General features: G+C 39.8%; 20 protein-coding genes and 6 pseudogenes across 32 annotated transcripts; 5 read left to right on the top strand and 21 right to left on the bottom strand.

Annotated features, from left to right (window-relative positions):
• Positions 1–5,856: 5,856 nt before the first annotated feature.
• LOC143848863 (transport protein particle 20 kDa subunit-like) lies at positions 5,857–13,640 on the top strand. 5 transcript variants are annotated; one of them, XM_077357923.1, is made up of 8 exons: positions 5,857–5,995; positions 6,444–6,559; positions 9,733–9,818; positions 10,815–10,893; positions 11,250–11,426; positions 12,538–12,574; positions 12,700–12,753; positions 13,489–13,640. In XM_077357923.1, exons 2-5 carry the CDS (start codon positions 6,479–6,481, stop codon positions 11,340–11,342), a joined length of 339 nt encoding a protein of 112 aa, XP_077214038.1. In that variant the 5' UTR covers positions 5,857–5,995; positions 6,444–6,478; the 3' UTR covers positions 11,343–11,426; positions 12,538–12,574; positions 12,700–12,753; positions 13,489–13,640. The 5 variants fall into 5 exon arrangements, with proteins under 5 accessions (XP_077214038.1, XP_077214036.1, XP_077214037.1 ...); XM_077357921.1 differs by lacking the exon at positions 13,489–13,640 and having other exon boundaries at positions 11,250–11,396; positions 12,700–13,480; XM_077357922.1 differs by lacking the exon at positions 13,489–13,640 and having other exon boundaries at positions 11,250–11,412; positions 12,539–12,574; positions 12,700–13,480.
• Positions 13,641–22,488: 8,848 nt separating this feature from the next.
• On the top strand, positions 22,489–24,699 carry LOC143848479 (cytochrome P450 monooxygenase 76AD131-like). Its single transcript, XM_077357434.1, has 2 exons — positions 22,489–23,499; positions 23,871–24,699. The coding sequence occupies exons 1-2, from the start codon at positions 22,573–22,575 to the stop codon at positions 24,525–24,527; spliced, it is 1,584 nt and encodes a 527-aa protein (XP_077213549.1). The 5' UTR covers positions 22,489–22,572; the 3' UTR covers positions 24,528–24,699.
• A 5,269-nt stretch (positions 24,700–29,968) lies between these two features.
• On the top strand, positions 29,969–49,933 carry LOC143848240 (E3 ubiquitin ligase PQT3-like). Of its 8 annotated transcripts, none has more exons than XM_077357127.1 (11): positions 29,970–30,719; positions 30,889–31,002; positions 32,550–32,649; positions 32,867–32,983; positions 33,364–33,475; positions 33,593–33,672; positions 34,826–34,987; positions 35,081–35,227; positions 35,384–35,446; positions 35,692–35,760; positions 48,881–49,933. In XM_077357127.1, the coding sequence occupies exons 7-11, from the start codon at positions 34,889–34,891 to the stop codon at positions 49,544–49,546; spliced, it is 1,044 nt and encodes a 347-aa protein (XP_077213242.1). In that variant the 5' UTR covers positions 29,970–30,719; positions 30,889–31,002; positions 32,550–32,649; positions 32,867–32,983; positions 33,364–33,475; positions 33,593–33,672; positions 34,826–34,888; the 3' UTR covers positions 49,547–49,933. The 8 variants fall into 8 exon arrangements, with proteins under 8 accessions (XP_077213246.1, XP_077213242.1, XP_077213244.1 ...); XM_077357134.1 differs by lacking the exon at positions 48,881–49,933 and adding an exon at positions 36,766–37,331 and having other exon boundaries at positions 29,981–30,719; XM_077357131.1 differs by lacking the exon at positions 35,384–35,446 and having other exon boundaries at positions 29,969–30,719.
• Positions 49,934–52,470: 2,537 nt separating this feature from the next.
• LOC143849204 (5S ribosomal RNA) lies at positions 52,471–52,588 on the top strand (annotated as a pseudogene).
• Positions 52,589–53,018: 430 nt separating this feature from the next.
• On the bottom strand, positions 53,019–54,960 carry LOC143848905 (cytochrome P450 monooxygenase 76AD131 pseudogene; annotated as a pseudogene).
• A 6,684-nt stretch (positions 54,961–61,644) lies between these two features.
• Positions 61,645–63,699, bottom strand: LOC143849089 (cytochrome P450 monooxygenase 76AD131-like). Its single transcript, XM_077358143.1, has 2 exons — positions 62,842–63,699; positions 61,645–62,462 (listed from the first exon to the last, which is right to left on the bottom strand). Exons 1-2 carry the CDS (start codon positions 63,697–63,699, stop codon positions 61,806–61,808), a joined length of 1,515 nt encoding a protein of 504 aa, XP_077214258.1. The 3' UTR covers positions 61,645–61,805.
• A 5,023-nt stretch (positions 63,700–68,722) lies between these two features.
• LOC143848904 (flavonoid 3',5'-hydroxylase-like) lies at positions 68,723–69,328 on the bottom strand. The gene has a single exon (XM_077357955.1). The coding sequence runs from the start codon at positions 69,326–69,328 to the stop codon at positions 68,723–68,725; it is 606 nt and encodes a 201-aa protein (XP_077214070.1).
• Positions 69,329–69,706: 378 nt separating this feature from the next.
• Positions 69,707–70,624, bottom strand: LOC143848903 (cytochrome P450 93A3-like). Its single transcript, XM_077357954.1, has one exon. The coding sequence runs from the start codon at positions 70,622–70,624 to the stop codon at positions 69,707–69,709; it is 918 nt and encodes a 305-aa protein (XP_077214069.1).
• Positions 70,625–75,261: 4,637 nt separating this feature from the next.
• LOC143848581 (cytochrome P450 monooxygenase 76AD131-like) lies at positions 75,262–77,536 on the bottom strand. The gene is made up of 2 exons (XM_077357545.1): positions 76,438–77,536; positions 75,262–76,061 (listed from the first exon to the last, which is right to left on the bottom strand). Exons 1-2 carry the CDS (start codon positions 77,362–77,364, stop codon positions 75,405–75,407), a joined length of 1,584 nt encoding a protein of 527 aa, XP_077213660.1. The 5' UTR covers positions 77,365–77,536; the 3' UTR covers positions 75,262–75,404.
• Positions 77,537–81,018: 3,482 nt separating this feature from the next.
• Positions 81,019–83,150, bottom strand: LOC143848701 (cytochrome P450 monooxygenase 76AD131-like; annotated as a pseudogene). Its single transcript, XR_013235449.1, has 2 exons — positions 82,166–83,150; positions 81,019–81,803 (listed from the first exon to the last, which is right to left on the bottom strand). The product of XR_013235449.1 is annotated as a cytochrome P450 monooxygenase 76AD131-like (transcript).
• A 5,061-nt stretch (positions 83,151–88,211) lies between these two features.
• On the bottom strand, positions 88,212–90,351 carry LOC143848682 (cytochrome P450 monooxygenase 76AD131-like). The gene is made up of 2 exons (XM_077357675.1): positions 89,367–90,351; positions 88,212–89,004 (listed from the first exon to the last, which is right to left on the bottom strand). The coding sequence occupies exons 1-2, from the start codon at positions 90,345–90,347 to the stop codon at positions 88,348–88,350; spliced, it is 1,638 nt and encodes a 545-aa protein (XP_077213790.1). The 5' UTR covers positions 90,348–90,351; the 3' UTR covers positions 88,212–88,347.
• A 5,051-nt stretch (positions 90,352–95,402) lies between these two features.
• LOC143848683 (cytochrome P450 monooxygenase 76AD131-like) lies at positions 95,403–97,542 on the bottom strand. Its single transcript, XM_077357676.1, has 2 exons — positions 96,558–97,542; positions 95,403–96,195 (listed from the first exon to the last, which is right to left on the bottom strand). Exons 1-2 carry the CDS (start codon positions 97,536–97,538, stop codon positions 95,539–95,541), a joined length of 1,638 nt encoding a protein of 545 aa, XP_077213791.1. The 5' UTR covers positions 97,539–97,542; the 3' UTR covers positions 95,403–95,538.
• Positions 97,543–102,758: 5,216 nt separating this feature from the next.
• Positions 102,759–104,762, bottom strand: LOC143848901 (cytochrome P450 monooxygenase 76AD131 pseudogene; annotated as a pseudogene).
• Positions 104,763–109,949: 5,187 nt separating this feature from the next.
• LOC143848900 (cytochrome P450 monooxygenase 76AD131 pseudogene) lies at positions 109,950–111,953 on the bottom strand (annotated as a pseudogene).
• Positions 111,954–117,037: 5,084 nt separating this feature from the next.
• LOC143849020 (cytochrome P450 monooxygenase 76AD131-like) lies at positions 117,038–119,169 on the bottom strand. Its single transcript, XM_077358072.1, has 2 exons — positions 118,193–119,169; positions 117,038–117,830 (listed from the first exon to the last, which is right to left on the bottom strand). The coding sequence occupies exons 1-2, from the start codon at positions 119,117–119,119 to the stop codon at positions 117,174–117,176; spliced, it is 1,584 nt and encodes a 527-aa protein (XP_077214187.1). The 5' UTR covers positions 119,120–119,169; the 3' UTR covers positions 117,038–117,173.
• A 5,059-nt stretch (positions 119,170–124,228) lies between these two features.
• On the bottom strand, positions 124,229–126,368 carry LOC143848995 (cytochrome P450 monooxygenase 76AD131-like). Its single transcript, XM_077358039.1, has 2 exons — positions 125,384–126,368; positions 124,229–125,021 (listed from the first exon to the last, which is right to left on the bottom strand). Exons 1-2 carry the CDS (start codon positions 126,362–126,364, stop codon positions 124,365–124,367), a joined length of 1,638 nt encoding a protein of 545 aa, XP_077214154.1. The 5' UTR covers positions 126,365–126,368; the 3' UTR covers positions 124,229–124,364.
• Positions 126,369–131,512: 5,144 nt separating this feature from the next.
• Positions 131,513–133,652, bottom strand: LOC143848670 (cytochrome P450 monooxygenase 76AD131-like). Its single transcript, XM_077357661.1, has 2 exons — positions 132,668–133,652; positions 131,513–132,305 (listed from the first exon to the last, which is right to left on the bottom strand). Exons 1-2 carry the CDS (start codon positions 133,646–133,648, stop codon positions 131,649–131,651), a joined length of 1,638 nt encoding a protein of 545 aa, XP_077213776.1. The 5' UTR covers positions 133,649–133,652; the 3' UTR covers positions 131,513–131,648.
• A 5,080-nt stretch (positions 133,653–138,732) lies between these two features.
• On the bottom strand, positions 138,733–140,864 carry LOC143849007 (cytochrome P450 monooxygenase 76AD131-like). The gene is made up of 2 exons (XM_077358056.1): positions 139,888–140,864; positions 138,733–139,525 (listed from the first exon to the last, which is right to left on the bottom strand). The coding sequence occupies exons 1-2, from the start codon at positions 140,812–140,814 to the stop codon at positions 138,869–138,871; spliced, it is 1,584 nt and encodes a 527-aa protein (XP_077214171.1). The 5' UTR covers positions 140,815–140,864; the 3' UTR covers positions 138,733–138,868.
• A 5,195-nt stretch (positions 140,865–146,059) lies between these two features.
• On the bottom strand, positions 146,060–148,063 carry LOC143848898 (cytochrome P450 monooxygenase 76AD131 pseudogene; annotated as a pseudogene).
• Positions 148,064–153,116: 5,053 nt separating this feature from the next.
• On the bottom strand, positions 153,117–155,220 carry LOC143848736 (cytochrome P450 monooxygenase 76AD131-like). The gene is made up of 2 exons (XM_077357752.1): positions 154,272–155,220; positions 153,117–153,909 (listed from the first exon to the last, which is right to left on the bottom strand). Exons 1-2 carry the CDS (start codon positions 155,196–155,198, stop codon positions 153,253–153,255), a joined length of 1,584 nt encoding a protein of 527 aa, XP_077213867.1. The 5' UTR covers positions 155,199–155,220; the 3' UTR covers positions 153,117–153,252.
• Positions 155,221–160,370: 5,150 nt separating this feature from the next.
• Positions 160,371–162,498, bottom strand: LOC143849013 (cytochrome P450 monooxygenase 76AD131-like). The gene is made up of 2 exons (XM_077358063.1): positions 161,526–162,498; positions 160,371–161,163 (listed from the first exon to the last, which is right to left on the bottom strand). Exons 1-2 carry the CDS (start codon positions 162,450–162,452, stop codon positions 160,507–160,509), a joined length of 1,584 nt encoding a protein of 527 aa, XP_077214178.1. The 5' UTR covers positions 162,453–162,498; the 3' UTR covers positions 160,371–160,506.
• Positions 162,499–167,619: 5,121 nt separating this feature from the next.
• On the bottom strand, positions 167,620–169,694 carry LOC143848742 (cytochrome P450 monooxygenase 76AD131-like). The gene is made up of 2 exons (XM_077357767.1): positions 168,746–169,694; positions 167,620–168,383 (listed from the first exon to the last, which is right to left on the bottom strand). The coding sequence occupies exons 1-2, from the start codon at positions 169,670–169,672 to the stop codon at positions 167,727–167,729; spliced, it is 1,584 nt and encodes a 527-aa protein (XP_077213882.1). The 5' UTR covers positions 169,673–169,694; the 3' UTR covers positions 167,620–167,726.
• Positions 169,695–180,140: 10,446 nt separating this feature from the next.
• Positions 180,141–182,251, bottom strand: LOC143848694 (cytochrome P450 monooxygenase 76AD131-like). The gene is made up of 2 exons (XM_077357689.1): positions 181,267–182,251; positions 180,141–180,904 (listed from the first exon to the last, which is right to left on the bottom strand). Exons 1-2 carry the CDS (start codon positions 182,245–182,247, stop codon positions 180,248–180,250), a joined length of 1,638 nt encoding a protein of 545 aa, XP_077213804.1. The 5' UTR covers positions 182,248–182,251; the 3' UTR covers positions 180,141–180,247.
• A 19,100-nt stretch (positions 182,252–201,351) lies between these two features.
• LOC143848896 (uncharacterized) lies at positions 201,352–252,102 on the top strand. The gene is made up of 3 exons (XM_077357951.1): positions 201,352–201,983; positions 206,285–207,473; positions 251,926–252,102. The coding sequence occupies exons 2-3, from the start codon at positions 206,418–206,420 to the stop codon at positions 252,100–252,102; spliced, it is 1,233 nt and encodes a 410-aa protein (XP_077214066.1). The 5' UTR covers positions 201,352–201,983; positions 206,285–206,417.
• A 4,169-nt stretch (positions 252,103–256,271) lies between these two features.
• Positions 256,272–264,257, bottom strand: LOC143849006 (uncharacterized). The gene is made up of 3 exons (XM_077358055.1): positions 263,908–264,257; positions 256,525–259,772; positions 256,272–256,412 (listed from the first exon to the last, which is right to left on the bottom strand). Exons 2-3 carry the CDS (start codon positions 259,600–259,602, stop codon positions 256,404–256,406), a joined length of 3,087 nt encoding a protein of 1,028 aa, XP_077214170.1. The 5' UTR covers positions 259,603–259,772; positions 263,908–264,257; the 3' UTR covers positions 256,272–256,403.
• Positions 264,258–271,664: 7,407 nt separating this feature from the next.
• On the bottom strand, positions 271,665–279,445 carry LOC143849029 (uncharacterized). The gene is made up of 3 exons (XM_077358082.1): positions 279,301–279,445; positions 271,918–275,165; positions 271,665–271,805 (listed from the first exon to the last, which is right to left on the bottom strand). The coding sequence occupies exons 2-3, from the start codon at positions 274,993–274,995 to the stop codon at positions 271,797–271,799; spliced, it is 3,087 nt and encodes a 1,028-aa protein (XP_077214197.1). The 5' UTR covers positions 274,996–275,165; positions 279,301–279,445; the 3' UTR covers positions 271,665–271,796.
• Between the last annotated feature and the right edge of the window lie 8,913 nt (positions 279,446–288,358).

The following is a 288,358-nucleotide window of genomic DNA, read 5'->3' as shown; positions in this document are numbered from 1 at the left end:
AGTGTAGCAGATTTCTAAATGAGCTGGGTCCGAGATTGCTTTCGGCGTATCAACCTATGTGTTTTTCATAAGCAAAATGATATCTCCATCCCTTTCTTTTAATAATGGCCCTCCCCTTACATTTCACTCCTTTGTTTGGATGCAGGGAAACTATATCTTGGGAACTTTTTTTTTCTCTATGGAAACGAGTTTTTGTTGCAGCCCGGATCATAGAGCACAAATTCGAGAAGAGGTGAACTCATCTCAAAGTCATCGGATGGTTTGAGAGGCTCAAGGCTGAGGGCGTCCGAGTGGGTCCACATGCTCAGGAGTCATTTTCACCGACATAGCCGTAGATTGCATGTCCATTGTCAATACATCCTAGGTTTTCGTTTTATCCTCCAATTTGCGCTCGTAGGTGTGATTGTTCACGCGTGGATGTCATTCCCTTTTTTTAACCCTAATTTCGTTTCTATTGGCATAAAGTTAATCATATAGAATATCTTAATCCTACTACAAATTACTCTTCCCGCAACAGCTTCATCACTCTGTTACGATCTTTCAAATTGATTCCAATGATGGAGATTCATCGAAGCATGACCTAATCATGATGTAAGGTTACAATTAATAAAATGTCATCGATGCATGGAAAAAAGCAAAGCATGGTTAGAGGAATAAAATGGTTTGCATAGGGTAGAGACCTTCCTAAATGTCTATAATCTATTTTATGTACTTGTGGATTAAGGAATGGAACTTAGTTTAATGACAAAGTAAAGATACACCACCCATGTCCATGTGCTTCTCCAATACAAAAAAATGGTTAAGAAATGAGGGTTCTTTCCTTCTCGTAGGGTTGTTAGATCTTAGATTTTATACCGTAGGGAATAATGGGTCGTTAAAAGCCATTAAAAGTGTTTTGGTGGGTCTCTTACTTCATTACAGATAAATGTGTATTTAAAAAGGAAAGGGATGGAAGGTGATAGATGAAAGAAGATGTTCGAAGAATTGCGCAATCATGCAATCCCCCTTTTATCCTCTTGTTAGATAGCGATGCTGTGCTAGACCTGATTAAATTAAGTTTGTTCTGCTCGTGTGGGGTGCTTAAAGGTAGATTTTCCCCTCCCTCTCTCTCTCTCTCTCTCTCTCTCTCTCTCTCTCTCTCTCTCTCTCTCTCTCTCTCTCTCTCTCTCTCTCTCTCTCTCTCTCTCTCTCTGGGTGTCAACTGTCAATGGGCATGACTATTGTGAAAGAATGAAGTAAGAAATGATATGGAAACCCACTTAAATTGGATAGTTCAAACTAGTTGATTCAAGAGTTGCTAGAGTCGACTCAACCTTGCCATTAACCAGGCTCGAGTTGACTCAACCTGGTCATTCACTGGTTGATGAGTTCCCGAAACCAGGCTAGATTTCACCTTTTTTTTTTTTTTTTTTGAAATGGCAAATAATATTGAATAAAAAGAGAGAGGGGGGGGGGGGGGGGGGGGGGGGGGGGGGGGGCGAAGGGAAAACCCAAGAATACTTAAAGAAAAAAAATCAGAAGAAAGAGCACAACGCAGAGGACACCTCAATGAGGAAGATGATCAAACCATCTCAAAAAATCGCTCCCCACCTCTCTCCTAACCAACTCAAAAAAGGCTAGATTTCACCAGTGGGTTTGTAGTTTTCATTAAGCCAATTTTGAGGAAAGCCATTTACATAAAGAAAAAAAATCAGAAGAAAGAGCACAACGCAGAGGACACCTCAAGGAGGAAGATGATCAAACCATTTCAAAAAATCGCTCCCCACCCCTCTCCTAACCAACTCAAAAAAGGCTAGATTTCACCTGGTGGGTTTGCAGTTTTCATTAAGCCAATTTTGAGGAAAGCCATTTACATAAAGAAAAAAATCAGAAGAAATAGCACAACGCAGAGGACACCTCAAGGAGGAAGATGATCAAACCATCTCAAAAAATCGCTCCCCACCCCTCTCCTAACCAACTCAAAAAAGGCTAGATTTCACCCAGTGGGTTTGCAGTTTTCATTAAGCCAATTTTGCGGAAAGCCATTTCACGGATGGCTTTTGCATGTGAGAACAGGCACGTCAAGTGAATTAAATGAATAAGACAAAATGTGCCAGAAAGTCAGATTCTTCATCCCTTGCTATGTTGTAACCTTAGTTTCGTGACGTTTTATTAGATAAAATCTAGCTTTTAGGGAATTGCACTTTTATCAAGTTTGTTTGTAGGCATTTGTACACCTATTTGCTTTCTGGGTAGTCTGTGTCTCTGATCAATCTGGGTTTTACTACATCCGGTACCTTAGGCAGTAATTGCACTTTTATGAAGTAGGAAATGTTAGTGATTTTGCATTTTCAAAATATTGTATATTACATGTTTTAGTGTTTTGGAAAATGTTTTATCAAAAGCGTTTGGGAAAAAGAAAATGTTTTCTTGGAAATATTTGCTTTTACAAAAGGATGTACAAGTGTAGTTGAAAAGATAGTCCCATATCGGATGAGAGAAAAGAAAGAGAAGGGCTTATAAAGCACTACCTTTTCTAACTCTTGTTGATTGCACATTGGGTTGAACCCATGGTTGGACCCGCGGGACGGTGCAACGCACCGTTTGCACACGCGCGCGCGTGGCGTGGGCAATGGGCTATAGGGCGCATAGTGGTGCTTTATTGGCGCTTTTTTAGGCGCACTTTGCACTTCGCACGTACGCGAGGAGCGATTGGAGCCTTTAATTTTTCCAGATTTGATCTGCACCGTTAGATCAAGATGAAGGTGGACCGGTCGGATGGGTGGGTCAAATGGTTCGCAGGCCCATCAAGCCGAATGGTTCAGTTGGGTTGGGCTTCGGTTCGGGCCTAACGGTCGGCCCAACGGGCCCATGACTCCAACGGTCAAAGGGTGTGATCAAATGGGTTGTGTCCCTTTCCCCAACGGTCATGTGCCAAGGGGGTGCGATCCACACCATAGATGGTTGATCTAACGATGACTGGGTTGGAGAGAGGTTTTACTCAAACAAACAGTCACATCTAGGATCGATCAGGACCGTTCAATATCAATGGGTGCGATCTAACGGTCAGATTTCAAACATTCTGGAAAGGTGCCCTGTAGAGGTGTTTTTCACACTGAAAAGACACCAGATGGTCTATAAAAATGTGCAAACTTCAGTCATTTCAGATAGAAATCGAATTGGCAATTCTGACTGACTTTACACTCTCTTCTACACTCCTACAAAAATCCCCAAGTATTTCTACATACTGTTTTTCTTTTGTTTACTGTTCTAGATACTGTTTTTCTCCAGAAACAGAATCTAGAGATTTCTCTAAGCCTTGAAATTTCGGAAGGGCATTTCGGGTTTGATTCCGCTAGTGCTACGCGTCATCAAACATTAGTAGGGCTTCCCTACTAGGCTTCATTGTATCTTGGAGGCAATTCGCGGATCCCCTTTGCACACTACTAGTGGGGGCGAATCTTGTCTTAAGGAAAGTGATATCACGCCTTGAAGCAACAAGTTTCTGTTTTCTATCATCAACAGTACCCTCAACAAATTTTCCAACAGGAAAAAGATGGTGTATTGAGTTCTTTGCAAGTATGTGTTTGAACTAAGATGCTAGTCAAAATCATTAGTTCATAGATGACGATCTGGGTAGGTCTGGATAGGAAAAGAATAACTAGGAGTTCAACATTTTGATGGAGCAATTCATGATGGGATAGAAAAGATCCTTTCCTTGGACAACTTCAATTGGTTTTTTTTTTTTTCAATTGAGTTGCTGCTATTCAATTTCTAAGTCTCTTTACTGTATGATTGAGTTTCTCAAGTGCTTGTTTAAGTTTCACATAACATCTATGATTTCAGCTCTCTCTCACTCTCCTTGTATGTTAAAGCTTTCCTTATTTTCTGCAGGGTTTGTACATCTATGACTTTTTGTTCCTCGCATATTTATTTAGTACTGAAGTACCATATTTGATGTTTTGGATTCGAGAAAGCTATTTTTGTTGTTTCGCATTCTTGTCCTGTTGTTGTTTTGGATTCGGAAAAACTAATTTTTGTTGCTTATATATGACTCCTTGATTCTCCTCTTTAGAGTTTTGGGCTTCAATTTCAGTTTGGGTTCGATTTTACTAGCATTTTTGTTCTGGATTCAAGAAGGAAGTCTCTCATCTTTATGGATCCATTGGTCTGGTATGAAACTTCGTTGTAGAGAACTTTTACCATTTACCAAAGGAGCAATCTTACTCTTGCTTTTGAACCTCCTGTTAACCATTTTCACTTCTTGGATTTGAAATTTTTTATTTTTGGGTTTTATTTTTACCCATATTTTTTTCTTACTCGAATTTCATATGCTTAATGAAAGCAAGATGTGGATCTATACTTCAAATGGTGGAGCACTTGGGAAATTTGGTATGACTGGATGTTTCCACCAAGATCCTTTACAATGTGTATTATTGACAAAGGCAAAAATATCAAATCCATACAACAATTTTGCGGCACTAGTGAGTGCCCACAATGCACACTAGTGTTCTGATATATTAGGGGGGAGGCCAGAAATGAACACTAGCTATTAGCATTTTGATCTATTAGTGGGACCTACAAACCCGTGAGCTAATAGTAAAAAAAGAATATTAAATCTCTAAGACTTCATTGTCATGTAGTTTTTTTTTTTTTTTTTGATAAGTAATTAAGCTGGGGTTACGCAGGACCCCACCACACCAGAATTTATTAAATAAGATGGAAACTTACAGGACTAAGGGGGCTCGAAGGCCAACAAACAGGGAACAAGCTCTCAGCAAAACAAAAGCCTAGCCAGCGGCCATAGAAACATAAAAATAAGACTAGGGATAGGGAACAGACTGTTTTTATGACTGTCAATATAACCTGTGAAAGAGAGCATCAACTGAGGGAGAGGGCCAACACTCGGTGGAGTTCCAGCTCATCACAATCACCAGAAGAGATGATAAGTTCAAACCGCCCAGAAATGTATTGCAACTATGATGGACTAAGACGTCTGTGGTCTCAAACTTCAAGTCAAAGAGATTTTCGCCATCACAGCACTAGCTCAAGGTGGATCCTCATTTCACAGATTTACTTCCTAGCATATGATATCCATCCCTATCTTCGTTAATGGTCTTCAACAGATTCTATGAGATGATCAGAGTAGAAATACTGCGATCTTTGTACGGAAAATCATGTTTGGAGAGTATGCCCGCCACTGCATTACGTTCCCTCAGAATATGAGAAATTCTCCTAGAGTCGAGTTTATCCAACTTCAACTTCATTTTCTTAAGGAGGCTCACTTGACGCCAGGGAGGTTTGCTTTTTTCAATGTCACGTAGTTTTTTTTTTTTTTTTGATGGGTCAATGTCGTGTAGTTGTTGATGACTAATGTGCAATTTCATTATCCATGTGACTATTAAAAGTCCCCTGAAGTCCTTTGACAGTTCACACATTCAAAGTTCCCCATGAGGGGTGCAACTAGGGTCGGGTTGGGTCGGTTCGAGGCCGACCCTAACCCAACCCGAGATGGCATTTCCTCAACTCTAACCCGACCCAGCTCGAGCCTCGGGTTGAAGATGGTCAACCCTAACCCATCCAGCCTCCAACTCAGGTCGGGATGGGTTCAGATTGGGTTCCGGATCATCTGGGGCCAAACAAATTAATACATGAAAAAACACATAATCCTAAGAAAATCTTGTTAAAACTAGAAGATGAAGGTCGGGTTTAGGGTCGGGTCGGTCGGGTTGCCAAAGCCTCAACCCTAACCCAGCCCGAAATTAAATCAGGTTGGCTTTTCCCAGCCCAACCCAACTTGAGAAAATGCCAACGCAACCCGAGCCGGGTTGAACCCGTCTGTTCGGGTTGAGCCTACCCAAGTTGCACCCCTTGGCACGACATTCAAAATCCCTTACGACCAAACCCCCTACATAAGTCTCCCCAAAATCGTTATTTCTTCTTGAAAATCATTTGATATTCGGCATATCCATTTGACCCATTGTCTGAAAAATCTGCTTCGAATCTCGTTGATAAGGTATGGATTCTACTGCAAAGGCTTATAATCTTTCCCTAATTTCATCATCTTTGCAAGCTACTTTGGCCTCTTTCTGTTTTTCTTGTTTCTTTTCTGTTTTAAATTTTATTGTGTTTTATAAATAGAGCATTTTGACAAGAAGAAATCATTACTTGGGTTCTTACTGTTCATTAAATGTTTGTTATCTACAATGCTTTTTTTTTGTTCTGGGCTTTATAATTCATAACTTTGCCGAATGCAATAGTTCTCTTAGGCTTAATATTTAATCCACAATTTTTTGATGGTGCTTACCCATTTCTTTTTCAAGGGTTTTCTTCAAACCATGCTTACTAATCATGAGATCTATGTACTTTTCCCAATCCTCTTTTGTTTTGTAAGAAATTTTATTAATATTTGAGAGAGCTAATCTGGTAAATGTTTCCCATTTCTGCTTTCTCTGTGTCTCCAGATAGTGTTGCAGATAACTTGGTTTAGAGGATTAGTATGGCAAGTACTGCATGTTTTATTATTGTCAGTAGGAATGACATTCCTGTATATGAAGCTGAAGTGAGCTCTACACTTAAGGTATATTTTCTTCTTCTTGGATTGTACTCCTTTGCATGTATGTCTGTTAGAACTTTCTTTGATGTCAAATTATCGTTGGAAACTTTGTATTCATTATGAAGTACATAGGTGTATTTATGTCTCTGTGGTTCAGATTGAGATATTATTACCTGTCAAAAAACCAATTACTCCAAAAGCTTAAGCTGTTGGAGAAGGCATTATTTAATCTTTAATACTTTAGCACTCCCCCTCACGTGTGGCCCCCCTTTTTATGGTTTTCCGACACGTGGCACATGTGGCCCCATTTTTTGGGTTGGCCATTAGATGTGGATTTTTAATATCAAGGAGTTTTGAACCGAGGACCTCTGCTCTGATACCATGTCAAACAACCAATTACTCCAAAAGCTTAAGCTGTTGGAGAAGGCATTATTTAATCTTTGATACTTTAGCATTACCCAACTGTCTTAGGTCCTACATCTATTGACTTATTTGATTTTTTATATAAATATTTTGTTTTATTCTTTTTTGTTTCATGGGTAATTCCTACTTACAATATACACAAAGAAGCTAAGAACCAGGTTCAACTAACAATCCTGAGCTATTCTGTCATAAACACATGGTTGTCATTTTAGTTGATCCATCCGTACCGTATGGTCACAGCTTAATCTAACCTTGAAGATTAGGCAGATGCTATGATCAATGTCATCTCTTTGACGGTTATGTAATTATGATTGACAACATCAAGTCAGTTATTTAGAGGGAATTTAGAATGACGGATTTTATGTGCTCTAGAGTTTCCTTATTTTCCTGATTGATTTGGGTTGGAACTTTAGAAAGGGGATTAGAAGGTTGGGATGCACACGACTAGGATAGTTTTAGGCATTTCTTTGTTGTGACTTAATCTCGTTGGAAACTGAATCAACTATTGGATGCGTTCTTGCATCTATCAACACCCTACAAGAGGGCTTAGGTAATTTGAAGGTAGATTTTTAATGTTAAAAAAAATCAAATCTCTCTGCTAGATTTCAAACATTCAATTGTCAAAGCTGAAAAAGAGTATGTTCCAATTATATGAGTAATTATGGCATCATTGGCTCATAAGATGCCCCAAAACAGAATGGAGTAACCAATGATGGGTAAAGTCTTTATGGAGGCCTCCTCTTTACTCATCTATGACTTGCCAATATAGATTAGATAGGGTTTGAGACAGGGTTTGGGTAATGAAGAGGTGTAAAAGATCTATGTAATTATCAATATTTTTGCCCCCGGCCATGAATTAATGTATGAATGTCTGCTTAGGAATTTTAGTAGGATGGAGTCGAAATCAAAGTGTTCTAACAGTAAGTGATTTGAAGATACATAGTGTGACTCCAATATTGATAAGTTGTTTCCATTTTTGATGCATTCTCCATAGATTAGACTAACTTCAATAGACCAACCATCTTCACCCATCAACATTCCTTGATATGTGTTTGAGCATTAAGGTTGAGAGTTTCTGGATAATTATAGATGGACAGGTTTAACGATATGGAGAGATAGTTATAAAATTTCTCCCCAGTTCCAAAGAGGCTTTCGTTTCATACTTGGTTGTGGGATGAGAATAAGATTTTAGATGGATCATTGATGTGGATCTGAGTTCTCGTTTTGCTGACTTCCCTGACCTGGCTAGAGTGACTACTAATCGGAATGTTTTTGTGAACGTGTTGCAATAGGTATAACGGGAAGGTTGACTGGAAAATCCAATTTCATAGGGACTTCTTTTACAGAGAGATTGGTAGTGTGGATGCGATTTTGAGTAGGGTTCACTCGATCTACATTCGCAATTGCGGCATGGATAGGAAAATATGAATATGGGAGTCAGATGATAAGTTCTCAATTTGATCCTTATACCGACACCTCATTCCTTCTCATTCCTTCTGCTCTTTCTTCCCATGCTAGGAATGCTTGGAAGATTCATGCTCCTCATAGGGTTTGTGAATTTTTCCAGTCAATTGTTAATTGATTGCGTCTTATTTATTCGCTACCTTGTCCCTAGAGAAGTTTGGTCCTTTATTTTGAACATGTTTGGCATCGATTGGACCTTTCCTTTGCATATTGCAGATTTGTTTAACAATGGTTCCTTGCTCGTAGGCCAATCGGTGGGGTCTCACTTGTTGTAGCTATATGGAATCTTTCAAAAGAAAGAAACCATAGAATCTTTTAAAGCATTTCGAAAAAGGTCTGTTCGATTCAACAACAGACTTTACACACTATTGTCCATTGGGCAACAGTCCTTCCAGGGATTTGAGGTTATTCTGAAGGAAGATGATATTTTCACTGTAGTGCGCATTCGCCCCCCTTATAACGTGAACAGGGGGCAACTTTAATGCTTTTTGACGTCAAATCACGTTAGAAGGGGGGCAAATGCGTACTGCGTGGTGGTGTGGGGGGGTGGGGGGGGGGGGGGTGGGGGAGAGAGAGAGAGAATATCATCGCCCTATTCTGAATCTTCTTTTCGAGATTCTAGAATGAGATTCAGGTCAGCTGCATTACTAAGGATAAATCTGCCACTAAGTGGGTTTCCCCTCCTCGTGGTTGATTTAAGTTGAATTTTGGTGGCTCTCCATCTTAGGCGACCCGGATGTGGCTGGTGTTGGGGGCCTTTTGTATGATGCTCAGAGTGAGGTAAGCATGTCTTTCTCCGGCCCATAGGGTTCAAGATTGTAACATGGTGGAAGTTCAAGCTCTCCTAATGGGTATTCATTTTATCAATCATGATTTTCTTGATACCCTTATCAATGAAGTAGGTGATTCGCTTTACATGGGTGAAGGAAGAGTGTTATCCATGACGTTTTGCTAGTGTGATTGAGCAAGTGAAAGACAAAGTGGAGGGCAATGTAATGGTTTTTCTGGATACACGTCAATCGGCTAATTCTGAGGCCGACCTTCTTGCCCGCTCAAGAGCTTCCAGGTTGGGGCTTGAGATTTTTTATTTTCTTCCCCTTTGATGGCAGGGAGGAGTGGCTTCTTTATTTATGTTGGTTATTCTTTCTTTGTTTTGCTTGTATGGACCAACTCAGTCGCCTTGTCACATCATTTAGTTACTGCAATTTTCCATTGAAAAAAATCTGATTTGTTTGCTATATAAGATTTTTATCCGTGTTCTAAAACCTGGTTATTTTTGGCCTATTACATCCGTGGGGTGCATCTGACAGAAAGAAGAAGCTGCTCATCAGCACCAGTTCATATTGCATGCAGCCTTGGATATTGTTCAAGACCTTGCATGGACTACAAGTGCTTTGTGAGGTTTTATTACCATTTATACTTCCACTAATTACTTCTTATGATCAAGAGCCTGTGTTGTGATGTACTGCTTGTACTTATCTTATTTTCCTTTCAACTTACCACTTGTTTTTTTTTTTTCCCAAAATGGTCGCCAATTTAATTGAACAAGAAGAGGACCGAGATGGTCCTCTTATACAACTTACCAATTGTTATGTTCTCAAAAAAGGTTCTTGAAGGCAATGGACAGGTTCAATGATTTGACGGTGTCTGTTTATGTAACTGCAGGTCATATCCTACCTATGCATGCATTGTGCATTTAATTCTGAAGATGAACCTATTCTCTTGTTATCTTTACCAAAAGAAGCATATGGTACTCCAACCATTCACATTAATGCAAAAAATCTAAGTATTTTTGACAGAGAAATGGAACATAAGTGTACATCGTGTTAGTAGAATGATAAATTAGAAGCATTTGTTGAATCTGTGGAGATCTTTTTGGTTTTTTTTTATCTCTATTACGGGAATTATATTGAACTTGTTAAAATCAATAGCTACCTTTAAAGTGAAAATAATCCTTTTCTGTTTCCAGATAATATTTTTCATATCAATGTTATAGTAAATTTTTAAATAATGAGACTTCTTTTAGGAAATCCATACCCTACAGATGCAAGGGCCCTCTTTATGCAAGGGCTAAAGAAGGGCCCTTGAATAGATCCACGCCATTTTTAAAGTCGGTTGAGAAACTGAATTCGGTTGCACTTAATGACATGGACCTATTCAAGGGCCCTTCTTTAGCCCTTGCATAAAGAGGGCCCTTGCATCTATCATTCCTCCTGTATGAATTATAGTTCTGGAATTCAATAATTCTTTTTTTCTTGACCACGTGTTTATTCTCAAAATATCTATATGATATCAACTGTCACAATTTTGTTAACAAGTTTTTATTGTAGTATGTACTTTTATTGTTTGCGCACGATTTTATTTCCCTCGACCTCCATATCATACACACTAGATTGATGCTACTTCACGACTCACGTAACGAGGATGGGATAAAAAGCTTTTTCCAAGAGGTCCATGAGCTATATATAAAGGTAATGTTGCTTCTGCCCTGTTGCACCTCTTTTGATCTTTTCTTTAATTTATGTGGTGTGGAGAGTGGTCCTTTCTTCAATTCATTCCACTTTTTAGTAATTTCTTCAATATATGTTCATTCTGAATTTCTTGAACTTATTCATGGAGTTGTGGGAGTTGTTATCTGATGACATTCTACTTCAAGTTGATGGGACCAATGCCGAGGTACCATTTATGTTGTGGGTATTGAGTTGCTTGGGTAATATGACCTGTAATGAATTTCAGTTCCACCTGCATTTCACTCGAGTTTGAGCGGTATATTTGTTGAGCTTCCTGGCTGATTGATTATATCATTTGATTGTGTCTGAATTGGCAGATTCTTTTAAATCCTGTATACGTACCAGGGTCTCGCATTACATCATCATATTTTGACACGAAAGTCCGAGGCCTTGCAAGAAAATATCTGTAGCCATCTCAATCTTGGGGAGACAGAAGCTTGTGATAGTTGGGCAAAAGGGCAGATGCAAGTTTCTTTCCAGATAATAAACTCAACGTCCTCTTCTTTTCCACTCACTAGTCCCAAAACTATGCTCATTTTCAATACAGTAGAACTTCTATAAATTAATCTTACATAAGCTAACAACTTAATTAGAGTAATAAAATCATTTTGTTTGTGACTTTGGGCCTTAATGATAAATTGATGGCATAGATATCTTATTAGAAATGTCCTTTTAACTTCCATAAGATTAAATATTCTTTGAGTTATAATGTTATTACAAGCTAATGGGTTTCTTATTTAAAATTATTATTTAACTTCCAAAATATGAAAATACTCTCCGAGTTCTTATGTTTTAGAAGAATCTTCAATTGCTAACACATTGATATTTAAAAAAACATATTTATTATTTTGAGTAAGAAGTTAAGTCTCATTAATTTAGTATACTATGTGAGGTGGTGTTGCTACCTTAAGGGCATGTTTGGCAACCTTGAAGAAAACCATGGAATTTTATGTTTAATTGGTGTGAGAGGGGTAGGGAGAGAGAGACTTGAGAAGGGAGAGTGAGAAGGGGCTGATTTTCAAGGAAAAAAAATACTATCAAGGCTGATTTTCAGGGAATAAAAAATCCTACCTTGAAATTGTTTTTTTTCCTGGAAATGAGTCCCCTATCACTCACCCTCAAAAAATCTGTCCCTCTCTTCAGTCCTCTTTGGCCCTTTGTAAACATGCCAGACATGACCTAAAATTAGGCATTTTCACCCATTTTAGTTTGTCCTTCATAGTACAGTTGGGACTGATAATTAATTTTCTTTGGACCGTATGTTCCTCAACGTTTATCAGAGTATTGTACGTAAGGTATTAGGGACTATTAATTATTAGATAAGTGTTGTCCATTAAGTATTTCTTTGGACCGTATGTTCCCCAACTGTGTTTACCACTTTACCTACCACTTTGTTGATATCAAATAGGACAGGCTAGCACGGGTGCAAGTGTCTAAATTTATGGGTTGCAACATCAGCTCTCACTGGCATTTCCAACTTGATATCCGTATGATTAGATAAGTTTTTTTTTTTTTTTTTTTTTGTTTTTTTGTTTTTTTGTGTACTCTCTTTGGACTCTCAAATCTTTTTTTTTTTGAACGATGCTTTCCAATGTTCTCTATCAGGTTGCTGTTTTCAGGGGCGCAACAAACTCGGTAGCAGGTATAGACATCCAGTAGTTGATAGCTTGAAGGAATTTTAGTTTTAGCAATTCTCAGAATGTTTTATCATGTTTCTAGAGCTCCAAACAATCAATTGTCTAATGCATCAAATCTTCAAATTGTAAGGAACTACTGTCAGCGGGGGAGGAGCCAGGAATTTGCTTGAGGGGCACAACATGGGTGAGGCCCATTACTCTTTTACACTAGAGGGTTTCTCCTAAGTAAAAAAGGGGGTTAGTATAACTTTTCCCTTACATTTCATGTAGTGGGGCCAAATTATATTACACATGTTTTGATGGGTTGGGCCCACTATTTAACACTCCTAGCATGGCATGGGTAATTTGTTTTGGGATGGTGAAAGTTCGTGTAGTCTGATATCATTCAAAAAGTATTGTACAACTTACCATATGATGATCCAAACTGCTCATTTGATAGGCCACAATATAAGGCTATGCCAGAAAACTCATTTCAATAGAATGATCCTAGCTCTATGAAAGGTCTCCATAATATGCAATTCCAATACAGATCATAGAGCTAGGATCATCCTATTGAAATGTGTTTTTGGGCTATGACCCTAACATCGAAAATACATTGCACCCCAAAAACCATTTTCATTGGGGTGCAATGTATTTACGATGTGGCCTAGGATCATCCTAGCGAAATGAGTTTTTGGGCTATGACTCTAACACCGTAAATACATTGCACCCCAAAAACCATTTTCATTGGGGTGCAATGTATTTACGATGTGGCCCATCAATTGGACAGCTTGGATCATCCTATGGTAAGTTATACAATACTTTTTAAAAAATAATTTGAACTATACGAGCTTACACCATATTATAACTGATATATTTTGAGCGTATCAGTAGAGATTTTATATTATGTGTGTATGCGTGAATTCCAGTTTTCTTCTAGGTTCCAGTTCAGAGGATGATCGAACCGTTCATTTGTGGGCCACAAATCCACAATGTCATAGGAGATTTTTAGTTCGCTGGAGAGAGAGAGAGAGAGAGAGAGAGAGAGAGAGAGAGAGAGAGAGAGAGAGAGAGAGAGAGAGAGAGAGAGAGAGAGATTATTCGAAGTTGAAAAAAAAAACGCTATGTTCTCATCCCAGAGAGAGGTATTAATTGCAAGAGTCAATTTCTGACAATTACAATTGTGGACAATTTTGTACACAGATTATTCGCAGTTGAAAAAAACGGTATGTTCTCATCCCAGAGAGAGAGAGAGAGAGAGAGAGAGAGAGAGAGAGAGAGAGAGAGAGAGAGAGAGATGTATTCATTGCAAGCGTTAATTTTAGACAATTACAATTTTGGACAATTTTGTACACAGATTATTCGAAGTTGAAAAAAATGCTATGTTCTCATCCCAGAGAGAGAGAGAGAGAGAGAGAGGTATTAATTGCAAAGTCAATTTCTGAGACAATTTTGGACACAGACTATTCGATGTTGAAAAAACGCTATGTTTTCATTCCCTCACTTTGTCCATGCTTATATAGATCCTGTGAAATTGAGAATTTTTCAATTTTGAGGGGCGGCAAGTGCCACCCTCCCTGGCTCCGTCCCTGACTGTCAGCTTTACGGCACGAAGTTGATGGGTCTGTCTCAACCACATGCAGTGATACATATATTTTTGTGGTTAGACAATCCACACTGAGCTTATTTAGAGAGAAAATCCCCAAAAATTAATAGGACTAACATCTCCCTGCTCGTTGAATTTAAAACATCGCAAACATTTTTCAAAATCTTTTTCTTACTGAGCCTTTATCTTACCGATGGGATGTCTTGGGCCATCACTAGTGGGACCCAAAAAATGATAGTATTGATCCGGCTTGACTATCTCACACTTTCATTTGGGTACATTAGACCAACAAAATATGGGAACCATACGCATCAATCGACAAAGATGGTTTTGAAAATTTTCTAGATGTCCATCACCTTACCCCTAACCTCTAATAGTAGGGAACCTTAGGAAAAGTGTAAATCATTGCATGTAGTTTTCCTGTTTTTTGAAAGTGTTAATGTAAATCTGAAATCCACATTGTAATCTTTTGAAAGATCAATGAAGGAAGACCCATATTGTGTGTTAATTTCTGCTTTTTAATTGAGCCTCGGTAGATTTTCCTAAGCATGGGGTGGGCCCACCATTTTAGACTTTCAACGATATGTTTTGATAAGGTGGGTCCCACCAACACAACTCAAACCATGCATATGGTGGGGTCCACCTTTTTACACCTCATGTTTTGATGGGGTGGTCGCACTCTTTTACATTTCATGTTTTTGATGAGGTGGGTCCCAACAACTCAAGTCAGATACCTACATTTGAGTGGGGCCCACCATTTTACTTCAAGTTTTGATGGGTAGGTCCCACGGTATCCACAGCCTATGATGCATAGGGTGGGGCCACTAGTTTACACCTCATGCTTTGTAGGAGCATCACAAGTATTTTGATCCTTTTAGAAGGTGATTTTCATATTTTCACATTTATATGGACATTTTGGTCTTTTTACGATAAAAAATTCTACCATTGGTATATTGGTCACAAATTTATGCCAGGACCTATTTGTGAATTTTCAAACTAGACGACTTTTTTTGCAAATAAAGCAAAGTAGAAGACTTTTTTTGCAAAAACCCTTTTTTCTCGAATATTGACCACCTAAGAATAAAAAGAAGAGAAATCCTATGGTGCCCTACCGTCAAGTCCCTGTAGGTGGTATGATGGAAGTATCATCCTTGATATTTGATCCAACAGCAGCCTCGATCAAAGGCGATACCACTCGCACGGTACTTGACAGTCGGGCACCATATAAACACTCCAAAAGGAAAATGAAAATAAAATAAAATCATATTTACTATGTAATTTCATAACTTACCTTTGATTCCTACTTGTGTCAACTATCCTAAGCCCATTATGTGACGCAGGGAGCGTGAAGCAGTAACACCGAGATTGAGATCAACACAAGCAGCAGCTAAGATAATCTCATGGGGTATGAAAACCCATGCCACGGTCTGGAGGAAAACTCCAATATCACGTAAAAGGAGCGAAGCTCCTTCACCCACTTGAAAGAGCCAATGCTCTCTTGACAAGTGATATCCCAAAAATAAACTTTATTCAAATCTATCTTTCTTTCCTCATGCCATTACATAATATAGAGAGTTAAAATCTATGAATAGCAACCCTAAATACTTGCCTACCAATTATTCGCATTCTTCTATCATAAGCAACAAAAGTAAAAGCAAGAAATATCTCTAAGATAATCCTAAAATAGTAATCCTATATTAGACACTTACCATATCCTAAAACTGCTTATAACTTAGCCAAATCAAGTCCAAATCGCGTAATCTTGGGCTATTTAGATAGGCAATCGAAAAACTTTTTTAAAAATACCAAAACCATGCTAAAAGAACAAGATTTGATGCCTTAAAAAAATACTAAAAATAAAATTACAAAAATAGAAAATAAAAAAATAAAAGATTTGATCCACCCGCACATTTTGCATCACTATGGCTAGCAAGGAAAGTTGGAAAAGGAAAAGCTTTGTGACACTTACCAATTACTCCAAAAGCTTAAGCTGTTGGAGCAAGGCGTTATTTATTCTTGTATACTTTAATACTCCCCCTCACATGTGGCCCCCCTCTTTTTAGGGTTGGCCTACACGTGACACATGCAGCCCCTCTTTTGGGTTTGGCCAGTGTATGTGGACTTTGCTACCAAGGAGGTTTGAACCCAGAACATGGCTTTGATACCATGTAAAACTTACCAATTACTCCAAAAGCTTACGTTGTTGGAGCAAGGCATTATTTATTTTTTTATACTTTAATAACTTTTCAAACTTTTGGCCATTTCCCCAGCTTAATTTAAATCTGCTAAATTTCCCATTAACTTGGATGAACAAAAATATAAACACAATAATTGAGTAAAGTAGACCCAAACGTGTTGTTTCAGACTTTCAATTATATATATGGTAGCCATATATATATATACACACACACACTAGTAAAAAACCCCGTGCGATGCACGGGCCGACAAAGAACTGTACGGACCACATCATAGGTTGATCCAAACCGTCCATGTGATGGAACACAACATCAATAGGTTGTGCCCGTAAAATCATTTCCATAGGCTGATCCTAGCCCTCCAATCTATAGAGGTTTCCATAATTAAAAAAACATAAAGAAATGAGGTAGGATTGAAATTATGTGGCTTTAATGGGTGCGTTTGTTAAAAAGCATAAAGAGGGGGTAGGATTGAAAATATGTGGGTTGAATGGGTGCCTTTGTTAAAAAAAGTCAAAAAAGTGATGTGTAATTCTCATAGAATTTTGGGAGAAATTCAAATAATTTTCTCATTTTATCTTATGCTATATAGTATACTAGCAAAAAACCCCGTGCGATGCACCGGCCGACAAAGAATTGTACAGACCACATCATAGGTTAATCTAAACTTCCATAGCCCGTAAAATAATTTCCATAGGCTGATCCTAGCCCTCCAATCTATCGAGGTTTCGATAATTGTTGTTCCTCTTAAGGTACCAAGAATTCGTTAATATTTTTACAGGTGTCTTGCATTCGTAATATCAAACTTTTCGTAATTTGACCCGCACATAGTGAATAAGGAAAAATAGTTCCCGATTTCCAACGCGACTGGGTTCAACCCGACCCAACCCGATTTGCAATTTCCTCAACCCGACCCAACCTGATTTCCAATTCGGGTTGGGTTGGGTCGCGTTGACCCGATTTGATATGGTACCAAATATTGACCACCTCAACTCAAGCCGGGTTGTTTTGGTTTTGAGAACCAATAAGGAGTCACCAATAATCAGTTTTTAACTCACAGTCGGTTCTCAAAATCCAAACCAAACAGGGACTAACAATTAACAAAGGGAAATGTTATCCGCACTACTATATTTTGATTATCACACTCCTCACTTTATTAAAGTATGTTATGGCCCGCACCATAGGATTATCCAAACAGTCCAATGTGGACTGTGGAGACTATTTCAATGTTGAAAAAGAAAAATACATATACAAAACTTCTTCAGATGGAACCCAAATTCGGGTTTCGGGTCGGGTCGGGTTGATCGACAGCCCAACCCGATTTCCAATTCAGGTTGATTTTTCCCAACCCAACCCAACCTGATTTGCGAAAAAGCTTAACCCGACCCAACCCAAATTCGGGTTGAACCCGACTCGCGTGGGAACATCCAAGTAACAACGATAGTTTCAAATTATATATAGTGCTAATGTCCTCACTACCATATTTTATAATGGCACTACTCACCGTATTTTGATGATTGCACTCCTCACTTTATTAAAATGTAAGGTCTGGTCCGTACCATAGGATGATCCAAACCATCCATTAGATGGGCCACTGCCTACATAGGTTGTGCCCTAAAAATAATTTTCATAGGTTGATCCGAACCCTCTGATCTATAGCGGGTTATAGGTTGATCCAAACTGTCCATGTGATGGAACACAACATCAATCGGTTGTGCCCGTAAAATCATTTCCATAGGTTGATCCTAGCCCTCCAATCGATATAGGCTGATCCTAGCCCTCTAATCGATAGAGGTTTTCATAATTGTTGTTCCTATTCAGGTGTCCTGAATCCGTCAATATTTTGCAAGTGTCCTGCATGAGTAATATAAAGTAGTTCTTTTGTCATTGTCATATGTTTGTACATCTTCTTGGTAGTTTTTTTCCGTAATTGTCATAGACAGGTACCCCGTGTCAGTACTTTTCGTATGTAGATTACGATTTTACCCTCAAATAATTTCTCATAGAGATAGATGTTAGATATCAGCAAATGGGTTAATGGTAAAATAGTAATGTTGACGTGTAAATCCCAAATCCCAGATAAAAAGAAAAGAAATTTCTTTTTCCTCCCTTATATTGTAGTAGATAGATATTCGTCCATTTTCTTTACACTGTTTTTCGTTCCCTTGACTAGGCTGCAACTAGTTAAATGAAATAAAATAGAAAAAGGCCAACCCTTTAAGTTTTCTTCATTCCACTCTATTTGGTATTCGTAAGTCTACTATTTCCGTTCTTGCAATCAACTTGGCTTCAGATCCGTTTGGAGGAAGTTTCCCCAGACCGTTGCTAATAGTGTAATAGCGAGGGGTGTGGAAATATCAAATCCTTTTTAAAAATAAAAAGTAGCCACGGATTTGATATTTCCACACTCCCTCTATTAGAGGGTACTGGCGGAACTTCCTCGATCCAAACTGTTCTGAAGCCAAATTTTGCTCTTCAATGAGTGAGGAGATGAGTAACTAACTCAAGATGAGTTGGTTCAACCTATGCCAAGTCCGTTTGGAAGGATCCAAAACAATCAGAGAAGTCTGGCATATGACGTATCTGGAAAGAAATTCGGTATCGCCGCCCCTATTACCAATCAATACAAGTCATATGCATTTAATTGGAATAAACTATGAATGCCATCACAAATCCTCCGCTGAAAAATGAAGACCAAGTCTGGAGCTCCGTGAAAAAAGCCTTTATCTGATGTGAACTGATGATGCCTTACCTGATGACTTATGCATTATCATAGCATTAGTCTTCCATTAACTTAAATGGGATGACGTATGCCTTATCATAGCATTAGTCTACCATTAACTTAAATGGGTTCTTGAATTTATTGCATTTGAGAGAGAGAGAGAGAGAGAGAGACGAAGATTACCGAAGGCAGGAAGCTTTGCCCATACATGGTTGAATAACAAAAGAGAGAGATTCACATTTTCTCTTCCAAGAATGGAATTGGTATTAGCATTCACATTTCATCTCTCTAGAAGACAATTGATATTCCAACGTTTGATTTAAGAGGCACACCCTTCCCTCAAGTATATGAGTTTCCTATGGTGGGACGTCATGTTAACATGCATGACTTGGTTGCACATATTTTATAATGGCACTTCTCTTAGTCTCATACAAGAGAAGAAGGCGCCACCATCATCACATACAAAAAGACAAAAAACATGTGATTTTCAAATAAATTATTAAATCACCAAGCTATAGGCTTCGACTTTCAGCTTTCTTATCTCATTCTATATGTGCTCGGACACATATAAATTGTTGCTTCTCAGCAAAGAGAGAAAATATTGGTTGACCCAAATAGTTGAATAAAAAAAATACATCTCAAGGGGGAAAAAGTGTTAAAATAGATAGTTTTTTTTAAAAAAAGGGTGATTCAGAGCCCTGTGATCATTTTTTTAATGGGTGGAAGAAATTCCCCCTCTTGCTTCCGACGATAGTTTCAGTAGGTAGAGATTACGACCATCTAAACGAACGGTAACATAATGACCTTACAAGTTAATGGGTTCAAACCTTGCCAAGTCTCTAAATAATTCAACATTCAAAAACATTTTTGTATTCAAATAAGACTATGCGTATATAAGATTATATGTAAATAATATTGAGGGCCTTATTGGGATAACTTTAAAAACTAGTTTAAGAAATGATATAGGAATGGTTTCCAAAGAGACTTAATGTCCCATTTGCAATAAAGATTAAACTAAAATAATCTTATTTGCAAATATGGACCAACGCTGGTGGCCACAAATTGGTTTCTTACATAATGGCTCAAATATGTTTATTTGCTCCTCATCTCCCTCTTCGTGCATGAAGTCTATTATTTAATACATTGAAGAAGTTTTGTTTTTCCACGTACAAATTCAAAGCTTTGAAAACACAAAAGGTTGCTTTGGAATAACATGGAAGACCTTTAAGGCACACCACAATTGACACTTTCTTTTAATTTTTCTATCTTTTCCTCTGTTAGAGTTCACAATGTAAATTGGGGCTGAGCTCTGTTATACAACCTATCTGGTGCCCTTCGCTATTTGACCAATTTCCTTGTTTTCCATTTTACACCAAAAAAAAATATGACTGATCCTTTCCAAAACCCTACCCTACCCTACCCGAGAATTAGTCCAACTCCTAACAAATTGTTTTAGTAAACCAAGAAAATAAGAACTGTAATAATAGAGTCGTGGTGATTCGTTCACAGTGTCAGTCAAGGTGATACCATGGATGAAAGAAAGGGAAAATCAAATTCGTCAAAAAGACAACATGCCTAACAAATACAGATGAAATATTAAATATAGGGGTGCAGCTCGGGTTGGGTGCGAGGGTCGGGTTTTCCAAAACCCTACGCTACCCTACCCGAGAATTATCTCGGGTCGGGTTGGGTCTAATTTTTTACAGGGAAACCCAAGATTCGTAAACCCGACCCTACCCAATATAGTTTCTTGGGTTCGTCCCGGTCGGGTTTTCATTTTTTTTAGTGTAGGATAGTGACTAATTTTAAAGATTGTAGAAAAAAAAAATCTTCACCCCAAAAGTCTCTAAATTTATGTCATCAGGTGTATAAATGTATAAATTTAAGGACACTATATTTCCACATAACACACATGATCACCTCAATGAAGACAATTGTATCAATATATTGGAAAATAAGGTACACAACTGTCTCAAAGGAATCAACCCAGTAGGAGAGTGGACAAAATCATGTCAAGTATGATCCGTCTCAATAACCTCGGTGTTTACTCTCGGACGAACTATTGCGTTCATGATTGTCCTGTTGTTATTCTGATAGCAGAGAAATTATACGATGAAAGGGAATACAAACATGTGAAGGTGGAACAATGTAAGTACCGCACTTAATATTTGATCACTGTTAGATCAAATATGAAGGATGGGATGATGAGTGCATGTGTGTACGCCTGTTCATATAATTACTCCTGATAACATGTGTTAAACTTGAGTGACCTTAGTATCAATACTCTTGAGGTATTGACACCGTCCACATGAGCAAGAAGGCCTTTTGTGGGCTAGAATATATATGAGCCAATTCGAGAAGAATTGAGTGATCCTAACAGTTGGATGGAGAGGTTGCAAATGGAGGGTCAAGAACTATAATTTATAGAAGAAAAAATCCATCATATTTTCAAAAAAACCATATAGAAACAGCATTCCATCATGCTCAAAGCGTTAAAAAGACATTTAGTCCAATAGTTATTAGTGCTTGCTCAATAGTGATTTTTAGGCTAATTTAGAATCTAGTTAGGTAGTACCCACAAATTGGACAACACTATTTCATTAGGGGGAGAGACAGAGGGAAGGAAGCATTCGCATTTTCACTTCCCCTAGACGGATTATTATCATTCGTATTTTTCTTTCTAGAAGGCAATTGATAATCCCATGTTTGATTTTGGCACGCACAGTCCTCTTTAGTTTAAAGACTTTCCAAAGCTGTGAACCCCAAGTTAACGCGTTCCCGTTATTGTATTGGTTGCCCATATTACCATATATTAAATTTTAAATAGAGGGTTCTTAGAAGGGAAGTTATATTTGCACTTCCTTGTTTTGATAACGGCACTCTTCTCTATATATTATACTAGAAATAGTAAAAAATGGTTATTATAGATTATAGTGTATTTCGAAAGAGGGCCAATTTTCACGTACACATGAGAACTCAAATGTGCTTTTTTACCCCGAAGTGATCCAAAGTGCACCTTAGTCTTGAAACTTAGTGTTAGGTCTAAAATTGGTAACAGGTTATGGTAGGGCCGGAAAGGCTGATCTGGACCTGAAGGACTGATCTGGACCTGAAGGGCTGATCTGGGCCTGAAGGACCACGTGTGAGGGCCACGTGTCAACAGCCGATTGGTTGCATATTTTGGACCCCATCACTTAGTTAATTTTCACGACATTACAAAGATTGAAGGAAGGAGTCTTCCAATTAGTGCGTGAAAAGTTCATTTTATGTGGGAAAAGAAGTTTTGTTTTTCAAAGACATGAAACACAAATGTTTCCTTGTAATAACATGGAGGACCTTGACTCGCACACCTCTATTGACATGTCATAATGTTTCCACTTCTACCTTCCCTCTAGATATCAATATAAATAGGGGCTAAGCTCTTTTGTACAATCACCTTCAATTTGATGCCCTTTGCTCTTTAAACAATTTCCTCGTTTTACCCTTTATAGGAAAAAAAATATGACTTCAGATCCTTCACAAGCCCTCATATTCTCCATTGCAATTGTTGCGATATCTTGGATCGCATGGATGATCAAGAAATCCAGAAAGGGGAACACATCGCCTTTGCCTCCTGGTCCACGTGGGTTACCATTGATCGGTAACCTTCCGTTTCTGGAACCCGAGCTCCATCGATATTATGCCAAATTATCTGCCATCTATGGCCCCATCTTCAAGCTCCGACTCGGCAATAAGCTGTGTGTTGTATTAAGCTCCCCATCCATGGCAAAGGAGGTCCTCAAAGACCATGACACCACCTTCGCTAACCATGACATGCAAGCTGCGGCACTTCTTACTGCCACTTATGGTGGGTCCGACATTGTGTTGAGTCCCTATGGTCCAGAATGGCGCATGCTCCGCAGGGTTTGCATCCAAGAGCTTCTCAATACTGCTAGCCTAGACGCTGGTCGAGTCCATAGACGACTACGGGTTCATCAGACCTTGAGCGAAGTGTATGCCAAAATTGAAACCCCGGTTAATGTTGGTGAGAAGATAACTCAAACAATCTTCAACACCATGACGAGCACACTATGGGGTGGCACACTCAAGGGGAATGAAGGGACTAGTGTGGCGTCGGAGTTTCGGCATGTCATGTTGGAAATCGGGGAGCTCATTACACAACCCAACATTTCTGATCTATTTCCTCTTCTAGCCAGATTTGATATACAGGGCGTCCAACGTAAAGCAAAAAACCTCATGTCTTGGTTCGATAGGATATTCGAATCTATCCTAGATCAACGGATGAAAATGAATGCAGAGGTAGGAGAGGCGAATCACGACAGTAGCATGAAGCAAAACAAGGATTTCCTCGATATCCTTTTGAACATCAAGAATAAAGAGGACCCCAAAACACCATTGACAATGACACACATCAAGGCCTTGTTGCTGGTAATTTTCTATATTGAATCTATGAATATTTAAGGCTTGTTTGTTTCGGATTTTAGAATCAGTGTTGAGTCCAAAACCGATTCAAGGCAAAATTGTGCATTTAATTTGATAGTTTTAGAACCGATTTTGGACTCAAATAGATTCTACAGCCCAAGCAAATAACACACTGTTGTGATGTAGAATTTATCAGAGTACAAAATGATTTTACACCTCATAACAAACATCCAAAATTTCTAGAATCAGTTTTAGACAAAAAATCGATTCTTAAAATCCAAAATAATAGTGGTGTTGTTGATTATATGCAGTCTTAGGCATTCATATAATTTATGACCATACATTAAGACTCATGTTTGTTTGATTTGTGGGTGCAGGACATGGTAGCTGGCGGGGTCGACACAACCTCAACCACATTAGAGTGGGCCATGGCTGAGATGATGCACAAGCCGGAGATAATGAAGAAAGCTCAAGAAGAATTAGAATCAGTAGTGGGGAAGGATAAAATTCTTGAAGATTACCATTGTGCTGAATTGCATTATTTAGAAGCAGTGGTGAAAGAAGCACTACGTTTGCACCCACCCAATGTTTTCTTGATCCCTCACAGTGCAATTGAATCATGCGTGGTGGGTGGATACACCATCCCAAAGAACACTGCCATCTTTGTGAACTTATGGGAGATACAGAGAGACCCTTCTCTTTGGGACAATCCCACAGAGTTCCTTCCTGAGAGGTTCTTGAGTAGTGCCACTGCAGGTAATAAATGGGATTATAGAGGCAACGATTTTCGTTATTTTCCATTTGGGTCAGGGAGGAGGATATGTCCAGGTATCTCTTTGGCTGAGAGATCTCTGAAATATGTATTAGGTTCTCTCTTGCATTCATTCGACTGGAAATTACCGATGGGAACCAAGATCGATCTTTCGGACAAGTTTGGCCAGGTGATAAAGATAGCGAACCCAGTCGTTGCTATACCCACGCCACGATTATCGAACCCACAACTCTACGATCTACTCTTAAAAGAAGAAGCATGATTATATTAATCTAGTAACCATGGATAGTTTTATTGTCTGTTTTAAGTCATATGGCTTTAGGTTTCGCTATATTCTATAGTGAACAATTAATGTTCTATTGGGGGTATGCCTCTAGTACTCTTCTATTGTTTCAGTTTATTTCAATAAATGAATTAAGGGATGATTACATTTACACCCCCTCTAGTTTCTGACACATCCACTTCCACCCCTATAGTTTAAAAAGTGACAAATACACCCCTGTAGTTTCAATTTGTTTAAGGTTTGCCCCCCAGCTGAAAGTTCGTCCATAGATTGAAGGGTTAGGATGATCCGATGGAGCTGATTTTTTGGGCACACCCTATCTATGTTAGGACCCATCAAATGAACACTTTGGATCATCCAAATAATGTGGGCCCATACCCGAATCCAAACACTACCAAACGCTTTAGTTATCCATAAAAATCAAACAATCAATTGCGTTCTTCATTTAAATAATTTTTTCTGCGCCCTTATACTCGTATATGCTTAATTTTTTAGTTAATAAAGTTATTTATTTGTTTAATTAGAGGCACCTGTAGAAAATTTATACATTCACCCAATCCTTCTATTGTATGTATGGAAGAGAGAGAACCAATTGCCAAATTCTTATTTTCAAATATCTTCCAGATACTAAACAAGGATTTTATCATATCATTTGAAATAGATTTCTTTTAGGCTCTGTTCACTTGTTTTCCCAGGAAAGGAAAAGAAAAGGTTTCCCGGGAATCTGACGTGGCATTAGGAAAAGAAATCCAGCGAAACTGTGTAGGAAAAAGTTTCTCGTGCCTGTTCACGTGCGCAGGAACTGTGCAGGAAAAGGTTTCCCGAGAAACTGCTTGCCCACCTTTTTCACTAGTTTTCCCGGGAAAGCAAATCCAACCAAAATAGTGGGATTTGGTTTCCCACACTTGTGAGAAAAGAGACATTTCCACATCATTTTTGCCAATTTCCATGTCATTATTAGACATTTTCCACCTAGGCTTGTTACTTTCTCAGGAAAGCAAGAGAACACCAGAATTCAGTCTTGTCAAAGAAAAAAGAGGCTGTTTTCCAGGGATTTGCTTTCCCGGGAACGCAAGTGAACAGAGCCTTAAGGAAAACTTCGACAAATATTATGATGAGCCTTCTTACTTTTCCCTTTATGTCCCTGACTAAATTGAGTAGTCAGGCACTTACAACTCAAAAATGGTAGTGACACCCATATATATGTTTAGACACTTGTCACACTTCCAGTTAATTCCATGGAACATTATTTTCTCACATTTATTTTACCAGATAAGACAAACATACATGGGTGAAATCATAATTTAGGAGTGGCAATATCAGCCCTTTTATTGAGAGGAGGAATGCTTTTATTTCACTTTGTTGGGAAAAAGTTGGAAAGATTCTGACTTCATATTTGATAGAGTATCACTAGAAGCAACTTCATCTTTGTCTTTTAGTATTTAAAGGGCTTGTAAAAGAACTTTTTGGGAACTGTAGTAACCCTTTGACGGCCCTTTAAATTTTAACACGTAAGAAGCTTCCGTGGGAATATCAAAACATTGCAGTGTGGATATCATTTCCCTTTTAACAGTGTGAATGTTAATTAGTTTTCTTTTTAAATTTCACCATATTTCTTCTTTTTCTTTCTTGGGCCATCCCCTAATAGTGGAAGAGTAGCCATAAACAAGGTTTTAAATTTCAGCTGGAAATGGGTGTAATTGGAATAGGATGCCGATTCTAGTGTCTGATTCCAGCAATCCAATAATATGTTAGCTTTCAATTGGGGGTCGAATTTTACCCCCAACATCGCCTACTACGAATCAATTCAAGTCGTGTGCACTTAATAAATGCCACCACAAATTCTGTGCTGAAAAATGAAGACCAAGTATGGAGCTCCATCAAAAAACCGTTTATCAGATTTTAACTGCTGGCTTATTCCTTATCTTGGCATTACTCTACTATTGAGTTTAAAGGGTTGAGTTAAAAGGGTGGGTCCGTTTTCTTCAATTCATGAATTAATCACTAGCCACTATGAGTTTAATGGATTTGTTTGGTCAAACCATAAGAGAGAGCATGATGAAGATACCGAAGGCAGGAAGTAGTGATTGAATAAACCATGAGAGAGATTAACATTTTTTTCTCCTTAGAAGCATTTTGATATTGGCATTCACATTTCCTTTTTCTTAATTACTATTCCAATGTTTGATTTTACAGGCACACCCTTTGATGACTTATTCCTTATCATGCACACACTTTCATCATGAGCTATTCCTTATCATGGCGTTACTCTAGCTACCATTGATTTAAAAGGGTCCATTTTCTTCAATTCATGAATTAGTCACTAGCCACTATGAGTTTAGTGGATTTGTGTGTGTGTGTGTGTGAGAGAGAGAGAGAGAGAGAGAGAGAGAGAGAGAGAGAGAGAGAGAGAGAGAGAGAGAGAGAGAGAGAGAGATTACCGAAGGCAGGCCACTATGAGGTTAGTGGATTTGTTTAGTCAAAGCATAAGAGATATCACGATGAACATTACTGATGGGGACTGAATAATCCATGAGAGAGATTCACATTTTTTTCTTCCTAGAAATTGATATTAGCATTCACTTTTCCTCTTTCTAAAAGGTAACTAATATTCCAATTGATTCTCCCTAGATTAATTGTGGGGCGTCAAGGTAATGCGTCCCCATGCTTGTCCGGGTTACATTTATTTAATATTTTCAAATGAAGGAAGCCGAGATAAAGAGACAAGTCCAGCTTCCGTTCCCTAGTAGATAAAAAACTCTATCTCCCGGGGCAGGCTTATAGAAAACTTCTTTTCCGGTAGCAGTTGCTGTCTCGGCTTTCTCCAGCTTGCGCAGCTTACGCACGCTCAGGCGACAGGGCTCTATCGTGAAAGTAAGTAAGCTAGTCATACGAGACTTATTCCTTATCATGCACACACTTTCATCATGAGTTATTCCTTATCATGGCGTTACTCTAGCTACCATTGATTTAAAAGGGTCCATTTTCTTCAATTCGCGAATTAGTCACTAGCCACTATGAGTTTAGTGGATTTGTGTGTGAGAGAGAGAGAGAGAGAGAGAGAGAGAGAGAGAGAGAGAGATTACCGAAGGCAGGCCACTATGAGTTTAGTGGATTTGTTTAGTCAAAGCATAAGAGATATCACGATGAACATTACTGATGGGGACTGAATAATCCATGAGAGAGATTCACATTTTTTTCTTCCTAGAAATTGATATTAGCATTCACTTTTCCTCTTTCTAAAAGGTAACTAATATTCCAATTGATTCTCCCTAGATTAATTGTGGGGCGTCAAGGTAATGCGTCCCCATGCTTGTCTGGGTTACATTTATTTAATATTTTAAATGGAACATTATTAACAGGGAAATTGCATAAAAACCTTAAAAGTTTCTCAAAATCATTTTTATATTCAAATAAGACAAATTGCATGTAAGATTATATGTAAATAATATTGAGGGGTATCCAAAAAGGCCTTAATAATTATTTGGATAACTTAAGGGCAATGACAAATTCACACCCCCTCTAGGATAATTCGCACCCCTTTAACTTGATTTGATTAAAAAGCGTTAAAGTCTGCCACATCCCCTCCTTTAAAGGGGTGCGAATTATCCTACAGAGGGTGTGAATTTATCATCGCCCTAACTAAATATTATTTTAATAAAATCTTATATGCAAAAAGCTTTGGAATTTATCATCACCCCACTTACAATTTGCGGACGACACCCTTTTATTTTGTGAACCTCATAAGGATCAATTGCTCAATTTGAAAGCTACTTTAAGATGTTACGAACTTATCTATGGTCAAAGATCAAATTTTCACAAGTCTAAAATGTATGCCCTAAATATTCCCCCGGCTGAGGCTTTAGAGATGGCCGGAATTTTAGGGTGTGATCTTGATTACCTTCCCGCTTCTTATCTTGGTTTACCTTTACACTACAAGAAAAAGGACATTCACCGACGTCCACTTACTGGCGTTTTATATAAACGTCCCTAATGGTGTATATGCACCGACATTCATAAATTAAACGACAGTGAATGGTTACTCCTGCGCCACCGCCCAAAAAAATAAGTTGTACATATTTACCAACGTTTGGTGAACGTCACTAAAGTGATTCTTTACCGACCTTCTACAATTAAAACGTCGCTAAATAAATGGATACTTATGTTAGGCCTTTCTGACGTTTTAGAAACGTCTCTGCTTATGAGATCCACCAACGTTTTTTCATGAATGTCGCATGTCGGTAAATATACACGAAAAAAAGGCGCGCGAGACTTAGGTTTCCTCACCCTCGAGCTTTCTAAAAAAATTTCCCCTATAGAATAGAATTGAAACCCTCACATTCAAAAAACCCATAGCTAGCATATTCGCCGTTCCTAAACGAAATCATCGAGAAGGAACCCTAATTTCATTTGAGGAAAACCCAACAAGGTAACCTACTTCATCTCTCCATTTGATTTCCCCATCCAATCGAACAAAACCCCATTTAGTCGTTAGGGTTTTCTTTTTTCCTCTCTGAAACCTTCTTCTTTTCTCCATTCAGTTCCCCATCTTGTCACTAACAAAAATCCCATTTTGTTGTTAGGGTTTTATTTTTTCCTCTCTAATATTTGTTGCAATTTTTCTATTTGATTCAGCAATTTTGCTCTGTAGGATCGAGGCCTCATCGTTAGAGTTTCTGAGAAAGATTTCTTTATTTTGAAGGTAAGCTCTCATATCAATCTCGATTTAGTTTTTTAATCCGAGTCAGATATCTTCTCAATTGTGCTTTCATTTATGTTCTTAATTTTACGATTTTTTTTCTTATAAATTACATTGTTTTGCACAGATTGAAATATGAGTACTCCTGTGTAGATTTCTGGCTCTGTAATGTATTTAGGGTTATTGTTTTCTCTACGAATCTTTTTTTAGGATTTTTTTCCTTATTCTTGTTCTGTAAAGATTGCTAATTATTTCTTTGCATCATCTTCAATGCATGCAAAAGTTGTTGGAATAAGAGAGATTTTCTGGAGTTGTGCTGCAATTTTGTGGTTTTTCTACCTATGCAATTACTTATTTCAAGAGATCAGCAATGTTCTCATGAAATCTCATCTCTAAATTGGGACATCTGTTAGAATAAGATTCAGATGGTATTTTCAACAAGAATCTGTTAGTAATTGCAGAGGCTCATTTCAGCAACGATCTGTAATTGCAGAGTCTCAGTCTCAGAATTCTGGTTTCATTTCAGCTAGGATCTGTAAGTGCATGACTGCCACTTGGAAGTAAATTGTGATCCTACAGCTGAGTTTCATTTCAATTAACAAGTAGTTGAGTTCTCTCTGTCAACTATTGAACTTGTGTTTGAACTAGTCTATTGGTCCATGATCGAACAACTGTTTGGACATTTGATGGCCACTATGTGTTTGATTGAATGCCTGTCTGAGAATATGTTGGGCCACTCCTATAGAAGAATTCTGAGATGCTAGAATAAACACATCTCTACACATTCTATAAAGTAGAGAGCGGCTGAACCATTTTCTATAGAATGAAGGGCTCCAAAGAAAGGTTGAAACGGGATTGAATAATGGGCACTACAAGAAAAAGGGCATTCACCAACGTTCGTCATGTGTAACGTCCCTAATAATAGTACATGCACCGACGTTCACTGAAGGAATGACGGTGAAGGGTGACTAACCACTCCCGCCCAAAAAAATACGCCTTAATAATTTACCGACGTTCCTGTAACGTCACTGAAAGTGATTATTTACCGACGTTTTACGATTAAAACGTCGTTAGATGTCTGTTTAAATAGAAGAGGAATTACCGACTTTCTCAAGCGTCGCTGGTTTGGTAAAACACCGGCGTGATTCTTTGAACGTCGATGAGGGCAGAGATAAAATATTCAGGAGACGAAAAAACGAAGCCGATCGCGCGGGGAAGAAAAACCTAAGCGTTTATCGATTCTTTCGTGCCCTAAAAAAGTGAAGAGCCCTAAAATCTCCATTTTCTTCCCTAAAATTTTCGATTTTGGTTGGTTTCTTCCCAAAAACTTTTGGGATTTGCTTCCCTAGACCAGAAACTTTGGTTCTTTCTTTCCCTAAACCAGAAACTTTGTGGATTTCGACTTCAAGCTCAGCTCCTTGCCCTCAATCTCCACGGAAATCAAAGACAAGCTAGGGTTTCTGCATGTTGAGGTAAGCTGTGTGATTATGGTTGGTTCTAACACAATTTTCACTTTGAATATCTTTGTTTCTGTCTTTCTCTTTGTATGTGAGACAATCAAAAGTCAATCTCGTTAAGATCAGTATAATTTTTAGTTTTTTTCGTAACTTGATTTTTCCTCTGTTTGTTTGAGACTATCAGTCTGCGTGTGGAGGTTTTTAGCATGAAAATCAATCCATCCTCAAGCTTGTCTCTTGTTCGCCTCGAGGAGATTTCGAGCACGAAAATCTGAGAAAACCCTAGGTGTGTTTGGAGGTAAGATATGGGTTTTTCCCTTATTTTCTATTTCATAATTTTAGCACTGCTTTCTAGGGTTTTTATGTTTCTCTTCCCTTTTAGTTTCATGTTTTACTGAATAATATGTGTTCTGAAAAGGCTCTGCTACGAAGTTCCTTCAGATCTTGAAGATTTTTTTCATCTAGAAGCGTCGTTGTTATAGAATCTCTGATAAATTTGGTGTATTTGGATTCATACATTGGTTATTGAAGAGATCGTCTAGGGTTCCTTGTTGAAGAAAGGAAAGACACAGATAAAAAGCAGATAATTACCTTTACTCTTCTATTTTTAAGTGGGGCGTAATATCAAGCCTTGTTTATTTTTTCTTCTTTGATTTTTTCTGCTCAGTTTAGGGTAATTTGAAAAAAAAGGAATATGGATGTGTATTATAAGTTTAAAAGTGCAAAAGATTACGACTCTGTATCTATCGATGGTCATTTCATATCAGTTGCAAATTTGAAAGAAAAAATATTCGAGTCGAAGCATTTGGGCAGGGGCACTGATTTTGACCTTATGGTCTCCAATGCCCAGACTAATGAAGGTTGGTTGTTATTTTTTTTTTCAAGACTAGATTTTGTTTATTCACATTATTCGTTCTGGTTAAATGGTTAAATTGATCAGTATTCAGCTCAATAATAAATCCTAATCTAATAGATTGCAGTTTACACTCGAGTTTCACACCCAAACTGATCATTTGTCAGAGAATTATGTTTCCTTTTTAAGGTGGATTTGTAGGTCCAACTAGTTTTACCTTATCTGGTTAGGATAGGACCTGGCGTTGGTCTTTTTCTGGTGATTGCCACTGTGTTTTTTTTTTTTTTTTTTTTGGGGTATATGAGGCCTAGAGTTCTTTTGAAGCAATTGCCCTGGTGGAGGAAAAGTTGGGTTGTTCAATCCCCTTGATCTGGGTCAGAATTTTAGGGTTGAATCACTGCCTTGGTTAGGGTTACTGGGTTTTGAGATTATTATATTTAAAATTTATTATTGAGGAATACTATCTGCCCCTTGATCTGGATCATAATTTTAAGGTTGAATCACTGGCGTTGGTCTTTTTCTGGTGATTGCCACTGTGTTTTTTTTTTTTTTTGGGGTATATGAGGCCTAGGGTTCTTTTGAAGCAATTGCCCTGGTGGAGGAAAAGTTGGGTTGTTCAATCCCCTTGATCTGGGTCAGAATTTTAGGGTTGAATCACTGCCTTGATTAGGGTGACTGGGTTTTAAGATTATTATGTTTAGGATTTATTATTGAGGAATACTATCTGCAGTTGCCAAAGCACCCTGTGAATTGGGGCATTCATAGAGCAGAAATAGGCTGCCTGTGTTTTTTTAGTGCGTGTGTCCGTTTCGAACACCGATGCCCTAGTGACTGGGCTCTTTGGCTGCTGCAAACAACACAACTCCATGATTTCCCTAGGTTTATTAATTGGATGATTCAAATCGCGTTTCAGACATTCTTTATTTGGGTATATGGGTTGGACTAATCCCTCTGCATTATTTATACACTTTCTATGCCATGTTGAATTTCAGAGTATGCTGATGAAGCAACGTTGATACCAAAAAATACATCTGTATTAGTTCGTCGAGTTCCCGGACTGGCTCGCATGCCCATTGTTACCAAACCAGACGAGTACTAACTTACACTTCACATCTTTATCATTTGTAATCGTTTTCTTTTGCTTTATGTTTCAAGTACTTGATGAAGATGAATGTTGTTTCTGCTCTTCTTGTTTAGCGTGACTTGTATTCTTGGAGTTTTTGTGGCATATGGATCTTTGGTTCTATTGTAAATTTTTTTCTAGTACCATTACAATTGAATGTGACTACTTAAAAATATTGTAACCAAGGATCTTGAGGATGGGGGTCTGTGCTATGTTTGCAGGCCAACAGTTGTAGAGAATAATGTAGAAGTTCTTCAGCCAAAGAGCAGCTTCTCTGCTGCTGATTCATCTGCTATGAGATTTGTAAGCTCAAGCCCCTTCAAATTGCTTTGTTGAAAATAATTATCTCAGATGTTTAGGCCCTATTTTTTTAAGATCATTACAACCGATTATGAGGGACAAACTGATTATTGGACTCAAATATAAATGTAATTTTGAGCCCAATAATTGGTTTGGTGTTGACAATCAGCTGTCATAATCTTAAACGAACAGGGCTTTATTCTTTCCATCATGAGCTGGTCTTATTCAGTGCTTGCACGGAATTTGGAATGATATCCAGGTGCTGTGATTGTGAGTAAATTGCTAGCAATGGCAAGATGAAATAATGATTGGTTTTTACTTGAATTTGCAGCCTGAAGAGTTAGAGTGGGATGAATTTGGAAATGACTTATATGCTATTCCAGAAATGCTGCCAGTTCAGCCAGTCAATCCAATACAAGTTGCTCCTCCTGATAGGGCTGATGAGGACAACAAGCTTAAGGCACTAATCAATACTTCTGCTCTGGACTGGCAAGGGTGAGATGTTTTCCACATTATCCCGTCTAATATGATAATGGGTTTTCTGTTTTCCAATATGGAATTTTTTGTTTGCCTTGCCTGTCATGTTCTCATCAGTTTAATTTGGTATTGCAGGCAAACATCAGAAGCTTTTGGCTCTGGAAGAGGCTTTGGGAGGAGTATGGGTGGTAGAATGATGGCTGGCCGTGGTTTTGGTAATTCTTCCTTTCTACTTTTTAGTTTTAAAACATTGGGTTGTGATATAATATTTTCCTGGTATCTTCTTCATGCCACTCGCATGGTATTTTTCCTCTAGCTACTTTTGTGGGTGGTTTTTATACATGTCGGGTCCTCTTTATGTTGTATAAGTTTGTTCTTTCCTTCTCTAAACTATCAAATGCTTTATCTTTCGGGGATTTCCATATGCTTTATGTGTTGTGTCCACTTTATGTTGTATAATTTTTGCATTTCTTTGGCTAAAGTCTAAACTAGCAAACATTTTATCTTTCTTGGATTTCCATATGCTCTCAATGTTTTTCAATGTGAATCAATTGTTTTTGCCTCTTTGGGATTGTGATATGTACAATTTTTAATTGCAGCCTGGGGTGGTGGCTGGGAACGAAAAACACCTCCACAAGGCTACATCTGTTATAGATGCAAAGTGCCTAGTACGATGATATTCCTGCCCACCCACGAGTCTTTCTGTGAATTAATACTGTGCTCATGATTTAAACATTTACTCTGCAGGGCATTTTATACAGCATGGAATATTTTATCTCCTTTATCTCTCAATGTAGAATCTCCCGTTATCAATCAAAACAGGAGAAATTGCTTATCTCTGACCTTGGCCTCTGATGCCTGTATTTTTGGATTTAAATTGTATTTTGTGACTTTCGTCTGCACTGCATACATTATTTTCTCCCTGTGTGAGGGAAATGCAGTCATTTGTTTGAGCTAAGATTTCAGAAACCGTGACAGGTAGAGACTACATAATGCAAAAGAAAAGCTGTTTTTTTTGTCACGTTCTGTCATAATTGAAGGATGTTGATTTTGTTAGTTTTGATCAAATTACTCCATTATATTTTTACTTGCAGTGTTTGGGTTTTAAATAATAGTATGATGAATAAATTATGGGCCTATTTTGTATTTGGTCTGTGGATCTGTTTGCAATTATTTGAATTAGTTTTTTGAATGGTTGGAAATTGCAATTATTTGAATAATATTTGGCTTCATTTTTTGTTTGTCCATTTAAATCTCTGGGCCCTTATGCCTTTTGGAGATTCGATGTCTACAAATTCTCGGTGTTTTTTTTTTTTTTTTTTTGAATATTGTCTACAATTTCTCAGTAATTTTTGCAATTTCAATCAGGTATCAGGGATCACATAATCTCAAAATCATCTTGTGTATGTGGGGCCACAAATATACTTGCAGATGACCTGGTATCAGGGAAACAATAGGACTAGGTCTGTCCTGGTCGGTCTTCGAGGTGTTGTGGAAAAGGCAGTGGGACTTGGCAGTTGGCACTGGCTGGTAGAGTCCCTGTTTTTGTGATGCATGATCTCTTCGTGATTTTGGGGAATTCTTTTGGTTCTGAATGTGTGTCTTTCTGTAATGAATTTTTAGGTGCTAACAAATGGCGATGAGGTGAAACTTCAGAGAAATGCACTTAGTGTCATTGAAGTGCCAAGAGAGGAAGAAATTTATGACTGTGGGGATGTCTCATTCAGTGGCTCAGATTTAGGGTCAAGGAACACTCCTAGAAGGGCACTGGTATATCGTCTTTATTTATTTCAGATAGTTCATTTGTTCATGGCTGTTTCCTTTTTTGCCTGTTACTGTTTTATATCTTTCGTTTATTTTGTATTTAAAAATAAATTTCCATGGATTGTGCTTAAATGGTTGCAACTAAATGGAAATGCATTTCAGACGGTGGATTTAAGGAAATTGGAGACTGCGGCTTTGTGGCGATACTGGAGGCATTTTAAACTTGTGAGTCAATGTTCTTTCTTCTTCTTCTTATTCTTCTTCTTTTTTTAGTTTTTTATTTAATTTTCACAATTGAAGTGGGCTAAATGAACTATCCTCGCAACAGTGATCTGAGCAATTTAGTTAAGAAAAAAAGAATAACTTTTATATACTCTTATATCAGACGGATGTTGTGTTATATTTAACTGATTCCTTGTGAAATTGTAATAAGGTTCTATTTAACTGATTCCTTGTGAATTTGTAATAAGGATGACATGAGCTTCCATCCTTCAAAGGAGCAGCTGGTGGAAGCTGTTGAAAGGCATTTTCTATCTCAGGTATCTATTAACCGCTTTAATGCTTATCTTCCACATTACATGTTGAATTGGGAATGCTTAAAACTGAAGTTTGTATTGGTGCTTTTTACCATGGATTGCTCCTTTACCAGTCATTTTGTATTTTCAATTTCTTATTTGGAATCCCAAGCCTTTCTCCTCAGTTCGTCTTTGTCCAATTTTATGCATTATTTGATACCTACTTCCCACCATTCACATTTCATGTTGTTCTCTGCAACGAAGCTTCCTTCATCCTTATTGGATTCCAATAAGTTTCTCCATTTATCTTTTATCCTACTTCTATCCCTTTCCAAACATTTGAAACACTTCCAATGCCCTTATGCAAACTACGTAGAAAGCAATAAAACCTTCCCAATACATTCCCAATGCAGAGGTAATTATTAGATAAAGTCGTGTTCTTAGGATCAAGCTTTCTGTGTAGCATTCAAATATCCAGTACTGGACTGTGCTTACCCAACCTCACATCTTCCTTCTTTTTCATCCCTTTCCGTTTCTAGAGTTGGTTTCTTGAATATATTGTCCCAAGCTCGTTATAGTTTCGTTGTGGATTTTACATTGCCAAACTATTCATAGAATTCTAAGTTTCATAGATAGTTAGAAGAGTACAACTGCAGCTCGTTACCACCTAGAGCTGCAACTTGGGTGGGGTCGGGTTGAGCTTTTTGCTAAAAAATGATTTGGAATAATCTGAATTCCCAAAAATTGACCCGGGTTGCACCCCTGTTACCACCCACTGGATTTTATCTTTGTGTAGAAAGCAGAATGGCGGTCAATTTTTCTTTTTAATATTTTATGGATCCATCTCAATGGACCATTATCTTTGTTACTTCCCAATGCATCTATTATATAAATGTTTTCACAAATTTCTAGTATCATCGATCGTGATGAAAAATGACTTTCCAACAAATCATGAATTACGAACTTAGAAGCTTGAGAAAGCATGCACTAACCACCAAAACCTCTGGTGTAAATTCATTACCCTTCCAGGTAGAAGCACAAACTATCACTCAATTGCCGGTTTTAATTATAGAGGGTTCTGGTTCTGGTTCTTTATGTCTTTGTATTCTCGTATCCTTAATTATAGAGGGTTCTGTGATATTCATCCGATTGACAAATGTATGTGAGGAGTTTTTATCATCACGTCTACTCTCTCGGTTTATCTACTTGTATCCTGTATGTCAAGATATGCGAATATATGCAAGAAGTTTTTGTGTAGCAAATCATAAGAGGGGAACATATATCCAAGGCTTTTTTGAAGTGATTGGATTACATTTTTGACTTGGCTATAGTTTTTGTTATTGTTTTGTGAATGTGATGTGCGTATACAAGTTTTATGTATATTGTAAGGAAGTTTATAAACATGTTCTACTAAAAGTACCAGCAGCGGTTTTGGTGACTTTTAGCAGCGGTTATGACCGCTGCCAAAGACCCTTTTTGTTGTAGTGATGGAAATGGTTTGTTTGACGACTTTGGATGCCTTTTATTATGTTGTTTGGATGCCAATATATATGTACATGTTACTTTATAATGGGTAAATGTTTTGGTTAATTTTACATGGAAATTAATGATTTGTTTGATGACTTTGGATGCCTTATTTTTCTCTTGTTTAGATGCCAACAGATTCATGTTATTTTCTAATGGGTACAGGATTTATACAGGTTCTAAGTCCCCCAATTTGCTGCTCTGTTTACAACAATTAAAAAAAAAAAAAAAAAATTCACCGGCGGTCCTAAAACCGTCGGTAAATCGAAACACTATACGCCTTTATACCTTTTGCCGACGGTTACAACCGCTAGTGTATATCATAAATACCGACAGTACAAATGCGCGTCGTATATAGAAACGGAAAAGTGCATCGAAGTGTCATTAACCGGCATTTACCGACGCTCATGACCGCCGGTGTAAAATAATTCACCGACGGTTACGTCAACCGTCGGCGAATGTATCTTTCCAAGCCAATTTTTCTGTAACTTTACCGACGTTTTAAAGCGACGGTATAAATACATACACCGACGGTTACCTTCAACCGTCGGTGAATGTATCTTTCCAATGCAATTTTTTCTGTAACTTTACCGACGTTTTAAAGCGTCGGTATAAATACAAACACCGACGGTTATTAGAAAACGTCGGTAAAAGGGTTTAGTCACGATGGAATTACCGACGCTACGCCAAACTGTTGGTGTTACGTAAAGCGACGTTTTTACGGGATTTTACCGACGGTCGTGAACGTCGCTGAATCTCCTTTTTCTTGTAGTGTTAGGAGTTAGTAAACCTGATAAAACTGTTTGGGAACCGATAATTGAGAAGATTGGGAGAAGGTTGGATACTTGGAAGAGAAATATTGTGTCTAGGGGAGGTAGGTTGGTATTGATTAAGGCTCTATTGGCCAATTTGCCTATATATTTTATGTCTCTTTTTATGTACCCGGTTAGTGTTGCCTTGCGTATTGAAAAGATCCAGCGTAGATTTTTGTGGGGTGGAAATGAGGAGAAGAAAGGCATCTTGTAGACACCCCATTTTGACCGTGCCCTGCACCTCTATGTTTTGTGCTTAACCTCATCAAATCAGTGAGTTGGGATCATAAATTAAACCCTGAGACAGCTTAAGGTCCCACCGAGGTCCCCGTAAAGTTTCGGCAAAATCTGCCGAGAAATAGCAGATAGGACGAGCCGGGAAAGAGGTGTGGTTTGAATGTATAAGGGGGTGAGTTATCTGCAGAGGGGGCTGTCCATGAAATAGTGGGGGTGAGAATTTATCATTTTCCCTTTAAATACCAAACAAACTAGGGTTTGAAGGGGAAGGGATTTCTACAGCCGCAAGAGAGTGGAGAAAGGAGATTTGCAGCCGCCGACCATCATCCCCATCTCCAGCCATCATCTCCGGTCAGCCATCTCCTTCTTCTCCTTCTTCTTCGTTTCATCTGCACCACCACCACCACCATCACCGGAATCCAATCCACCTCCATCTCCGGCAAACTCCACCAAAATCCCTCTCTATTTGTAACCCTAGCCGTTCATTTTCTTCTCCACCCTCCCATTTGCCTATCCCTTCATGGCTCAAACCCATCTCACCTTTCTTCATAGAAACCCACCTCTGCAATTTTCTTCTCCGGCAACTCTGCCGGAATCCGGCTGGCCATCTCCCTCCACCACTACCTCGGCTATCATCTCCACCAATAAAACCCATTCATCTCAAATCCTCCTCCATTTGGGTAACCCTAGATCTGCCACTACCAAAACCCCCTCTAGATCTTGCCACCACCAAAACCCATTAGAGCCACCACCTCTAAAAACCCAAAACCCATTCTCGTAAGGGGAGGAAGAAATCACAGAGGACCCATTTTCTAAAAAAAAACGGAGAGAGAGAGAGAGAGAGAGAGAGAGAGAGAGAGAGAGAGAGAGAGAGAGAGAGAGATTGCAGAGAGAGGGAGAGTGCTTCTCCTCCGGCAACGGTGCCGGAGCTCCGATCGCACCACACACCATCATCTTCTTCCTCTGCCTCCATTTCCCTACCCCAATCTCCATTGATTCCAGCAAATCCGCCAGAGATCCGATCCTATCCCCACCACCCGATCCTATCTCCACCACCACTAGCTACCCCCTTTTCCACCTCTCCCACCATCGTCTCCGTCATTTTCTCAGACCCTATCTAATCCGACCCAAACCCTTCTTTTCCCCTATCTCTTCTTCTCCGACCACACCCCGTCGGAATCCGGCGAAGCCACCGTCTCCGGTCAAGCCACCTCCACCCACCGACCAACTCCAACCTCCTTCTCTACCCATTAAAACCCCATCTCCTCTTCTAACCAAATCAGCACCACCCTAACCTCTATAAACCCACTTTCCTAATCTTATACCCTGTTCCAAACCCACCTCAATCGTACCTCATCTTTTTTTTTGTCTTTACCCCATTCGGTCATACAACTGGGTCCGATCACCATTTTGCTGGAATCCGACCGCATTTCCACCAGGCAGATTCATCCGCCCAAAATTTTTTTTCATCCCACCGAATCTGTAATTTGTTAAAATTTCTTAAGAAATCCAAGCGGCGGCAAGCGGGAGAACTAGAATAGGGGATCGAATTTTATCTGACCTTATTTGAGGAGCAAAAAGGTAATCCAAGAGTCAGGCCATTGATTTGGTGACCCCTGCAATTCGCGATCAATTCTACTCTCTGGCAGCCTCACCCAATTCAGGTAATCCTATACCATCTAGTTTTGCTATGATTTAACATCAATTCCATACATTTTTTATAATAGCATCGTATATATATTTGTATGGTTTTTGTGAAGATGTCAGTATAATTTGTTTTCGATGAATGGTAACAAATCTGTTGGTGATCATTTGTATGGATAATTACACTACCCAAATTCAATGAAGGCATTGAATCTGCTAGTTATATTCAGTTTTGATATCGGCACCACTCAGTTATGATGATGGTACTACATCTGCTCGTTTAATTGTGTTTTGGTAGTGGTCTACTCACCTTCTGTCACTTGTACAATTTTAGCTTGATTTTCCTTGTCTGGATGGTGGTGGTTCTTACTCTTCATTCGAATGTGTATCTTTGAGATCCAATTCACACACACACACACACACACATATATATATATATATATATATATATATATATATATATATATATATATATATATATATATATATATATATATATTTGCACAGTTGAGATCTCCTTTTCATGGCATGTATGAGCTTGAGTCATTTGGATTGTCTGTGAAGCCATATCTCTGAGGTATTAGGATGTGTAGCTTAAAATTTTCTTCTTCATAGCGTATAAAATTGAATTATTTGGGGTGTTTCCCAAAGATAACTGAGGCCTTTTCAGTCCTTCTATTAGAGATTTGGAGATCATTTTCTAGCTTTGTCCTTTAGTTTGGGCGTTGGTCTTGTATGAATGGTGAGAGCATTTCGACCATAGCCTTCTCTTTGTCTTCAAATAAGATATTCATTTGTAGGGAATGAATCAATTGTGCTTGGTCTATGCAACTTTATGATTAGTTTCCAAACATTTTAGCCCTCAGGGTTTTGAGCTTTGATATGTTATCTTGATGTAGTCGTTGAGTGTCTTAACGTTCTCAGAGTCTGGTACATGTATGTTTGAAGATATGTTCATTCAAAGTTTTAAGATCATCTTCTCCGTTCGCGTTCTGTTCCTTTTATCGGGATCACCCCTGTCATCCATGATTTACTTCCTTTCTTCGGGACTACTCTTTGCACGTTCCTCGGGATTCTCTTTGTATTTCAAGATCCCATCGATTTTGGGAACACATATTGTCGGGTTTGGCAACGATGAAACGTTTCTTGAGCCAGCCTCTTCCCTTCCTGCCTTAGAGTTTTCGCAGGTTAAGGGATTCTCTCATCTTAGAGTGTTTAGCCAGTTAGGACCCTTCCTAGGTGACTGCTCGTTTAGTAGATCTGCTTGTAGAGTTTTCATCTGTCCCCTTTTGTTTAGAAGTTTACCTTTTGGGTTAGAGATTTTTTCATCTCTCATTTATTTAGGATTTTCCCTCGCAGGTTAGAAACTCGTCTCTTTTGGATACTGGCAAGCCTCATCAGCTTCTGGTTATCTCTTTGATATTATTTTTTCTCGTATCGAAATTTTAGTTCCCTCGTTTGTCTTCTGCCCCCAAGGCTTTAGGGATCCCGTTTTCCTCTTTAATACCCTACCGTGATATGGGGGGTATAGAGGCTCTTCTATCGGATCTCCTTTAGCCGAAAGGGTGTTAACACGCTTTTAATCACCAAAAATATAAAAACACATCAAAAACATTTGAAAATCATCAAAAACCTTCAAAAAAAAATCTAAAGTGTTAGTTTTATAGCGTATTAGGAGAGTTCGTTTCGAACTACGTTGGCTTGATCCTCTTCCACGAGGTACGTAGTGCAGCTTGGGATCTTCATCCCAAGTCAAGCCAAACCTTTGTAAATAAATCATTTAACCCTTTTAAAAATACCAAAAATCTTCCAAAACATTGTTTTTTTCGAAAAAAATTCTTCCTCTAGAGTTAGGACTTTGTCTTAGATAGAGAGTGTTAGAGTTTTGGTCTTGTCTTTGATTTGTTGTCTGTTTGTTGTGTGCTTGTTTTAGAGTTAGGGGTTTGTCCTAGAGTTATAGGAGCGCCTCCGTCCGGTCAGTTGGCGATTCACATCGCCGACTGATGACTAGGTCTAGAATGCGCTAGTGATCCCATTGTTTTCCTTATAAAATACAGCCTAGTTACACATAGGTTGTAGGAACCACCTGCATTAGCTTAGGGCTAACCTGCATTTAGTTAGGGCATATAGGGTGTCCTAAAATCTACAATTCACTGGAATTTAAATAATCGTTCAAGAAGCTTTAATAACTAGTCCGGTCTTTTAGATCAAGTCTAAGATAGAGGTCTAGGTGTCTTAGGCATCATAGCTTAGAATAGACGCGAAGAACTACGTTGCCTTGATTCTCGTGGAGGCGGGGATACGTAGGCTTCTTTGGATGAACATCAGACCATCCGAGGACTCGGGTTAAATCGTTTAGAGTCTTTATGATTCGTTGTGTTGTTATGTTGTATATTTTGTTGTATTTTCTTACTTTCTTGTGCAGACCTTATACCTGTAGTTATAGCATGCATGTGTTCGTCCACCAGAACTTAGACACCTGTTAGGCATGTCACTCATAACCTAGTTGTCGTTAGGTGACATTTATTTCGGTTCTTTTGTGTGCTAATTTTTATCTCCGAGACATGCATGATCAGATAGACGTTTTCTCGAAGATGCGTGTTCCCATTTCACATGATTTTCGCCTAAAACTCTTCGAAGTTAATAAATAAATGGCATAAGAGACCAAGTGTTCGCATTCGGGTGAATCGGGGGTGCTCTTCGGACCTTCTCCATTCGTCATCAGGCACGGACCTTTTGTATCTCTGGTTATCCATTGCAAACAGAGCATTTGTTTTGGTTCCATGGCGCATCCATGGATGGCGACTTTGAGTTATTTTTAGGTACATCTCGGTTTCGAGCCCTGGCTCCTGATCAGGATGTATCTCTTTCTTTTTTATATCGCTACTCATGCTATGCTGTGAGAGTGGCAACGGTTTCGAGAGTTCCTTGGCAGAGCTCTCTATTCACGTGGATGATCCAGAGGGTGTAGAGTTTGGTGAGATTCTTTGGGCTTTTTCTGGTCCTATTGGTGTGTGTGATTCTTCTGAGGCGGAAGTTAAAGCTGCCTATTTTGGGATCAATAAGTTGAGTAGAGAAGTATTAGACCATATCATTGTTGAAGGGGATTCATTGAATGTCATTCGGTGGTTGAAGGGTGGTGTAGCTCATCCTTGGAGATTTTTGGCGTTATTTGATGAAATTGAGGATTTTGTTGCAGGTTCGGGTATTGTCTTTAATCACGTTTGGAGGTCGGCAAACGAAAAGGCGGATGGGTTAGCCAAGCAAGGAGTTGGGAGGGAGAGTATTCTCTAGTTCAATCATCTTCTCCTGTAATATAATCTTGTTATTTTTATTGTATCTTTTCTTCTTCTTCTCTGTTTCTTCTTTCTTGTTTTTGTTCTCTGGGTTGCCCCTTCTCGGCTGCTCCCTTGTCACTTTTTCTTATTAATGCAAATCGCTATTTCAAAAAAAAAAAAATCTTTGGAAGTTCAATGCGATTATTTGCAGAAAGAAGTTTAATTATAATAATTTTAGAAATGACAGAGCAATGGCTAATGGAGTTCTAGATTAAACGAAGAAGAAAATGTTGAAGAGAGGGGTGCTTATCTTATCCAATAAGCTGATCTATACCGCACTTATCTTATCAGATAAGACAGGTGCCACAGCTTACTCCCAATCAATGGATTCCAAAGAGAATTAATGTCCCATTTGCAATAAAGATTAAACTAAAGTAATCTTATTTGCAAATAAGGACCAACTTTAGTGGCCACTAATTGGATGCCTTACATAATAGATCAAATATGTTTCTTTGCACCTTACCTTCGAAACTGTGTCTCCCACTTTGTGCATGAGTAGTATTTTACGTGGGAGAACTTTAGTTTTTCAACTTACAAATTCAAAGAAATGAAAAACAAACGGTTCCTTGTAATAACATGGAGGACCTTGACTCGCACACCACCATTGAATTGTTTTTTTTTTTTCTCCCTTAAGAGTTATGAATATAAATAGGGGCTAAGCTCTTTTGTACAAGCACATCCAATCTGGTGCCATTTGCTCTTTGAACAATTTCCTTAATTTGTTTCCATTTTTCACCAAATAAATATGACTGATCATTCGCAAGCCCTCATCTTCTCCATAGCAATAGTTGCGATCTCTTGGATCGCATGGGTGATCAAGAAATCTAGAAAGGGGAACACATTGCCTTTGCCTCCGGGTCCACGTGGGTTACCATTGATCGGTAACCTTCCGTTTCTCCAACCTGATCTCCATCGATAGTATGCCAAATTTTCTGCCATCTATGGCTCCATTTTCAAGATCCAACTCGGAAATAAGCTGTGTGTTGTATTAAGCTCTCCATCCATGGCGAAGGAGGTCCTCAAAGACAATGACACCACCTTCGCCAACCATGACATGCAAGCTGCGGCACTTGTTATTACTACCTATGGTGGATCCGACATTGTATTGAGTCCCTATGGTCCAGAATGGCGCATGCTCCGCAGGGTTTGCATCCAAGAGCTTCTCAATAGTGCTAGCCTTGACGCCGGTCGAGCCCTCCGACGACAAAGGGTTCATCAGACCTTGAGCGAAGTGTATGCCAAAATCGAAACCCCAGTTGATGTTGGTGAGAAGATAACTCAAACAATCTTCAACACCATGACGAGCACCCTATGGGGTGGCACACTCAAGGGGAATGAAGAGACTAGTGTTGCATCGGAGTTTCGGCGTGTCATGGGGGAAATTGGGGAGCTGTTGGCACAACCCAACATTTCTGATCTTTTTCCTCTTCTCGCCCGGTTTGATATACAAGGTGTCCAACATAAAGCAAAGAGCCTCATGTCCTGGTTCGATACAATATTTGAATCCATCATAGATCAACGGATGGAAGTGAATGCAGAGGTAGGAGAGGCGAACCACAATAACAAGAAACAAAACAAGATTTTCTCGATATCCTTTTGAACCTTTTTTTTTTTAAAAGGGCAACAGAATATATATATATATATATATATATATATATATATATATATGTAAAAACAGAACCGAGGTGGTCCTGAAGGAACAAAGATAATACAAAGATAGCAGTACAATAATTCAAGGAGGTAGATAGTCAAAGCACTCAAACGCGGCCCGAAAGACTCCTTTCTTAGCAAGGGTGTCTGCTTCCGCATTGGCTGATCTCCTGACATGGCGAAAAACTATTGAGGAGCCCTTAGCTCTGTCCTCTATTTCCTCTAAGAGAGGCAAAAATCGCCAAGGGGGAGAAGCGTTACCCGAAAACCAGCGAATAACATTTAAGGAATCCCCTTCGACGATAATTTTGTCGCACTCTAGACGAGGCATCGAGAGAAGCCCGCTATGAACTGCTCGGACCTCTGCCTCGTTTGAGTCTGCCACTCCGATAGGCCCCGAGTAGGCCCAGAGGACTTCCCCTTTGTGGTTTCTACATAACCCCCCTACTCCTGCCATTCCTGGATTGCCGATAGACGATCCGTCAAAGTTAAGTTTCAGGGACCCCGGAGGAGGAGGAATCCAGGAGGGGAGGATTTTCACTTTGGTAGCCGATTCCAAGCATATGATTGACCATCCTTCCCAGAGGTCGAAAGCTGAAACAAAACGAAACAGAGGAAGGCTTCGAGCCCAGGATATGACCGCAGCTATCAACTGAATATAAATCCAATAGGGAGATCTAGCCTTCCCTTCAAAGATACGAGCATTCCTCTCTTTCCACAAGAACCACCATGAGGCCAGGAGACACATCTTCCACAGCGTTCTGCCTTTCCTTTTCCAAGGAGTCCAGGCCCAACTCTGAATGAATTCAGCCATAGAGTTGGAGGGGACCCAACTGATTCCAAAACGAGAAAAAATAAGACCCCAAATATGGCGAGCAACCTTACAGTGTATGAAAAGGTGATCAATGGATTCCCCATCGGATAAACATAGAGGACAGTGATCTACCAACCACATTCCTCGTTTCCTCAAAAAATCCATAGTTTGAATGTGGCCCCAGCTAACCGACCACCCAAAGAAAGCAACTCTCGGAGGGCAAGATTGTCTCCAAACCGAGGAGGACACATGCTCCACTAAAGAAGGGATCAGATGGTTATAAAAAGATTTGACTGAAAATATCCCCGAAGGATTCTAAATCCAAATCCGACGATCTACGCCCGAAGACTTGATGAAGCAAGAATCCAATAAGGAGAGGAGGGCGCTGTAAGAGTTTAACTCCCTAACAAAGAAGTCTCTGCGAAACTTAGGAGACCAAGCCACCTTCCCATGTTCCCTTGCAAAACATTTCGATACCCAGGCCTCTTTCTGAGATGAAACGATGAATAAGTGAGGAAACATCACTTGAAGAGGATCGTCCGAACACCAAGGATCCTGCCAGAACCGAATCCGATCCCCCCTATATACTCTGAATCGGACGCCAGGAGCAAATAACGACTTCAACTTGAAGATGTCCCTCCAAACCGTGAGACCTTTGAGTTTAAAATTATCAACAGAGTCCCAATGCCCATGATCTGAACCATACTTACTTCCAATGACCCGGACCCACAAAGAGGATTGTTCTTCGCCAAATCTCCACAGCCACTTGCCCATAAGGGCCTGGTTAAAACTCTGAACCCTCCTGATACCCAAACCTCCATTTTTAGTAGGCAAGCAGACCATACTCCATTTAATCAGGGAGACCCCCTTGGAAGACCCTGATCCGCCCCACAGGAAGCGTCTCTGAATTTGTTCGATGCGTTTAGCAACCGAGGCGGGACATTGAAAAAGAGATAGAAAATATATCGGCATATTGGATAGAACGGCCTTTATAAGCACTAATCTACCTCCTTTGGAAACCAACCGGCGCTTCCAGGTGGCCAAACGTCGCTCAATCCTTTGAATAATAGGAGCCCATAGGTTGTGTTTCGGTCGACCCACACCAAGAGGAAGACCCAGATAGGTTGCTGGAAAGACATCTAAACCACACCCCATAATTCCGGCGAAAAAGGATGCATCGCTCTCAGAAACGTTGATCGCGAACAACCGAGATTTTGCGAAATTAGATCTTTGACCCGAAACCATCTCATAACAACAAAGCATAGCTTTAAGGTTAAGAATCTGGGATATGACCGGAGAACAGAACAGAAGAGTGTCATCTGCAAACTGAAGAAGCGATACTTCCACCTTACTCTTGCCAATAAGGAACCCTTGATATAGCCCCAACTCACTTCCTTTTTTCAGCAGTCTGCACAGTGATTCGGCCACAATCAGGAAAAGAAAAGGAGAGAGAGGATCGCCCTGCCGCAATCCTCTAGAAGATTTGAAGAATCCTTTTGCTGATCCGTTGATGAGGACAGAAAACCAGGCGGACGATAAGCAGTTCCGGATCCACCCTCTCCACCGACCCCCAAAGCCCATACGACCCATGAGAAAATCTAATGCTGCCCAATCCACTCGGTCATATGCCTTCTCCATGTCCAGCTTGCATAGAATGCCACCTTCCCCCTTCCTCCGATAATAGTCAATAGCTTCATTGGCTGTTAAAGAACAATCAAGAATTTGCCGGTTGCTTATAAAGGCACTTTGACAGACCGATATAATTGAAGGAAGAACCACTTTGATACGATCCGCCAGAACCTTTGCGAGGACTTTGTAAAGGCTGCTCACCAAGCTAATCGGGCGAAAATCCGAGCATTTTGTTGGTCCTTCAATTTTTGGAATGAGGACGAGAAAAGTTGCACCTGTCCCTTTGTCAAGGATGGCTCCCTCAAAAAATTCTATGAAGAATCGAAGAATGTCCGATTTTACTGTTTCCCAGCAAGTTTGAAAGAAAGCCAAACAAAAACCATCGGGTCCAGGGGCTTTATCTTTTGCCAGAGAAAATAGTGCTGATCGGATTTCCACCTCAGAGAAAGGGATTTCCAATCCGGCTAAGGCTTCCAGGCTTAAGCTAGCAAAACAAATGTCTTGAGGAATTGGGCGTAACATCCCATCAGCTGAGTATAAAGATCTGTAGAATTCAATAATTTCTTCAATAATTCGCTCCTTGTCAGATACAATCTCCCCCTCCACTTCTAAGGATTCAATTATGTTCCTTCTTCTGCGAGCACTAGCCATGGCATGGAAGAAAGCTGTGTTTTTATCTCCCTCCAACAACCACTTGACTCGAGATCTTTGGCGCCAAGAGATTTCTTTAAGCATCAACAACTCTTTATGCTCTTGAATTAATCTTCCTTGTTGCTCATAATCCTCCGCCGAGGCCAAACCACTCTCTGCCAATGTATTTATCTCCATCAATCTGTCCTCAAGAATCCTCTTCCTGCCTTGGTCCACTTCTTTTTGCTCCTTATCCCACTCTTTTAATTTTCCCTTAATGAAGCGTAATTTTTTGCCTATAACTACGTCCCCTGGACCTTCAAAGACGCTTTCAGACCACCATCGGACTAAGAGAGCCTCCATTTGGGGATTTTCCAGCCAAGCTAATTCAAATCTGAAGGGGGGCTGGCCCCAGAACTCCATTTTAGGAGATAAAAGGAGAGGGCAATGGTCGGAAACTGAATGGGTAGTTGACCATGACACACGTGAAGGCCTTATTGTTGGTAATTTTCTTAACTTAATCTATGATTCTTAGGCCTTTTCTGTTTTAGATTTTAAAATTAATATTGAGTCACAAACCACTCATGGCAAAATTGTGCATTTAATTTGTAGTTGTAGAATCAATTTTAGACTCATAGATTCTACATCCCAAGAAAAACACACATTGATGAGATGTAGAATTGATTTGAGCACAAAACAATTCTACACCTCAGAATAAACATTCAATTTTTCTAAGAACCAGTTCGAGACTCAAAATTGATTCTCAAAATCCAAAATAATAGTGGTGTTATTGATTATAGTCTTAGCCATTCATTTAATTTATGACCATACTTTAAGACTCATGTTTATTTGATTTGTGGATGCAGGACATGGTAGCTGGCGGGGTCGACACAACCTCAACCACATTAGAGTGGGCCATGGCTGAGATGATGCACAAGCCCGAGATAATGAAGAAAGCTCAAGAGGAATTAGACGCAGTGGTGGGAAAGGATAACATTCTTGAAGATTACCATTGTGTTGAATTGCATTATTTAGAAGCAGTGGTGAAAAAAGCACTACGTTTGCACCCGCCCAATGTTTTCTTGATCCCTCACAGTGCAATTGAATCATGCGTGGTGGGTGGATACACCATCCCAAAGAACACTGCCATCTTTGTGAACTTATGGGAGATACAGAGAGACCCTTCTCTTTGGAACAATCCCTCAGAGTTCAATCCAGAGAGGTTCTTGAGTAGTGCCACTGCAGGTGATAAATGGGATTACAGGGGCAACGATTTTCGTTATTTTCCATTTGGCTCAGGGAGGAGGATATGTCCAGGGATCTCTTTGGCTGAGTGGTCTCTAAAATATGTATTGGGTACTCTCTTGCATTCATTCAACTGGAAATTACCAGTGGGGGCCAAGATTGATCTTTCAGACAAGTTCGGTCAGGTGTTAAAGATAGCAAACCCTGTTGTTGCCATCCCCACACCACGATTATCGAACCCCCATCTCTATTCCCTCCTCTTAAAAGAAGAATCTGGAAATCAGTAACAGCGAATAGCTATGGACCTGTTTGTTTAGGGCCTGTTTATTTAAGATTTTGACAACCGAATTGGACTCAAATAGTCCAATAATCGGTTGGGGACTCCACAATCGGTTGTCATAATCTAAAACAAACAGGGCCTTAATATTAGGCCAACCGATTGTAAGTTCCAAACCAATTATTATTGGATTCAAAATTGAGTCCAACAATTGGTTTGCCACTCACAACTCACAATTGATTGTAATAATCTTAAACGAACAGGGCCTATCTTGCTTGGTTCAAGTCATATGTCTTGTAGCTCTAGCTCTATTATGTAGTCAACAACTATTGTTGTCTTGGGGGTATGCCTCCTGTACTCTTGTTTCAGTTTATTTTAATAAATGAATTTATTTATTTCGTGACCCATAAAAATCATGCAATAATTTGGCTTCTCCCTTCAAATAATATTTATGTGCCTTATATTGCCTTCCAAAGCCTCCTTACTATGCTACAAATGCATAAACAAATTAAACTTTCTTGAAACGGAAAAGAAATTACATGCGTCATTAACTAAAACAATTTAAGCTAATTGAAACAAAATTTGAATGCCAGTTAAAGAAATTCAGAGCTGAAATGGATCTAATTGGGTGCATACTTACAAGGAATAATTTAGTTCAAGAACATAAGAATGATTTCTTTGTTAATATATTGACTTATGAGTATAAACCCAAGAATTCATGATAGCCCTACGGTGATTCCCGTATCGTAGTTTCCATTCCTCATTGTTGGAAAGTTGCCTTATTTCCCACCGTGTATTGTAAGAAGGCAAAATGGAAACTGCTTTTTGGGGTTTTTTTGTGTGGAAAACCTAAGACATAAAAGGAACTCTTCAACGAGAAAGAGTGGGGGATGCAAAAAGAGAGTTGCGGCAAAGGCTTGGGGTGTGTCGGCTGCCTCAAGGGATATAGAGAGGGAGAAGAAAGAGAAAGACACAAAGAGAGGGTTTCTTCCTGTGGGTTTCTTCTCGGGTTTTCTTCTTGAGGTGCTTCTCTTGGGTTTTCTTTCAGGGTTTTCTCAGGTTACTCTCTTTTATGATCTTGGTGTGAGAGAAGCAAGGAATGGGTTGCGGGTTGTGGGTTTTAGTTTAAATCCATTGTAATGCTCGTATATTGTTTTTCTCATAGTGGAAGATCGTGTTTCTCGCCCGTGGAGTAGGCTTTGCCGAACCACTTAAAATCTTGATGTACATCTTGTGGCTTGATTTATTACTTTTACTTTTCCGTTAAATTTGTGCACGATCGGATTGCTTTGCCCTGCAGATTTTCTCAACACTCATGATCATTATGTGCATCCCTTGAGTGTAGAGAGTGTTTAAATTATATTTCTCAGTAATATGCATGGTGGTATATGCGCACTTGTGTTTCCCTTAAAATATAAACACACCCCAAGATGGCAAAGAACAGAAAAAGCCATGGATACGTATAATCTAGTGGTGATTTGGCTCAATACTCCTCCGGGTTTATGTTGTTCAAGAGCTGGTGTTAACAAAGTAACTACCTTGAGTAGGTTGGTCTATTACAAGGGTGTAAGATCCCACATTGGAAAGGGAGAGAGTTTCTGGGCTATATAAGTGAACTCTCTTTCTTGTTGTGTAGATGCATTTTTAGCATCTCCATGGGGTGGCCCCGTTGAGTTTTTGTAATTATTTAAAACTGGGTGCACCATGGCATGCAATGAGGAGTCAGAAAAATAAATTAGTTAATTGATTTCTGTCAGGATCTAATATGGGTTCTTTGGCATTTTCATAATTAGTTTTTATAAACTTTTGATAACCTTGAAAAAGGTGTGGCATTTTGGTGGTTTCACGTCAAACGAGAGTAACCTTACTGCTGTCTTTGCTATGTTTCTTTTTTTCTTATTTTCGTAACTTTTTAATTCCGACCACCGAATCCCATCATTTTCTACTTGCAAAAATCTGATACATCGAACTACGTGATGCTAATTAAAGCTGCAGTGACGACATTTCTTCTTCTTCTTCTCCTCTCTTTCCTTAAGCTTTTTTCTTTCATATTCCCCTCTCTAGTGTATTCCAAACTTCAATGCCTTTACTCTCTTTTACTAATAACCCTGTTCTTCTTTTGGCTTGGCTCTGTTCACGCAGATTCGCGTAGATTCATGTCTATTCATGCAGATTCAAGCCAAGATTTGCATTCACCGATATTGAGTCATCTCCAATCATATTGATTACTTCCAATCAAGTTGATTTCTTTATATTGTTGTTATCTTTCTATTTTTTATCTTTTCTTTATCTCCTAATTTCTAGTATAAATAAGATGATGAGGATTGTAATTGGGAATCTTATTTACTTTTCTAATTTAATCAAGAATGAATGATCAATGCTTGCCCTTCGTCCTTTTTTCTTCTTTAATTATTTGCACTAGTAACTCTGTAATCCTTTTTTTTTCTGGCATTTCTTATTTCCATGCTTCGAAGACTCCGTCAACTTCTGATGGGTAATATTATTCATGGACTCTATTATCGACGTTGAAGTGGGTTCATGTCATACATTGTCATTTTCCTTAATGAATAGTCTTAGAAAATATTTCTTAAAATAGAACAAGGATTTTATTGCAACATTAAAGAAAGCAAAAATCAGTCACCTGAAGACATCCTAAAGGATTTCTCTACTGCCATGATTGATCAAAGGTCTTGAATTATCCTATGGGAGTGTGGACAAGGGAAATTGCCGGATTTGTGACGGCCAAAATTATTCATGGACTCAAATCACCATACACATGGTAATGGTCCATGTCATATGTGATCATTTTTTTGTAACTAAAACAGTGCTTGTATTAAAAGATATCTCTATCAAATAATATGACAATAAAATTCTTGTTTGGTATGTAAATAAACAAGATTAATTGTGTCTCCAGCTCAGTGGTGAAGGCTTTGTTCTTCAGGTCATACCAGCACAAATGCACTGGATCCCATCATAGCTTCGAACATAAGCGTGCTTGGGCGAGAGTAGTACTAGGATGGGTGACCTCCTGGGAAGTTCTCGTGTTGCACCCCTCTAATTTTTTACCAATCAAAAAAAAAAAAAAGGTTCAATCCCAACTCACCTAACAAAAAAGAGAAATGAAAATAATAACTTGGCAGCTAATCTTCTTCTTCTTCTTCTTCTCTCTCTCTCTCTCTCTCTCTCTCTCTCCAATGATTGTGCAACAGAGGATTGAGTGGAGACATAAATTTTATATAGATAATTACTAATTAACATGTGTCAAGTAAAATAATTAAATGATAATAAAAGTACAAGGGGCACAAAAATTCTTTGAATGGAAAAGCTAAATGATTCTATATTTCTATGACTTTTATTGATAATTAAAGAAATAAATTTATTAATTGAAATAAACTGAAACAATACAAGAGTACAACAGGAATTACCCCAAGACAACAATCATAGTTCAATACATAATAGAGCCCATTTCTGGATTAATATAATCATGGTTCTTCTTTCAAGAGTAGGTCATAGAGTTTTGGGTTCGATAATCGTGGCGTGGGTATAGCAACAACGGGGTTTGCTATCTTTATCACCTGGCCAAACTTATCCGAAAGATCGATCTTGGTTCCCACTGGTAATTTCCAGTCGAATGAATGCAAAAGAGAACCCAATACATATTTCAGAGACCTCTCAGCCAAAGAGATCCCTGGACATATCCTTCTCCCTGACCCAAATGGAAAATAACGAAAATCGTTGCCCCTATAATCCCATTTATTACCTGCAGTGGCACTACTCAAGAACCTCTCAGGAATGAACTCTGAGGGATTGTTCCAAAGAGAAGGGTCTCTCTGTATCTCCCATAAGTTCACAAAGATGGCAGTGTTTTTTGGGATGGTGTATCCACCCACCACGCATGATTCAATTGCACTGTGAGGGATCAAGAAAACATTGGGCGGGTGCAAACGTAGTGCTTCTTTCACCACTGCTTCTAAATAATGCAACTCAGCACAATGGTAATCTTCTAGAATTTTATCCTTCCCCACTACTGATTCTAATTCTGCTTGAGCTTTCTTCATTATCTCGGGTTTGTGCATCATCTCAGCCATGGCCCACTCTAATGTGGTTGATGTTGTGTCGACCCCCCCAGCTACCATGTCCTGCACCCACAAATCAAACAAACATTAGTCTTAATGTATGGCCAGAAATTGTATGAATGCCTAAGACGCAAAAACACTATTATTTTGGATTTTGAGAATCGATTTTTAGTCTAAAACCGATTCTTACAAAAATTGAATGTTTGTTCCGAGGTGTAGAAACATTTTGTACTCACATCAATTCTACATCACAACAGCGTGTTCTTCGCTTGGGATGTACTATGTATTGAGTCTAAAATCGATTCTAAAACTAACAAATTAAATGCACAATTTTGCCTTGAATCCGTTGGGACTCAACACTGATTCTAAAATCCGAAACAAACAAGACTTAAATAATCATAGAATAAGTATAGAAAATTACCAGCAACAAGGCCTTGATGTGTATCATTGTCAATGGTGTTTTGGGGTCCTCTTTATTCTTAAGGTTCAAAAGGATATCGAGGAAATCCTTGTTTTGCTTCAGGCTACTGTCGTGATTTGCCTCTCCTACCTCTGCGTTCATTTTCATCCGTTGATTTAGGATAGATTCGAATATCCTATCGAACCATGACATGAGGTTCTTTGCTTTACGTTGGACGCCTTGTATATCAAACCGCGCTAGAAGAGGAAATAGATCAGAAATATTGGGTTGTGAAATCAGCTCCCCGATTTCCAACATGACATGCCGAAACTCCGACGCGACACTAGTCTCTTCATTCCCCTTGAGTGTGCCACCCCATAGGGTACTCGTCATGGTGTTGAAGATTGTTTGAGTTATCTTCTCACCAACATCAACCGGGGTTTCAATTTTGGCATACACTTCGCTCAAGGTCTGATGAACCCGTAGTCGTCTATGGACTCGACCGGCGTCAAGGCTAGCAGTATTGAGAAGCTCTTGGATGCAAACCCTGCGGAGCATGCGCCATTCTGGACCATAGGGACTCAACACAATGTCGGACCCACCGTAAGTCGCGGTAAGAAGTGCCGCAGCTTGCATGTCATGGTTGGCGAAAGTGGTGTCATGGTCTTTGAGGACCTCCTTCGCCATGGATGGGGAGCTTAATACAACACAGAGCTTATTGCCGAGTCGGAGCTTGAAGATGGGGCCATAGATGGCAGATAATTTGGCATAATATCGATGGAGCTCGGGTTCGAGAAACGGAAGGTTACCGATCAATGGTAACCCACGTGGACCCGGAGGCAAAGGTGATGTGTTCCCCTTTCTCGATTTCTTGATCATCCATGCGATCCAAGATAACGCAACAATCGCAATGGAGAAGATTAGGGCTTGTGAAGGATCTGAAGTCATTTTTTTTGTAAAGGGTAAAACGAGGAAATTGTTCAAAGAGCAAAAGGCAGCAAATTGAAGTTGATTGTACAAAAGAGCTTAGCCCCTATTTATATTGATAACTCTAGGGGAGGAAGAAATGGGAAAATTAAATAATAAAAAAAAAATCAATGGTGGTGTGCGAGTCAAGGTCGTCCATGTTATTCCAAGGCAACATTTGTTTATCATTTCTTTGAATAATTTGTACGTGTAAAAACAAAATTTCTGCTTTCACTACGTAAATAAGACTTTTCGTGCACAAAGAAGGAGACCGTTCCTCAAGTTTTTGAAGCTGAGGGAAACTCAGTTTTAACGACTAAGGTGCACTTATGATGAGGCAAACAAATACATTCATGTTGGCAGAGCGTGTGTTGTTATCTTGTATGAGAGAAGAGTGTCATCATCAAAACAAGGTGGTGCAAATTCAATTTCCCTTCTAAGAACGTTCTATTTTAAATTTAATATAGGGGCAACCAATCACCGATACCCCTTATTTTGCGCGCTGACAGCCTAAAGATGGGAATATAAATTACCTTCTAGAAATAGAAAATGTGAATGAGAATATCAACTTCCTTCGGGACCATCTCGGTTCTGTTTATACATATCTATATATACATATTCTATTCTGTTGCCTCTTCAAAAAAAAAAAATATCAACTTCCTTCTAGGAAGAGAGAATTTGAATGCTTCTCTCTCTCTCTCTCTCTCTCATGACATAGTGTTCTTCATTTTCGGTTATCTAAACCCTCTATTTTTTATGTCCTACCTAGATTTTAAAATAGCCTAAAAACTCGATCAAGCAAGCATTAGTAAGTACTAATTATTCGACTAATTGTGTTTTTGACGTTTGAATGTGATGGAACGTTGCGCGCTTCTGTATCCGTTTTTAAGAATATGATGAAATGTTTCATGAACACCCGCCCAAACCCCCCCCCCCCCCCCCCCCCCCCCCCCCCCCTAAACGGATAAAATCCTTCCCTTCTACGGTTTCTGTGCTAAGGGTTCACTGCTTGAGGATAAATTCACTCCCTTTAACGTTTTTTTTTTCTCTGCCTTTAAACCTTAACGAATAACGTTAAAGGGGGGATTTTATCCGTCAGAGGGGGGACATCATTTCCCTTCTTTTATATAGTTTTGGACCATCCATTTTCAAGCACTTGCTCAAAAAAAAGGAAAAAAACTTTGGCTCCAGAACAGTTTGGAGGAATTGATATTTCCACACCCTTGCTATTAGAGGGGTTGGAGGAAGTTCCTCCAAACCCATCTGGAGCCAAGTTTTTTTTATATTTCCACACCCCTTGCTATTAGAGGGGTTGGAGGAAGTTCCTCCAAACTGTTGTGGAGCCAAGTTTTGTTCCTCCAAAAGTAGATCACTCGATGAATATGATTTGTTTGCCTCATAAGGATAATCATACAAGCTCTTTTTCTTTTTTTTTGACATCCTTGATTGTGTTGGGCTTTTTTCTGCTTTAATATTTTGCAACCAAAGAAAACAAGGATCGAGAAAGAAGTTGAAGAAATACATTCTCTTTTCAATATGAAAGCAATACACATTGGAATAAGTTAAAAATACGATTTTAAGAGCGTTTTTCATTTATGGAGGCATGAAAACAATATTTGCTTAACATATTTTCACCTCACATCCTCCCTTAAATATATGTGATTAAAATAAATAAAGATATAAAAATAGCAATTGGTAATCCAAATTCGTTTGGATTATTTTCAACACTCACCCTTAATCCAAACAAACTTCAACACCGAGTAAGCCACATAGCTTGCAGAACTCCTTTAGAAGTGCTTTTGTAAACTTTTCTGCGATTTGATCTTCCGTATTGCAATGCTCTAGCATGATTTCTCCTTCCGTCACGAGTACTCTTGAATTTGGATTTGTAACTCCATTTTAGTCCAATGGCATTTTTATTTGGCGGCAAGTCTGCTAATCTTCAACTTTTGTTTATTTCAATTGATTCAATATCTTCCTTAATCGCATCTGTTCATTCTTTTATCTAAGATACATCTTCAAAACACGTAGGTTTCAAGGCAAAATATGCAAAATCACATGATTAATAAAGATCATAAAGGTTTCTCATTTTTCTTGGAGGGGAATTTGGACTTGATAATGATTCAAACAATTACTAGCAACGAAGATCTTTTCGCTTCACTCTCCCAATTTCAAGTATCATTCTAATTAAAAAAAAAGAAAAAAAAAGAAAAAAGAAAAATGCATTTCATATTCTTTTCATCTCGTTTTCACTGTTTTTTAGAAGGAACATGGACATAAGCTATGGAACCAAATACCTTTAAATGACTTACATTTGGCTTCTCCCTGTTGAGAAAATCCGCTTAGCAAATCAATCTGATCTCGTACAAATCAAACAAAAAAATAAAATAAACAAACAAGCCACAAGATGAACACCAAGATTTTATGTGGTTCGGCCAAGCCTACTCCACGGGCGAGAAACACGATCTTCCACAATGAGAAAAGCAATATACAAGGATTACAATGGATTAATCACAAACCCACAAACCCACAACCCTTTCCTTGCTTCACTCAACCCAAGACCATACACAAGAGATAACCCGAGAAAAAACCAAAGAGAAAACCCAAGAAGATACCCCGAGAGGAACCCGAGAAGAAACCACAAATAGAAACCCTCCCTCCCTCTCTCTCTCTCTCTCTCTCTCTCTCCTCTTCCCTTTCTCTCTCTTTTTTTCTCTCTCACCTCACAGGCAAGGCTCTTGCCGACTCACTGTTCACGTAAGAGTCTTTGGACTTTTATACTCTAGGTTTCTAAAACCAAAAGAAGAAATATCGTTCTTGTTTCAGCCTTCCCACCCAAACCGACACTCCTAATCAAATTATTAAAGTGTCTTGTAACAAGGAAACTTCCTAACAATCTCCACCTTGGCTTGTTTTCCAGCCACCTGAAGATTTATCGTTGATATCGCCACCGATCCGCTATTGCCGCAAACCACCATTGGTCTTTCAAAGTACCAACTACACGCCCTCGAATCACCTTGGTTCTGACTCCTCCCGATTCGATCAACACGGCCAATGCACATGTATAGCTGCCAACCCGTTGACTCACCCAGTCAACCTTGGAGAGGGATCTCGATCCATCCTCCTCAATGCAGGTATTATCATCCTCTCACCATCGTCTGCAACCTGGAAACTAGTCTCTGCCCCAACTGCGAAAGAGACCCTACGCGTGCACGCGCTACCACTATGTTTCCAACTTACCATCGAGATCTTAGGAACACTAATCACCGTGTCCCCAGCTAGATGATATAATCCACCACACTTCTCACCTTTCATCATCCCTGCCTCACACTTTTCTCTTTTGTGCAACCGCACCTCACAAGAGAAAATAACAAGTCTATTATAATTTGGTATACACAAAACCTAGTTTTCATTTTGTACCAAGCTTCGTACTGAGTTTTTTCCTTGACAACATTTGTAGGAAATTTGTTAAGTAGATAGATGACAGTAAGGTTGCTCCTTTGTGACTTGGTAGTCACGGGTTCGAGTCACAGAAACGGCCTCTCTACAAAGCAGGATTAAGGCTACTCACATCTAGCCCTCCCCAGACCCCAGAATAGCGGGAGCCTCGTGCATTGGGCCGCCCCCTTATAGGTGGCAGTAAGCACCGCTTTAGCACCAAATAAAATGCTTGTTTGATATGTCTTTAACTCTTTCATATATATAGTTGTAATAGTGGGACTAACCATGCGATGCATGGGCGGCAAAGAAAAGGAAAATGATATAAACAAATAGCATATAAATTACAAAATTCTGTGTGCAAAGAAGCGCAAGTTTAATGATATTAAATTAAACAATCCTAGAAAAAATCAAATAAAAAAATCCTAGAAAAAATCCAAAGAAAAGAGAAGAGAAGAACAACTTGAACATCAAATAAAAAAAATCCTAGAAACCTGCTTTGAAAAATAGGAAATTTTGTAAAGAATCGTAATCATTGAAGGGAAAAATGTAAGCGAAAGGAAAACCTATTGAATAAATTAGTAAAATTTTAAACGAAAACTATTAACTTACCAATTTCTCCAACAGCTTAAAGCTTAAGCTGTTGGAGAAAGGCACAATTTATCTTTTATACTCCCCAGCACGTGTGGCCCACTTGGCAAACATGTGGCACATTTGGTCCCATTTTGGGATGACCATCGCATGTGGATTTTTGCTATCCCAGAGGTTTGCACTCGAGGCCTTTGGCTCTGATACCATGTGAAAACTACCAGCTTATTTCATAAGCTCAAGCTTTTGGAGTAACTGGCTGGTTCACATGGTATCAGAGCAAATGCCTGGTTTCAAACCTCCTTGATAGCAAAATCCACATGCAATGGCCAAAACCAAAAAGAGGGGCTACACGTGAGGTTTGAAAAGGCTGTTGGAGAAAGGTGTTATTTATCTTTCATACTTTAACAAAAACAAAAGAAAGTCCTGATTCTTACGGAAAAGAGGAAGAAAAACTCTAGAAATTCGGAGGAAAATGACAAACTTTACCAAAGTACATGAAGATCTAAAAAAGGAAAAGTAAGCGTCATATCCTCAAGAAAGAGCTATCTTTAGTTGGCAAGATAATATCAAGTAAACTTTGTAGCCTGTATATATATCTTCTGGACACCCTGCATTGCATTGGGCTATTGTTTGATATTTAGGTAGATGCTCTATATGCTCTATATCCTCAAGAAAACTCTAGATGATGACACATCCTTCTAAGAAACATTTATTGGCTCAATACATCTTCATTTAATTAGCCCTATAATGGGAAATGGCTCAACCGGAGAAATCTCACTTCCTCCGTGCTTGAATTATCGTATCGAAGGCATGCTCGAAGGCATGTAATTCGGATGAACAAGAGAAAAATAAGCACCAGTAAATTTATTCACATAATGAGCCAAAGGGTAGCATCGGTTACGTCTAACTATTTTGGATCCATATTGAAGTTTGGGGTCTAATTTAGAAAGAAAAATGTAAATGACCATGACCTGCACTTTTAGAAGCAAAAAATACAGTGGCAAGTTATCAATATTATCTTGCCATTCGTAACCCACTCTACTCGCCCACGATGGTAGAATGCAAACAGGTAGCCAACAAAATTATCTCACCATTCTTGCTAGGGCTCTCAAGTAATTGAAATAAGGGCATTGTTTGGAATACGAAACGGATTCGTTTTCTTTTGATGTATAGAAAGGAAATAATTTTGTATTTAATGCGCTGAGACGTTGAGAGAGAGAGAGAGAAGCGTTTTATGTTTTCAAGGATTTAATGGGCCCAGAGTTGGAATGTGAATTTTACGGTTTGCTTTTAGAAACGAATGCATTTATATCATTCAATATCCGTTAATAAGTTTAAAAGAAATTCGTTTAATTTTTTTTTTGAAATGGTAAGTAGATATTATAAAAGAGAAAGAAAGGGAGCCCGAGATGGACCACCCCAAGAATACAAGAAGTGGAAAAATAAAAGAAAAAGAAAGAAAAAATACAAAACACAACTCAAGCCGGAAGAACTCAAACCATTCCATCACCCTGCCACTCACACCCCGCTTAGCCAACAAATCTGCCTCCCCATTTGCCGATCTCCTTACATACTCAATCACAATAGACGAACCCGAAATTAGCTCATCAATTTCATCAAACATAGCTAAAAATCTCCATGGAGGAGGCACCCCACCCTTTAGCCAATGAATCACATTTACAGAATCACCCTCCACAATTGTATGTTCCAAAATCTCTCTACTTAATCTCTTAATACAAAAAACAACAGCCTTAACTTCTGCCTCCGAGGATTCACAAACCCCAATGGACCCGGAGAACGCCCACTGAACTTCGCCACTCTCATTACGACATAAGCCGCCCACCCCGGCCGGGCCTGGGTTGCCAAACCATGCACCATCAAAGTTCATTTTTACCATCAAATTCGTTTAATTTTTATAAGATACACAGAGTAAATTAATCGTCACAAGGAAACGGAATTGGGCTTAGTTGGCTGCCACATCAGATTGGGGAGGAAGAAGAGGCTGTCCACCTCAGCATTGGACGGTCGTCTCTATATTATAAGATATTAAGATGGGAAAAGTGAGTATGAGCGGCCCCTCATATAAGCTTATATGAGATGACGGCTAGAAACACGGTGGGTCCATATTTTTGGGGTGATCCAAACCATTCGTTTGATAGGCCCTGACATAGATAGGGTGTGCCCATAAAAACAGCTCCATAGGATCATCCCAACCCTTTGAACTGTGGAAGTGAAAATGGGCAAATTTTCACCTCCACAATTTGAAGGGATGGGATGATCCTATGGAGCTGATTTTTTGGGCACACACTATCTATGTCAGGGCCTATCAAACTAATGGTTTGGATCATGCCAAAAATATGGGCCCACCGTGTTTCTAGCCATCACCTCATATAAGCTTATATGAGGGGCCACTCAGACTCACTTTTCCCTATTAAGATTTATCTAGTAAATAAGAGAGAAACGAAAGTAATAATTCGGCAACTGATTCTTCTCATTCTCTCTCTTCAATGATTGTACAACAGAGGATTGAGTGGAGGCATAAATTTTATATAGATAATTACTAAGTAAACATTTAAATGCATGTGTCAAGTAAATGATAACACGATACACGGTGCATAGAATTTATTTGAAGGGAGAAGCAAAATGTTGTATGACTTTTATTGATAATTAAAGAAATAAATTTATTTATTGAAATAAATTGAAAAATACAAGAGTACAAGAGGCATACCCCCAAGACAACAATCATAGTTCAATACATAATAGAGCTGAAGCTAGAACCCATTACGCGATTAATATAATCATGGTTCTTCTTTTAAGAGTAGATCGTAGAGTTGGCGGTTCGATAATCGTGGCGTGGGGATGGCAACAACGGGGTTTGCTATCTTTATCACTTGGCCAAACTTGTCCGAAAGATCGATCTTGGTTCCCGTCGGTAATTTCCAATCGAATGAATGCAAGAGAGAACCCAATACATATTTTAGAGACCTCTCAGCCAAAGAGATCCCTGGACATATCCTCCTCCCTGACCCAAATGGAAAATAACGAAAATCGTTGCCCCTATAATCCCATTTATTACCTGCAGTGACACTACTCAAGAACCTCTCAGGAATGAACTCTGAGGGATTGTCCCAAAGGGAAGGGTCTCTCTGTATCTCCCATAAGTTCACAAAGATGGCAGTGTTTTTTGGGATGGTGTATCCACCCACCACGCATGATTCAATTGCACTGTGAGGGATCAAGAAAACATTGGGCGGGTGCAAACGTAGTGCTTCTTTCACCACTGCTTCTAAATAATGCAATTCAGCACAATGGTAATCTTCAAGAATTTTATCCTTCCCCACTACTGATTCTAATTCCTCTTGAGCTTTCTTCATTATCTCGGGCTTGTGCATCATCTCAGCCATGGCCCACTCTAATGTGGTTGATGTTGTGTCGACCCCGCCAGCTACCATGTCCTGCACCCACAAATCAAACAAACATTAGTCTTAATGTATGGCCATAAATTGTATGAATGCCTAAGACTGCATATAATCAACAACACCACTATTATTTTGGATTTTAAGAATCGATTTTTAGTCTAAATTAAACCGATTCTTAAAAAAATTGGACGTTTGTTCCGACGTGTAGAATCATTTTGTACTCAAATAAATTCTACATCACAAGAGTGTGTTCTTCGCTTGGGATGTAGAATGTATTTGAGTCTAAAATGCATGGATTCTAAAACTATCAAATTAAATGCACAATTTTGCCTTCAATCAGTTTTGTACTCGACACTGATTCTAAAATCCAAAATAAACAAGACTTAAATAATCATAGATTAAATATAGAAATTACCAGTAACAAGGCCTTGATGTGTGTCATTGTCAATGGTGTTTTGGGGTCCTCTTTATTCTTAAGGTTCAAAAGGATATCGAGGAAGTCCTTGTTTTGCTTCTTGCTATTGTCGTGATTCGCCTCTCCTACCTCTGCGTTCATTTTCATCCTTTGATCTAGGATAGATTCGAATATCCTATCGAACCATGACATGAGGTTCTTTGCTTTACGTTGGACGCCTTGTATATCGAATCTTGCTAGAAGAGGAAATAGATCGGAAATGTTTGGTTGTGAAATCAGCTCCCCGATTTCCAACATGACATGCCGAAACTCCGACGCAACACTAGTCTCTTCATTCCCCTTGAGTGTGCCACCCCATAGGGTGCTCGTCATAGTGTTGAAGATTGTTTGAGTTATCTTCTCACCAACATCAACCGGGGTTTCGATTTTGGCATAGACTTCGCTCAAGGTCTGATGAACCCGTAGTCGTCTATGGACTCTACCGGCGTCAAGGCTAGCGGTATTGAGAAGCTCTTGGATGCAAACCCTGCGGAGCATGCGCCATTCTGGACCATAGGGACTCAACACAATGTCGGACCCACCGTAAGTCGCAGTAAGAAGTGCCGCGGCTTGCATGTCATGGTTGGCAAAGGTGGTGTCATGGTCTTTGAGGACCTCCTTCGCCATGGATGGGGAGCTTAATACAACACAGAGCTTATTGCCAAGTCGGAGCTTGAAGATGGGGCCATAGATGGCTGATAATTTGGCATAATATCGATGGAGCTCGGGTTCTAGAAATGGAAGGTTACCGATCAATGGTAACCCACGTGGACCCGGAGGCAAAGGCGATGTGTTCCCCTTTCTCGATTTCTTGATCATCCATGCGATCCAAGATAACGCAACGATCACAATGGAGAAGATGAGGGCTTGTGAAGGATCTGAAGCCATTTTTTTTTGCAAAGGGTAAAACGAGGAAATTGTTCAAGGAGCAAAGGGTAGCAAATTGAAGGTGATTGTACAAAAGAGCTTAGCCCCTATTTATATTGACAACTCTAGGGGAGGAAGAAATGGGAAAATAAAAAAATAAAAAAAAATCAATAAAAAATCAATGGTGGCGTGCGAGTCAAGGTCCTCCATGTTATTCCAAGGCAACATTTGTTTATCATTTCTTTGAATAATTAATTTGTAGGTTGAAAAACAAAATTTCTGCTTTCACTAAGTAAATAAGACTTTTCATGCACAATGACGAAGAACGTTCCTCAAGTTTTTGAAGCTGAGGGAAACTCGGTTTTAAAGACTAAGGTGCATTTATGTGAGGCAAACAAAATAAGGTGGTACAGATTCAATTTCCTTTCTAAGAACGATCCATTTTAAATTTAATATATGGGCAACTAACAACCGAGACGTATTACCTTGACGCTCACACCCTACAGAGAAGACTGACTTCCAAAATCAAAGATGGGGATATCAATTACCTTCTAGAAAGAGAAAATGTGAATGATAATATCAACTTCCTTCTAGGAAAAGAGAATGTTAATGCTTCTCCATGTCTCCCATGACGTAGTGTTCTTCATTATCGTTGATCTAGTCCTTCTATTTTGTAGGTCCTACCTAGATTCTAAAATAGCCTAAAAATTCGATTGAGCAAGCAGTAGTTGTGTTTTTCACCTTTGAATGCGATGGAACGTTGCTTGTATAGAGATTTTAAGAATATGATGAAATGTTGCTTTTATATAGTTTTTGACCATCCATTTCCAAGCTCTCGATCAAAAAGTAGATCACTCAATGAAAATGATTTGTTTGTTTCGCAAGGATAATCATACAAGCTCTTTTTCCTTCTTTTTTTTCACTCAATGAAAATGATTTGAAATGGCAATCAATAATATTAATGAAACAATAAAAAGAAAGAGGGGTGGACCGAGATGGACCACACCCAATAGTACAGGACGCAAACAAAAAGAAGATAAAAACAGAATACAATTTATGGCGGAAAATAGTCAAACCACTCGAAGACCAATCTCCTCACCCCTCCCCTAGCCAATGAATCTGCCTACCTGTTATCCGATCTCCGAACATGATTTATGTCAATAGACGAAACAACGATTAGATCATCGATTTCGTAAAACATGGCATCAAACCTCCAAGGTGGTGGCACCCCACCTTTAAGCCAACGGATCACATTCAATGAGTCACCCTCCACTATAGCTTTTCCAGACTCTCTCTATTGAAACCTTTAATGCCATAATAAACCGCTTTAACTCCAGCCTCCGTAGCATTACCGATCCCAATAGGACCCGAATAAGCCGACTCAACAACTCCACAATCATTCCGACATAGTCCACCAACCCCCGCCGGTCCCGGATTACCAAAACTAGCCCCATCAAAGTTTAGTTTAACCTTCCCGGGAGGAGGAGACTCCCACCTTTGAGAGATTTGAGGCCTCCCTTCCCCACTAAAGGGTAGTTTCACATTTTGATGGAGACAAAGTGATCAAGGAATCACTTGAAGCGATGGTTGATGTGCTCTGTGAAAACATGAATGAAGAACAAAAACAATTTGGATCTAGCAGCTTATTTGAAAAACCAATAGAGATTTAAAAGATGGGCACCTGGAAAAACATTATATCAATTTCTTCATAAATTTATATTCATCTATTTATATCAGATTCTATATTGAAGCATACAATGAATATTCATCAATTAAAGTTCGTTGAAGATCAACACATATTACATTTTCCTCTTGGAAATTCTGTAGGTGGGTTTGAGCCTCATGAGTTTTAGTTGAAGATCGTTCGTCAATACTTCATAACCCGAGGACAATTTTCTGAAGCAATGAAGAAGATCAAAGCGAAAACCAATAAGAACATGAGCTCTTTGGAAGATTCCAATTCGATGACAGATTTTCGCCACCCCGAGGAGTGTAATGCAACCTAGGATGTAGAGCATCAGTTCAAGAAGAGGCAGACCATTTAGGAGGTTAGACCATTTCGAAGGAATTCACATAGGTTGCCATAGATTCACTGAGATTTACTTAGATTCACGTCTATTCACACAGATTCAAGCTAAGATTCACATTGACACATATTGAGTCACGCCCAATCATATTGATTACTCCCAGTCATGCATGTTGGTTTGTTTCTATTGATGTTATCTTTCTATTTTTATCTTTTTCTTAGGGAAATGATTTCTCCGCTCTAATGTTTTGATAACATGTGCTCCACATGTTTGTCGTGTAGTATTTAAAGGGCTTTAAGAGCTTTTTGAGAACCGTAATATTCCTCTGACGGCCCTGTAAATACTACACGAGAAAAATTGGAGCGCGTGTTTATCAAAACACTGGAGCGCAGAAATCATTTCCCTTTATTTATCTCCTAGTTTTTAGTACAAATAGGAGAATGATGATTGTAATTGGGACTCTTATTTACAGTTCTAATTTAATCAAGAAAGAATGGAATGCTTGCTCGGGGCTTCTTCTTTCTTTTTCTTCTCTATTTGCACTATCCATCGTTGTTGTTGTTTTTTTTTTTTTGTGATTTCTTATTTCCACGCTCCGAGGACTGCATCAACTTGTGATGGGTATTATTATTCATGAACTCGATTGTCATCCACGTTGGAGTGGGTTCAGGTCGTCCTTTTCCTTAACAACTCGTCTTAGAAGATTTTTTTTTTAATAGAACAAGGATTTTATTGCAAGATTAAGGAATGCAAAAACCAACCGCTTAAAGACATCTTAGGATTTCTCTTTTGCCATGATAGATCAGAGGTCCTGAATCTTCCGTTGGGAGTGAGGACAAGGGAAATAGGATAGATTTGTGATGTACAACAATATTCACGGACTCAATCATCGTAGACATGGCGATGGCACCATGCCATACGTGATTTTTTTTTTAACTAAAACAGTGCTTGCCTTAAAAGACATATCTATCAAACGATGTGACAAAATAAAATTGTTGTTTGATATGTCTGTAACTCTTTCACATATAGGTTAAGAGAAATTATATGGTCCCCGAGCATCGAGTCCTTTGTGGGTGATATGACAAAGTACCACCCTTGATGTTTGATCCAACAGCTGCCTGTTAAAAAGTGACCTGCTTTTGGATCAAATATCAAGGCCGGTGCCGCCCACACGAGACTCGACGCTTGGGCACCAAGTAAAAAGTCGTTCTGGTTATTAAGATTTATCAATTAAATGAAAGAGAAACTAAAATAATAATTTGGAACCTTATTTTCTCTCTCTCTCTCTCTCTCTCTCTCTCTCTCTCATGATTGTACAACAGGGGTTTGAGTGGAGATATATATATATATATATATATATATATATATAATTACTAATAAAACAATTAAATGCATGTGTCCAGTAAAATCATTAAGGGCCCGTTTGGATACCTCACATTTTGAATTTGGATTTGGAATTGAGTTTTGAATACAAAATGAATAGATCCGGCAGCTCATGTTGAGGAAGACAGAGAGGGAAAGGGGTACTTCCTACTGCAGGGGAGAGGTTGAGGAGCCAAGATGGTGAAGGAAACTGCCAGATCTGTAGATTTCCAATTACTTATTTCCACAGCTTATTTGGAAATTTGATTTTCTTCACTGTCGGTCGCTAATTTGGAAATTCAAGGATTTGATCCGATCCAAATCAGAACACAAAAAGGGCTGCAAATGTGAGAAATCCAAATCAAATTCTTCTCCGCATCCAAACAGGCCCTAAGGATAGCCCTTGGATTTGGATTTGGAGGTGAATTTGGATTTTTAAATCCAAATTCGGCGTTTGGCAAGCCATTATGACATCTGGATTTGGATTTGAGTGAAATCCTCACGATCTACAAATTCCTCATGTTAGTGTAATTTTTTGGATTTATAAATCCTTTCTGTGAGAGGTTATTTATAAATCGAAATCTGACCCGTAAGGGGTTAAAATAACCAAAATATACCAAAAAAGTGTTAAATGACTTAAGTACCCACATGACATTAAAAACTGATCAAATTACATCGTATTAGGTAAAATGACTAGAAAATCCCGAGTTAGGCAAAATGACCGAAATACCCCTATACTAGGTAAAAATGACAAAATATCCCCTAGTCGTGCAAAATGACTAAAATACCCTTATGACATAAAAATGATCAAAACAACCTCATACAAGGTAAAATGACTAGAATACCCCAATATCATGGAAAATTACTAAAATACCCCTAGATCAAGTAAAAATGACCCATGGCTCATGAAAAATGACTAAAACAACTAAAAATACCCTCATGAGATAAAAATGATAAAAATACACCATATTAGATAAAATGACTAGAATACCCCTGGGTCATGCAAAATGACCGAAATACACCTATACCGGGTGAAAATGACCAAATACCCAGAGTCATGGAAAATGACTAAAACACCCTTATGACATAAAAAATGATCAAAATACCCCCATATAGGGTAAAATGACTAGAATACCCCTGGATCATGAAAAATGGTTGAAATGCCCCTATATCAAGTATTTTAGGGATTTTTGGTTTTGGTAGATTTCAAATTCAAATCCAAAGAGCATCCAAACAAAATTAATTTAGATTTGAAATCCAAATCTATGCGTGGTCATCCAAACGGCATTATTTATAAATTTGTGAATTTTAAAATTCTTTATTTCACATCCATGGATTTTGGAAACCCAAATCCAAGGGGTATCCAACCGAGCCCTAAATGATAACACGATAAGAAGGTGCATAAAATTTATTTGAAGGAAGAAGCTAAATGATTGTATGACTTTTATTGAAAATTAAAGAAATAAATTTATTTATTCAAATAAACTGAAACAATACAAGAGTACAACAGGCATAACCCCAAGATAACAATCATAGTTCACTACATAATAGAGCTGAAGCTAGAACCCATTACTGGATTAATATACTCATTGTTCTTCTTTTAAGAGTAGATCATAGAGTTGCGGATTTGATAATCGTGGCGTGGGGATGGCAACGACGGGGTTTGCTATCTTTATCACCTGGCCAAACTTGTCCGAAAGATCGATCTTTGTTCCCATCGGTAATTTCCAATCGAATGAATGCAAGAGAGAACCCAATACATATTTCAGAGACCTCTCAGCCAAAGAGATCCCTGGACAGATCCTCCTCCCTGACCCAAATGGAAAATAACGAAAATCGTTGCCCCTATAATCCCATTTATTACCTGCACTGGCACTACTCAAGAACCTCTCAGGAATGAACTCTGAGGGATTGTCCCAAAGGAAAGGGTCTCTCTGTATCTCCCATAAGTTCACAAAGATGGCAGTGTTTTTTGGGATGTTGTATCCACCCACCACGCATGATTCAATTGCACTGTGAGGGATCAAGAAAACATTGGGCGGGTGCAAACGTAGTGCTTCTTTCACCACTGCTTCTAAATAATGCAAGTCAGCACAATGGAAATCTTCTAGAATTTTATCCTTCCCCACTACTGATTCTAATTCCTCTTGAGCTTTCTTCATTATCTCGGGTTTGTGCATCATCTCAGCCATGGCCCACTCTAATGTGGTTGATGTTGTGTCGACCCCCCCCAGCTACCATGTCCTACACCCACAAATCAAATAAACACATGAGCCTTAATGTATGGTCATAAATTATATGAATGCCTAAGACGCAAAACCACTATTATTTTGGATTTTGAGAATCGATTTTTAGTCTAAAACCGATTCTTAGAAAAATTGGATGTTTGTTCCGAGGCGTAGAATCATTTTGTACTCACATCAATCTACATCGCAACAGTGTGTTCTTTGCTTGGGATGTACAATGTATTGAGTCTAAAATCGATTCAAAAACTAACAAATTAAATGCACAATTTTGGCTTGAATCGGTTGGGACTCAACACTGATTCTAAAATCCGAAACAAACAAGACTTAAATAATCATAGAATGAGTATAGAAAATTACCAGCAACAAGGCCTTGATGTGTATCATTGTCAATGGTGTTTTGGGGTCCTCTTTATTCTTAAGGTTCAAAAGGATATCGAGGAAATCCTTGTTTTGCTTCAGGCTACTGTCGTGATTCGCCCTTCCTACCTCTGCGTTCATTTTCATCCGTTGATCTAGGATAGATTCGAATATCCTTTGATCTAGGATAGATTCGAATATCCTATCGAACCATGACATGAGGTTCTTTGCTTTACGTTGGACGCCTTGTATATCAAACCGCGCTAGAAGAGGAAATAGATCAGAAATATTGGGTTGTGAAATCAGCTCCCCGATTTCCAACATGACATGCCGAAACTCCGACGCGACACTAGTCTCTTCATTCCCCTTGAGTGTGCCACCCCATAGGGTGCTCGTCATGGTGTTGAAGATTGTTTGAGTTATCCTCTCACCAACATCGACCGGGGTTTCAATTTTGGCATACACTTCGCTCAAGGTCTGATGAACCCGTAGTCGTCTATGGACTCGACCGGCGTCAAGGCTAGCAGTATTGAGAAGCTCTTGGATGCATACCCTGCGGAGCATGCGCCATTCTGGACCATAGGGACTCAACACAATGTCGGACCCACCATAAGTGGCAGTAAGAAGTGCCGCAGCTTGCATGTCATGGTTGGCGAAAGTGGTGTCATGGTCTTTGAGGACCTCCTTCGCCATGGATGGGGAGCTTAATACAACACAAAGCTTATTGCCGAGTCGGAGCTTGAAGATGGGCCCATAGATGGCTGATAATTTGGCATAATATCGGTGGAGTTCGGGTTCGAGAAACGGAAGGTTACCGATCAATGGTAACCCACGTGGACCCGGAGGCAAAGGCGATGTGTTCCCCTTTCTCGATTTCTTGATCATCCATGCGATCCAAGAAAACGCAATGATCGCAATGGAGAAGATGAGGGCTTGTGAAGCATCTGAATTCATATTTTTTTCCTATAAAGGGTAAAACGAAGAAATTGTTTAAAGAGCAAAGGGCATCAAATTGAAGGTGATTGTACAAAAGAGCTTAGCCCTATTTATCTATATTGATAACTCTAGGGGAGGAAGAAATAGGACAATAAAAGAAAGGGATAAATACATTTACCTCCCCTCTAGTTTCTGACACATCCACTTCTACCCCTATGGTTTAAAAATTGACAAAGACATCCCCTCTAGTTTCGTTGGGTTTTTTTCACTGGACGGTGCAAACAACGCACGTGAAATGACCCATTTGCCCTCTGTTTTAAGTTGACTGGAAATGAAGAAAACAACAGTTGGGTTTTTTATCTTTGGGTTTTTATCGACGGAACTGGATTTGGTGCGGGTGGTGGAGTCGGTGGTGGTGCTAGCGGTGGTTTGGGAGGTGGTGGTCGTGGTGGAGTTGGTGGTGGGTCAGGACACGGTGGTGGATTCGGTGCAGGTGGTGGTGTAGGAGGTGGCGCCGGGGGTGGTGTGGGTGGTGGTGGAGGATTTGGAGGGGGTGGAGGAGGTGGTGTTGGTGGTGGATCCGGGCAGGGTGGAGGATTTGGTGCGGGTGGTGGTGTAGGAGGTGGTGCAGGAGGAGGCATTGGGGGTGGCGGTGGAGGGGCAGTGGTGGAGTTGGTGGTGGGTCCGGACAGGGTGGCGGATTCGGCGCGGGTGGTGGTGTAGGAGGTGGTGTTGGTGGTGGTGGAGGATTTGGAGGGGGTGGTGTTTCAGAGAACACAGATACAGGGGTATTTTGGTCCATACAATATTAACCATGGTTACTTTCTACGGTTCCGTCGGGTTAACGTAACGGCCAGTTGACGGAAGGGAGATACTTATAACAAAACGAAACTAGAGGGGATGTCTTTGTCAATTTTTAAACCATAGGGGTAGAAGTGGATGTGTCAGAAACTAGAGGGGAGGTAAATGTATTTATCCCTAAAAGAAAATCAATGGTGGTGAGCGAGTCAAGGTCCTCCATGTTATTACGAGGAAACATCTTCATTTCTTTGAAAAACAAAACTTCTTTTCCCACGTAAAAAAGAACTTTTCACGCACAAGGAGGGAGACTCCTTCCTCCAGTCTTTGTAATGTCGTGAAACTCAGTTTCAAGACTAAGGTGAGGAAGAAATAGGACAATAAAATGAAATCAATGGTGGTATGTGAGTCATGGTCCTCCATGTTATTACCAGGAAACGTTTGTGTTTCATTTCTTTGAAAACAAAACTTCTTTTCCCACGTAAAAAAGAACTTTTCACGCACAAAGAGGGTGACTCCTTCCTCCAGTCTTTGTAATGTCGTGAAACTCAATTTCAAGACTATGTTGCACTTTGGATCACCACGGGGCAAAAAAGCACTTTTGAGGTCTTGTGTACGTGAAAATTGACCCTCTTTAGAAATACACTTTCTAATAACCATTTTTTTAACAATTTCGAGTATCTATCTATTATAATATAGCTGGATGGGGTTTCACTGTTCATGCTGACGTAGACAGCTCCCCCACCGATGTTTTATCTATGTGGCACCCATAAATTAAAAACGAATTGCCTTCTCTAATCGCCGAACGTCCGACTTAATAGGCAAAAAAATCAGCTGAAAGAAAACCATGTTAGTTCCCTATTCCAAATTAAAAAACCTTTCCATAATAAAATTACAATAGGAAACTCTTTTCATTGCGTTTGGAATCTATCCATTCTTAAACGGGGAAGGGAGAAGAATCAGTAGTATTTCAAAGATCGCGCATATGTGTTGAGCCTTGGTTCTCCCCCTCACGCATGTTCCAAGTTAGGTATGGTTTTTTGCTTTTATTGTATCATCTTTCTCTTTATCTAATAAATCAGTAGGTGTCGCCGTTATACCCCACCTTACCCATCAGGAAAAAAAAAAAACTTCCCAATCCATATTGTTTTTGTCAGCCTGGCATTTTTTTAATGATGCCATACGGTTTCTTCATCACGGTTGAATAATCCTTATCCTGACTTATCGGCCGGTGTTTGAGTGATAAAACCTTACTTTTAATTTTTCGGTTTACGTTTTCTAATATATGAACTTTTTTTCATATCAAGCTAGGGGGAATTGGGATATATGTCCATGCACGCGCCGATGCTGGCATGTGCTCTCTTCATCGCCCAAATGTTGTTAAATTTTATGATCATTCCCCTTTTCCGTACTTATTTTTTTCTATAATTAATTTTACAGCAAACCCCCTCACTTTATCATTTTTTCGATGGAGAAAAATTGTTATAGGGTGAGGTTTTTCCATTTAATGGGCAACCCAACCAAGTCAATGTTTTTAGCCTTGGACAGAAACATAGAAGCCCTAAATCTATAGTATTTTTTTCTATCAGCCGACCATTTTTTGATGAATTCACATGCTTTCTTCATCTTGACTCTTGAAATTAGTCATCCGATGTTTGATTAAATTTGCGTGTTTGATTTTACCGTGTTGCCCGTGCTACCCACCGGGTTTGAGATTGATTTTCGCTGTACACGTTGTCATGGGGCTAATTTTTCACTTTTTCAAACGCCCAGTGATGGGCAAGGGTGCAAGGTGTCACCACAAGCCAATGCCTTAGCCAACGATTAAAGGGGCTGACAAACATCCCCTTCTCTTCCACCCCTAACCCTCTTCCTGTTCCCTCTCCCGTGCCTTCTCTCATTGGCTGGCCCCCTACCTCTCGCGACTCTCATTCTGTATCCCTATCTCTCTAAGAACCCCTCTCTTGAAGGACAGCACGCCTGGGACTATGAGCTTCTGGGATTTTGCCATCTATATGACCAGGCTTGGGTCCAAGTCCAATGCCAAAACGAGAGTTCATCATCAAGATTGATACATGTAAAATCAACAGCTTAAAAGCATTATAAAGCACATCATTTTCATCATGCCTAATCAAAGTTTTAGAACCATTGGATGACGATGGGACAAAGGGCAATAGGCCCGACTTATGAAGCCAACAATATTCATGAACCCGATCACTCTACAAGGGCATGTTTGGCAACCATGAAAAAATATTCCTTGGAATATTAGTGGAGCCAGCTACACTGTGGGAAGAGAGGGGGTGACCTAGAGGGCGTGGGAGTGAGGTGACCTTGAGAGCGTGGGAGTGAGGCAGCATGAAAGGGCCTTGAAAAAACAAGAAAGAAATACTCAATAAGATATTTTCTTACTGTTTTTTAGTCAGGTATTTCTCATGCTCTGTGCACTCATGCCCTGTCAAGTCTCTTCTCTTCCTTATTCAGCTCCTATTCATAGTTGTGCCCTGGAGTATTCCATGAAATAATTTTTCTTTGTTACCAAACATGACCATGAGCATTCGGATTCCAATGGCCAGACAAATACTGTACAAATGGATAAAACATAATCTAATCAGAGAGATCTGTTTCCTAATATTGTCAATGGATCCCCTTCAGATCGGATCTCCCAATGCCTTGGTCACGGTCCCTTGAGATCTCTGATGGGACCGATTTTTTGTAGTCTTTTTCACAATCCCTACCCAAGGGTAAAACTCCTACCATTGCTCCACTCATTTGTTTTGTCCTTTAATCAAAGTTCAATTTCTTTTCAATTTTAATAACTTCCAAATCCAAACCCTGTCCTTGGGCCTCAAAGCCAAAAAAAAAAAAAAAAAAAACAGCCTTAACTTCTGCCTCGAGGCATCACAAACCCCAATGGACCCGAAGAACGCCCACTGAACTTCGCCACTCTCATTACGACATAAGCCGCCCAACCCGGCCGGGCCCGGGTTGCCAAAGCATGCACCATCAAAGTTCACTTTTACCATCAAATTCGTTTAATTTTATAAGATACCAAGAGTAAATTAATTGTCAGAAGGAAACGGAATTGGGCTGAGTCGGCTGCCACATCAGATTTGGGACGAAGACGAGGTTGTCCACCTCAGCATTGGACGATAGTCTCTATATTATAAGATATTAAGACGGGAAAAGTGAGTATGAGCGGCCCCTCATATAAGCTTATATGTGGTGACGGCAAGAAACACGGTGGGTCCATATTTTTTGCGTGATCCAAACCATTCGTTTGATAGGCCCTGACATAGATAGGATGTGCCCAAAAAATAGCTCCATAGGATCATCCCAACCCTTCGAACTGTCGACGTGAAAATGGGCAAATTTTTCACCTCGACAATTTGAAGGGATGGGATGATCTATGGAGCTGATTTTTTGGGCACACCCTATCTAAGTCAGGGCCTATCAAACTAATGGTTTGGATCACGCCAAAAATATGGGCCCACGGTTTTTCTTGCCATCACCTCATGTAAGCTTATATGATGGGCCACTCATACTCACTTTTCCCTATTAAGATTTACCTATTAAATAAGAGAGAAACTAAAGTAATAATTCGGCAACTGATTCCTCTCATTCTCTCTCTTCAATGATTGTACAACAGAGGATTGAGTGGAGGCATAAATTTTATATAGATAATTACTAAGTAAACATTTAAATGCATGTGTCAAGTAAAATAAGTAAATGATAACACGATACACGGTGCATAGAATTTATTTGAAGGGAGAAGCAAAATGTTGTATGACTTTTATTGATAATTAAAGAAATAAATTTCTTTATTGAAATAAATTGAAAAATACAAGAGTACAAGAGGCACACCCCCAAGACAACAATCATGGTTCAATACATAATAGAGCTGAAGCTAGAACCCATTACCGGATTGATATAATCATGCTTCTTCTTTTAAGAGTAGATCGTAGAGTTGTGGGTTCGATAATCGTGGCGTGGGTATAGCAACGACTGGGTTCGCTATCTTTATCACCTGGCCAAACTTGTCCGAAAGATCGATCTTGGTTCCCATCGGTAATTTCCAGTCGAATGAATGCAAGAGAGAACCTAATACATATTTCAGAGACCTCTCAGCCAAAGAGATCCCTGGACATATCCTCCTCCCTGACCCAAATGGAAAATAACGAAAATCGTTGCCCCTATAATCCCATTTATTACCTGCACTGGCACTACTCAAGAACCTCTCAGGAATGAACTCTGAGGGATTGTCCCAAAGCGAAGGGTCTCTCTGTATCTCCCATAAGTTCACAAAGATGGCAGTGTTTTTTGGGATGGTGTATCCACCCACCACACATGATTCAATTGCACTGTGAGGGATCAAGAAAACATTGGGTGGGTGCAAACGTAGTGCTTCTTTCACCACTGCTTCTAAATAATGCAATTCAGCACAATGGTAATCTTCAAGAATTTTATCTTTCCCCACTACTGATTCTAATTCCTCTTGAACTTTCTTCATTATCTCTGGCTTGTGCATCATCTCAGCCATGGCCCACTCTAATGTGGTTGATGTTGTGTCGACCCCGCCAGCTACCATGTCCTGCACCCACAAATCAAACAAACATGAGTCTTAATGTATGGCCATAAATTGTATGAACGCCTAAGACTGCATATAATCAACAACACCACTACTATTTCGAATATTAAGAATCGATTTTAAGTCTAAAACCGATTCTTTAAAAAATTGGATGTTTGTTCCGTGGTGTAGAATCATTTTGTACTCAAATCAATTCTACATCACAAGAGTGTGTTCTTTGCTTGGGATGTAGAACGTATTTGAGTCTAAAACGCATGGATTCTAAAACTATCAAATTAAATGCACAATTTTGCCTTGAATCGGTTTTGGACTCAACACTGATTCTAAAATCCGAAACAAACAAGCCTTAAATATTCATAGATTAAGAATAGAAAATTACCAGCAACAAGGCCTTGATGTGTGTCATTGTCAATGGTGTTTTGGGGTCCTCTTTATTCTTGATGTTCAAAAGGATATCGAGGAAATCCTTGTTTTGCTTCATGCTAGTGTCGTGATTCGCCTCTCCTACCTCTGCATTCATTTTCATCCGTTGATCTAGGATAGATTCGAATATCCTATCGAACCATGACATGAGGTTCTTTGCTTTACGTTGGACGCCCTGTATATCAAATCTGGCTAGAAGAGGAAATAGATCAGAAATGTTGGGTTGTGTAATGAGCTCCCCGATTTCCAACATGACATGCCGAAACTCCGACGCCACACTAGTCCCTTCATTCCCCTTGAGTGTGCCACCCCATAGGGTGCTCGTCATGGTGTTGAAGATTGTTTGAGTTATCTTCTCACCAACATTAACCGGGGTTTCAATTTTGGCATACACTTCGCTCAAGGTCTGATGAACCCGTAGTCGTCTATGGACTCGACCGGCGTCAAGGCTAGCAGTATTGAGAAGCTCTTGGATGCAAACCCTGCGGAGCATGCGCCATTCTGGACCATAGGGACTCAACACAATGTCGGACCCACCATAAGTGGCAGTAAGAAGTGCCGCAGCTTGCATGTCATGGTTAGCGAAGGTGGTGTCATGGTCTTTGAGGACCTCCTTTGCCATGGATGGGGAGCTTAATACAACACACAGCTTATTGCCGAGTCGGAGCTTGAAGATGGGGCCATAGATGGCAGATAATTTGGCATAATATCGATGGAGCTCGGGTTCGAGAAACGGAAGGTTACCAATCAATGGTAACCCACGTGGACCCGGAGGCAAAGGCGATGTGTTCCCCTTTCTGGATTTCTTGATCATCCATGCGATCCAAGATATCGCAACAATTGCAATGGAGAATATGAGGGCTTGTGAAGGATCTGAAGTCATATTTTTTTTCCTGTAAAGGGTAAAACGAGGAAATTGTTTAAAGAGCAAAGGGCATCAAATTGAAGGTGATTGTACAAAAGAGCTTAGCCCCTATTTATTTTGATCTCTAGGGGGAAGGTAAAAGTGGAAACATTATGACATGTCAATAGAGGTGTGCGAGTCAAGGTCCTCCATGTTATTACACGGAAACGTTTGTGTCTCATGTCTTTGAAAAACAAAACTTCTTTTCCCACGTAAAAAGAACTCTTCACGCAAAAATTTGAAGGCTCCTACCTCCAGTCTTTGTAATGTCGTGAAAATTAACTAAGTTTCAAGACTAAGGTGCACTTTGGATCACCTCGGGGCAAAAAAGCACATTTGAGTTCTCATGTGTACGTGAAAATTGGCCCTCTTTCGAAATACACTATAATCTATAATAACCATTTTTAACTATTTCTATTATAATATAAAGAGAAGAGTGCCGTTATCAAAACAAGAAAGTGCAAATATAACTTCCCTTCTAAGAACCCTCTATTTAAAATTTAATATATGGGCAACCAATAGAAGAACTGGAACGCGTTACCATGGCGTTCACGGCGTTGGAAAGTCTTTAAACTAAGAGGAAGAAAAATACGAATGATAATAATCCGTCTAGGGGACATTAATTCTCTTTGGAATCTTATATACGCGTAGTCTTATTTGAATACAAAAATGTTTTTGAATGTTGAATTATTTAGAGAGTTGGCAAGGTTTGAACCCATTAACTTGTAAGGTCATTATGTTACCGTTTGTTTAGATGGTCGTAATCTCTACCTACTGAAACTATCGTCGGAAGCAAGAGGGGGGAATTTCTTCCACCCATTAAAAAATGATCACAGGGCTCTGAATCACCCTTTTTTAAAAAAAAAACTATCTATTTTAGCATTTTTTCCCCCTTGAGATGTATTTTTTTATTCAACTATTTGGGTCAACCAATATTTTCTCTCTTTGCTGAGAAGCAACAATTTATATGTGTACGAGCAAACTATCAAAACAATGAAATATGTGCAACCAAGTCATGCAAGGTGACATGTTAACATGACGTCCCACCATAGGAAAGTCATATACTCGAGGGAAGGGTGTGCCTCTAAAATCAAACGTTGGAATATCAATTGTCTTCTAGAGAGATGAAATGTGAATGCTAATACCAATTCCATTCTTGGAAGGGAAAATGTGAATCTCTCTCTTTTGTTATTCAACCATATATGGGCAAAGCTTCCTGCCTTCGGTAATCTCTCTCTCTCTCTCTCTCTCTCTCTCAAATGCAATAAATTCAAGACCCATTTAAGTTAATGGTAGACTAATGCTATGATAACGCATAAGTCATCCCATTTAAGTTAATGGTAGACTAATGCTATGATAAGGCATAAGTCATCAGGTATGTCATCATCAGTTCACATCCGATAAAGGCTTTTTTCACGGAGCTCCAGACTTGGTCTTCATTTTTCAGCGGAGGATTTGTGATGGCATTCATAGTTTATTCCAATTAAATGCATATGACTTGTATTGATTGGTAATAGGGGCGGCGATACCGAATTTCTTTCCAGATACGTCATATGCCAGACTTCTCTGATTGTTTTGGATCCTTCCAAACGGACTTGGCATTGGTTGAACCAACTCATCTTGAGTTAATTACTCATCTCCTCACTCATAGAAGAACAAAACTTGGCTTCACAACAGTTTGGATCGAGGAAGTTCCTCCAGCACCCTCTAATAGAGGGAGTATGGAAATATCAAGTCCACGGCTACTTTTTATTTTCAAAAAGGATTTGATATTTCCACACCCCTTGCTATTACACTATTAGCAAGGGACCGGAGGAACTTCCTCCGAACGGATCCGAAGCCAAGTTTTAGAAGGTGATGCAATTCGGTACCGACGAAATTAAGCGTGAAAATTGATTGCAAGAACGGAAATAGAGTGGAATGAAGAAAACTTAAAGGGTTGGCCCTTTTCTATTTTATTTCATTTACAAGTTGCAGCCTACGCAAGGGAATGAAAAACAGTGTAAAGAAAATGGACGAAAGTCTGAAACAACACGTTTGGGTCTACTTTACTCAATTATTGTTTTTATATTTTTGTTCATCCAAGTTAATGGGAAATTAAGCAGATTTAAATTAAGCAGGGGAAATGGCCAAAAGTTTGAAAAGCTATTAAAGTACAAAAGAATAAATAACGCCTTGCTCTAACAGCTTAAACTTTTGGAGTAATTGGGGTCAGTTTCACATGGTATCAAAGCCATAGCCATGCATGTTATGGGTTCAAACCTCTTTGGTAGCAAAGTCCACATGCAATGGCCAAACCCAAAGAGGGGTCGCATGTGTCACTTGTAGGCCAACCCTAAAAAGAGGGGGGCACATGTGAGGGGGAGTATTAAAGTATACAAGAATAAATAATGCCTTGCTCCAACAGCTTAAGCTTTTGGGCAACCAAAAGTGCCGTTATGAAAACAAAAGAAGAGTGCCGTTATGAAAACAAGGAAGTGCAAATACAATTCCCCTTAAGAACCCTCTATTTAAAATTTAATATATGGGCAACCAATATGAGAACGGGGACGCGTTACCTTGGCGCTCACAGCATTGGAGAGTCTTAAACTAAAGAGGACTGTGCGTGCCAAAATCAAACATGGGAATATCAATTACTTTCTAGAAAGAAAAATATGAATGATAATAACCCTTCTAGGAAGAGAAAATGCGAATGCTTCCCTCCCTCTGTCTCTCCCTCTAATGAAATAGTGTTGTCCAATTTGTGGGTCCTACCTAGATTCAAAATTGGCCTAAAACTCATGATTGAGCAAGCACTAGTAACTATTGGACTAAATGTATTTTTTGAGGCTTTGAGTATGATGGAATGCTGTTTCTATATAGTTTTTGGGAGCATGACATTATTTTTCTTCTATAAATTATAGTTTTTGACCATCCATTTGCAAGCTCTCCATCCAACGGTTAGGATCACTCCATTTCAGACTATCTTCAACATGCCAAAGATGATCGGTGATATCAATTGGTCATATCGGCGCGAGTTAAGATCCGATAGATTCGTATCGGCGAGAGAAATCCATTAAATCCGATTTCATGCTCCGAATTCCATATGTATAATTTAAGAAAGAAATCACTAAAAATTCTACGTCGAATCTCCAAAGTTCTAGTTTCTGAATTCATATTCATATATATTGATTTTGAGTTCTTTGGAATCGTAAATCAACATCGGATCCAAGAAAACTCAAGATCAACCCAAAGATTCTTATTTCTAATTCATATTAATCAAAGATCTTATTTCTTTTCTCTTTTCAAACCCATGTTTTAGGATTTCTAACTATCCAAATCTTTCATAGATCATAGATTTTACCTGGGCTCGCGGGTTCTACTCCAAAATCGCGATCTCCTCGGTCTTCTCCTTCTCTTTCTCTGATTTCTATCTCTTGGGCTTAACAAAACGGTTATGGTTTGTTTAGCCACAAAACAGATATTCCTCTCTCTCTCTCTCTCTCTCTCTCTCATGATTGTACAACAGATGATTGAGTGGAGACATAAATTTGTTATAGATAATTACTAGTTAAACGATTAAATGCATGTGTCAAGTAAAATAATTAAATGATAACACGATTAGAAGGTGCATAAAATTTATTTGAAGGGAGAAGCTAAATGATTGTAGGACTTTTATTGATAATTAAAGAAATAAATTTATTTATTCAAATATACTACAATACAAGAGTACAAAAGGCATATCCCCAAGACAACAATCACCCATTACTGGATTAATATCATCATGGTTCTTCTTTTAAGAGCAGATCGTAGAGTTTCGGGTTCGATAATCGTGGCGTGGGTATAGCAACGACGGGGTTTGCTATCTTTATCACCTGGCCAAACTTGTCCGCAAGATCGATCTTGGTTCCGGTCGGTAATTTCCAGTCGAACGAATGCAAGAGAGAACCCAATACATATTTTAGAGACCTCTCAGCCAAAGAGATCCCTGGACAGATCCTCCTCCCTGACCCAAATGGAAAATAACGAAAATCATTGCCCCTATAATCCCATTTATTACCTGCAGTGGCACTACTCAAGAACCTCTCAGGAATGAACTCTGAGGGATTGTCCCACAGGGAAGGGTCTCTCTGTATCTCCCATAAGTTCACAAAGATGGCAGTGTTTTTTGGGATGGTGTATCCACCCACCACGCATGATTCAATTGCACTGTGAGGGATCAAGAAAACATTGGGAGGGTGCAAACGTAGTGCTTCTTTCACCACTGCTTCTAAATAATGCAATTCAGCACAATGGGAATCTTCAAGAATTTTATCCTTCCCCACTACTGATTCTAATTCCTCTTGAGCTTTCTTCATTATCTCGGGTTTGTGCATCATTTCAGCCATGGCCCACTCTAATGTGGTTGATGTTGTGTCGACCCCCCCAGCTACCATGTCCTGCACCCACAAATCAAATAAACACATGAGCCTTAATGTACGGTCATAAATTATATGAATGCCTAAGACGCAAAACCACTATTATTTTGCGTTTTGAGAATCGAATTTTAGTATAAAACCGATTCTTAGAAAAATCGGATGTTTGTTCCGAGGTGTAGAATCATTTTGTACTCTGATAAATTCTACATCACAACAGTCAGTTATTTGCTTGGGATGTAGAATCTATTTGAGTCCAAAATCGGTTCTAAAACTATCAAATTAAATGCACGATTTTGCCTTGAATCGGTTTTGGACTCAACACTGATTCTAAAATCCGAAACAAACGAGCCCTAAATATTCATAGATTAAGTATAGAAAATTACCAGCAACAAGGCCTTGATGTGTGTCATTGTCAATGGTGTTTTGGGGTCCTCTTTATTCTTGAGGTTCAAAAGGATATCGAGGAAATCCTTGTTTTGCTTCATGCTAATGTCGTGATTCGCCTCTCCTACCTCTGCATTCATTTTCATCCGTTGATCTAGGATAGATTCGAATATCCTATCGAACCATGACATGAGGTTCTTTGCTTTACGTTGGACGCCCTGTATATCAAATCTGGCTAGAAGAGGAAATAGATCAGAAATGTTGGGTTGTGTAATGAGCTCCCCGATTTCCAACATGATATGCCGAAACTCCGACGCCACACTAGTCTCTTCATTCCCCTTGAGTGTGCCACCCCATAGGGTGCTCGTCATGGTGTTGAAGATTGTTTGAGTTATCTTCTCACCAACATCAACCGGGGTTTCAATTTTGGCATACACTTCGCTCAAGGTCTGATGAACCCGTAGTCGTCTGTGGACTCGACCGGACTCGACCGGCGTCAAGGCTAGCAGTATTGAGAAGCTCTTGGATGCAAACCCTGCGGAGCATGCGCCATTCTGGACCATAGGGACTCAACACAATGTCGGACCCACCATAAGTGGCAGTAAGAAGTGCCGCAGCTTGCATGTCATGGTTGGCGAAGGTGGTGTCATGGTCTTTGAGGACCTCCTTCGCCATGGACGGGGAGCTTAATACAACACACAGCTTATTGCCGAGTCGGAGCTTGAAGATGGGGCCATAGATGGCAGATAATTTGGCATAATATCGATGGAGCTCGGGTTCGAGAAACGGAAGGTTACCGATCAATGGTAACCCACGTGGACCCGGAGGCAAAGGCGATGTGTTCCCCTTTATGGATTTCTTGATCATCCATGCGATCCAAGATATCGCAACGATCGCGATGGAGAAGATGAGGGCTTGTGAAGGGTCTGAAGTCATATTTTTTTCCTGTAAAGGGTAAAACGAGGAAATTGTTTGAAGAGCAAAGGGCATCCAATTGAAGGTGATTGTACAAAAGAGCTTAGCCCCTATTTATATTGATCTCTATGGGGAGGTAAAAATGGAAAAATTATGACATGTGAATAGAGGTGTGCGAGTCGAGGTCCTCCATGTTATTACAAGGAAACATTTGTGTTTCATGTCTTTGAAAAATAAAACTTCTTTTCCCACGTACAAAGAACTTTTCACGCACAAATTGGAAGACTCCTTCCTCCAGTCTTTGTAATGTCGTGAAAATTAACTCAGTTTCAAGACTAAGGTGCACTTTGGATCACCTCGGGGGCAAAAAAGCACATTTGAGGCTTTGAGTATGATGGAATGCTGTTTCTAGAACATGACGTTATTTTTCTTCTATAAATTATAGTTTTTGACCATCCATTTGCAAGCTCTCCATCCAACGGTTAGGATCAGTCCATTTCAGACTATCTTCAACATGCCAAAGATGAACGGTGATATCAATTGGTCATCCTACCCTCGATTCTGGTGGTGTGCGAGTCAAGGTCCTCCATGTTATTCCAAGGCAACATTTGTTTATCATTTCTTTGAATAATTAATTTGTACGTTGAACAACAAAATTTCTGCTTTCACTAAGTAAATAAGACTTTTCATGGACAATGACTTTTTGAAGCTGAGGTAAACTCGGTTTTAAAGACTAAGGTGCACTTATGATGAGGCAAACAAAATAACAAATACATTTGAGCTCTTGGCAGAGCGTGTGTTATCTTGTATAAGAGAAGAGCGTCGTTATCAATACAAGGTGGTGCAGATTCAATTTCCCTTCTAACTTCTAAGAACGTTCTATTTAATTTAAATTTAATATATGGACAGCTAATAATGGAGAGTCGAAGCTGCCTTGCCTTGACGCTCACAGCCTAGGAAACTCTTAAACTATAGAGAAGTCTAACTGCCAAAATCAAAGATGGGTACCTTCTAGAAAGAGAAAATGTATCAATTTCCATCTAGGAGAAGAAAATGTGAATGCCTCTCTCTCTCTCTCTCTAATGACTTAGGGGCCGTTTGGATATGCGGATTTTAGAATCTAGGTTTTTAGTTTGAAAACAGTGTAAGAGAGGGTAAATGATCAAGCTGATGTATGCTGTCCACTCCTGACAGCGTTTCTTGAATTTTAAGTGAGAAATTCAGGTTTTAAAAAACCCGATTACGCAAGCATTATTAAGTAGTAACTATTCCACTAATTGTGTTTTTTACCCTTTGAATGTGATGGAATAATGCTTCTATAGAGTTTTGACCATCCTTTTGCAAGCTCTCGATCCAAAAGTAGAGCACTCAATGAATATGCATGATTTGTTTGTTATATAATGATAATCATGTAAGATATTTTTTCCTTTTTTTGATATCCTTGATTGTGTTGGGCTTTTTTCCTGCTTTAATATTTAGCAATTTAAGAAAACAGGGAGAAAGAAGATGAAGTAAATACTTTCTCTTCAAATACCTGTGAACGTCATCTTCAAACGTCATCACCACCTACACTCTCTAGAGTCTTTCTAATTTAGGAAGTCTTTTAGTTTTTGTAGTTTGACTAAATCGATTGGAAAGAGATTTATTGAAATGGGTAGTTTAGCTAGAGGTTGTATCTATCTATCATACAAAGTAGTAGATATCTTATGAGTCTTTCTTTATTCAAAGTACTTACGTATTTAAACATTTACACGTGAATGGAAAAAAAAGAAAAATGGAGAACTTCCACTTTTCCCAAATTGTATTCATGTTATTTTTTATCAAAGAGTGCATATTCATGTTCTTGAAAGAGAGCTTTCAAGTTTTGCAATTTCTTTGGTGTGCCTATGGTTTTGTGCCTTCACAAGTATGCACGCACTACGTTTTACACACTTCTTCTTCTCTCTTGTTAAGTTTTACACACGCACTAAGCTCAGCTTGTTGGGGAACTGTCACGCCCCAAACCCCACCCTGGGCGTAGGACATGACAGCGCCATACACCTGCAAGACGAATCTCACAAATGTACAAGGCTACAAAGCAATAACAGAAAATAACCTGGCATTTCATAACTAAAATATCAAAGTAATGATTAATGCGGACCCATCAGAGTCAAATCAAATCTCATCTCTTCTCCAAAGAGTCAAACAAATAAATAATAATGTCTTTACATTTTATTCACGTACTCACTTTCTAATAAACTGAAATAACTAAACTAAATCTCTGAGTCCAAATCCAAAGCTAAGCGTCATGTTCCTCGTTATCTTCACGAGGGCCAAGACCTGAAAAATATTAAATAACCACAGTCAGCTGAAAAGCTCGGTACATAATAAAGCACTACTCTAAGCACAGTCTAGCATGTCAGGATTCAATAGGGTCAGAAACTCAAAGTCAAAACTGAGTTCAAAGGTCTTAACTGATTCGTTAGGCATAAACAGTGATAAGTGCATGTCAAATATGGTTCTAAATTCTGAATCTTAGATCGGATCAAAGTCGGAGATTTCAGAGTTCATGTACAGAAGGTTCAGAATTCAAATACACTTCAGAGTCATCGGCATGGTTCAGAAAACATGTTATTGCTTATACACCGACAGTCCACGGTGTTCGGAATCAGTTCCTGAAGTTCAGATACAAGTCGACAGGGCCAGCATTTTATCCCACTAACGGGCCAGAAGTTTCAGTGTACTACCCCCACGATTGGTCCAGAGTTGCCAAATGTTTTACCCCCATATTGCAGGGTCCAGAAATTATCCAAGCCTCCATAGAAGTGTTCCAAATGTTCAAGGTTCATATTCAAATGGTTCAGAAAATTCAAAGTTCAAACAAATAGTTCACAGGTTCAGAGTTCAGAACAGATGTTCATAACAGTATTTCAGAACAGTTATTTAAAACCTTCAGAAAAGTAACAGTAGGTGAAACAAATAGCATGATGGACTCAAAGCTAATTCAGAAGTTCAAAGTATCAGTACAGGTTTCCAAAGTCAATACTGATTCAAATGAGAATGGTTTATAATACCCAAAGTAGTACGTTATTACGTACCTCAAAGATGTTCGATTCATTTCTTAATTCGGACTATGATTCAATATCCTGATCTAAACAGAACATAAGTGACAAATAAGGGCCCATTTGAATAAGTTATGAATTTTCGAAGTTTTGGAAAAATAAGTCGCTCCGGTCGTCCGAGAATTACGGACGTCCGAGGATCCGTCTGTCGCCAAACTTGGTACTCACGGACGTCCGCCATTTGTCCGGACGTCCGCCCCACGCGCGGATCCATATTTCTTCTGAATGCGATTTTCCACCGTTTTTTCACTAAAACGGCCATAACTCCTTTGTTTGGGGTTCAAAACGCGCGAGGTCGGATCCGATAGATTCGTATCGACGAGAGGAATCCATTAAATCTGATTTTACGCTCCGAATTCCATAAGTATAATTTAAGAAAGAAATCACCAAAGATTCTTCGTCGAATCTCCAAAGTTCTAGTTTCTGAATTCATATTCATATATATTGATTTTGAGTTCTTTGGAATCGTAAATCAACATCGGATCCAAGAAAACTCAAGATCAACCCAAATATTCTTATTTCTAATTCATATTAATCAAAGATCTTATTTCTTTTCTCTTTTCAAACCCTTGTTTTAGGATTTCTAACTATTCAAATCTTTCATAGATCATAGATCTTACCTGGACTCGCGGGTTCGACTCAAAAATCGCGATCTCCTCGGTCTTCTCCTTCTCTTTCTCTGATTTCTATCTCTGGGGCTTAATAAAACGTTTAGGGTTTGTTTAGCCACAAAAAGATGAATTTATAGGCTTTATTAGGAAGCCCTAATCTGACCTAAACATGAAAAGACAAAAATGCCCCTCTTTTCAAGAGGGGGACGAAAATTTAAGTGAGGGGTATTTTTGGGTATTTACAGGAACTAATTTTTTTTGAAAGTTTGGAAATATATATTTTTAGAGATAGCGAATTTTCCAAATATTTTGAGAGAGAGAGAGAGGGAGATGTTTTATTTTTAGTTTACTTTCTTTTTTCTCTTTCCTTTGTATTAGGTTTATTTTAACCTGGAAATCATTTGTGCATTGCTGTTAGAATTTTGTATGTTCAGTAGTGGATGTAAAACAAAGTATCCATGGTTATGGTGTAAAAACTGTCATTCTAAATAGGGAGTGGAGTTAGATGAATATATATGGGCAACTGATGTTGGAACTACCATGTTTTTTATTTCTTATTTCCACGCTCCGAGGACTGCATCAACTTGTGATAGGTAATATTATTCATGGACTCAATTCTCATCCACGTTGGCGTGGGTTCATGTCATCTTTTCCTTAACAACTCGTCTGAGAAGATATTTCAATTCTTTGAATAGAACAAGGATTTTATTGCAAGATTAAGGAATGCAAAAACCAACGGCTTAAAGATATCTTAAAAGATTTGTCTTTCGCCATGAGAGATCAAAGGTCTTGAATCTTCCTATGGGAGTGATGACAAGAGAAATAGGCCAGATTTGTGATGGACAACAATATTCACGGACTCAATCACCATAGACATGGCGATGGGTCCATACCATACATGATCATTTTTTATAACTAAAACAGTGCTTGCCTTAAAAGACATCTCTATCAAACGACGTGACGAAATGAAATTATTGTTTGATATCTCTTTAACTCTTCCACATATAAGGTTATGAGAAATTATATGGTGCCCGAGCAACAAGTCCTGTGTGGGTGGTACGACAGAATACCACCCTTGATGTTTGATCCAACAGCAGCCTCTCAAATAGTAACACTACAAGAAATTGGGCCTTTAGGTGCGATATTTTTAGTGGGGCCCACACGAGACTTGATGGTCGGGCACCAAATAAAAACTCATTCTGGTTATTTAGATTTATCAATGAAATGAAAGAGAAACTAAAATAATAATTGGGAAACAGATATTCCTCTCTCTCTCTCTCTCTCATGATTGTACAACAGATGATTGAGTGGAGACATAAATTTTATATAGATAATTACTAGTTAAATGATTAAATGCATGTGTCAAGTAAAATAATTAAATGATAACACGATTAGAAGGCGCATAAAATTTATTTGAAGGGAGAAGCTAAATGATTGTAGGACTTTTATTGATAATTAAAGAAATAAATTTATTTATTCAGATATACTACAATACAAGAGTACAAAAGGCATATATCCCCAAGACAACAATCACCCATTACTGGATTAATATCATCATGGTTCTTCTTTTAAGAGCAGATCGTAGAGTTTCGGGTTCGATAATCGTGGCGTGGGTATAGCAACGACGGGGTTTGCTATCTTTATCACCTGGCCAAACTTGTCCGCAAGATCGATCTTGGTTCCGGTCGGTAATTTCCAGTCGAACGAATGCAAGAGAGAACCCAATACATATTTTAGAGACCTCTCAGCCAAAGAGATCCCTGGACAGATCCTCCTCCCTGACCCAAATGGAAAATAACGAAAATCATTGCCCCTATAATCCCATTTATTACCTGCAGTGGCACTACTCAAGAACCTCTCAGGAATGAACTCTGAGGGATTGTCCCACAGGGAAGGGTCTCTCTGTATCTCCCATAAGTTCACAAAGATGGCAGTGTTTTTTGGGATGGTGTATCCACCCACCACGCATGATTCAATTGCACTGTGAGGGATCAAGAAAACATTGGGAGGGTGCAAACGTAGTGCTTCTTTCACCACTGCTTCTAAATAATGCAATTCAGCACAATGGGAATCTTCAAGAATTTTATCCTTCCCCACTACTGATTCTAATTCCTCTTGAGCTTTCTTCATTATCTCGGGTTTGTGCATCATTTCAGCCATGGCCCACTCTAATGTGGTTGATGTTGTGTCGACCCCCCCAGCTACCATGTCCTGCACCCACAAATCAAATAAACACATGAGCCTTAATGTACGGTCATAAATTATATGAATGCCTAAGACGCAAAACCACTATTATTTTGCGTTTTGAGAATCGAATTTTAGTATAAAACCGATTCTTAGAAAAATCGGATGTTTGTTCCGAGGTGTAGAATCATTTTGTACTCTGATAAATTCTACATCACAACAGTCAGTTATTTGCTTGGGATGTAGAATCTATTTGAGTCCAAAATCGGTTCTAAAACTATCAAATTAAATGCACGATTTTGCCTTGAATCGGTTTTGGACTCAACACTGATTCTAAAATCCGAAACAAACGAGCCCTAAATATTCATAGATTAAGTATAGAAAATTACCAGCAACAAGGCCTTGATGTGTGTCATTGTCAATGGTGTTTTGGGGTCCTCTTTATTCTTGAGGTTCAAAAGGATATCGAGGAAATCCTTGTTTTGCTTCATGCTAATGTCGTGATTCGCCTCTCCTACCTCTGCATTCATTTTCATCCGTTGATCTAGGATAGATTCGAATATCCTATCGAACCATGACATGAGGTTCTTTGCTTTACGTTGGACGCCCTGTATATCAAATCTGGCTAGAAGAGGAAATAGATCAGAAATGTTGGGTTGTGTAATGAGCTCCCCGATTTCCAACATGATATGCCGAAACTCCGACGCCACACTAGTCTCTTCATTCCCCTTGAGTGTGCCACCCCATAGGGTGCTCGTCATGGTGTTGAAGATTGTTTGAGTTATCTTCTCACCAACATCAACCGGGGTTTCAATTTTGGCATACACTTCGCTCAAGGTCTGATGAACCCGTAGTCGTCTGTGGACTCGACCGGCGTCAAGGCTAGCAGTATTGAGAAGCTCTTGGATGCAAACCCTGCGGAGCATGCGCCATTCTGGACCATAGGGACTCAACACAATGTCGGACCCACCATAAGTGGCAGTAAGAAGTGCCGCAGCTTGCATGTCATGGTTGGCGAAGGTGGTGTCATGGTCTTTGAGGACCTCCTTCGCCATGGACGGGGAGCTTAATACAACACACAGCTTATTGCCGAGTCGGAGCTTGAAGATGGGGCCATAGATGGCAGATAATTTGGCATAATATCGATGGAGCTCGGGTTCGAGAAACGGAAGGTTACCGATCAATGGTAACCCACGTGGACCCGGAGGCAAAGGCGATGTGTTCCCCTTTATGGATTTCTTGATCATCCATGCGATCCAAGATATCGCAACGATCGCGATGGAGAAGATGAGGGCTTGTGAAGGGTCTGAAGTCATATTTTTTTCCTGTAAAGGGTAAAACGAGGAAATTGTTTGAAGAGCAAAGGGCATCCAATTGAAGGTGATTGTACAAAAGAGCTTAGCCCCTATTTATATTGATCTCTATGGGGAGGTAAAAATGGAAAAATTATGACATGTGAATAGAGGTGTGCGAGTCGAGGTCCTCCATGTTATTACAAGGAAACATTTGTGTTTCATGTCTTTGAAAAATAAAACTTCTTTTCCCACGTACAAAGAACTTTTCACGCACAAATTGGAAGACTCCTTCCTCCAGTCTTTGTAATGTCGTGAAAATTAACTCAGTTTCAAGACTAAGGTGCACTTTGGATCACCTCGGGGGCAAAAAAGCACATTTGAGGCTTTGAGTATGATGGAATGCTGTTTCTAGAACATGACGTTATTTTTCTTCTATAAATTATAGTTTTTGACCATCCATTTGCAAGCTCTCCATCCAACGGTTAGGATCAGTCCATTTCAGACTATCTTCAACATGCCAAAGATGAACGGTGATATCAATTGGTCATCCTACCCTCGATTCTGGTGGTGTGCGAGTCAAGGTCCTCCATGTTATTCCAAGGCAACATTTGTTTATCATTTCTTTGAATAATTAATTTGTACGTTGAACAACAAAATTTCTGCTTTCACTAAGTAAATAAGACTTTTCATGGACAATGACTTTTTGAAGCTGAGGTAAACTCGGTTTTAAAGACTAAGGTGCACTTATGATGAGGCAAACAAAATAACAAATACATTTGAGCTCTTGGCAGAGCGTGTGTTATCTTGTATAAGAGAAGAGCGTCGTTATCAATACAAGGTGGTGCAGATTCAATTTCCCTTCTAACTTCTAAGAACGTTCTATTTAATTTAAATTTAATATATGGACAGCTAATAATGGAGAGTCGAAGCTGCCTTGCCTTGACGCTCACAGCCTAGGAAACTCTTAAACTATAGAGAAGTCTAACTGCCAAAATCAAAGATGGGTACCTTCTAGAAAGAGAAAATGTATCAATTTCCATCTAGGAGAAGAAAATGTGAATGCCTCTCTCTCTCTCTCTCTAATGACTTAGGGGCCGTTTGGATATGCGGATTTTAGAATCTAGGTTTTTAGTTTGAAAACAGTGTAAGAGAGGGTAAATGATCAAGCTGATGTATGCTGTCCACTCCTGACAGCGTTTCTTGAATTTTAAGTGAGAAATTCAGGTTTTAAAAAACCCGATTACGCAAGCATTATTAAGTAGTAACTATTCCACTAATTGTGTTTTTTACCCTTTGAATGTGATGGAATAATGCTTCTATAGAGTTTTGACCATCCTTTTGCAAGCTCTCGATCCAAAAGTAGAGCACTCAATGAATATGCATGATTTGTTTGTTATATAATGATAATCATGTAAGATATTTTTTCCTTTTTTTGATATCCTTGATTGTGTTGGGCTTTTTTCCTGCTTTAATATTTAGCAATTTAAGAAAACAGGGAGAAAGAAGATGAAGTAAATGCTTTCTCTTCAAATACCTGTGAACGTCATCTTCAAACGTCATCACCACCTACACTCTCTAGAGTCTTTCTAATTTAGGAAGTCTTTTAGTTTTTGTAGTTTGACTAAATCGATTGGAAAGAGATTTATTGAAATGGGTAGTTTAGCTAGAGGTTGTATCTATCTATCATACAAAGTAGTAGATATCTTATGAGTCTTTCTTTATTCAAAGTACTTACGTATTTAAACATTTACACGTGAATGGAAAAAAAAGAAAAATGGAGAACTTCCACTTTTCCCAAATTGTATTCATGTTATTTTTTATCAAAGAGTGCATATTCATGTTCTTGAAAGAGAGCTTTCAAGTTTTGCAATTTCTTTGGTGTGCCTATGGTTTTGTGCCTTCACAAGTATGCACGCACTACGTTTTACACACTTCTTCTTCTCTCTTGTTAAGTTTTACACACGCACTAAGTTCAGCTTGTTGGGGAACTGTCACGCCCCAAACCCCACCCTGGGCGTAGGACATGACAGCGCCATACACCTGCAAGACGAATCTCACAAATGTACAAGGCTACAAAGCAATAACAGAAAATAACCTGGCATTTCATAACTAAAATATCAAAGTAATGATTAATGCGGACCCATCAGAGTCAAATCAAATCTCATCTCTTCTCCAAAGAGTCAAACAAATAAATAATAATGTCTTTACATTTTATTCACGTACTCACTTTCTAATAAACTGAAATAACTAAACTAAATCTCTGAGTCCAAATCCAAAGCTAAGCGTCATGTTCCTCGTTATCTTCACGAGGGCCAAGACCTGAAAAATATTAAATAACCACAGTCAGCTGAAAAGCTCGGTACATAATAAAGCACTACTCTAAGCACAGTCTAGCATGTCAGGATTCAATAGGGTCAGAAACTCAAAGTCAAAACTGAGTTCAAAGGTCTTAACTGATTCGTTAGGCATAAACAGTGATAAGTGCATGTCAAATATGGTTCTAAATTCTGAATCTTAGATCGGATCAAAGTCGGAGATTTCAGAGTTCATGTACAGAAGGTTCAGAATTCAAATACACTTCAGAGTCATCGGCATGGTTCAGAAAACATGTTATTGCTTATACACCGACAGTCCACGGTGTTCGGAATCAGTTCCTGAAGTTCAGATACAAGTCGACAGGGCCAGCATTTTATCCCACTAACGGGCCAGAAGTTTCAGTGTACTACCCCCACGATTGGTCCAGAGTTGCCAAATGTTTTACCCCCATATTGCAGGGTCCAGAAATTATCCAAGCCTCCATAGAAGTGTTCCAAATGTTCAAGGTTCATATTCAAATGGTTCAGAAAATTCAAAGTTCAAACAAATAGTTCACAGGTTCAGAGTTCAGAACAGATGTTCATAACAGTATTTCAGAACAGTTATTTAAAACCTTCAGAAAAGTAACAGTAGGTGAAACAAATAGCATGATGGACTCAAAGCTAATTCAGAAGTTCAAAGTATCAGTACAGGTTTCCAAAGTCAATACTGATTCAAATGAGAATGGTTTATAATACCCAAAGTAGTACGTTATTACGTACCTCAAAGATGTTCGATTCATTTCTTAATTCGGACTATGATTCAATATCCTGATCTAAACAGAACATAAGTGACAAATAAGGGCCCATTTGAATAAGTTATGAATTTTCGAAGTTTTGGAAAAATAAGTCGCTCCGGTCGTCCGAGAATTACGGACGTCCGAGGATCCGTCTGTCGCCAAACTTGGTACTCACGGACGTCCGCCATTTGTCCGGACGTCCGCCCCACGCGCGGATCCATATTTCTTCTGAATGCGATTTTCCACCGTTTTTTCACTAAAACGGCCATAACTCCTTTGTTTGGGGTTCAAAACGCGCGAGGTCGGATCCGATAGATTCGTATCGACGAGAGGAATCCATTAAATCTGATTTTACGCTCCGAATTCCATAAGTATAATTTAAGAAAGAAATCACCAAAGATTCTTCGTCGAATCTCCAAAGTTCTAGTTTCTGAATTCATATTCATATATATTGATTTTGAGTTCTTTGGAATCGTAAATCAACATCGGATCCAAGAAAACTCAAGATCAACCCAAATATTCTTATTTCTAATTCATATTAATCAAAGATCTTATTTCTTTTCTCTTTTCAAACCCTTGTTTTAGGATTTCTAACTATTCAAATCTTTCATAGATCATAGATCTTACCTGGACTCGCGGGTTCGACTCAAAAATCGCGATCTCCTCGGTCTTCTCCTTCTCTTTCTCTGATTTCTATCTCTGGGGCTTAATAAAACGTTTAGGGTTTGTTTAGCCACAAAAAGATGAATTTATAGGCTTTATTAGGAAGCCCTAATCTGACCTAAACATGAAAAGACAAAAATGCCCCTCTTTTCAAGAGGGGGACGAAAATTTAAGTGAGGGGTATTTTTGGGTATTTACAGGAACTAATTTTTTTTGAAAGTTTGGAAATATATATTTTTAGAGATAGCGAATTTTCCAAATATTTTGAGAGAGAGAGAGAGGGAGATGTTTTATTTTTAGTTTACTTTCTTTTTTCTCTTTCCTTTGTATTAGGTTTATTTTAACCTGGAAATCATTTGTGCATTGCTGTTAGAATTTTGTATGTTCAGTAGTGGATGTAAAACAAAGTATCCATGGTTATGGTGTAAAAACTGTCATTCTAAATAGGGAGTGGAGTTAGATGAATATATATGGGCAACTGATGTTGGAACTACCATGTTTTTTATTTCTTATTTCCACGCTCCGAGGACTGCATCAACTTGTGATAGGTAATATTATTCATGGACTCAATTCTCATCCACGTTGGCGTGGGTTCATGTCATCTTTTCCTTAACAACTCGTCTGAGAAGATATTTCAATTCTTTGAATAGAACAAGGATTTTATTGCAAGATTAAGGAATGCAAAAACCAACGGCTTAAAGATATCTTAAAAGATTTGTCTTTCGCCATGAGAGATCAAAGGTCTTGAATCTTCCTATGGGAGTGATGACAAGAGAAATAGGCCAGATTTGTGATGGACAACAATATTCACGGACTCAATCACCATAGACATGGCGATGGGTCCATACCATACATGATCATTTTTTATAACTAAAACAGTGCTTGCCTTAAAAGACATCTCTATCAAACGACGTGACGAAATGAAATTATTGTTTGATATCTCTTTAACTCTTCCACATATAAGGTTATGAGAAATTATATGGTGCCCGAGCAACAAGTCCTGTGTGGGTGGTACGACAGAATACCACCCTTGATGTTTGATCCAACAGCAGCCTCTCAAATAGTAACACTACAAGAAATTGGGCCTTTAGGTGCGATATTTTTAGTGGGGCCCACACGAGACTTGATGGTCGGGCACCAAATAAAAACTCATTCTGGTTATTTAGATTTATCAATGAAATGAAAGAGAAACTAAAATAATAATTGGGAAACAGATATTCCTCTCTCTCTCTCTCTCTCATGATTGTACAACAGATGATTGAGTGGAGACATAAATTTTATATAGATAATTACTAGTTAAATGATTAAATGCATGTGTCAAGTAAAATAATTAAATGATAACACGATTAGAAGGCGCATAAAATTTATTTGAAGGGAGAAGCTAAATGATTGTAGGACTTTTATTGATAATTAAAGAAATAAATTTATTTATTCAGATATACTACAATACAAGAGTACAAAAGGCATATATCCCCAAGACAACAATCACCCATTACTGGATTAATATCATCATGGTTCTTCTTTTAAGAGCAGATCGTAGAGTTTCGGGTTCGATAATCGTGGCGTGGGTATAGCAACGACGGGGTTTGCTATCTTTATCACCTGGCCAAACTTGTCCGCAAGATCGATCTTGGTTCCGGTCGGTAATTTCCAGTCGAACGAATGCAAGAGAGAACCCAATACATATTTTAGAGACCTCTCAGCCAAAGAGATCCCTGGACAGATCCTCCTCCCTGACCCAAATGGAAAATAACGAAAATCATTGCCCCTATAATCCCATTTATTACCTGCAGTGGCACTACTCAAGAACCTCTCAGGAATGAACTCTGAGGGATTGTCCCACAGGGAAGGGTCTCTCTGTATCTCCCATAAGTTCACAAAGATGGCAGTGTTTTTTGGGATGGTGTATCCACCCACCACGCATGATTCAATTGCACTGTGAGGGATCAAGAAAACATTGGGAGGGTGCAAACGTAGTGCTTCTTTCACCACTGCTTCTAAATAATGCAATTCAGCACAATGGGAATCTTCAAGAATTTTATCCTTCCCCACTACTGATTCTAATTCCTCTTGAGCTTTCTTCATTATCTCGGGTTTGTGCATCATTTCAGCCATGGCCCACTCTAATGTGGTTGATGTTGTGTCGACCCCCCCAGCTACCATGTCCTGCACCCACAAATCAAATAAACACATGAGCCTTAATGTACGGTCATAAATTATATGAATGCCTAAGACGCAAAACCACTATTATTTTGCGTTTTGAGAATCGAATTTTAGTATAAAACCGATTCTTAGAAAAATCGGATGTTTGTTCCGAGGTGTAGAATCATTTTGTACTCTGATAAATTCTACATCACAACAGTCAGTTATTTGCTTGGGATGTAGAATCTATTTGAGTCCAAAATCGGTTCTAAAACTATCAAATTAAATGCACGATTTTGCCTTGAATCGGTTTTGGACTCAACACTGATTCTAAAATCCGAAACAAACGAGCCCTAAATATTCATAGATTAAGTATAGAAAATTACCAGCAACAAGGCCTTGATGTGTGTCATTGTCAATGGTGTTTTGGGGTCCTCTTTATTCTTGAGGTTCAAAAGGATATCGAGGAAATCCTTGTTTTGCTTCATGCTAATGTCGTGATTCGCCTCTCCTACCTCTGCATTCATTTTCATCCGTTGATCTAGGATAGATTCGAATATCCTATCGAACCATGACATGAGGTTCTTTGCTTTACGTTGGACGCCCTGTATATCAAATCTGGCTAGAAGAGGAAATAGATCAGAAATGTTGGGTTGTGTAATGAGCTCCCCGATTTCCAACATGATATGCCGAAACTCCGACGCCACACTAGTCTCTTCATTCCCCTTGAGTGTGCCACCCCATAGGGTGCTCGTCATGGTGTTGAAGATTGTTTGAGTTATCTTCTCACCAACATCAACCGGGGTTTCAATTTTGGCATACACTTCGCTCAAGGTCTGATGAACCCGTAGTCGTCTGTGGACTCGACCGGCGTCAAGGCTAGCAGTATTGAGAAGCTCTTGGATGCAAACCCTGCGGAGCATGCGCCATTCTGGACCATAGGGACTCAACACAATGTCGGACCCACCATAAGTGGCAGTAAGAAGTGCCGCAGCTTGCATGTCATGGTTGGCGAAGGTGGTGTCATGGTCTTTGAGGACCTCCTTCGCCATGGACGGGGAGCTTAATACAACACACAGCTTATTGCCGAGTCGGAGCTTGAAGATGGGGCCATAGATGGCAGATAATTTGGCATAATATCGATGGAGCTCGGGTTCGAGAAACGGAAGGTTACCGATCAATGGTAACCCACGTGGACCCGGAGGCAAAGGCGATGTGTTCCCCTTTATGGATTTCTTGATCATCCATGCGATCCAAGATATCGCAACGATCGCGATGGAGAAGATGAGGGCTTGTGAAGGGTCTGAAGTCATATTTTTTTCCTGTAAAGGGTAAAACGAGGAAATTGTTTGAAGAGCAAAGGGCATCCAATTGAAGGTGATTGTACAAAAGAGCTTAGCCCCTATTTATATTGATCTCTATGGGGAGGTAAAAATGGAAAAATTATGACATGTGAATAGAGGTGTGCGAGTCGAGGTCCTCCATGTTATTACAAGGAAACATTTGTGTTTCATGTCTTTGAAAAATAAAACTTCTTTTCCCACGTACAAAGAACTTTTCACGCACAAATTGGAAGACTCCTTCCTCCAGTCTTTGTAATGTCGTGAAAATTAACTCAGTTTCAAGACTAAGGTGCACTTTGGATCACCTCGGGGGCAAAAAAGCACATTTGAGGCTTTGAGTATGATGGAATGCTGTTTCTAGAACATGACGTTATTTTTCTTCTATAAATTATAGTTTTTGACCATCCATTTGCAAGCTCTCCATCCAACGGTTAGGATCAGTCCATTTCAGACTATCTTCAACATGCCAAAGATGAACGGTGATATCAATTGGTCATCCTACCCTCGATTCTGGTGGTGTGCGAGTCAAGGTCCTCCATGTTATTCCAAGGCAACATTTGTTTATCATTTCTTTGAATAATTAATTTGTACGTTGAACAACAAAATTTCTGCTTTCACTAAGTAAATAAGACTTTTCATGGACAATGACTTTTTGAAGCTGAGGTAAACTCGGTTTTAAAGACTAAGGTGCACTTATGATGAGGCAAACAAAATAACAAATACATTTGAGCTCTTGGCAGAGCGTGTGTTATCTTGTATAAGAGAAGAGCGTCGTTATCAATACAAGGTGGTGCAGATTCAATTTCCCTTCTAACTTCTAAGAACGTTCTATTTAATTTAAATTTAATATATGGACAGCTAATAATGGAGAGTCGAAGCTGCCTTGCCTTGACGCTCACAGCCTAGGAAACTCTTAAACTATAGAGAAGTCTAACTGCCAAAATCAAAGATGGGTACCTTCTAGAAAGAGAAAATGTATCAATTTCCATCTAGGAGAAGAAAATGTGAATGCCTCTCTCTCTCTCTCTCTAATGACTTAGGGGCCGTTTGGATATGCGGATTTTAGAATCTAGGTTTTTAGTTTGAAAACAGTGTAAGAGAGGGTAAATGATCAAGCTGATGTATGCTGTCCACTCCTGACAGCGTTTCTTGAATTTTAAGTGAGAAATTCAGGTTTTAAAAAACCCGATTACGCAAGCATTATTAAGTAGTAACTATTCCACTAATTGTGTTTTTTACCCTTTGAATGTGATGGAATAATGCTTCTATAGAGTTTTGACCATCCTTTTGCAAGCTCTCGATCCAAAAGTAGAGCACTCAATGAATATGCATGATTTGTTTGTTATATAATGATAATCATGTAAGATATTTTTTCCTTTTTTTGATATCCTTGATTGTGTTGGGCTTTTTTCCTGCTTTAATATTTAGCAATTTAAGAAAACAGGGAGAAAGAAGATGAAGTAAATGCTTTCTCTTCAAATACCTGTGAACGTCATCTTCAAACGTCATCACCACCTACACTCTCTAGAGTCTTTCTAATTTAGGAAGTCTTTTAGTTTTTGTAGTTTGACTAAATCGATTGGAAAGAGATTTATTGAAATGGGTAGTTTAGCTAGAGGTTGTATCTATCTATCATACAAAGTAGTAGATATCTTATGAGTCTTTCTTTATTCAAAGTACTTACGTATTTAAACATTTACACGTGAATGGAAAAAAAAGAAAAATGGAGAACTTCCACTTTTCCCAAATTGTATTCATGTTATTTTTTATCAAAGAGTGCATATTCATGTTCTTGAAAGAGAGCTTTCAAGTTTTGCAATTTCTTTGGTGTGCCTATGGTTTTGTGCCTTCACAAGTATGCACGCACTACGTTTTACACACTTCTTCTTCTCTCTTGTTAAGTTTTACACACGCACTAAGTTCAGCTTGTTGGGGAACTGTCACGCCCCAAACCCCACCCTGGGCGTAGGACATGACAGCGCCATACACCTGCAAGACGAATCTCACAAATGTACAAGGCTACAAAGCAATAACAGAAAATAACCTGGCATTTCATAACTAAAATATCAAAGTAATGATTAATGCGGACCCATCAGAGTCAAATCAAATCTCATCTCTTCTCCAAAGAGTCAAACAAATAAATAATATTGTCTTTACATTTTATTCACGTACTCACTTTCTAATAAACTGAAATAAATAAACTAAATCTCTGAGTCCAAATCCAAAGCTAAGCGTCATGTTCCTCGTTATCTTCACGAGGGTCAAGACCTGAAAAATATTAAATAACCACAGTCGGCTGAAAAGCTCGGTACATAATAAAGCACTACTCTAAGCACAGTCTAGCATGTCAGGATTCAATAGGGTCAGAAACTCAAAGTCAAAACTGAGTTCAAAGGTCTTAACTGATTCATTAGGCATAAACAGTGATAAGTGCATGTCAAATATGGTTCTAAATTCTGAATCTTAGATCGGATCAAAGTCGGAGATTTCAGAGTTCATGTACAGAAGGTTCAGAATTCAAATACACTTCAGAGTCATCGGCATGGTTCAGAAAACATGTTATTGCTTATACACCGACAGTCCACGGTGTTCGAAATCAGTTCCTGAAGTTCAGATACAAGTCGACAGGGCCAGCATTTTATCCCACTAACGGGCCAGAAGTTTCAGTGTACTACCCCCACGATTGGTCCAGAGTTGCCAACTGTTTTACCCCCATATTGCAGGGTCCAGAAATTATCCAAGCCTCCATAGAAGTGTTCCAAATGTTCAAGGTTCATATTCAAATGGTTCAGAAAATTCAAAGTTCAAACAAATAGTTCACAGGTTCAGAGTTCAGAACAGATGTTCATAACAGTATTTCAGAACAGTTATTTAAACCTTCAGAAAAGTAACAGTAGGTGAAACAAATAGCATGATGGACTCAAAGCTAATTCAGAAGTTCAAAGTATCAGTACAGGTTTCCAAAGTCAATACTGAATCAAATGAGAATGGTTTATAATACCCAAAGTAGTACGTTATTACGTACCTCAAAGATGTTCGATTCATTTCTTAATTCGGACTATGATTCAATATCCTGATCTAAACAGAACATAAGTGACAAATAAGGGCCCATTTGAATAAGTTATGAATTTTCGAAGTTTTGGAAAAATAAGTCGCTCCGGTCGTCCGAGAATTACGGACGTCCGAGGATCCGTCTGTCGCCAAACTTGGTACTCACGGACGTCCGCCATTTGTCCGGACGTCCGCCCCACGCGCGGATCCATATTTCTTCTGAACGCGATTTTCCACCGTTTTTTCACTAAAACGGCCATAACTCCTTTGTTTGGGGTTCAAAACGCGCGAGGTCGGATCCGATAGATTCGTATCGACGAGAGGAATCCATTAAATCTGATTTTACGCTCCCAATTACATAAGTATAATTTAAGAAAGAAATCACCAAAGATTCTTCGTCGAATCTCCAAATTTCTAGTTTCTGAATTCATATTCATATATATTGATTTTGAGTTCTTTGGAATCGTAAATCAACATCGGATCCAAGAAAACTCAAGATCAACCCAAATATTCTTATTTCTAATTCATATTAATCAAAGATCTTATTTCTTTTCTCTTTTCAAACCCTTGTTTTAGGATTTCTAACTATCCAAATCTTTCATAGATCATAGATCTTACCTGGACTCGCGGGTTCGACTCAAAAATCGCTATCTCCTCGGTCTTCTCCTTCTCTTTCTCTGATTTCTATCTCTGGGGCTTAATAAAACGTTTAGGGTTTGTTTAGCCACAAAAAGATGAATTTATAGGCTTTATTAGGAAGCCCTAATCTGACCTAATCATGAAAAGACAAAAACGCCCCTCTTTTCAAGAGGGGGACGAAAATTTAAGTGAGGGGTATTTTTGGGTATTTACAGGAACTAAATTTTTTTGAAAGTTTGGAAATATATATTTTTAGAGATAGCGAATTTTCGAAATATTTTGAGAGAGAGAGAGAGAGAGAGAGAGAGAGAGAGAGAGAGAGATGTTTTATTTTTAGTTTACTTTCTTTTTTCTTTTTCCTTTGTATTAGGTTTATTTTAACCTGGAAATCATTTGTGCATTGCTGTTAGAATTTTGTATGTTCAGTAGTGGATGTAAAACAAAGTATCCATGGTTATGGTGTAAAAACTGTCATTCTAAATAGGGAGTGGAGTTAGATGAATATATATGGGCAACTGATGTTGGAGCTACCATGTTTTTTATTTCTTATTTCCACGCTCCGAGGACTGCATCAACTTGTGATAGGTAATATTATTCATGGACTCAATTCTCATCCACGTTGGCGTGGGTTCATGTCATCTTTTCCTTAACAACTCGTCTGAGAAGATATTTCAATTCTTTGAATAGAACAAGGATTTTATTGCAAGATTAAGGAATGCAAAAACCAACGGCTTAAAGATATCTTAAAAGATTTGTCTTTCGCCATGAGAGATCAAAGGTCTTGAATCTTCCTATGGGAGTGATGACAAGAGAAATAGGCCAGATTTGTGATGGACAACAATATTCACGGACTCAATCACCATAGACATGGCGATGGGTCCATACCATACATGATCATTTTTTATAACTAAAACAGTGCTTGCCTTAAAAGACATCTCTATCAAACGACGTGACGAAATGAAATTATTGTTTGATATCTCTTTAACTCTTCCACATATAAGGTTATGAGAAATTATATGGTGCCCGAGCAACAAGTCCTGTGTGGGTGGTACGACAGAATACCACCCTTGATGTTTGATCCAACAGCAGCCTCTCAAATAGTAACACTACAAGAAATTGGGCCTTTAGGTGCGATATTTTTAGTGGGGCCCACACGAGACTTGATGGTCGGGCACCAAATAAAAACTCATTCTGGTTATTTAGATTTATCAATGAAATGAAAGAGAAACTAAAATAATAATTGGGAAACAGATATTCCTCTCTCTCTATCTCTCTCTCTCTCTCATGATTGTACAACAGATGATTGAGTGGAGACATAAATTTTATATAGATAATTACTAGTTAAACGATTAAATGCATGTGTCAAGTAAAATAATTAAATGATAACACGATTAGAAGGCGCATAAAATTTATTTGAAGGGAGAAGCTAAATGATTGTAGGACTTTTATTGATAATTAAAGAAATAAATTTATTTATTCAGATATACTACAATACAAGAGTACAAAAGGCATATATCCCCAAGACAACAATCACCCATTACTGGATTAATATCATCATGGTTCTTCTTTTAAGAGCAGATCGTAGAGTTTCGGGTTCGATAATCGTGGCGTGGGTATAGCAACGACGGGGTTTGCTATCTTTATCACCTGGCCAAACTTGTCCGCAAGATCGATCTTGGTTCCGGTCGGTAATTTCCAGTCGAACGAATGCAAGAGAGAACCCAATACGTATTTTAGAGACCTCTCAGCCAAAGAGATCCCTGGACAGATCCTCCTCCCTGACCCAAATGGAAAATAACGAAAATCATTGCCCCTATAATCCCATTTATTACCTGCAGTGGCACTACTCAAGAACCTCTCAGGAATGAACTCTGAGGGATTGTCCCACAGGGAAGGGTCTCTCTGTATCTCCCATAAGTTCACAAAGATGGCAGTGTTTTTTGGGATGGTGTATCCACCCACCACGCATGATTCAATTGCACTGTGAGGGATCAAGAAAACATTGGGAGGGTGCAAACGCAGTGCTTCTTTCACCACTGCTTCTAAATAATGCAATTCAGCACATTGGGAATCTTCTAGAATTTTATCCTTCCCCACTACTGATTCTAATTCCTCTTGAGCTTTCTTCATTATCTCGGGTTTGTGCATCATTTCAGCCATGGCCCACTCTAATGTGGTTGATGTTGTGTCGACCCCCCCAGCTACCATGTCCTGCACCCACAAATCAAATAAACACATGAGCCTTAATGTACGGTCATAAATTATATGAATGCCTAAGACGCAAAACCACTATTATTTTGCGTTTTGAGAATCGAATTTTAGTATAAAACCGATTCTTAGAAAAATCGGATGTTTGTTCCGAGGTGTAGAATCATTTTGTACTCTGATAAATTCTACATCACAACAGTCAGTTATTTGCTTGGGATGTAGAATCTATTTGAGTCCAAAATCGGTTCTAAAACTATCAAATTAAATGCACGATTTTGCCTTGAATCGGTTTTGGACTCAACACTGACTCTAAAATCCGAAACAAACGAGCCCTAAATATTCATAGATTAAGTATAGAAAATTACCAGCAACAAGGCCTTGATGTGTGTCATTGTCAATGGTGTTTTGGGGTCCTCTTTATTCTTGAGGTTCAAAAGGATATCGAGGAAATCCTTGTTTTGCTTCATGCTAATGTCGTGATTCGCCTCTCCTACCTCTGCATTCATTTTCATCCGTTGATCTAGGATAGATTCGAATATCCTATCGAACCATGACATGAGGTTCTTTGCTTTACGTTGGACGCCCTGTATATCAAATCTGGCTAGAAGAGGAAATAGATCAGAAATGTTGGGTTGTGTAATGAGCTCCCCGATTTCCAACATGATATGCCGAAACTCCGACGCCACACTAGTCTCTTCATTCCCCTTGAGTGTGCCACCCCATAGGGTGCTCGTCATGGTGTTGAAGATTGTTTGAGTTATCTTCTCACCAACATCAACCGGGGTTTCAATTTTGGCATACACTTCGCTCAAGGTCTGATGAACCCGTAGTCGTCTGTGGACTCGACCGGCGTCAAGGCTAGCAGTATTGAGAAGCTCTTGGATGCAAACCCTGCGGAGCATGCGCCATTCTGGACCATAGGGACTCAACACAATGTCGGACCCACCATAAGTGGCAGTAAGAAGTGCCGCAGCTTGCATGTCATGGTTGGCGAAGGTGGTGTCATGGTCTTTGAGGACCTCCTTCGCCATGGACGGGGAGCTTAATACAACACACAGCTTATTGCCGAGTCGGAGCTTGAAGATGGGGCCATAGATGGCAGATAATTTGGCATAATATCGATGGAGCTCGGGTTCGAGAAACGGAAGGTTACCGATCAATGGTAACCCACGTGGACCCGGAGGCAAAGGCGATGTGTTCCCCTTTATGGATTTCTTGATCATCCATGCGATCCAAGATATCGCAACGATCGCGATGGAGAAGATGAGGGCTTGTGAAGGGTCTGAAGTCATATTTTTTTCCTGTAAAGGGTAAAACGAGGAAATTGTTTGAAGAGCAAAGGGCATCCAATTGAAGGTGATTGTACAAAAGAGCTTAGCCCCTATTTATATTGATCTCTATGGGGAGGTAAAAATGGAAAAATTATGACATGTGAATAGAGGTGTGCGAGTCGAGGTCCTCCATGTTATTACAAGGAAACATTTGTGTTTCATGTCTTTGAAAAATAAAACTTCTTTTCCCACGTACAAAGAACTTTTCACGCACAAATTGGAAGACTCCTTCCTCCAGTCTTTGTAATGTCGTGAAAATTAACTCAGTTTCAAGACTAAGGTGCACTTTGGATCACCTCGGGGGCAAAAAAGCACATTTGAGGCTTTGAGTATGATGGAATGCTGTTTCTAGAACATGACGTTATTTTTCTTCTATAAATTATAGTTTTTGACCATCCATTTGCAAGCTCTCCATCCAACGGTTAGGATCAGTCCATTTCAGACTATCTTCAACATGCCAAAGATGATCGGTGATATCAATTGGTCATCCTACCCTCGATTCTGGTGGTGTGCGAGTCAAGGTCCTCCATGTTATTCCAAGGCAACATTTGTTTATCATTTCTTTGAATAATTAATTTGTACGTTGAACAACAAAATTTCTGCTTTCACTAAGTAAATAAGACTTTTCATGGACAATGACTTTTTGAAGCTGAGGTAAACTCGGTTTTAAAGACTAAGGTGCACTTATGATGAGGCAAACAAAATAACAAATACATTTGAGCTCTTGGCAGAGCGTGTGTTATCTTGTATAAGAGAAGAGCGTCGTTATCAATACAAGGTGGTGCAGATTCAATTTCCCTTCTAACTTCTAAGAACGTTCTATTTAATTTAAATTTAATATATGGACACCTAATAATGGAGAGTCGAAGCTGCCTTGCCTTGACGCTCACAGCCTAGGAAACTCTTAAACTATAGAGAAGTCTAACTGCCAAAATCAAAGATGGGTACCTTCTAGAAAGAGAAAATGTATCAATTTCCATCTAGGAGAAGAAAATGTGAATGCCTCTCTCTCTCTCTCTCTAATGACTTAGGGGCCGTTTGGATATGCGGATTTTAGAATCTAGGTTTTTAGTTTGAAAACAGTGTAAGAGAGGGTAAATGATCAAGCTGATGTATGCTGTCCACTCCTGACAGCGTTTCTTGAATTTTAAGTGAGAAATTCAGGTTTTAAAAAACCCGATTACGCAAGCATTATTAAGTAGTAACTATTCCACTAATTGTGTTTTTTACCCTTTGAATGTGATGGAATAATGCTTCTATAGAGTTTTGACCATCCTTTTGCAAGCTCTCGATCCAAAAGTAGAGCACTCAATGAATATGCATGATTTGTTTGTTATATAATGATAATCATGTAAGATATTTTTTCCTTTTTTTGATATCCTTGATTGTGTTGGGCTTTTTTCCTGCTTTAATATTTAGCAATTTAAGAAAACAGGGAGAAAGAAGATGAAGTAAATACTTTCTCTTCAAATACCTGTGAACGTCATCTTCAAACGTCATCACCACCTACACTCTCTAGAGTCTTTCTAATTTAGGAAGTCTTTTAGTTTTTGTAGTTTGACTAAATCGATTGGAAAGAGATTTATTGAAATGGGTAGTTTAGCTAGAGGTTGTATCTATCTATCATACAAAGTAGTAGATATCTTATGAGTCTTTCTTTATTCAAAGTACTTACGTATTTAAACATTTACACGTGAATGGAAAAAAAAGAAAAATGGAGAACTTCCACTTTTCCCAAATTGTATTCATGTTATTTTTTATCAAAGAGTGCATATTCATGTTCTTGAAAGAGAGCTTTCAAGTTTTGCAATTTCTTTGGTGTGCCTATGGTTTTGTGCCTTCACAAGTATGCACGCACTACGTTTTACACACTTCTTCTTCTCTCTTGTTAAGTTTTACACACGCACTAAGTTCAGCTTGTTGGGGAACTGTCACGCCCCAAACCCCACCCTGGGCGTAGGACATGACAGCGCCATACACCTGCAAGACGAATCTCACAAATGTACAAGGCTACAAAGCAATAACAGAAAATAACCTGGCATTTCATAACTAAAATATCAAAGTAATGATTAATGCGGACCCATCAGAGTCAAATCAAATCTCATCTCTTCTCCAAAGAGTCAAACAAATAAATAATATTGTCTTTACATTTTATTCACGTACTCACTTTCTAATAAACTGAAATAAATAAACTAAATCTCTGAGTCCAAATCCAAAGCTAAGCGTCATGTTCCTCGTTATCTTCACGAGGGTCAAGACCTGAAAAATATTAAATAACCACAGTCGGCTGAAAAGCTCGGTACATAATAAAGCACTACTCTAAGCACAGTCTAGCATGTCAGGATTCAATAGGGTCAGAAACTCAAAGTCAAAACTGAGTTCAAAGGTCTTAACTGATTCATTAGGCATAAACAGTGATAAGTGCATGTCAAATATGGTTCTAAATTCTGAATCTTAGATCGGATCAAAGTCGGAGATTTCAGAGTTCATGTACAGAAGGTTCAGAATTCAAATACACTTCAGAGTCATCGGCATGGTTCAGAAAACATGTTATTGCTTATACACCGACAGTCCACGGTGTTCGAAATCAGTTCCTGAAGTTCAGATACAAGTCGACAGGGCCAGCATTTTATCCCACTAACGGGCCAGAAGTTTCAGTGTACTACCCCCACGATTGGTCCAGAGTTGCCAACTGTTTTACCCCCATATTGCAGGGTCCAGAAATTATCCAAGCCTCCATAGAAGTGTTCCAAATGTTCAAGGTTCATATTCAAATGGTTCAGAAAATTCAAAGTTCAAACAAATAGTTCACAGGTTCAGAGTTCAGAACAGATGTTCATAACAGTATTTCAGAACAGTTATTTAAACCTTCAGAAAAGTAACAGTAGGTGAAACAAATAGCATGATGGACTCAAAGCTAATTCAGAAGTTCAAAGTATCAGTACAGGTTTCCAAAGTCAATACTGAATCAAATGAGAATGGTTTATAATACCCAAAGTAGTACGTTATTACGTACCTCAAAGATGTTCGATTCATTTCTTAATTCGGACTATGATTCAATATCCTGATCTAAACAGAACATAAGTGACAAATAAGGGCCCATTTGAATAAGTTATGAATTTTCGAAGTTTTGGAAAAATAAGTCGCTCCGGTCGTCCGAGAATTACGGACGTCCGAGGATCCGTCTGTCGCCAAACTTGGTACTCACGGACGTCCGCCATTTGTCCGGACGTCCGCCCCACGCGCGGATCCATATTTCTTCTGAACGCGATTTTCCACCGTTTTTTCACTAAAACGGCCATAACTCCTTTGTTTGGGGTTCAAAACGCGCGAGGTCGGATCCGATAGATTCGTATCGACGAGAGGAATCCATTAAATCTGATTTTACGCTCCCAATTACATAAGTATAATTTAAGAAAGAAATCACCAAAGATTCTTCGTCGAATCTCCAAATTTCTAGTTTCTGAATTCATATTCATATATATTGATTTTGAGTTCTTTGGAATCGTAAATCAACATCGGATCCAAGAAAACTCAAGATCAACCCAAATATTCTTATTTCTAATTCATATTAATCAAAGATCTTATTTCTTTTCTCTTTTCAAACCCTTGTTTAGGATTTCTAACTATCCAAATCTTTCATAGATCATAGATCTTACCTGGACTCGCGGGTTCGACTCAAAAATCGCTATCTCCTCGGTCTTCTCCTTCTCTTTCTCTGATTTCTATCTCTGGGGCTTAATAAAACGTTTAGGGTTTGTTTAGCCACAAAAAGATGAATTTATAGGCTTTATTAGGAAGCCCTAATCTGACCTAATCATGAAAAGACAAAAACGCTCCTCTTTTCAAGAGGGGGACGAAAATTTAAGTGAGGGGTATTTTTGGGTATTTACAGGAACTAAATTTTTTTGAAAGTTTGGAAATATATATTTTTAGAGATAGCGAATTTTCGAAATATTTTGACAGAGAGAGAGATGTTTTATTTTTAGTTTACTTTCTTTTTTCTTTTTCCTTTGTATTAGGTTTATTTTAACCTGGAAATCATTTGTGCATTGCTGTTAGAATTTTGTATGTTCAGTAGTGGATGTAAAACAAAGTATCCATGGTTATGGTGTAAAAACTGTCATTCTAAATAGGGAGTGGAGTTAGATGAATATATATGGGCAACTGATGTTGGAGCTACCATGTTTTTTATTTCTTATTTCCACGCTCCGAGGACTGCATCAACTTGTGATAGGTAATATTATTCATGGACTCAATTCTCATCCACGTTGGCGTGGGTTCATGTCATCTTTTCCTTAACAACTCGTCTGAGAAGATATTTCAATTCTTTGAATAGAACAAGGATTTTATTGCAAGATTAAGGAATGCAAAAACCAACGGCTTAAAGATATCTTAAAAGATTTGTCTTTCGCCATGAGAGATCAAAGGTCTTGAATCTTCCTATGGGAGTGATGACAAGAGAAATAGGCCAGATTTGTGATGGACAACAATATTCACGGACTCAATCACCATAGACATGGCGATGGGTCCATACCATACATGATCATTTTTTATAACTAAAACAGTGCTTGCCTTAAAAGACATCTCTATCAAACGACGTGACGAAATGAAATTATTGTTTGATATCTCTTTAACTCTTCCACATATAAGGTTATGAGAAATTATATGGTGCCCGAGCAACAAGTCCTGTGTGGGTGGTACGACAGAATACCACCCTTGATGTTTGATCCAATAGCAGCCTCTCAAATAGTAACACTACAAGAAATTGGGCCTTTAGGTGCGATATTTTTAGTGGGGCCCACACGAGACTTGATGGTCGGGCACCAAATAAAAACTCATTCTGGTTATTTAGATTTATCAATGAAATGAAAGAGAAACTAAAATAATAATTGGGAAACAGATATTCCTCTCTCTCTATCTCTCTCTCTCTCTCATGATTGTACAACAGATGATTGAGTGGAGACATAAATTTTATATAGATAATTACTAGTTAAACGATTAAATGCATGTGTCAAGTAAAATAATTAAATGATAACACGATTAGAAGGCGCATAAAATTTATTTGAAGGGAGAAGCTAAATGATTGTAGGACTTTTATTGATAATTAAAGAAATAAATTTATTTATTCAGATATACTACAATACAAGAGTACAAAAGGCATATATCCCCAAGACAACAATCACCCATTACTGGATTAATATCATCATGGTTCTTCTTTTAAGAGCAGATCGTAGAGTTTCGGGTTCGATAATCGTGGCGTGGGTATAGCAACGACGGGGTTTGCTATCTTTATCACCTGGCCAAACTTGTCCGCAAGATCGATCTTGGTTCCGGTCGGTAATTTCCAGTCGAACGAATGCAAGAGAGAACCCAATACGTATTTTAGAGACCTCTCAGCCAAAGAGATCCCTGGACAGATCCTCCTCCCTGACCCAAATGGAAAATAACGAAAATCATTGCCCCTATAATCCCATTTATTACCTGCAGTGGCACTACTCAAGAACCTCTCAGGAATGAACTCTGAGGGATTGTCCCACAGGGAAGGGTCTCTCTGTATCTCCCATAAGTTCACAAAGATGGCAGTGTTTTTTGGGATGGTGTATCCACCCACCACGCATGATTCAATTGCACTGTGAGGGATCAAGAAAACATTGGGAGGGTGCAAACGCAGTGCTTCTTTCACCACTGCTTCTAAATAATGCAATTCAGCACATTGGGAATCTTCTAGAATTTTATCCTTCCCCACTACTGATTCTAATTCCTCTTGAGCTTTCTTCATTATCTCGGGTTTGTGCATCATTTCAGCCATGGCCCACTCTAATGTGGTTGATGTTGTGTCGACCCCCCCAGCTACCATGTCCTGCACCCACAAATCAAATAAACACATGAGCCTTAATGTACGGTCATAAATTATATGAATGCCTAAGACGCAAAACCACTATTATTTTGCGTTTTGAGAATCGAATTTTAGTATAAAACCGATTCTTAGAAAAATCGGATGTTTGTTCCGAGGTGTAGAATCATTTTGTACTCTGATAAATTCTACATCACAACAGTCAGTTATTTGCTTGGGATGTAGAATCTATTTGAGTCCAAAATCGGTTCTAAAACTATCAAATTAAATGCACGATTTTGCCTTGAATCGGTTTTGGACTCAACACTGACTCTAAAATCCGAAACAAACGAGCCCTAAATATTCATAGATTAAGTATAGAAAATTACCAGCAACAAGGCCTTGATGTGTGTCATTGTCAATGGTGTTTTGGGGTCCTCTTTATTCTTGAGGTTCAAAAGGATATCGAGGAAATCCTTGTTTTGCTTCATGCTAATGTCGTGATTCGCCTCTCCTACCTCTGCATTCATTTTCATCCGTTGATCTAGGATAGATTCGAATATCCTATCGAACCATGACATGAGGTTCTTTGCTTTACGTTGGACGCCCTGTATATCAAATCTGGCTAGAAGAGGAAATAGATCAGAAATGTTGGGTTGTGTAATGAGCTCCCCGATTTCCAACATGATATGCCGAAACTCCGACGCCACACTAGTCTCTTCATTCCCCTTGAGTGTGCCACCCCATAGGGTGCTCGTCATGGTGTTGAAGATTGTTTGAGTTATCTTCTCACCAACATCAACCGGGGTTTCAATTTTGGCATACACTTCGCTCAAGGTCTGATGAACCCGTAGTCGTCTGTGGACTCGACCGGCGTCAAGGCTAGCAGTATTGAGAAGCTCTTGGATGCAAACCCTGCGGAGCATGCGCCATTCTGGACCATAGGGACTCAACACAATGTCGGACCCACCATAAGTGGCAGTAAGAAGTGCCGCAGCTTGCATGTCATGGTTGGCGAAGGTGGTGTCATGGTCTTTGAGGACCTCCTTCGCCATGGACGGGGAGCTTAATACAACACACAGCTTATTGCCGAGTCGGAGCTTGAAGATGGGGCCATAGATGGCAGATAATTTGGCATAATATCGATGGAGCTCGGGTTCGAGAAACGGAAGGTTACCGATCAATGGTAACCCACGTGGACCCGGAGGCAAAGGCGATGTGTTCCCCTTTATGGATTTCTTGATCATCCATGCGATCCAAGATATCGCAACGATCGCGATGGAGAAGATGAGGGCTTGTGAAGGGTCTGAAGTCATATTTTTTTCCTGTAAAGGGTAAAACGAGGAAATTGTTTGAAGAGCAAAGGGCATCCAATTGAAGGTGATTGTACAAAAGAGCTTAGCCCCTATTTATATTGATCTCTATGGGGAGGTAAAAATGGAAAAATTATGACATGTGAATAGAGGTGTGCGAGTCGAGGTCCTCCATGTTATTACAAGGAAACATTTGTGTTTCATGTCTTTGAAAAATAAAACTTCTTTTCCCACGTACAAAGAACTTTTCACGCACAAATTGGAAGACTCCTTCCTCCAGTCTTTGTAATGTCGTGAAAATTAACTCAGTTTCAAGACTAAGGTGCACTTTGGATCACCTCGGGGGCAAAAAAGCACATTTGAGGCTTTGAGTATGATGGAATGCTGTTTCTAGAACATGACGTTATTTTTCTTCTATAAATTATAGTTTTTGACCATCCATTTGCAAGCTCTCCATCCAACGGTTAGGATCAGTCCATTTCAGACTATCTTCAACATGCCAAAGATGAACGGTGATATCAATTGGTCATCCTACCCTCGATTCTGGTGGTGTGCGAGTCAAGGTCCTCCATGTTATTCCAAGGCAACATTTGTTTATCATTTCTTTGAATAATTAATTTGTACGTTGAACAACAAAATTTCTGCTTTCACTAAGTAAATAAGACTTTTCATGGACAATGACTTTTTGAAGCTGAGGTAAACTCGGTTTTAAAGACTAAGGTGCACTTATGATGAGGCAAACAAAATAACAAATACATTTGAGCTCTTGGCAGAGCGTGTGTTATCTTGTATAAGAGAAGAGCGTCGTTATCAATACAAGGTGGTGCAGATTCAATTTCCCTTCTAACTTCTAAGAACGTTCTATTTAATTTAAATTTAATATATGGACAGCTAATAATGGAGAGTCGAAGCTGCCTTGCCTTGACGCTCACAGCCTAGGAAACTCTTAAACTATAGAGAAGTCTAACTGCCAAAATCAAAGATGGGTACCTTCTAGAAAGAGAAAATGTATCAATTTCCATCTAGGAGAAGAAAATGTGAATGCCTCTCTCTCTCTCTCTCTCTAATGACTTAGGGGCCGTTTGGATATGCGGATTTTAGAATCTAGGTTTTTAGTTTGAAAACAGTGTAAGAGAGGGTAAATGATCAAGCTGATGTATGCTGTCCACTCCTGACAGCGTTTCTTGAATTTTAAGTGAGAAATTCAGGTTTTAAAAAACCCGATTACGCAAGCATTATTAAGTAGTAACTATTCCACTAATTGTGTTTTTTACCCTTTGAATGTGATGGAATAATGCTTCTATAGAGTTTTGACCATCCTTTTGCAAGCTCTCGATCCAAAAGTAGAGCACTCAATGAATATGCATGATTTGTTTGTTATATAATGATAATCATGTAAGATATTTTTTCCTTTTTTTGATATCCTTGATTGTGTTGGGCTTTTTTCCTGCTTTAATATTTAGCAATTTAAGAAAACAGGGAGAAAGAAGATGAAGTAAATGCTTTCTCTTCAAATACCTGTGAACGTCATCTTCAAACGTCATCACCACCTACACTCTCTAGAGTCTTTCTAATTTAGGAAGTCTTTTAGTTTTTGTAGTTTGACTAAATCGATTGGAAAGAGATTTATTGAAATGGGTAGTTTAGCTAGAGGTTGTATCTATCTATCATACAAAGTAGTAGATATCTTATGAGTCTTTCTTTATTCAAAGTACTTACGTATTTAAACATTTACACGTGAATGGAAAAAAAAGAAAAATGGAGAACTTCCACTTTTCCCAAATTGTATTCATGTTATTTTTTATCAAAGAGTGCATATTCATGTTCTTGAAAGAGAGCTTTCAAGTTTTGCAATTTCTTTGGTGTGCCTATGGTTTTGTGCCTTCACAAGTATGCACGCACTACGTTTTACACACTTCTTCTTCTCTCTTGTTAAGTTTTACACACGCACTAAGTTCAGCTTGTTGGGGAACTGTCACGCCCCAAACCCCACCCTGGGCGTAGGACATGACAGCGCCATACACCTGCAAGACGAATCTCACAAATGTACAAGGCTACAAAGCAATAACAGAAAATAACCTGGCATTTCATAACTAAAATATCAAAGTAATGATTAATGCGGACCCATCAGAGTCAAATCAAATCTCATCTCTTCTCCAAAGAGTCAAACAAATAAATAATATTGTCTTTACATTTTATTCACGTACTCACTTTCTAATAAACTGAAATAAATAAACTAAATCTCTGAGTCCAAATCCAAAGCTAAGCGTCATGTTCCTCGTTATCTTCACGAGGGTCAAGACCTGAAAAATATTAAATAACCACAGTCGGCTGAAAAGCTCGGTACATAATAAAGCACTACTCTAAGCACAGTCTAGCATGTCAGGATTCAATAGGGTCAGAAACTCAAAGTCAAAACTGAGTTCAAAGGTCTTAACTGATTCATTAGGCATAAACAGTGATAAGTGCATGTCAAATATGGTTCTAAATTCTGAATCTTAGATCGGATCAAAGTCGGAGATTTCAGAGTTCATGTACAGAAGGTTCAGAATTCAAATACACTTCAGAGTCATCGGCATGGTTCAGAAAACATGTTATTGCTTATACACCGACAGTCCACGGTGTTCGAAATCAGTTCCTGAAGTTCAGATACAAGTCGACAGGGCCAGCATTTTATCCCACTAACGGGCCAGAAGTTTCAGTGTACTACCCCCACGATTGGTCCAGAGTTGCCAACTGTTTTACCCCCATATTGCAGGGTCCAGAAATTATCCAAGCCTCCATAGAAGTGTTCCAAATGTTCAAGGTTCATATTCAAATGGTTCAGAAAATTCAAAGTTCAAACAAATAGTTCACAGGTTCAGAGTTCAGAACAGATGTTCATAACAGTATTTCAGAACAGTTATTTAAACCTTCAGAAAAGTAACAGTAGGTGAAACAAATAGCATGATGGACTCAAAGCTAATTCAGAAGTTCAAAGTATCAGTACAGGTTTCCAAAGTCAATACTGAATCAAATGAGAATGGTTTATAATACCCAAAGTAGTACGTTATTACGTACCTCAAAGATGTTCGATTCATTTCTTAATTCGGACTATGATTCAATATCCTGATCTAAACAGAACATAAGTGACAAATAAGGGCCCATTTGAATAAGTTATGAATTTTCGAAGTTTTGGAAAAATAAGTCGCTCCGGTCGTCCGAGAATTACGGACGTCCGAGGATCCGTCTGTCGCCAAACTTGGTACTCACGGACGTCCGCCATTTGTCCGGACGTCCGCCCCACGCGCGGATCCATATTTCTTCTGAACGCGATTTTCCACCGTTTTTTCACTAAAACGGCCATAACTCCTTTGTTTGGGGTTCAAAACGCGCGAGGTCGGATCCGATAGATTCGTATCGACGAGAGGAATCCATTAAATCTGATTTTACGCTCCCAATTACATAAGTATAATTTAAGAAAGAAATCACCAAAGATTCTTCGTCGAATCTCCAAATTTCTAGTTTCTGAATTCATATTCATATATATTGATTTTGAGTTCTTTGGAATCGTAAATCAACATCGGATCCAAGAAAACTCAAGATCAACCCAAATATTCTTATTTCTAATTCATATTAATCAAAGATCTTATTTCTTTTCTCTTTTCAAACCCTTGTTTTAGGATTTCTAACTATCCAAATCTTTCATAGATCATAGATCTTACCTGGACTCGCGGGTTCGACTCAAAAATCGCTATCTCCTCGGTCTTCTCCTTCTCTTTCTCTGATTTCTATCTCTGGGGCTTAATAAAACGTTTAGGGTTTGTTTAGCCACAAAAAGATGAATTTATAGGCTTTATTAGGAAGCCCTAATCTGACCTAATCATGAAAAGACAAAAACGCCCCTCTTTTCAAGAGGGGGACGAAAATTTAAGTGAGGGGTATTTTTGGGTATTTACAGGAACTAAATTTTTTTGAAAGTTTGGAAATATATATTTTTAGAGATAGCGAATTTTCGAAATATTTTGAGAGAGAGAGAGAGAGAGAGAGAGAGAGAGAGAGAGAGAGAGATGTTTTATTTTTAGTTTACTTTCTTTTTTCTTTTTCCTTTGTATTAGGTTTATTTTAACCTGGAAATCATTTGTGCATTGCTGTTAGAATTTTGTATGTTCAGTAGTGGATGTAAAACAAAGTATCCATGGTTATGGTGTAAAAACTGTCATTCTAAATAGGGAGTGGAGTTAGATGAATATATATGGGCAACTGATGTTGGAGCTACCATGTTTTTTATTTCTTATTTCCACGCTCCGAGGACTGCATCAACTTGTGATAGGTAATATTATTCATGGACTCAATTCTCATCCACGTTGGCGTGGGTTCATGTCATCTTTTCCTTAACAACTCGTCTGAGAAGATATTTCAATTCTTTGAATAGAACAAGGATTTTATTGCAAGATTAAGGAATGCAAAAACCAACGGCTTAAAGATATCTTAAAAGATTTGTCTTTCGCCATGAGAGATCAAAGGTCTTGAATCTTCCTATGGGAGTGATGACAAGAGAAATAGGCCAGATTTGTGATGGACAACAATATTCACGGACTCAATCACCATAGACATGGCGATGGGTCCATACCATACATGATCATTTTTTATAACTAAAACAGTGCTTGCCTTAAAAGACATCTCTATCAAACGACGTGACGAAATGAAATTATTGTTTGATATCTCTTTAACTCTTCCACATATAAGGTTATGAGAAATTATATGGTGCCCGAGCAACAAGTCCTGTGTGGGTGGTACGACAGAATACCACCCTTGATGTTTGATCCAACAGCAGCCTCTCAAATAGTAACACTACAAGAAATTGGGCCTTTAGGTGCGATATTTTTAGTGGGGCCCACACGAGACTTGATGGTCGGGCACCAAATAAAAACTCATTCTGGTTATTTAGATTTATCAATGAAATGAAAGAGAAACTAAAATAATAATTGGGAAACAGATATTCCTCTCTCTCTATCTCTCTCTCTCTCTCATGATTGTACAACAGATGATTGAGTGGAGACATAAATTTTATATAGATAATTACTAGTTAAACGATTAAATGCATGTGTCAAGTAAAATAATTAAATGATAACACGATTAGAAGGCGCATAAAATTTATTTGAAGGGAGAAGCTAAATGATTGTAGGACTTTTATTGATAATTAAAGAAATAAATTTATTTATTCAGATATACTACAATACAAGAGTACAAAAGGCATATATCCCCAAGACAACAATCACCCATTACTGGATTAATATCATCATGGTTCTTCTTTTAAGAGCAGATCGTAGAGTTTCGGGTTCGATAATCGTGGCGTGGGTATAGCAACGACGGGGTTTGCTATCTTTATCACCTGGCCAAACTTGTCCGCAAGATCGATCTTGGTTCCGGTCGGTAATTTCCAGTCGAACGAATGCAAGAGAGAACCCAATACGTATTTTAGAGACCTCTCAGCCAAAGAGATCCCTGGACAGATCCTCCTCCCTGACCCAAATGGAAAATAACGAAAATCATTGCCCCTATAATCCCATTTATTACCTGCAGTGGCACTACTCAAGAACCTCTCAGGAATGAACTCTGAGGGATTGTCCCACAGGGAAGGGTCTCTCTGTATCTCCCATAAGTTCACAAAGATGGCAGTGTTTTTTGGGATGGTGTATCCACCCACCACGCATGATTCAATTGCACTGTGAGGGATCAAGAAAACATTGGGAGGGTGCAAACGCAGTGCTTCTTTCACCACTGCTTCTAAATAATGCAATTCAGCACAATGGGAATCTTCTAGAATTTTATCCTTCCCCACTACTGATTCTAATTCCTCTTGAGCTTTCTTCATTATCTCGGGTTTGTGCATCATTTCAGCCATGGCCCACTCTAATGTGGTTGATGTTGTGTCGACCCCCCCAGCTACCATGTCCTGCACCCACAAATCAAATAAACACATGAGCCTTAATGTACGGTCATAAATTATATGAATGCCTAAGACGCAAAACCACTATTATTTTGCGTTTTGAGAATCGAATTTTAGTATAAAACCGATTCTTAGAAAAATCGGATGTTTGTTCCGAGGTGTAGAATCATTTTGTACTCTGATAAATTCTACATCACAACAGTCAGTTATTTGCTTGGGATGTAGAATCTATTTGAGTCCAAAATCGGTTCTAAAACTATCAAATTAAATGCACGATTTTGCCTTGAATCGGTTTTGGACTCAACACTGACTCTAAAATCCGAAACAAACGAGCCCTAAATATTCATAGATTAAGTATAGAAAATTACCAGCAACAAGGCCTTGATGTGTGTCATTGTCAATGGTGTTTTGGGGTCCTCTTTATTCTTGAGGTTCAAAAGGATATCGAGGAAATCCTTGTTTTGCTTCATGCTAATGTCGTGATTCGCCTCTCCTACCTCTGCATTCATTTTCATCCGTTGATCTAGGATAGATTCGAATATCCTATCGAACCATGACATGAGGTTCTTTGCTTTACGTTGGACGCCCTGTATATCAAATCTGGCTAGAAGAGGAAATAGATCAGAAATGTTGGGTTGTGTAATGAGCTCCCCGATTTCCAACATGATATGCCGAAACTCCGACGCCACACTAGTCTCTTCATTCCCCTTGAGTGTGCCACCCCATAGGGTGCTCGTCATGGTGTTGAAGATTGTTTGAGTTATCTTCTCACCAACATCAACCGGGGTTTCAATTTTGGCATACACTTCGCTCAAGGTCTGATGAACCCGTAGTCGTCTGTGGACTCGACCGGCGTCAAGGCTAGCAGTATTGAGAAGCTCTTGGATGCAAACCCTGCGGAGCATGCGCCATTCTGGACCATAGGGACTCAACACAATGTCAGACCCACCATAAGTGGCAGTAAGAAGTGCCGCAGCTTGCATGTCATGGTTGGCGAAGGTGGTGTCATGGTCTTTGAGGACCTCCTTCGCCATGGACGGGGAGCTTAATACAACACACAGCTTATTGCCGAGTCGGAGCTTGAAGATGGGGCCATAGATGGCAGATAATTTGGCATAATATCGATGGAGCTCGGGTTCGAGAAACGGAAGGTTACCGATCAATGGTAACCCACGTGGACCCGGAGGCAAAGGCGATGTGTTCCCCTTTATGGATTTCTTGATCATCCATGCGATCCAAGATATCGCAACGATCGCGATGGAGAAGATGAGGGCTTGTGAAGGGTCTGAAGTCATATTTTTTTCCTGTAAAGGGTAAAACGAGGAAATTGTTTGAAGAGCAAAGGGCATCCAATTGAAGGTGATTGTACAAAAGAGCTTAGCCCCTATTTATATTGATCTCTATGGGGAGGTAAAAATGGAAAAATTATGACATGTGAATAGAGGTGTGCGAGTCGAGGTCCTCCATGTTATTACAAGGAAACATTTGTGTTTCATGTCTTTGAAAAATAAAACTTCTTTTCCCACGTACAAAGAACTTTTCACGCACAAATTGGAAGACTCCTTCCTCCAGTCTTTGTAATGTCGTGAAAATTAACTCAGTTTCAAGACTAAGGTGCACTTTGGATCACCTCGGGGGCAAAAAAGCACATTTGAGGCTTTGAGTATGATGGAATGCTGTTTCTAGAACATGACGTTATTTTTCTTCTATAAATTATAGTTTTTGACCATCCATTTGCAAGCTCTCCATCCAACGGTTAGGATCAGTCCATTTCAGACTATCTTCAACATGCCAAAGATGAACGGTGATATCAATTGGTCATCCTACCCTCGATTCTGGTGGTGTGCGAGTCAAGGTCCTCCATGTTATTCCAAGGCAACATTTGTTTATCATTTCTTTGAATAATTAATTTGTACGTTGAACAACAAAATTTCTGCTTTCACTAAGTAAATAAGACTTTTCATGGACAATGACTTTTTGAAGCTGAGGTAAACTCGGTTTTAAAGACTAAGGTGCACTTATGATGAGGCAAACAAAATAACAAATACATTTGAGCTCTTGGCAGAGCGTGTGTTATCTTGTATAAGAGAAGAGCGTCGTTATCAATACAAGGTGGTGCAGATTCAATTTCCCTTCTAACTTCTAAGAACGTTCTATTTAATTTAAATTTAATATATGGACAGCTAATAATGGAGAGTCGAAGCTGCCTTGCCTTGACGCTCACAGCCTAGGAAACTCTTAAACTATAGAGAAGTCTAACTGCCAAAATCAAAGATGGGTACCTTCTAGAAAGAGAAAATGTATCAATTTCCATCTAGGAGAAGAAAATGTGAATGCCTCTCTCTCTCTCTCTCTAATGACTTAGGGGCCGTTTGGATATGCGGATTTTAGAATCTAGGTTTTTAGTTTGAAAACAGTGTAAGAGAGGGTAAATGATCAAGCTGATGTATGCTGTCCACTCCTGACAGCGTTTCTTGAATTTTAAGTGAGAAATTCAGGTTTTAAAAAACCCGATTACGCAAGCATTATTAAGTAGTAACTATTCCACTAATTGTGTTTTTTACCCTTTGAATGTGATGGAATAATGCTTCTATAGAGTTTTGACCATCCTTTTGCAAGCTCTCGATCCAAAAGTAGAGCACTCAATGAATATGCATGATTTGTTTGTTATATAATGATAATCATGTAAGATATTTTTTCCTTTTTTTGATATCCTTGATTGTGTTGGGCTTTTTTCCTGCTTTAATATTTAGCAATTTAAGAAAACAGGGAGAAAGAAGATGAAGTAAATACTTTCTCTTCAAATACCTGTGAACGTCATCTTCAAACGTCATCACCACCTACACTCTCTAGAGTCTTTCTAATTTAGGAAGTCTTTTAGTTTTTGTAGTTTGACTAAATCGATTGGAAAGAGATTTATTGAAATGGGTAGTTTAGCTAGAGGTTGTATCTATCTATCATACAAAGTAGTAGATATCTTATGAGTCTTTCTTTATTCAAAGTACTTACGTATTTAAACATTTACACGTGAATGGAAAAAAAAGAAAAATGGAGAACTTCCACTTTTCCCAAATTGTATTCATGTTATTTTTTATCAAAGAGTGCATATTCATGTTCTTGAAAGAGAGCTTTCAAGTTTTGCAATTTCTTTGGTGTGCCTATGGTTTTGTGCCTTCACAAGTATGCACGCACTACGTTTTACACACTTCTTCTTCTCTCTTGTTAAGTTTTACACACGCACTAAGATCAGCTTGTTGGGGAACTGTCACGCCCCAAACCCCACCCTGGGCGTAGGACATGACAGCGCCATACACCTGCAAGACGAATCTCACAAATGTACAAGGCTACAAAGCAATAACAGAAAATAACCTGGCATTTCATAACTAAAATATCAAAGTAATGATTAATGCGGACCCATCAGAGTCAAATCAAATCTCATCTCTTCTCCAAAGAGTCAAACAAATAAATAATATTGTCTTTACATTTTATTCACGTACTCACTTTCTAATAAACTGAAATAAATAAACTAAATCTCTGAGTCCAAATCCAAAGCTAAGCGTCATGTTCCTCGTTATCTTCACGAGGGTCAAGACCTGAAAAATATTAAATAACCACAGTCGGCTGAAAAGCTCGGTACATAATAAAGCACTACTCTAAGCACAGTCTAGCATGTCAGGATTCAATAGGGTCAGAAACTCAAAGTCAAAACTGAGTTCAAAGGTCTTAACTGATTCATTAGGCATAAACAGTGATAAGTGCATGTCAAATATGGTTCTAAATTCTGAATCTTAGATCGGATCAAAGTCGGAGATTTCAGAGTTCATGTACAGAAGGTTCAGAATTCAAATACACTTCAGAGTCATCGGCATGGTTCAGAAAACATGTTATTGCTTATACACCGACAGTCCACGGTGTTCGAAATCAGTTCCTGAAGTTCAGATACAAGTCGACAGGGCCAGCATTTTATCCCACTAACGGGCCAGAAGTTTCAGTGTACTACCCCCACGATTGGTCCAGAGTTGCCAACTGTTTTACCCCCATATTGCAGGGTCCAGAAATTATCCAAGCCTCCATAGAAGTGTTCCAAATGTTCAAGGTTCATATTCAAATGGTTCAGAAAATTCAAAGTTCAAACAAATAGTTCACAGGTTCAGAGTTCAGAACAGATGTTCATAACAGTATTTCAGAACAGTTATTTAAACCTTCAGAAAAGTAACAGTAGGTGAAACAAATAGCATGATGGACTCAAAGCTAATTCAGAAGTTCAAAGTATCAGTACAGGTTTCCAAAGTCAATACTGAATCAAATGAGAATGGTTTATAATACCCAAAGTAGTACGTTATTACGTACCTCAAAGATGTTCGATTCATTTCTTAATTCGGACTATGATTCAATATCCTGATCTAAACAGAACATAAGTGACAAATAAGGGCCCATTTGAATAAGTTATGAATTTTCGAAGTTTTGGAAAAATAAGTCGCTCCGGTCGTCCGAGAATTACGGACGTCCGAGGATCCGTCTGTCGCCAAACTTGGTACTCACGGACGTCCGCCATTTGTCCGGACGTCCGCCCCACGCGCGGATCCATATTTCTTCTGAACGCGATTTTCCACCGTTTTTTCACTAAAACGGCCATAACTCCTTTGTTTGGGGTTCAAAATGCGCGAGGTCGGATCCGATAGATTCGTATCGACGAGAGGAATCCATTAAATCTGATTTTACGCTCCCAATTACATAAGTATAATTTAAGAAAGAAATCACCAAAGATTCTTCGTCGAATCTCCAAATTTCTAGTTTCTGAATTCATATTCATATATATTGATTTTGAGTTCTTTGGAATCGTAAATCAACATCGGATCCAAGAAAACTCAAGATCAACCCAAATATTCTTATTTCTAATTCATATTAATCAAAGATCTTATTTCTTTTCTCTTTTCAAACCCTTGTTTAGGATTTCTAACTATCCAAATCTTTCATAGATCATAGATCTTACCTGGACTCGCGGGTTCGACTCAAAAATCGCTATCTCCTCGGTCTTCTCCTTCTCTTTCTCTGATTTCTATCTCTGGGGCTTAATAAAACGTTTAGGGTTTGTTTAGCCACAAAAAGATGAATTTATAGGCTTTATTAGGAAGCCCTAATCTGACCTAATCATGAAAAGACAAAAACGCTCCTCTTTTCAAGAGGGGGACGAAAATTTAAGTGAGGGGTATTTTTGGGTATTTACAGGAACTAAATTTTTTTGAAAGTTTGGAAATATATATTTTTAGAGATAGCGAATTTTCGAAATATTTTGACAGAGAGAGAGATGTTTTATTTTTAGTTTACTTTCTTTTTTCTTTTTCCTTTGTATTAGGTTTATTTTAACCTGGAAATCATTTGTGCATTGCTGTTAGAATTTTGTATGTTCAGTAGTGGATGTAAAACAAAGTATCCATGGTTATGGTGTAAAAACTGTCATTCTAAATAGGGAGTGGAGTTAGATGAATATATATGGGCAACTGATGTTGGAGCTACCATGTTTTTTATTTCTTATTTCCACGCTCCGAGGACTGCATCAACTTGTGATAGGTAATATTATTCATGGACTCAATTCTCATCCACGTTGGCGTGGGTTCATGTCATCTTTTCCTTAACAACTCGTCTGAGAAGATATTTCAATTCTTTGAATAGAACAAGGATTTTATTGCAAGATTAAGGAATGCAAAAACCAACGGCTTAAAGATATCTTAAAAGATTTGTCTTTCGCCATGAGAGATCAAAGGTCTTGAATCTTCCTATGGGAGTGATGACAAGAGAAATAGGCCAGATTTGTGATGGACAACAATATTCACGGACTCAATCACCATAGACATGGCGATGGGTCCATACCATACATGATCATTTTTTATAACTAAAACAGTGCTTGCCTTAAAAGACATCTCTATCAAACGACGTGACGAAATGAAATTATTGTTTGATATCTCTTTAACTCTTCCACATATAAGGTTATGAGAAATTATATGGTGCCCGAGCAACAAGTCCTGTGTGGGTGGTACGACAGAATACCACCCTTGATGTTTGATCCAATAGCAGCCTCTCAAATAGTAACACTACAAGAAATTGGGCCTTTAGGTGCGATATTTTTAGTGGGGCCCACACGAGACTTGATGGTCGGGCACCAAATAAAAACTCATTCTGGTTATTTAGATTTATCAATGAAATGAAAGAGAAACTAAAATAATAATTGGGAAACAGATATTCCTCTCTCTCTATCTCTCTCTCTCTCTCATGATTGTACAACAGATGATTGAGTGGAGACATAAATTTTATATAGATAATTACTAGTTAAACGATTAAATGCATGTGTCAAGTAAAATAATTAAATGATAACACGATTAGAAGGCGCATAAAATTTATTTGAAGGGAGAAGCTAAATGATTGTAGGACTTTTATTGATAATTAAAGAAATAAATTTATTTATTCAGATATACTACAATACAAGAGTACAAAAGGCATATATCCCCAAGACAACAATCACCCATTACTGGATTAATATCATCATGGTTCTTCTTTTAAGAGCAGATCGTAGAGTTTCGGGTTCGATAATCGTGGCGTGGGTATAGCAACGACGGGGTTTGCTATCTTTATCACCTGGCCAAACTTGTCCGCAAGATCGATCTTGGTTCCGGTCGGTAATTTCCAGTCGAACGAATGCAAGAGAGAACCCAATACGTATTTTAGAGACCTCTCAGCCAAAGAGATCCCTGGACAGATCCTCCTCCCTGACCCAAATGGAAAATAACGAAAATCATTGCCCCTATAATCCCATTTATTACCTGCAGTGGCACTACTCAAGAACCTCTCAGGAATGAACTCTGAGGGATTGTCCCACAGGGAAGGGTCTCTCTGTATCTCCCATAAGTTCACAAAGATGGCAGTGTTTTTTGGGATGGTGTATCCACCCACCACGCATGATTCAATTGCACTGTGAGGGATCAAGAAAACATTGGGAGGGTGCAAACGCAGTGCTTCTTTCACCACTGCTTCTAAATAATGCAATTCAGCACAATGGGAATCTTCTAGAATTTTATCCTTCCCCACTACTGATTCTAATTCCTCTTGAGCTTTCTTCATTATCTCGGGTTTGTGCATCATTTCAGCCATGGCCCACTCTAATGTGGTTGATGTTGTGTCGACCCCCCCAGCTACCATGTCCTGCACCCACAAATCAAATAAACACATGAGCCTTAATGTACGGTCATAAATTATATGAATGCCTAAGACGCAAAACCACTATTATTTTGCGTTTTGAGAATCGAATTTTAGTATAAAACCGATTCTTAGAAAAATCGGATGTTTGTTCCGAGGTGTAGAATCATTTTGTACTCTGATAAATTCTACATCACAACAGTCAGTTATTTGCTTGGGATGTAGAATCTATTTGAGTCCAAAATCGGTTCTAAAACTATCAAATTAAATGCACGATTTTGCCTTGAATCGGTTTTGGACTCAACACTGATTCTAAAATCCGAAACAAACGAGCCCTAAATATTCATAGATTAAGTATAGAAAATTACCAGCAACAAGGCCTTGATGTGTGTCATTGTCAATGGTGTTTTGGGGTCCTGTTTATTCTTGAGGTTCAAAAGGATATCGAGGAAATCCTTGTTTTGCTTCATGCTAATGTCGTGATTCGCCTCTCCTACCTCTGCATTCATTTTCATCCGTTGATCTAGGATAGATTCGAATATCCTATCGAACCATGACATGAGGTTCTTTGCTTTACGTTGGACGCCCTGTATATCAAATCTGGCTAGAAGAGGAAATAGATCAGAAATGTTGGGTTGTGTAATGAGCTCCCCGATTTCCAACATGATATGCCGAAACTCCGACGCCACACTAGTCTCTTCATTCCCCTTGAGTGTGCCACCCCATAGGGTGCTCGTCATGGTGTTGAAGATTGTTTGAGTTATCTTCTCACCAACATCAACCGGGGTTTCAATTTTGGCATACACTTCGCTCAAGGTCTGATGAACCCGTAGTCGTCTGTGGACTCGACCGGCGTCAAGGCTAGCAGTATTGAGAAGCTCTTGGATGCAAACCCTGCGGAGCATGCGCCATTCTGGACCATAGGGACTCAACACAATGTCGGACCCACCATAAGTGGCAGTAAGAAGTGCCGCAGCTTGCATGTCATGGTTGGCGAAGGTGGTGTCATGGTCTTTGAGGACCTCCTTCGCCATGGACGGGGAGCTTAATACAACACACAGCTTATTGCCGAGTCGGAGCTTGAACATGGGGCCATAGATGGCAGATAATTTGGCATAATATCGATGGAGCTCGGGTTCGAGAAACGGAAGGTTACCGATCAATGGTAACCCACGTGGACCCGGAGGCAAAGGCGATGTGTTCCCCTTTATGGATTTCTTGATCATCCATGCGATCCAAGATATCGCAACGATCGCGATGGAGAAGATGAGGGCTTGTGAAGGGTCTGAAGTCATATTTTTTTCCTGTAAAGGGTAAAACGAGGAAATTGTTTGAAGAGCAAAGGGCATCCAATTGAAGGTGATTGTACAAAAGAGCTTAGCCCCTATTTATATTGATCTCTATGGGGAGGTAAAAATGGAAAAATTATGACATGTGAATAGAGGTGTGCGAGTCGAGGTCCTCCATGTTATTACAAGGAAACATTTGTGTTTCATGTCTTTGAAAAATAAAACTTCTTTTCCCACGTACAAAGAACTTTTCACGCACAAATTGGAAGACTCCTTCCTCCAGTCTTTGTAATGTCGTGAAAATTAACTCAGTTTCAAGACTAAGGTGCACTTTGGATCACCTCGGGGGCAAAAAAGCACATTTGAGGCTTTGAGTATGATGGAATGCTGTTTCTAGAACATGACGTTATTTTTCTTCTATAAATTATAGTTTTTGACCATCCATTTGCAAGCTCTCCATCCAACGGTTAGGATCAGTCCATTTCAGACTATCTTCAACATGCCAAAGATGAACGGTGATATCAATTGGTCATCCTACCCTCGATTCTGGTGGTGTGCGAGTCAAGGTCCTCCATGTTATTCCAAGGCAACATTTGTTTATCATTTCTTTGAATAATTAATTTGTACGTTGAACAACAAAATTTCTGCTTTCACTAAGTAAATAAGACTTTTCATGGACAATGACTTTTTGAAGCTGAGGTAAACTCGGTTTTAAAGACTAAGGTGCACTTATGATGAGGCAAACAAAATAACAAATACATTTGAGCTCTTGGCAGAGCGTGTGTTATCTTTTTTTTTTGAAGAAAGCAACAGAATATATATTTATATATATGAATAAGCAGAACCGAGATGATCCTGTCGGAACAGAGCGTGTGTTATCTTGTATAAGAGAAGAGCGTCGTTATCAATACAAGGTGGTGCAGATTCAATTTCCCTTCTAACTTCTAAGAACGTTCTATTTAATTTAAATTTAATATATGGACAGCTAATAATGGAGAGTCGAAGCTGCCTTGCTTTGACGCTCACAGCCTAGGAAACTCTTAAACTATAGAGAAGTCTAACTGCCAAAATCAAAGATGGGTACCTTCTAGAAAGAGAAAATGTATCAATTTCCATCTAGGAGAAGAAAATGTGAATGCCTCTCTCTCTCTCTCTCTAATGACTTAGGGGCCGTTTGGATATGCGGATTTTAGAATCTAGGTTTTTAGTTTGAAAACAGTGTAAGAGAGGGTAAATGATCAAGCTGATGTATGCTGTCCACTCCTGACAGCGTTTCTTGAATTTTAAGTGAGAAATTCAGGTTTTAAAAAACCCGATTACGCAAGCATTATTAAGTAGTAACTATTCCACTAATTGTGTTTTTTACCCTTTGAATGTGATGGAATAATGCTTCTATAGAGTTTTGACCATCCTTTTGCAAGCTCTCGATCCAAAAGTAGAGCACTCAATGAATATGCATGATTTGTTTGTTATATAATGATAATCATGTAAGATATTTTTTCCTTTTTTTGATATCCTTGATTGTGTTGGGCTTTTTTCCTGCTTTAATATTTAGCAATTTAAGAAAACAGGGAGAAAGAAGATGAAGTAAATACTTTCTCTTCAAATACCTGTGAACGTCATCTTCAAACGTCATCACCACCTACACTCTCTAGAGTCTTTCTAATTTAGGAAGTCTTTTAGTTTTTGTAGTTTGACTAAATCGATTGGAAAGAGATTTATTGAAATGGGTAGTTTAGCTAGAGGTTGTATCTATCTATCATACAAAGTAGTAGATATCTTATGAGTCTTTCTTTATTCAAAGTACTTACGTATTTAAACATTTACACGTGAATGGAAAAAAAAGAAAAATGGAGAACTTCCACTTTTCCCAAATTGTATTCATGTTATTTTTTATCAAAGAGTGCATATTCATGTTCTTGAAAGAGAGCTTTCAAGTTTTGCAATTTCTTTGGTGTGCCTATGGTTTTGTGCCTTCACAAGTATGCACGCACTACGTTTTACACACTTCTTCTTCTCTCTTGTTAAGTTTTACACACGCACTAAGCTCAGCTTGTTGGGGAACTGTCACGCCCCAAACCCCACCCTGGGCGTAGGACATGACAGCGCCATACACCTGCAAGACGAATCTCACAAATGTACAAGGCTACAAAGCAATAACAGAAAATAACCTGGCATTTCATAACTAAAATATCAAAGTAATGATTAATGCGGACCCATCAGAGTCAAATCAAATCTCATCTCTTCTCCAAAGAGTCAAACAAATAAATAATAATGTCTTTACATTTTATTCACGTACTCACTTTCTAATAAACTGAAATAACTAAACTAAATCTCTGAGTCCAAATCCAAAGCTAAGCGTCATGTTCCTCGTTATCTTCACGAGGGCCAAGACCTGAAAAATATTAAATAACCACAGTCAGCTGAAAAGCTCGGTACATAATAAAGCACTACTCTAAGCACAGTCTAGCATGTCAGGATTCAATAGGGTCAGAAACTCAAAGTCAAAACTGAGTTCAAAGGTCTTAACTGATTCGTTAGGCATAAACAGTGATAAGTGCATGTCAAATATGGTTCTAAATTCTGAATCTTAGATCGGATCAAAGTCGGAGATTTCAGAGTTCATGTACAGAAGGTTCAGAATTCAAATACACTTCAGAGTCATCGGCATGGTTCAGAAAACATGTTATTGCTTATACACCGACAGTCCACGGTGTTCGGAATCAGTTCCTGAAGTTCAGATACAAGTCGACAGGGCCAGCATTTTATCCCACTAACGGGCCAGAAGTTTCAGTGTACTACCCCCACGATTGGTCCAGAGTTGCCAAATGTTTTACCCCCATATTGCAGGGTCCAGAAATTATCCAAGCCTCCATAGAAGTGTTCCAAATGTTCAAGGTTCATATTCAAATGGTTCAGAAAATTCAAAGTTCAAACAAATAGTTCACAGGTTCAGAGTTCAGAACAGATGTTCATAACAGTATTTCAGAACAGTTATTTAAAACCTTCAGAAAAGTAACAGTAGGTGAAACAAATAGCATGATGGACTCAAAGCTAATTCAGAAGTTCAAAGTATCAGTACAGGTTTCCAAAGTCAATACTGATTCAAATGAGAATGGTTTATAATACCCAAAGTAGTACGTTATTACGTACCTCAAAGATGTTCGATTCATTTCTTAATTCGGACTATGATTCAATATCCTGATCTAAACAGAACATAAGTGACAAATAAGGGCCCATTTGAATAAGTTATGAATTTTCGAAGTTTTGGAAAAATAAGTCGCTCCGGTCGTCCGAGAATTACGGACGTCCGAGGATCCGTCTGTCGCCAAACTTGGTACTCACGGACGTCCGCCATTTGTCCGGACGTCCGCCCCACGCGCGGATCCATATTTCTTCTGAATGCGATTTTCCACCGTTTTTTCACTAAAACGGCCATAACTCCTTTGTTTGGGGTTCAAAACGCGCGAGGTCGGATCCGATAGATTCGTATCGACGAGAGGAATCCATTAAATCTGATTTTACGCTCCGAATTCCATAAGTATAATTTAAGAAAGAAATCACCAAAGATTCTTCGTCGAATCTCCAAAGTTCTAGTTTCTGAATTCATATTCATATATATTGATTTTGAGTTCTTTGGAATCGTAAATCAACATCGGATCCAAGAAAACTCAAGATCAACCCAAATATTCTTATTTCTAATTCATATTAATCAAAGATCTTATTTCTTTTCTCTTTTCAAACCCTTGTTTTAGGATTTCTAACTATTCAAATCTTTCATAGATCATAGATCTTACCTGGACTCGCGGGTTCGACTCAAAAATCGCGATCTCCTCGGTCTTCTCCTTCTCTTTCTCTGATTTCTATCTCTGGGGCTTAATAAAACGTTTAGGGTTTGTTTAGCCACAAAAAGATGAATTTATAGGCTTTATTAGGAAGCCCTAATCTGACCTAAACATGAAAAGACAAAAATGCCCCTCTTTTCAAGAGGGGGACGAAAATTTAAGTGAGGGGTATTTTTGGGTATTTACAGAAACTAAATTTTTTTGAAAGTTTGGAAATATATATTTTTAGAGATAGCGAATTTTCCAAATATTTTGAGAGAGAGAGAGAGAGGGAGATGTTTTATTTTTAGTTTACTTTCTTTTTTCTCTTTCCTTTGTATTAGGTTTATTTTAACCTGGAAATCATTTGTGCATTGCTGTTAGAATTTTGTATGTTCAGTAGTGGATGTAAAACAAAGTATCCATGGTTATGGTGTAAAAACTGTCATTCTAAATAGGGAGTGGAGTTAGATGAATATATATGGGCAACTGATGTTGGAACTACCATGTTTTTTATTTCTTATTTCCACGCTCCGAGGACTGCATCAACTTGTGATAGGTAATATTATTCATGGACTCAATTCTCATCCACGTTGGCGTGGGTTCATGTCATCTTTTCCTTAACAACTCGTCTGAGAAGATATTTCAATTCTTTGAATAGAACAAGGATTTTATTGCAAGATTAAGGAATGCAAAAACCAACGGCTTAAAGATATCTTAAAAGATTTGTCTTTCGCCATGAGAGATCAAAGGTCTTGAATCTTCCTATGGGAGTGATGACAAGAGAAATAGGCCAGATTTGTGATGGACAACAATATTCACGGACTCAATCACCATAGACATGGCGATGGGTCCATACCATACATGATCATTTTTTATAACTAAAACAGTGCTTGCCTTAAAAGACATCTCTATCAAACGACGTGACGAAATGAAATTATTGTTTGATATCTCTTTAACTCTTCCACATATAAGGTTATGAGAAATTATATGGTGCCCGAGCAACAAGTCCTGTGTGGGTGGTACGACAGAATACCACCCTTGATGTTTGATCCAACAGCAGCCTCTCAAATAGTAACACTACAAGAAATTGGGCCTTTAGGTGCGATATTTTTAGTGGGGCCCACACGAGACTTGATGGTCGGGCACCAAATAAAAACTCATTCTGGTTATTTAGATTTATCAATGAAATGAAAGAGAAACTAAAATAATAATTGGGAAACAGATATTCCTCTCTCTCTCTCTCTCTCATGATTGTACAACAGATGATTGAGTGGAGACATAAATTTTATATAGATAATTACTAGTTAAATGATTAAATGCATGTGTCAAGTAAAATAATTAAATGATAACACGATTAGAAGGCGCATAAAATTTATTTGAAGGGAGAAGCTAAATGATTGTAGGACTTTTATTGATAATTAAAGAAATAAATTTATTTATTCAGATATACTACAATACAAGAGTACAAAAGGCATATATCCCCAAGACAACAATCACCCATTACTGGATTAATATCATCATGGTTCTTCTTTTAAGAGCAGATCGTAGAGTTTCGGGTTCGATAATCGTGGCGTGGGTATAGCAACGACGGGGTTTGCTATCTTTATCACCTGGCCAAACTTGTCCGCAAGATCGATCTTGGTTCCGGTCGGTAATTTCCAGTCGAACGAATGCAAGAGAGAACCCAATACATATTTTAGAGACCTCTCAGCCAAAGAGATCCCTGGACAGATCCTCCTCCCTGACCCAAATGGAAAATAACGAAAATCATTGCCCCTATAATCCCATTTATTACCTGCAGTGGCACTACTCAAGAACCTCTCAGGAATGAACTCTGAGGGATTGTCCCACAGGGAAGGGTCTCTCTGTATCTCCCATAAGTTCACAAAGATGGCAGTGTTTTTTGGGATGGTGTATCCACCCACCACGCATGATTCAATTGCACTGTGAGGGATCAAGAAAACATTGGGAGGGTGCAAACGTAGTGCTTCTTTCACCACTGCTTCTAAATAATGCAATTCAGCACAATGGGAATCTTCAAGAATTTTATCCTTCCCCACTACTGATTCTAATTCCTCTTGAGCTTTCTTCATTATCTCGGGTTTGTGCATCATTTCAGCCATGGCCCACTCTAATGTGGTTGATGTTGTGTCGACCCCCCCAGCTACCATGTCCTGCACCCACAAATCAAATAAACACATGAGCCTTAATGTACGGTCATAAATTATATGAATGCCTAAGACGCAAAACCACTATTATTTTGCGTTTTGAGAATCGAATTTTAGTATAAAACCGATTCTTAGAAAAATCGGATGTTTGTTCCGAGGTGTAGAATCATTTTGTACTCTGATAAATTCTACATCACAACAGTCAGTTATTTGCTTGGGATGTAGAATCTATTTGAGTCCAAAATCGGTTCTAAAACTATCAAATTAAATGCACGATTTTGCCTTGAATCGGTTTTGGACTCAACACTGATTCTAAAATCCGAAACAAACGAGCCCTAAATATTCATAGATTAAGTATAGAAAATTACCAGCAACAAGGCCTTGATGTGTGTCATTGTCAATGGTGTTTTGGGGTCCTCTTTATTCTTGAGGTTCAAAAGGATATCGAGGAAATCCTTGTTTTGCTTCATGCTAATGTCGTGATTCGCCTCTCCTACCTCTGCATTCATTTTCATCCGTTGATCTAGGATAGATTCGAATATCCTATCGAACCATGACATGAGGTTCTTTGCTTTACGTTGGACGCCCTGTATATCAAATCTGGCTAGAAGAGGAAATAGATCAGAAATGTTGGGTTGTGTAATGAGCTCCCCGATTTCCAACATGATATGCCGAAACTCCGACGCCACACTAGTCTCTTCATTCCCCTTGAGTGTGCCACCCCATAGGGTGCTCGTCATGGTGTTGAAGATTGTTTGAGTTATCTTCTCACCAACATCAACCGGGGTTTCAATTTTGGCATACACTTCGCTCAAGGTCTGATGAACCCGTAGTCGTCTGTGGACTCGACCGGCGTCAAGGCTAGCAGTATTGAGAAGCTCTTGGATGCAAACCCTGCGGAGCATGCGCCATTCTGGACCATAGGGACTCAACACAATGTCGGACCCACCATAAGTGGCAGTAAGAAGTGCCGCAGCTTGCATGTCATGGTTGGCGAAGGTGGTGTCATGGTCTTTGAGGACCTCCTTCGCCATGGACGGGGAGCTTAATACAACACACAGCTTATTGCCGAGTCGGAGCTTGAAGATGGGGCCATAGATGGCAGATAATTTGGCATAATATCGATGGAGCTCGGGTTCGAGAAACGGAAGGTTACCGATCAATGGTAACCCACGTGGACCCGGAGGCAAAGGCGATGTGTTCCCCTTTATGGATTTCTTGATCATCCATGCGATCCAAGATATCGCAACGATCGCGATGGAGAAGATGAGGGCTTGTGAAGGGTCTGAAGTCATATTTTTTTCCTGTAAAGGGTAAAACGAGGAAATTGTTTGAAGAGCAAAGGGCATCCAATTGAAGGTGATTGTACAAAAGAGCTTAGCCCCTATTTATATTGATCTCTATGGGGAGGTAAAAATGGAAAAATTATGACATGTGAATAGAGGTGTGCGAGTCGAGGTCCTCCATGTTATTACAAGGAAACATTTGTGTTTCATGTCTTTGAAAAATAAAACTTCTTTTCCCACGTACAAAGAACTTTTCACGCACAAATTGGAAGACTCCTTCCTCCAGTCTTTGTAATGTCGTGAAAATTAACTCAGTTTCAAGACTAAGGTGCACTTTGGATCACCTCGGGGGCAAAAAAGCACATTTGAGGCTTTGAGTATGATGGAATGCTGTTTCTAGAACATGACGTTATTTTTCTTCTATAAATTATAGTTTTTGACCATCCATTTGCAAGCTCTCCATCCAACGGTTAGGATCAGTCCATTTCAGACTATCTTCAACATGCCAAAGATGAACGGTGATATCAATTGGTCATCCTACCCTCGATTCTGGTGGTGTGCGAGTCAAGGTCCTCCATGTTATTCCAAGGCAACATTTGTTTATCATTTCTTTGAATAATTAATTTGTACGTTGAACAACAAAATTTCTGCTTTCACTAAGTAAATAAGACTTTTCATGGACAATGACTTTTTGAAGCTGAGGTAAACTCGGTTTTAAAGACTAAGGTGCACTTATGATGAGGCAAACAAAATAACAAATACATTTGAGCTCTTGGCAGAGCGTGTGTTATCTTGTATAAGAGAAGAGCGTCGTTATCAATACAAGGTGGTGCAGATTCAATTTCCCTTCTAACTTCTAAGAACGTTCTATTTAATTTAAATTTAATATATGGACAGCTAATAATGGAGAGTCGAAGCTGCCTTGCCTTGACGCTCACAGCCTAGGAAACTCTTAAACTATAGAGAAGTCTAACTGCCAAAATCAAAGATGGGTACCTTCTAGAAAGAGAAAATGTATCAATTTCCATCTAGGAGAAGAAAATGTGAATGCCTCTCTCTCTCTCTCTCTCTAATGACTTAGGGGCCGTTTGGATATGCGGATTTTAGAATCTAGGTTTTTAGTTTGAAAACAGTGTAAGAGAGGGTAAATGATCAAGCTGATGTATGCTGTCCACTCCTGACAGCGTTTCTTGAATTTTAAGTGAGAAATTCAGGTTTTAAAAAACCCGATTACGCAAGCATTATTAAGTAGTAACTATTCCACTAATTGTGTTTTTTACCCTTTGAATGTGATGGAATAATGCTTCTATAGAGTTTTGACCATCCTTTTGAAAGCTCTCGATCCAAAAGTAGAGCACTCAATGAATATGCATGATTTGTTTGTTATATAATGATAATCATGTAAGATATTTTTTCCTTTTTTTGATATCCTTGATTGTGTTGGGCTTTTTTCCTGCTTTAATATTTAGCAATTTAAGAAAACAGGGAGAAAGAAGATGAAGTAAATGCTTTCTCTTCAAATACCTGTGAACGTCATCTTCAAACGTCATCACCACCTACACTCTCTAGAGTCTTTCTAATTTAGGAAGTCTTTTAGTTTTTGTAGTTTGACTAAATCGATTGGAAAGAGATTTATTGAAATGGGTAGTTTAGCTAGAGGTTGTATCTATCTATCATACAAAGTAGTAGATATCTTATGAGTCTTTCTTTATTCAAAGTACTTACGTATTTAAACATTTACACGTGAATGGAAAAAAAAGAAAAATGGAGAACTTCCACTTTTCCCAAATTGTATTCATGTTATTTTTTATCAAAGAGTGCATATTCATGTTCTTGAAAGAGAGCTTTCAAGTTTTGCAATTTCTTTGGTGTGCCTATGGTTTTGTGCCTTCACAAGTATGCACGCACTACGTTTTACACACTTCTTCTTCTCTCTTGTTAAGTTTTACACACGCACTAAGTTCAGCTTGTTGGGGAACTGTCACGCCCCAAACCCCACCCTGGGCGTAGGACATGACAGCGCCATACACCTGCAAGACGAATCTCACAAATGTACAAGGCTACAAAGCAATAACAGAAAATAACCTGGCATTTCATAACTAAAATATCAAAGTAATGATTAATGCGGACCCATCAGAGTCAAATCAAATCTCATCTCTTCTCCAAAGAGTCAAACAAATAAATAATATTGTCTTTACATTTTATTCACGTACTCACTTTCTAATAAACTGAAATAAATAAACTAAATCTCTGAGTCCAAATCCAAAGCTAAGCGTCATGTTCCTCGTTATCTTCACGAGGGTCAAGACCTGAAAAATATTAAATAACCACAGTCGGCTGAAAAGCTCGGTACATAATAAAGCACTACTCTAAGCACAGTCTAGCATGTCAGGATTCAATAGGGTCAGAAACTCAAAGTCAAAACTGAGTTCAAAGGTCTTAACTGATTCATTAGGCATAAACAGTGATAAGTGCATGTCAAATATGGTTCTAAATTCTGAATCTTAGATCGGATCAAAGTCGGAGATTTCAGAGTTCATGTACAGAAGGTTCAGAATTCAAATACACTTCAGAGTCATCGGCATGGTTCAGAAAACATGTTATTGCTTATACACCGACAGTCCACGGTGTTCGAAATCAGTTCCTGAAGTTCAGATACAAGTCGACAGGGCCAGCATTTTATCCCACTAACGGGCCAGAAGTTTCAGTGTACTACCCCCACGATTGGTCCAGAGTTGCCAACTGTTTTACCCCCATATTGCAGGGTCCAGAAATTATCCAAGCCTCCATAGAAGTGTTCCAAATGTTCAAGGTTCATATTCAAATGGTTCAGAAAATTCAAAGTTCAAACAAATAGTTCACAGGTTCAGAGTTCAGAACAGATGTTCATAACAGTATTTCAGAACAGTTATTTAAACCTTCAGAAAAGTAACAGTAGGTGAAACAAATAGCATGATGGACTCAAAGCTAATTCAGAAGTTCAAAGTATCAGTACAGGTTTCCAAAGTCAATACTGAATCAAATGAGAATGGTTTATAATACCCAAAGTAGTACGTTATTACGTACCTCAAAGATGTTCGATTCATTTCTTAATTCGGACTATGATTCAATATCCTGATCTAAACAGAACATAAGTGACAAATAAGGGCCCCTTTGAATAAGTTATGAATTTTCGAAGTTTTGGAAAAATAAGTCGCTCCGGTCGTCCGAGAATTACGGACGTCCGAGGATCCGTCTGTCGCCAAACTTGGTACTCACGGACGTCCGCCATTTGTCCGGACGTCCGCCCCACGCGCGGATCCATATTTCTTCTGAACGCGATTTTCCACCGTTTTTTCACTAAAACGGCCATAACTCCTTTGTTTGGGGTTCAAAACGCGCGAGGTCGGATCCGATAGATTCGTATCGACGAGAGGAATCCATTAAATCTGATTTTACGCTCCCAATTACATAAGTATAATTTAAGAAAGAAATCACCAAAGATTCTTCGTCGAATCTCCAAATTTCTAGTTTCTGAATTCATATTCATATATATTGATTTTGAGTTCTTTGGAATCGTAAATCAACATCGGATCCAAGAAAACTCAAGATCAACCCAAATATTCTGATTTCTAATTCATATTAATCAAAGATCTTATTTCTTTTCTCTTTTCAAACCCTTGTTTTAGGATTTCTAACTATTCAAATCTTTCATAGATCATAGATCTTACCTGGACTCGCGGGTTCGACTCAAAAATCGCGATCTCCTCGGTCTTCTCCTTCTCTTTCTCTGATTTCTATCTCTGGGGCTTAATAAAACGTTTAGGGTTTGTTTAGCCACAAAAAGATGAATTTATAGGCTTTATTAGGAAGCCCTAATCTGACCTAATCATGAAAAGACAAAAACGCCCCTCTTTTCAAGAGGGGGACGAAAATTTAAGTGAGGGGTATTTTTGGGTATTTACAGGAACTAAATTTTTTTGAAAGTTTGGAAATATATATTTTTAGAGATAGCGAATTTTCGAAATATTTTGAGAGAGAGAGAGAGAGAGAGAGAGAGAGAGAGAGAGAGATGTTTTATTTTTAGTTTACTTTCTTTTTTCTTTTTCCTTTGTATTAGGTTTATTTTAACCTGGAAATCATTTGTGCATTGCTGTTAGAATTTTGTATGTTCAGTAGTGGATGTAAAACAAAGTATCCATGGTTATGGTGTAAAAACTGTCATTCTAAATAGGGAGTGGAGTTAGATGAATATATATGGGCAACTGATGTTGGAGCTACCATGTTTTTTATTTCTTATTTCCACGCTCCGAGGACTGCATCAACTTGTGATAGGTAATATTATTCATGGACTCAATTCTCATCCACGTTGGCGTGGGTTCATGTCATCTTTTCCTTAACAACTCGTCTGAGAAGATATTTCAATTCTTTGAATAGAACAAGGATTTTATTGCAAGATTAAGGAATGCAAAAACCAACGGCTTAAAGATATCTTAAAAGATTTGTCTTTCGCCATGAGAGATCAAAGGTCTTGAATCTTCCTATGGGAGTGATGACAAGAGAAATAGGCCAGATTTGTGATGGACAACAATATTCACGGACTCAATCACCATAGACATGGCGATGGGTCCATACCATACATGATCATTTTTTATAACTAAAACAGTGCTTGCCTTAAAAGACATCTCTATCAAACGACGTGACGAAATGAAATTATTGTTTGATATCTCTTTAACTCTTCCACATATAAGGTTATGAGAAATTATATGGTGCCCGAGCAACAAGTCCTGTGTGGGTGGTACGACAGAATACCACCCTTGATGTTTGATCCAACAGCAGCCTCTCAAATAGTAACACTACAAGAAATTGGGCCTTTAGGTGCGATATTTTTAGTGGGGCCCACACGAGACTTGATGGTCGGGCACCAAATAAAAACTCATTCTGGTTATTTAGATTTATCAATGAAATGAAAGAGAAACTAAAATAATAATTGGGAAACAGATATTCCTCTCTCTCTATCTCTCTCTCTCTCTCATGATTGTACAACAGATGATTGAGTGGAGACATAAATTTTATATAGATAATTACTAGTTAAACGATTAAATGCATGTGTCAAGTAAAATAATTAAATGATAACACGATTAGAAGGCGCATAAAATTTATTTGAAGGGAGAAGCTAAATGATTGTAGGACTTTTATTGATAATTAAAGAAATAAATTTATTTATTCAGATATACTACAATACAAGAGTACAAAAGGCATATATCCCCAAGACAACAATCACCCATTACTGGATTAATATCATCATGGTTCTTCTTTTAAGAGCAGATCGTAGAGTTTCGGGTTCGATAATCGTGGCGTGGGTATAGCAACGACGGGGTTTGCTATCTTTATCACCTGGCCAAACTTGTCCGCAAGATCGATCTTGGTTCCGGTCGGTAATTTCCAGTCGAACGAATGCAAGAGAGAACCCAATACGTATTTTAGAGACCTCTCAGCCAAAGAGATCCCTGGACAGATCCTCCTCCCTGACCCAAATGGAAAATAACGAAAATCATTGCCCCTATAATCCCATTTATTACCTGCAGTGGCACTACTCAAGAACCTCTCAGGAATGAACTCTGAGGGATTGTCCCACAGGGAAGGGTCTCTCTGTATCTCCCATAAGTTCACAAAGATGGCAGTGTTTTTTGGGATGGTGTATCCACCCACCACGCATGATTCAATTGCACTGTGAGGGATCAAGAAAACATTGGGAGGGTGCAAACGCAGTGCTTCTTTCACCACTGCTTCTAAATAATGCAATTCAGCACAATGGGAATCTTCTAGAATTTTATCCTTCCCCACTACTGATTCTAATTCCTCTTGAGCTTTCTTCATTATCTCGGGTTTGTGCATCATTTCAGCCATGGCCCACTCTAATGTGGTTGATGTTGTGTCGACCCCCCCAGCTACCATGTCCTGCACCCACAAATCAAATAAACACATGAGCCTTAATGTACGGTCATAAATTATATGAATGCCTAAGACGCAAAACCACTATTATTTTGCGTTTTGAGAATCGAATTTTAGTATAAAACCGATTCTTAGAAAAATCGGATGTTTGTTCCGAGGTGTAGAATCATTTTGTACTCTGATAAATTCTACATCACAACAGTCAGTTATTTGCTTGGGATGTAGAATCTATTTGAGTCCAAAATCGGTTCTAAAACTATCAAATTAAATGCACGATTTTGCCTTGAATCGGTTTTGGACTCAACACTGACTCTAAAATCCGAAACAAACGAGCCCTAAATATTCATAGATTAAGTATAGAAAATTACCAGCAACAAGGCCTTGATGTGTGTCATTGTCAATGGTGTTTTGGGGTCCTCTTTATTCTTGAGGTTCAAAAGGATATCGAGGAAATCCTTGTTTTGCTTCATGCTAATGTCGTGATTCGCCTCTCCTACCTCTGCATTCATTTTCATCCGTTGATCTAGGATAGATTCGAATATCCTATCGAACCATGACATGAGGTTCTTTGCTTTACGTTGGACGCCCTGTATATCAAATCTGGCTAGAAGAGGAAATAGATCAGAAATGTTGGGTTGTGTAATGAGCTCCCCGATTTCCAACATGATATGCCGAAACTCCGACGCCACACTAGTCTCTTCATTCCCCTTGAGTGTGCCACCCCATAGGGTGCTCGTCATGGTGTTGAAGATTGTTTGAGTTATCTTCTCACCAACATCAACCGGGGTTTCAATTTTGGCATACACTTCGCTCAAGGTCTGATGAACCCGTAGTCGTCTGTGGACTCGACCGGCGTCAAGGCTAGCAGTATTGAGAAGCTCTTGGATGCAAACCCTGCGGAGCATGCGCCATTCTGGACCATAGGGACTCAACACAATGTCAGACCCACCATAAGTGGCAGTAAGAAGTGCCGCAGCTTGCATGTCATGGTTGGCGAAGGTGGTGTCATGGTCTTTGAGGACCTCCTTCGCCATGGACGGGGAGCTTAATACAACACACAGCTTATTGCCGAGTCGGAGCTTGAAGATGGGGCCATAGATGGCAGATAATTTGGCATAATATCGATGGAGCTCGGGTTCGAGAAACGGAAGGTTACCGATCAATGGTAACCCACGTGGACCCGGAGGCAAAGGCGATGTGTTCCCCTTTATGGATTTCTTGATCATCCATGCGATCCAAGATATCGCAACGATCGCGATGGAGAAGATGAGGGCTTGTGAAGGGTCTGAAGTCATATTTTTTTCCTGTAAAGGGTAAAACGAGGAAATTGTTTGAAGAGCAAAGGGCATCCAATTGAAGGTGATTGTACAAAAGAGCTTAGCCCCTATTTATATTGATCTCTATGGGGAGGTAAAAATGGAAAAATTATGACATGTGAATAGAGGTGTGCGAGTCGAGGTCCTCCATGTTATTACAAGGAAACATTTGTGTTTCATGTCTTTGAAAAATAAAACTTCTTTTCCCACGTACAAAGAACTTTTCACGCACAAATTGGAAGACTCCTTCCTCCAGTCTTTGTAATGTCGTGAAAATTAACTCAGTTTCAAGACTAAGGTGCACTTTGGATCACCTCGGGGGCAAAAAAGCACATTTGAGGCTTTGAGTATGATGGAATGCTGTTTCTAGAACATGACGTTATTTTTCTTCTATAAATTATAGTTTTTGACCATCCATTTGCAAGCTCTCCATCCAACGGTTAGGATCAGTCCATTTCAGACTATCTTCAACATGCCAAAGATGATCGGTGATATCAATTGGTCATCCTACCCTCGATTCTGGTGGTGTGCGAGTCAAGGTCCTCCATGTTATTCCAAGGCAACATTTGTTTATCATTTCTTTGAATAATTAATTTGTACGTTGAACAACAAAATTTCTGCTTTCACTAAGTAAATAAGACTTTTCATGGACAATGACTTTTTGAAGCTGAGGTAAACTCGGTTTTAAAGACTAAGGTGCACTTATGATGAGGCAAACAAAATAACAAATACATTTGAGCTCTTGGCAGAGCGTGTGTTATCTTGTATAAGAGAAGAGCGTCGTTATCAATACAAGGTGGTGCAGATTCAATTTCCCTTCTAACTTCTAAGAACGTTCTATTTAATTTAAATTTAATATATGGACAGCTAATAATGGAGAGTCGAAGCTGCCTTGCCTTGACGCTCACAGCCTAGGAAACTCTTAAACTATAGAGAAGTCTAACTGCCAAAATCAAAGATGGGTACCTTCTAGAAAGAGAAAATGTATCAATTTCCATCTAGGAGAAGAAAATGTGAATGCCTCTCTCTCTCTCTCTCTAATGACTTAGGGGCCGTTTGGATATGCGGATTTTAGAATCTAGGTTTTTAGTTTGAAAACAGTGTAAGAGAGGGTAAATGATCAAGCTGATGTATGCTGTCCACTCCTGACAGCGTTTCTTGAATTTTAAGTGAGAAATTCAGGTTTTAAAAAACCCGATTACGCAAGCATTATTAAGTAGTAACTATTCCACTAATTGTGTTTTTTACCCTTTGAATGTGATGGAATAATGCTTCTATAGAGTTTTGACCATCCTTTTGCAAGCTCTCGATCCAAAAGTAGAGCACTCAATGAATATGCATGATTTGTTTGTTATATAATGATAATCATGTAAGATATTTTTTCCTTTTTTTGATATCCTTGATTGTGTTGGGCTTTTTTCCTGCTTTAATATTTAGCAATTTAAGAAAACAGGGAGAAAGAAGATGAAGTAAATACTTTCTCTTCAAATACCTGTGAACGTCATCTTCAAACGTCATCACCACCTACACTCTCTAGAGTCTTTCTAATTTAGGAAGTCTTTTAGTTTTTGTAGTTTGACTAAATCGATTGGAAAGAGATTTATTGAAATGGGTAGTTTAGCTAGAGGTTGTATCTATCTATCATACAAAGTAGTAGATATCTTATGAGTCTTTCTTTATTCAAAGTACTTACGTATTTAAACATTTACACGTGAATGGAAAAAAAAGAAAAATGGAGAACTTCCACTTTTCCCAAATTGTATTCATGTTATTTTTTATCAAAGAGTGCATATTCATGTTCTTGAAAGAGAGCTTTCAAGTTTTGCAATTTCTTTGGTGTGCCTATGGTTTTGTGCCTTCACAAGTATGCACGCACTACGTTTTACACACTTCTTCTTCTCTCTTGTTAAGTTTTACACACGCACTAAGTTCAGCTTGTTGGGGAACTGTCACGCCCCAAACCCCACCCTGGGCGTAGGACATGACAGCGCCATACACCTGCAAGACGAATCTCACAAATGTACAAGGCTACAAAGCAATAACAGAAAATAACCTGGCATTTCATAACTAAAATATCAAAGTAATGATTAATGCGGACCCATCAGAGTCAAATCAAATCTCATCTCTTCTCCAAAGAGTCAAACAAATAAATAATATTGTCTTTACATTTTATTCACGTACTCACTTTCTAATAAACTGAAATAAATAAACTAAATCTCTGAGTCCAAATCCAAAGCTAAGCGTCATGTTCCTCGTTATCTTCACGAGGGTCAAGACCTGAAAAATATTAAATAACCACAGTCGGCTGAAAAGCTCGGTACATAATAAAGCACTACTCTAAGCACAGTCTAGCATGTCAGGATTCAATAGGGTCAGAAACTCAAAGTCAAAACTGAGTTCAAAGGTCTTAACTGATTCATTAGGCATAAACAGTGATAAGTGCATGTCAAATATGGTTCTAAATTCTGAATCTTAGATCGGATCAAAGTCGGAGATTTCAGAGTTCATGTACAGAAGGTTCAGAATTCAAATACACTTCAGAGTCATCGGCATGGTTCAGAAAACATGTTATTGCTTATACACCGACAGTCCACGGTGTTCGAAATCAGTTCCTGAAGTTCAGATACAAGTCGACAGGGCCAGCATTTTATCCCACTAACGGGCCAGAAGTTTCAGTGTACTACCCCCACGATTGGTCCAGAGTTGCCAACTGTTTTACCCCCATATTGCAGGGTCCAGAAATTATCCAAGCCTCCATAGAAGTGTTCCAAATGTTCAAGGTTCATATTCAAATGGTTCAGAAAATTCAAAGTTCAAACAAATAGTTCACAGGTTCAGAGTTCAGAACAGATGTTCATAACAGTATTTCAGAACAGTTATTTAAACCTTCAGAAAAGTAACAGTAGGTGAAACAAATAGCATGATGGACTCAAAGCTAATTCAGAAGTTCAAAGTATCAGTACAGGTTTCCAAAGTCAATACTGAATCAAATGAGAATGGTTTATAATACCCAAAGTAGTACGTTATTACGTACCTCAAAGATGTTCGATTCATTTCTTAATTCGGACTATGATTCAATATCCTGATCTAAACAGAACATAAGTGACAAATAAGGGCCCATTTGAATAAGTTATGAATTTTCGAAGTTTTGGAAAAATAAGTCGCTCCGGTCGTCCGAGAATTACGGACGTCCGAGGATCCGTCTGTCGCCAAACTTGGTACTCACGGACGTCCGCCATTTGTCCGGACGTCCGCCCCACGCGCGGATCCATATTTCTTCTGAACGCGATTTTCCACCGTTTTTTCACTAAAACGGCCATAACTCCTTTGTTTGGGGTTCAAAATGCGCGAGGTCGGATCCGATAGATTCGTATCGACGAGAGGAATCCATTAAATCTGATTTTACGCTCCCAATTACATAAGTATAATTTAAGAAAGAAATCACCAAAGATTCTTCGTCGAATCTCCAAATTTCTAGTTTCTGAATTCATATTCATATATATTGATTTTGAGTTCTTTGGAATCGTAAATCAACATCGGATCCAAGAAAACTCAAGATCAACCCAAATATTCTTATTTCTAATTCATATTAATCAAAGATCTTATTTCTTTTCTCTTTTCAAACCCTTGTTTAGGATTTCTAACTATCCAAATCTTTCATAGATCATAGATCTTACCTGGACTCGCGGGTTCGACTCAAAAATCGCTATCTCCTCGGTCTTCTCCTTCTCTTTCTCTGATTTCTATCTCTGGGGCTTAATAAAACGTTTAGGGTTTGTTTAGCCACAAAAAGATGAATTTATAGGCTTTATTAGGAATCCCTAATCTGACCTAATCATGAAAAGACAAAAACGCTCCTCTTTTCAAGAGGGGGACGAAAATTTAAGTGAGGTGTATTTTTGGGTATTTACAGGAACTAAATTTTTTTGAAAGTTTGGAAATATATATTTTTAGAGATAGCGAATTTTCGAAATATTTTGACAGAGAGAGAGATGTTTTATTTTTAGTTTACTTTCTTTTTTCTTTTTCCTTTGTATTAGGTTTATTTTAACCTGGAAATCATTTGTGCATTGCTGTTAGAATTTTGTATGTTCAGTAGTGGATGTAAAACAAAGTATCCATGGTTATGGTGTAAAAACTGTCATTCTAAATAGGGAGTGGAGTTAGATGAATATATATGGGCAACTGATGTTGGAGCTACCATGTTTTTTATTTCTTATTTCCACGCTCCGAGGACTGCATCAACTTGTGATAGGTAATATTATTCATGGACTCAATTCTCATCCACGTTGGCGTGGGTTCATGTCATCTTTTCCTTAACAACTCGTCTGAGAAGATATTTCAATTCTTTGAATAGAACAAGGATTTTATTGCAAGATTAAGGAATGCAAAAACCAACGGCTTAAAGATATCTTAAAAGATTTGTCTTTCGCCATGAGAGATCAAAGGTCTTGAATCTTCCTATGGGAGTGATGACAAGAGAAATAGGCCAGATTTGTGATGGACAACAATATTCACGGACTCAATCACCATAGACATGGCGATGGGTCCATACCATACATGATCATTTTTTATAACTAAAACAGTGCTTGCCTTAAAAGACATCTCTATCAAACGACGTGACGAAATGAAATTATTGTTTGATATCTCTTTAACTCTTCCACATATAAGGTTATGAGAAATTATATGGTGCCCGAGCAACAAGTCCTGTGTGGGTGGTACGACAGAATACCACCCTTGATGTTTGATCCAATAGCAGCCTCTCAAATAGTAACACTACAAGAAATTGGGCCTTTAGGTGCGATATTTTTAGTGGGGCCCACACGAGACTTGATGGTCGGGCACCAAATAAAAACTCATTCTGGTTATTTAGATTTATCAATGAAATGAAAGAGAAACTAAAATAATAATTGGGAAACAGATATTCCTCTCTCTCTATCTCTCTCTCTCTCTCATGATTGTACAACAGATGATTGAGTGGAGACATAAATTTTATATAGATAATTACTAGTTAAACGATTAAATGCATGTGTCAAGTAAAATAATTAAATGATAACACGATTAGAAGGCGCATAAAATTTATTTGAAGGGAGAAGCTAAATGATTGTAGGACTTTTATTGATAATTAAAGAAATAAATTTATTTATTCAGATATACTACAATACAAGAGTACAAAAGGCATATATCCCCAAGACAACAATCACCCATTACTGGATTAATATCATCATGGTTCTTCTTTTAAGAGCAGATCGTAGAGTTTCGGGTTCGATAATCGTGGCGTGGGTATAGCAACGACGGGGTTTGCTATCTTTATCACCTGGCCAAACTTGTCCGCAAGATCGATCTTGGTTCCGGTCGGTAATTTCCAGTCGAACGAATGCAAGAGAGAACCCAATACGTATTTTAGAGACCTCTCAGCCAAAGAGATCACTGGACAGATCCTCCTCCCTGACCCAAATGGAAAATAACGAAAATCATTGCCCCTATAATCCCATTTATTACCTGCAGTGGCACTACTCAAGAACCTCTCAGGAATGAACTCTGAGGGATTGTCCCACAGGGAAGGGTCTCTCTGTATCTCCCATAAGTTCACAAAGATGGCAGTGTTTTTTGGGATGGTGTATCCACCCACCACGCATGATTCAATTGCACTGTGAGGGATCAAGAAAACATTGGGAGGGTGCAAACGCAGTGCTTCTTTCACCACTGCTTCTAAATAATGCAATTCAGCACAATGGGAATCTTCTAGAATTTTATCCTTCCCCACTACTGATTCTAATTCCTCTTGAGCTTTCTTCATTATCTCGGGTTTGTGCATCATTTCAGCCATGGCCCACTCTAATGTGGTTGATGTTGTGTCGACCCCCCCAGCTACCATGTCCTGCACCCACAAATCAAATAAACACATGAGCCTTAATGTACGGTCATAAATTATATGAATGCCTAAGACGCAAAACCACTATTATTTTGCGTTTTGAGAATCGAATTTTAGTATAAAACCGATTCTTAGAAAAATCGGATGTTTGTTCCGAGGTGTAGAATCATTTTGTACTCTGATAAATTCTACATCACAACAGTCAGTTATTTGCTTGGGATGTAGAATCTATTTGAGTCCAAAATCGGTTCTAAAACTATCAAATTAAATGCACGATTTTGCCTTGAATCGGTTTTGGACTCAACACTGATTCTAAAATCCGAAACAAACGAGCCCTAAATATTCATAGATTAAGTATAGAAAATTACCAGCAACAAGGCCTTGATGTGTGTCATTGTCAATGGTGTTTTGGGGTCCTGTTTATTCTTGAGGTTCAAAAGGATATCGAGGAAATCCTTGTTTTGCTTCATGCTAATGTCGTGATTCGCCTCTCCTACCTCTGCATTCATTTTCATCCGTTGATCTAGGATAGATTCGAATATCCTATCGAACCATGACATGAGGTTCTTTGCTTTACGTTGGACGCCCTGTATATCAAATCTGGCTAGAAGAGGAAATAGATCAGAAATGTTGGGTTGTGTAATGAGCTCCCCGATTTCCAACATGATATGCCGAAACTCCGACGCCACACTAGTCTCTTCATTCCCCTTGAGTGTGCCACCCCATAGGGTGCTCGTCATGGTGTTGAAGATTGTTTGAGTTATCTTCTCACCAACATCAACCGGGGTTTCAATTTTGGCATACACTTCGCTCAAGGTCTGATGAACCCGTAGTCGTCTGTGGACTCGACCGGCGTCAAGGCTAGCAGTATTGAGAAGCTCTTGGATGCAAACCCTGCGGAGCATGCGCCATTCTGGACCATAGGGACTCAACACAATGTCGGACCCACCATAAGTGGCAGTAAGAAGTGCCGCAGCTTGCATGTCATGGTTGGCGAAGGTGGTGTCATGGTCTTTGAGGACCTCCTTCGCCATGGACGGGGAGCTTAATACAACACACAGCTTATTGCCGAGTCGGAGCTTGAAGATGGGGCCATAGATGGCAGATAATTTGGCATAATATCGATGGAGCTCGGGTTCGAGAAACGGAAGGTTACCGATCAATGGTAACCCACGTGGACCCGGAGGCAAAGGCGATGTGTTCCCCTTTATGGATTTCTTGATCATCCATGCGATCCAAGATATCGCAACGATCGCGATGGAGAAGATGAGGGCTTGTGAAGGGTCTGAAGTCATATTTTTTTCCTGTAAAGGGTAAAACGAGGAAATTGTTTGAAGAGCAAAGGGCATCCAATTGAAGGTGATTGTACAAAAGAGCTTAGCCCCTATTTATATTGATCTCTATGGGGAGGTAAAAATGGAAAAATTATGACATGTGAATAGAGGTGTGCGAGTCGAGGTCCTCCATGTTATTACAAGGAAACATTTGTGTTTCATGTCTTTGAAAAATAAAACTTCTTTTCCCACGTACAAAGAACTTTTCACGCACAAATTGGAAGACTCCTTCCTCCAGTCTTTGTAATGTCGTGAAAATTAACTCAGTTTCAAGACTAAGGTGCACTTTGGATCACCTCGGGGGCAAAAAAGCACATTTGAGGCTTTGAGTATGATGGAATGCTGTTTCTAGAACATGACGTTATTTTTCTTCTATAAATTATAGTTTTTGACCATCCATTTGCAAGCTCTCCATCCAACGGTTAGGATCAGTCCATTTCAGACTATCTTCAACATGCCAAAGATGAACGGTGATATCAATTGGTCATCCTACCCTCGATTCTGGTGGTGTGCGAGTCAAGGTCCTCCATGTTATTCCAAGGCAACATTTGTTTATCATTTCTTTGAATAATTAATTTGTACGTTGAACAACAAAATTTCTGCTTTCACTAAGTAAATAAGACTTTTCATGGACAATGACTTTTTGAAGCTGAGGTAAACTCGGTTTTAAAGACTAAGGTGCACTTATGATGAGGCAAACAAAATAACAAATACATTTGAGCTCTTGGCAGAGCGTGTGTTATCTTGTATAAGAGAAGAGCGTCGTTATCAATACAAGGTGGTGCAGATTCAATTTCCCTTCTAACTTCTAAGAACGTTCTATTTAATTTAAATTTAATATATGGACAGCTAATAATGGAGAGTCGAAGCTGCCTTGCTTTGACGCTCACAGCCTAGGAAACTCTTAAACTATAGAGAAGTCTAACTGCCAAAATCAAAGATGGGTACCTTCTAGAAAGAGAAAATGTATCAATTTCCATCTAGGAGAAGAAAATGTGAATGCCTCTCTCTCTCTCTCTCTAATGACTTAGGGGCCGTTTGGATATGCGGATTTTAGAATCTAGGTTTTTAGTTTGAAAACAGTGTAAGAGAGGGTAAATGATCAAGCTGATGTATGCTGTCCACTCCTGACAGCGTTTCTTGAATTTTAAGTGAGAAATTCAGGTTTTAAAAAACCCGATTACGCAAGCATTATTAAGTAGTAACTATTCCACTAATTGTGTTTTTTACCCTTTGAATGTGATGGAATAATGCTTCTATAGAGTTTTGACCATCCTTTTGCAAGCTCTCGATCCAAAAGTAGAGCACTCAATGAATATGCATGATTTGTTTGTTATATAATGATAATCATGTAAGATATTTTTTCCTTTTTTTGATATCCTTGATTGTGTTGGGCTTTTTTCCTGCTTTAATATTTAGCAATTTAAGAAAACAGGGAGAAAGAAGATGAAGTAAATACTTTCTCTTCAAATACCTGTGAACGTCATCTTCAAACGTCATCACCACCTACACTCTCTAGAGTCTTTCTAATTTAGGAAGTCTTTTAGTTTTTGTAGTTTGACTAAATCGATTGGAAAGAGATTTATTGAAATGGGTAGTTTAGCTAGAGGTTGTATCTATCTATCATACAAAGTAGTAGATATCTTATGAGTCTTTCTTTATTCAAAGTACTTACGTATTTAAACATTTACACGTGAATGGAAAAAAAAGAAAAATGGAGAACTTCCACTTTTCCCAAATTGTATTCATGTTATTTTTTATCAAAGAGTGCATATTCATGTTCTTGAAAGAGAGCTTTCAAGTTTTGCAATTTCTTTGGTGTGCCTATGGTTTTGTGCCTTCACAAGTATGCACGCACTACGTTTTACACACTTCTTCTTCTCTCTTGTTAAGTTTTACACACGCACTAAGCTCAGCTTGTTGGGGAACTGTCACGCCCCAAACCCCACCCTGGGCGTAGGACATGACAGCGCCATACACCTGCAAGACGAATCTCACAAATGTACAAGGCTACAAAGCAATAACAGAAAATAACCTGGCATTTCATAACTAAAATATCAAAGTAATGATTAATGCGGACCCATCAGAGTCAAATCAAATCTCATCTCTTCTCCAAAGAGTCAAACAAATAAATAATATTGTCTTTACATTTTATTCACGTACTCACTTTCTAATAAACTGAAATAAATAAACTAAATCTCTGAGTCCAAATCCAAAGCTAAGCGTCATGTTCCTCGTTATCTTCACGAGGGTCAAGACCTGAAAAATATTAAATAACCACAGTCGGCTGAAAAGCTCGGTACATAATAAAGCACTACTCTAAGCACAGTCTAGCATGTCAGGATTCAATAGGGTCAGAAACTCAAAGTCAAAACTGAGTTCAAAGGTCTTAACTGATTCATTAGGCATAAACAGTGATAAGTGCATGTCAAATATGGTTCTAAATTCTGAATCTTAGATCGGATCAAAGTCGGAGATTTCAGAGTTCATGTACAGAAGGTTCAGAATTCAAATACACTTCAGAGTCATCGGCATGGTTCAGAAAACATGTTATTGCTTATACACCGACAGTCCACGGTGTTCGGAATCAGTTCCTGAAGTTCAGATACAAGTCGACAGGGCCAGCATTTTATCCCACTAACGGGCCAGAAGTTTCAGTGTACTACCCCCACGATTGGTCCAGAGTTGCCAAATGTTTTACCCCCATATTGCAGGGTCCAGAAATTATCCAAGCCTCCATAGAAGTGTTCCAAATGTTCAAGGTTCATATTCAAATGGTTCAGAAAATTCAAAGTTCAAACAAATAGTTCACAGGTTCAGAGTTCAGAACAGATGTTCATAACAGTATTTCAGAACAGTTATTTAAAACCTTCAGAAAAGTAACAGTAGGTGAAACAAATAGCATGATGGACTCAAAGCTAATTCAGAAGTTCAAAGTATCAGTACAGGTTTCCAAAGTCAATACTGATTCAAATGAGAATGGTTTATAATACCCAAAGTAGTACGTTATTACGTACCTCAAAGATGTTCGATTCATTTCTTAATTCGGACTATGATTCAATATCCTGATCTAAACAGAACATAAGTGACAAATAAGGGCCCATTTGAATAAGTTATGAATTTTCGAAGTTTTGGAAAAATAAGTCGCTCCGGTCGTCCGAGAATTACGGACGTCCGAGGATCCGTCTGTCGCCAAACTTGGTACTCACGGACGTCCGCCATTTGTCCGGACGTCCGCCCCACGCGCGGATCCATATTTCTTCTGAATGCGATTTTCCACCGTTTTTTCACTAAAACGGCCATAACTCCTTTGTTTGGGGTTCAAAACGCGCGAGGTCGGATCCGATAGATTCGTATCGACGAGAGGAATCCATTAAATCTGATTTTACGCTCCGAATTCCATAAGTATAATTTAAGAAAGAAATCACCAAAGATTCTTCGTCGAATCTCCAAAGTTCTAGTTTCTGAATTCATATTCATATATATTGATTTTGAGTTCTTTGGAATCGTAAATCAACATCGGATCCAAGAAAACTCAAGATCAACCCAAATATTCTTATTTCTAATTCATATTAATCAAAGATCTTATTTCTTTTCTCTTTTCAAACCCTTGTTTTAGGATTTCTAACTATCCAAATCTTTCATAGATCATAGATCTTACCTGGACTCGCGGGTTCGACTCAAAAATCGCGATCTCCTCGGTCTTCTCCTTCTCTTTCTCTGATTTCTATCTCTGGGGCTTAATAAAACGTTTAGGGTTTGTTTAGCCACAAAAAGATGAATTTATAGGCTTTATTAGGAAGCCCTAATCTGACCTAAACATGAAAAGACAAAAACGCCCCTCTTTTCAAGAGGGGGACGAAAATTTAAGTGAGGGGTATTTTTGGGTATTTACAGGAACTAAATTTTTTTGAAAGTTTGGAAATATATATTTTTAGAGATAGCGAATTTTCCAAATATTTTGAGAGAGAGAGAGAGAGGGAGATGTTTTATTTTTAGTTTACTTTCTTTTTTCTCTTTCCTTTGTATTAGGTTTATTTTAACCTGGAAATCATTTGTGCATTGCTGTTAGAATTTTGTATGTTCAGTAGTGGATGTAAAACAAAGTATCCATGGTTATGGTGTAAAAACTGTCATTCTAAATAGGGAGTGGAGTTAGATGAATATATATGGGCAACTGATGTTGGAACTACCATGTTTTTTATTTCTTATTTCCACGCTCCGAGGACTGCATCAACTTGTGATAGGTAATATTATTCATGGACTCAATTCTCATCCACGTTGGCGTGGGTTCATGTCATCTTTTCCTTAACAACTCGTCTGAGAAGATATTTCAATTCTTTGAATAGAACAAGGATTTTATTGCAAGATTAAGGAATGCAAAAACCAACGGCTTAAAGATATCTTAAAAGATTTGTCTTTCGCCATGAGAGATCAAAGGTCTTGAATCTTCCTATGGGAGTGATGACAAGAGAAATAGGCCAGATTTGTGATGGACAACAATATTCACGGACTCAATCACCATAGACATGGCGATGGGTCCATACCATACATGATCATTTTTTATAACTAAAACAGTGCTTGCCTTAAAAGACATCTCTATCAAACGACGTGACGAAATGAAATTATTGTTTGATATCTCTTTAACTCTTCCACATATAAGGTTATGAGAAATTATATGGTGCCCGAGCAACAAGTCCTGTGTGGGTGGTACGACAGAATACCACCCTTGATGTTTGATCCAACAGCAGCCTCTCAAATAGTAACACTACAAGAAATTGGGCCTTTAGGTGCGATATTTTTAGTGGGGCCCACACGAGACTTGATGGTCGGGCACCAAATAAAAACTCATTCTGGTTATTTAGATTTATCAATGAAATGAAAGAGAAACTAAAATAATAATTGGGAAACAGATATTCCTCTCTCTCTCTCTCTCTCATGATTGTACAACAGATGATTGAGTGGAGACATAAATTTTATATAGATAATTACTAGTTAAATGATTAAATGCATGTGTCAAGTAAAATAATTAAATGATAACACGATTAGAAGGCGCATAAAATTTATTTGAAGGGAGAAGCTAAATGATTGTAGGACTTTTATTGATAATTAAAGAAATAAATTTATTTATTCAGATATACTACAATACAAGAGTACAAAAGGCATATATCCCCAAGACAACAATCACCCATTACTGGATTAATATCATCATGGTTCTTCTTTTAAGAGCAGATCGTAGAGTTTCGGGTTCGATAATCGTGGCGTGGGTATAGCAACGACGGGGTTTGCTATCTTTATCACCTGGCCAAACTTGTCCGCAAGATCGATCTTGGTTCCGGTCGGTAATTTCCAGTCGAACGAATGCAAGAGAGAACCCAATACATATTTTAGAGACCTCTCAGCCAAAGAGATCCCTGGACAGATCCTCCTCCCTGACCCAAATGGAAAATAACGAAAATCATTGCCCCTATAATCCCATTTATTACCTGCAGTGGCACTACTCAAGAACCTCTCAGGAATGAACTCTGAGGGATTGTCCCACAGGGAAGGGTCTCTCTGTATCTCCCATAAGTTCACAAAGATGGCAGTGTTTTTTGGGATGGTGTATCCACCCACCACGCATGATTCAATTGCACTGTGAGGGATCAAGAAAACATTGGGAGGGTGCAAACGTAGTGCTTCTTTCACCACTGCTTCTAAATAATGCAATTCAGCACAATGGGAATCTTCAAGAATTTTATCCTTCCCCACTACTGATTCTAATTCCTCTTGAGCTTTCTTCATTATCTCGGGTTTGTGCATCATTTCAGCCATGGCCCACTCTAATGTGGTTGATGTTGTGTCGACCCCCCCAGCTACCATGTCCTGCACCCACAAATCAAATAAACACATGAGCCTTAATGTACGGTCATAAATTATATGAATGCCTAAGACGCAAAACCACTATTATTTTGCGTTTTGAGAATCGAATTTTAGTATAAAACCGATTCTTAGAAAAATCGGATGTTTGTTCCGAGGTGTAGAATCATTTTGTACTCTGATAAATTCTACATCACAACAGTCAGTTATTTGCTTGGGATGTAGAATCTATTTGAGTCCAAAATCGGTTCTAAAACTATCAAATTAAATGCACGATTTTGCCTTGAATCGGTTTTGGACTCAACACTGATTCTAAAATCCGAAACAAACGAGCCCTAAATATTCATAGATTAAGTATAGAAAATTACCAGCAACAAGGCCTTGATGTGTGTCATTGTCAATGGTGTTTTGGGGTCCTGTTTATTCTTGAGGTTCAAAAGGATATCGAGGAAATCCTTGTTTTGCTTCATGCTAATGTCGTGATTCGCCTCTCCTACCTCTGCATTCATTTTCATCCGTTGATCTAGGATAGATTCGAATATCCTATCGAACCATGACATGAGGTTCTTTGCTTTACGTTGGACGCCCTGTATATCAAATCTGGCTAGAAGAGGAAATAGATCAGAAATGTTGGGTTGTGTAATGAGCTCCCCGATTTCCAACATGATATGCCGAAACTCCGACGCCACACTAGTCTCTTCATTCCCCTTGAGTGTGCCACCCCATAGGGTGCTCGTCATGGTGTTGAAGATTGTTTGAGTTATCTTCTCACCAACATCAACCGGGGTTTCAATTTTGGCATACACTTCGCTCAAGGTCTGATGAACCCGTAGTCGTCTGTGGACTCGACCGGCGTCAAGGCTAGCAGTATTGAGAAGCTCTTGGATGCAAACCCTGCGGAGCATGCGCCATTCTGGACCATAGGGACTCAACACAATGTCGGACCCACCATAAGTGGCAGTAAGAAGTGCCGCAGCTTGCATGTCATGGTTGGCGAAGGTGGTGTCATGGTCTTTGAGGACCTCCTTCGCCATGGACGGGGAGCTTAATACAACACACAGCTTATTGCCGAGTCGGAGCTTGAAGATGGGGCCATAGATGGCAGATAATTTGGCATAATATCGATGGAGCTCGGGTTCGAGAAACGGAAGGTTACCGATCAATGGTAACCCACGTGGACCCGGAGGCAAAGGCGATGTGTTTCCCTTTATGGATTTCTTGATCATCCATGCGATCCAAGATATCGCAACGATCGCGATGGAGAAGATGAGGGCTTGTGAAGGGTCTGAAGTCATATTTTTTTCCTGTAAAGGGTAAAACGAGGAAATTGTTTGAAGAGCAAAGGGCATCCAATTGAAGGTGATTGTACAAAAGAGCTTAGCCCCTATTTATATTGATCTCTATGGGGAGGTAAAAATGGAAAAATTATGACATGTGAATAGAGGTGTGCGAGTCGAGGTCCTCCATGTTATTACAAGGAAACATTTGTGTTTCATGTCTTTGAAAAATAAAACTTCTTTTCCCACGTACAAAGAACTTTTCACGCACAAATTGGAAGACTCCTTCCTCCAGTCTTTGTAATGTCGTGAAAATTAACTCAGTTTCAAGACTAAGGTGCACTTTGGATCACCTCGGGGGCAAAAAAGCACATTTGAGGCTTTGAGTATGATGGAATGCTGTTTCTAGAACATGACGTTATTTTTCTTCTATAAATTATAGTTTTTGACCATCCATTTGCAAGCTCTCCATCCAACGGTTAGGATCAGTCCATTTCAGACTATCTTCAACATGCCAAAGATGATCGGTGATATCAATTGGTCATCCTACCCTCGATTCTGGTGGTGTGCGAGTCAAGGTCCTCCATGTTATTCCAAGGCAACATTTGTTTATCATTTCTTTGAATAATTAATTTGTACGTTGAACAACAAAATTTCTGCTTTCACTAAGTAAATAAGACTTTTCATGGACAATGACTTTTTGAAGCTGAGGTAAACTCGGTTTTAAAGACTAAGGTGCACTTATGATGAGGCAAACAAAATAACAAATACATTTGAGCTCTTGGCAGAGCGTGTGTTATCTTGTATAAGAGAAGAGCGTCGTTATCAATACAAGGTGGTGCAGATTCAATTTCCCTTCTAACTTCTAAGAACGTTCTATTTAATTTAAATTTAATATATGGACAGCTAATAATGGAGAGTCGAAGCTGCCTTCCCTTGACGCTCACAGCCTAGGAAAGTCTTAAACTATACAGAAGTCTAACTGCCAAAACCAAAGATGGGTACCTTCTAGAAAGAGAAAATGTATCAATTTCCATCTAGGAGAAGAAAATGTGAATGCCTCTCTCTCTCTCTCTCTCTCTCTCTCTCTCTCTCTCTCTAATGACTTAGGGGCCGTTTGGATATGCGGATTTTAGAATCTAGGTTTTTAGTTTGAAAACAGTGTAAGAGAGGGTTCATGATCAAGCTGATGTATGCTGTCCACTCCTGACAGCGTTTCTTGATTTTTAAGTGATAAATTCAGGTTTTAAAAAACCCGATTACGCAAGCATTATTAAGTAGTAACTATTCCACTAATTGTGTTTTTTAGCCTTTGAATGTGATGGAATAATGCTTCTATAGAGTTTTGACCATCCTTTTGCAAGTTCTCGATCCAAAAGTAGAGCACTCAATGAATATGCATGATTTGTTTGTTATATAATGATAATCATGTAAGATATTTTTTCCTTTTTTTGATATCCTTGATTGTGTTGGGCTTTTTTCCTGCTTTAATATTTAGCAATTTAAGAAAACTGGGAGAAAGAAGATGAAGTAAATACTTTCTCTTCAAATACCTGTGAACGTCATCTTCAAACGTCATCACCACCTACACTCTCTAGAGTCTTTCTAATTTAGGAAGTCTTTTAGTTTTTGTAGTTTGACTAAATCGATTGGAAAGAGATTTATTGAAATGGGTAGTTTAGCTAGAGGCTGTATCTATCTATCATACAAAGTAGTAGATATCTTATGAGTCTTTCTTTATTCAAAGTACTTATGTATTTAAACATTTACATGTGAATGGAAAAAAAAGAAAAATGGAGAACTTCCACTTTTCCCAAATTGTATTCATGTTATTTTTTATCAAAGAGTGCATATTCATGTTCTTGAAAGAGAGCTTTCAAGTTTTGCAATTTCTTTGGTGTGCCTATGGTTTTGTGCCTTCACAAGTATGCACGCACTACGTTTTACACACTTCTTCTTCTCTCTTGTTAAGTTTTACACACGCACTAAGTTCAGCTTGTTGGGGAACTGTCACGCCCCAAACCCCACCCTGGGCGTAGGACATGACAGCGCCATACACCTGCAAGACGAATCTCACAAATGTACAAGGCTACAAAGCAATAACAGAAAATAACCTGGCATTTCATAACTAAAATATCAAAGTAATGATTAATGCGGACCCATCAGAGTCAAATCAAATCTCATCTCTTCTCCAAAGAGTCAAACAAATAAATAATAATGTCTTTACATTTTATTCACGTACTCACTTTCTAATAAACTGAAATAACTAAACTAAATCTCTGAGTCCAAATCCAAAGCTAAGCGTCATGTTCCTCGTTATCTTCACGAGGGCCAAGACCTGAAAAATATTAAATAACCACAGTCAGCTGAAAAGCTCGGTACATAATAAAGCACTACTCTAAGCACAGTCTAGCATGTCAGGATTCAATAGGGTCAGAAACTCAAAGTCAAAACTGAGTTCAAAGGTCTTAACTGATTCATTAGGCATAAACAGTGATAAGTGCATGTCAAATATGGTTCTAAATTCTGAATCTTAGATCGGATCAAAGTCGGAGATTTCAGAGTTCATGTACAGAAGGTTCAGAATTCAAATACACTTCAGAGTCATCGGCATGATTCAGAAAACATGTTATTGCTTATACACCGACAGTCCACGGTGTTCGGAATCAGTTCCTGAAGTTCAGATACAAGTCGACAGGGCCAGCAGTTTATCCCACTAACGGGCCAGAACTTTCAGTGTACTACCCCCACGATTGGTCCAGAGTTGCCAAATGTTTTACCCCCATATTGCAGGGTCCAGAAATTATCCAAGCCTCCATAGAAGTGTTCCAAATGTTCAAGGTTCATATTCAAATGGTTCAGAAAATTCAAAGTTCAAACAAATAGTTCACAGGTTCAGAGTTCAGAACAGATGTTCATAACAGTATTTCAGAACAGTTATTTAAAACCTTCAGAAAAGTAACAGTAGGTGAAACAAATAGCATGATGGACTCAAAGCTAATTCAGAAGTTCAAAGTATCAGTACAGGTTTCCAAAGTCATTACTGATTCAAATGAGAATGGTTTATAATACCCAAAGTAGTACGTTATTACGTACCTCAAAGATGTTCGATTCATTTCTTAATTCGGACTATGATTCAATATCATGATCTAAACAGAACATAAGTGACAAATAAGGGCCCATTTGAATAAGTTATGAATTTTCGAAGTTTTGGAAAAATAAGTCGCTCCGGTCGTCCGAGAATTACGGACGTCCGAGGATCCGTCTGTCGCCAAACTTGGTACTCACGGACGTCCGCCATTTGTCCGGACGTCCGCCCCACGCGCGGATCCATATTTCTTCTGAACGCGATTTTCCACCGTTTTTTCACTAAAACGGCCATAACTCCTTTGTTTGGGGTTCAAAACGCGCGAGGTCGGATCCGATAGATTCGTATCGACGAGAGGAATCCATTAAATCTGATTTTACGCTCCGAATTCCATAAGTATAATTTAAGAAAGAAATCACCAAAGATTCTTCGTCGAATCTCCAAAGTTCTAGTTTCTGAATTCATATTCATATATATTGATTTTGAGTTCTTTGGAATCGTAAATCAACATCGGATCCAAGAAAACTCAAGATCAACCCAAATATTCTTATTTCTAATTCATATTAATCAAAGATCTTATTTCTTTTCTCTTTTCAAACCCTTGTTTTAGGATTTCTAACTATCCAAATCTTTCATAGATCATAGATCTTACCTGGACTCGCGGGTTCGACTCAAAAATCGCGATCTCCTCGGTCTTCTCCTTCTCTTTCTCTGATTTCTATCTCTGGGGCTTAATAAAACGTTTAGGGTTTGTTTAGCCACAAAAAGATGAATTTATAGGCTTTATTAGGAAGCCCTAATCTGACCTAAACATGAAAAGACAAAAATGCCCCTCTTTTCAAGAGGGGGACGAAAATTTAAGTGAGGGGTATTTTTGGGTATTTACAGGAACTAAATTTTTTTGAAAGTTTGGAAATATATATTTTTAGAGATAGCGAATTTTCGAAATATTTTGAGAGAGAGAGAGAGAGAGAGAGAGAGAGAGAGAGAGAGAGAGAGAGAGAGAGAGAGATGTTTTATTTTTAGTTTACTTTCTTTTTTCTTTTTCCTTTGTATTAGGTTTATTTTAACCTGGAAATCATTTGTGCATTGCTGTTAGAATTTTGTATGTTCAGTAGTGGATGTAAAACAAAGTATCCATGGTTATGGTGTAAAAACTGTCATTCTAAATAGGGAGTGGAGTTAGATGAATATATATGGGCAACTGATGTTGGAACTACCATGTTTTTTATTTCTTATTTCCACGCTCCGAGGACTGCATCAACTTGTGATAGGTAATATTATTCATGGACTCAATTCTCATCCACGTTGGCGTGGGTTCATGTCATCTTTTCCTTAACAACTCGTCTGAGAAGATATTTCAATTCTTTGAATAGAACAAGGATTTTATTGCAAGATTAAGGAATGAAAAAACCAACGGCTTAAAGATATCTTAAAAGATTTGTCTTTCGCCATGAGAGATCAAAGGTCTTGAATCTTCCTATGGGAGTGATGACAAGAGAAATAGGCCAGATTTGTGATGGACAACAATATTCACGGACTCAATCACCATAGACATGGCGATGGGTCCATACCATACATGATCATTTTTATAACTAAAACAGTGCTTGCCTTAAAAGACATCTCTATCAAACGACGTGACGAAATGAAATTATTGTTTGATATCTCTTTAACTCTTCCACATATAAGGTTATGAGAAATTATATGGTGCCCGAGCAACAAGTCCTGTGTGGGTGGTACGACAGAATACCACCCTTGATGTTTGATCCAACAGCAGCCTCTCAAATAGTAACACTACAAGAAATTGGGCCTTTAGGTGCGATATTTTTAGTGGGGCCCACACGAGACTTGATGGTCGGGCACCAAATAAAAACTCATTCTGGTTATTTAGATTTATCAATGAAATGAAAGAGAAACTAAAATAATAATTGGGAAACAGATATTCCTCTCTCTCTATCTCTCTCTCTCATGATTGTACAACAGATGATTGAGTGGAGACATAAATTTTATATAGATAATTACTAGTTAAACGATTAAATGCATGTGTCAAGTAAAATAATTAAATGATAACACGATTAGAAGGCGCATAAAATTTATTTGAAGGGAGAAGCTAAATGATTGTAGGACTTTTATTGATAATTAAAGAAATAAATTTATTTATTCAGATATACTACAATACAAGAGTACAAAAGGCATATATCCCCAAGACAACAATCACCCATTACTGGATTAATATCATCATGGTTCTTCTTTTAAGAGCAGATCGTAGAGTTTCGGGTTCGATAATCGTGGCGTGGGTATAGCAACGACGGGGTTTGCTATCTTTATCACCTGGCCAAACTTGTCCGCAAGATCGATCTTGGTTCCGGTCGGTAATTTCCAGTCGAACGAATGCAAGAGAGAACCCAATACGTATTTTAGAGACCTCTCAGCCAAAGAGATCCCTGGACAGATCCTCCTCCCTGACCCAAATGGAAAATAACGAAAATCATTGCCCCTATAATCCCATTTATTACCTGCAGTGGCACTACTCAAGAACCTCTCAGGAATGAACTCTGAGGGATTGTCCCACAGGGAAGGGTCTCTCTGTATCTCCCATAAGTTCACAAAGATGGCAGTGTTTTTTGGGATGGTGTATCCACCCACCACGCATGATTCAATTGCACTGTGAGGGATCAAGAAAACATTGGGAGGGTGCAAACGCAGTGCTTCTTTCACCACTGCTTCTAAATAATGCAATTCAGCACAATGGGAATCTTCTAGAATTTTATCCTTCCCCACTACTGATTCTAATTCCTCTTGAGCTTTCTTCATTATCTCGGGTTTGTGCATCATTTCAGCCATGGCCCACTCTAATGTGGTTGATGTTGTGTCGACCCCCCCAGCTACCATGTCCTGCACCCACAAATCAAATAAACACATGAGCCTTAATGTACGGTCATAAATTATATGAATGCCTAAGACGCAAAACCACTATTATTTTGCGTTTTGAGAATCGAATTTTAGTATAAAACCGATTCTTAGAAAAATCGGATGTTTGTTCCGAGGTGTAGAATCATTTTGTACTCTGATAAATTCTACATCACAACAGTCAGTTATTTGCTTGGGATGTAGAATCTATTTGAGTCCAAAATCGGTTCTAAAACTATCAAATTAAATGCACGATTTTGCCTTGAATCGGTTTTGGACTCAACACTGACTCTAAAATCCGAAACAAACGAGCCCTAAATATTCATAGATTAAGTATAGAAAATTACCAGCAACAAGGCCTTGATGTGTGTCATTGTCAATGGTGTTTTGGGGTCCTCTTTATTCTTGAGGTTCAAAAGGATATCGAGGAAATCCTTGTTTTGCTTCATGCTAATGTCGTGATTCGCCTCTCCTACCTCTGCATTCATTTTCATCCGTTGATCTAGGATAGATTCGAATATCCTATCGAACCATGACATGAGGTTCTTTGCTTTACGTTGGACGCCCTGTATATCAAATCTGGCTAGAAGAGGAAATAGATCAGAAATGTTGGGTTGTGTAATGAGCTCCCCGATTTCCAACATGATATGCCGAAACTCCGACGCCACACTAGTCTCTTCATTCCCCTTGAGTGTGCCACCCCATAGGGTGCTCGTCATGGTGTTGAAGATTGTTTGAGTTATCTTCTCACCAACATCAACCGGGGTTTCAATTTTGGCATACACTTCGCTCAAGGTCTGATGAACCCGTAGTCGTCTGTGGACTCGACCGGCGTCAAGGCTAGCAGTATTGAGAAGCTCTTGGATGCAAACCCTGCGGAGCATGCGCCATTCTGGACCATAGGGACTCAACACAATGTCAGACCCACCATAAGTGGCAGTAAGAAGTGCCGCAGCTTGCATGTCATGGTTGGCGAAGGTGGTGTCATGGTCTTTGAGGACCTCCTTCGCCATGGACGGGGAGCTTAATACAACACACAGCTTATTGCCGAGTCGGAGCTTGAAGATGGGGCCATAGATGGCAGATAATTTGGCATAATATCGATGGAGCTCGGGTTCGAGAAACGGAAGGTTACCGATCAATGGTAACCCACGTGGACCCGGAGGCAAAGGCGATGTGTTCCCCTTTATGGATTTCTTGATCATCCATGCGATCCAAGATATCGCAACGATCGCAATGGAGAAGATGAGGGCTTGTGAAGGGTCTGAAGTCATATTTTTTTCCTGTAAAGGGTAAAACGAGGAAATTGTTTGAAGAGCAAAGGGCATCCAATTGAAGGTGATTGTACAAAAGAGCTTAGCCCCTATTTATATTGATCTCTATGGGGAGGTAAAAATGGAAAAATTATGACATGTGAATAGAGGTGTGCGAGTCGAGGTCCTCCATGTTATTACAAGGAAACATTTGTGTTTCATGTCTTTGAAAAATAAAACTTCTTTTCCCACGTACAAAGAACTTTTCACGCACAAATTGGAAGACTCCTTCCTCCAGTCTTTGTAATGTCGTGAAAATTAACTCAGTTTCAAGACTAAGGTGCACTTTGGATCACCTCGGGGGCAAAAAAGCACATTTGAGGCTTTGAGTATGATGGAATGCTGTTTCTAGAACATGACGTTATTTTTCTTCTATAAATTATAGTTTTTGACCATCCATTTGCAAGCTCTCCATCCAACGGTTAGGATCAGTCCATTTCAGACTATCTTCAACATGCCAAAGATGAACGGTGATATCAATTGGTCATCCTACCCTCGATTCTGGTGGTGTGCGAGTCAAGGTCCTCCATGTTATTCCAAGGCAACATTTGTTTATCATTTCTTTGAATAATTAATTTGTACGTTGAACAACAAAATTTCTGCTTTCACTAAGTAAATAAGACTTTTCATGGACAATGACTTTTTGAAGCTGAGGTAAACTCGGTTTTAAAGACTAAGGTGCACTTATGATGAGGCAAACAAAATAACAAATACATTTGAGCTCTTGGCAGAGCGTGTGTTATCTTGTATAAGAGAAGAGCGTCGTTATCAATACAAGGTGGTGCAGATTCAATTTCCCTTCTAACTTCTAAGAACGTTCTATTTAATTTAAATTTAATATATGGACAGCTAATAATGGAGAGTCGAAGCTGCCTTACCTTGACGCTCACAGCCTAGGAAACTCTTAAACTATACAGAAGTCTAACTGCCAAAACCAAAGATGGGTACCTTCTAGAAAGAGAAAATGTATCAATTTCCATCTAGGAGAAGAAAATGTGAATGCCTCTCTCTCTCTCTCTCTCTAATGACTTAGGGGCCGTTTGGATATGCGGATTTTAGAATCTAGGTTTTTAGTTTGAAAACAGTGTAAGAGAGGGTTCATGATCAAGCTGATGTATGATGTCCACTCCTGACAGCGTTTCTTGATTTTTAAGTGAGAAATTCAGGTTTTAAAAAACCCGATTACGCAAGCATTATTAAGTAGTAACTATTCCACTAATTGTGTTTTTTAGCCTTTAAATGTGATGGAATAATGCTTCTATAGAGTTTTGACCATCCTTTTGCAAGCTCTCGATCCAAAAGTAGAGCACTCAATGAATATGCATGATTTGTTTGTTATATAATGATAATCATGTAAGATATTTTTTCCTTTTTTTGATATCCTTGATTGTGTTGGGCTTTTTTCCTGCTTTAATATTTAGCAATTTAAGAAAACAGGGAGAAAGAAGATGAAGTAAATACTTTCTCTTCAAATACCTGTGAACGTCATCTTCAAACGTCATCACCACCTACACTCTCTAGAGTCTTTCTAATTTAGGAAGTCTTTTAGTTTTTGTAGTTTGACTAAATCGATTGGAAAGAGATTTATTGAAATGGGTAGTTTAGCTAGAGGTTGTATCTATCTATCATACAAAGTAGTAGATATCTTATGAGTCTTTCTTTATTCAAAGTACTTATGTATTTAAACATTTACACGTGAATGGAAAAAAAAGAAAAATGGAGAACTTCCACTTTTCCCAAATTGTATTCATGTTATTTTTTATCAAAGAGTGCATATTCATGTTCTTGAAAGAGAGCTTTCAAGTTTTGCAATTTCTTTGGTGTGCCTATGGTTTTGTGCCTTCACAAGTATGCACGCACTACGTTTTACACACTTCTTCTTCTCTCTTGTTAAGTTTTACACACGCACTAAGTTCAGCTTGTTGGGGACCTGTCACGCCCCAAACCACACCCTGGGCGTGGGACATGACAGCGCCATACACCTGCAAGACGAATCTCACAAATGTACAAGGCTACAAAGCAATAACAGAAAATAACCTGGCATTTCATAACTAAAATATCAAAGTAATGATTAATGCGGACCCATCAGAGTCAAATCAAATCTCATCTCTTCTCCAAAGAGTCAAACAAATAAATAATAATGTCTTTACATTTTATTCACGTACTCACTTTCTAATAAACTGAAATAACTAAACTAAATCTCTGAGTCCAAATCCAAAGCTAAGCGTCATGTTCCTAGTTATCTTCACGAGGGTCAAGACCTGAAAAATATTAAATAACCACAGTCAGCTGAAAAGCTCGGTACATAATAAAGCACTACTCTAAGCACAGTCTAGCATGTCAGGATTCAATAGGGTCAGAAACTCAAAGTCAAAACTGAGTTCAAAGGTCTTAACTTATTAATTAGGCATAAACAGTGATAAGTGCATGTCAAATATGTTTCTAAATTCTGAATCTTAGATCGGATCAAAGTCGGAGATTTCACAGTTCATGTACAGAAGGTTCAGAATTCAAATACACTTCAGAGTCATCGGCATGGTCCAGAAAACATGTTATTGCTTATACACCGACAGTCCACGGTGTTCGGAATCAGTTCCTGAAGTTCAGATACAAGTCGACAGGGCCAGCAGTTTATCCCAGTAACGGGCCAGAACTTTCAGTGTACTACCCCCACGATTGGTCCAGAGTTGCCAAATGTTTTACCCCCATATTGCAGGGTCCAGAAATTATCCAAGCCTCCATAGAAGTGTTCCAAATGTTCAAGGTTCATATTCAAATGGTTCAGAAAATTCAAAGTTCAAACAAATAGTTCACAGGTTCAGAGTTCAGAACAGATGTTCATAACAGTATTTCAGAACAGTTATTTAAAACCTTCAGAAAAGTAACAGTAGGTGAAACAAATAGCATGATGGACTCAAAGCTAATTCAGAAGTTCAAAGTATCAGTACAGGTTTCCAAAGTCATTACTGATTCAAATGAGAATGGTTTATAATACCCAAAGTAGTACGTTATTACGTACCTCAAAGATGTTCGATTCATTTCTTAATTCGGACTATGATTCAATATCATGATCTAAACAGAACATAAGTGACAAATAAGGGCCCATTTGAATAAGTTATGAATTTTCGAAGTTTTGGAAAAATAAGTCGCTCCGGTCGTCCGAGAATTACGGACGTCCGAGGATCCGTCTGTCGCCAAACTTGGTACTCATGGACGTCCGCCATTTGTCCGGACGTCCGCCCCACGCGCGGATCCATATTTCTTCTGAACGCGATTTTCCACCGTTTTTTCACTAAAACGGCCATAACTCCTTTGTTTGGGGTTCAAAACGCGCGAGGTCGGATCCGATAGATTCGTATCGACGAGAGGAATCCATTAAATCTGATTTTACGCTCCCAATTCCATAAGTATAATTTAAGAAAGAAATCACCAAAGATTCTTCGTCGAATCTCCAAAGTTCTAGTTTCTGAATTCATATTCATATATATTGATTTTGAGTTCTTTGGAATCGTAAATCAACATCGGATCCAAGAAAACTCAAGATCAACCCAAATATTCTTATTTCTAATTCATATTAATCAGAGATCTTATTTCTTTTCTCTTTTCAAACCCTTGTTTTATGATTTCTAACTATCCAAATCTTTCATAGATCATAGATCTTACCTGGACTCGCAGGTTCGACTCAAAAATCGCGATCTCCTCGGTCTTCTCCTTCTCTTTCTCTGATTTCTATCTCTGGGGCTTAATAAAACGTTTAGGGTTTGTTTAGCCACAAAAAGATGAATTTATAGGCTTTATTAGGAAGCCCTAATCTGACCTAAACATGAAAAGACAAAAACGCCCCTCTTTTCAAGAGGGGGACGAAAATTTAAGTGAGGGGTATTTTTGGGTATTTACAGGAACTAAATTTTTTTGAAAGTTTGGAAATATATATTTTTAGAGATAGCGAATTTTCGAAATATTTTGACAGAGAGAGAGATGTTTTATTTTTAGTTTACTTTCTTTTTTCTGTTTCCTTTGTATTAGGTTTATTTTAACCTGGAAATCATTTGTGCATTGCTGTTAGAATTTTGTATGTTCAGTAGTGGATGTAAAACAAAGTATCCATGGTTATGGTGTAAAAACTGTCATTCTAAATAGGGAGTGGAGTTAGATGAATATATATGGGCAACTGATGTTGGAACTACCATGTTTTTTATTTCTTATTTCCACGCTCCGAGGACTGCATCAACTTGTGATAGGTAATATTATTCATGGACTCAATTCTCATCCACGTTGGCGTGGGTTCATGTCATCTTTTCCTTAACAACTCGTCTGAGAAGATATTTCAATTCTTTGAATAGAACAAGGATTTTATTTCAAGATTAAGGAATGCAAAAACCAACGGCTTAAAGATATCTTAAAAGATTTGTCTTTCGCCATGAGAGATCAAAGGTCTTGAATCTTCCTATGGGAGTGATGACAAGAGAAATAGGCCAGATTTGTGATGGACAACAATATTCACGGACTCAATCACCATAGACATGGCGATGGGTCCATACCATACATGATCATTTTTATAACTAAAACAGTGCTTGCCTTAAAAGACATCTCTATCAAACGACGTGACGAAATGAAATTATTGTTTGATATCTCTTTAACTCTTCCACATATAAGGTTATGAGAAATTATATGGTGCCCGAGCAACAAGTCCTGTGTGGGTGGTACGACAGAATACCACCCTTGATGTTTGATCCAACAGCAGCCTCTCAAATAGTAACACTACAAGAAATTGGGCCTTTAGGTGCGATATTTTTAGTGGGGCCCACACGAGACCTGATGGTCGGGCACCAAATAAAAACTCATTCTGGTTATTTAGATTTATCAATGAAATGAAAGAGAAACTAAAATAATAATTGGGAAACAGATATTCCTCTCTCTCTCTCTCTCTCTCTCTCTCTCTCTCTCCCTCTCTCTCTCTCTCTCTCATGATTGTACAACAGATGATTGAGTGGAGACATAAATTTTATATAGATAATTACTAGTTAAACCATTAAATGCATGTGTCAAGTAAAATAATTAAATGATAACACGATTAGAAGGTGCATAAAATTTATTTGAAGGGAGAAGCTAAATTATTGTAGGACTTTTATTGATAATTAAAGAAATAAATTTATTTATTCAAATATACTACAATACAAGAGTACAAAAGGCATATCCCCAAGACAACAATCACCCATTACTGGATTAATATCATCATGGTTCTTCTTTTAAGAGCAGATCGTAGAGTTTCGGGTTCGATAATCGTGGCGTGGGTATAGCAACGACGGGGTTTGCTATCTTTATCACCTGGCCAAACTTGTCCGCAAGATCGATCTTGGTTCCGGTCGGTAATTTCCAGTCGAACGAATGCAAGAGAGAACCCAATACATATTTTAGAGACCTCTCAGCCAAAGAGATCCCTGGACAGATCCTCCTCCCTGACCCAAATGGAAAATAACGAAAATCATTGCCCCTATAATCCCATTTATTACCTGCAGTGGCACTACTCAAGAACCTCTCAGGAATGAACTCTGAGGGATTGTCCCACAGGGAAGGGTCTCTCTGTATCTCCCATAAGTTCACAAAGATGGCAGTGTTTTTTGGGATGGTGTATCCACCCACCACGCATGATTCAATTGCACTGTGAGGGATCAAGAAAACATTGGGAGGGTGCAAACGTAGTGCTTCTTTCACCACTGCTTCTAAATAATGCAATTCAGCACAATGGGAATCTTCAAGAATTTTATCCTTCCCCACTACTGATTCTAATTCCTCTTGAGCTTTCTTCATTATCTCGGGTTTGTGCATCATTTCAGCCATGGCCCACTCTAATGTGGTTGATGTTGTGTCGACCCCCCCAGCTACCATGTCCTGCACCCACAAATCAAATAAACACATGAGCCTTAATGTACGGTCATAAATTATATGAATGCCTAAGACGCAAAACCACTATTATTTTGCGTTTTGAGAATCGAATTTTAGTATAAAACTGATTCTTAGAAAAATCGGATGTTTGTTCCGAGGTGTAGAATCATTTTGTACTCTGATAAATTCTACATCACAACAGTCAGTTATTTGCTTGGGATGTAGAATCTATTTGAGTCCAAAATCGGTTCTAAAACTATCAAATTAAATGCACGATTTTGCCTTGAATCGGTTTTGGACTCAACACTGATTCTAAAATCCGAAACAAACGAGCCCTAAATATTCATAGATTAAGTATAGAAAATTACCAGCAACAAGGCCTTGATGTGTGTCATTGTCAATGGTGTTTTGGGGTCCTGTTTATTCTTGAGGTTCAAAAGGATATCGAGGAAATCCTTGTTTTGCTTCATGCTAATGTCGTGATTCGCCTCTCCTACCTCTGCATTCATTTTCATCCGTTGATCTAGGATAGATTCGAATATCCTATCGAACCATGACATGAGGTTCTTTGCTTTACGTTGGACGCCCTGTATATCAAATCTGGCTAGAAGAGGAAATAGATCAGAAATGTTGGGTTGTGTAATGAGCTCCCCGATTTCCAACATGATATGCCGAAACTCCGACGCCACACTAGTCTCTTCATTCCCCTTGAGTGTGCCACCCCATAGGGTGCTCGTCATGGTGTTGAAGATTGTTTGAGTTATCTTCTCACCAACATCAACCGGGGTTTCAATTTTGGCATACACTTCGCTCAAGGTCTGATGAACCCGTAGTCGTCTGTGGACTCGACCGGCGTCAAGGCTAGCAGTATTGAGAAGCTCTTGGATGCAAACCCTGCGGAGCATGCGCCATTCTGGACCATAGGGACTCAACACAATGTCGGACCCACCATAAGTGGCAGTAAGAAGTGCCGCAGCTTGCATGTCATGGTTGGCGAAGGTGGTGTCATGGTCTTTGAGGACCTCCTTCGCCATGGACGGGGAGCTTAATACAACACACAGCTTATTGCCGAGTCGGAGCTTGAAGATGGGGCCATAGATGGCAGATAATTTGGCATAATATCGATGGAGCTCGGGTTCGAGAAACGGAAGGTTACCGATCAATGGTAACCCACGTGGACCCGGAGGCAAAGGCGATGTGTTTCCCTTTATGGATTTCTTGATCATCCATGCGATCCAAGATATCGCAACGATCGCGATGGAGAAGATGAGGGCTTGTGAAGGGTCTGAAGTCATATTTTTTTCCTGTAAAGGGTAAAACGAGGAAATTGTTTGAAGAGCAAAGGGCATCCAATTGAAGGTGATTGTACAAAAGAGCTTAGCCCCTATTTATATTGATCTCTATGGGGAGGTAAAAATGGAAAAATTATGACATGTGAATAGAGGTGTGCGAGTCAAGGTCCTCCATGTTATTACAAGGAAACATTTGTGTTTCATGTCTTTGAAAAATAAAACTTCTTTTCCCACGTACAAAGAACTTTTCACGCACAAATTGGAAGACTCCTTCCTCCAGTCTTTGTAATGTCGTGAAAATTAACTCAGTTTCAAGACTAAGGTGCACTTTGGATCACCTCGGGGGCAAAAAAGCACATTTGAGGCTTTGAGTATGATGGAATGCTGTTTCTAGAACATGACGTTATTTTTCTTCTATAAATTATAGTTTTTGACCATCCATTTGCAAGCTCTCCATCCAACGGTTAGGATCAGTCCATTTCAGACTATCTTCAACATGCCAAAGATGATCGGTGATATCAATTGGTCATCCTACCCTCGATTCTGGTGGTGTGCGAGTCAAGGTCCTCCATGTTATTCCAAGGCAACATTTGTTTATCATTTCTTTGAATAATTAATTTGTACGTTGAACAACAAAATTTCTGCTTTCACTAAGTAAATAAGACTTTTCATGGACAATGACTTTTTGAAGCTGAGGCAAACTCGGTTTTAAAGACTAAGGTGCACTTATGATGAGGCAAACAAAATAACAAATACATTTGAGCTCTTGGCAGAGCGTGTGTTATCTTGTATAAGAGAAGAGCGTCGTTATCAATACAAGGTGGTGCAGATTCAATTTCCCTTCTAACTTCTAAGAACGTTCTATTTAATTTAAATTTAATATATGGACAGCTAATAATGGAGAGTCGAAGCTGCCTTACCTTGACGCTCACAGCCTAGGAAAGTCTTAAACTATACAGAAGTCTAACTGCCAAAACCAAAGATGGGTACCTTCTAGAAAGAGAAAATGTATCAATTTCCATCTAGGAGAAGAAAATGTGAATGCCTCTCTCTCTCTCTCTCTCTCTCTCTCTAATGACTTAGGGGCCGTTTGGATATGCGGATTTTAGAATCTAGGTTTTTAGTTTGAAAACAGTGTAAGAGAGGGTTCATGATCAAGCTGATGTATGCTGTCCACTCCTGACAGCGTTTCTTGATTTTTAAGTGATAAATTCAGGTTTTAAAAAACCCGATTACGCAAGCATTATTAAGTAGTAACTATTCCACTAATTGTGTTTTTTAGCCTTTGAATGTGATGGAATAATGCTTCTATAGAGTTTTGACCATCCTTTTGCAAGCTCTCGATCCAAAAGTAGAGCACTCAATGAATATGCATGATTTGTTTGTTATATAATGATAATCATGTAAGATATTTTTTCCTTTTTTTGATATCCTTGATTGTGTTGGGCTTTTTTCCTGCTTTAATATTTAGCAATTTAAGAAAACTGGGAGAAAGAAGATGAAGTAAATACTTTCTCTTCAAATACCTGTGAACGTCATCTTCAAACGTCATCACCACCTACACTCTCTAGAGTCTTTCTAATTTAGGAAGTCTTTTAGTTTTTGTAGTTTGACTAAATCGATTGGAAAGAGATTTATTGAAATGGGTAGTTTAGCTAGAGGCTGTATCTATCTATCATACAAAGTAGTAGATATCTTATGAGTCTTTCTTTATTCAAAGTACTTATGTATTTAAACATTTACATGTGAATGGAAAAAAAAGAAAAATGGAGAACTTCCACTTTTCCCAAATTGTATTCATGTTATTTTTTATCAAAGAGTGCATATTCATGTTCTTGAAAGAGAGCTTTCAAGTTTTGCAATTTCTTTGGTGTGCCTATGGTTTTGTGCCTTCACAAGTATGCACGCACTACGTTTTACACACTTCTTCTTCTCTCTTGTTAAGTTTTACACACGCACTAAGTTCAGCTTGTTGGGGAACTGTCACGCCCCAAACCCCACCCTGGGCGTAGGACATGACAGCGCCATACACCTGCAAGACGAATCTCACAAATGTACAAGGCTACAAAGCAATAACAGAAAATAACCTGGCATTTCATAACTAAAATATCAAAGTAATGATTAATGAGGACCCATCAGAGTCAAATCAAATCTCATCTCTTCTCCAAAGAGTCAAACAAATAAATAATAATGTCTTTACATTTTATTCACGTACTCACTTTCTAATAAACTGAAATAACTAAACTAAATCTCTGAGTCCAAATCCAAAGCTAAGCGTCATGTTCCTCGTTATCTTCACGAGGGCCAAGACCTGAAAAATATTAAATAACCACAGTCAGCTGAAAAGCTCGGTACATAATAAAGCACTACTCTAAGCACAGTCTAGCATGTCAGGATTCAATAGGGTCAGAAACTCAAAGTCAAAACTGAGTTCAAAGGTCTTAACTGATTCATTAGGCATAAACAGTGATAAGTGCATGTCAAATATGGTTCTAAATTCTGAATCTTAGATCGGATCAAAGTCGGAGATTTCAGAGTTCATGTACAGAAGGTTCAGAATTCAAATACACTTCAGAGTCATCGGCATGGTTCAGAAAACATGTTATTGCTTATACACCGACAGTCCACGGTGTTCGAAATCAGTTCCTGAAGTTCAGATACAAGTCGACAGGGCCAGCAGTTTATCCCACTAACGGGCCAGAACTTTCAGTGTACTACCCCCACGATTGGTCCAGAGTTGCCAAATGTTTTACCCCCATATTGCAGGGTCCAGAAATTATCCAAGCCTCCATAGAAGTGTTCCAAATGTTCAAGGTTCATATTCAAATGGTTCAGAAAATTCAAAGTTCAAACAAATAGTTCACAGGTTCAGAGTTCAGAACAGATGTTCATAACAGTATTTCAGAACAGTTATTTAAAACCTTCAGAAAAGTAACAGTAGGTGAAACAAATAGCATGATGGACTCAAAGCTAATTCAGAAGTTCAAAGTATCAGTACAGGTTTCCAAAGTCATTACTGATTCAAATGAGAATGGTTTATAATACCCAAAGTAGTACGTTATTACGTACCTCAAAGATGTTCGATTCATTTCTTAATTCGGACTATGATTCAATATCATGATCTAAACAGAACATAAGTGACAAATAAGGGCCCATTTGAATAAGTTATGAATTTTCGAAGTTTTGGAAAAATAAGTCGCTCCGGTCGTCCGAGAATTACGGACGTCCGAGGATCCGTCTGTCGCCAAACTTGGTACTCATGGACGTCCGCCATTTGTCCGGACGTCCGCCCCACGCGCGGATCCATATTTCTTCTGAACGCGATTTTCCACCGTTTTTTCACTAAAACGGCCATAACTCCTTTGTTTGGGGTTCAAAACGCGCGAGGTCGGATCCGATAGATTCGTATCGACGAGAGGAATCCATTAAATCTGATTTTACGCTCCGAATTCCATAAGTATAATTTAAGAAAGAAATCACCAAAGATTCTTCGTCGAATCTCCAAAGTTCTAGTTTCTGAATTCATATTCATATATATTGATTTTGAGTTCTTTGGAATCGTAAATCAACATCGGATCCAAGAAAACTCAAGATCAACCCAAATATTCTTATTTCTAATTCATATTAATCAAAGATCTTATTTCTTTTCTCTTTTCAAACCCTTGTTTTAGGATTTCTAACTATCCAAATCTTTCATAGATCATAGATCTTACCTGGACTCGCGGGTTCGACTCAAAAATCGCGATCTCCTCGGTCTTCTCCTTCTCTTTCTCTGATTTCTATCTCTGGGGCTTAATAAAACGTTTAGGGTTTGTTTAGCCACAAAAAGATGAATTTATAGGCTTTATTAGGAAGCCCTAATCTGACCTAAACATGAAAAGACAAAAATGCCCCTCTTTTCAAGAGGGGGACGAAAATTTAAGTGAGGGGTATTTTTGGGTATTTACAGGAACTAAATTTTTTTGAAAGTTTGGAAATATATATTTTTAGAGATAGCGAATTTTCGAAATATTTTGAGAGAGAGAGAGAGAGAGAGATGTTTTATTTTTAGTTTACTTTCTTTTTTCTTTTTCCTTTGTATTAGGTTTATTTTAACCTGGAAATCATTTGTGCATTGCTGTTAGAATTTTGTATGTTCAGTAGTGGATGTAAAACAAAGTATCCATGGTTATGGTGTAAAAACTGTCATTCTAAATAGGGAGTGGAGTTAGATGAATATATATGGGCAACTGATGTTGGAACTACCATGTTTTTTATTTCTTATTTCCACGCTCCGAGGACTGCATCAACTTGTGATAGGTAATATTATTCATGGACTCAATTCTCATCCACGTTGGCGTGGGTTCATGTCATCTTTTCCTTAACAACTCGTCTGAGAAGATATTTCAATTCTTTGAATAGAACAAGGATTTTATTGCAAGATTAAGGAATGCAAAAACCAACGGCTTAAAGATATCTTAAAAGATTTGTCTTTCGCCATGAGAGATCAAAGGTCTTGAATCTTCCTGTGGGAGTGATGACAAGAGAAATAGGCCAGATTTGTGATGGACAACAATATTCACGGACTCAATCACCATAGACATGGCGATGGGTCCATACCATACATGATCATTTTTTATAACTAAAACAGTGCTTGCCTTAAAAGACATCTCTATCAAACGACGTGACGAAATGAAATTATTGTTTGATATCTCTTTAACTCTTCCACATATAAGGTTATGAGAAATTATATGGTGCCCGAGCAACAAGTCCTGTGTGGGTGGTACGACAGAATACCACCCTTGATGTTTGATCCAACAGCAGCCTCTCAAATAGTAACACTACAAGAAATTGGGCCTTTAGGTGCGATAGTTTTAGTGGGGCCCACACGAGACTTGATGGTCGGGCACCAAATAAAAACTCATTCTGGTTATTTAGATTTATCAATGAAATGAAAGAGAAACTAAAATAATAATTGGGAAACTGTAGACACCCCATTTTGACCGAACCCGAAATTGTCATTCTGAATAAGGTTCCTCTAAACAAGTGAATTAGTATTCCCAAATATGCCCTAACCTGGTTTAGAACCTCAATAATGTGTCCGCCAAATTTCGTCGAAAGCCGTCGGGGTTTACCCAGCAAACGAGCGTAGTGCAGTGTGCACGGTGCAAAGGCAGAGGGGGGAGCGGATTTTCCATTCAGGAAGGTGCCCATATCAATCCAGAAAAGAAGAGAAAGTGTGCCCTGTTTTCTGCTTAGACCACCTCATTTAGGATGAATGAGAGTGAGAAATACACTAGTAGGGCTGTCCAGAGCAAAGGAGGGGGTGTATGAATATATCATTTCCCTTAAAAGGGAAACGAATTAGGGTTTGAGGGAGGATCCCATTTTCAAAAAAAGAGGAGGGGAGCCTCATTTTCGTCAAAAACAATGGGAGATTACAGAGGAGAGAGAGCCGCCGGCCGATTACTCTTCCACCACCATCATCGGCACCACCACCACTTCCACCGTCCCTATCTTCACCATCTCCATCATCTCCACCCCTAGCAACCACCGTCTCCATCAAATCCGCGGCCAAACCCCATTTTCTCCGGTAAGCCTCCATGGATTCCGGCAAGACTTTGCTAACCTCCGACCCACCACCACCATACCCTCCATCTCCTCTTCCCATCATCAAATCCCGATCCAAACCCAAATCAAAACCCTCAACAGACTTTCCATTTCACCTCCCAAACCCCTTCTCATTTAAAACCCATTTTCTAAAAAAAAGAGAGAAGAAAACCAGTGAGGAGAATAGAGGGATTTTTCGTTGAAAATCTTCTTGAGAGGGGGTAGCAAAGAGAGAGAGAGAGAGAGAGAGAGGGAGGGAGAGCGAGAAAGAGAGGGTTTGGGGTTTCCCTTCTCCAGTCATCACCACCATTCCTTCTTCTTCTCCGGTGGCCATCACCGGAATCCGGCCTCTCCGTCAAACCCCCATTCTCAGCCACCATTAAATCCGACCACCCCCTACCCCCAATTTTCAGCCATTACCTAACCACCATTGAAACCTTCTTCTATCAGATTCACCTCCACCCTCATCACTACCCCTTAAACCCATTCCCATCTCAACTCTCTGTAATCCCAATTCCAACAGATTCCATCACATTCGACCCTTTCTCATTTACCCTCTTTGAGATTTGCATTTCCACCATCAAACCCTCATTCGCTCACCATCCCTGCAAACCCCGTTTGACGACCTCTTCCCGATCTCCGGCAATCGTCAACTATTCCGGCAAGGTTTTCAGCTTTGGACTTGTTTGTTCGAAGCTAAAGAGAAGAAGAAGCAGGAGCTTAACCTCTTAGGCCAAAAATCTTAGGTTAGCATAGAGGAGAGGTCGCAAGAAAGGTAATTTTCATTGTCTCTTTTTTTTCTTCTTCATCTCTCAATTCAATTCCTTGTTTAATTTGCGTGGTCTGTAGATTGTAAATTTCTCTTTTGACGCATGGTTTGAATTTTGCCTTCATTGGATTGGTTTGGTTCCAGCTTCATTTCTTTCATGTTTTTTTTATTTAACTTGGAAAGTCTACAAGTCGAAGAAAATAGTGGGAGCTGTAAGGCATATGTTGTACCTTGTTGTTGTATCTCCACCCTTGGACTGGGAGAGCAAAAAAAAAAAAAACATAGTTTGCATTTCTTCCCTGTTCCGGTTTGAAGGGGGTGGGTGCAGGGTTCTATTTTGGAATTTGGTTGTTCTTATCTCAGTTTCTGATTGTAGAGTCTCAATTGCAGGGAATTTACATCATTGGCAAGGAGAAGAGCGCAGGAGTGGGTTATGAGCCTCAAAGCCCATATTAGTCTAATCTTTGATTAGGGAATGTACATATTCAAGGGGGAAAGGAGGTTTTCGATTTGTTATGCCGTGATTGCAACCAGTGTTGTATATCTTGTAAGGGAGTGGAGCAGATCTTCTATTTTTATAATGCTCAGGTTATCCTTTTCTTTGGTTTCATTTGTACTCTTCTTATATTCCGATCATTGTGCTGGATGATTTTGTTACTGATAGCTCTAGCATATGGACACTCACTATGCTCCTGTTTTGAGACTTATAATCAGCCAATTTATGATAACCTCTTATAGGTAGTTTTAGACGTTAGATTTCCTTGTCATTGCAAGACAAGGGCGATGAAGGCGCTAGCCCAAGCCCATCTTTAGGGGACTCGCTCAATCCAAGTAGCGCTCCCCTCTTTTGTTTAGTAGGCCCACCCAGCCTTTTTGGATTTCTTTTAACCATTTTTTTTATAAAAAAAAGAACTCTTCTCTGGGCAATGATAAGGTTACTTGGAGCCCGTCTTTGTATTTTGTGGCTCACAGTGTTTTCGCACTTGAATCTACTACATAAGTTGATACCCTTGTTACGCACTAAAATTTTTACAAATTGGGAATATTATTGAATATATTGAAGATTTAACACTTCTCTTATATTAAGCATTTGAGTTAGGTTTTGAAGACGGTAATAAATGGATTATTCAGGTGAGAGTATCTTGAGGCTTATGATATTTATTTCTCTTTTATTTAAATAAATTGTTTTAAGAAAGAAGGAGATCAGATGACTACTCTATTCGATATTATCGACATGAGTACTGTCTGATTTCAAGACGGGATTAGAAATATTATCATGTGTATTATGATATCAGATGATTACTTTAGCATCATCTGATTTCATCCCCATATTGGGGTGGTGTTTGTGTTTGGGCATAGAAGTGTTTGATATTGTTTTTGCTTTATTAGGTTATCCAGCGGCTGGTCTGGACTAATTAATGTTGTTTATCATTTTATGATTTCTACAGGTTGTGCACTCTTTAGTTGTAGATCATATTTTGCTGATATTTGATTTGTTTTTTATAATAATTGATTGAAAATTTGAGATTATCTGGTAGCCTTTTCTTCTCTCTTCGATAGACTAACACAGTCTTATAGATTTCTGTTAAATTTCTTTAGATACTAGAATCCCCTCTCATTGCGAGGGCGATGAAAGCGCTAGCCCAAGCCCATCCTTAGGGGACTTGCTCAGTCCAAGTAGCATACCCCTCCTTTGTATATAGGAGACTTGCCCAGTCTCATTCTCTTGCTAAACCTCCTCTTTGTGCGTCGTTTGGTTTTGGGAGAACACCCTACTCGGCTTGGCAGCATACCCCTACCCTTATGGGTATTGGGTTGCACATTTGTTGCACCCTAGGGCTAGGCAGCTGTCCGGCCCGGCTGGGTGTTTTACCTTTGCCAAATATGCACAGGGTCTTTTATTCCTTTTTACGTCATTTGTGTCTCGGAGACAAGCCTTGTCTCATGTAGAGAGTTTCCCCTTTAGGAGGCTTACCTAGCCTCATGTTAGAGTGGCCTCCTCTTTTAGAGTGAGTCTTTGACTCGGTAGTGTTATTAGAGAGTCTCTGACTCATTTGTTCCCCCTCTTTAGTGTTGTTAGTTCGGAGTTTCTCCTTTAGAGTTGTTGATTACTTCGCTTTTGATTAGAGGCTAACTCAGTCTTATTAGAGCTTTGCTTGCTTGCGATCTTGGATCGTTTTCTCTCTTCTTGGGACGCTATCTTTCTTGTTGTGGTTCGTCTCTTTGAGACGCTAGTTGCTTATTCGGGGTTTCCCCTTTAGATTTAGGGCTTTGCCCTAGTTTGTGGTACTACTTGCGTGTTCCTTTTAAGATTGAAAACATTTAAAGGTTTAGAGCATTGGAAAAGCTTTAAAATCCAAAAACATCAGAAATTTGAAACTCAAAAACATTTAAAAACTTTAAAAATATCAAAAATATTTGAAAAACATAAAAAACCTTAAAAATCTAAAGTGTTGAGTGTTTCTTTTCGAAGCGTAGTTTGAGAGTTCGTTTCGAACTACGTTGGCTTGATCCTCTTCCACGAGGTACGTAGTGCAGCTTGGGATTCTTATCCCAGGTCCAGCCAAACCTTTGTAAATAAATCATTCAAACTCTTTAAAAAAGTACAAAAATATTTCATAAACCTGTTTTCGAAAAATCTTCCTCTAGAGTTAGGACTTTGTCCTAGAAGGAGCGTTTTAGAGTTAGGGGTTTGTCTTTGGTTTTAGTCTTTGATTTGTCATGTGCTTGTTTGCGTTTGTTTTAGAGTTAAGAGTTTCGTCCTCGGTGTGTTGTTTGATTGTTGTGTGTTTTGTTTGTGTTTGTGTTAGAGTTAGGAGTCTGTTTCGCCTCCGTCCGGTCAGTTGGCGATTCACATCGCCGACTGATGACTAGGTCTAGGATGCGCTAGTGATCCCATTGTTTTCCTTATGACGCACAGCCTAGTTACACATAGGTTGTAGGAACCACCCGCATTAGCTTAGGGCTAACCGGCATTCAGTTAGGGCATATAGGGTGTCCTAAAATCTACAATTCACTGGAATTTAAATAATCGTACAAGAAGCTTTAAGAACTGGTCCGGTCTTTTAGATCGAGTCTAAGATAGAGGTCTAGGTGTCTTAGGCATCCTAGTTTAGAATAGGCGCGAAGAACTACGTTGCCTTGATTCTCGTGGAGGCGGGGATACGTAGGCTTCTTTGGATGAATACCAGACCATCCGAGGACTCGGGCTAAATCGTTTAGAGTCTTAGGATTTGTTGTGTTGTTATATTGTATATTTTGTTGTGTTTTCTTACTTTCTTGTGCAGACCCTATACCTTTAGCTGTAGCATGCATGTGTTCGTCCACCAGAACTTAGACACCAGTTAGGTATGTCACTCATAACCTAGCAATCATTAGGCGACACATCTTTTATTTTATTTTGTGTGCTTATTATTTGTATTCTCAGGAAATGCATGCTTAGGTAGACGACTCCTGAGGATTGTTCCCATTTCACATGATTTTCGCCTAAAACTCTTCAAGGTTAATAATAAATGGCATAAGAGACCAAGTGTTCGCACTCGGGCGAATTGGGGGCGCTCTTCGGACCTTCTCCATTCGTCATCAGGCACGGACCTTTCGTATCTCTGGTTATCCATTGCAAACAGAGCATTTGTTTTGGTTACATGGCGTGTCCATGGATGGCGACTCTGAGTTATTTTTAGGTACATCTCGGTTTCGAGCCTTGGCTCCTGATCAGGATGTATCTCATTCGTTTTGTATCGCCACTCATGCTATGCTGTGAGGGTGGCACCTGTTTCGAGAGTTCCTTGGTAGAGCTCTCCTTCACGTTGTGGAGATCTTAGAGGATTGCAGGAGGGATCTCGCGTCCCTCGCCGCACTCGTCCTCGGATCGGGGTCCACAGGAAACAGATATTCCTCTCTCTCTCTCTCTCTCTCTCTCTCTCTCTCTCTCTCTCTCTCTCTCTCTCTCATGATTGTACAACAGATGATTGAGTGGAGACATAAATTTTATATAGATAATTACTAGTTAAACCATTAAATGCATGTGTCAAGTAAAATAATTAAATGATAACACGATTAGAAGGTGCATAAAATTTATTTGAAGGGAGAAGCTAAATTATTGTAGGACTTTTATTGATAATTAAAGAAATAAATTTATTTATTCAAATATACTACAATACAAGAGTACAAAAGGCATATCCCCAAGACAACAATCACCCATTACTGGATTAATATCATCATGGTTCTTCTTTTAAGAGCAGATCGTAGAGTTTCGGGTTCGATAATCGTGGCGTGGGTATAGCAACGACGGGGTTTGCTATCTTTATCACCTGGCCAAACTTGTCCGCAAGATCGATCTTGGTTCCGGTCGGTAATTTCCAGTCGAACGAATGCAAGAGAGAACCCAATACATATTTTAGAGACCTCTCAGCCAAAGAGATCCCTGGACAGATCCTCCTCCCTGACCCAAATGGAAAATAACGAAAATCATTGCCCCTATAATCCCATTTATTACCTGCAGTGGCACTACTCAAGAACCTCTCAGGAATGAACTCTGAGGGATTGTCCCACAGGGAAGGGTCTCTCTGTATCTCCCATAAGTTCACAAAGATGGCAGTGTTTTTTGGGATGGTGTATCCACCCACCACGCATGATTCAATTGCACTGTGAGGGATCAAGAAAACATTGGGAGGGTGCAAACGTAGTGCTTCTTTCACCACTGCTTCTAAATAATGCAATTCAGCACAATGGGAATCTTCAAGAATTTTATCCTTCCCCACTACTGATTCTAATTCCTCTTGAGCTTTCTTCATTATCTCGGGTTTGTGCATCATTTCAGCCATGGCCCACTCTAATGTGGTTGATGTTGTGTCGACCCCCCCAGCTACCATGTCCTGCACCCACAAATCAAATAAACACATGAGCCTTAATGTACGGTCATAAATTATATGAATGCCTAAGACGCAAAACCACTATTATTTTGCGTTTTGAGAATCGAATTTTAGTATAAAACTGATTCTTAGAAAAATCGGATGTTTGTTCCGAGGTGTAGAATCATTTTGTACTCTGATAAATTCTACATCACAACAGTCAGTTATTTGCTTGGGATGTAGAATCTATTTGAGTCCAAAATCGGTTCTAAAACTATCAAATTAAATGCACGATTTTGCCTTGAATCGGTTTTGGACTCAACACTGATTCTAAAATCCGAAACAAACGAGCCCTAAATATTCATAGATTAAGTATAGAAAATTACCAGCAACAAGGCCTTGATGTGTGTCATTGTCAATGGTGTTTTGGGGTCCTCTTTATTCTTGAGGTTCAAAAGGATATCGAGGAAATCCTTGTTTTGCTTCATGCCAATGTCGTGATTCGCCTCTCCTACCTCTGCATTCATTTTCATCCGTTGATCTAGGATAGATTCGAATATCCTATCGAACCATGACATGAGGTTCTTTGCTTTACGTTGGACGCCCTGTATATCAAATCTGGCTAGAAGAGGAAATAGATCAGAAATGTTGGGTTGTGTAATGAGCTCCCCGATTTCCAACATGATATGCCGAAACTCCGACGCCACACTAGTCTCTTCATTCCCCTTGAGTGTGCCACCCCATAGGGTGCTCGTCATGGTGTTGAAGATTGTTTGAGTTATCTTCTCACCAACATCAACCGGGGTTTCAATTTTGGCATACACTTCGCTCAAGGTCTGATGAACCCGTAGTCGTCTGTGGACTCGACCGGCGTCAAGGCTAGCAGTATTGAGAAGCTCTTGGATGCAAACCCTGCGGAGCATGCGCCATTCTGGACCATAGGGACTCAACACAATGTCGGACCCACCATAAGTGGCAGTAAGAAGTGCCGCAGCTTGCATGTCATGGTTGGCGAAGGTGGTGTCATGGTCTTTGAGGACCTCCTTCGCCATGGACGGGGAGCTCAATACAACACACAGCTTATTGCCGAGTCGGAGCTTGAAGATGGGGCCATAGATGGCAGATAATTTGGCATAATATCGATGGAGCTCGGGTTCGAGAAACGGAAGGTTACCGATCAATGGTAACCCACGTGGACCCGGAGGCAAAGGCGATGTGTTCCCCTTTATGGATTTCTTGATCATCCATGCGATCCAAGATATCGCAACGATCGCGATGGAGAAGATGAGGGCTTGTGAAGGGTCTGAAGTCATATTTTTTTCCTGTAAAGGGTAAAACGAGGAAATTGTTTGAAGAGCAAAGGGCATCCAATTGAAGGTGATTGTACAAAAGAGCTTAGCCCCTATTTATATTGATCTCTATGGGGAGGTAAAAATGGAAAAATTATGACATGTGAATAGAGGTGTGCGAGTCGAGGTCCTCCATGTTATTACAAGGAAACATTTGTGTTTCATGTCTTTGAAAAATAAAACTTCTTTTCCCACGTACAAAGAACTTTTCACGCACAAATTGGAAGACTCCTTCCTCCAGTCTTTGTAATGTCGTGAAAATTAACTCAGTTTCAAGACTAAGGTGCACTTTGGATCACCTCGGGGGCAAAAAAGCACATTTGAGGCTTTGAGTATGATGGAATGCTGTTTCTAGAACATGACGTTATTTTTCTTCTATAAATTATAGTTTTTGACCATCCATTTGCAAGCTCTCCATCCAACGGTTAGGATCACTCCATTTCAGACTATCTTCAACATGCCAAAGATGATCGGTGATATCAATTGGTCATCCTACCCTCGATTCTGGTGGTGTGCGAGTCAAGGTCCTCCATGTTATTCCAAGGCAACATTTGTTTATCATTTCTTTGAATAATTAATTTGTACGTTGAACAACAAAATTTCTGCTTTCACTAAGTAAATAAGACTTTTCATGGACAATGACTTTTTGAAGCTGAGGTAAACTCGGTTTTAAAGACTAAGGTGCACTTATGATGAGGCAAACAAAATAACAAATACATTTGAGCTCTTGGCAGAGCGTGTGTTATCTTGTATAAGAGAAGAGCGTCGTTATCAATACAAGGTGGTGCAGATTCAATTTCCCTTCTAACTTCTAAGAACGTTCTATTTAATTTAAATTTAATATATGGACAGCTAATAATGGAGAGTCGAAGCTGCCTTACCTTGACGCTCACAGCCTAGGAAAGTCTTAAACTATACAGAAGTCTAACTGCCAAAACCAAAGATGGGTACCTTCTAGAAAGAGAAAATGTATCAATTTCCATCTAGGAGAAGAAAATGTGAATGCCTCTCTCTCTCTCTCTCTCTCTCTCTAATGACTTAGGGGCCGTTTGGATATGCGGATTTTAGAATCTAGGTTTTTAGTTTGAAAACAGTGTAAGAGAGGGTTCATGATCAAGCTGATGTATGCTGTCCACTCCTGACAGCGTTTCTTGATTTTTAAGTGAGAAATTCAGGTTTTAAAAAACCCGATTACGCAAGCATTATTAAGTAGTAACTATTCCACTAATTGTGTTTTTTACCCTTTGAATGTGATGGAATAATGCTTCTATAGAGTTTTGACCATCCTTTTGCAAGCTCTCGATCCAAAAGTAGAGCACTCAATGAATATGCATGATTTGTTTGTTATATAATGATAATCATGTAAGATATTTTTTCCTTTTTTTGATATCCTTGATTGTGTTGGGCTTTTTTCCTACTTTTATATTTAGCAATTTAAGAAAATAGGGAGAAAGAAGATGAAGTAAATACTTTCTCTTCAAATACCTGTGAACGTCATCTTCAAACGTCATCACCACCGACTCTCTCTAGAGTCTTTTTAATTCAGGAAGTCTTTTAGTTTTTGTAGTTTGACTAAATCGTTTGGGATAACTGTAGGAAATGGTTTTATTAAAGTGGGTAGTTTAGCAAGTGGTTGTATCTATCTAGCATACAAAGTAGTAGATATCTTATGAGTCTTTCTTTATTCAAAGTACTCATGTATTTAAACAGTTACACGTGAATGAAAAAAAAATAAAAAAATTACTTCCACTTTTTCCCAAATTGTGTTCATGTTATTTTTTATCAGAGAGTGCATATTCATGTTCTTGACAGAGAGCTTTCAAGTTTTGAAATTTCTTTGGTGTGCGTATGGTTTTGTGCCTTCACAAGTCTGCACGCACTACGTTTTACACACTTCTTCTTCTCTCTTGTTAAGTTTTACACACGCACTACGTTGAGCTTGTTGGGGAACTGTCACGCCCTAAATCCCACCCTAGGTGTAGGACATGACAGCGCCATACACCTGCAAGACGAATCTCACACATGTACAAGGCTGCAAAGCAATAACAGAAAATAACATGGCATTTCATAACTAAAATATCGAAGTAATGATGAATGCGAACCCAGCAGAGTCAAATCAAATCTCATCTCTTCTCCAAAGAGTCAAACAAATAAATAATAATGTCTTTACATTTTATTCACGTACTCACTTTCTAATAAACTGAAATAACTAAACTAAATCTCTGAGTCCAAATCCAAAGCTAAGCGTCATGTTCCTCGTTATCTTCACGAGGGCCAAGACCTGAAAAATATTAAATAACCACAGTCAGCTGAAAAGCTCGGTACATAATAAAGCACTACTCTACGCACAGTCTAGCATGTCAGGATTCAATAGGGTCAGGAACTCAAAGTCAAAACTGAGTTCAAAGGTCTTAACTGATTCATTAGGCATAAACAGTGATAAGCGCATGTCAAATATGGTTCTAAATTCCAAATCTTAGATCGGATCAAAGTCGGAGATTTCAGAGTTCATGTACAGAAGGTTCAGAATTCAAATACACTTCAGAGTCATCGGCATGGTTCAGAAAACATGTTATTGCTTATACATCGACAGTCCAAGGTGTTCGGAATCAGTTCCTGAAGTTCAGATGCAAGTCGACAGGGCCAGTGTTTTATCCCACTGACGGGCTAGAAGTTTCAGTGTACAACCCCCACGGTGGGTCCAGAGTTGCCAAATGTTTTACCCCCATATGGCAGGGTCCAGAAATTATCCAAGCCTCCACAGAAGTGTTCCAAATGTTCAAGGTTCATATTCAAATGGTTCAGAATATTCAAAATTCAAACAAATAGTTCACAGGTTCAGAGTTCATAACAGATGTTCATAACAGTATTTCAAAACAGTTATTTCAAAGGTTCAGAAAAGTAAGAGTAGGTGAAACAAAATAGCATGATGGACTCAAAGCTAATTCAGAAGTTCAAAGTATCAATACAGGTTTCTAAAGTCAATACTAATTCAAATGAGAAGGGTTTATAATATCCAAAGAAGTTCGATTCCTTTCTTAAATCGGACTACGATTCAATATCTTGATCTAAATGTGTTTTTTGAGGCTTTGAGTTTGATGGAATGTTGTTTCTATATAGTTTTTGGGAATATGATGTTATTTTTCTTCTATAAATTATAGTTTTTGACCATCCATTTGCAAGCTCTCCATCCAACGGTTAGGATCACTCCATTTCAGACTATCTTCAACATGCGAAAGATGATCGGTGATATCAATTGCTCATCCTACCCTCGATTCTGGTGGTTTGCGAGTCAAGGTCCTCCATGTTATTCCAAGGCAACATTTGTTTATCATTTCTTTGAATAATTAATTTGTACGTTGAAAAACAAAATTTCTGCTTTCACTAAGTAAATAAGACTTTTCATGCACAAAGACGAAGAACGTTCTTCAAGTTTTTGAAGCTGAGGGAAACTCGGTTTTAAAGACTAAGGTGCACTTATGATGAGGCGAACAAAATAACAAGTACATTTGAGCTCTTGGCAGACCGTGTGTGGTTGTTATCTTGTATGAGAGAAGAGTGTCATTATCAAAACAAGGTGGTGCAGATTCAATTTCCCTTCTAACTACTAAGAACGTTCTATTTTAAATTTAATATATGGACAGCCAGTAATGGAGAGTTGGAGCCGCCTTACCTTGACGCTCACAGCCTAGGAAAGTCTTAAACTATAGAGAAGTCTAACTGCCAAAATCAAAGATGGGTACCTTCTAGAAAGAGAAAATGTATCAATTTCCATCTAGGAGAAGAAAATGTGAATGCCTCTCTCTCTCTCTCTATTGACTTAGGGGCCGTTTGGATATGCGGATTTTAGAATCTAGGTTTTCAGTTTGAAAAATGAGAAATTCAGGTTTTAAAAATCTCGATTACGCAGGCATTATTAAGTAGTAACTATTCCACTAATTGTGTTTTTTACCCTTTGAATGTGATGGAATAATGCTTCTATAGAGTTTTGACCATCCTTTTGCAAGCACTCGATCCAAAAGTAGAGCACTCAATGAATATGCATGATTTGTTTGTTATATAATCATAATCATGTAAGATCTTTTTTCCTTTTTTTGATATCCTTGATTGTGTTGGCCTTTTTTTCTGCTTTAATATTTAGCAACTTAAGAAATTCAGAGAGAAAGAAGATGAAGTAAATACTTTCTCTTGAACGTCATCTTCAAACGTCATCACCACCGACTCTCTCTAGAGTCCTTCTAATTTAGGAAGTCATTTAGTTTTTTGTAGTTTGACTAATCGTTTGGTATAGCCATAGGAAAAAGTTTTATTAAAGTGGGTAGTTTAGCTAGTAGTTGTATCTATCCAGCATACAAAGTAGTAGATATCTTATGAGTCTTTCTTTATTCAAACTACTCATGTATTTAAACAGTTACACGTGAAGGAAAAAAAAGAACTTCCACTTTTTCCCAAATTGTATTCCTGTAATATTCATGTTCTACAAAGAGCTTTCAAGTTTTGCAATTTCTTTGGTGTGCCTATGGCTTTCACTATTTCTACCCAAGTTGTTTTCAATATGGCCCTACCTCTTTTTACTCCATCAACTTGGCACAAGTGCCTTTGTTAGTGTGGACCCCGATCCGAGGACGGGTGCGCCGAGGGGACGCGAGATCCCTCCTGCAATCCTCAAAGATCTCCACGATGGAGGAGAGCTCTGCCAAGGAACTCTCGAAAACGGATGCCACCCTCACAGCATAGCATGAGTGGCGATATAAAAAGAAAAGAGATACATCCTGATCCGGAGCCAGGGCTCGAAACCAAGATATATCCGAAAATAACTCAGAGTCGCCATCCATGGACACGCCATGGAACCAAAACAAATGCTCTGTTTGCAATGGATAACCAGAGATACAAAAGGTCCGTGCCTGATGACGAATGGAGAAGGTCCGAAGAGCGCCCCCAATTCGCCCGAGTGCGAACACTTGGTCTCTTATGCCATTTATTATTAACCTTGAAGAGTTTTAGGCGAAAATCATGTGAAATGGGAACAATCCTCAGGAGTCGTCTACCTAAGCATGCATTTCCTGAGGATAAAGATAATAAACACCCATAAAATAAAATAAAAGATGTGTCGCCTAATGATTGCTAGGTTATGAGTGACATACCTAACTGGTGTCTAAGTTCTGGTGGACGAACACATGCATGCTACAACTACAGGTATAAGGTTTGCACAAGAAAGTAAGAAAACACAACAAAATATACAATATAACAACACAACAAATCCTAAGACTCTAAATGATTTAGCCCGAGTCCTCGGATGGTCTGGTATTCATCCAAAGAAGCCTACGTATCCCCGCCTCCACGAGAATCAAGGCAACGTAGTTCTTCGCACCTATTCTAAGCTAGGATGCCTAAGACACCTAGACCTCTATCCTAGACTCGATCTAAAAGACCGGACTATTTATTAAAGTTTATTGCGCGATTATTTAAATTCCAAATGGATTGTATATTTTAGGACACCCTATATGCCCTAACTAAATGCAAGTTAGCCCTAAGCTAATGCAGGTAGTTCCTACAACCTATGTGTAACTAGGCTGTGCCCTAAGGAAAACAATAGGATTGCTAACGTATCCAAGACCTAGTCATCAGTCGGCGATGTGAATCGCCAACTAACCGGACGGAGGCACTCCTAGCTAGGACAAACCCCTAACTCTAAAACAAACACAAACAAGCACACAACAAATCAAAGACGAACTCCTAACTCTAAAACTCTCTATCTAGGACAAACTCCTAACTCTCTAGAGAAAGATTTTTGTTAAAAACAAGGTTTTAAAGTTGAAGGGTTAAAGCATTTTTATTTACAAAGTTTGGCTGGACTTGGGATATGTATCCCAAGCTGCACTACGTACCTCGTGGAAGAGGATCAAGCCAACGTAGTTCGAAACGAACTCTCAAACTACGCTTATAAAAGAAACACTCAACATTTTAGATTTTTTTTTTAAAATTTTTTATGTTTTTCAAATGTTTTTGATATTTTTAAAGTTTTTAAATGTTTTTGAGTTTCAAATTTCTAATGTTTTTGGATTTTAAAGCTTTTCCAATGCTCTAAACCTTTAAATGTTTTCAATCTTCCAGGGAACACACAAGAACAACCACAAACTAGGGCAAAGCCCTAAATCCAAAGGGGAAACCCCGAACAAGAAACTAACGCCTCAAAGAGACGATCCACAACAAGAAACTGGCGTCTCAAAGAGACAAACCACAACAAGAAAGATAGTGCCCCAAGAACAGAGAAAATAATCTAAGATCCTAAGCAGGGAAGGCTCTATATGACTGAGTTAGTCTCTAATGGAAAAACTCCTAACTAATAACACTAGAGAGGAGGAACAAATGAGTCAGAGACTCTCTAATAACACTACCGAGTCAAAGACTCACTCTAAAAGAGGAGGCCACTCTAACATGAGGCTAGGTAAGCCTCCTAAAGGGGAAACTCTCTACATGAGACAAGGCTTGTCTCCGAGACACAAATGACGTAAAAAAGGAATAAAAGACCCTGTGCATATTTGGCAAAGGTAAAACACCCAGCCGGGCCGGACAGCTACCTAGCCCTAGGGTGCAACAAATGTGCAACCAGATACCCATATAGGATAGGGGTATGAAGCCAAGCCGAGTAGGGTGTTCTCCCAAAACCAAACGACGCACAAAGAGGAGGGTTAGCAAGAGAATGAGACTGGGCAAGTCTCCTATATACAAAGGAGGGGTATGCAACTTGGACTGAGCAAGTCCCCTAAGGATGGGCTTGGGCTAGCGCCTTCATCGCCCTCGCAATGAGAGGGGATTCCAGTATCTAAAGAAATTTAACAGAAATCTATAAGACTGTGTTAGTCTATCAAAAAGAGAAGAAAAGGCTACCAGATAATCGCAAATTCCATTTTATTCCTATAAAAATAAATCAAGTGCTAAGCAAAGAAGAATTTTCAATAGAAGAAATACACAATCTATAGCAATCATAAAATGATAAACAACATTAATTAGTCCAGACCAGCCGCTGGATAGCCTAATAAAGTAAAAGAAAACAATATCAAACACTTCTATGCCCAACCACAAACACCACCCCAATATGGGGATGAAATCAGATGATGCTAAAGTAATCATCTGATATCATAATACACATGATAATATTCCTACAAACCGCCTTGAAATCAAACAGTACTCATGTCGATAACATCGAATAGAGTAGTCATCTGATTTCCTTCTTCAATTAAACAATTTATTTAAATAAAAAATAAGTTTATGAACCTCAAGAGAGTCTCACCTGAGCAGTCCATTTATTATCATCTTCAAAACCTAACTCAAAGATTAGTACAAGAGAAGAATATAAAAAATATCAAAAGATTATGATAATTCCAATTTATTAAAAATATCAGTGCATACAGGGGACATCAACTTGTGCAGATCCAAGTATGAAGCGGTGAGCCATAAAACATAAAGACGGGCTCATTTTATATCTGATTATGACACTATCATCATGAAGAACAGGCACCTAACAGACATTAGAAATGCTTTTAACACATGTACCCAAAGATTCAAAACCGTTTGATGTACAAAAAGGATGTAAAGCTTCCATAAAGGGGAGCTATATCCACCCAAAATTACACTTAGACATTATAATTCGACCACTAATGAACCAAAGTGATTTGAAAACAGTTAAAGAGTAATCAATGAGCTGCTATGTGGGGACTTATCACAACTTCAAACCTTAGTAACTCGATACCAACTTGCAAGCACAGAAATACAGAAAGCAGTGTATACAGCTCCAAATACGAATGAATGGGTGTGTATACAACTATTTCGCATGGCCATAATCACAAAGTCAAGGAAGAAAACAAAATAGAAATAATTGGGCAAAATTTCAGAACTTGACAAATCCAGTGACTGACATAAGAAGAAACACAACCAAGGAGGACAACTGACAATCACAGAGCATGGACAGAAGGGGGATAAATTACCTGACTGAAGAAATCAAGGGCTGATGAGGCTTATGGGCTTGGTAGCCGATGGCGAGACAACCGGATTCGCGTGATAGCGCTCGGATTCTAATGGGATGGCCGGAGATGAAGACCAAAAGATGAGAGGACTTAGTTCTCTCTTTTCTTCCGTGCGAGCTACTGGTAAGGGTAACAAGGGCCTATGATGGAGGTGGATTTAAGATGGAGGTAAAGATTTATAGTGATGGAAATGGCATTGGGGTCTATTAGAGCAAGGAAAAGGAAAAAATGAAGATGGCTGACTAGAGGAATGAGGATTGGATTGGGTAATTGAAAGTGGAATCAAAGGGTGAAATTGAATGAACAGGGAACCAAATGGGTTTTGGTCTGGAAAATGGTGGGATGGAGAAAACAGGGGAAGATAGTAATGGGTTTTGTATGGAAGAGGGTTTGACCGAAAATATGGGTTTGCAGTGGGTTTGGGTGGAGTTGGGTTTTGGATAAAAAACAACAGGGGATATGTGGCCGGAGCTCCGGTGGTGGCTGTGGTGAAGAGGTGCGGAGCTCGTCGGAGAAGACAGCCGAAATCCCTCTCTCTCTTTTTTTTTCTGTTATTCTCCCCCTCTCTGTTATTCTCTCTCGGCTGTGTGGTACTGAAGGTGGAGGAGAATGAGATGGGTTTGGGTTTTGGTTTGCAGAGGCGGTGGAGGTGGTGGCTGTGAAGTGGAGGGTACGATTGGAGAAGATGGTTGTGGGTTACAGAGATAGAAGATGGTGGCGGTCGGTGGTCATCGGATCGGCGGAGGTGGTGCTGATGTGGACGTGAAAAATAATAAAATGGATGAGGGTGGAGGCTCGAGCAGAGAAAAGAAGGAGATGGATTAATGGCCGGAGCATGGTGGTGGGGATTGGGGGTTTCTGAAAAATGGAGGTGGGTTTGGGAGTGGCTGTCGGAGATGGGGATGGATAAGGGTGCCGGATTCCGGCTAGGGAGATCGGAGGAGACGGGCGTTTTGAGGAGTGGAGGTGGGTTGCAGAGGGTTTCAAGGGTTTGAAAGGGTTTGGGTTAGGGAAATGGGTTTCCAGTGGCGGTGGATGTGGAAGTGAGGAGATGGGTGACTATGGAGGGGATGGGGACGATCGGCGGCGAGGGAGAGGCCGGGGAAGATGACCGGAGGCCCGGAGAAGATGGCATGGGGCCGGAGAGAATGGGTTTGGCCCGATTCCCGCAAGGATGGCCGGACGGTTGGGGAAGATGGCGATGGGGCGAGCTCCTTCTCCTTCTCCCTCTCCTCCCTCTTTGCGGCTAGGGTTTCCTCTGAAAACAAAACCGAAAATCCTCTCCTTCCCAAACCCTTGTTCGCTGGATTTTATAAAAATGAGATGATGACTTCGACCCCCCTACTTCTCCCTTGGACAGCCCCTCTTCTAATGTATTTCAATAATTTTTCATACCAACAGGGGGGGTCAAACAGAAAACAGGGGGCAAATATTTTCTTTTTTGCTTCTTGCAGGAAAATGATATGGGCACACGATGGCTGAATAATTCACTCCCCTTTCGCATTTCCTTGTATTATGGGCAACTTGAACCCAATACATGGGTTGGGGTGCGACCTGAGTCAATTTATGGGGTTCGGATCCTTCAGAAATTTGGGCTTCGATTCTTGGATTTTCACAGTCAGAGCACAGTTTCAGGGTTCAAAAATTGATTTCGGGACTTCGACTCAACTTTGGGGCTACGCTCAATTTCAGAAATTTATTCGATTTCGCGGAAAAGGGGCCAGTCAAAATGGGGTGTCTACAGATGCCCCTCTTTGGCAGAGCGTGTACAACACGCGAATGGCAAAGCTGAACAGACAACGCATTTTGATCGACCCGAAAAAAAAAAAGCAAAACAAATTTTTGGGTTTTCTGGTTTTAAAACGGTGCTTACAAGGGTAAAATGGATTTTGGTTTTGAAATTTCAACATTCAACATGACTTATGAGTAATTTGGTAAAACGCGGGACACATAACTCGGCAATCAAAATATATTGGTGAGAGAAACTCTCACCAAACATAACATAGTAACATACCAAAGAAACAAACGCAGGCATACCTAAATCCACACGTGGGCGGCGGTTACCTAAATCCACACGCGGGCAGCGGTATACTGCAGAACAACGAATCATGTAAAACATGACTCAGGCTTTCATTACGAACAACAAAAATAACCAGATAGAGTTGCGGTCCAACTCTTTACCAAACTAGACAAGAAAGAACAACAGTTGAATGAAAATTTTGATTAAGGGTCCATGGCGATAAGCCGTGAAGAGCCAAGAAAGAAGGAATCAAGGGTCCATGGTAATAAGCCATGAAGAGCCAAGGAAGCAAGGATCAAGGGTCCACGGTGATGAGCCGTGAAGAGCCAAGAAAGAAAGAATCAAGGGTCCATGGTAATAAGCCATGAAGAGCCAAGGAAGCAAGGATCAAGGGTCCACGGTGATAAGCCGTGAAGAGCCAAGAAAGAAGGAATCAAGGGTCCATGGTAATAAGCCATGAAGAGCCAAGGAAGCAATGATTAAGGAAAGGATCAATGACATGTAAAAGATATGAATGGAATAACTATGAATAGTGGGTCCATGATATATCTGAGACGACACATCACGAAGAGCCACTCAGGGAGCAAGGGTTCATGGTGTACCTGACTGGTAGACCATGAAGAGCCAAGGATGAACAAGGATAATGACAAGCAATGGAGATGAATAGAATGAGTATGGATAGTGGGTCCGTGATATAACTCGAAAGTCAGATCACGAAGAGCCACTCGGGAAGCAAGGGTCCATGGTATTCCTAAATGGTAGACCACGAAGAGCCTTGAATGAATATAGAGGACTAATTTATTGAATGGAGAATTGATTTTTGGATTTTTTAGATTTTTCTGGAATTAGCTTTCTCTTGCCAAGAAAATTGGAAGTATGAGTTCCTTGCTGAGGATCAGACTTAAGTACTTGACGGGGCTTTCAGGTGTTTACCCTTCTTTAACAAGTGAAAAGCATTCTGCTGAGGTTTGAAGGTTGCGGGAGCAAATTCTAAACTCCGGTGGGGAAATTGATTTTCTTTGGGAATTGACTCTTTCAAGAAAGAGGGCTCATTTGAAGAGCTCGGAGATTTAGCTCAAGACGTGCTCGCATCTCTGTTACTTCAACTTGCTGTAAACACTAGCACTGATTGCCTTTGATGTTTGATATCTTTTATGACGCAAGTCATAAAAGATGCCCCTAGTGTATTGCACTTCCATGACAAGAGTCTCAAGGAGAGTAGAACAAGGATAGATAAAGAAATTTTGGATTTGCATGGGTTCTTTCTTTGGAATAAAGATGGGATAATGGCTAAGCTCAAAGACTTCTCCTCTCATTGACCACTATGTGAGGTTCGCTCTTTCCGACACCAACTGTTTGAAACTTGACATATTCAGCCTGTCCGAACAGGATACCTAAACTAGGGTCTTTCATTTTGAAAGGTATACATCCCTTCCTTTCAGTGCCGGACAACTTAGACCTTGAAAGAAAACAAATATAAATGAAGGACAGACTCCCAAGGACTCTATCAAAGAAGATGTACATTATTCAAAGAACTCAACTCACTTTTGATTCACCTTTAGATAAAATGGGTTATTTTTTAAATGGTAAGGTCAGCCACCCTCCGAGTAATCTCGAAAACCAAGTCAAAAGGCTCTAATTTCCTCCATCGGGATTTCCGTCATGGTTATTAACCCCTTCGGATTGCTCAGTCTTAATGCCCCTAGTTTAAAAAAAGATATCAAAGCAAGTCTTGTCGACACTACTCGGATTCCAGGATCCTGCCCTGTGTAGAGGTTGCTTCTCTGTCTCCTTGATTTCTCTCTTCAAAAGAAGTCATAACTTTTGTTTTCCAAGTTTTCAGTCTAAAAGACCACTTGTCTCAAATTTCGCTTGCACTAGAAGGACTTTCTAGGTAGGCTTAGGTTCAAAAGGGTGTGATATTTAAAGTTCAAACGATTTGGACCGAATCTGGTCTAGCCAGACTACCTACGTACCCCAAAAATGGAGGATCAGATCCGCGTAGTTCGCTTTGGGATTTTTCAAAGAATGGTGTAGCATTTAGCTTCAAAATTTTGAAAGGGATTTTATCCCAAGGCTTTGACCGAACTTGAATTAATCAAGTTGCCTACGTACCCCTGAAGAAATGGGGATCAGGTCCGACGTAGTTCGGGTGCATAAATGCCCCGGGTTTATAATATGGTTAGAAAAAAAAATGGTTTGATTTGACTTTTTGGCCGAAAGGGTTTACAAATGGATTTTAAAACATTAGGATTTTGGCTATAAAAGTTCAGACGTTCAAGGATGGCCTCCTGGCGTATTTGATGTACAAGCTCTTTTGCTTAAGGGTCAAAGACTATGAAAATTTTTTCGAAGAGTCTGACGGTTTTTCAGGCAAAACTTCAACCGCTGTGCTCCATTCCCACATCGAAGATCTTGAATTTATGCTTAAGGTTTCACAACCCCTTGTCTTTCTTCTTTTTTTTTTTCTTTTTTTTTTTTTTAGGACTCAAATTTATCATACTTCCTTGCCAGAAACTCTTCTCTCAATATTTCATCAGCTCCAAAGGATGTCTGATGTTTCGCTCTTTAAAATCTACACTTTTCAACTGGATGTTTAAAGCCAATGAAATCTTGCTTTGAGCAATGACAGGGCATTCCCCCTGGTTTATCCTTATAGGATCAATCAAGACTACCTTAAACCCCCCTAAACAGGTTTATCAATTCTTTGCGCTCCTCGGGAGATAAAGTTTTGCCATTCCATCTTTCTCGAGTTTTGGATTTCGATACCACTATCAATGGCTTCGATTTCTTCTTCAAGTGGCTATGCTCGATGCTCTTCCTCTCGTTTGACTATCTTTCAGATCTCGAGGTGAATTTCGTCTGCATTCTCATCCGAGAAGGGGGTCTTTAGTTATTTAAACATTAAATCTAAGAGCGAATCAATAAGATATCCGAGATACAAAAGTAACAACTTTATTGAATTGAAAACTTTCGATTGCATTAATGACTCATAGACACGCCTCTATGGGCTTTACATTTGATTTGACAGGAAACAAAAAAAAACTAATTTGATGAGAAGACTGACAGACATGACATACACTCCCCCCTTTTTTTTTTTTCTTTTTTTCTTTTTTTTTTTTTTGACATCAACACAATATGACTTACCAACTTTGCGAGAGAAAAGTTGATGTACACTCAACGAAAGACAAACCTGACAACACAGGACACTTCTTCAATAATGATGAACCGGCACTGGAAATTTATGAGTAGTACTCCTTCCTCCATGATATTAATGACTAGGGGTTCAACCCTGGCGCAAATCTTGTCGATCTGGGTTAAGCTGATCTTCAATAACTGGCAGTGGTGATATTCTTTCTGGCATATAACCACCTCCTGACATCTCAAACTCTGACACTCCCAAATTTGTAACTGAAGAACTCCCTAACTCAAAGGTGGGATGAGCGGTGATAATGGGATCCTCAAAAGGCTCAACCATCGAGTTAGCTTTAGTACCAGCTGAAGAAATTGCAACATGTCTTGGCAAAGGATGCTGTGTAGCATTAAACCCGGGCCAAATGGGACGATCTCTATCTATGAGGTCTTGGATTGCAAATCTGAGAGAGCGACAACAATTAGTGATGTGACCAGGGCCTTGATGATATTAACAGTATTCATCCTTGTTGTAGAACCTTGGAAGAACCTTAGGTGGTGGCTTTGGAGCCATAAGTTTCAACTGCCCATCCTTAACAAGTTTTCGGAGAATGACTGCTGGAGGTCTCGGCAATTGAGTGAATATCTTCTTAGGTTTCTTTACTAATTTCTCTTCTACTTCATCAGACTTATGCATGACAATTTGAGATGCCTGATGAGATGACTCAATACCGCCGATCTTCTTGGAATAAACAACAGGTTTGTTATCGCTCTTTGGGTTCTTCACATTCTGTTGATCAAAGGTTAACTTCTTAAGCTCTTTAACAAGTTCTTTCGCCTTTTCTTCTGAAGTAGGAGTTAGAAGACACTCCTTTTCAACATGTTGCTTACCTTTAAAATCATCAAGACGCGCTACTGCGGCTGGCATAGGAACAGAGACCATAGAAGGTAATTTCTCAACTTCTTTTGCAAGTTCTTCCTCTTTTCTTACGGCAGTGGGAGGTGGCAGATTCTTCTCGTCAACATGTTCCTTGTCTTTAGAACCACTGATTGGTTCTACAATGGCCTGGACAGGAACAGAGATCAGAGGAGGAGGATTTTGGACTACAGAGTCCTCAGAGGTCAAAGAGTTCTCATTACCTAGGTTTTTCAGCTGGTTGAAATCGTCCTTCACATTAGAGAACTCCCTAGATAGGTTCATTACCGATTCTTGCATTTTCTTTAGGAAATCTTCAGATATGGCCATTTTGTCTGAGCAGGGTGAGGGAAAACTGATGCTGTCAACGGGTAAGGTGAATTAGGTCAGACTCATGTCATGGAATTGACAGACACTGACTTTAGTATGAGGCAATCTTATGGAAATGTTATACACAAGTTGAAACAAGAGATAATACAAACACATCTCTCCCTTGAATAAAACTAACAGCAGAACTGTAAGAAGGATCATTGTAGGGTAAGCACATGACTTATCAATAATCCTAAAGGATAGCGATCACACTGAAAATGAGTTGAGTAAAATCCGGCAACATGACGACTATATAGGGTGATCCTCACAACTCAACATAAGGGTAAATGAATAGAAACTCAGTAATGTAGGACTCTCAGCAAGGATACTTGCACTCAAATAATGATGGCAAGATAAGCACACAATCAGCAAGCAGAATATGGTCACCATGGAGATATAATCGCACGAAGGGCTGACCACTAATGACGACGCTTGGTCATGGGTTGGATTTGTGACCAAAGATATATCATGGCTATAGAGACATCGGACAAGCCATCGACCAGATCTAAAACACAACAAAGAATGGATATACAATCAAAAGGGCAGCAAGTAGACTGTGGCCATGAGAGTGACAAGTACGGGCCACCCGTCAGGTGAATCCGAAAGAATGTACATATAATTGATTAAACCAGGAATCCCCACTAGAAATGGGTCCTAATCTAATCAACCGACAGAATCATATACACACAAGAGATATGTACAATCTGAGGACGAGATGACAGATTATGGTTTCAACAATGGCAAGGGAAATGACACCAACCAAATCAAGAGAATGTAGATATGATGAATTAGACCAGGAATACCCACCGAAAATGGGTCCTAATCTAGACAATCAACTCAACAAATGGTGTAGGTACAAGAAGGTAACTAGAAATCGACTCAGCAAATAAGTTATGTACAAAGGAACGACACAACTATACACTCGAGAGACAAAAGGCAGACCATAGTCAGAATAATGATAGAGGAAAATTTCTGACCAGGTCCGAAGGCTGGGGAATGAAACAATGTGGCTAATGGATAAACCAGAAAACTTCATTGATAGACAGGCCCTGGTCTAACAGCTAGCAAGAAGAATGGATAACAAAGAATCAAGAAATGAACACAGGCTATAAAAGGTGGTGAACAAGAATCATCAGCCTGATCCAAGAAAGAAATAGTGAACAAACTCTAATCGGTGATAATAGACCAGAAAACCTCAGTGGAAAGTAGGCCCTGATCAGACAGCCGACAAAACGGATATAAATCCGAAATACAGGAATAATCATATGATAAAGATGACAGGGTAGACCGCGATCTGGAGGATGACCAAGCAAGAGCAAGAGTCATTGACCGGGTCTGAAAGAATGGTATGACTGAAATAGATAAAGAAACCTTATTCGAAAGGATAAGCCCTAATCTAAGAATAACACACTATACACACATATATATACATATATATATATATATACACCCTAACCAGGGGCACCAGCCCTAATCTATCTAACGGAGTCGAGAAAGTCTCGACTCGCGACAGACCAGTGAGTGTACTAGGACCGCGCTGTAGCCACATAAAGTGAGCTACCATAGTCTACAAATGGGACAAGGCTCCTAACTCTAAGCTCCACATGTGTAAGCAACACACGTTCGACCCTATATGAATGCAATACAGATGTATATAAACACAGGTACTTCTTAGTTGGATTTCACTAGGCCAGTAAGTATATACATAATATATAAAACAAAGTAAGGCTCCGGACTCAATCTAAAGGGTACTATGCGTATGAAACATACCTAATATGTATAACACAAGTACACCTAGTGTTATACATAGTATGCTTCATTGCTCATCGGCTGCTGTAAACACAAGTACACCTAGTGTTTACGGCTGCAGCACCGGCGCATAGCTTGGTAATAGATACAACAGCACCATCTGGATAGTGATATCCCATGAGGCACGCATTATATCTATCCCGTGGAGCCAATAATAAAAAACAATAAAAACAATGAAACAAATAACAAATATGAAAATGCATGATGTGCAGTGTGTGAATCCCTTGTTTTAATTACGCACCTATCTGGTGCCCCTGGATTCTAACGATAGAATTCCCATTTAAAATGATTTTAGCTCAAATTTCTCCAAAGTTAGTAAAAATGGCATTTCTATAGAGTTAGGCAATGTTCCAAGAACTCCCCAGCAGAGTCGCCAGCCTGTGGACCCCGATCCGAGGACGGGTGCGCCGAGGGGACGCGAGATCCCTCCTGCAATCCTCAAAGATCTCCACGATGGAGGAGAGCTCTGCCAAGGAACTCTCGAAAACGGATGCCACCCTCACAGCATAGCATGAGTGGCGATATAAAAAGAAAAGAGATACATCCTGATCCGGAGCCAGGGCTCGAAACCAAGATATATCCGAAAATAACTCAGAGTCGCCATCCATGGACACGCCATGGAACCAAAACAAATGCTCTGTTTGCAATGGATAACCAGAGATACAAAAGGTCCGTGCCTGATGACGAATGGAGAAGGTCCGAAGAGCGCCCCCAATTCGCCCGAGTGCGAACACTTGGTCTCTTATGCCATTTATTATTAACCTTGAAGAGTTTTAGGCGAAAATCATGTGAAATGGGAACAATCCTCAGGAGTCGTCTACCTAAGCATGCATTTCCTGAGGATAAAGATAATAAACACCCATAAAATAAAATAAAAGATGTGTCGCCTAATGATTGCTAGGTTATGAGTGACATACCTAACTGGTGTCTAAGTTCTGGTGGACGAACACATGCATGCTACAACTACAGGTATAAGGTTTGCACAAGAAAGTAAGAAAACACAACAAAATATACAATATAACAACACAACAAATCCTAAGACTCTAAATGATTTAGCCCGAGTCCTCGGATGGTCTGGTATTCATCCAAAGAAGCCTACGTATCCCCGCCTCCACGAGAATCAAGGCAACGTAGTTCTTCGCACCTATTCTAAGCTAGGATGCCTAAGACACCTAGACCTCTATCCTAGACTCGATCTAAAAGACCGGACTATTTATTAAAGTTTATTGCGCGATTATTTAAATTCCAAATGGATTGTATATTTTAGGACACCCTATATGCCCTAACTAAATGCAAGTTAGCCCTAAGCTAATGCAGGTAGTTCCTACAACCTATGTGTAACTAGGCTGTGCCCTAAGGAAAACAATAGGATTGCTAACGTATCCAAGACCTAGTCATCAGTCGGCGATGTGAATCGCCAACTAACCGGACGGAGGCACTCCTAGCTAGGACAAACCCCTAACTCTAAAACAAACACAAACAAGCACACAACAAATCAAAGACGAACTCCTAACTCTAAAACTCTCTATCTAGGACAAACTCCTAACTCTCTAGAGAAAGATTTTTGTTAAAAACAAGGTTTTAAAGTTGAAGGGTTAAAGCATTTTTATTTACAAAGTTTGGCTGGACTTGGGATATGTATCCCAAGCTGCACTACGTACCTCGTGGAAGAGGATCAAGCCAACGTAGTTCGAAACGAACTCTCAAACTACGCTTATAAAAGAAACACTCAACATTTTAGATTTTTTTTTTAAAATTTTTTATGTTTTTCAAATGTTTTTGATATTTTTAAAGTTTTTAAATGTTTTTGAGTTTCAAATTTCTAATGTTTTTGGATTTTAAAGCTTTTCCAATGCTCTAAACCTTTAAATGTTTTCAATCTTCCAGGGAACACACAAGAACAACCACAAACTAGGGCAAAGCCCTAAATCCAAAGGGGAAACCCCGAACAAGAAACTAACGCCTCAAAGAGACGATCCACAACAAGAAACTGGCGTCTCAAAGAGACAAACCACAACAAGAAAGATAGTGCCCCAAGAACAGAGAAAATAATCTAAGATCCTAAGCAGGGAAGGCTCTATATGACTGAGTTAGTCTCTAATGGAAAAACTCCTAACTAATAACACTAGAGAGGAGGAACAAATGAGTCAGAGACTCTCTAATAACACTACCGAGTCAAAGACTCACTCTAAAAGAGGAGGCCACTCTAACATGAGGCTAGGTAAGCCTCCTAAAGGGGAAACTCTCTACATGAGACAAGGCTTGTCTCCGAGACACAAATGACGTAAAAAAGGAATAAAAGACCCTGTGCATATTTGGCAAAGGTAAAACACCCAGCCGGGCCGGACAGCTACCTAGCCCTAGGGTGCAACAAATGTGCAACCAGATACCCATATAGGATAGGGGTATGAAGCCAAGCCGAGTAGGGTGTTCTCCCAAAACCAAACGACGCACAAAGAGGAGGGTTAGCAAGAGAATGAGACTGGGCAAGTCTCCTATATACAAAGGAGGGGTATGCAACTTGGACTGAGCAAGTCCCCTAAGGATGGGCTTGGGCTAGCGCCTTCATCGCCCTCGCAATGAGAGGGGATTCCAGTATCTAAAGAAATTTAACAGAAATCTATAAGACTGTGTTAGTCTATCAAAAAGAGAAGAAAAGGCTACCAGATAATCGCAAATTCCATTTTATTCCTATAAAAATAAATCAAGTGCTAAGCAAAGAAGAATTTTCAATAGAAGAAATACACAATCTATAGCAATCATAAAATGATAAACAACATTAATTAGTCCAGACCAGCCGCTGGATAGTGTAGACACCCCATTTTGTTTTGTTTTAATCAACAAAGAAATTAGTGTGTTAAATCCATGTGAGAACCCCCTCTATCATTGATTTATATGTTTTAGGTCATTAATATCTTGATCTGACTTTACGAATCATCAATCAGGACAAAATAAGCTAGGGTCACTTCATAGCCCGGACCCTGATTCCATTCCGAGACCCGATTTCCGTAAATCGTTAGATCAATGGCAGATCTTGACCTGGGTCTAACCATCCAAAACCACCTAACCTCTCCTCTCATCCTAACCATCCAAACCTCACCTAACCTCACATAACCTCTCCTCTCATCCTAACCATCCAAACCTCACCTAACCTCACCTAACCTTACCTAACCCCACCTAACCTTACCTAACCTCATCCTCTCATCCTAACCATCCAAAACCACCTAACCTCACCTAACCTCCTATCCCATTCTCCTATAAATACCCTCTCATCCCACCATCCAAGAGAAGAAAAAAGAACCCCTCTCTTAGAAAATTCATCCCTCTCCCTCATCTCTTCAAGGGTTCGGCCATCCTTGCCGGATCGGGTGATTTTATACGTTGGGTGATATATATCAAAAGCAGTCATTATCAAGCAAGGAATCATCTTCAAGGAATTAACATCGAAGAAAAATCAAACACAAAGTGGGTTTCCAAAGAGGTAGGCATTTATTTCAATTCTATGTAGGGTTTGTTTTCATGCATATCTTTTACTTTAAAAGAAAAACCATGTTAGGAAGCATGTAGGGTCCGTTTTCCCCCTGGTTAGCCTCTGGTTAGACCCTGGTTGCACCCAGGTTCGCTGCTGGTTGCACCCAGGTTCGATGCTGGTTGCACCCTGGTTCCCTACTGATTCGCACCCTGGTTCCCCTGCTGGTTGCACCCTGGTTCCCTACTGGTTGCACCCTGGTTCCCTGCTGGTTGCACCCTGGTTCCCTACTGGTTCGCACCCTGGTTCGATATTGGTTCGCACCCTGGTTCCCTGCTGGTTCGCACTCTGGTTAGACCCTGGTTGCACCCAAGTTCGCTGCTGGTTGCACCCAGGTTCCCTCCTGGTTGCACCCTGGTTCCCCTGCTGGTTCGCACCCTGGTTCCCTGCTGGTTCGCACCCAGGTTCGCTGCTGGTTGCACCCAGGTTCCCTGCTGGTTGCACCCTGGTTCCCCTGCTGGTTCGCACCCTGGTTCCCTGCTGGTTCGCACCCTGGTGCACCCTGGTCCGCACCCTGGTTTGTACCCTGCTTCCTCCTAGTTAGACCATGGCTAGTCTCGGGTTTGCTCCTAACTTAGACCCGACTCACTTGACCCTAACCATTAACCCAATCCAACCAAGTAATATCCCAACACAATCCGAGTCACATGTCTGAATCCATTTGGCCGAATCTCATAAGCCCGCCCACTTTGAATTCCGAAAATTCAAACCCTTGATGATTCCTATATGCTCAATTCTTTGATGCAAATTCCCAATTCCAAAATCCCATTGCTAGATCAATGTTTCTGAATCTCAAGTCCAATGCTCAAATGCAAACCCGATTCCAGATACAAATACCAATTCTGTCTTCCAAAATCCAAGCAACCTCGCCAGTGGAACTACGTGTGGCTTGATCCCCATCACGGGGTACGTAGGCAATTTGGCACTCCCAAGTTCAGTCGCACCTTTCTCTATCTTTCCCATTCCCTCACACTATTCATCATCTCGATTCATCTCGTGTCTCTCGGAACCATTGGATTATGGTTTCCGTCGTAAGAACCCTTAGAGCCCAATTTAGGAACAATGGTGTCGTGTCGTGTTGTGTCCTAAGTTTTAGGGAGTCCTAGAGTTAGGAGTCCAGCCTCATCACGGACGCTTGCTATGTATAGCAACCGTGCCATAGGTCAAGTTACACTAGTCATCCAGTTTTTCCCTAGGACAAGCCTAGTAAACTAGGATGTAGGCTAACCTGCATTAGTCTAAGGGACAACTTGCATTTAGATAGGATCATATAGCATCTTCGATGAAATCCTAAGATAATAAAATCCTCAACTTGAATTAAATAACTTCTCTTAAAACTGTTGAAACAGTCAATCCCGTCTAGATCGGTGTCCTAGTTGAGTTAGGCATATGTAGCTTAGCTTAGGTGCACCGAACTACGTCGACTCTGATCCCAGTGAGGCTTGGGTACGTAGGCAGCTTGGATGTCTGACGGCATACCACCCGCGAGTCGGCACCACAACAAATTGTGGTGTTTTGTATATTAATTTTCTTGTAAATGCTTAATCAAATCACTTAGGACTTTCCATGAAATTAGAATTTTATGAGAACTTTCACTTCGATTGAATCCAGACAAATTAATAAATCAAGATACACATTTAGGATTCACATTGAAATTAGATGTTAGGATGCATGTCACTTAGTTCGCACTTTAACATAGAGTTGAATGAGCCATTTAAAATAAATTTAAAAGAGTTAGCTTTTGGAATCGAAGACCGATTATCGGGCAAGAATGGTGCATGTGGTGGATAACTCCCCATACCTTCCATTCTCGTAACCAGGTAGCGAGTCTAGATTTCTGGTTAATTACGGGTCCTAGATCCCACATCTAGGTGGCGACTCTGTCAGTCTCTTTCGTGTGGAATTCGGATTGCCTTAGTGATCCCAAGTTCACAGGAAAGATTAATTCAAATCAATAATAAAATGCACACGCCAATCGCGTGGATACGAGAGACCAAGAGAGAGAGAGCGGCGGCTCGCGCCCCACACCCCTCTCGCGGGACCAGGGTACCACAGTCTGGCGACTCTGCTGGGGATCACCTAACTTCATTAAAACTTCAAAAGATAATTCATTTGAATTTAATTTTAAATGGCTCATAAAAACTCTATACTTGTTAGATTAGTTTGTCTTGTTTTATTTTCTCATCACATTTTACTCAAACTTAATTTAACAAAACCTGAAGGCATCATAGATTGCGCAAACATATTGCACACACTTACATCACTTGCATCTAAACTCTTGCATCTCACGTGCACACACGTCCTATTTTAGGAACCCGGAGTGTTATCTAGCATGGTTGACTGGGATTTCATCACCTGGTGCCTCTGTGCTAGAGAAGCATTCCACCCTTAGCCTGGTACCTTTATGGTACGTAAACGGATCTCTTGTTCACGTACTGATACGCCGGACACTGGTACAGTATATCGAACAGGGATTCGCGCTAAGGGAACTCTTGGCCTTACCCCTAGATTAACCCACACATGCATGTAGTATACGAACACATGTGTATCACGTGTGTGAGCCTAGTTTAGGATATCCTACCTATTTGTGTCTAGATTAGGCCGTAGACCATCTTCCAATGGCTACGATCGGTCCTAGGTACACGAACAAAGTCATGAGTCGAGATCCTCTCTCCACTCCGCTTGATTAGGATTAGGGTTGATGCCTTCAGGTCACACTGTTAAAATGTGCGAGATTAAAAAAAAAATTTCCTTTAGGGGTTAGGATATAAATCCTATCATTTCCAAAGATCTCATAGGATTAGTCATTCTTGATCTATCCGTTGAAAGCAATCTTATGCTATCTCATCTAATCTTTCGATCGTATGCCTTTCATTCTTCTATCGTATGATTCGATCATGTATTCATACTTTCCTTGTACTGGCAGGAACTTATCCCAATCTCGTGTTCATGTAATCCTGATCATTCTTATATCCCTTCTCTTGGCTTACGGGCACTATGTCTACTCGTACAATTCTTGATTGGATCCGTGGTACATTAAGAGAATCCCATATCTACGCCATAAGTGAACAAGAGAAAAATCTCTTCGGCTACGTGGCAACCATCAAGCTCGATTGGGGATTACTCTATGCCGCATCAGAGTGTTGGGATCCCGATCATCATGTCTTCCATTTTGGCAACCAAGAAATGTGTCCCACCTTTGAAGAATGGTGTGCCTTATTGGAATATCCTGTGGATGGCCCTCTAGTGAAGCCATCCTGTGTTCCAGATTATCGTCCTTTGTTCCTTTGCTTGATGGATAATCCAGATGAATCCATGAACTCTTTCATGAAAGGCCAAAAAGTGTCCATGCAGCGACTGATTGACATTTACCCTCCTGTTGGATACATTGGTGCTGTTGATATTCAAAAAGCTCGACGGCGCGCTTTGAGATTCTGCTCCTTTGCTAGGTTCCTCACTGTCCAGCCTTCTCGCTTTGCGTCAGCTGTTCTTCTGGACCTCGTTGATCAAATGGATCGTGGCGCCAATCCAATTCCTACTATGCTTGCAGAAACTTTCAATGGATTGGATGATATGGCTCACCTTCGTGCCAGTTCAGGTCCAAGCTCTTATATTCGCTCTTTCGTTGGGTCTTTCTCAGGATGTCCTGCATTACTTCAAGTGTGGTTATGCCACAAGCTAAAAATTGCAGCTCCTGTCCATTTTGATCATACGTTATACACCTTCAGTGAATGGCGTCATGATGTTTCTTTCGATCATAAAAGCGATTGGGTTGAATGGTTAAATTCTCGCCAAGAAGATCAGATTTATTGGCAAATTCCCGGAATCCAAGAAGCTGTCTTCAACACCGGAGAAGCTAACTACGTTCGCCTTCTTGGTCTCAAAAAGACTTCCTTTTATGTTCCTGCCAGGATTCAGCGTCAGTATGGAAGGGAGCAATCCATTGTGCCTCCCCTTCATCATTTCTATCCGCCTGAGGGTCTCAAGCCCAAGATTGTCAAAGCTGTTTCATCTGCTTGGGATGCAAGAATCATCAAACCTTTAAAGGAGTCAGTTGAGGAAGATTGTCGTCCGAAGAAGAAGTCTAAAAAGAATGCTTAGTTCCATGTTTATCTTTGAAAGATTGAACCATGTACTCAAATTTTAATGATTGATCAATAAAGTCCATCCTTCTCTTTCATTATCTTTGTCTATGTGTGCATCATCGTCTATTCTTCTCTCTGATTTTAAAATATGTCTTTCGGATATTACAGGGCAATAAACATCATAGCTAACCCTAATACTCCTTGGGTTCGGGTCTCTTCGAGGTTAGAGAGGAAATCTGTTTCTCCGCCACCTTCTCTAAGAACCCCAGCATCTCCTTCTTTCCCGTCCTCATCCTCACCAATGGCAGACAACCAAGATGGTCTTCCACCCGCTGCTATTACCGATACTCTTACCTTGATTCTCCAACAGCTTCAAGAACTCAAAGAAGAAAACCGAGTTATCAAGGCTCAGCTTTCTGAAAAGTTGGAACCGTCGTTGTCCAAGGATAAAGGGCCTATGCGCCAAGCAGCTACTCCAGTAGCACCTGCCCAAACAGTGTTCATCAATATCCCTGATAAAGTCGAAGAAGACTTAGAAAAAGAGCAGTACAGCGAGAATCACAGTAGGCCTTCTCAGTCCATGGTTGATAAGTCTGTTATGGAGAAATTAGAGACTCTTACCAGGAAAGTTCAAGGCATTCAGTTTCAAGACCAGGGTGGTTTCAATCCAAGTGATCTTACTTTATTTCCCGAAATTCGCCTTCCTGCCAATTTTCAAATGCCCGATTTCGACAAATATGATGGTGTGGGTTGTCCAATCACACATTTGCAAATGTTCACCATCATGTGTCAGCCTCAAGGCTTATCTTCTGAGCAAATGGCTCAATTGTTCCCAGTTTTCCTAACCAAGGTTGCGAGGAGATGGTTCATGGTCTTGGACAAGACTCGTTACAGGACATGGAAGGATATCGGCGAGCAGTTCATCAGGCAATTCAAATATGATGATGGGACAGAAATCACCAGAAAGGATTTAGAGAGAACAAAGCAAGACTTGAGGGAATCCTTTTTGATTTTTGTGAAAAGATGGAGGAGAATAGCAGCTCAGATGATGGAGCGCCCGTCTGAGGAAGAACAAGTCCAGATAATCATGAAAAATATTTCCCCCCAGCTCCAGTATCACATGTCTTTGCAATACTATCCAGACTTCAAACACTTCATCGTGGCTGGCACCCAGATAGAGGAGGCTATGGCTCAAGGTGTATTCAACCGTAGCAACCCAAACCCCAGAGATTTCAAAAAGTCCCCTCCAGCCCAAGTCAATAGTATTTCCCGTTCCAATGCTCAATCCTCTAGGTCCCAAGAACCTTTAGTAATGGACTATGCTCAAACCGCAACCGCACCTCGGCAACAAACCCGGGTAGAATTTACCCCTCTTCCCATTCCATCTTCAGAGGTGCTTAAGCAGTGTCTTGCTTCAGGTCGCATAACCTTACCTGCCATCCGGCCTCCCCCCAATCCTCTACCTGCAAGTTGGCGAGCTGACCTACACTGTGAGTACCACAGAGGTCCTGGTCATCTTACTGACAACTGCATTGCCTTGAAATTTAGAATCCAGAAACTCATTGATGAGAAAGTCATTGCATTCCAGCCAAGACCCAATGTCACCCAAAACCCATTACCTGGTCATGCAAATCCTCCTGCTGCCGTTAATGCCATAACCATAGGAGATCCTGAGTTTGACCCTCTTACCCTCATATGTGCCTTAGAACCCATCTCTGAACCCCAAATCATATTCTGTGATGAATCACACCTAAGAGAGTCTGTACCTCCCTTGGTAATCACCTATGAGCCACAAGTCCCTCAAATTATCACTTATGATGAGCCTGAATTGGATGAAGTCAGACATGTGACAAGGGGCGGAAGAATTTTCAAACCTGTTGAATTGAGAGTCGAAAATCCAGGGGCATTGGCTCGAGGAGAGGAGCCGCAATATGTGAAAGATCCAGATGATGAAGTTGTGCAGCAGTTAAAGAAAACTCAGGCTGTTATATCTGTATGGGGATTATTGATAGCATCAAAGAAACACAGAGAGGCTGTGTTAAAAGAATTGAATACAACACAGGTATCCTCAGAGATATCTCCGGAGCAACTGGCTGAAGTTGTTGCTCTAACCCAGGCCACCAGGGCCATTAGTTTCTCAGATCAAGAGCTGCCTCCTCAAGGTCGGAATCATGCTAGAGCTCTTCATATCACTATTATCTGTGGAGGCAAGAAAGTACCATCTGTGTTGGTAGATAACGGATCCGCGTTGAATGTGTGTCCATTAAGAACTGCCATTACCTTGGGTTTCGGTCCCACTGATTTTGCCGAATCAACCCTTGGTATCCTCGCATATGACAACACCCGAAGAAATGTGGTCGGAGTCCTCACCACCAAGATCGTTATGGGCGGTCAAGAATTTGAGGTTGAGTTTCAAGTTATTGATATCAAAGCCTCGTTCAATATGCTTCTAGGACGTCCCTGGTTGCATAAGGAAGGTGCTGTCGCTTCAACCCTTCACCAAAAATTGAAGTTCATCAAAGATGGGAAGTTGTTCACTGTTAGAGGTGATGAAGAGCCAGAAATAGGGCAAATAACAGGAGAAACTTTCATCCTTCCAGTTGCAAAAGCAGATGACTACAACTTGAATGGTTTCGCATTCGAGGTTGCTGTTATCTCTTACAAGGATGCCTCTCGGGAGGAGTTGTGTTTGCCGTTCGCCATCAGTTCTGTGGTGGCCAAGATGATGAGAAAAATGAACTACTTCCCTGGTATGAATTTGGGCCGTGATCCAAGCAAGGCATCTCACTGGCGCCCAATCAAAGCAAACCATGGAATTTTCGGTCTTGGATATGTACCTACTGAAGAGGAGGAGGAAGCCATGGAAAAATTGTTGAAATTGAAGGAAGAAATCCGCCACATCGGAAGGGTACTCCTAATGGCTCCATATCCCTTATCAATGAATGGTCATTTTATCAAAGAAGGTGAGACCTTTCCATACTATGGGTTTTCTGAACCATGGTATGACTCAGTGACAGGGATCATGATACCCGGTTTTGAAATATTCAGTGGCCTTGCTCTCCCAGAAACAGAACCGCCGATATATTATGTTGAGAAAACTGTTGAGGACTGGTTAGTCTACCTTGAGCCAGATGTGCTGGAATCTTTGTTTGAAGAAAATGTGCCTGATGTTGATTACTATTCTGAAGAACAAGAAGAGACAGATTGTGAAGATGTGCTAGTGGCAGTTATTCAGAGTAATGATACCTTTACTGAACCTCAGAGTCAGATTGCACCTGCAACAGAAAATCTTTCAAACTGGAGTTCTGATGTTTTTCCATCTTATTTTATTGCTAAGTCAAGTCTAGTCAAGTCGAGTGAATCAGTGTCAGTGCCTAGTCCAGGCGAGTCATTTTCTGAGTTTATTTACTATGTGAATCCTGAACCTGTTCAGGATGAGTCCAATGATAATGATGTAACTTCTTTCAATTCAATGAAATCTGATTCTCAGTATGTCTCTGTGTTTGCTTCTGACTTTAATAATAATGATAACACTCCCTCCTCAGATGAGGAAGGGGGGATCAACGAAACTCCCCTTGAATTGCAGCATATGCTCAAACAAGAGGAGGAGCGCCGAGCCCAGCCTCTTAAAGATGAAATCGAAATTATAAACATCGGAACAGAAGATTTAATACAGGAAATACGAATTGGAAATACTCTATCATCTGAAGAGCGCGATGAATTAATAAACCTACTTAAGGAATATAAAGAAGTTTTTGCCTGGTCCTACAAAGATATGCCCGGGTTGAGCGAAGACATTGTTCAGCACAAGCTACCTTTATTGCCTGGGATTAAACCTAAAAAGCAGAAGCTAAGGAGAATGAAGCCTGAGTGGGTCCTGAAAGTAGAAGAAGAGGTTACTAAGCAGTTGAATGCTGGATTTCTGCAAGTGGTGGAATATCCAGAATGGCTCGCAAATATAGTACCTGTACCGAAGAAAGATGGAAAGGTGAGAATGTGTGTAGATTTCAGGGATTTGAACAAGGCAAGTCCAAAAGATGATTTCCCTCTACCACATATCGATATCTTGGTGGACAATACGGCCGGGCATGAATTACTATCTTTCATGGATGGTTTCTCGGGCTATAATCAAATTAAGATGGCACCCGAGGACATGGCTAAGACCTCGTTCATTACACAATGGGGGACATATTGCTATCGGGTAATGCCATTTGGTCTTAAGAATGCCGGTGCGACATACCAAAGAGCAGCTACAGCCTTGCTCCATGACATGATACATAGAGAAGTCGAAGTTTATGTCGATGATATGATTGTAAAAGCCAAGGAAAGGAAAGATCATATCCCGAACCTTAAGAAGTTCTTTGAAAGAATTCTCAAATACCAGCTTCGCCTGAATCCTAGCAAGTGTGTGTTCGGGGTTACCTCCGGTAAGTTGCTTGGATTTATGGTGAGTCAAAGGGGTATAGAGGTAGATCCTCAGAAGATTAAGGCTATCCAGGAGATGCCACCGCCTAGAACCGAGAAGGAAATTCGGGGATTCCTAGGAAGGATACAGTTCCTAAGGCGATTCATCGCTCATCTGACATCAACTTGTGAACCTATCTTTAAGCTCTTAAAGAAGAACTCTTCCAAAGAATGGACAGAGGAATGTCAGCAGGCCTTTGAAAAGATAAAGCAAAGTTTGTCTGAGCCACCGATAGTAGCACCAGTGATACCGGGGCATCCATTGCTGCTTTACTTGTCAGTAACAGAAACCACAATGGGTTGTATGTTAGCACAGCAAGATCCAGAAACCAAGCATGAAAAGGCTGTGTATTATCTTAGCAAGAAGATGTTGGAGTATGAACAGAAGTATACTGTCCTAGAAAAAACCTGCTTAGCCTTAGTTTGGGCCACTCAGCGACTCAGGCATTACCTTTTATCACATAAGGTCCTGCTTTTGTCGAGGATGGATCCTCTGAAATATCTCTTTGAAAAACCAGCCCTGACAGGCAGGACTGCCAGATGGTTATTATTGTTGTCTGAATTTGACATCACTCATGTAACCCAAAAATCAGTAAAGGGCCGAGCCATTGCTGAACAATTGGCGGAAGCACCCCGAGAAGAAAGTCAGCATTTCAAGCCGATGTTCCCAGATGAAGAGATCATGATGGTTGAAGATGAATATCCAGAAACTGGTTGGACCCTCTATTTTGATGGAGCAGCAAACCAAACAGGACAAGGAGTAGGGGCATTGCTTGTGTCGCCTCGAAATGAGCATGTCCCCGTTGCCGTTAAGTTACAATTCAATTGCACCAACAATATGGCAGAATATGAAGCATGCATTGTTGGGCTTGAGGCTGCATTGGCCTTAGGCATAGAGAATCTTGACGTATATGGAGATTCGAAGCTAATCATTTGCCAAACTCAAGGAGAGTGGAGAACCAAAGAAGAAAAGCTATTGCCATATCATGAATACTTGGATATTCTCGCTAAGCAATTTCAACGCGTCACTTTCAGTTATTTGCCAAGGTTGAAGAATAGATTCGCCGATGCCTTAGCAACGTTAGCTTCCATGATTGACATACCTCACAATATGAAGATGAGGCCCATCACGGTTCAAGAGCAATGGGCTCCTGCATATGTTGATGCTATAGAAATAGCTGCAAGATGTCCCGATGGAAAGCCATGGTATACAGACATAAAGAACTACATCTCAGGCCAGGGGCATCCCAATGAGGCGTCGAGTAAAGAAATAAGGACTTTGCAGAGATTGGCAGCTAATTTCGTCATTTGTGGAGGAGAGTTGTATCGACGGTCTTTCGATGGAATTCAACTCTTATGTGTCACTGAAGATCAGGCAGAAGAAATTCTCGCAGATATTCATGAAGGGGTGTGTGGGCCTCATATGAATGGGAAGATGTTGGCAAGGAAGATCCTACGTCTGGGGTATTATTGGCCGACATTAGAAGCAGATTGTCACACATTTGTGAAGAGATGCTATAAATGTCAGATACATGCGAATCTCATCCATGTACCACCCACCGAATTGCATTCTCTTACCTCTCCTTGGCCGTTTTCGGTATGGGGAATTGACATCATTGGCAAGATTTCTCCCAAGTCGTCTAATGGTCACGAGTACATACTCGTTGCTATTGATTACTTCACCAAGTGGGTTGAGGCCGCTTCTTATGCAAAGCTTACATCCTCATCAGTTGCTAAATTCATACGCACCAACATAATTTGCAGATATGGAATTCCCCATGAACTTATCTCAGATAATGGATCTCATTTCAAGAAGGAAGTAATCTCTCTTTGCGAAGAGTTCAAGATTAAGCATCATAAATCCTCGCCTTATCGTCCGCAGACAAATGGAGCGGTAGAAGCTGCAAACAAAAATGTCAAGACTATCATTAGCAAAATGTCAGAAACTTATAAAGATTGGTCGAATAAGTTACCATACGCCTTGTGGGCTTACAGAACATCAATTAGGGCTTCAACTGGGGCAACCCCTTACTCTCTTGTTTACGGGATGGAAGCAGTGCTACCTGTTGAGATCCGTGTACCTTCGCTCCGAGTATTGACTGAAGTCAAGTTACCAGAAAATGAATGGGCAGATGCCAGGTATAAAGAGTTGAACATGCTAGACGAGAAGAGATTAAAGGCGCTTTACCATGTGCAAGGTTATCAGCGCAGAATAGCCCGTGCTTTTAATAAAAAGGTTAAGGTCAGAGATTTAGAAGAAGGCAATCTTGTTCTAAAAGAGAATCGAGCACCAATGTTTGACCCAAGGGGCAAGTTCAAACCAAATTGGTCAGGACCATACATTGTGGACCAAATCTTACCCGGAAAAGCCGTCAAGCTCCGTAATTTAAATGGAGAAATATTGCCAGAACCAACAAATCTTGATCAACTCAAGAGGTTCTATGCTTGAACATCAGAAGGCCGTCCTTTGGCCGAATAAATCCCAAATTCATAACCAAAAATCAAAAAATTTATAACCTTTTGCAAACCCTTTTGAGCCTAAATAAAATTTTCCTTCAAATCCCAATATACTAGGGGCATTCGCCCTGAACTACGCATGATCTGATTCCTACACTGGGATACGTAGGCAACCTGTTCATAGGTTCGGTCGAGACCCTTGCAAAACCTTAAGCCATTCTTTGAAAAGCCCTACCTCACCTATAAAGTCCTTTTGGTGTTCAAGTAAAAAGAAAAGAAGATAAAAAAAATAATAATAAAAAAGAAAGAAATGGAACTTGAAGATCCGCTAGATTGAAAACCTGAAAAGGCAATCTAGGCAAAATTTAGGATCATTCCCCTGCTAAGTTGAAAACCTGAAAAGGCGGCTTAGGCAAAAGTTAAGGGGTGGCCTGCTGAGTCGAAAACCTGAAAAGGCGATTCAGGCAAAAGTTAAGGTTGAGCGGTCCGCCAAGTTGAAAATCTAAAAAGGAAGACTTGGTCGTGGTAAGATGGGGTTCACGCCAGAAGAATTACATCTACCTCTGAACTCTCAGTAGGTCAGGCAAAATTAACAATCATTCCCGAAACTAAGGGCATTAATTTCAAAGCAATCCAAAAGTTGATAGAAGGATATATGAAGTATTACTGTCTTAAAAAAAAATAAGTGAAGATGTTTATCAGTGGAGAAACATTCTTTAAAAGAGGCTAACCTAACCCAAAAGAAAATACTGATAAGTCAGAAGCATCACGAGATTACTTGAGTAATCTTTCTTATTTTGTCTTTTTTTATTACAAATGTCTGTGGTTCCGTTTTTAGAAAAATTTACGAACTCTATTTTTAGAATTGTTGTAGGGTGCAATCACTCTGAAGGCAGGTTCATTAACAGGTTCCGAGAACCTGGGAAAAGGCGAGACTGCCACGAATGGCGAAAAAATCTCTGCAGAATGATCTCTGGTCAATGAATAGAAGAAGGTTGAATGCCTCAAATTGGGGCAGGTTGCTAATAAAGTGGCATCTCATATTCAAGCCTTGAAAGTCCTTTGCTGCATGGTGGTATTGAATCATTTGCTTCCAAAGTTGTTAATTGGAGATTTCAGTCCCCTTTCTCTGATAATCTCTGTTAAAACTCAAATTATCTCTGAATTCATTTGAAAGTGATCTTTTCTCTTTGAACATCATATAACTGTGATGTCTCATTCTTTGGCATTCGTATAAATACGATATTCCATTATCTCTGAGTTATCTTTGAGCATCATATGAATATGATGTCTCATTTTCTTGAAATCCATCATTTCATTCTCCCGGAGTCCATTTGAAAATGGTCTTTTCTCTTTTGAACATCATACAACTATGATGTCCCATTCCCTTGGAATCCGTACAAATACGGTATTTCATTCTCTCCGAGTTCATACAACTATGGTCTCTTATCCCCTTTGAACATCATACAACTATGATGTCTCATTTCCTTGGAATCCGTACAAGTATGGTATTTCATTCTCTTCGAGTCCATACAACTATGGTCTCGTATCCCCTTTGAACATCATACAACTATGATGTTTCATTTCCCAAAAATAAAATTAAAAAAAAAAAAATTAAAAAAAATTCATCAAATCCAATCCCCGATTCAAAAAAATAATAATAAATCCAATCCTATGAAAAATCTCTAAATTCTTCGAGCCCGTTTGAGAACGGTGCCTCTTTTCTTCGAGACCATACAACTATGGTCTCTTATCCTCTTTGAACATCATACATCTATGATGTCTCATTTCCTTGGAATCCGTACAAATACGGTATTTCATTCTCTTCAAGTCCATACAACTATGGTCTCTTATCCCCTTTGAACATCATACAACTATGATGTCTCATTTCCTTGGAATCCGTACAAATACGGTATTTCATTCTCTTCGAGCCCATTTGTGAACGGTGCCTCTTTTCTCGAGGCCATTTGTGAATGGTCTCATCTTCTCCATGAGCCCGTTTGCGGACGGTGCCACATTTCCCAAAAATACAAAAAAAATAAATAAAAATAATAAAAATTCATCAAATCAAATCCCAATTCAAAAAAAAAAAAAACAAATCCAATCTTACGTCAAATTCAAATCCTACGAAAAATCTCATGTCCTCTTTGAGCCCGTTTGTGAACGGCGCCTCTTTTCTCGAGGCCATTTGTGAATGGTCTCGTCTTCTCCGTGAGCCCGTTTGCGGACGGTACCTCATCTCCCAAAAATAAAAAATTTATCAAATCCAAATCCTTAACTAAAAAAAAAAAAAAAAAAAAAAAAAAATCCAATCCTACGAAAAATCTCATGTCCTCTTTGAGTCCGTTTGTGAACGATGCCTCTTTTCTCGAGGCCATTTGTGAATGGTCTCGTCTTCTCCTTGAGCCCGTTTGCGGACGGTACCTCATTTCCCAAAAATAAAAAATTTATCAAATCCAAATCCTTAATTCAAAAAAAAAAATCCAATCCTACGAAAAATCTCATGTCCTCTTTGAGCCTGTTTGTGAACGGTGCCTCTTTTCTCGAGGCCATTTGTGAATGGTCTCGTCTTCTCATTGAGCCTGTTTACGGACGGTACCTCATTTCCCAAAAATAAAAAATTTAGCAAATCCAAATCCTTACTTAAAAAAAAAAAATCCAATCCTACGAAAAATCTCATGTCCTCTTTGAGCCCGTTTGTGAACGGTGCCTCTTTTCTCGAGGCCATTTGTGAATGGTCTCGTCTTCTCCTTGAGCTCGTTTACGGACGGTACCTCATTTCCCAAAAATAAAAAATTTAGCAAATCCAAATCCTTACTTCAAAAAAAAAATCCAATCCTACGAAAAATCTCATGTCCTCTTTGAGCCCTTTTGTGAAAGGTGCCCCATTTCTCGAGTCCATTTGTGAATGGTCTCGTCTTCTCCTTGAGCCCGTTTACGGACGGTACCTCATTTCCCAAAAATAAAAAATTTATCAAATCCAAATCCTTAATTCAAAAAAATCCAATCCTACGACAAATTCAAGTTCATAAAAATTCTCTTGTTTCTTTGAGCCCGTTTGTGAACGGTGCCTCTTTTCTCGAGTCCATTTGTAAATGGTCTCGTCTTCTCCTTGAACCCGTTTGTGAACGGTGTCTCCTTTTTCCGAGTCCATTTGTGAATGGTCTCATGTTCTCCTTGAGCCCGTTTGTGAACGGCGCCTCATTTCTCGAGTTCATTTGTGAATGGTCTCGTGTTCTCCTTGAGCCCGTTTGTGAACGGCGCCTCATTTCTCGAGTTCATTTGTGAATGGTTTCGTCTTCTCCTTGAACCCGTTTGTGAACGGTGTCTCGTTTTCTGAGTCCATTTGGGAATGGTCTCATGTCCTCCTTGAGCCCGTTTGTGAACGGTGCCTCATTTCTCGAGTCCATTTGTGAATGGTCTCTTATCCTCCTTGAGACCGTTTGTGAACGATACCTCATTGTCCGAATCCATTTGTGAATGGCCTCCTATCCTCTTTGAGCCCGTTTCTGAACGGTATCTCATTTTCTGAATCCATTTGTGAATGGTCTCATCTTCTCTCGTTGCCCGTTTGTGAGCGGCACCGCAGCGGGATTTTTTTTTTTTTTTTTTTTTTTTGCATTCCAAATTCCAAGATTTCATCTAGGGTATTGCATTATGTGAAGGTTGCATTATGTTAAGGTACATTGTGTCTAGAGAGTTCTTTGTCGATTAAAGCTACGCAAAATGGTTTTGTCATTTTTTGCTTTGGTATTCAATGACTACGTCATCTCTACCAAAGAGGGGCATCTGTAGACACCCCATTTTGTTTTGTTTTAATCAACAAAGAAATTAGTGTGTTAAATCCATGTGAGAACCCCCTCTATCATTGATTTATATGTTTTAGGTCATTAATATCTTGATCTGACTTTACGAATCATCAATCAGGACAAAATAAGCTAGGGTCACTTCATAGCCCGGACCCTGATTCCATTCCGAGACCCGATTTCCGTAAATCGTTAGATCAATGGCAGATCTTGACCTGGGTCTAACCATCCAAAACCACCTAACCTCTCCTCTCATCCTAACCATCCAAACCTCACCTAACCTCACATAACCTCTCCTCTCATCCTAACCATCCAAACCTCACCTAACCTCACCTAACCTTACCTAACCCCACCTAACCTTACCTAACCTCATCCTCTCATCCTAACCATCCAAAACCACCTAACCTCACCTAACCTCCTATCCCATTCTCCTATAAATACCCTCTCATCCCACCATCCAAGAGAAGAAAAAAGAACCCCTCTCTTAGAAAATTCATCCCTCTCCCTCATCTCTTCAAGGGTTCGGCCATCCTTGCCGGATCGGGTGATTTTATACGTTGGGTGATATATATCAAAAGCAGTCATTATCAAGCAAGGAATCATCTTCAAGGAATTAACATCGAAGAAAAATCAAACACAAAGTGGGTTTCCAAAGAGGTAGGCATTTATTTCAATTCTATGTAGGGTTTGTTTTCATGCATATCTTTTACTTTAAAAGAAAAACCATGTTAGGAAGCATGTAGGGTCCGTTTTCCCCCTGGTTAGCCTCTGGTTAGACCCTGGTTGCACCCAGGTTCGCTGCTGGTTGCACCCAGGTTCGATGCTGGTTGCACCCTGGTTCCCTACTGATTCGCACCCTGGTTCCCCTGCTGGTTGCACCCTGGTTCCCTACTGGTTGCACCCTGGTTCCCTGCTGGTTGCACCCTGGTTCCCTACTGGTTCGCACCCTGGTTCGATATTGGTTCGCACCCTGGTTCCCTGCTGGTTCGCACTCTGGTTAGACCCTGGTTGCACCCAAGTTCGCTGCTGGTTGCACCCAGGTTCCCTCCTGGTTGCACCCTGGTTCCCCTGCTGGTTCGCACCCTGGTTCCCTGCTGGTTCGCACCCAGGTTCGCTGCTGGTTGCACCCAGGTTCCCTGCTGGTTGCACCCTGGTTCCCCTGCTGGTTCGCACCCTGGTTCCCTGCTGGTTCGCACCCTGGTGCACCCTGGTCCGCACCCTGGTTTGTACCCTGCTTCCTCCTAGTTAGACCATGGCTAGTCTCGGGTTTGCTCCTAACTTAGACCCGACTCACTTGACCCTAACCATTAACCCAATCCAACCAAGTAATATCCCAACACAATCCGAGTCACATGTCTGAATCCATTTGGCCGAATCTCATAAGCCCGCCCACTTTGAATTCCGAAAATTCAAACCCTTGATGATTCCTATATGCTCAATTCTTTGATGCAAATTCCCAATTCCAAAATCCCATTGCTAGATCAATGTTTCTGAATCTCAAGTCCAATGCTCAAATGCAAACCCGATTCCAGATACAAATACCAATTCTGTCTTCCAAAATCCAAGCAACCTCGCCAGTGGAACTACGTGTGGCTTGATCCCCATCACGGGGTACGTAGGCAATTTGGCACTCCCAAGTTCAGTCGCACCTTTCTCTATCTTTCCCATTCCCTCACACTATTCATCATCTCGATTCATCTCGTGTCTCTCGGAACCATTGGATTATGGTTTCCGTCGTAAGAACCCTTAGAGCCCAATTTAGGAACAATGGTGTCGTGTCGTGTTGTGTCCTAAGTTTTAGGGAGTCCTAGAGTTAGGAGTCCAGCCTCATCACGGACGCTTGCTATGTATAGCAACCGTGCCATAGGTCAAGTTACACTAGTCATCCAGTTTTTCCCTAGGACAAGCCTAGTAAACTAGGATGTAGGCTAACCTGCATTAGTCTAAGGGACAACTTGCATTTAGATAGGATCATATAGCATCTTCGATGAAATCCTAAGATAATAAAATCCTCAACTTGAATTAAATAACTTCTCTTAAAACTGTTGAAACAGTCAATCCCGTCTAGATCGGTGTCCTAGTTGAGTTAGGCATATGTAGCTTAGCTTAGGTGCACCGAACTACGTCGACTCTGATCCCAGTGAGGCTTGGGTACGTAGGCAGCTTGGATGTCTGACGGCATACCACCCGCGAGTCGGCACCACAACAAATTGTGGTGTTTTGTATATTAATTTTCTTGTAAATGCTTAATCAAATCACTTAGGACTTTCCATGAAATTAGAATTTTATGAGAACTTTCACTTCGATTGAATCCAGACAAATTAATAAATCAAGATACACATTTAGGATTCACATTGAAATTAGATGTTAGGATGCATGTCACTTAGTTCGCACTTTAACATAGAGTTGAATGAGCCATTTAAAATAAATTTAAAAGAGTTAGCTTTTGGAATCGAAGACCGATTATCGGGCAAGAATGGTGCATGTGGTGGATAACTCCCCATACCTTCCATTCTCGTAACCAGGTAGCGAGTCTAGATTTCTGGTTAATTACGGGTCCTAGATCCCACATCTAGGTGGCGACTCTGTCAGTCTCTTTCGTGTGGAATTCGGATTGCCTTAGTAATCCCAAGTTCACAGGAAAGATTAATTCAAATCAATAATAAAATGCACACGCCAATCGCGTGGATACGAGAGACCAAGAGAGAGAGAGCGGCGGCTCGCGCCCCACACCCCTCTCGCGGGACCAGGGTACCACAGATAGCCTAATAAAGTAAAAGAAAACAATATCAAACACTTCTATGCCCAACCACAAACACCACCCCAATATGGGGATGAAATCAGATGATGCTAAAGTAATCATCTGATATCATAATACACATGATAATATTCCTACAAACCGCCTTGAAATCAAACAGTACTCATGTCGATAACATCGAATAGAGTAGTCATCTGATTTCCTTCTTCAATTAAACAATTTATTTAAATAAAAAATAAGTTTATGAACCTCAAGAGAGTCTCACCTGAGCAGTCCATTTATTATCATCTTCAAAACCTAACTCAAAGATTAGTACAAGAGAAGAATATAAAAAATATCAAAAGATTATGATAATTCCAATTTATTAAAAATATCAGTGCATACAGGGGACATCAACTTGTGCAGATCCAAGTATGAAGCGGTGAGCCATAAAACATAAAGACGGGCTCATTTTATATCTGATTATGACACTATCATCATGAAGAACAGGCACCTAACAGACATTAGAAATGCTTTTAACACATGTACCCAAAGATTCAAAACCGTTTGATGTACAAAAAGGATGTAAAGCTTCCATAAAGGGGAGCTATATCCACCCAAAATTACACTTAGACATTATAATTCGACCACTAATGAACCAAAGTGATTTGAAAACAGTTAAAGAGTAATCAATGAGCTGCTATGTGGGGACTTATCACAACTTCAAACCTTAGTAACTCGATACCAACTTGCAAGCACAGAAATACAGAAAGCAGTGTATACAGCTCCAAATACGAATGAATGGGTGTGTATACAACTATTTCGCATGGCCATAATCACAAAGTCAAGGAAGAAAACAAAATAGAAATAATTGGGCAAAATTTCAGAACTTGACAAATCCAATGACTGACATAAGAAGAAACACAACCAAGGAGGACAACTGACAATCACAGAGCATGGACAGAAGGGGGATAAATTACCTGACTGAAGAAATCAAGGGCTGATGAGGCTTATGGGCTTGGTAGCCGATGGCGAGACAACCGGATTCGCGTGATAGCGCTCGGATTCTAATGGGATGGCCGGAGATGAAGACCAAAAGATGAGAGGACTTAGTTCTCTCTTTTCTTCCGTGCGAGCTACTGGTAAGGGTAACAAGGGCCTATGATGGAGGTGGATTTAAGATGGAGGTAAAGATTTATAGTGATGGAAATGGCATTGGGGTCTATTAGAGCAAGGAAAAGGAAAAAATGAAGATGGCTGACTAGAGGAATGAGGATTGGATTGGGTAATTGAAAGTGGAATCAAAGGGTGAAATTGAATGAACAGGGAACCAAATGGGTTTTGGTCTGGAAAATGGTGGGATGGAGAAAACAGGGGAAGATAGTAATGGGTTTTGTATGGAAGAGGGTTTGACCGAAAATATGGGTTTGCAGTGGGTTTGGGTGGAGTTGGGTTTTGGATAAAAAACAACAGGGGATATGTGGCCGGAGCTCCGGTGGTGGCTGTGGTGAAGAGGTGCGGAGCTCGTCGGAGAAGACAGCCGAAATCCCTCTCTCTCTTTTTTTTTCTGTTATTCTCCCCCTCTCTGTTATTCTCTCTCGGCTGTGTGGTACTGAAGGTGGAGGAGAATGAGATGGGTTTGGGTTTTGGTTTGCAGAGGCGGTGGAGGTGGTGGCTGTGAAGTGGAGGGTACGATTGGAGAAGATGGTTGTGGGTTACAGAGATAGAAGATGGTGGCGGTCGGTGGTCATCGGATCGGCGGAGGTGGTGCTGATGTGGACGTGAAAAATAATAAAATGGATGAGGGTGGAGGCTCGAGCAGAGAAAAGAAGGAGATGGATTAATGGCCGGAGCATGGTGGTGGGGATTGGGGGTTTCTGAAAAATGGAGGTGGGTTTGGGAGTGGCTGTCGGAGATGGGGATGGATAAGGGTGCCGGATTCCGGCTAGGGAGATCGGAGGAGATGGGCGTTTTGAGGAGTGGAGGTGGGTTGCAGAGGGTTTCAAGGGTTTGAAAGGGTTTGGGTTAGGGAAATGGGTTTCCAGTGGCGGTGGATGTGGAAGTGAGGAGATGGGTGACTATGGAGGGGATGGGGACGATCGGCGGCGAGGGAGAGGCCGGGGAAGATGACCGGAGGCCCGGAGAAGATGGCATGGGGCCGGAGAGAATGGGTTTGGCCCGATTCCCGCAAGGATGGCCGGACGGTTGGGGAAGATGGCGATGGGGCGAGCTCCTTCTCCTTCTCCCTCTCCTCCCTCTTTGCGGCTAGGGTTTCCTCTGAAAACAAAACCGAAAATCCTCTCCTTCCCAAACCCTTGTTCGCTGGATTTTATAAAAATGAGATGATGACTTCGACCCCCCTACTTCTCCCTTGGACAGCCCCTCTTCTAATGTATTTCAATAATTTTTCATACCAACAGGGGGGGTCAAACAGAAAACAGGGGGCAAATATTTTCTTTTTTGCTTCTTGCAGGAAAATGATATGGGCACACGATGGCTGAATAATTCACTCCCCTTTCGCATTTCCTTGTATTATGGGCAACTTGAACCCAATACATGGGTTGGGGTGCGACCTGAGTCAATTTATGGGGTTCGGATCCTTCAGAAATTTGGGCTTCGATTCTTGGATTTTCACAGTCAGAGCACAGTTTCAGGGTTCAAAAATTGATTTCGGGACTTCGACTCAACTTTGGGGCTACGCTCAATTTCAGAAATTTATTCGATTTCGCGGAAAAGGGGCCAGTCAAAATGGGGTGTCTACAGATGCCCCTCTTTGGCAGAGCGTGTACAACACGCGAATGGCAAAGCTGAACAGACAACGCATTTTGATCGACCCGAAAAAAAAAAAGCAAAACAAATTTTTGGGTTTTCTGGTTTTAAAACGGTGCTTACAAGGGTAAAATGGATTTTGGTTTTGAAATTTCAACATTCAACATGACTTATGAGTAATTTGGTAAAACGCGGGACACATAACTCGGCAATCAAAATATATTGGTGAGAGAAACTCTCACCAAACATAACATAGTAACATACCAAAGAAACAAACGCAGGCATACCTAAATCCACACGTGGGCGGCGGTTACCTAAATCCACACGCGGGCAGCGGTATACTGCAGAACAACGAATCATGTAAAACATGACTCAGGCTTTCATTACGAACAACAAAAATAACCAGATAGAGTTGCGGTCCAACTCTTTACCAAACTAGACAAGAAAGAACAACAGTTGAATGAAAATTTTGATTAAGGGTCCATGGCGATAAGCCGTGAAGAGCCAAGAAAGAAGGAATCAAGGGTCCATGGTAATAAGCCATGAAGAGCCAAGGAAGCAAGGATCAAGGGTCCACGGTGATGAGCCGTGAAGAGCCAAGAAAGAAAGAATCAAGGGTCCATGGTAATAAGCCATGAAGAGCCAAGGAAGCAAGGATCAAGGGTCCACGGTGATAAGCCGTGAAGAGCCAAGAAAGAAGGAATCAAGGGTCCATGGTAATAAGCCATGAAGAGCCAAGGAAGCAATGATTAAGGAAAGGATCAATGACATGTAAAAGATATGAATGGAATAACTATGAATAGTGGGTCCATGATATATCTGAGACGACACATCACGAAGAGCCACTCAGGGAGCAAGGGTTCATGGTGTACCTGACTGGTAGACCATGAAGAGCCAAGGATGAACAAGGATAATGACAAGCAATGGAGAGAGTAGGACAATCACCATGATGGCCGAGTCTGAGAATCCCTTCTTTCGTATTGCTAACTTTTGGAGGCTTAAGGTCTCTGGTAGGTTTGAATAAGATGTCTCTCGCCCCTTCTGATACCTAAACCAGGATTTACTCTGAATTTTCTTTGCATTTTGGAAGACACGCTCCCATTCTTCCAGCACCCGACAGTTTGGACTTTGCAAGGAAAGGGAACACAAATATGAAGGAGGAACAGATTTCCAAGGACTCAATCAAAGAAGACTCTTTTTGCTTTAAGGACTTGACTCGCTTTCGACTCACTCTTGGATCTGATGTGTTATTTTTCAAGGGTATGGCTTAGCCACTCTTAGAGTATTTTGAAGACCATGTTAAGAGGCACTACTCTCCTCTTTCGGTGTTTCCGTCATGGTTATTATCCCTTTCGGATTGCTCGGTTTCAATGCCCCTAGTTTAGAGGAATGTTAAAGTAATCTTGCTGGCACTACTTGGACTCCGAGATTTTGCCCTGGTTGAAGACTGTTTCTCCATCTTGATGATTCGCTTTTTCGTTGGAAGTCATTGCCATTGACCAGATTGCCTTTTCAGGTTTTCAATCCAGCGGGCTTGTGTGGTACCCGATCCCGCGAGAGGGGTGGGGCGCGAGCCGCCGCGCTCTCTCTCTTGGTCTCTCGTATCCACGCGATTGGCGTGTGCATTTTAATGTTGATTTGAATTAATCTTTCCTGTGAACTTGGGATCACTAAGGCAATCCGAATTCCACACGAAAGAGACTGACAGAGTCGCCACCTAGATGTGGGATCTAGGACCCGTAATTAACCAGAAATCTAGACTCGCTACCTGGTTACGAGAATGGAAGGTATGGGGAGTTATCCGCCACATGCACCATTCCTGCCCGATAATCGGTCTTCGATTCCAAAAGCTAATTCTTTTAAATTTATTTTAAATGGCTCATTCAACTCTATGTTAATGTGCGAACTAAGTGACATGCATCCTATGATCTAATTTTAATGTGAATCCTAGATGTGTATCTTGATTTATTAATTTGTCTGGATTCATTCTAAGTGAAAGTTCTCCTAGAATTCTAATTTCATGGAAAATCCTAAGTGATTTGATTAAGCATTTACAAGAAAATTAATATCCAAAACACCATAATTTGTTATGGTGCCGACTCGCGGGTGGTATGCCGTCAGACATCCAAGCTGCCTACGTACCCAAGCCTCACTGGGATCAGAGTCGACGTAGTTCGGTGCACCTAAGCTAAGCTACTTATGCCTAACTCAACTAGGACACCGACCTAGACGGGATTGACTGTTTCAACAGTTTTAGGAGAAGTTATTTAATTCAAGTTGAGGATTTTATTATCTTAGGATTTCATCTAAGATGCTATATGATTCTCATCTAAATGCAAATGGTCCCTTAGACTAATGCAGGTTTGCCTACATCCTAGTTTACTAGGCTTGTCCTAGGGAAAGATTGGGTGACTAGTGTAACTAGACCTATGGCACGGTTGCTATACATAGCAAACGTCCGTGATGAGGCTGGACTCCTAACTCTAGGACTCCCTAAAACTTAGGACACAACACGACACGACACCATTGTTCCTAAATTGGGCTCTAAGGGTTCTTACGACGGAAACCATAATCCAATGGTTCCGAGAGACACGAGATGAATCGAGATGATGAATAGTGTGAGGGAATGGGAAAGATAGAGAAATGTGCGACTGAACTTGGGAGTGCCAAATTGCCTACGTACCCCGTGATGGGGATCAAGCCACACGTAGTTCCACTGGGGAGGTTGCTTGGATTTTGGAAAACAAGATTGGTATTTGGATCAGGAATCGGGTTTGTATTTGAGCATTGGACTTGAGATTCAGAAACATTGATTTAGCAATGAGATTTTGGAATTGGGAATTTGCATCAAAGAATTGAGCATACAGGAATCATCAAGGGTTTGAATTTTGGGAATTCAAAATGGGCGGGCTTATGAGATTCGGCCAAATGGATTCAAACATGCGACTCAGATTGTGTTGGGATATGACTTGGTTAGGCAAAAGGGAGGAAGTTCTATTAGGTGTAAAAGGGCATTAGTAGAATAGGGGAATGACTCGGTTGTGACATGGAAGGCCGCAACTTGGTCGAATGCGACTCGGTTGCATTGGGATGGGTTGATTAAGGAATTGGATTGAGTCAACTAAGGGGAGAGTCCAATTAGTTAAAGAGGTTGAGCATACTCGACTAGAGAGTTGGGTCAACTCGACTAGGGAGGTTGGCTAGAGTTGACTCAGTTGAGCTGGGTTGGGATCCCACTTGGTTGGATTGTATTGGGGCGTTTTGACTTAAGCTGCAGGTGGCCTGGCTGGGTTAGATTTAATGTAACCAAATTTATGGATAAATGGTGTGCCTCAGTGAGTGGACAAGGGTATGGCTTGGGTTGATGTGTGGCTATGGTTATAGGGTTTAAGGCTTATGGGTATGGGGTTTAGTGAGTCGGGTCTAAGTTAGGAGCAAACCCGAGACTAGCCATGGTCTAACCAGGAGGAAGCAGGGTACAAACCAGGGTGCGGACCAGGGTGCACCAGGGTGCGAACCAGCAGGGAACCAGGGTGCGAACCAGCAGGGGAACCAGGGTGCAACCAGCAGGGAACCTGGGTGCAACCAGCAGCGAACCTGGGTGCGAACCAGCAGGGAACCAGGGTGCGAACCAGCAGGGGAACCAGGGTGCAACCAGGAGGGAACCTGGGTGCAACCAGCAGCGAACCTGGGTGCAACCAGGGTCTAACCAGAGTGCGAACCAGCAGGGAACCAGGGTGCGAACCAATATCGAACCAGGGTGCGAACCAGTAGGGAACCAGGGTGCAACCAGCAGGGAACCAGGGTGCAACCAGTAGGGAACCAGGGTGCAACCAGCAGGGGAACCAGGGTGCGAATCAGTAGGGAACCAGGGTGCAACCAGCATCGAACCTGGGTGCAACCAGCAGCGAACCTGGGTGCAACCAGGGTCTAACCAGAGGCTAACCAGGGGGAAAACAGACCCTACATGCTTCCTAACATGGTTTTTCTTTTAAAGTAAAAGATATGCATGAAAACAGACCCTACATAGAATTGAAATAAATGCCTACCTCTTTGGAAACCCACTTTGTGTTTGATTTTTCTTTGATGGTAATTCCTTGAAGATGATTCCTTGCTTGATAATGACTGCTTTTGATATATATCACCCAACGTATAAAATCACCCGATCCGGCAAGGATGGCCGAACCCTTGAAGAGATGAGGGAGAGGGATGAATTTTCTAAGAGAGGGGTTCTTTTTCTTCTTTTTGTTGGATGGTGGGATGAGAGGGTATTTATAGGAGAATGGGATAGGAGGTTAGGTGAGGTTAGGTGAGGTTAGGTAAGGTTAGGTGGGGTTAGGTGGTTAGGTGAGGTTATGTGAGGTTAGGTGAGGTTTGGATGGTTAGGATGAGAGGAGAGGTTAGGTGAGGTTAGGTGAGGTTTGGATGGTTAGGATGAGAGGAGAGGTTAGGTGGTTTTGGATGGTTAGACCCAGGTCAAGATCTGCCATTGATCTAACGATTTACGGAAATCGGGTCTCGGAATGGAATCAGGGTTCGGGCTATGAAGTGACCCTATCTTATTTTGTCCCGATTGATGATCCGTAAAGTCAGATCAAGATATTAATGACCTAAAACATATATTAGGTTATTGTTGGTTAAAGTAAAGCAAAATGTGGGTGTCTACAGATGCCCCTCTTTGGTAGAGACGACGTAGTCATCGAATACCAAAGTTAAAATGACAGAACCATTTTGCGTAACTTTAATCGACAAAGGAACCCCCTAAACACAATGCAACCTAATATAATGCAAGACCTTAGATGAAATCCTAGAATTGGAATGCAATAAAACAAACCCGCTGCGGTGCCGCTGGCAACGAGAGAAATGGGATACCATTTTCAAATGGATTTTCGGAGGGAAAGGAATATCGCTTTTGAACAGCTTCAGAGGAAATGAGACGTCATTTTCAAATGGTCTCAGAGAGAATAATGGATGACTTTTGAAAGATTCTTAATGAAAATGCAGCATCATTTTTGAATGGGCTTGGGCAAGATAAAATACCGTATTTATACGGATTCCAAGGAAATGAGACATCATAGTTGTATGATGTTCAAAGGGTATAAGAGATCATTGTTGTATGGACTTGAAGAGAATGAAATACCGTATTTGTACGGATTCCAAGGAAATGAGACATCATAGTTGTATGATGTTCAAAGGGGATAAGAGATCAAAGTTGTATGGACTCGAAGAGAATGAAATACCGTATTTGTACGGATTCCAAGGAAATGAGACATCATAGTTGTATGATGTTCAAAGAGGATAAGAGACCATAGTTGTATGGACTTGAAGAGAATGAAATACCGTATTTGTACGGATTCCAAGGAAATGAGACATCATAGTTGTATGATGTTCAAAGGGGATAAGAGACCATAGTTGTATGGACTCGAAGAGAATGAAATACCGTATTTGTACGGATTCCAAGGAAATGAGACATCATAGTTGTATGATGTTCAAAGGGTATAAGAGACCATAGTTGTATGGACTCGAAGAGAATGAAATACCGTATTTGTAAGGATTCCAAGGAAATGAGACATCATAGTTGTATGATGTTCAAAGGGGATAAGAGACCATAGTTGTATGGACTCGAAGAGAATGAAATACCGTATTTGTACGGATTCCAAGGAAATGAGACATCATAGATGTATGATGTTCAAAGAGGATAAGAGACCATAGTTGTATGGACTCGAAGAAAAGAGGCACCGTTCACAAACGGGCTCAAGGAGAAGACAAGACCATTCACAAATGGACTCGAGAAATGAGGCACCATTCACAAACGGGCTCAAGGAGGACGATACCATTCACAAATGGATTCGAGAAAAGAGGCGCCATTCACAAATGGGCTCAAGGATAAGACAAGACCATTCACAAATGGACTCGAGAAATGAGGCACCATTCACAAACGGGCTCAAGGAGAAGACGAGACCATTCACAAATGGATTCGAGAAATGAGGCACCGTTCACAAACGGGCTCGAAGAATTTAGAGATTTTTTATGAACTTGAATTTGACGTAGGATTGGATTTTTTTTATTTTTTTTTTTAATTAAGGATTTGGATTTGATAAATTTTTTTATTTTTGGAAAATGAGGTACCGTCCGCAAACGGGCTCAAGGAGAAGATGAGACCATTCACAAATGGCCTCGAGAACAGAGGCACCGTTCACAAACGGGCTCAAAGAGGACATTAGAGCATTCACAAATGGACTCAGAGAATGAGAAACCTGTTCACAAACGGGTTCAAGGAGAAGACGAGACCATTCACAAATGGACTCGAGAAATGAGGCACCTTTCACAAAAGGGCTCAAAGAGGACATGAGATTTTTCATGAACTTGAATTTGACGTAAGATTGGATTTGTTTGAATCGGGGATTGGATTTGATGAATTTTGGATTTTTTTTTTTTTTTTTTTTTTTTTTTTTTTTTTGAACTCAATGAAATCGGGGACATTATAGATCGTGCCCAGTAAAGATATTGGAAACCAAGACTTTGACGAATGATGAGACGACCAACCTTATGAACGAAGAACCATTAGTAACAAGAATGGATTAGGAACACTTTTATGAAACTTCAACAAGATTTTTCTCAATGAGACTGTTGGTCTTGTCTTCTGGGGATTTTGATAACTGAAACCTTGAACAAGATACTTGAAATTGGTAATTTAGAACAACGGCTCTCTAACATGGAAAAGCGGGATCTGTTTTTTGACAGGTGCTTAGATGAACATTTCTTGACCAGGATAGTATTTAACTAACCGGAAGGAAATTCTGAATTTTAATGGTTCATCTTTCTGAGAAATTGGCTCAACCACCATTGCATCTGGGGCTCTTCCAAGCTTAAGGTGCCTTCCTGGGGTATGATCTTTTTACGGAAGCTGGGCTTTCTGATGTTTCTACTTCTGAACTCTTCTGAGTTGATCTTCTTTGAAATGTAGCTGTTTGACTAGATTCTCGAACCCTTTCAGGTATAATTGCAGGGAGCTGCCTAGGCCGGGCCTCCTTCACCAAGACAGTTACATCATTTGGACATAGGAACGACGATTGACTCTTTCTAAAGAGAAAACTTAGATGAAAGGCACTACTCAAAGGATTGAGCAGCCCTGAAGGAGTGAACTTAGAATAACAAAGATTGACTGACTATACTGACAAACACAGTGATGCTTCTGACTTAGTTAATATTTTGTTTGGTAAGTCTATCCTTTCGAGGAATAGTTTTTCAATTGGTAAACACTGGACTTTTTCCTTAAAACAGTAATGCCTCAAGGATTTAATTACGCCCCCTAAGATTGCTTAGCTTCAATGCCCCCAGTTTTGAGGATATCACTTGAATTTGCTTGAACTTCAGTTGATCTTCAGTCTTGATACCAGCTGTAGCCTTCTTATAATGATTCTCTTACCGTGACCAAGTCACCTCTTCGGGGTTTTTAACTTGGCGGACCGCGCTAGCCTTAACTTTTGCCTGAACCACCATTCTAGGTTTTCGATCCAGCAGGCTATCCCCTTAGCTTTTGCCTAAGCCGCCCTTTCGGGTTTTCAACTTAGCAGGGGAATGATCTTAAATTTTGCCTAGACCGCCCTTTCAGGTTTTCAGTCTAGCAGATCTTCAAACTCCGTTCGTTTTCTTATTCATCATTTTTTTTTATTGTGTCTCGGGACCTAGCTCATTAGTTCTGAACACCAGAAGGACTTTATAGGTAGGATAGGGCTTTTCAAAGAATGGCTTAAGGTTCAACAAAGATTTCGACCGAACCTGTGAACAGGTTGCCTACATATCCCAAGGTAGGAATCAGGTCGTGTGTAGGTCAAGGCGAATGCCCCTAGTTTGAAGATCAATTGTTTGAAGGTTAATTGATTTTTTTCCTTTTTTCTTTTCTTTCTGGAACAATTAACTTCTCTTCTTTTGGAACTTGTCCCTCTTTTTTTTTTTGGAACGATTGATTTTTCTTTTTCTTTTTTTTTGAATCGACCGAACTCGGTTTAACCGAGCTGCCTACGTACCCCAGTGTAGGGATCAGGTCTCGCGTAGTTCGGGGCGGATGCCCCTAGTTTGATGGGTTTTCAAGAAAATTTGATTCAGGCTCGAAGGGTTTGCAAACCGGTATTCTTTTGACGTTGGGTTCTGATTTTGGGATTTATTCGGCCAAAGGAGGCCTTCCGATGTTCAAATTGGGAATCGATCTAGGTTACTAGGGTCCCTCTGGTACTGATTATTTATTTATTTTTTCTTTTCTTTTTTTTCACAGAATTTGACGTATTTCCAGGTAAGAGATAATGGATCTTCTTCTTCCAAGATTCTAATACGTGCTTTTGATTTTCATAGAGTGAAACTTGTTCTTTGACATCCTCCATCTATGGATTCGTACTCTCGATATCTGATGATCACTTTTCATTGTTTGCTCTTGAACTTTTCATCTTGAATTTGTTGGCTTTATGTTATGAATTTGAGAACCAAGGTCATTGATTGGAAATATGAAAGTTGTTTCCACTCTATGCCCCTTGTATAGCATATATCTTCTCACTTTCTTCATTTTCTTTGAGCTTTCCATCTATGTCTTGCCCCTGGTATCGGTTGTAGCTTTTCTAGACAATCTTCTTATTCTTGAAATAATTTTATCAATTCTTCACACTCTTTAGAGGGTAATGTATTTTCAATCGGCATTCACTGAATCAAAGTTTCAGTGCCAGTGTTTATCATTTCAATTTCATCTTTGAAAGGTTGGGATTGGCGCTCCTCCTCTCGTTCAAGTAATTGCTGTGACTCAAGTGGAGTTTCGTCAATTTTGTCCTCATTTGAAGAGGGAGTCTTATTTTAAGATCAGAAGCACACTTAAGAACAGACACAAGTGAACTTTTTGGAACTGACTGAAATTTTATTTAAAGAAAAGCTATTACATCAGACGACCTATCCTGAACATGCTCAGGATTCACAACTCTAAATAAGAAAGGGAAACAGAAGATAACTTGCCTGGACTAGGCATTGACCTTTAACTGTAAGACCGGACTCAACAATTATACTGACCATGATGACTGACTCAACATAAAATAGTAAGTGACTAAAACTTTAACTGCTGCAACTGTTTGGCGTTGAAGGCTCGGCGAAGGCTGGTTCGTTCTGAACATCATCATGGCTGATACTTTCAATTTTGGACAATGATGACTGATTCGCATAGGGAAATGCCCCTAGCTCAAGGATTCTGAGAGTGAACTCTGAAGGACTTAGCAAAATAATCTTGAAAAAGGTAGCCCCTAGAGGAGGAACAGACCAGGGGTACAAGCAAGATTGGATTATCTGGACCAGGCATGATCAGATCATGAGAACGCATAATCGAAAGATTGTGAGATTCTGCATCTGCCAGTTAGGGGATGGCATGAAGATACGATCGAATCGTATGACAGAAGAACGAAAGGCGCACGATCAAAAGATTAGATGAGATAGCATAAGATTGCTTTCAACGGATAGATCATGAATGACTAATCCTATGAGATCTTTGGAAATGATGGGATTTATATCCTAACCCAAAGGGAATTTTTTTTTTTTTTCACATTTTATCAGTGTTACCTGAAGGCATCAACCTTAATCCTAATCTATCGGAGTGGAGAGAGAATCTCGACTCATGACTTTGTTCGTGTATATAAGGACCGATCGTGACCATTGGAAGATGGACCACGGCCTAATCTAGACACCAATGGGTAGGATATCCTAAACTAGGCTCACACACGTGATGCACATGTGTTCGTATACTACATGCATGTGTAGGTTAATCTAGGGGTAAGGCCAAGAGTTCCCTTAGCGCGAATCCCTGCTCGATATACTGTACCAGTGTCCGGCGTATCAGTACGTGAACAAGAGATCCGTTTACGTACCATAAAGGTACCAGGCTAAGGGTGGAATGCTTCTCTAGCACAGAGGCACCAGGTGATGAAATCCCAGTCAACCATGCTAGATAACACTCCGGGTTCCTAAAATAGGACGTGTGTGCACGTGAGATGCAAGAGTTTAGATGCAAGTGATGTAAGTGTGTGCAATAAGTTCGCGCGATCTATGATGCCTTCAGGTTTTGTTAGATTAAGTTTGAGTAAAATGTGATGAGAAAATAAAACAAGACAAACTAATCTGACAAGTATACAAGAGATAGAGTTCTTATGAGCCAGTTAAATTAAATTCAAATGAATTATCTTTTGGAATTTTAATGAAGTTAGGTGATCCCCAGCAGAGTCGCCAGACTGTGGTACCCGATCCCGCGAGAGGGGTGGGGCGCGAGCCGCCGCGCTCTCTCTCTTGGTCTCTCGTATCCACGCGATTGGCGTGTGCATTTTAATGTTGATTTGAATTAATCTTTCCTGTGAACTTGGGATCACTAAGGCAATCCGAATTCCACACGAAAGAGACTGACAGAGTCGCCACCTAGATGTGGGATCTAGGACCCGTAATTAACCAGAAATCTAGACTCGCTACCTGGTTACGAGAATGGAAGGTATGGGGAGTTATCCGCCACATGCACCATTCCTGCCCGATAATCGGTCTTCGATTCCAAAAGCTAATTCTTTTAAATTTATTTTAAATGGCTCATTCAACTCTATGTTAATGTGCGAACTAAGTGACATGCATCCTATGATCTAATTTTAATGTGAATCCTAGATGTGTATCTTGATTTATTAATTTGTCTGGATTCATTCTAAGTGAAAGTTCTCCTAGAATTCTAATTTCATGGAAAATCCTAAGTGATTTGATTAAGCATTTACAAGAAAATTAATATCCAAAACACCATAATTTGTTATGGTGCCGACTCGCGGGTGGTATGCCGTCAGACATCCAAGCTGCCTACGTACCCAAGCCTCACTGGGATCAGAGTCGACGTAGTTCGGTGCACCTAAGCTAAGCTACTTATGCCTAACTCAACTAGGACACCGACCTAGACGGGATTGACTGTTTCAACAGTTTTAGGAGAAGTTATTTAATTCAAGTTGAGGATTTTATTATCTTAGGATTTCATCTAAGATGCTATATGATTCTCATCTAAATGCAAATGGTCCCTTAGACTAATGCAGGTTTGCCTACATCCTAGTTTACTAGGCTTGTCCTAGGGAAAGATTGGGTGACTAGTGTAACTAGACCTATGGCACGGTTGCTATACATAGCAAACGTCCGTGATGAGGCTGGACTCCTAACTCTAGGACTCCCTAAAACTTAGGACACAACACGACACGACACCATTGTTCCTAAATTGGGCTCTAAGGGTTCTTACGACGGAAACCATAATCCAATGGTTCCGAGAGACACGAGATGAATCGAGATGATGAATAGTGTGAGGGAATGGGAAAGATAGAGAAATGTGCGACTGAACTTGGGAGTGCCAAATTGCCTACGTACCCCGTGATGGGGATCAAGCCACACGTAGTTCCACTGGGGAGGTTGCTTGGATTTTGGAAAACAAGATTGGTATTTGGATCAGGAATCGGGTTTGTATTTGAGCATTGGACTTGAGATTCAGAAACATTGATTTAGCAATGAGATTTTGGAATTGGGAATTTGCATCAAAGAATTGAGCATACAGGAATCATCAAGGGTTTGAATTTTGGGAATTCAAAATGGGCGGGCTTATGAGATTCGGCCAAATGGATTCAAACATGCGACTCAGATTGTGTTGGGATATGACTTGGTTAGGCAAAAGGGAGGAAGTTCTATTAGGTGTAAAAGGGCATTAGTAGAATAGGGGAATGACTCGGTTGTGACATGGAAGGCCGCAACTTGGTCGAATGCGACTCGGTTGCATTGGGATGGGTTGATTAAGGAATTGGATTGAGTCAACTAAGGGGAGAGTCCAATTAGTTAAAGAGGTTGAGCATACTCGACTAGAGAGTTGGGTCAACTCGACTAGGGAGGTTGGCTAGAGTTGACTCAGTTGAGCTGGGTTGGGATCCCACTTGGTTGGATTGTATTGGGGCGTTTTGACTTAAGCTGCAGGTGGCCTGGCTGGGTTAGATTTAATGTAACCAAATTTATGGATAAATGGTGTGCCTCAGTGAGTGGACAAGGGTATGGCTTGGGTTGATGTGTGGCTATGGTTATAGGGTTTAAGGCTTATGGGTATGGGGTTTAGTGAGTCGGGTCTAAGTTAGGAGCAAACCCGAGACTAGCCATGGTCTAACCAGGAGGAAGCAGGGTACAAACCAGGGTGCGGACCAGGGTGCACCAGGGTGCGAACCAGCAGGGAACCAGGGTGCGAACCAGCAGGGGAACCAGGGTGCAACCAGCAGGGAACCTGGGTGCAACCAGCAGCGAACCTGGGTGCGAACCAGCAGGGAACCAGGGTGCGAACCAGCAGGGGAACCAGGGTGCAACCAGGAGGGAACCTGGGTGCAACCAGCAGCGAACCTGGGTGCAACCAGGGTCTAACCAGAGTGCGAACCAGCAGGGAACCAGGGTGCGAACCAATATCGAACCAGGGTGCGAACCAGTAGGGAACCAGGGTGCAACCAGCAGGGAACCAGGGTGCAACCAGTAGGGAACCAGGGTGCAACCAGCAGGGGAACCAGGGTGCGAATCAGTAGGGAACCAGGGTGCAACCAGCATCGAACCTGGGTGCAACCAGCAGCGAACCTGGGTGCAACCAGGGTCTAACCAGAGGCTAACCAGGGGGAAAACAGACCCTACATGCTTCCTAACATGGTTTTTCTTTTAAAGTAAAAGATATGCATGAAAACAGACCCTACATAGAATTGAAATAAATGCCTACCTCTTTGGAAACCCACTTTGTGTTTGATTTTTCTTTGATGGTAATTCCTTGAAGATGATTCCTTGCTTGATAATGACTGCTTTTGATATATATCACCCAACGTATAAAATCACCCGATCCGGCAAGGATGGCCGAACCCTTGAAGAGATGAGGGAGAGGGATGAATTTTCTAAGAGAGGGGTTCTTTTTCTTCTTTTTGTTGGATGGTGGGATGAGAGGGTATTTATAGGAGAATGGGATAGGAGGTTAGGTGAGGTTAGGTGAGGTTAGGTAAGGTTAGGTGGGGTTAGGTGGTTAGGTGAGGTTATGTGAGGTTAGGTGAGGTTTGGATGGTTAGGATGAGAGGAGAGGTTAGGTGAGGTTAGGTGAGGTTTGGATGGTTAGGATGAGAGGAGAGGTTAGGTGGTTTTGGATGGTTAGACCCAGGTCAAGATCTGCCATTGATCTAACGATTTACGGAAATCGGGTCTCGGAATGGAATCAGGGTTCGGGCTATGAAGTGACCCTATCTTATTTTGTCCCGATTGATGATCCGTAAAGTCAGATCAAGATATTAATGACCTAAAACATATATTAGGTTATTGTTGGTTAAAGTAAAGCAAAATGTGGGTGTCTACAGCTTGATACCCTAATTTTTGCCTAAGCCGACTTTTCAGTTGTCAACTTAGCGGGTGAATGACCCTAAATTTTGCCTAGACCGCCCTCTCGGGTTTTCAGCCTAGCGGGTCTTCAGACTCCATCGTTTTTTTTTTCTTGACTTTGAACCTCTGCTTGTTCACCAGAAGGACTTTTCAGGAGGGCTTGGGTTCAAAAGGGTTGGATATTTCCTTTGGATTTCAAAGTTTCAACCGAACCTGGATTGGTCAGGTCGCCTACGTACTCCAAAAATGGAGGATCAGGTCCGCGTAGTTCGCTGGGGTTTGGAACCGAAAGATTTGGCTTTAAGCTCAAAGGTTGAAAGGGAATAATTTGACTTTTATTCCAAGGTTGAAAGGGAATAATTTGACTTTTATTCCAAAGGTTGAAAGGGAATAATTTGACTTTTATTCCCAAGGTTGACCGAACCTGAATTAATCAGGTTGCCTACGTACCCTGTAGAGAGGGATCAGGTCAGACGTAGTTCGGAACGAACTACCCCTGGTTTGTGGGTGTTTGAAAAGAATGTTTGATTTTGTTGAGGCTCAAAGGTGTTTGCAAAAGGATTTTTTTTTTTTTTAAAAAAAAACTTGGGATTTTGGCATTTAAGGCTCAGGCGTCCAAGGATGGCCTTCTGGTGTTTTGGCATACAAGCTTTTTGAATGGCTAAGGTTCAATGGCTTTGAACTTTTTTTTCTCTCTTTTTTTTTTAGGAGTCTGGCGGCATTTCCTGGCAAGACTTCATCTGTACTGCGCAAACTTGACTGATTGAATTCCCACTTTGTCTTTGGGATCTTGCACTGATGCTCAGTATTCTAAGACTCAGGGTCTTCTCTATATGCTGAAGATGCTTTAAAACCGACTCAAATTCTCGGGATTCTGATATTTCTAAGGAGTTGACGTGGGGCATGCTCCCTTCTCCTTTCTTCTCTGGATTCTATCTTATTTTTCTTTGTTCATTCTGATTTTAATTTTTTTGCTTGGATGTGGGGAATGCCCCTACACCTGGAATGTTTTAACTGGAAATTCCATCACAATTTATAGCCCAAGCATTCTTCTTGGGGTTCATGTTCTATGCTCATGACTTTGTTGTCTGAAAGTCTTCTCTCAATTTTTCATTCATTGCATTTGATGTCTGGTATTCTTCATTTGAATTTTTTTTTTCTTTCGACCTGATGTCTGAAGCTGAGGGTGACTCACGTTGAACAGTGCCAAGGCACGCTTCTGATTTATCCTCATAGGACCAAGCAACACTTCCTTGAACCCTCTAAATAGGTTTATCGACTCTTTGCACTCTTCGGGAGATTTTGCCAATCCTTATTTCCCGAGTTTCGGATTTCAATTTCATCTTCAAGTGGCTTTGCTCGACGCTCTTCCTCTCGTTTGATTATCTTTCAAATCTCGAGGAGAATTTCATCGGCATCCTCATTCGAGGAGGGTGTCTTAATTTGTTTATTAACATTAGATCCAAGAGTGAACATATACAAGAATATTGACGACACTGGAATCAAATGTTCTTTTCATTGAATGTTTGAAGTACATACAATGATTTTTGATGCGCCACGATAGGCTCTCCATCAAATTCAGCAAAAGATTGGACATTGGCTCACAATGAGAGAGACCAATAAACACAACGTACGTAGAATTGATATTGGCATGGTTAGGCTTACCAACTTTGACAGGAGGGTTGGTATACACTCTTCCAAACAAATTTCAAAGATGAGACACTTCATCGGAGGCAACGGATTGGCGCTGAAAGTTCAAGGACAACGTGCTTTCATTGATAATGATTGGAGAGAGCAATCCTGGAGTTAGAATCTCAGAAGAGAGGGCCTCTTTGGTTTCTGTTGATCCAGCTCAAATTGTCCTTTAGCACCTGACAATGGCAAGGCTTTCTCTGGTATAATGTTTTCAAGGAGTTCAAGCTCTGACATTTTTCTTTTCCCTTCCTAATCATTTTCCAGCCCAGAGGTGGTATAGGTAGAGGTGGTAAGATCTGTGAAGGGTTGAATGAGTTGAATGGTTCCCATGGTGGGTGAAAGAAGTGCAACACGGTTATGTGCAGGGTTCTCAGAAGCATTTGAGTTCGAGAAGACTGAGGGGATCCCCGTCTATCAGGTCATGGATGTCATCACCATCTCTCTCATTTCTCTCAAGACGAGACTTTCAGCATACTCAGCCATCTGGGCAATGTGAGAGGAAAAAGGTATAGCGGGCTAGACCAAGCGAGTTTAGAGATGAAAGCTTTTTGGGGTTGATGGTAGACGAGTGACTAAGACTCCTTTCATGGACACCACAAACACTAAGCTCAATGAGAATTAATCACATGGCAATGCAATGCGCAAGTTGAGACAAAAGGTAGCACAAATACATCCTTCCGTTGGGTAAAATCTGACAGCTTAACGGTTGTACATGAAGATGTAGTACGACAAGTACATGGTTTGTCAACAAGCCTAAAAGGATGATGACCACACTCAAGGTATTTGGAGAAAATTCGGCAGCATAACGGCTATACCAGGAGATGTGGTAAGGTAAGCACATGGTTTGTCAATGAACCCAAAAGGATAATGATTACGCTCAAGGGTTCTAAAAAAAATTGGCAGCATGACGGCTATACTAGGAGGGTCTCAGCAACTAAACATGAAGAGTATGCCGTCATGGTCAAGATAAAGCAGGGTTCTCAGCAAGAACACACACTCCGATAATGATAATGGCAAGATAGACTCACAATCGACATGCGGAGTACATCTGATCAGGATCAATCAAATGATCAAGCACATGGGAGATAGATCATGGCTAAAAGAGCCAAGCATCTGATGATAATCCATAGAATGGAGAGAGAGGAATAATTGATTAGATTATGAAGGAAAACTTAACTAGGAAGTAAACCCTAATCTAATAACAAATATGTACATATATATATATACATATATATATATATATACATCCTAACCAGGGGCACCAACCCTAGTCTAATCTAGCGGAGCCAAGGAGGTCTCGACTCGTGACAGACTGATGAGTGTACTAGGACCGCGCTGTAGCCACACAAGGTGAGCTACCCTAGTCTACAAATTGGACAAGGCTCCTAACTCTAGGCTTCACATGTGTAAGCAACATATGTTCGTCCTATATGAGTACATATATATAGTGTCCTAGCAAGGGTTCCCTAATTTTGGTTCTAAAGGGAGCAACTAATATATATACATAATATAATGAAATGAAAGTAGGGCCCAGGCATTTCTGCAGGGTACTATGCCTATGACCATACCCTTGATGTATAACGCCAGCACACCCAGCATTATACAGAGTATGTTCATTGCTCATCGGCTGCTGTAGAACACCAGCACACCCAGTGTCTACGGCTGCAGCTCCGGCGCATAGCTAGGAAATAGATACAACGGCTCCCATCTGGTGCGCGTCATATCTATTCCCTGAGGCCAATAAGGAAAATAATGAAAGAAATAAAGAATATGACAATGCATGATGTGCAGTGTGTGAATCCCTTGTTTTATTTACGCACCTACTTGGTGCCCCTGGATTTCTAACGATAAAGTTCCCATTTAACTCGATTTTGGCCCAAATTTCCTCAAAATTAGTAACAATGGCATTTTTACAGAGTTAGGCAATGTTTCAAGAAATCCCCAGCAGAGTCGCCAGTCTGTGGAACCAGATCCGGGACGGGCGTGAGGGGACGGGCCCCCGCGCGAGTCTCTCTAGACCGTCCACGTGAAGGAGAGCCCCACCAAGGAACCCTCGAAAGAGTGCCCCTCACAGCATGAGCGGCGATGTGAAGTGAGATACCTCTCGATTCGGGGACTAGCCCGGATTCGAGACGCACCTTAAGCAAAGAAAGAGTCGCCATCCAAGGAAGTGGGCCCTGGATCCCATGCTGTGCTCTGTTGCAACGGATAACCAGAGATATAAAATAGGGTTCGTGCCTGATGACGAATGGGGAAGGGATTAGGCGCCCCCAATTCGCCCAAGTGCTAGCACCTGGTCTCTTATGCCATTTATTATTAATTTTGAAGAGTTTTGGGCGAAAATCATGCGAAATGGGAACGAATATCTCCGAGATAACGTCTAGCTAATCATGCATGTCTCGGAGATGAATAAGAAGCACACACAAAAGAAATGAAAGATATGTCGCCTAAGAATAGCTAGGTTATGAGTGCCATGCCTAATTGGTGTCTAAGTTCTGGTGGACAAGCACATGCATGCTACAGCTAAAGGTATAGGATCTGTACATGAAAATAAGAAAACACAGCAAAATACGCAACACACGACTCAACAAGACAAATCCTAAAATTCTAATGCAGGACTTGACTCGGACCAGGATGGCCATTCATCCTAGCTGCACTACGTATCCCGGCCTCGGGAAGAATCAGAGCCAACGTAGTTCGGTGTCCTATACTAAACTACAATGCCTAAACCTCTAGGACCGCTATCCTAGACTCGATCAACTAGACTCGACTAGTTTTTAAAGCTTTTTGTGCGATTGCTTAAATTCAAGTGGATTGTGATTTTTACGACTCTCTATATGTCCTAACTAATGCAGGTTGTTTAGCCTTAAGCTAATGCAGGTGGGCCCTACATCCTATGTGTATCTAGGCTGTGCAACATAAAGAAAACCATGGGCTGACTATATGCTTCCTAGTCTAGCCATCGGTTCGACTAAGTGTCTGACCGATCGACTCGAGGCCTCCTAACTCTAGGGACACTCACACGACATGACACACCACATCAATACAAATCAAGACCGACTCCTAACTCTAAAACACCCTAAATATCTAGGACAGACTCCTAACTCTAGGGGAAGATCTTTTTGAAAAGGTTTTGAAGTTTTTTGTATTTTTGGGAGGTTTTGAAGTTATGAAAAATGGTGAAAGTTGTGAGAAATATTTACAAAAATGGTGACTGAAAATGGTGAAAGGGTGTAAAAATGGTGTCTAAAAATGGTGACTGAACTCAGGGTGCCAGCAGCACGCCTGAGCTGCCTACGTACCCCTCAGCTAGGGATCAAGCCATCCGTAGTTCGGACCGAATTCCTAACTACTCTGCACATGACTCAAGATTTTTTGAGATTTTTGATTTTGATTATGTTTTTGGATTTTGAATTGTTTTTGAGATGTTTTTGAATTTTCAAGTGTTTTTTGGAATGTTTTTGTTGTTTTCAAGTATTTTTGAAATGTTTTTATTGTTTTTTGACACCAGAGAATAAAATCCTATCATCATACGGGTAGGGAGACTTCTGGAATCCCGCAAAGGTTGGATAGCATCCTATGCTTTGCGGGGGAACGAACAGGAAAATAACTCGGCAAGGGTTGGACAGCATCCTATACCTTGCAGGAGCGGGTAAAGATCACGACTTGATGAGAGGATGGACAGAATCCTAACCCCTATGATGATAGGAAAAACTCCTGGACTGACTGAAGGACTGACTCCTGTGCTGAAGACTGTTATAATTACTATTTATAATTACTATACAAGATTACTCTTCAAAAATACTATTCATAATTACTATTTATAAGTACTATTCAAAACTACTATTCAAAACTACTATTCAAAGCTACTATTTATAAGTACTATTCAAAGCTACTATTCAAAGCTACTATTCAAAACTACTATTCAAAGTAGGACCTACCAAGTACTATTCATACATCGGCGGGCCCCACACAAACAGGCCCCACACAAGCGGGTCCCACATCAGCGGGTCCCACACAAGCGGGTCCCACATCGGCGGGCCCCACATCAGCGGGTCCCACATCAGCGGGTCCCTCGGTAATTGGAAACGAAATAACAATTAAATATTCCACCGAAAGAAAAATAATAATACTTAATTAATAGTAATCATCTCGGTCAAAAAAATTAATAATTTAATAATATTAATAACCGACAAAAATAATAATTTAAATAAAATAATCATTACGGTCAAAAAAACAATAATTACTCACCGACAAAAATAATAATTTAATAATATTAATCGACGAAAATAATAATTTAATAATATTAATCGACCTGGTACTGTTCACGCAACCTTTACTATTCACGAAAATAAAAATTTAATCCTATTACTATTCAAACAGCTGTTACTATTCTCGATAATTTAATATTAATAATCAACGAACAGTCAAACATGCAATGATGAAACGACAAAAAAAAATTAAAAATAAATAAATAAATAAACATAAAAAATGAAAATACCTGAGCGTAAGGGTGGCCGGAGTTGGGGCCGGATTCCGGCACAGCCGGTCGGAGGTGGTGATGATCGGACTCCGACGAAATTTCTGTCGGAGAAGAAGATCCTTCTCTCTCTCTCTCTTTTCTCTCTGCAGATCTCTCCTTCTTTCTTTTTTTTCCTTTTTTTTAAAAATAAAATAAAAAAAAAATAAAATAAAATAAAATGAAGAAGAAGAAGTTGGAAGTGGGGTGGAGGAGATGGTGGTAGGGCTGGAAATGGCCGAATAGTGGTGGTTTGGGTTTTGCAGAGGAGAAAAGGGGAAAATGAAGGAGAAGGTGGAGATGGTTCGACGGTGGTGATCGGATTCCGGCAAGCTTGCCGGAATCAATGGAGGTGGTGGCTGTTGGTGGTTGTGATTGGGTGAAAGCTCGATCGGAGGTGGTGATGAGGGAAAATATGGGCGGCTCCGGTGGGATGTGGTCGGAGGAGTTGGGTTGCAGAAATAGGATGGAGGCAAAGATGAGGTGGTGGCCGATCCGATCGGAGCTCCGGCACCGTTGCCGGAGGAGAAGCTCTCTCTCTCTATCTTTTTTTGTCTTTTACCAATGAGCTCTCCCCCTTTCGTTTTTTGATTTTTTTTTTATATAGGTTAAAATAACCTGTTGATATCCCCGCACCCCCATTTGATGGGCGCACAAAAATGATAAGGCGCGCCCGTAACCTTTGTCCCATTCGGTCCAGGTTCGGCCCCACCCAGGATAAATCACCCCCCTTCTGCGCATTTACACTACAGCACCGTCTTAGCTCGTTTGCTAGGCAAACGCGATCGGATTTCGACGAAATTTTGCGGGGACCTAGCTGGGACCCAAAGCTAGCCTAGGGTTAAGTTTGGGACCCTAACTCATTGATTTGATGGGGATTTTTGCAAAACTGGAAGGGTTTAGGGCACGGTCAAAATGGGGTGTCTACACACAAGTACACCTAGTGTTATACATAGTATGCTTCATTGCTCATCGGCTGCTGTAAACACAAGTACACCTAGTGTTTACGGCTGCAGCACCGGCGCATAGCTTGGTAATAGATACAACAGCACCATCTGGATAGTGATATCCCATGAGGCACGCATTATATCTATCCCGTGGAGCCAATAATAAAAAACAATAAAAACAATGAAACAAATAACAAATATGAAAATGCATGATGTGCAGTGTGTGAATCCCTTGTTTTAATTACGCACCTATCTGGTGCCCCTGGATTCTAACGATAGAATTCCCATTTAAAATGATTTTAGCTCAAATTTCTCCAAAGTTAGTAAAAATGGCATTTCTATAGAGTTAGGCAATGTTCCAAGAACTCCCCAGCAGAGTCGCCAGCCTGTGGACCCCGATCCGAGGACGGGTGCGCCGAGGGGACGCGAGATCCCTCCTGCAATCCTCAAAGATCTCCACGATGGAGGAGAGCTCTGCCAAGGAACTCTCGAAAACGGATGCCACCCTCACAGCATAGCATGAGTGGCGATATAAAAAGAAAAGAGATACATCCTGATCCGGAGCCAGGGCTCGAAACCAAGATATATCCGAAAATAACTCAGAGTCGCCATCCATGGACACGCCATGGAACCAAAACAAATGCTCTGTTTGCAATGGATAACCAGAGATACAAAAGGTCCGTGCCTGATGACGAATGGAGAAGGTCCGAAGAGCGCCCCCAATTCGCCCGAGTGCGAACACTTGGTCTCTTATGCCATTTATTATTAACCTTGAAGAGTTTTAGGCGAAAATCATGTGAAATGGGAACAATCCTCAGGAGTCGTCTACCTAAGCATGCATTTCCTGAGGATAAAGATAATAAACACCCATAAAATAAAATAAAAGATGTGTCGCCTAATGATTGCTAGGTTATGAGTGACATACCTAACTGGTGTCTAAGTTCTGGTGGACGAACACATGCATGCTACAACTACAGGTATAAGGTTTGCACAAGAAAGTAAGAAAACACAACAAAATATACAATATAACAACACAACAAATCCTAAGACTCTAAATGATTTAGCCCGAGTCCTCGGATGGTCTGGTATTCATCCAAAGAAGCCTACGTATCCCCGCCTCCACGAGAATCAAGGCAACGTAGTTCTTCGCACCTATTCTAAGCTAGGATGCCTAAGACACCTAGACCTCTATCCTAGACTCGATCTAAAAGACCGGACTATTTATTAAAGTTTATTGCGCGATTATTTAAATTCCAAATGGATTGTATATTTTAGGACACCCTATATGCCCTAACTAAATGCAAGTTAGCCCTAAGCTAATGCAGGTAGTTCCTACAACCTATGTGTAACTAGGCTGTGCCCTAAGGAAAACAATAGGATTGCTAACGTATCCAAGACCTAGTCATCAGTCGGCGATGTGAATCGCCAACTAACCGGACGGAGGCACTCCTAGCTAGGACAAACCCCTAACTCTAAAACAAACACAAACAAGCACACAACAAATCAAAGACGAACTCCTAACTCTAAAACTCTCTATCTAGGACAAACTCCTAACTCTCTAGAGAAAGATTTTTGTTAAAAACAAGGTTTTAAAGTTGAAGGGTTAAAGCATTTTTATTTACAAAGCTTGGCTGGACTTGGGATATGTATCCCAAGCTGCACTACGTACCTCGTGGAAGAGGATCAAGCCAACGTAGTTCGAAACGAACTCTCAAACTACGCTTATAAAAGAAACACTCAACATTTTAGATTTTTTTTTTAAAATTTTTTATGTTTTTCAAATGTTTTTGATATTTTTAAAGTTTTTAAATGTTTTTGAGTTTCAAATTTCTAATGTTTTTGGATTTTAAAGCTTTTCCAATGCTCTAAACCTTTAAATGTTTTCAATCTTCCAGGGAACACACAAGAACAACCACAAACTAGGGCAAAGCCCTAAATCCAAAGGGGAAACCCCGAACAAGAAACTAACGCCTCAAAGAGACGATCCACAACAAGAAACTGGCGTCTCAAAGAGACAAACCACAACAAGAAAGATAGTGCCCCAAGAACAGAGAAAATAATCTAAGATCCTAAGCAGGGAAGGCTCTATATGACTGAGTTAGTCTCTAATGGAAAAACTCCTAACTAATAACACTAGAGAGGAGGAACAAATGAGTCAGAGACTCTCTAATAACACTACCGAGTCAAAGACTCACTCTAAAAGAGGAGGCCACTCTAACATGAGGCTAGGTAAGCCTCCTAAAGGGGAAACTCTCTACATGAGACAAGGCTTGTCTCCGAGACACAAATGACGTAAAAAAGGAATAAAAGACCCTGTGCATATTTGGCAAAGGTAAAACACCCAGCCGGGCCGGACAGCTACCTAGCCCTAGGGTGCAACAAATGTGCAACCAGATACCCATATAGGATAGGGGTATGAAGCCAAGCCGAGTAGGGTGTTCTCCCAAAACCAAACGACGCACAAAGAGGAGGGTTAGCAAGAGAATGAGACTGGGCAAGTCTCCTATATACAAAGGAGGGGTATGCAACTTGGACTGAGCAAGTCCCCTAAGGATGGGCTTGGGCTAGCGCCTTCATCGCCCTCGCAATGAGAGGGGATTCCAGTATCTAAAGAAATTTAACAGAAATCTATAAGACTGTGTTAGTCTATCAAAAAGAGAAGAAAAGGCTACCAGATAATCGCAAATTCCATTTTATTCCTATAAAAATAAATCAAGTGCTAAGTGTGGGACCCGATCCCGCGAGAGGGGTGGTGGCGCGAGAGCCGCCACGCACTATCTCTTGGTCTCTCGTACCCACGCGATTGGCGTGTGCCTTTTATTATTAATTTTAATTCATCTTTTATGTGAACTTGGGATCACTAAGGCAATCCGAATTCCACACAAAAGAGACTGACAGAGTCGCCACCTAGATGTGGGATCTAGGACCCATAATTAACCAGAAATCTAGACTCACTACCTGGTTACAAGAATGGAAGGTATGGGGATTTATCCACCACATGCACCATTCCTGCCCGATAATCGGTCTTCAATTCCAAAAGTTAACTCTTTTAAATTCATTTTTAATGGCTCATTCAACTCTCTTGTTAATGTGCTATCTATGTGACATGCATCCTATGATCTAATTTCAATGTGAATCCTAAATGTGTATCTTGATTTCTTAATTGGTTTGGATTCAATCTAAGTGAAAGTTCTCCTAAAATTCTAATTTCATGGAAAATCCTAAGTGATTTGATTGTTTCAACAGTTTTAAAAGTGATTAGCCCGAGTCCTCAGATGATCTGGTATTCATCCAAAGAAGCCTACGTATCCCCGCCTCCACGAGAATCAAGGCAACGTAGTTCTTCGCGCCTATTCTAAGTTATGATGCCTAAGACACCTAGCCCTCTATCCTAAACTCGATCTAAAAGACCGGACCAATTATTAAAGTTTATTGTACGATTATTTAAATTCCAGTGAATTGTGAATTTTAGGACACCCTATATGCCCTAACTAAATGCAGATTAGCCCTACGCTGATGCAGGTGGTTCTTACAACCTATGTGTGACTAGGCTGTATTTCCTAAGGAAAACCAAGGGTGGACTAGCGTATCCTACTCTAGTCATCACTCGGCGATGTGGATCGCCAACTGACCGGACGGAGGCGCTCCTATAACTCTAGGACAGACCTCTAACTCTAAAACAAGCACACAGCAAACAATCAATCAAACAACCTATCAAAAGAAAAACCCTAACTCTAAAATTCTCTATCGAGGAGAAACTCCTAACTCTAGAGGAAGGTCTTTTGAAAACAATATTTTAAAGGTTTTTGAAGAAGGTTTAAAACGTTTATTTACAAAAAAAGTTTGGCTGGACTTGGGATGTAAATCCCAAGCTGCACTACGTACCTCGGAAGAGGATCAAGCCAACGTAGTTCGAAAACGAACTCTCAAACTACGCTTCTAAAAGAAACACTCACACTTCAGATTTTTTAAGGTTTTTTTATATTTTCAAATGTTTTTGATATTTTTAAAGTTTTCAAATGTTTTTGAGTTTTAAATTTCTAATGTTTTTGGATTTTAAAGCTTTTTCAATGCTCAGGACCTTTAGATGTTTTCAATCTTAAAGGGAACACGCAAGAACAACCACAAACTAGGGCAAAGCCCTAAATCCAAAAGGGGAAACCCCGAACAAACAACTAACGTCTCAAAGAGACGAACCATAACAAGAAAGATAGCGTCCCAAGAAGAGAGAAAACGATCCAAGATCCCAAGCAAGCAAAGCTCTAATAAGACTGAGTTAGCCTCTAATTAAAACGAAGTAATCAACAACTCTAAAGGAGAAACTCCTAACTAAAAATATTAAAGAAGGGTACAAATGAGCAAATGAGTCAATGACTCTCTAATAGCGGTGGAAAAACGAGTCAAAGACTCCACTGATAACAACTAAAGGATAGATGAGTCAAAGACTCCCTAAAAGAGATGGAAACACAAGTCAAAGACTCACTGACAACAACATCACACAAACAAATGAGTCAAAGACTCTTATATGAGGCAAAGCATGCCTCCTATGGGTACACCAATTTCGGCCCAGAATGGCATCCAAGGGAGGGAATCGTGCGCTCTTTCCTTGCGCAATTTAATACTTAGGTTATAGCATCTTATTGCCTGGCAGATCTCAGGATTTCCGTGGACAGTAACCTCGGAGCCAATAACATGTTATAGCTTAAATATCTAAATTGTCAAAGATTGGTTGCAATTGGGATACGATTATGGATGCACTGGCCATTTTTCGAGGGAAATCTAAAGACCCTAAGATTTCTGTTTCAATGGATTAATGAGTTAACATGTGACAGAGATTTAAGGTTCTTTAGAAATTTTCAGATGATTTTCAATTAATTTCGGATTTTCAATGGATTTTATCAATTTTAAACATATGAGTGTTTTTACAAGTGAAACTGTAGCAAACGAATTCGAAATGAATCAAAATTTCTACAGCAGTAAGATGGGTATCCATGCAGCTTACGGGATGAATTTTGTGGATTTGTACATTAAGCTCATATTTAATTTTGATTTAACAACAATAAGACCAGATTGCAAAAATAACACAGAAACTACTAGAAATAGAAATCTAAATTCCATGAAATTTCTACATTAGTAAGATATAAGTGAAAATAGCATGCTGTAAGATTTCCATGAATTTAGAAAACTATTTACTATCAGTTTCGGATTTTTTAAATTTCAAACCAGATTATGAATTAACACTACAGCTCATATGAAACAAGATCAAAATCACTTGAAAATTTTACAGAAGCAAGAAGTATAGAATTTAAGACTACTGTATAAATTTGGAGAATTGTATCTGTGATTTGACATCAGTAACAATTCTCCCAAAATCTGATAATTTTCAAAGAATGCATAAAATAATATACCAAACAAAATCCAAAAATTCTCACAAATTCATGGTAGAATGTATCATTATCATATTATTTTCCCACGAAATTTCATTATTTGTGGAATCTGTTTAGTATATCTTTTAGTTTTCTTTGTTAAAAATCATGCAAAAATCCGAAAATATACCAAATAATTCTAAAAAATTCCGAAAACAGTGTACCTACCTGTGATGAGTTCCTCGCCGAATCCAAGAGCCAAAGAAATCCAAAAATCCGGCCGACGTGCGATCCGCTCCGCTTCCTTCTTTGTTTTTATATTTTCCTCTCTCTCTTTCTCTCTTATTTTCTCTCCCTCTCTTCTTTTTTTTTTTTTTTTGTTCTCCTCTTCTTTTTTTTTCTTCTTTTTTTTTCCCCTCTTCCTTCTCTCCTCCTTTTTTTTCTCTCATCACCTCTCTTTATATAGTGAAAAACTTAGTGGAGAGGTGGAAATAAATAATGAGAATGGTGGGTGTGGTGGAGAATAATGGAATATATAATGGTAATGGTGGGAATGGTGGTGGGAATAATGGAATATATAATGGTAATGGTGGGAATGGTGGTGGGGATAATGGAATATATAATGGTAATGGTGGGAATGGTGGTGGGAATAATGGAATATATAATGGTAATGGTGAGAATGGTGGTGGGGATAATGGAATATATAATGGTAATGGTGGGAATGGTGGTGGGGATAATGGAATGTATAATGGTAATGGTGGGAATGGTGGTGGGGATAATGGAATATATAATGGTAATGGTGGGAATGGTGGTGGGAATAATGGAATATATAATGGTAATGGTGGGAATGGTGGTGGGAATAATGGAATATATAATGGTAATGGAGATAATGGTGTTATTTTAAAGGGAAAAATGAAGTTGGTGGAAATGGTAGAGAAAGTTAAGTCATGCTAATGGTGAGTCCCACTTTGTGGGTTCCGCACAAGCGGGTCCCACATCAGCGGGTCCCACACAAGCGGGTCCCACACAAACGGGTCCCACACCAGCGGGTCCCATATCAGCGGGTCCCACACAAACGGGTCCCACACTAGCGGGTCCCACACAAACGGGTCCCACACCAGTGGGTCCCACATTCTCTTTTGCTCGGATTCTCATGAATAACCCTTCTCAATATTCAACAGAAAAATACGAAACATGGCGGAAACGACCAAAAATATTTAGAAATGTAACAAACGGACGCGGAAAGGAAAGACATTGGAAAACCGATGGAAAAACCCTAATTTCTTAAGGCAGAGCAAAATGGGGTGTCTACACGTCCAAGCATAGCGAACTTGGGTCCGGTCAAAATGGGGTGTCTACAGATGCCCCTCTTTGGCAAAGCGTGTGTAACACGCGAATGGCAAAGCTGAACAGACGACACATTTTGACTGACCCGAAAGCAAAGCAAATTTTTGGGTTTTTAGTTTTAAAACGATATTCACAGAGATAAAACTCTACCAACAATAGGGAGATAGCCTCTCACCGACTCTTAACTCGGCAACGACAACTCAAAGAGATAGTCTCTCCCTAATACTCATGACTCAACTGTTTAAATCAATACGCAAAGACTCTATTAAAGCAAACACAAACATACTCTGTTAAAACAAAGCTTTTAAGAAAACGAACCCAATAAAATTACCTCAAAGAAAGCAGACCACTATCGATGCAGACGTAAATCAACCCTTCAAAGAATATCAAATCAAATTACTCAAAGAGTATGTAACACTCATAGAGTCTCAAATCAAACACTCAGAGAGCTTCAAACACATAGAAATCTTTATACTCAAAGAGCCTCAACCACCCGAAGAGTCTGTAACACTCAAAGGGTCTCAACTACTCAAAGAGTCTCAAACACATGCAAAAACCTTTATACTCGAAAGAGTCTCAACTACATAGAGAAACCTTTATACTCAAAGAGCCTCAACTACCCGAAGAGTCTGTAACACTCAAAGGGTCTCAACTACTCAAAGAGTCTCAAACACATCAAAGAAACTATTTATACTCAAAGAGTCTCAACTACCCGAAGAGTCTGTAACACTCAAAGGGTCTCAACTACTCAAAGAGTCTCAAACCAACACAAAACATTTATACTCAAGGAGTCTCAACTACCCGAAGAGTCTATAACACTCAAAGGGTCTCAACTACTCAAAGAGTCTCAAATCAACACAAAAACATTTATACTCAAAGAGTCTCAACTACCCGAAGAGTCTGTAACACTCAAAGGGTCTCAACTACTCAAAGAGTCTCAAATACACACAAAAAACCTTTATACTCAAAAAGTCTCAACTACCCGAAGAGTCTGTAACACTCAAAGGGTCTTAACTACTCAAAGAGTCTCAAACCGACACGAAAATATTTATACTCAAAGAGTCTCAACTACCCGAAGAGTCTGTAACACTCAAAGGGTCTCAACTACTCAAAGAGTCTCAAACCAACACAAAAACATTTATACTCAAAGAGTCTCAACTACCCGAAGAGTCTGTAACACTCAAAGGGTCTCAACTACTCAAAGAGTCTTAAATACACCAAAACATTTATACTCAAAGAGTCTCAACTACCCGAAGAGTCTGTAACACTCGAAGGGTCTCAACTACTCAAAGAGTCTCACATCAACAAAGGAATTGCTAAATTATCTCATAAGACCCCAGATTTATATGCCCGTGGTGTAACACGGTTCCATATAAATCCAGATTTGTATGCCCGTCATGCAACACGGATCCATACAAACCCCCTCGCAGGTATGCCTGACTCCCAACTTGTTAGGTAGGGACACGCTGCGGACACTTAAAAAGTCCCAAATGCCACACTCAAAGAGTCATTCTTATTATTATTTTTTTTATTATTTTTATTTTATTTTTTATTTTTAGAGATTGAAGCTTTACCAAAGCAACACGAGCCAAATACTCGACAGGAGAGCTTGAACAAAAAGAGCGTGTTCAAACTCTCTAGTCTTATTTGAGGAGAATGTCCATTTCAAATATCAATGTGTATTTGACATCTTTTATGACGTGAGTCATAAAAGATGTCCCTAGTATGATTACTTCCATAACAAAATTCATTTGGAGAGCAACACAAGAAAAATGGGCCAAAGGCTTTCATTAATGTACACTTGGGGTTACAAACTTTTCTGATGAACACTTGGGCTTATAAGGCTCTTAAAAATACAAGAACATGGTTCTGCTCAAAATCCTGCTTCATCACTACCATCTGCTAATGCTGGAATTGGGCTGAAAGCCTATCAACCTCTGAATTGCTCTGCTTTGCACTTGTTCACAGGGGCCATAAATTCTCTGCTTCTCTGAGAGTTCTGCTTTCCCTCCTCTCTCTTTTTTTTTTTTTTTTTTTTTTGCCACCCCGGCTTGGGGAGGAACAGGACTCTGAAGAATTGAACTCGACTTGACAAAGGAAAGACTTTGACAAACAACGAACGAGGACATTGACGGACACCTGACTCAAATACCAAGATAGACTGAAATCTGCTTCTTAGTCTGATAGGGTTTTTTTTTTTTTTTTTTTTTTTTAAACAAAAAAAATGGTAAAAGCCACTCTCTTAGAGTCTTTTGAATACCGTGTTTAAAGGTGTTTCAACCCTCTTTTCAGGATTTCTGCCATGGTTATCCTCCCTTCAGATTGCTCGATTTCAACTTCTCTGGCTCAAAGAGTACCAAAAGAAGTCTTGATGGTGCTTACTTAGACTTTGAGAAGGTGCCAGAGAAAATTGAAAGTTTAGCTGGCTTTTTAAAGCCTTGTCCTCTCTCCATGAAGTCACTGTCATGACCAAATCGCCTTTTCAGGTTTTCGATTCGGCGGACCATATGCCTTAATTTTTGCCTGGACTGTCTGCCCTTGCAGATTTTCCATCCAGCAGGCTCAGCACCCTGATTTTTGCCTAAGCCGCCCTTTCGGGTTTTCAGCTTAGCGGGTGAATGACCCTAACTTTTGCCTAGACAGCCCTTGCGGGTTTTCAGTCTAGCGGGTCTAAGACTCCATCATTTTTCTTTCTTTCTGTTTCTCTACAAACCTGGGCCTGAGTACACCAGAAGGACTTTCAGGTGGGCTTAGGTTCAAACCGGTTAGACTTTGGTATGTTTGCATGTATCTGGACCGAATCTGGATCCTCCAGACTGCCTACGTATCCTTAAAGAAATTGGGAATCAGGTCACGCGTAGTTCGGGTTTAAAATCTTTTATGACGAAAGTCATAAAAGATGCCCCTGGTTTAAGTTTAACAAAGAAATTTTGATTTTGCTTTTGGCTCACAGGTTCTTTTAGCGGAAAGGGGTTTCATTATTCATTTTTTTCTAGGCCCAACGGGTTTGCAAATAGTTTAAAACATTTGGGTATTGGCTTGAAGCTCAAATCGTCCAAGGATGGCCTCCTGGTGTACTTAAGCATAATATTTTTTTAATTGATCCAGGTTTGTAGGTTCATTTAATTTTTCTCCATTTTCATTGAGCAGTCTTACGGCTTTTCCAGGCAGGACTTCATCAACAATGTAAGGACCAGACCAGTTTGGCCTGAACTTTCCTCTTGGGTCAAATACCGGTGCCCTGTAGGACTTCAATACAAGATCTCCAGGCTTCAAATCTCGGACACGAACCTTCTTATTGAAAGCTCTCTCAATCCGTCTCTGATATCCTTGGATATGATATAAGGCTCTCAGCCTCTTCTCATCTATCATCTGTAGCTCATTGTGTCTGGCCTTCGCCCATTCTGACTCTGGCAGATCGGCCTCCACCATCACTCTCAAAGAGGGGATTCTTAACTCAACAGGGAGAACAGCCTCCATTCCGTACACCAAAGAATACGGAGTCACGCCTGTTGAAGACCTGATCGATGTTCTATAAGCCCATAAGGCATAAGGAAGTTTGTTCGACCAGTCCTTATATGTCTCAGTCATCTTACTGATAATGACTTTGATGTTCTTATTTGCTGCTTCAACGGCCCCATTCGTCTGCGGCCTGTAAGGAGACGACTTGTGATGCCTTATCCTGAACTCTTCACACAGGTGTAACACTTCTTTCTTGAAATGTGATCCATTATCTGAAATCAACTCGTGAGGTACTCCGTATCTGCAAATTATATTGGTACGGATGAACTTCGCAACTGTGTTCGAAGTGATGGAAGCATAAGATGCAGCCTCTATCCACTTTGTGAAATAATCAATAGCCACCAGAATGTACTCATGTCCGCTCGAGGATCTCGGATAAATCTTCCCAATGATGTCTATTCCCCATACCGAAAACGGCCACGGCGAAGTCAGGGAGTGCAACTCCGAAGGAGGAACATGAATAAGATTCGCATAGACTTGACACTTATGGCATTTTCTTACAAATGCGAAGCAGTCTGTTTCCATTGTAGGCCAATAGAATCCAAGTCTAAGGATCTTTCTAGATAGCATCTTCCCGTTCATATGAGGTCCACAAACACCCTCATGAGTCTGCTCAATAAGTTCTGCAGCTTTATCTTCATCAACACAAAGGAGTTGTATGCCATCAAATGACCTTCTATATAGCTCTTCACCGCAAATGATGAAATTCGCAGATAACTTCTGGAGAGTTTTCCTTTCCTTGCTTGAAGCTTCCGGAGGATGACCCTTGCCTGAAATGAGGTTTCTGATATCTGTGTACCAAGGCTTCCCATCTGGACATCTAGCTGAAATCTCTATAGCATTTACGTGCGCAGGGGCCCATTGCAGTCTGATGGCTAACGGTTGAACTTCCATTGTAGCGGAGATATCTAACATCGAGGCCAAAGTGGCCAAAGCATCAGCAAAATGATTTCTGGTCCTTGATAAGTGAGTAAATGTGACGCTCTTGAATTTTTGGACTAGAGATTCCAAATACATATTATAAGGGATCAATCTATCTTCTCGAGTTTTCCATTGCCCATTAATCTGGTAAATGATCAGGATGGAATCCCCGAACACATCAATATCTTGAATCTGCAATGCTAAGGCTGCTTCAAGTCCGGCAATACAGGCTTCGTACTCTGCCATGTTGTTGGTGCACTCGAACTGCAACTTGATGGAGATAGGAATGTATTCTTTCTTCGGAGAGACCAAGACTGCACCTACTCCTTGCCCACGACTGTTTACGGCTCCATCAAAGTACATTAACCACTTGGTACTGAGAACCTCTTCTTCTTCGATATCCATAATTTCTTCATCAGGGAATTCGGCTCTTAGAACAGCATTCTCCTCAACTGGAGCATCGGCCAATTGTTCAGCTATAACCCGCCCCTTAACTGATTTCTGAGTGACATAACTGATGTCGAACTCAGACAATAACAATAACCACCTTGCAGTCCTTCCTGTAAGGGCAGGTTTCTCAAACAAGTACTTTAGAGGGTCCATTCGTGAAAGCAGAAGAACCTTGTTTGAAAGCAAATAATGTCTAAGCCTCTGGGTTGCCCAAACTAATGCGAGACAAGTCTTCTCCAAAACAGTGTATTTTAATTCATACTCTAGCATCTTCTTGCTGATGTAGTAAATGGGTCTTTCTTTCTTAGACTCAAGATCCTGCTGAGCAAGCATGCAACCCATCGCTGTATCCGTGATAGATAAGTACAACAGCAACGGCTGGCCTGGAATAACTGGTGAAAGAACAGGGGGCAAGGATAGGCATTGCTTAACCTTTTCAAAAGCCTCCTGACACTCTTCATTCCACTTCTTCGAGGAATTCTTCTTCAGAAGCTTGAAAATGGGTTCACATGTCATCGTCAGATGTGCTATGAACCGTCTCAGATACTGAACTTTGCCAAGGAAACCTCTGATCTGCCTTTCTGTCTTCGGCGGCTGCATTTCTTGAATCGCCTTGATCTTCTGCGGGTCCACTTCGATCCCTCTTTCGCTGACCATAAACCCCAAGAGTTTCCCTGACGTAACGCCAAATACACATTTACTCGGGTTCAGACGAAGCTGATACTTCCTGATCCGCTCAAAAAACTTTCTCAGGGCAACAGTGTGCTCAGGCCGAGTCTTCCCCTTTACGATCATGTCATCAACGTAAACTTCAACCTCTTTGTGAATCATATCATGAAGAAGAGTCGTGGCGGCTCTCTGATATGTAGCACCAGCATTTTTCAAGCCAAACGGCATCACTCTGTAGCAATATGTACCCCACTGAGTGATGAACGCTGTCTTCAACATGTCTTCAGGTGCCATTTTAATCTGATTGTACCCTGAGAATCCATCCATAAAGGATAAAAGAGCATGCCCAGCAGTGTTATCCACCAGGAGATCAATGCTTGGAAGAGGAAAGTCATCTTTAGGACTTGCTTTGTTTAAATCTCTAAAATCAACACACATTCTGACTTTCCCGTCCTTTTTGGGCACCGGTACTATGTTAGCGAGCCATTCAGGATATTCCACCACCTGGATGAATTTTACTTCTAACAATTTCTTCACTTCTTCATAGACTTTCAACTCCCATTCTGTTTTGAGCTTTCGGAGTTTTTGCTTCTTTGGCTTAGCACCAAGGATTAAGGGTAATCTGTGCTGGACGATTTCCTCACTTAATCCTGGCATATCATCGTAAGACCAAGCAAAAACTTCTTTGAACTCTTTAAGCAGGGTGATCAATTCCTTGCGTTCTTCAGGGGATAAAGTTTTGCCAATCTTTATTTCCTTAATTGAGGTTTCATCACCAATATTCACAGTTTCAACTTCCTCATCAAGTGGTTTTGCTCGGCGACTCTCCTCCTGTTGGATCATATGTCTGATTTCAGGGGGAGTTTTGTCGGCATCCTCATCAGAGGGGGAGTCTTGATTGTTATTATTAAGATTATCAGATTTTATAGCAGATTCAGCAGATGAAATAGAGACAGGAATGTACTCAAAAGAAGAATCCTTCATTTCATTGAAATTTGAATCATATACATCAACAGACGAATTACCCTCATCGGGGGGTACAATGAACTTTGGACTCATTTTTACAGACTCGATGGAAATGTTGACACCTGCGTCAACTGACTCAGAACTATAAAAGGAAACAGCAACAGATGCTTTATTATGAACAGACTCCAACTCAATCTCGCTTGAAAAGGAAGAAACGTCGCCGATCTTAGGTGAATGGTCCTCTATGGTACCTGCATCAAAAGACTCATTAGAAGATATAGACTCTGAATCAAACCCGGAGACTGACACGTATTTATGGACGACTGACTCTTCTGAAGGGATTCGTTTGTACTGGAAAATAACCTGGGGTAGGACTTGAGAAGTCCAGTTAGTCAGAGGTTCCTCAGCCGGGGTGATAAGACGAGTTGGGTCAAGTATCAGCGGGCTCCTGCCAATCACGGCCACAGTCTGTGACCCTTCTTGGAAAAGTGAATTCAGAAGACTCGGCTCTATGTGCTCTGTCCAATCAGCCTCAGACTCTGTCTCTACAATCTGCATACCCACTGGCTCATCTTCTAGCTCAAGATCGAAGAAAATCTCAAACCCCGGAAGCATCTGACCTGTGCTCTCATCCAACCAAAACTCTGCAAAGCCACAGAAAGGAAAGGCTGCGCCTTCTTTTCGGAATCGACCGTTCATTTTCAAATCAATGGGTGCCATTGGTAGCCCCAAGCCCCGACGACGGTTTTCTGCCCATTTCAGCATCAACTGCTTCATCTCTACAATTTCCTTCTTTGTAGGCTTGTAACCCAGTCCGAACAAACCATTGAATGTTTTGAACACAGGAAACTCGGTCAAACCTTGATGATATTTGCCTAACCCGGCGCCTGGCATATAGCCCTGTCGGCGAATCATTCTGATGACATTCGAATTTGTACTGGTCAGGAAACAAATTTCCTCATTCAAAGCCTCTTTGAAAGTGATCGTAGTTACCTCTAGTGAAAACCCCGTCAAATTGACATCTTTGGATCTTTCCCCAGTTATGTCCGGAGTGATCTGCCCTATCTCGAGATCAGGATCCCCCTTTACTGTTATCACTCTGTTCCTGCGAATGAACTTCAGTTTTTGGTGGAGAGTAGACGGAACAACCCCGACCTTGTGCATCCAAGGACGGCCAAGCAACAGTAAGAATGAAGCCTTAATATCTAAGACTTGAAATTCTACCTCAAAGTCTTCTCCGCCAATCTGTATCTCAGTGACCAAAGTCCCGATTACATCTCGGCGAGTGCCATCATATGCTAGAATACCCTGCTCGGATGGAATAAAATTCTCAGGACTGAACCCCAGGGTTGCTGCGGTGCTTAATGGGCAAACATTCAGTGCAGAGCCGTTGTCAACCAACACCTCTGGCACCTTCTTCTTGTTACAGAAGACTGTGATTTTAAGAGGCTTAGTATGGTCTCGGCCCTCAGGAGGTAAATCGTCATCAGCGAATGACAATGTTTTCGCAGCTCTGGCCATGGCTACGAGACTGACAAGCTCGTCAGGTGAGGTATTAACAGAAACTTGTGCTGCATTAAGCTCTTGAAGGACTAGCTTTCTGTGCTTCGATGAGGCCATTAGTAAACCCCATACCGAGATATTAGCCTGAGTCTTCTTCAGCTGCTTTAACAGGCTCTCATCTTCTTCGTCTGCGCTCACTTTATTCTGCCTCTGATTTTCTGAGTTTCTTGCAACCCCTGCCGGGTTTTCTACACTCAATTCTGGTGGTTTGAACACTCGCCCACCTCGGGTCATGTGACGCATCTCGTTACACTGATCATCCAGCAATAGCAGTTCGTCTTCGTCCGTTCTGAAAACATAAGGTGCATTACTGACATCCTCTTCAAAGTCCTCCATCCTTAGAACATAGGTGGCTTCCTTTGCTTCTTCCAGACCAACATTCTGAAGCGCATATGACTGGGCTGAAGATGACTCAGCGAGTTCAGCATCGTCAAACGACAGCACATAAGGTTCTTTTTCTCTGAATTCTCTGAGCTCTTCATCGTCAAAGTTCAAAACATATGTTTTATCAGATGTAATAGCGCAAATGAGAGCAGAGGGATCAAGGATGGGCTCATCTACAAAGATAGCGTTTGTAGTGGGAGGAGCAACAGCACGGTGGTTGGGGAGAGGATTCTGAGTGATATTCGGCCTTTCAACTGCAAGCTCATCTTTATCGATCATGTTCTGAATCGCGTGCTTCAAGGCCAAACAGTTCTCAGTCATGTGTCCCGGGCCCCTGTGATATTCACAGTATTGATCCCTTCTCCAGTTTCCGGGCAGCGGATTAGGTACAGGTTTGACATCCGGAAGTCTGATCTTCTTGTCTCTGATCAACTTCTTAAGTATCATGGGCAGTGGAAATGGTAATGGGTCAAACTGCCTGAACTGCTTCGTCACCATTGGTCTAACAACTTCATCAACAGGCTTGGTCACTGGTCTGGTATAACTGACTGCTTGTACTTCCTTCGGTTGGATCATAGGCCTCTTCCCCTCTCGGACATCAGATAGCGTTTTGGCTCGGAGGCCCTTAGCAATAGCATCCTCGATCTGGGTGCCGGTCTTAATCAAATGATCGAAATTCTGATAGTGCTGCGGCGCCATGAAGTGAAAGTACTGCGGGGACAAGCTCTTGAGGACCAACTTTATCTGGTCTTCCTCTGACATTCTATGGCTCAGTTGGGCAGACTTGCGCCTCCAGCGCCTAATGAAAGATGTGAATGTCTCCTGAGGATTCTGCTTCAACAGCTTCAGATCTCTTTTAGTGACCTCGATCCCTTCCTCCATGGAGAATTGTTCTACGAATCGGTTAGAGATTTCTTCTAATGTCCTAATCTCTTCTGGTTTCAACCTCAAAAACCATCTTTTGGCTACCCCTATAAGAGACATAGGAAACAAATGAGCCATCTGCTCTCGACTTAAGCCATGCTGCTGGGAAAGAGTGATGAACCATCTGACGTGGTTTCTCGGACACCCAGTTCCATCATATTTGTCATAGTCTGGTGCCTTGAACTTAGGCGGGAATATGGCATTAGGGGACATCAGAAATTCAGAAATATCGAATCCCTTGGACGCTTGAACCTTCATGCTCTCAATGTCACGAGCCATCTTCTCATACTTATCGAACAACTCATTCTCCTTGTTAACCGGAGGGACAAAGTATTCCCCAGCATATTGCTCATCTTTTAGATCGATCTCTACGGGAGAGATGACTGGTCTGGTGAGGTTAGGAGATGTGGCCGGAGGAGGCTGAATGGCGGGATCTTTAGAAGTAGAGACCTTTTGAGTACTCTGGTCTTTTAGATGAGTCACCTCATCTTTCAACCCTGCTATATCTCGACACATATTTCTCAACATTTCCTGTATAGTTATCATGGGGTCCACTGGATCATTAGCCATTTGGTTGACTTCAAAAGAACCTGACAACTCTGGTGAAGATGGTAAAGGTGCTGTTGGTGACACAGTGGGATCAAAGTGACGAACAAGTCTAGATATTGAGGTAGGTCTAGACCAGGTAGGTTTAGCTTGGGTGCCCTTTTTTGAAGCGATGGTTGCTATCTTTCAGAATCCTGATTGGAAGTTAACATACTAGATCAATAATCATGAGATAAAGATTCTGAACAAATAGAGAAAAGAGTAATCTTGAAATACATCAACGGGTATGTTAATTTGGAAAGAATCCTCAATCTATTCCTTAAGGGTATAACCGTTCTTCTTTTGGGAATGAAAGAGTCAGGAACGATAAACATCCCTAATCAAAATAAGTTTCGATCTCAGCAACGATCATGCACTCAAAGAATACAGGTGAGATCAAACTTTTTCATCAATGATTTCGATATGATCCAGAGGTAAAAGATATATGATAGGTAAACATTGATCAATGAAAAATCAATGGCTCAGATAATAGACCATGGCCATAAAAATGACAAAAGTCGGGTCAAGGACCAGATCTAAAATCTGAATGATGGATATCAACAACAAGATGAGATCAAGATGAGATGAGATAGCATAAGATTGCTTTCAACAGATGGATCATGAATGACTAATCCTATGAGATCTTTGGAAATGAATGGGATTTACATCCTAACCCCAAAGGAAAAGTTTTTTAATTTTCGCACATTTTATCAGTGTTACCTGAAGGCATCAACCCTAACCCTAATCTAGCGGAGTGGAGAGAGGATCTCGACTCATGACTTTGTTTGTGTACCTAGGACCGATCGTAGCCATTGAAAGATGGACTACGGCCTAATCTAGACACAAATGGGTAGGATATCCTAAACTAGGCTCACACACACAATTGGGTAAGATATCCTAAACTAGGCTCACACACGTGATGCACATGTGTTCGTATACTACATGCATGTGTGGGTTAATCTAGGGGTAAGGCCAAGAGTTCCCTTAGCGCGAATCCATGTTCGATATACTGTACCAGTGTCCGGCGTATCAGTACGTGAACAAGAGATCCGTTTACGTACCATAAAGGTACTAGGCTAAGGGTGGAATGCTTCTCTAGCACAGAGGCACCAGGTGATGAAATCCCAGTCAACCATGCTAGATAACACTCCGGGTTCCTAAAATAGGACGTGTGTGCATGTGAGATGCAGGGGTTTAGATGAAAGTGATGTAAGTGTGTGCAATAAATTCGCGCAATCTATGATGCCTTCAGGTTTTGTTAGATTAAGTTTGAGTAAATGTGATGAGAAAATAAAGCATACAAACTAATCTAACAAGCATAAAAGAGATAGAGTTTTCATGAGCCAGTTGAAATAGATTCAAATGAGTTATCCTTTGGAATTGTAATGAAGTTAGGTTGTCCCCAGCAGAGTCGCCAGTCTGTGGGACCCGATCCCGCGAGAGGGGTGGTGGCGCGAGAGCCGCCACGCACTATCTCTTGGTCTCTCGTACCCACGCGATTGGCGTGTGCCTTTTATTATTAATTTTAATTCATCTTTTATGTGAACTTGGGATCACTAAGGCAATCCGAATTCCACACAAAAGAGACTGACAGAGTCGCCACCTAGATGTGGGATCTAGGACCCATAATTAACCAGAAATCTAGACTCACTACCTGGTTACAAGAATGGAAGGTATGGGGATTTATCCACCACATGCACCATTCCTGCCCGATAATCGGTCTTCAATTCCAAAAGTTAACTCTTTTAAATTCATTTTTAATGGCTCATTCAACTCTCTTGTTAATGTGCTATCTATGTGACATGCATCCTATGATCTAATTTCAATGTGAATCCTAAATGTGTATCTTGATTTCTTAATTGGTTTGGATTCAATCTAAGTGAAAGTTCTCCTAAAATTCTAATTTCATGGAAAATCCTAAGTGATTTGATTGTTTCAACAGTTTTAAAAGTGATTAGCCCGAGTCCTCAGATGGTCTGGTATTCATCCAAAGAAGCCTACGTATCCCCGCCTCCACGAGAATCAAGGCAACGTAGTTCTTCGCGCCTATTCTAAGTTATGATGCCTAAGACACCTAGCCCTCTATCCTAAACTCGATCTAAAAGACCGGACCAATTATTAAAGTTTATTGTACGATTATTTAAATTCCAGTGAATTGTGAATTTTAGGACACCCTATATGCCCTAACTAAATGCAGATTAGCCCTACGCTGATGCAGGTGGTTCTTACAACCTATGTGTGACTAGGCTGTATTTCCTAAGGAAAACCAAGGGTGGACTAGCGTATCCTACTCTAGTCATCACTCGGCGATGTGGATCGCCAACTGACCGGACGGAGGCGCTCCTATAACTCTAGGACAGACCTCTAACTCTAAAACAAGCACACAGCAAACAATCAATCAAACAACCTATCAAAAGAAAAACCCTAACTCTAAAATTCTCTATCGAGGAGAAACTCCTAACTCTAGAGGAAGGTCTTTTGAAAACAATATTTTAAAGGTTTTTGAAGAAGGTTTAAAACGTTTATTTACAAAAAAAGTTTGGCTGGACTTGGGATGTAAATCCCAAGCTGCACTACGTACCTCGGAAGAGGATCAAGCCAACGTAGTTCGAAAACGAACTCTCAAACTACGCTTCTAAAAGAAACACTCACACTTCAGATTTTTTAAGGTTTTTTTATATTTTCAAATGTTTTTGATATTTTTAAAGTTTTCAAATGTTTTTGAGTTTTAAATTTCTAATGTTTTTGGATTTTAAAGCTTTTTCAATGCTCAGGACCTTTAGATGTTTTCAATCTTAAAGGGAACACGCAAGAACAACCACAAACTAGGGCAAAGCCCTAAATCCAAAAGGGGAAACCCCGAACAAACAACTAACGTCTCAAAGAGACGAACCATAACAAGAAAGATAGCGTCCCAAGAAGAGAGAAAACGATCCAAGATCCCAAGCAAGCAAAGCTCTAATAAGACTGAGTTAGCCTCTAATTAAAACGAAGTAATCAACAACTCTAAAGGAGAAACTCCTAACTAAAAATATTAAAGAAGGGTACAAATGAGCAAATGAGTCAATGACTCTCTAATAGCGGTGGAAAAACGAGTCAAAGACTCCACTGATAACAACTAAAGGATAGATGAGTCAAAGACTCCCTAAAAGAGATGGAAACACAAGTCAAAGACTCACTGACAACAACATCACACAAACAAATGAGTCAAAGACTCTTATATGAGGCAAAGCATGCCTCCTATGGGTACACCAATTTCGGCCCAGAATGGCATCCAAGGGAGGGAATCGTGCGCTCTTTCCTTGCGCAATTTAATACTTAGGTTATAGCATCTTATTGCCTGGCAGATCTCAGGATTTCCGTGGACAGTAACCTCGGAGCCAATAACATGTTATAGCTTAAATATCTAAATTGTCAAAGATTGGTTGCAATTGGGATACGATTATGGATGCACTGGCCATTTTTCGAGGGAAATCTAAAGACCCTAAGATTTCTGTTTCAATGGATTAATGAGTTAACATGTGACAGAGATTTAAGGTTCTTTAGAAATTTTCAGATGATTTTCAATTAATTTCGGATTTTCAATGGATTTTATCAATTTTAAACATATGAGTGTTTTTACAAGTGAAACTGTAGCAAACGAATTCGAAATGAATCAAAATTTCTACAGCAGTAAGATGGGTATCCATGCAGCTTACGGGATGAATTTTGTGGATTTGTACATTAAGCTCATATTTAATTTTGATTTAACAACAATAAGACCAGATTGCAAAAATAACACAGAAACTACTAGAAATAGAAATCTAAATTCCATGAAATTTCTACATTAGTAAGATATAAGTGAAAATAGCATGCTGTAAGATTTCCATGAATTTAGAAAACTATTTACTATCAGTTTCGGATTTTTTAAATTTCAAACCAGATTATGAATTAACACTACAGCTCATATGAAACAAGATCAAAATCACTTGAAAATTTTACAGAAGCAAGAAGTATAGAATTTAAGACTACTGTATAAATTTGGAGAATTGTATCTGTGATTTGACATCAGTAACAATTCTCCCAAAATCTGATAATTTTCAAAGAATGCATAAAATAATATACCAAACAAAATCCAAAAATTCTCACAAATTCATGGTAGAATGTATCATTATCATATTATTTTCCCACGAAATTTCATTATTTGTGGAATCTGTTTAGTATATCTTTTAGTTTTCTTTGTTAAAAATCATGCAAAAATCCGAAAATATACCAAATAATTCTAAAAAATTCCGAAAACAGTGTACCTACCTGTGATGAGTTCCTCGCCGAATCCAAGAGCCAAAGAAATCCAAAAATCCGGCCGACGTGCGATCCGCTCCGCTTCCTTCTTTGTTTTTATATTTTCCTCTCTCTCTTTCTCTCTTATTTTCTCTCCCTCTCTTCTTTTTTTTTTTTTTTTGTTCTCCTCTTTTTTTTTTTTCTTCTTTTTTTTTCCCCTCTTCCTTCTCTCCTCCTTTTTTTTCTCTCATCACCTCTCTTTATATAGTGAAAAACTTAGTGGAGAGGTGGAAATAAATAATGAGAATGGTGGGTGTGGTGGAGAATAATGGAATATATAATGGTAATGGTGGGAATGGTGGTGGGAATAATGGAATATATAATGGTAATGGTGGGAATGGTGGTGGGGATAATGGAATATATAATGGTAATGGTGGGAATGGTGGTGGGAATAATGGAATATATAATGGTAATGGTGAGAATGGTGGTGGGGATAATGGAATATATAATGGTAATGGTGGGAATGGTGGTGGGGATAATGGAATGTATAATGGTAATGGTGGGAATGGTGGTGGGGATAATGGAATATATAATGGTAATGGTGGGAATGGTGGTGGGAATAATGGAATATATAATGGTAATGGTGGGAATGGTGGTGGGAATAATGGAATATATAATGGTAATGGAGATAATGGTGTTATTTTAAAGGGAAAAATGAAGTTGGTGGAAATGGTAGAGAAAGTTAAGTCATGCTAATGGTGAGTCCCACTTTGTGGGTTCCGCACAAGCGGGTCCCACATCAGCGGGTCCCACACAAGCGGGTCCCACACAAACGGGTCCCACACCAGCGGGTCCCATATCAGCGGGTCCCACACAAACGGGTCCCACACTAGCGGGTCCCACACAAACGGGTCCCACACCAGTGGGTCCCACATTCTCTTTTGCTCGGATTCTCATGAATAACCCTTCTCAATATTCAACAGAAAAATACGAAACATGGCGGAAACGACCAAAAATATTTAGAAATGTAACAAACGGACGCGGAAAGGAAAGACATTGGAAAACCGATGGAAAAACCCTAATTTCTTAAGGCAGAGCAAAATGGGGTGTCTACACGTCCAAGCATAGCGAACTTGGGTCCGGTCAAAATGGGGTGTCTACAGATGCCCCTCTTTGGCAAAGCGTGTGTAACACGCGAATGGCAAAGCTGAACAGACGACACATTTTGACTGACCCGAAAGCAAAGCAAATTTTTGGGTTTTTAGTTTTAAAACGATATTCACAGAGATAAAACTCTACCAACAATAGGGAGATAGCCTCTCACCGACTCTTAACTCGGCAACGACAACTCAAAGAGATAGTCTCTCCCTAATACTCATGACTCAACTGTTTAAATCAATACGCAAAGACTCTATTAAAGCAAACACAAACATACTCTGTTAAAACAAAGCTTTTAAGAAAACGAACCCAATAAAATTACCTCAAAGAAAGCAGACCACTATCGATGCAGACGTAAATCAACCCTTCAAAGAATATCAAATCAAATTACTCAAAGAGTATGTAACACTCATAGAGTCTCAAATCAAACACTCAGAGAGCTTCAAACACATAGAAATCTTTATACTCAAAGAGCCTCAACCACCCGAAGAGTCTGTAACACTCAAAGGGTCTCAACTACTCAAAGAGTCTCAAACACATGCAAAAACCTTTATACTCGAAAGAGTCTCAACTACATAGAGAAACCTTTATACTCAAAGAGCCTCAACTACCCGAAGAGTCTGTAACACTCAAAGGGTCTCAACTACTCAAAGAGTCTCAAACACATCAAAGAAACTATTTATACTCAAAGAGTCTCAACTACCCGAAGAGTCTGTAACACTCAAAGGGTCTCAACTACTCAAAGAGTCTCAAACCAACACAAAACATTTATACTCAAGGAGTCTCAACTACCCGAAGAGTCTATAACACTCAAAGGGTCTCAACTACTCAAAGAGTCTCAAATCAACACAAAAACATTTATACTCAAAGAGTCTCAACTACCCGAAGAGTCTGTAACACTCAAAGGGTCTCAACTACTCAAAGAGTCTCAAATACACACAAAAAACCTTTATACTCAAAAAGTCTCAACTACCCGAAGAGTCTGTAACACTCAAAGGGTCTTAACTACTCAAAGAGTCTCAAACCGACACGAAAATATTTATACTCAAAGAGTCTCAACTACCCGAAGAGTCTGTAACACTCAAAGGGTCTCAACTACTCAAAGAGTCTCAAACCAACACAAAAACATTTATACTCAAAGAGTCTCAACTACCCGAAGAGTCTGTAACACTCAAAGGGTCTCAACTACTCAAAGAGTCTTAAATACACCAAAACATTTATACTCAAAGAGTCTCAACTACCCGAAGAGTCTGTAACACTCGAAGGGTCTCAACTACTCAAAGAGTCTCACATCAACAAAGGAATTGCTAAATTATCTCATAAGACCCCAGATTTATATGCCCGTGGTGTAACACGGTTCCATATAAATCCAGATTTGTATGCCCGTCATGCAACACGGATCCATACAAACCCCCTCGCAGGTATGCCTGACTCCCAACTTGTTAGGTAGGGACACGCTGCGGACACTTAAAAAGTCCCAAATGCCACACTCAAAGAGTCATTCTTATTATTATTTTTTTTATTATTTTTATTTTATTTTTTATTTTTAGAGATTGAAGCTTTACCAAAGCAACACGAGCCAAATACTCGACAGGAGAGCTTGAACAAAAAGAGCGTGTTCAAACTCTCTAGTCTTATTTGAGGAGAATGTCCATTTCAAATATCAATGTGTATTTGACATCTTTTATGACGTGAGTCATAAAAGATGTCCCTAGTATGATTACTTCCATAACAAAATTCATTTGGAGAGCAACACAAGAAAAATGGGCCAAAGGCTTTCATTAATGTACACTTGGGGTTACAAACTTTTCTGATGAACACTTGGGCTTATAAGGCTCTTAAAAATACAAGAACATGGTTCTGCTCAAAATCCTGCTTCATCACTACCATCTGCTAATGCTGGAATTGGGCTGAAAGCCTATCAACCTCTGAATTGCTCTGCTTTGCACTTGTTCACAGGGGCCATAAATTCTCTGCTTCTCTGAGAGTTCTGCTTTCCCTCCTCTCTCTTTTTTTTTTTTTTTTTTTTTTGCCACCCCGGCTTGGGGAGGAACAGGACTCTGAAGAATTGAACTCGACTTGACAAAGGAAAGACTTTGACAAACAACGAACGAGGACATTGACGGACACCTGACTCAAATACCAAGATAGACTGAAATCTGCTTCTTAGTCTGATAGGGTTTTTTTTTTTTTTTTTTTTTTTTAAACAAAAAAAATGGTAAAAGCCACTCTCTTAGAGTCTTTTGAATACCGTGTTTAAAGGTGTTTCAACCCTCTTTTCAGGATTTCTGCCATGGTTATCCTCCCTTCAGATTGCTCGATTTCAACTTCTCTGGCTCAAAGAGTACCAAAAGAAGTCTTGATGGTGCTTACTTAGACTTTGAGAAGGTGCCAGAGAAAATTGAAAGTTTAGCTGGCTTTTTAAAGCCTTGTCCTCTCTCCATGAAGTCACTGTCATGACCAAATCGCCTTTTCAGGTTTTCGATTCGGCGGACCATATGCCTTAATTTTTGCCTGGACTGTCTGCCCTTGCAGATTTTCCATCCAGCAGGCTCAGCACCCTGATTTTTGCCTAAGCCGCCCTTTCGGGTTTTCAGCTTAGCGGGTGAATGACCCTAACTTTTGCCTAGACAGCCCTTGCGGGTTTTCAGTCTAGCGGGTCTAAGACTCCATCATTTTTCTTTCTTTCTGTTTCTCTACAAACCTGGGCCTGAGTACACCAGAAGGACTTTCAGGTGGGCTTAGGTTCAAACCGGTTAGACTTTGGTATGTTTGCATGTATCTGGACCGAATCTGGATCCTCCAGACTGCCTACGTATCCTTAAAGAAATTGGGAATCAGGTCACGCGTAGTTCGGGTTTAAAATCTTTTATGACGAAAGTCATAAAAGATGCCCCTGGTTTAAGTTTAACAAAGAAATTTTGATTTTGCTTTTGGCTCACAGGTTCTTTTAGCGGAAAGGGGTTTCATTATTCATTTTTTTCTAGGCCCAACGGGTTTGCAAATAGTTTAAAACATTTGGGTATTGGCTTGAAGCTCAAATCGTCCAAGGATGGCCTCCTGGTGTACTTAAGCATAATATTTTTTTAATTGATCCAGATTTGTAGGTTCATTTAATTTTTCTCCATTTTCATTGAGCAGTCTTACGGCTTTTCCAGGCAGGACTTCATCAACAATGTAAGGACCAGACCAGTTTGGCCTGAACTTTCCTCTTGGGTCAAATACCGGTGCCCTGTAGGACTTCAATACAAGATCTCCAGGCTTCAAATCTCGGACACGAACCTTCTTATTGAAAGCTCTCTCAATCCGTCTCTGATATCCTTGGATATGATATAAGGCTCTCAGCCTCTTCTCATCTATCATCTGTAGCTCATTGTGTCTGGCCTTCGCCCATTCTGACTCTGGCAGATCGGCCTCCACCATCACTCTCAAAGAGGGGATTCTTAACTCAACAGGGAGAACAGCCTCCATTCCGTACACCAAAGAATACGGAGTCACGCCTGTTGAAGACCTGATCGATGTTCTATAAGCCCATAAGGCATAAGGAAGTTTGTTCGACCAGTCCTTATATGTCTCAGTCATCTTACTGATAATGACTTTGATGTTCTTATTTGCTGCTTCAACGGCCCCATTCGTCTGCGGCCTGTAAGGAGACGACTTGTGATGCCTTATCCTGAACTCTTCACACAGGTGTAACACTTCTTTCTTGAAATGTGATCCATTATCTGAAATCAACTCGTGAGGTACTCCGTATCTGCAAATTATATTGGTACGGATGAACTTCGCAACTGTGTTCGAAGTGATGGAAGCATAAGATGCAGCCTCTATCCACTTTGTGAAATAATCAATAGCCACCAGAATGTACTCATGTCCGCTCGAGGATCTCGGATAAATCTTCCCAATGATGTCTATTCCCCATACCGAAAACGGCCACGGCGAAGTCAGGGAGTGCAACTCCGAAGGAGGAACATGAATAAGATTCGCATAGACTTGACACTTATGGCATTTTCTTACAAATGCGAAGCAGTCTGTTTCCATTGTAGGCCAATAGAATCCAAGTCTAAGGATCTTTCTAGATAGCATCTTCCCGTTCATATGAGGTCCACAAACACCCTCATGAGTCTGCTCAATAAGTTCTGCAGCTTTATCTTCATCAACACAAAGGAGTTGTATGCCATCAAATGACCTTCTATATAGCTCTTCACCGCAAATGATGAAATTCGCAGATAACTTCTGGAGAGTTTTCCTTTCCTTGCTTGAAGCTTCCGGAGGATGACCCTTGCCTGAAATGAGGTTTCTGATATCTGTGTACCAAGGCTTCCCATCTGGACATCTAGCTGAAATCTCTATAGCATTTACGTGCGCAGGGGCCCATTGCAGTCTGATGGCTAACGGTTGAACTTCCATTGTAGCGGAGATATCTAACATCGAGGCCAAAGTGGCCAAAGCATCAGCAAAATGATTTCTGGTCCTTGATAAGTGAGTAAATGTGACGCTCTTGAATTTTTGGACTAGAGATTCCAAATACATATTATAAGGGATCAATCTATCTTCTCGAGTTTTCCATTGCCCATTAATCTGGTAAATGATCAGGATGGAATCCCCGAACACATCAATATCTTGAATCTGCAATGCTAAGGCTGCTTCAAGTCCGGCAATACAGGCTTCGTACTCTGCCATGTTGTTGGTGCACTCGAACTGCAACTTGATGGAGATAGGAATGTATTCTTTCTTCGGAGAGACCAAGACTGCACCTACTCCTTGCCCACGACTGTTTACGGCTCCATCAAAGTACATTAACCACTTGGTACTGAGAACCTCTTCTTCTTCGATATCCATAATTTCTTCATCAGGGAATTCGGCTCTTAGAACAGCATTCTCCTCAACTGGAGCATCGGCCAATTGTTCAGCTATAACCCGCCCCTTAACTGATTTCTGAGTGACATAACTGATGTCGAACTCAGACAATAACAATAACCACCTTGCAGTCCTTCCTGTAAGGGCAGGTTTCTCAAACAAGTACTTTAGAGGGTCCATTCGTGAAAGCAGAAGAACCTTGTTTGAAAGCAAATAATGTCTAAGCCTCTGGGTTGCCCAAACTAATGCGAGACAAGTCTTCTCCAAAACAGTGTATTTTAATTCATACTCTAGCATCTTCTTGCTGATGTAGTAAATGGGTCTTTCTTTCTTAGACTCAAGATCCTGCTGAGCAAGCATGCAACCCATCGCTGTATCCGTGATAGATAAGTACAACAGCAACGGCTGGCCTGGAATAACTGGTGAAAGAACAGGGGGCAAGGATAGGCATTGCTTAACCTTTTCAAAAGCCTCCTGACACTCTTCATTCCACTTCTTCGAGGAATTCTTCTTCAGAAGCTTGAAAATGGGTTCACATGTCATCGTCAGATGTGCTATGAACCGTCTCAGATACTGAACTTTGCCAAGGAAACCTCTGATCTGCCTTTCTGTCTTCGGCGGCTGCATTTCTTGAATCGCCTTGATCTTCTGCGGGTCCACTTCGATCCCTCTTTCGCTGACCATAAACCCCAAGAGTTTCCCTGACGTAACGCCAAATACACATTTACTCGGGTTCAGACGAAGCTGATACTTCCTGATCCGCTCAAAAAACTTTCTCAGGGCAACAGTGTGCTCAGGCCGAGTCTTCCCCTTTACGATCATGTCATCAACGTAAACTTCAACCTCTTTGTGAATCATATCATGAAGAAGAGTCGTGGCGGCTCTCTGATATGTAGCACCAGCATTTTTCAAGCCAAACGGCATCACTCTGTAGCAATATGTACCCCACTGAGTGATGAACGCTGTCTTCAACATGTCTTCAGGTGCCATTTTAATCTGATTGTACCCTGAGAATCCATCCATAAAGGATAAAAGAGCATGCCCAGCAGTGTTATCCACCAGGAGATCAATGCTTGGAAGAGGAAAGTCATCTTTAGGACTTGCTTTGTTTAAATCTCTAAAATCAACACACATTCTGACTTTCCCGTCCTTTTTGGGCACCGGTACTATGTTAGCGAGCCATTCAGGATATTCCACCACCTGGATGAATTTTACTTCTAACAATTTCTTCACTTCTTCATAGACTTTCAACTCCCATTCTGTTTTGAGCTTTCGGAGTTTTTGCTTCTTTGGCTTAGCACCAAGGATTAAGGGTAATCTGTGCTGGACGATTTCCTCACTTAATCCTGGCATATCATCGTAAGACCAAGCAAAAACTTCTTTGAACTCTTTAAGCAGGGTGATCAATTCCTTGCGTTCTTCAGGGGATAAAGTTTTGCCAATCTTTATTTCCTTAATTGAGGTTTCATCACCAATATTCACAGTTTCAACTTCCTCATCAAGTGGTTTTGCTCGGCGACTCTCCTCCTGTTGGATCATATGTCTGATTTCAGGGGGAGTTTTGTCGGCATCCTCATCAGAGGGGGAGTCTTGATTGTTATTATTAAGATTATCAGATTTTATAGCAGATTCAGCAGATGAAATAGAGACAGGAATGTACTCAAAAGAAGAATCCTTCATTTCATTGAAATTTGAATCATATACATCAACAGACGAATTACCCTCATCGGGGGGTACAATGAACTTTGGACTCATTTTTACAGACTCGATGGAAATGTTGACACCTGCGTCAACTGACTCAGAACTATAAAAGGAAACAGCAACAGATGCTTTATTATGAACAGACTCCAACTCAATCTCGCTTGAAAAGGAAGAAACGTCGCCGATCTTAGGTGAATGGTCCTCTATGGTACCTGCATCAAAAGACTCATTAGAAGATATAGACTCTGAATCAAACCCGGAGACTGACACGTATTTATGGACGACTGACTCTTCTGAAGGGATTCGTTTGTACTGGAAAATAACCTGGGGTAGGACTTGAGAAGTCCAGTTAGTCAGAGGTTCCTCAGCCGGGGTGATAAGACGAGTTGGGTCAAGTATCAGCGGGCTCCTGCCAATCACGGCCACAGTCTGTGACCCTTCTTGGAAAAGTGAATTCAGAAGACTCGGCTCTATGTGCTCTGTCCAATCAGCCTCAGACTCTGTCTCTACAATCTGCATACCCACTGGCTCATCTTCTAGCTCAAGATCGAAGAAAATCTCAAACCCCGGAAGCATCTGACCTGTGCTCTCATCCAACCAAAACTCTGCAAAGCCACAGAAAGGAAAGGCTGCGCCTTCTTTTCGGAATCGACCGTTCATTTTCAAATCAATGGGTGCCATTGGTAGCCCCAAGCCCCGACGACGGTTTTCTGCCCATTTCAGCATCAACTGCTTCATCTCTACAATTTCCTTCTTTGTAGGCTTGTAACCCAGTCCGAACAAACCATTGAATGTTTTGAACACAGGAAACTCGGTCAAACCTTGATGATATTTGCCTAACCCGGCGCCTGGCATATAGCCCTGTCGGCGAATCATTCTGATGACATTCGAATTTGTACTGGTCAGGAAACAAATTTCCTCATTCAAAGCCTCTTTGAAAGTGATCGTAGTTACCTCTAGTGAAAACCCCGTCAAATTGACATCTTTGGATCTTTCCCCAGTTATGTCCGGAGTGATCTGCCCTATCTCGAGATCAGGATCCCCCTTTACTGTTATCACTCTGTTCCTGCGAATGAACTTCAGTTTTTGGTGGAGAGTAGACGGAACAACCCCGACCTTGTGCATCCAAGGACGGCCAAGCAACAGTAAGAATGAAGCCTTAATATCTAAGACTTGAAATTCTACCTCAAAGTCTTCTCCGCCAATCTGTATCTCAGTGACCAAAGTCCCGATTACATCTCGGCGAGTGCCATCATATGCTAGAATACCCTGCTCGGATGGAATAAAATTCTCAGGACTGAACCCCAGGGTTGCTGCGGTGCTTAATGGGCAAACATTCAGTGCAGAGCCGTTGTCAACCAACACCTCTGGCACCTTCTTCTTGTTACAGAAGACTGTGATTTTAAGAGGCTTAGTATGGTCTCGGCCCTCAGGAGGTAAATCGTCATCAGCGAATGACAATGTTTTCGCAGCTCTGGCCATGGCTACGAGACTGACAAGCTCGTCAGGTGAGGTATTAACAGAAACTTGTGCTGCATTAAGCTCTTGAAGGACTAGCTTTCTGTGCTTCGATGAGGCCATTAGTAAACCCCATACCGAGATATTAGCCTGAGTCTTCTTCAGCTGCTTTAACAGGCTCTCATCTTCTTCGTCTGCGCTCACTTTATTCTGCCTCTGATTTTCTGAGTTTCTTGCAACCCCTGCCGGGTTTTCTACACTCAATTCTGGTGGTTTGAACACTCGCCCACCTCGGGTCATGTGACGCATCTCGTTACACTGATCATCCAGCAATAGCAGTTCGTCTTCGTCCGTTCTGAAAACATAAGGTGCATTACTGACATCCTCTTCAAAGTCCTCCATCCTTAGAACATAGGTGGCTTCCTTTGCTTCTTCCAGACCAACATTCTGAAGCGCATATGACTGGGCTGAAGATGACTCAGCGAGTTCAGCATCGTCAAACGACAGCACATAAGGTTCTTTTTCTCTGAATTCTCTGAGCTCTTCATCGTCAAAGTTCAAAACATATGTTTTATCAGATGTAATAGCGCAAATGAGAGCAGAGGGATCAAGGATGGGCTCATCTACAAAGATAGCGTTTGTAGTGGGAGGAGCAACAGCACGGTGGTTGGGGAGAGGATTCTGAGTGATATTCGGCCTTTCAACTGCAAGCTCATCTTTATCGATCATGTTCTGAATCGCGTGCTTCAAGGCCAAACAGTTCTCAGTCATGTGTCCCGGGCCCCTGTGATATTCACAGTATTGATCCCTTCTCCAGTTTCCGGGCAGCGGATTAGGTACAGGTTTGACATCCGGAAGTCTGATCTTCTTGTCTCTGATCAACTTCTTAAGTATCATGGGCAGTGGAAATGGTAATGGGTCAAACTGCCTGAACTGCTTCGTCACCATTGGTCTAACAACTTCATCAACAGGCTTGGTCACTGGTCTGGTATAACTGACTGCTTGTACTTCCTTCGGTTGGATCATAGGCCTCTTCCCCTCTCGGACATCAGATAGCGTTTTGGCTCGGAGGCCCTTAGCAATAGCATCCTCGATCTGGGTGCCGGTCTTAATCAAATGATCGAAATTCTGATAGTGCTGCGGCGCCATGAAGTGAAAGTACTGCGGGGACAAGCTCTTGAGGACCAACTTTATCTGGTCTTCCTCTGACATTCTATGGCTCAGTTGGGCAGACTTGCGCCTCCAGCGCCTAATGAAAGATGTGAATGTCTCCTGAGGATTCTGCTTCAACAGCTTCAGATCTCTTTTAGTGACCTCGATCCCTTCCTCCATGGAGAATTGTTCTACGAATCGGTTAGAGATTTCTTCTAATGTCCTAATCTCTTCTGGTTTCAACCTCAAAAACCATCTTTTGGCTACCCCTATAAGAGACATAGGAAACAAATGAGCCATCTGCTCTCGACTTAAGCCATGCTGCTGGGAAAGAGTGATGAACCATCTGACGTGGTTTCTCGGACACCCAGTTCCATCATATTTGTCATAGTCTGGTGCCTTGAACTTAGGCGGGAATATGGCATTAGGGGACATCAGAAATTCAGAAATATCGAATCCCTTGGACGCTTGAACCTTCATGCTCTCAATGTCACGAGCCATCTTCTCATACTTATCGAACAACTCATTCTCCTTGTTAACCGGAGGGACAAAGTATTCCCCAGCATATTGCTCATCTTTTAGATCGATCTCTACGGGAGAGATGACTGGTCTGGTGAGGTTAGGAGATGTGGCCGGAGGAGGCTGAATGGCGGGATCTTTAGAAGTAGAGACCTTTTGAGTACTCTGGTCTTTTAGATGAGTCACCTCATCTTTCAACCCTGCTATATCTCGACACATATTTCTCAACATTTCCTGTATAGTTATCATGGGGTCCACTGGATCATTAGCCATTTGGTTGACTTCAAAAGAACCTGACAACTCTGGTGAAGATGGTAAAGGTGCTGTTGGTGACACAGTGGGATCAAAGTGACGAACAAGTCTAGATATTGAGGTAGGTCTAGACCAGGTAGGTTTAGCTTGGGTGCCCTTTTTTGAAGCGATGGTTGCTATCTTTCAGAATCCTGATTGGAAGTTAACATACTAGATCAATAATCATGAGATAAAGATTCTGAACAAATAGAGAAAAGAGTAATCTTGAAATACATCAACGGGTATGTTAATTTGGAAAGAATCCTCAATCTATTCCTTAAGGGTATAACCGTTCTTCTTTTGGGAATGAAAGAGTCAGGAACGATAAACATCCCTAATCAAAATAAGTTTCGATCTCAGCAACGATCATGCACTCAAAGAATACAGGTGAGATCAAACTTTTTCATCAATGATTTCGATATGATCCAGAGGTAAAAGATATATGATAGGTAAACATTGATCAATGAAAAATCAATGGCTCAGATAATAGACCATGGCCATAAAAATGACAAAAGTCGGGTCAAGGACCAGATCTAAAATCTGAATGATGGATATCAACAACAAGATGAGATCAAGATGAGATGAGATAGCATAAGATTGCTTTCAACAGATGGATCATGAATGACTAATCCTATGAGATCTTTGGAAATGAATGGGATTTACATCCTAACCCCAAAGGAAAAGTTTTTTAATTTTCGCACATTTTATCAGTGTTACCTGAAGGCATCAACCCTAACCCTAATCTAGCGGAGTGGAGAGAGGATCTCGACTCATGACTTTGTTTGTGTACCTAGGACCGATCGTAGCCATTGAAAGATGGACTACGGCCTAATCTAGACACAAATGGGTAGGATATCCTAAACTAGGCTCACACACACAATTGGGTAAGATATCCTAAACTAGGCTCACACACGTGATGCACATGTGTTCGTATACTACATGCATGTGTGGGTTAATCTAGGGGTAAGGCCAAGAGTTCCCTTAGCGCGAATCCATGTTCGATATACTGTACCAGTGTCCGGCGTATCAGTACGTGAACAAGAGATCCGTTTACGTACCATAAAGGTACTAGGCTAAGGGTGGAATGCTTCTCTAGCACAGAGGCACCAGGTGATGAAATCCCAGTCAACCATGCTAGATAACACTCCGGGTTCCTAAAATAGGACGTGTGTGCATGTGAGATGCAGGGGTTTAGATGAAAGTGATGTAAGTGTGTGCAATAAATTCGCGCAATCTATGATGCCTTCAGGTTTTGTTAGATTAAGTTTGAGTAAATGTGATGAGAAAATAAAGCATACAAACTAATCTAACAAGCATAAAAGAGATAGAGTTTTCATGAGCCAGTTGAAATAGATTCAAATGAGTTATCCTTTGGAATTGTAATGAAGTTAGGTTGTCCCCAGCAGAGTCGCCAGTCTGTGGGACCCGATCCCGCGAGAGGGGTGGTGGCGCGAGAGCCGCCACGCACTATCTCTTGGTCTCTCGTACCCACGCGATTGGCGTGTGCCTTTTATTATTAATTTTAATTCATCTTTTATGTGAACTTGGGATCACTAAGGCAATCCGAATTCCACACAAAAGAGACTGACAGAGTCGCCACCTAGATGTGGGATCTAGGACCCATAATTAACCAGAAATCTAGACTCACTACCTGGTTACAAGAATGGAAGGTATGGGGATTTATCCACCACATGCACCATTCCTGCCCGATAATCGGTCTTCAATTCCAAAAGTTAACTCTTTTAAATTCATTTTTAATGGCTCATTCAACTCTCTTGTTAATGTGCTATCTATGTGACATGCATCCTATGATCTAATTTCAATGTGAATCCTAAATGTGTATCTTGATTTCTTAATTGGTTTGGATTCAATCTAAGTGAAAGTTCTCCTAAAATTCTAATTTCATGGAAAATCCTAAGTGATTTGATTGTTTCAACAGTTTTAAAAGTGATTAGCCCGAGTCCTCAGATGGTCTGGTATTCATCCAAAGAAGCCTACGTATCCCCGCCTCCACGAGAATCAAGGCAACGTAGTTCTTCGCGCCTATTCTAAGTTATGATGCCTAAGACACCTAGCCCTCTATCCTAAACTCGATCTAAAAGACCGGACCAATTATTAAAGTTTATTGTACGATTATTTAAATTCCAGTGAATTGTGAATTTTAGGACACCCTATATGCCCTAACTAAATGCAGATTAGCCCTACGCTGATGCAGGTGGTTCTTACAACCTATGTGTGACTAGGCTGTATTTCCTAAGGAAAACCAAGGGTGGACTAGCGTATCCTACTCTAGTCATCACTCGGCGATGTGGATCGCCAACTGACCGGACGGAGGCGCTCCTATAACTCTAGGACAGACCTCTAACTCTAAAACAAGCACACAGCAAACAATCAATCAAACAACCTTTCAAAAGAAAAACCCTAACTCTAAAATTCTCTATCGAGGAGAAACTCCTAACTCTAGAGGAAGGTCTTTTGAAAACAATATTTTAAAGGTTTTTGAAGAAGGTTTAAAACGTTTATTTACAAAAAAAGTTTGGCTGGACTTGGGATGTAAATCCCAAGCTGCACTACGTACCTCGGAAGAGGATCAAGCCAACGTAGTTCGAAAACGAACTCTCAAACTACGCTTCTAAAAGAAACACTCACACTTCAGATTTTTTAAGGTTTTTTTATATTTTCAAATGTTTTTGATATTTTTAAAGTTTTCAAATGTTTTTGAGTTTTAAATTTCTAATGTTTTTGGATTTTAAAGCTTTTTCAATGCTCAGGACCTTTAGATGTTTTCAATCTTAAAGGGAACACGCAAGAACAACCACAAACTAGGGCAAAGCCCTAAATCCAAAAGGGGAAACCCCGAACAAACAACTAACGTCTCAAAGAGACGAACCATAACAAGAAAGATAGCGTCCCAAGAAGAGAGAAAACGATCCAAGATCCCAAGCAAGCAAAGCTCTAATAAGACTGAGTTAGCCTCTAATTAAAACGAAGTAATCAACAACTCTAAAGGAGAAACTCCTAACTAAAAATATTAAAGAAGGGTACAAATGAGCAAATGAGTCAATGACTCTCTAATAGCGGTGGAAAAACGAGTCAAAGACTCCACTGATAACAACTAAAGGATAGACGAGTCAAAGACTCCCTAAAAGAGATGGAAACACAAGTCAAAGACTCACTGACAACAACATCACACAAACAAATGAGTCAAAGACTCTTATATGAGGCAAAGCATGCCTCCTATGGGTACACCAATTTCGGCCCAGAATGGCATCCAAGGGAGGGAATCGTGCGCTCTTTCCTTGCGCAATTTAATACTTAGGTTATAGCATCTTATTGCCTGGCAGATCTCAGGATTTCCGTGGACAGTAACCTCGGAGCCAATAACATGTTATAGCTTAAATATCTAAATTGTCAAAGATTGGTTGCAATTGGGATACGATTATGGATGCACTGGCCATTTTTCGAGGGAAATCTAAAGACCCTAAGATTTCTGTTTCAATGGATTAATGAGTTAACATGTGACAGAGATTTAAGGTTCTTTAGAAATTTTCAGATGATTTTCAATTAATTTCGGATTTTCAATGGATTTTATCAATTTTAAACATATGAGTGTTTTTACAAGTGAAACTGTAGCAAACGAATTCGAAATGAATCAAAATTTCTACAGCAGTAAGATGGGTATCCATGCAGCTTACGGGATGAATTTTGTGGATTTGTACATTAAGCTCATATTTAATTTTGATTTAACAACAATAAGACCAGATTGCAAAAATAACACAGAAACTACTAGAAATAGAAATCTAAATTCCATGAAATTTCTACATTAGTAAGATATAAGTGAAAATAGCATGCTGTAAGATTTCCATGAATTTAGAAAACTATTTACTATCAGTTTCGGATTTTTTAAATTTCAAACCAGATTATGAATTAACACTACAGCTCATATGAAACAAGATCAAAATCACTTGAAAATTTTACAGAAGCAAGAAGTATAGAATTTAAGACTACTGTATAAATTTGGAGAATTGTATCTGTGATTTGACATCAGTAACAATTCTCCCAAAATCTGATAATTTTCAAAGAATGCATAAAATAATATACCAAACAAAATCCAAAAATTCTCACAAATTCATGGTAGAATGTATCATTATCATATTATTTTCCCACGAAATTTCATTATTTGTGGAATCTGTTTAGTATATCTTTTAGTTTTCTTTGTTAAAAATCATGCAAAAATCCGAAAATATACCAAATAATTCTAAAAAATTCCGAAAACAGTGTACCTACCTGTGATGAGTTCCTCGCCGAATCCAAGAGCCAAAGAAATCCAAAAATCCGGCCGACGTGCGATCCGCTCCGCTTCCTTCTTTGTTTTTATATTTTCCTCTCTCTCTTTCTCTCTTATTTTCTCTCCCTCTCTTCTTTTTTTTTTTTTTTTGTTCTCCTCTTTTTCTTTTTTTCTTCTTTTTTTTTCCCCTCTTCCTTCTCTCCTCCTTTTTTTTCTCTCATCACCTCTCTTTATATAGTGAAAAACTTAGTGGAGAGGTGGAAATAAATAATGAGAATGGTGGGTGTGGTGGAGAATAATGGAATATATAATGGTAATGGTGGGAATGGTGGTGGGAATAATGGAATATATAATGGTAATGGTGGGAATGGTGGTGGGGATAATGGAATATATAATGGTAATGGTGGGAATGGTGGTGGGAATAATGGAATATATAATGGTAATGGTGAGAATGGTGGTGGGGATAATGGAATATATAATGGTAATGGTGGGAATGGTGGTGGGGATAATGGAATGTATAATGGTAATGGTGGGAATGGTGGTGGGGATAATGGAATATATAATGGTAATGGTGGGAATGGTGGTGGGAATAATGGAATATATAATGGTAATGGTGGGAATGGTGGTGGGAATAATGGAATATATAATGGTAATGGAGATAATGGTGTTATTTTAAAGGGAAAAATGAAGTTGGTGGAAATGGTAGAGAAAGTTAAGTCATGCTAATGGTGAGTCCCACTTTGTGGGTTCCGCACAAGCGGGTCCCACATCAGCGGGTCCCACACAAGCGGGTCCCACACAAACGGGTCCCACACCAGCGGGTCCCATATCAGCGGGTCCCACACAAACGGGTCCCACACTAGCGGGTCCCACACAAACGGGTCCCACACCAGTGGGTCCCACATTCTCTTTTGCTCGGATTCTCATGAATAACCCTTCTCAATATTCAACAGAAAAATACGAAACATGGCGGAAACGACCAAAAATATTTAGAAATGTAACAAACGGACGCGGAAAGGAAAGACATTGGAAAACCGATGGAAAAACCCTAATTTCTTAAGGCAGAGCAAAATGGGGTGTCTACACGTCCAAGCATAGCGAACTTGGGTCCGGTCAAAATGGGGTGTCTACACTAAGCAAAGAAGAATTTTCAATAGAAGAAATACACAATCTATAGCAATCATAAAATGATAAACAACATTAATTAGTCCAGACCAGCCGCTGGATAGCCTAATAAAGTAAAAGAAAACAATATCAAACACTTCTATGCCCAACCACAAACACCACCCCAATATGGGGATGAAATCAGATGATGCTAAAGTAATCATCTGATATCATAATACACATGATAATATTCCTACAAACCGCCTTGAAATCAAACAGTACTCATGTCGATAACATCGAATAGAGTAGTCATCTGATTTCCTTCTTCAATTAAACAATTTATTTAAATAAAAAATAAGTTTATGAACCTCAAGAGAGTCTCACCTGAGCAGTCCATTTATTATCATCTTCAAAACCTAACTCAAAGATTAGTACAAGAGAAGAATATAAAAAATATCAAAAGATTATGATAATTCCAATTTATTAAAAATATCAGTGCATACAGGGGACATCAACTTGTGCAGATCCAAGTATGAAGCGGTGAGCCATAAAACATAAAGACGGGCTCATTTTATATCTGATTATGACACTATCATCATGAAGAACAGGCACCTAACAGACATTAGAAATGCTTTTAACACATGTACCCAAAGATTCAAAACCGTTTGATGTACAAAAAGGATGTAAAGCTTCCATAAAGGGGAGCTATATCCACCCAAAATTACACTTAGACATTATAATTCGACCACTAATGAACCAAAGTGATTTGAAAACAGTTAAAGAGTAATCAATGAGCTGCTATGTGGGGACTTATCACAACTTCAAACCTTAGTAACTCGATACCAACTTGCAAGCACAGAAATACAGAAAGCAGTGTATACAGCTCCAAATACGAATGAATGGGTGTGTATACAACTATTTCGCATGGCCATAATCACAAAGTCAAGGAAGAAAACAAAATAGAAATAATTGGGCAAAATTTCAGAACTTGACAAATCCAATGACTGACATAAGAAGAAACACAACCAAGGAGGACAACTGACAATCACAGAGCATGGACAGAAGGGGGATAAATTACCTGACTGAAGAAATCAAGGGCTGATGAGGCTTATGGGCTTGGTAGCCGATGGCGAGACAACCGGATTCGCGTGATAGCGCTCGGATTCTAATGGGATGGCCGGAGATGAAGACCAAAAGATGAGAGGACTTAGTTCTCTCTTTTCTTCCGTGCGAGCTACTGGTAAGGGTAACAAGGGCCTATGATGGAGGTGGATTTAAGATGGAGGTAAAGATTTATAGTGATGGAAATGGCATTGGGGTCTATTAGAGCAAGGAAAAGGAAAAAATGAAGATGGCTGACTAGAGGAATGAGGATTGGATTGGGTAATTGAAAGTGGAATCAAAGGGTGAAATTGAATGAACAGGGAACCAAATGGGTTTTGGTCTGGAAAATGGTGGGATGGAGAAAACAGGGGAAGATAGTAATGGGTTTTGTATGGAAGAGGGTTTGACCGAAAATATGGGTTTGCAGTGGGTTTGGGTGGAGTTGGGTTTTGGATAAAAAACAACAGGGGATATGTGGCCGGAGCTCCGGTGGTGGCTGTGGTGAAGAGGTGCGGAGCTCGTCGGAGAAGACAGCCGAAATCCCTCTCTCTCTTTTTTTTTCTGTTATTCTCCCCCTCTCTGTTATTCTCTCTCGGCTGTGTGGTACTGAAGGTGGAGGAGAATGAGATGGGTTTGGGTTTTGGTTTGCAGAGGCGGTGGAGGTGGTGGCTGTGAAGTGGAGGGTACGATTGGAGAAGATGGTTGTGGGTTACAGAGATAGAAGATGGTGGCGGTCGGTGGTCATCGGATCGGCGGAGGTGGTGCTGATGTGGACGTGAAAAATAATAAAATGGATGAGGGTGGAGGCTCGAGCAGAGAAAAGAAGGAGATGGATTAATGGCCGGAGCATGGTGGTGGGGATTGGGGGTTTCTGAAAAATGGAGGTGGGTTTGGGAGTGGCTGTCGGAGATGGGGATGGATAAGGGTGCCGGATTCCGGCTAGGGAGATCGGAGGAGATGGGCGTTTTGAGGAGTGGAGGTGGGTTGCAGAGGGTTTCAAGGGTTTGAAAGGGTTTGGGTTAGGGAAATGGGTTTCCAGTGGCGGTGGATGTGGAAGTGAGGAGATGGGTGACTATGGAGGGGATGGGGACGATCGGCGGCGAGGGAGAGGCCGGGGAAGATGACCGGAGGCCCGGAGAAGATGGCATGGGGCCGGAGAGAATGGGTTTGGCCCGATTCCCGCAAGGATGGCCGGACGGTTGGGGAAGATGGCGATGGGGCGAGCTCCTTCTCCTTCTCCCTCTCCTCCCTCTTTGCGGCTAGGGTTTCCTCTGAAAACAAAACCGAAAATCCTCTCCTTCCCAAACCCTTGTTCGCTGGATTTTATAAAAATGAGATGATGACTTCGACCCCCCTACTTCTCCCTTGGACAGCCCCTCTTCTAATGTATTTCAATAATTTTTCATACCAACAGGGGGGGTCAAACAGAAAACAGGGGGCAAATATTTTCTTTTTTGCTTCTTGCAGGAAAATGATATGGGCACACGATGGCTGAATAATTCACTCCCCTTTCGCATTTCCTTGTATTATGGGCAACTTGAACCCAATACATGGGTTGGGGTGCGACCTGAGTCAATTTATGGGGTTCGGATCCTTCAGAAATTTGGGCTTCGATTCTTGGATTTTCACAGTCAGAGCACAGTTTCAGGGTTCAAAAATTGATTTCGGGACTTCGACTCAACTTTGGGGCTACGCTCAATTTCAGAAATTTATTCGATTTCGCGGAAAAGGGGCCGGTCAAAATGGGGTGTCTACAGTTAGCATCTTGATCGGATGATTATAGGCCCTTGATCCATCAAGCCTATTTAGGGTTCCGCCGATAAAGATAAATAGGGCATTGATTAAAAACTGATATTGGTTAATTTTGACATTGATTAATTTTTTTTTATCTAATTTACAAATTGAGTAGGTTTTATCATTTTAGTTTGATGTAGGCACCAAGCAAATGGTAGAATGCACATAAATAAAATGTTACATGACTTGACAATATAACTAAATATGTGTACTCATTGTAAGTAAAATAGATTGCAAAGTTGAATAGCTTGGTGGATTCGGACAATCATCCTCTTAGAGAACGGTGTAATTAGACCTCATTTTCCAACCGTTTTACCATTTAAGCTAAAGATCCATCTCTTTGTCTGCAAATTAATCATATGAAATCCAATAAAATAGCAAGGTACAGAATATATTGCAATGTAGCCATATCACCCCACAAAAAAAATCACGTTCAAGAGGCAAATAAAAAAGAAAAAAAAGGCATACATTTCAGGAGCAAGGTACAGAATATATTGCAATAGAGCCAGTCGCTTGGTGGGACAACACAAAATTACGAGTGCTTAAAAACAAAGGGAAAAAGGTTTGATATTAACAGTGCCATTGACCTATAAGGTTGTCTGTTTTGCCAGTTAGCAATTATGGCTATATGGTTGTCTACTTTGCTAGTTAGCAATTATGGTGATGTTATTGATTAAGGCAACTCACTAACTGAGAAAAACCTTAACAAAATCATCGCTGGACTTGAGAAGTCCTGAACAAAATTAGAGAATTGAAGCAATAGCATAACAATGGACTGATTCAGTTCATATGAGCAATCAGATCACATATGCTAAGGACATTATAGGATAGTTCAAGCTCTTTTCGGATCACATAAGGCAAGGATGAAGTTAATGCTCATTTCCTATTATCATCACACATCTGATCAAAAGATAAGCTTGTGTAAGCCCAAGATTAATTTTATGTAGATCCAGTGAAAGAATTCTTAAAGGTCATAGAAAAATAGGAAAATGAGAACATCCCCGTCAAAAATAAAAGGAAAGTTTAATCCAGTAATAAGGTTTCACTGTGTATCTCTGTGTTCTGTATGTTCATAGTAAGAATGTCATGATTCTAATAAAAAATAGAAAGACTCAGAATTCACTTGATTTTACATTGGATAATTAACAAGCATAATCAGCTAAACAAGCAGGTTTGGGAATTGAACTACGATAATTCATAAAACAGCCCCCATGAGATACTCATAATTTCCTACGTTGGAAACAATAGTTTGCATAGCTTATGAGCTTTTATTGTAGTGAATCTATCAGCACCACAGCAGCGGCATACAAATTTGGACCTAACGGCCAGCCTCGTCACCTTTCGGAATGGGGGATCCCCGTTGGCAACAACCACGGTTAACCTTTGTACAGCTTACAAAGTGCATAGAGACTAATGAAAGTATGAGCCTTTTCTTTCTATCTTTCTTTTTATATTTTGTTGTATGAAAGATGGTACTGGCCATAAATTTATGGTTACATTAAATTTAGACAGCCCCTTTGCCAAGAGAGGAGAATTCTACAAACTAAAAGAGGCATATATGTCATAATTAGAAAAATTGAAAAAGCCACAAATTTGGTTCTTTTTTCCCAATAAAATCATAAACTAGACCACCACATCCAAGCACATGACCTCATCACAATCAAAGTTGAAAGTAGCTAATGTTAAAAAATTTAATGGGCTGGTCTTGCCCATTGATTGCCTCAAAAGTGGCGTGCTTTGCATCTAGATAAAAGTCTTAGAAAAACTGAAGGCGGCACAAATTTCGTGTTTTTTTCTGTAAAATCATAAACTAGACCACCAAATCCAAGCACATGACCTCATCACAATCAAAGTTGAAAGTAGCTAATGCTAAAATATTTAATGGGCTGGCCTTGCCCATTGATTGCCGCCTTCCGAGTCAGTCAAGGTAGAGAAGAACTTGTTCGGGCCAATAGGTAAGAATCCTTATAGCTACTCACCCGAACGAGGTAAAGATCAGCCCAGCAGTCAAACTACTGTGTTCGTTCCTCAACCCCCTCCTCTAGGCCAACTCAAATGAGATAAAGGTCCCCTAAAGGTTATAGATATTGATCTGAACCCCTCTTCTCTGGTAACCAGTCACACAGGACGGCCAGACTCCAGTCATCGGTTTACTGTAACAAAAGCACTGAAATGAATATGAACACCGATCCTTTCCTAGCACGATATTCATTCTTTAGACATGCTACAATGGACCTCTTATCATCTGATTCCGGAAAGGTGGAAAAATTTGACACCAAAAAATTTAATGAGCTGGTCTTGCCAATTGATTGCCTCAAAAGTGGCATGCTTGCCTCCAGATAAAAGTCTTCAATCTAAATTAGCCCCCTCTTGAATTCTGAAAAGATTTCCTCCTGTGATTGTGAAGACATGGATGGACTATGTAATAGTTCTTAAGCAAATATTTTCTAGTTGCAAATATTACTCCTGAAAGTGTAATAGTATTTTGGATTTGTCTAGTTGCCACTTGCTAGGCCAACAATAGATTTGTTTAAGCTGATTTGACCACCAGTTAAATAAAAGTTGCACTCCGTTAAATGTTATCTATGAGTTTGTAAATCCCGCATATTTCAAAAGGTTAGTTTGTAGTCTTAGATACTTGAATTCTTTTAGACCTGATATTGTGTATGGTGTAGGGACTATAAGTATGTTTATCGAATCTCCGCATCAATCCCACAAGTACGCCGCCAAGCAATTCTGAGGTATATTAAAGGTGAGCAGGATCATGGTATATTTTACACTTCTAACAAGTTACAGCTTCTTGAGTATACAAATAATGATTTGGTAGTTGATACAGAAAATCAAGAGTATTTCAGGGCATCCATTTCATCTGGGATCAAGAATCTTTTCTTGATCATCTAGAAGCAAAATGTGGTTTCATTCTTGATAGCCGAAGCATCATATGTTGCAGCTAATTATTGTGCTAATTTAGTGGTATGGTTTGCAAGGATACTTGGTGATTTGCATCACAAACAATTTACACAAACAAAGAACACATGACAAGTCGTCGATCACATTGATGAAGAATCCAAAATTTCACTATAGAACCAAGTATATCTGCATCATTCTTGAATTAGTACATAAGAATGAGGCCACGTTGGTGTCTTTTTGTTCCCGGGGACCAAGTTCACAACATTTTCACAAAGCTATTGAAAGGTGATAAACTTGTCAGGCTGAAGAGGATGATGAGCATAGTGAAGTACAACAAACTTGGTTTAAAAGAGTCTGAAATAAATTAGATACGAGTTAACTAAGTCTTCCTATTTAGTTAAACTTATGGTTACATTAAATTTAGACAGCCCCTTTGCCAAGAGAGGAGAATTCTATAAACTAAAAGAGGCATATGTCATAATTAGAAAAATTGATAAAGCCACAAATTTGGTGTTTTTCACAATAAAATCATAAGCTAGACCACCACATCCAAGCACATGACTTCATCACAATCAAAGTTGAAAGTCGCTAATGCTAAGAAATTTATGGGCTGGTTTTGCCCATTGATTGCCTCAAAAGTGGCGTGCTTTGCCTCTAGATAAAAGTCTTAGAAAAATTGAAGGCAGCACAAATTTCGTGTTTTTTTCTGTAAAATCATAAACTAGACCACCACATCCAAGCACACGACCTCATCACAATCAAAATTGAAAGTAGCTAATGCTAAAAAATTTAATGGGCTGGTCTTGCCCATTGATTGCCTCGAAAGTGGCATGCTTTGCCTGTAGATAAAAGTCTTCAATCTAAATGAGCCCCTCTTGAATTCTGAAAAGATTTCCTCCTGTGATTGTGAAGACATGGATGGACTATGTAATAGTTCTTCCGCAAATATTTTCTAGGTGCAAATATTACTCCTGAAAGTGTTATAGTATTTTGGATTGTCTAGTTGCCACTAGCTAGGCCAACAATAGATTCGTTTAAGCTGATTTGAACACCAGTTCAATAAAAGTTGCACTCCATAAAATATGTTATCTATGAGTTCGTAAACCCTACATATTTCAAAGGTTGGTTTGTAGTCTTATATACATAAATTCTTTTAGACCTGATATTGCGTATGGATTGCGTATGGTGTAGGGACAATAAGTAGGTTTATCGAATCTCCGCATCAATCCCACATGTAAACCGCCAAGCAATTCTGAGGTATATTAAAGGTACGCAGGATCATGGTATATTTTACACTTGTAACAAGTTATAGCTTCAGAAAAAAAGATTTGTGGACACGGACACGGGTGTCACGTGTCGACACGGACAGAGTGTCGGACACGATGAACCCCCAAATTTAGAAACGGGGACACGGCTAAAATAGAAACTATATATATGATACAACAGCAAATATTAGTTAAAGAAGAGCTAAAAAGAGTTTATAATAAAAGAGCTAATAATAAAAGAGGTAAACACAATATGCAATAATAAAATCGAATGACACACTTGACACAGCACAAAAACGTGTCCACACAGCCAAATTAAGTCTGACATTCATAGCAGTACATTTAAAAGTCTCCAAAGGAGTGTCGACAATAAATTCGAAGTGTCCGCTAAATCATAGACTTCTTGAGCATACAAATAATGATTTGGTAGTTGATACAGAGAATCAAAAGAGTATTTATGGGCATCCATTTCATCTTGGATCAAGAATCTTTTCTGGATCACCTAAGAAGCAAAACGTGGTTTCATTTTTTATAGCCGAAGCATCATATGTTGCAGCTAATTATTGTGCTAATCTAGTGGTGTGGTTGCAAGGATTGGTGATTTGCATCACAAACAATTTATACAAACAAAGAACATATATGACAAGTCGTCGATCACATTGATGAAGAATCCAAAATTTCACTATAGAACCAAGTATATCGGCATCAAGTTGTACTATATTCTTGAACTAGTACATAAGAATGAGGCCACGTTCGTGTCTTTTTTGTTCCTGGGGACCAAGTTCACAACATCTTCACAAAGCTATTGAAAGGTGATACACTTATCAAGCTGAAGAGGATGATGAGCATAGTGAAGTAAGACAAGCTTGGTTTTAAAATA

Source organism: Tasmannia lanceolata, unplaced genomic scaffold (assembly GCF_043159265.1).
Source record: "Tasmannia lanceolata isolate RefF3 unplaced genomic scaffold, GAP_Taslan_0.1 ptg000016l, whole genome shotgun sequence".
Lineage (NCBI taxonomy): Eukaryota > Viridiplantae > Streptophyta > Magnoliopsida > Canellales > Winteraceae > Tasmannia > Tasmannia lanceolata.
This window is presented reverse-complemented; position numbering and strand designations above follow the sequence as displayed.

Coding starts and splice junctions, on each gene's coding strand:
- LOC143849006 (XM_077358055.1), bottom strand. CDS start 259,602: ATGGCTAATGATCCAGTGGACCCCATGATAACTATACAGGAAATGTTG.
- LOC143848742 (XM_077357767.1), bottom strand. CDS start 169,672: ATGACTTCAGACCCTTCACAAGCCCTCATCTTCTCCATCGCGATCGTT. Junction 168,384..168,745: donor ACATCAAGGCCTTGTTGCTG/GTAATTTTCTAT, acceptor TTGTGGGTGCAG/GACATGGTAGCTGGGGGGGT.
- LOC143848904 (XM_077357955.1), bottom strand. CDS start 69,328: ATGGCTGAGATGATGCACAAACCCGAGATAATGAAGAAAGCTCAAGAG.
- LOC143848903 (XM_077357954.1), bottom strand. CDS start 70,624: ATGATCAAGAAATCGAGAAAGGGGAACACATCGCCTTTGCCTCCGGGT.
- LOC143849013 (XM_077358063.1), bottom strand. CDS start 162,452: ATGACTTCAGACCCTTCACAAGCCCTCATCTTCTCCATTGCGATCGTT. Junction 161,164..161,525: donor ACATCAAGGCCTTGTTGCTG/GTAATTTTCTAT, acceptor TTGTGGGTGCAG/GACATGGTAGCTGGGGGGGT.
- LOC143849089 (XM_077358143.1), bottom strand. CDS start 63,699: ATGATCAAGAAATCGAGAAAGGGGAACACATCGCCTTTGCCTCCGGGT. Junction 62,463..62,841: donor ACATCAAGGCCTTGTTACTG/GTAATTTCTATA, acceptor TTGTGGGTGCAG/GACATGGTAGCTGGCGGGGT.
- LOC143848581 (XM_077357545.1), bottom strand. CDS start 77,364: ATGACTTCAGATCCTTCACAAGCCCTCATATTCTCCATTGCAATTGTT. Junction 76,062..76,437: donor ACATCAAGGCCTTGTTGCTG/GTAATTTTCTAT, acceptor TTGTGGGTGCAG/GACATGGTAGCTGGCGGGGT.
- LOC143848896 (XM_077357951.1), top strand. CDS start 206,418: ATGGCAGACAACCAAGATGGTCTTCCACCCGCTGCTATTACCGATACT. Junction 207,474..251,925: donor CACCTCGGCAACAAACCCGG/GTAGAATTTACC, acceptor CCCTCTTTTCAG/GATTTCTGCCATGGTTATCC.
- LOC143848670 (XM_077357661.1), bottom strand. CDS start 133,648: ATGCCCTTTGCTCTTCAAACAATTTCCTCGTTTTACCCTTTACAGGAA. Junction 132,306..132,667: donor ACATCAAGGCCTTGTTGCTG/GTAATTTTCTAT, acceptor TTGTGGGTGCAG/GACATGGTAGCTGGGGGGGT.
- LOC143849007 (XM_077358056.1), bottom strand. CDS start 140,814: ATGACTTCAGACCCTTCACAAGCCCTCATCTTCTCCATCGCGATCGTT. Junction 139,526..139,887: donor ACATCAAGGCCTTGTTGCTG/GTAATTTTCTAT, acceptor TTGTGGGTGCAG/GACATGGTAGCTGGGGGGGT.
- LOC143848694 (XM_077357689.1), bottom strand. CDS start 182,247: ATGCCCTTTGCTCTTCAAACAATTTCCTCGTTTTACCCTTTACAGGAA. Junction 180,905..181,266: donor ACATCAAGGCCTTGTTGCTG/GTAATTTTCTAT, acceptor TTGTGGGTGCAG/GACATGGTAGCTGGGGGGGT.
- LOC143848736 (XM_077357752.1), bottom strand. CDS start 155,198: ATGACTTCAGACCCTTCACAAGCCCTCATCTTCTCCATCGCGATCGTT. Junction 153,910..154,271: donor ACATCAAGGCCTTGTTGCTG/GTAATTTTCTAT, acceptor TTGTGGGTGCAG/GACATGGTAGCTGGGGGGGT.
- LOC143848683 (XM_077357676.1), bottom strand. CDS start 97,538: ATGCCCTTTGCTCTTCAAACAATTTCCTCGTTTTACCCTTTACAGGAA. Junction 96,196..96,557: donor ACATCAAGGCCTTGTTGCTG/GTAATTTTCTAT, acceptor TTGTGGGTGCAG/GACATGGTAGCTGGGGGGGT.
- LOC143849020 (XM_077358072.1), bottom strand. CDS start 119,119: ATGACTTCAGACCCTTCACAAGCCCTCATCTTCTCCATCGCGATCGTT. Junction 117,831..118,192: donor ACATCAAGGCCTTGTTGCTG/GTAATTTTCTAT, acceptor TTGTGGGTGCAG/GACATGGTAGCTGGGGGGGT.
- LOC143848682 (XM_077357675.1), bottom strand. CDS start 90,347: ATGCCCTTTGCTCTTCAAACAATTTCCTCGTTTTACCCTTTACAGGAA. Junction 89,005..89,366: donor ACATCAAGGCCTTGTTGCTG/GTAATTTTCTAT, acceptor TTGTGGGTGCAG/GACATGGTAGCTGGGGGGGT.
- LOC143848995 (XM_077358039.1), bottom strand. CDS start 126,364: ATGCCCTTTGCTCTTCAAACAATTTCCTCGTTTTACCCTTTACAGGAA. Junction 125,022..125,383: donor ACATCAAGGCCTTGTTGCTG/GTAATTTTCTAT, acceptor TTGTGGGTGCAG/GACATGGTAGCTGGGGGGGT.
- LOC143848240 (XM_077357129.1), top strand. CDS start 34,889: ATGACCTGGTATCAGGGAAACAATAGGACTAGGTCTGTCCTGGTCGGT. Junction 35,228..35,383: donor ACACTCCTAGAAGGGCACTG/GTATATCGTCTT, acceptor AATGCATTTCAG/ACGGTGGATTTAAGGAAATT. Junction 35,447..35,691: donor ACTGGAGGCATTTTAAACTT/GTGAGTCAATGT, acceptor ATTTGTAATAAG/GATGACATGAGCTTCCATCC.
- LOC143848863 (XM_077357923.1), top strand. CDS start 6,479: ATGGCAAGTACTGCATGTTTTATTATTGTCAGTAGGAATGACATTCCT. Junction 6,560..9,732: donor AAGTGAGCTCTACACTTAAG/GTATATTTTCTT, acceptor TGCATCTGACAG/AAAGAAGAAGCTGCTCATCA. Junction 9,819..10,814: donor GCATGGACTACAAGTGCTTT/GTGAGGTTTTAT, acceptor CATACACACTAG/ATTGATGCTACTTCACGACT.
- LOC143849029 (XM_077358082.1), bottom strand. CDS start 274,995: ATGGCTAATGATCCAGTGGACCCCATGATAACTATACAGGAAATGTTG.
- LOC143848479 (XM_077357434.1), top strand. CDS start 22,573: ATGACTTCAGATCCTTCACAAGCCCTCATATTCTCCATTGCAATTGTT. Junction 23,500..23,870: donor ACATCAAGGCCTTGTTGCTG/GTAATTTTCTAT, acceptor TTGTGGGTGCAG/GACATGGTAGCTGGCGGGGT.